The sequence below is a fragment of the Tachypleus tridentatus genome, chromosome 4 (assembly GCF_004210375.1).
Source record: "Tachypleus tridentatus isolate NWPU-2018 chromosome 4, ASM421037v1, whole genome shotgun sequence".
Lineage (NCBI taxonomy): Eukaryota > Metazoa > Arthropoda > Merostomata > Xiphosura > Limulidae > Tachypleus > Tachypleus tridentatus.
Window position 1 is genome coordinate 64,605,142 of NC_134828.1, and position 277,759 is coordinate 64,882,900.

A 277,759-nucleotide genomic window follows, 5' to 3' on the forward strand; every position below is an offset into this window, starting at 1 on the left:
TTTCCTTCCCTCTAGTCTTACACTACTAAATTAGGGACGGCTAGCGCAGATAGCCCTCTGTAGCTTTGCGCGAAATTCAAAAGAAACAAATAAACAAAAGCTATATGAACGCTCAATAATATTAATGTTCCAGAAAGAAGGAAAGCCAGCGAATAAACCAAACAACTACCGCCCGATTAGCTTAACCAGTTGTATTGGCAAAGTATTAGAGAGGATAATTAGTAATCGTCTGTCAGTTTACTTAGAAGAAAATTCAAAATTACCAGAAATTCAAAACGGATTTCGAAAAAACCGCCAAACTACAGACCACCTGATTCGACTTACAGAATCAATTACCGACAGCTTCAACAAAAAAGAATGCACTGTAGCTTGCTTTCTCGACATTGATAAAGCATTTGACACAGTGTGGCATAACGGCTTACGACATAGGTTGCTTGAAATGGCATTACCCCAGGAAACTATTCGCTGGCTGTCCAACTTCCTGGATAACAGAATGTGTAAAGTAAATGTAAATGGGGCCCACTCAGGGTCCTTTTCACCCGAAGCAGGAGTTTCGCAGGGAGGGGTTGTTAGCCCTATATTATTTATCATGTACGTGAGTAATATGCCTCTGTCGGACCTAAATTTAGGTTATGCATCACAGTTCGCTGACGATGTAGCAGTCTGGAAAAGTGCCCCCACTCCGTCAATAGCAGCAACGAACCTACAACCAGTCCTAAATAACATCGAAGAATACTGCTAGAAATACAGAATCAAAATTAATATTCCAAAAACCCAAGTCATAGTATTCAGCAGACTGAATAAGCTGAAAAAAGATCCACCAAAACTCTATATGAATGGATCACTTTTACTGACTGCTACTTCTGCTAAATTTCTAGGTCTAACCTATGACTGAAAATTAACGTGGCTACCACATATTAAAAATGTACTGATACGAATCTGGAAAAGAGCAAACTATGCAAGAAGTCTTTCAGGTAAAATCCAAGGAACATCACCAGACAACATACTTAAAATCTACAAAACGTACATTAGACCAACAATAGAATATGCATCACCTGCCTGGATTAACATAGCACCCACACATGTACAGAAACTTCAACGTATACAAAATTCTGTACTAACTTCAGCATATAAAGTACCACGTAGCACCTCAACCACATTCATGCACAAGTATGCAAACATAGATACAATAGCTGAAAGACTCTTGCATAATTCTCTAAAATATTTCAATAAGAATTGGCATAAAAATGACTTAATGTGTGATCTCGACAGATATCACGTACATGATGTAAATGGTCCTAAATACCTCTCCCCTTTTAACATATATTTAAGAAATGTAACACAAGCTGGCCACTATGCACTAGACACTTAGTCCTTGTTTATTTTTATTTTTATAATTATTATTTTCTTTTTTAATCATTATTATTATTTTTTTCTTCTCTTTTTGAATTATTATTGAATAATAATAATTATTATTACTTTCTTTTCTGTGTGAGTGTTTGTGTTACTACAAGTAGTAGTAGCATTCTCTCAATCGAGAAAAAGGAGAAAAATACAAAAAAAATAAATATATATATATATGAAAATACAAAAAAAAAAAAAAAAAACACAAAAAACTTCTTGTTCGTCCATGCATGGACTGAGCCCTGAAATGGACCTGAGTATGATGTTATACTTTTACTCTGGCCCAAAGCTTTAAATAAAAACAATCCTAAAGACAGACGCTATAATCGTTCGGGAGGGAGGAAGAGGTCAAATGTACCTGACCCTCCTGGGTATTTAACAACATCAATACCCAAATACTCACACAGTCAAACTATATGAACGCTAACGACGCTAGACGTCTCTTATTGAACAGTGAAAGACAGCTAACCATCACAATCCACTGCCAACTCTTAGGCTACTCTTTTACCAAAGAATAGTAGGAATGACCATAATATTATAACGCCTCTGCGCATGGGCGTCCGCAGAAAATTTTCCATGATGCAAAGCCAAAATCAAGGAACTATAGACTCGCCTTCACAATTTTTCCATTACAGTCAAAACAATAGGTAGGTTTCCACAGTCACATCAGTTAGCTTTAATATTTGTAAGCTTAATTTAAGCCATACTACAGACTTGCAGTTATAAATATCCTCCATAATAGCAAATTTTGGTTTCTATTCTTTTAGGTTCGTAAACCTTTAGGGTAATTTCACACATGATAAAACGTTCTCGTCTTATCACTCCCAGTCTAATGGTGTGTCAGAGCAGGTAATAGAAACTATCAGATGGTCAATTGCAAAGTTTATTATTAATTCTGGTTAAACTGATAGAAAAAACTGCTGTATGTCATGATGACATATTATGCAACAGGGCAGAGACTGACTGATTGCTTGCTGAGAATCTCTATGTTTGTCTTGGAAATATTGCTCCATATAAATGTGTTTTGAAAATGGGGAAAGTATGTTGAGACTCTTACTTTTGAAAATTCTGAGCGATTTTCTATATTGAAACGATTGTCCATCACTACAAGAACTGCTCACCTTATCAGCGTAATGGCAGCAGAACTTCTATGAAGCTATCTGTGTACTGATTGCTAGAATTCCTTTAGAGTCTTTGGGACTCTTAGTAGAGTAGTTTTGTTTCAATGGACATGCCTGTAATACGTTAGTTTGATGGTTCTACTGTTATTGTTGTTACTGCATAAAATAATAAATGTATTTTAGTATGGATTATTGTATTTTGCATAAGTTGGTCTGAGTATGTAAATATTGATATATACATTCTGCAGTGACAAGAAAAATATTAAATTTGATTGCAATACTTTTGAATGAAAAGGCTTAATATGACTACATTCCGCCAGTGATTATACTATGTAGCAAAAGTTTTACTTTTTCTTGTTTCTGAGTAGAAAATGTTGATTTCCCAATTTTTTATACCTAAAGTAAATGGAAAAGACCTATTTTTCTCTTCAGACTTTGCTTTTTGTGACCTGAGAGCATATAATGAAAACATGATGGGAGACTATGTTTAGGGGCTGATACATAAAAGTAATTTGTATTACAATGGCAAATCTCGAAAAACTACCCATTTCTAAACATTTTTGTTTATTTTTGTATAACTTCAGTATAAATACATGTAAATCTTGATTCATATGTTGTTTTATTCAGACCTTACGTGAATGGAAATGTGCAAATTTGCCCGTTTTTACATATAAAATAGGTTAATATCTAAATTTCATTATCCAGGTCACAAAAGCAAAGTTTGAAGGAAATAATGGCCATTTTCTGTACTTTTACAACATTAGCAATTAAGAAATAACACATACTATCCCAGAACAAAATTTGTTACATAGCTTATCAATCGAGCTATAACAGGTGAAACATATTAAGCCACACCAGTGATATAAGTGTCAAGGAAAACTTCTTTCTGTTTGGGGATACATCTTCTGCCGAACGAGTTGGCTGATACAGACTACCAGAGGGTTAGAGCGCTCAACTCGTAATCAGAGGGTCGCGAGTTCCATTCCCCGTCATACCAAACATGTTTACCCTTTCAGCCGTTTTGTTTTCGATTTAATCAAATGCTATGTTCCTTAAAATAGCCCCCCGCTAGTACAACGGTATGTCTCCGGATTTACAACACTAAAATAAGGGGTTCGATTCCCCTAGGTGGGCTGAGCAGATAGCCCGATGAGGCTTTTCTATAAGAAAAACACACACAAACTCCTTAAAATAACGAAATTTACTCTTAGATAAAAAAAATTGCAACAAAATGATTACGGGTAAAGAGAGTTGTCAAAAAGTAATTGATTACAACGCTATTTTAAGTTGTTCAAACTTACGTATATGTATGTCCACATATTCTCTTGAAGAATATTGTTTCAGTTAACAGTCAAAAGATTTATATTTTGTGTGGCACTCTCAGGTTCCCTAATTTCGTAGGCCCGGCATGGCCAGGTAGATAAAGCACTCTACTCGTAATCTGAGGGTCGCGGGTTCGAATCCCCGTCACACCACACATGCTTGCTCTTTCAGCTGTGGGCGGCGTTATAATGTAACGGTCAATCCCACTATTCGTTGGTAAAAGAGCAACTCAACAGTTGGCAGTTGGTGGTGATAAGTAGCTGCTTTCCCTCTAGTCTTACACTATTAAAAGGCCTGGCATGACCAGGTGGGTTAAGGCGTTCGACTCGCAATACGAGGATCGCAAGTTCAAGTCCCCGTCACACCACACGTGCTCGCTCTTTTTCATCCCTGGGGGTGTTATAATGTTACGGTTAATCTCATTATTCGTTGGTAAAATAGTAGCCCAAGAGTTGGCGGTGGATGGTGATGACTAGCTGTCTCCCTTTAGTCTTACACTGCTAAAACGGGGACGGCTCGCACAGATAGCCCTCGTGTATCTTTGCTTGAAATTCACAAAACAAACCGACGAAGTAATCCAGACCAAACTTGTAATGATAACTTTGTCGTCCAAAAGCAAACCAAATTCGTATATCATCAATAAAATTATTTTTATAAAATAACCGACTACAGTGGATATTGTAAGTAGTTGAGTTTGAACAAAAAATTTCGCAGCCAAATGAAATTATATAAATCAAATATCGTAAATAACGTTTTCATCATTTTAGCTTCTTTCTCATAGTAGCCAAAATAAACAGTAATAACACATCTAGCCACAATGTGGAGAGTAAAGATATTGCTTAATTTTAAGTTTCCTGCTCTTTTTGATTCACACTATTTAACTTCCAGTTACACTAGGGTTATAATAAGTTCTTAAGCCTGAATTGGAAAGGTATTTCATAAATAAAATATATTTAGGGTATTTCTTACTCTTTAGTGTAGAATAGTTTTCTGTAGAAACAAAATTCAAGTTTATTATTACATTTAATGCATTAAATACCAAATACAGACTATATAAATCTTGACCACATCCCTACTGCGAAATGGACTGATTTGAACAGGAAGTGACGCAACTACTCTACAATTTCTTCCAAATTTCTCGACTAAACGTTTACACGTCCTCGTTTTCAATCCACTTCCCCTGTCTTACAACATGTTTTGCTAATTTTTAGAAAATGTTTACTCTTTTTTTTTGTTACGTTTTCAAGGGAAAGAAAGATGGAAGAATCCAGTCTCCTTAAAATAATTTAAAATACTTTTAAGTTAAGACATTTAAAGCACATGACAAAGGCTTTAAAAAGAAAACCAATTATGGATTGACAGTTTACTTTTTTTGTATACTTTCACCGAATCTGTTGGGCTTTCTCCAAAACAGAGCTGAGTATGCAATTTGCTGCTCAAAAAAACGAGTCACATTGCACATTTGTATGTCTTAATCCTGGTAAAAAATGTTGAGTTTAAAAGTTCATAGATGGCAGCCCAATATGACACTGCAGCTACAGAAATAAATAATGGTGGCAACTAGTTTAGGTTATCAAGGTAATTGTACTTTGAACCAGAGGCAGTTCGTCTAGAGTTGTTAGTGTTTGTGATAATGTGTGGTTCTTTCACGATGTTAAGAACATACAGAGGCTCAAAAATTCAGTTTAAGACAATATTACGAATCCTTATAACCCGAGTATTTTCAAAGGTTGGAGCGTTTCAAAGCTCTGTGGTTACAGGTTTCATATTTTTGATAATGTGAGATCTTAAATTACAATATATGGCAATATATATGTTTTAAATAAATATAAGTGTGATGTTCCACATGGGTAACGAATTTTTATACAAAGCTCTTCATGATCTTTGTACAATGCAAAATCTAGCATATAAAATATGTAGAAAATAAAGGGTTTCATATAGACATTGAGACTGAGATATTGATGTAGAAAATTAACTGTGATTAGACCCGTGAAGCATTGTTATTGACAAGGAAACACAGTTCAGCGTGTTTCTTCGCTTGTGATAGCAAGTAATATTTCTATTGGTTTAGTTTGTTTTGAATTTCGCGCAAAGGGCTATCTGCGCTAGCCGTCCCTAATTTAGCAATGTAAGACTAGAGGGAAGGCAGATAGTCATCACCACCCACCGCCAACTCTTGGACTACACTTTTACCAACGAATATTGGGATTGACCGTCACATTATAACGCCCCCATGGCTGAAAGGGCGAGCATGTTTGGTGTGACGGGGATTTGAACCCGTGACCCTCAGATTACGAGTGAGTGCCCTAACCACAAGGTCATGCTGTGTCCGCACCTCGGATAGAAAGGAGAATTTATTGTAGAAATTTTGAGGTCGGAGTTAATAACGAGAAAAGACAGTTTTATGTGACAGAAAAATAAAATGATCTCCTGCAATTTCATAGAGATGTTGTTGTATTATGCCATATATATTTTTTAGACTCTAGCCTTTGCCCTATGTGTGTATTTGTACATTTTGTCTCTTTGAAATGAGGAATGAAAAATATTACAAAAAAGACTGAAAAGGTGAATAAATCTAAAAACAATTACTCACTTGTAATGTTTTATACATGTACAAAATAATCAGATTCTCAAGTTCGTTGTTTGACTAAAAGCTTCGGCTTCAAATCTGAATCGCAGATGGGTAGCAGGTTCGAATCCCCGTCACACCAAACATGCTCACCCTTTCAGCTATAAGGGTGTTATAATATTCTGGTCAATCCAACTATTCATTGGTAAAAGAGTAGTCCAAGAGTTAGTGCTGAGTGGTGATGACTAGCTGCCTTATCTCTAGTCATACGCTGGTAAATTAGGGACGGCTAGAGCAGGTAGCCTTCATGTTACTTTGCGTGAAATTTAAAACAAACAAATAAATATTTCAGAAAGAAGTTTAACAGAGCTAATGGCAACAGTGTCACAATACAAGATTAATGTTCTTTCTTACCTCCAGCTATACACTTATAGTCTGTACTTTTCTGCATGTGAACTATACCTTGTACTGCAAAAAAAATGTTAAAAAATATTTTAAAACGTGTAATTCATAAAATACATCAATCTACGTGAGTGAAAGATCCAACCATAAACAATTAAAGCACTAGGTATACTAAGCTTGCATTTGGTATAATATAAACTGTTGTTTGCAAATTCTATTTTCTAGCAATGGTCCGGCATGGCCAGGTGGTTAAGGCACTCTGCGGATTTATCTGCGGATTTACAACGCTAAAATCAGGAGTTTGATTCCCCTATTTGGACTCAGAAGATAGCCCGATGAGGCTTTGATATAAGACAACACACACACTCATATTTGTGAAAGACATCTTAACATTTTTAAGCCTAAGATTGGTACCGAATGTGACCCTCTGCTGTATCATTAAGTTGCATGTATACTTTAGGATATGAATTTTGTGTTTTTTGTTGTTGTTTTTACGTAAACTAAACTGTCCAGGCAAAATATCTGGGCTGCATTCTCATCTCTACCGTCAATATATATATTTTACATATATTTATACATCCACGTTATATCGTTACTATTCCTATAACGTTCCAGTACAAGGCGTCAAGGCCATGGATTTTTTGTGTGTTTGTTTTCGATACGTTTCTTTATCATAAATGATCTCTGACGTGGGTATGCAGGATGATCATTTTCAGGGTTATGTTAGGTCTCTGTTATCAGTGGCATTAAAAAAATATTTATCTCACGTACAGAACCTCTTCAGCGTGTTACTACCAATAGTGGTGATCGAAAATAGCCCGGTTATCTGCTTGATACCTTAATCACGTATACTTGTAAAGCACTTCAACATAGACATTTATAAACAACACAATTTCAAGGTCGTGTGAATATGTGTAATGATGTAAATATTTATGATGCAAACCAGTATTAGTGCAACATTTTAGGATAAATAAAAAAAAAATAAGTTTTGCATCGGAGAGCTCCTACTAGACAGTATAGTTTCTTGACCTTTTATGCATTGAAACTGAATATGCTTAACTAAAAGGGAAGTACATACAACCAGTTTTTACTCTTATGGTAAAATTAGTCTTTATCATGCAAAAAACAAAACCTGCTTCAACGTATTCATTTTATTTGCGGCTCACAATGAAACCTGGCATGGCTAGGTGGTTAAGGCACTCGATTCATAATCCGAGGGTCGTGGATTCGAATTCCCGTCACATCAAATATGCTCGCCCCTTCAGCCGTGGGGGCGTTATAATGTGACGGTCAATCGTTGGTAAAAAAAAGTAGCCCAATATTTGGCGGTGGGTGGTGATGACTAGTAGCCTTCTTTCTAATCTTACACTGCTACATTAAGGACGCTAGCGCAGATAGCCCTCGTGTAGCTTTGCACGAAATTCAAAAACCAAACCTCACAGTGATTACGTTATTTGAAAATTTGTATATATCTACATTATGTGATTATAAAATAATATACTACATTTCATACAAAGTCTCTCGGCCTCTGGTTTACCCATTTGTGACGAAAGAAAAACATTTCAAAATTCTTTTAATTATTTAGCGTCTGATATGTATCATAACACTATATAACACAAATTTTGTTCCTGGGTAGTATGTGTTTTTTCTCAATTGCTTATGTTGTTAAAATACAGAAAATGGCCATTATTCCCTTCAAAATTTGCTTTTATGACCTGGATAATGAAATTTAGACATTGACCTATTTTCTGTGTAAAAACGGGTAAATGTGCGCATTTTCATATACATAAGATCTGAATAAAACAACATATGGTTCAAGATTTACATGTGTTTATACTAAAGTTATACAAAAATGAACAAAAATGTTTAGAAGTGAGTTGTTTTTCGAGATTTGCGACTGTTATGTAAATCACTTTGACGTATCAGGCCCCAAATATAGTCTCCCATCATGTTTTCGTTATGCGCTCCCAGGTTTCGAAAGCAAAGTTTGAAAGAAATATAGGTCTTTTTCATTTACTTTAGGCATAAGCAATTTGGAAATAACACTTTCTGCCCAGTAAAAATTTGTTACATAGTGTAATCAGTGTACGTTTGATTCTGAAAGGTAGTACTTATCTTTCTTGTCGGCCCGGCATGGCCAAGCGTGTTAAGGCGTGTGACTCGTAATCTAAGGGTCGCGGGTTCGCATCCCGGTCGCGCCAAACATGCTCGCCCTCCCAGCCGTGGGGGCGTTACAATGTGACGGTCAATCCCACTATTCGTTGGTAAAAGAGTAGCCCGAGAGTTGGCGGTGGGTGGTGATGACTAGCTGCCTTCCCTCTAGTCTTACACTGCTAAATTAGGGACGGCTAGCACAGATAGCCCTCGAGTAGCTTTGTGCGAAATTCTAAAACAAACCAACAAACTTTCTTATCAATATATCTAGATTAACTTATGAAGTGTTACTAATGTCAGTCTTTCTTCTTGGTTATTGCAGTAAGAAAACCGAAGGTATGCTTATGGATTGAAGACTAGGTTTAGTCGCTTTAAAATCAATAAAGTTTTGTTTTTGTATACTAGTTTCTTGGTAAGTAAAATATTAATAAACCTTAAAGCATACACGTTGTTCTCAGGTTCAATTATTTCTTTTCTACTACCAAATAGGGTTCAGATATAACAGAAAATGTTTCATAGTGTTGAATCGAATTCTCTTGATTTTCACTGAGTTTAGAGTATTGTAAATCAAAATGAAGCAGTCAATTTCAGTACGAAACATAATAAAAACAATGAATGAGTTGACTTGGCACAGTACTTTTACTGAAGTTTTAAGAAGTTTTTAGTTCTCTGTGTATGTATCAAAATTGAAAATTTGTATAGGTTTGTCCAAGACTGAGAAAACGTAACATTATGTTCTAATTTATATAATGCTATTACTCTCTGGATGTGTACACTACCCACATCACTGCTGGTCATTGCAATTGAAAAGTAATGGAAACAATATATCTTCAAAGCATCAATTGACCCGCCAATACCAAAAAAAAATTAGTTTGCCTAGTGTGTTCTAATTTACACAGACCTTTCTTATCAGAAAGCATCCGTGATCACATAGGGGAATGGCTCAGTGATGGAGGTAAATTGTGCAAAAAGATGTTAGTCACTTTCTTTACCTATATATGCATACTACATGTCAACCAAATGTGTTGCATATTTATAAAATATGTTTTTGGTAATAAAGAACTTCATAGATGTAGATTTATACGCATTAAAATCTACAGTGAATGAATTCTTGAATACACTTGTTAAGTGGAAACTATGAAAGAGAAAATGCGCTTCAGAAATATGCCAGTACTTATCACAAATAAAGTCCCATATTTTAGAAATTTCGTTATAATGGTACACAATCATTAAATGGATAAAGCTAAGAAACTTGGTTCTGATTTCTTCTTGAAGTCTTTAATTTTGCTAATAAAATACCAGAAATAGTTCTTATAAATTACGAAAACGTTTTTTCTAAATACTTTATCCATACAAGTTACATTATGATACATTTTTACTACAACAAAGTCTCAAAAAACAAAGAAATCATTACATGAAAAAAACCATTCATAATACTGAACTAAAGTGTTTCAAATCAATTAATTTTCTTGTGTTGTTGTTTCAGGTTTTTCATCCACTTGATAAAAGAAATATGACTTCAAGCAGACAATACAAAATTTGCTTACTGATTTATTTAAATAAATTCAAATTTTGTGACATTGAATAACACTTTTCTTTATAAGGATTGTGTTGTTTTGTGAGAGTTATTATCTTGAGAAACTTAGTGTTTGATTAAATGAAAACAAGGAAAAATATTGTGTATTTATAATTTTTTTCTCTTCTCTTTTACTGTGCAAAAAATAAGATCTGACAGAAACATCTCTAAGGCTTAGAGTTACATAACTACAAATATATACCCACTCAAATTGTTTTTTGTGTGGTTTCTTTTGCAAAACTAGTCGAAATTGTTTGGTGAATAATAATTTTACAAGAGTCTCGCAAACCAGTGAAAGCTAGTCAGTAATGATGTGTCCTGAACTATGAGAGAAGTTACCGTGGCAAACTGTTTGTCATTATGTTATTATGGCTACAGTAAAAATAATTAGAGATTTCGTGTACATGTAAGCGATTTCGGATGATGTCTATTTTGGGAACAAATAAAATAAGTGATAATGTAAATCTTTTGATCTAAATAGATACACAAGAAGTTTAGTGATAGACCTCCAGTGGTACAGCGGTACCTCTGTGGACTCACGCCGCTAGAAACCGTGTGTCGATACCCGTGGTGGGCAGAGTATAGATGGCCCATAATATCGCTTTGTGCTTAATTCCAAAACAAACAAGCACGTTTTAGTGATAACTTGTAACAGTGTACAAACATTAAAAAATGAAGAATACTGGCATACTTCCTAACTCTTTTATTCAGTAAAGTAAACTCTTTAAGTTCGCTTTTTTCAAAAATTTCATGCATGTAAGTCTTTGTGTTAAAAGTAAAACACTGCTCAAAGGAATAACTAAGTTCTTTTTGTCTTAGTTACCTATTGTTTTGGGTCATTCCAATGTAGTATCACGTGTGCTTTCTTGTGGGAAAAGTTGCTGTAAAGTAGAACGCAATATGCAAGTGTAATTATACGTTGGTGGTATATCCCCACTTAGTTATCAGTTGGAATAACTAATAGTAATGCAAGTAGTTCTCACTTAGAACTGTGTATATAGAAAAGCGAAAATAAAGAAAAATGGATAATAATATGTCAGTTGCGTCTAACAATGCAAAATGCATATTTTTTCTTTATGTTCATTGGCCTTAAGATTTAGGCCAGCATTGTATGTCAACATTTTCTCTTGAAGAAAGTTGTTTCATTTAACAGTCAAAAAGATTTTTATGTTTCCTGGTATTCTCAGGTTCACTAATTTCCTAGGCTCGGCATAGTCAGGTGGATAAGGCACTCAACTCGTAATCTGAGGGTTGCGGGTTCGAATCCCCATCACATCACACATGCTAGCCGTTTCAGCCGTGGTGAACGTTATAATATGACGGTCAATCTCATTATTCGTTGGTAAACAGTTTGTGGTTGGTGGTGATGAGTAGCTGCTTTCCCTCTAGTCTTACACTGCAAAATTAGGGAAGGCTAGCGCAGATATCCCGTGTAGCTTTGCGTGAAATTTAAAAAACAAACAAACAATCACTAATTTCCCTTTGAATATTCGGGTATGATCTGTAAGACAAAATAATGTTTGGCGGAAAATGTTTTGCAAGGTTAAACTAAATGCTCTTGATTTTGTTTAAAATTAGAGGAAAGAAACAGACTAGACAAAGTATAAAGAGCAGTGGAGTAATTGTTACGCAATATTAAACATAATAAAAACAACATGTGTTGACAGAAAACAACACTTTTTCTGGAGAATGAAGTTGGCAGAAACCCTAAGATCTATATAACTTTGTCCGAGACTGAGAAAACACGCCATTATATGTATACAGTATAATGTGTGTACATAGCGCTTAAACACGCAGTATAATTTGTGCACTAGCTATTTCACTCCAGAATCAGTAAGACTAGCTTGCTGGATTGCCACTATTTCTAAATAATGGTCAAACCAAGTCAAGAAAAATAAAAATGATTATATAATGTAAGGTATTAAAAATCCTTATCCACATTATGTTTGTTTTAATATAAATAAAATTGATGTAAAATTATACTTCACGAACTTAATCCAGTTCAAACTGTAACAACTCTTATTAAATAATTTGCTAGTATATATAATGTCTCAACCACTAGTATATGTGGTATGTAAGTAGATCTGAACAGCCTTTGTGTTTGGCAAAATGCCTCGTCAGCACTGAATACCAAAAACAAGTCCTCAACAGGGTAGGAAATGCCCAACAAGAGGTCTCAGTAGTGAGTTGCACGGCTGTCATTGCGAATAACTTCAAACATTCACTCTGGCATGGTCGATATAAGCATTTGCAGAAGGCTGGCTGAAATGTTATTCCAAGTGGTGAAGATGGCTTCACGAAGATCATGCACTATTTGGAATTGATGTCCATTTCTAAAAACTTCCCTTGCCATCCACCCCAAATATTTTCAACGGGGTTCAGTTCGGGCAAACACGCTGGATGGTCCAAAAGAATCACGTTATTCGCTATGAAAAAGTCATTTGTCCTGCGGGCATTGTGGATTACAGCGTTGTCCGGCTGAAAGATCCAATCATTTCCACACAAGCGAGAGCCTTCAGCTCCATTGTTCCATGGAAGGAGAAAGCACCCCAGATTATAATGGAACCTCCTCCACCTTGTCGTGTAGAAAATGTCTCCAATGGGATATCCTTATCGTGCCAGTAAAGTTTGAAGCCATCTGGACCATCCAGGTTAAGTTTTTTCTCATCAGAGAACCTTCGTCCACTTTTCTACATCCCATGTTTGGTACTTCTCAGCAAAGTTTAACCGAGCTGTTTCATGGTATGGAAGGAGGCGTGGCCGTAGACGTTTACGTTTACGGTTTTTAAAGCCTTTCTCTCGTAGATGCCGTCTTATTGTTCTTGAGCTGCATTATGCGTCCGTAAGGGTCTTAATCTGGTTCGACGATCGGCTTGTCTCTTGCCGGACAACCCGTTGAATCCTCCTGCTCAACGCCGGCGAAATTTTCTTGGGCTGATTACTTGAAATTCTCGTTCCGTATCCCTCAGGGTCTTTTAAGAAATTTGCAACAGCAGTTTTACTACGCCCAATCTCACCAGCGATGGCACGTTGAAAAAGACCTTGCTTTTGCAGCTCGAGAATTCTGCCACGTTCAAACTCTGTCAACTTTTTAGCCTTTGTCATGCTTTTACCCAATGTAACACAGGAGATGTCAGTGGGAAATGTTGACAACGCTAATGCTTGAACACAAATAACTAAATTTCGTTATGTGTTTACCTCTTAACGCTTCGTTTCAGTACGGTCTTAAACTTTTGACCATCTAGTATTTAGGCTAATTTCATAGTGTTCACATTTTCCCTATTAAACGCTAAAAAGTTTTTTATTTTTATTTTCCCTTTTCTTATTTTCATCTTTCTAAGTTCTACTCAAATAAGTGGTTGAGTCTAACAATGCAAAATGCATATTTTTTCTTTGTGTTCATTGGCCTTAAGATTTTGGCCAGCAGTGTACATGTACGGAAGTTTGAACAACTTAAAGTGGCGTTGTAATCAATTACTATTTTGACAATTCTTTTTACCCGCAATCATTTTTGTTGCAAACATTTTTTATCTAAAAGTAAATTTAGTTATTTTGAGGAACATAGCATTTGATTAAATCGAAAACAAAACATACACACACACACACACCAAAAACTTGTGAGCATTATGTCTATAATTATTTCTTTTGTGTGTTACAGTACATTGAACGTAAGATATACCTTTAAATGGTAGCTTCTTGTTGTTGACAGATTTAATCATCTTGTGGTCACTGCTGTTTAAACACAAGAATCTAATATATTATATACAGTCGATCACCAACTAAGAACACGTGTTAACAGTTTTCAAGATCTTAGATCAATCTCCTAGCAACGAATGATAATCAAAACAAATATCTTTCAAATAAAAATTTAAGTACCTTATATACTTATATACTTAAGATAATTTCACTGCTTCATAAACATATACAGAAAACATTCAAAAATCAAGTGTGACATGAAGTCCATCTGTAAGAAAAGAAACAAATTTATTGTTCTACTAAGCTTTTCATGTTAATATCCTGTACGTTCTATTATCCTCTGAGTATCTTCTACTTTATTGTTATCTAATACAACAGTCGTGTATTCAGTATTATTATTCTCTACGTCTGCTGTCGAACTATCATATAAATATTTTCTGTCTTATTATCCCATAGTTTACTATTATGTAATCCTGAAATTTATTTAAACTATTTTAGTATCTATACTGTCATGTTACCCTGTAAATGCCATTCGTCTTATTATATTCTAATTTGACTGTCTGTTTATCCTGTAAACATAATCTGTTTTATCCCTGAACCTACTAGTTTACAACCATGACAGTAACTGTGTGGGTATGCAGATACATGTCTGTTATTTCATTCTTTCTTCAATTTGTAAAGTGAGAGATATCATGTCCATCAGGAATTTGGAAAATTTTACACGTGTAAGTTTCTAGAAATGTGTATCATTTTAACAAAAGAACGCTCATCAAGGAATATGGATGAGTTACTTTTACCCTAGTGACCTATTGTACTGGACTGTTTTCCTATTATGTCAGTTGAACCTCCTCGTAAAATAAATACTGTTAAATAAAATTTACCATTTAGCAGTGGACAATGATATTTTTCACTGTCAGATAAGGTGATACCTTAAGGGCAGAGGCGGATTATCATTAAGACAATCGAGGCTGAAGCCTCAAACCCCATATTTGAGGGGGCCTCCAATATTTCACATTAATATATTTTGAATATAATATTAAAATATAAATATAAAAATGTATTCAATATATCTATTAACTTTTACTTTTATTTTCTAATTATCAATATTTAATATTAACATTTGTTCTTTTTATGTAGTGCAACTACAGTTGCTGCTGAGTAATATCACCATCAATGTGTTGAAATGAATAAAACCCTCCAATCCGTGAAAGAAAGTTCTTTCTTCTTCAGAGGAAAATTGTGCATCAATGTGTTAAAGTTATTTTATGCTTGTTTTTCAATTAGCTGAAGAATCGTTCGCGTTGATTGTGTAAATATACTGTGTTCTGTGTATGTATTGTTAATACAAATTTATAAATGGGCCCCAAAATAAACTTAGCCTTAGACCCCAAGTACAATAAATCTACCACTACTTAAGGGTAAATCATTCTTCTTTTTTCTATTGGAATGACTGCCAGTGATGTGGTTAATGCATCTGCCCTAACAGAGATAGTATTATGGGATCCTATGTATAATAAATACCATGTGCTCTTAGTCGCTGGAGTAGAGATTTTGCCAAATTAACAAGTTCTTCACAGGTTAACAAATTCTAAACTTCAGCCAGATATTTGCAGTAACAGCACTGTCATTTAACCAATAGACTCGTTACTTTGGTTGTTTTGAACAAATAAATATTAATTTTCACTTAAGTTTTACATTATTTTTTATCTATTTCTTAAACTTAGTCAGCTTCGGAGAACATGGATTTCTTCTGTAATATATGAAACACTACAATAAACGCACATCAATATGCCTCAGATTATTATATCTGTAACACCTATATTCTCTATATTGTCATGTTATCCTTTGAATGTCGATTACTTTGCAATTATTCAAAAGGAATATACTGCACTAATATTGTTTTACTTCTAATTTGTTGCCGTTTTAGTTTATTGTCAAGTTACTTTATGTGTACTTTCTACTTTGAGCTAAGATAGAAAGTATTGAGTCTCTTATATGAAAATTATTTTGGAATCTCATAGCAACATTACAGTCCAAAATTTATAAGATTATAAATTTATAAGATTTTCATTTTTAAAACACATAACCATCCTACTCCATCCATCTGATGCACGAGCTTACGGTGCTAGTACCTACATTAACAGTCTGATTGCCCGGTTTATTCTCCAGCTGCTTGAAATATGTGTTAGTTAAAGGTATGAAGGTTTGGTTTGTTTTGAATTTCACGCAAAGCTACTCGGGGGCTATCTTCGCTAGCTGCCCCTAATTTAGCAGTGTAAGACTATAGGGAAGGCAACTAGTCATCACCACCCACCGCCAACTCTTGGGCTATTCGTTTACCAACTAATAATGGGATTGACCGTCACATTGTAACGCCTCCACGACTGAAAGGGCAAGCATGTTCGGTGTGACGGGGGGGGGGTATGAATGGAATCATTATCTTGGTGAATTCATATCTCATTGTTCTAGTTTCTGTAGAAATCCAGTATTTCTGTTTAGTGTAAAGATTCAAAACATTAGTATAATAGTAAGCATAATTTACCTTAACATTTTCATTCACTTTCCTGATCCAAAACTTGCCTCTGGAGCAGCATCCAACAAAGATCATGAGACTTCAAAAAATTACTGTAAATTTTGTATAGGACAGGAATCCTTCTATAATAGGTGTCTGTGACTTGGCGGCGATAAATTCGAACAATAAACGAACAGCACACAATCTACTTGTTTTAAAATAGCATATATCAAAACTAATCAAATTCATATACAAAATATATTGTACATTTAATCACCACAGTTGTATCCAGAGCTTTAAATAATTGTCTCATTTTCGTCAAAATCCACACAAACTGGTTCAGTTACCTTAGAACCAAACTGACATTACAACATATTCTTTTCAGCTCTGTTACTACAATACAATCTGTGATTATTACATTTTAAAATGTCGCCACTATAAACATTTTATGGTTAAACTCATGATCACCCAGATTAACTTCATTTAATTTTCACTTTCACCAAATAACTTTATCGCCTATATACATAGACGTTACCAGACTGAGGCCTAAAACGTCCAACAAACTACGATATGTTATGATGGAACTATACTCACTTAACCGCAACAATAAAAACTCCGAAGGTTCGAGTAACAAGATGTCAATTCACAACAGTTATGTAAGCCAACCTGCAATAAATTATGGTTCTAAAAATATTAATTTTAATATTTACACTTTATAACTATCTAAATCATAACAATCATATTAAATTTAAATTGTGTATATCTAACAAAGATTGAAAACATGCTATTACCACTTTTCAAAATTATTTTCATCTGTTGATCAGTAGAAAATGGCATAAGACTTGTTATAGCCATCGAGGTATACATATGCTTCTTTGAGTGTCACCATTCACTACCATTTCTTTCCAGCTAGGTAATGTTCGCATCATTTTCTACAACTGGTATTCTTTTTGCTGGATGTGTCGTGGAAGCAGCTTATACGCATGTAACTTGTGTTTTTCAAGGTGGAAATTCTTCTTGATTATGTTGCGTAGTGTTGTTTGAGACATTTTGACGTCTTTTGCTACTAACCTATTTGCTCAAGAATTATCACCTGTTATAAAACATTGCATTTTGTTACTTGGGCGTAAGACTTGTAAAATATATATTTCTGGATAGTTCTGGTGCCCCAAGTTGCGTCACCTTCCTTAGCTTCACAATCAAATTTAAGTAAAATGGATTTAACACATCTTTGTAATCTGAAAGTATGAATATCTTGTGCTAAGAAATGTTATTACACACTTTGCCCAAAAGCTGAGCCGCTGTTAGGCAAAATTGTGGCCTTTGAGAACTTTGTATTCGATACCCCTGTAAAATTGACAATTGCTAATTGCAGTGTCAACTTTTGCACCTCTTGAGGTGAGTTCTCTGTGCAGGGACACATGTTGCCCATCATCAGGGCTGGCTTTGCCCCAAACTGACCAATTTTATAAAACAAAACACTGCCTACAGAACGCTAAACAATGCTAAAATTTTAGTTATGATATATTCCGATAAGGAAATAAGACTTTCCAGAGAATGAACAAGGGCTAGATATAGATCCGAATACAACCATTCCATGTCACTTCCCAAGGGGAAGAGGTTAAGGGTGTGCATAAGGTTTACTTGACATTGGTCAGAAAGTGAAGGCGTAAAAGGTGGATACATAAACAACTACCCTTATGTTATAGGACGTTCTAAGGACGCTTTGGAGGTTTTATAATTACCAACAGAATAGCGCATAGAATGCGATAGCTGTGTTCTCTGTGCTATCAAGTTATCCTGGAAATGCTATTTCATTATCTTCAAACTTTAATATTTTACTATCCTGTAAATGTTTTATTATCTCTTAAGCCCACTGTCTACGATCCCGTAAACACCTTATCCTCTAAGTCTACTGTTCTGTAAGCACCATCTGTTTCATTATTTTCCAAGTCTACTATTTAAAAAGACTCCAGAGATTTTGCAAATGTCTTATTCTCTACACCAACTTGTTGTCCTGTGAATATCTTCTAATTTGCCACTCTTTAATAAATATATAAATGGTTTGTTAGTTTAAATCGTTTGATCTAAATTTACAATCTGTTACATAACCTTGTGAGTATTATCCACTTATGAGTTAAGATGCTATACTATAACAGTGTAACTACCTGGCGATACCTGACACGAGAGAGGAGGATAATTATATTATATCGCCAACTCCCTTTATAACCATCACCCGAATGTCCTAGAAGTTTCGAAATTTAGCAAAGAACAATGATGTAGAACGCCAAAATTCCTCTGAAAAGGGATGTTAGTATAATCAATATTATATACAGTCTGGATCCATACATCTATAGCTAACTCCATGGATAAAAATGATTTAAACATCAGAGGTGGAGGACTAAAGTCGCATTTTGTTTGGTTCGAACATACTTGGACTTGAAACTCGGAAAGTGGACAGTCGGACTCGACTTGTTTTCCTTCCTTGTAACGCGAATAAAGACCCAAATAAATATTAACTTAATTTTCCAGTATTATTCATATTTTATTTTCAAATACATAAAAAAGGAAAACTAGAATTAAAGGCATTTCGTCAAAATATTTATTTCGGAACATTTACTAACTAAATAAACCACGGGTGTGTATATTTATACAAGTATCTCGTGTTACTGGTGGCTAATCAGCTTAATCTTTGTTATTCATGTCAATGTCTACATAAATAAATGAACATGTTCAAATTCATAAATTCCTTATTATTACATTAAAAATGTTTACTTCATTTTACTTGTAACATTTCTCATTTGCTCAAACATATTGTGACTCGGTTCAGTTGAAAAATTATTCGAAACCTTGGAATTCTTGAACTTTTGAGAAATAACTTGGTATCGATCAATTATAACTCCGCCTCTGTCAAGCTCTATTGTTGTTTGATCAACTGAATTCGAAAGATACACGTTACAGCCTGGAGCCGAAATTATCAAACTGTGGAACGTGGAACTAATGTCGGTGGTGCACGACACAATTAATAAATAAATAATAAAATTTGTAATACGCCATATATGAGGCTTACCACGTACCTATATATACTACTCTTCTCACTTATAGTTTGTTTTGAATTTCACACAAAGCTATACGAGGACTATCTGCGCTAGCTGTCCATAATTTAGTAGTGTAAAACTAGAAGAAAGAAAACTAGTCATCACCACCCACTGCCAACTCGAGTTACTCTTTTACCAACGAATAGTTGGGTTTACCGTCACATTATAACACTCCCATAGCTAAAAGAACGAGCATGTTTGGTGTGACAGGGATTCGAACCCGTGACTCCCAGATTACGAGTCGAGCGCCCTAACCACCATGCCAGGCCTCCTCACTTATAGACTCACCCTCTATTTCAATAGACTGGACATCATTTTCTTCCCTTAAAATTGACAGAATGATACCATATATTATTCAATCGTGCCAGAAAAAACAATCGCATCCTTCGTATTAATGAGTAAGTGTTAAAATTATGATTTTTTTCTTATTATGTTTTTTTTGTTTGTTTTTAAACTAGGCCCGGGTTTGTTATTTTAAAATATTGTAAAGCGTTACATGAGCTTGGAAACGTTTGAGAACCACTGACCTGGAGTAGACGATTTAGATATGCGAGTCGCAACTTCTTCCTGGTGCATATTCATACATTTCTATTAAAATTTAACACAAACGGAATAAACATAAATACATTCGTATTACTTTGTGTAACAATGAATGCCAATTTTTATATGTAATATATGTATCATTATGATAAAATCATTCAAATTATATTGATTGTACAGATTGAGCAATACCTTCAACTATTCAAAATTAATAATTCGTAATATGTATATAGATATATTCACACACACACACACTGAGAGCGAACGATTTCTTTATTTGGCACCACAAATTTGTTCTTAACGATAATTGTAAGCACATTACAATATATTTACATGTCTTATTTACATATATTTGATCACATGAATATTCACTGTAATTAAATGGAGGGTTGAAAAGTTGCTTCGTACCAGTCTGGCTACTTTTCGAACAAACAGTTACGAACGTCACTAGCAATTTCAAAAGAAAACTCAGCCTTTGTCACGATTTTCCATTAGTATGTTATCTCCCCTTTATGGTTTCACATATAATAAATTAATAACAAATGTTGCACTCCTGTAATATTAATTACGGAAAATGCCAGGGTTAAGAACAAATTCTAATCAAGTGTGACTTAAATCGTTGGTACAATCAAGAAACCGTTTTAATAGATATAATAACGATACCAAACCTAATAATAAAAAGCTTTGCTTGTATAGCTCCTACAGGTTTGACAAAAGTAGTTACGTAAAGTCCACATGATCTGTTGGTAGAAACTTGCAAGCACCATTTCAGAGTAGAATTATATCCACGTAGAAGCTAAGGAAACAACTCTTTGTCATTATAAAGTCTTCATGGTAAAAAAGGTTAATGTCTGCCACAATGGGCAACAGCATGAAGAACAAGAAAGGTTGAGTCCGTCAATATTTTACTATTGCCGACTGCTGTTTATTGACCAAAGCTTATTGAGTTTCTTGGAGAATTCTGGAATCATTGAATCTTCTTTCACCGACGGGCTTGTTGATAATTTCGATGAGGAAACTGTTGGGGAGTTCAACAACTTTGTTAGGCTGTTCATCAAATGGTTCTGGTGAGCATCATAATCTTTGCTCAAACTTTTCATTACATTGATGGTAACTGAAGCCTAAGAAAAAATAAAAAGGAAACTTAGCTCAGTTGTTGATCAATGAACGTTTTCTTTGCGGTGTGACAAAACAGTTCTCGTAGATACTTTATAAGTCAAAAGTTGCATTTATAAAGATTCACTAATAAGCTAGAAGAATACTAACATTAACACTGCAGCAGTGACTTCCTATTATTTGTTAGAGAAGTGTTGCCCAACTTTCTTTGACAATAAAATAATTATTCTGATTTGAGCTCACTGTCAATGAAGATAACTCAGAAGATATATTAAAAATTCCAAACGACTTGTTTGGTTGTCTATTTATTATTAAGCACAAAGCTACACAAAGGGTTATCTGTACTTTGTCCAAAACTGGTATAGAAACCAGTGCTTCTAGCGATATAGATTCACATAATGTGCTACTGGGAGACAATTCCAAACAATTCAGTTACTTCTTTTAAAAAATCCAAGGTTGTAAATCGTTTACAATTTCGTGGTTTATGTCAATTTTTTGTAATGACTACAAATTGTACGTTGTATCTTTGGTTTAGCATGTTCCATTTAACTTATAATCTTTATTTTGTTTATATTTATGTGGAACTCCAAACAACTACAAGTTACCAATTTTGAGAAGATACACACATACTCGTTTATGGTGTAAACAAAATTACAGTCAACAGCATAATAATATTATTGGTTCGATTTTAAATTAACCAAAACTAGAAAGGATTATTAATGTTTTTTCTGTTTACAGTTTAAAGAAATGTTCATATGAATATACGACGGTTTAAATCATATCATTTAGTACCTTTCTGTTTTAATTCTTTTAGTTGGTCGTGTAAATGACGTGTGTATAGTTTAAGCTTTAAAGTCTTATTTTATATTTATTGTATAAGAATATTTAAAAAACCAAGCAAATGGGAAAAAAATGCTACCAGTCCAACCCTGAAGTAGCTTTTATTAAACATTAGGGTTTAGTCCCATCGTCAGTGACTTACAACGAAGTTTGATACCAGTGGTGGGTACACCACAGAAGACCCATGATGCAGTTTTGCACTAAACAAAATTAGAGCCCAGTATAGAGGGTATAAGTGAAACACAGATGATAATATGTATTGGGTTGAGGAATAATTCGTGAGCGTTTTTTCAAGTTAAAAAAATATATTCACAGATGAAACGCTTTCGCAAAATATTTCATGTCATTTGGTAGATAATTTTTTGCTCTAATAGATGGTGTGTTTGATTTTCATATGTCTTTAATTTTTGCTTTCATTTTCAGCTCATTAAATGGAATGTCAAGTGGACAAAATCGAGCATTTTCGACACCATCTGCTTTTCGCATTTAATTTCTTGCAATTTCGTTTAAAACAATGCATACTATATACCTAGGTATTACATGAAATAAAGTTTCATAATAAATGTTTTGGGTGTAATGTGTTCATGCATTGAAGTATTGTATAGTCTTGCATGTAATGCTTGAATGAAATTATTTAAAAACGCTCACGAATTATTCCTCAACCTAATATTTTAATTTTTGCATCGAGATTGTTAAATATCTGTACTATTTTATTTAGCAAATACATCGTTTACTCACCTGGTCACTCCATCCTATTCCATATTTCCACTCCGTAACATAATGTTCACAATTCCTTGACAAAAAATTATATGGTACTTCCTTATTGAGGTTCTCGAAAGCCCTCTTAATAACTTGGTTTGGTAGTAAACATTTTAAACCACGATCCTTTGCTGGAACTACCTTATTGTTGATTCTGACCCCATTAAAGCCTGCTACTTGCTCTAACCTAGCTATTTTCACAACTGCATGATCGTTGGGAACGAAGTCTTCGTTGTTAGGACCACAAACATGAACAACTGATCCATCACCAACATATAGGGCCCAGTGAGCATACACGATCCGATCTATTTCGATAATATCTCCAACTTCAATGTTTTTTAAAGAACCAGCTGGTAAAAATGCTGTTAATCCGAAACGCTCTGTATTGATACAGAGTTTTTTAAAATTCTTTGTCTTTTTATGTGGCATAGTAGTAATAGTTTTCTTCTGTTGTGGAAACTGTTGTTTACGTACGAAACACTATTAGTATTAACACTTAAAACTAGATGTTCTAGACTATTCGATCACACACACATTGATACTGCAAATCTTGCCGTTCTTTCTGCGCCTGAGATGGAAAATTACTATTAAAGAATCATGTGATAAGCTACACCCAATCATAAGCTGGTAAATATACTGCATGTGGGTTTTTTTTCACATTTGTTTGAACCAGTGAGCTTTATACCAACGGACATGACGTAAATTTTTACCAATCTCTAAGAATTCTGGGTATATTTTTGCCAGCTTGTGAGAAAGAAAATTCGCGGGTATTGTTGGAGTAGTAAGTAAAACTATTTGTATTATATTAATACGTTTTAATAAACTATGTTATTTAGTGTCTTACATTATATAAATGCTTTATAGGTCTTTAATTTGCTTAAGGATGGTGTTATTAAAATAAAACTGTGTGAAGTTATTTCGGCAGATTTGTAAGTTTTCTATGCATATTATATGTTTTAGGCCTAAATTAATTTTCAGCAAGCTAAAATGCTTAAGCACAATACACACTGAAATTTTAATTGTAATAGTTAACAGTGCATTTATTTACATCTTAAATAATATTGATTATTTATGATACTCGTAATACAGAAGCGTAATTTTCAGGCATGTTGATTGGTCATTGACGAGTTATGTAGTAATTATATGAAATAAGGATACAATAAATTATCACAAATATTAGGTTCTCTTGCATATGCTATAAATTGCTTAAGTTAATTTACGAACTTGTTTTAAAAAATGAAGTAAAAGTTCTGTATATGTACACAATTTTTGTAATAAAAATATATAGTAAATGCTAATAATATAATGAATTGTAATTGCGTGTATTACTAGATAATGGTCTTTAAACTTAAAGTCTCAGATGTATTTTTTTGAGAATTCACACGTGAAATACATTAGTTTTTTTTAGTAAAAAAATGTGTTATTTAATAGATACATAATTTAAATGTTTTGTTGTTGTTTCCTTGTTTTCTGGACTGTGTTGTTGGTTGTAGTTTTTGTGAAGATTTCTTTTGACAGCAATTTTTGTAGGATATTTATTCATGTTGACAAAGTCTAGTTTTAATTGATTGCAATATTTCTTAAGGTTGCCAGGTGAAAAAGTCTTGTAACTATGTTTATTAGGTTTTCTAGTATGTTTTTGTTTTGTTTCATATGCCAAGTTCTTGGGAATGTACAATCATGTGCAACTTTTCTGTGGATTTGTGTTTTAAACTGTATATTTGTTCTTGTAATACTGAGGTTTAGAAAAATTGGTTGATCTTTTGGCATTCATTAATGAACTTAATATTTGGGTGTGCAGAGTTAATGTGTTTGAAAAAGTTGTGTATGTGTTCTGTAGATGTGAATTTGACAAATGTATTGTCTACATGTCTGTACCAGTATAGTGGTGGTGTAATGCTAAACTGATAATTTGGGATTGAACATGAATTATAAAAAATGTTGGCTAAAACCATCTGTTCAACATTATACCCACCAATATGCTGGTATGGTGCTGAGACTCCTTATCATTACTGAGGATATGTGCAGCACTCGAGTTTGTTGTTGTGCCACCTTGCAGCTTAATGAAAACACTGATTATGACCTCGAGCATCACACTAATATTCATTATGAATATTTTTCATATCGAACATATCTTCCATTTCATCTTCAGTTCACCTTCATTTTCTTCATAATACTCTAAACATAAGAATAGTGACACCTAAGCCAAAAGTTTTTGTTTCAGTTGTTATGCTATAAATCTGTTGGTTTTTGTTTCAATATTTCTTTTGTTATAGCTATCCCATCACTATGTTTATTTTCAATTTCTGAAGCTTCTGTTTCACTATGAATGTTTAGTTTGAACTTATTTGTGACTTTCTTTAGAGCTTTCCCAAAAATCTAGCTACTTCTGTTTAGGTGAAACCTACCTCGAACATTTAATTCACCCTTATCCTGAAAGTGTCTCACAGGTTCATCTGTCTAGTCTGTTGCCTTCAGCATATCCCTGATAATCTTTCATCTAATCCTTGGGTTCTTCTATGTAATACATATTTAGCCAGAGTTAGTACCATATTTTCCTTTGTAGAAGTTATTTTTTTCTTCTAAAGAATTTTATGTGCAACCATATTTATAATTTTCTCTATGGTGCTGTGATTGTCTGTATATTAATTTTAGTTATAATTTTTAAAACAGAAATAAGTATAAAATGTCATTCAATATTTATTACAGCAACAATCATCTTTAAACAGGTAACAAATACAAGTCATGTCCACTATTACAGTTACTGTGTTAACAGCACTAGAAATTTAATTGCATTACTTCAATAAGACCAAAATAAAAAGTGTAACAAAGAAAATATTAAATATTACAATGTATGTATAAAAATAATAAAAATACGTGTCATAAAGCAGTAGGATGAACTTTATTAATCACAGAAGTGCAACCTATATAGAGATGTGACTTGTGTACATACAAAAACTAAAAAAACAAAAAAACCTAAAAATCAGTCCAGTGATTAATATAATGGTGTGGCTGGTAATAAGGAAAACATGGTAATCTCAAAAACTGATATACCTATTTAAACATTCAAATTTCTGAACAGGAATGTGAAAAATTGAGGTAATTGCAGAAACCAGATATTTCACTCTAAATAATATGGGTTCTGAGATTTATGTTGATTACCAAGAGTAAACAATATATTGTGCTTATTTTTACCATTAACTCTTCATAGTGCATTAACAAGATCAAAAAAATATATTGCAAAAATAGCTATGTTTCAGAGTTGGTAACAAGATTTGTGCCATAATGGTATTACAACAGTAGGCACATTGCTCACCCTTTCAGACTAACTGCTTGAAATATATTCAAGTTTCTTTAGAGGTTTTCTTTTAAATTTCAAATTCCTGCCTGAAGAAGTTCTTTATACTTTTAAAGCAGTTCTTCTCATTTACATTTTATCTTTATGTGCACTATGAAAAGGGAACCCATGTTATGACAGTATCTTAACTGTCAATAACTTCTGGCACATCCTCCATTTTTAGCACCTGGCAAGCAGCTTCTAGTCCCAGTCTTTTTATGTTTTCTTCTACAAACATATTTATCAATGGGAGGGTTTCCATTGTATATATCTCTTGATCATAAGTTAACCTGTCTTTTGAGTCAATGTTTTTGTTACAGTGCACCCCAATAAACCTAATAATTTCTTCCATGCCTTTTGACAAAGTAACTTTAACTGCTTTTTATGTTTTGTTCCAGGATTCCTGCTTCTGGTCTGTTATTCCCTATTCCAATAGTAGAGTCTTTCCGAGTGAATATCATAAATTATCCTTAAGCAAATTATATTGAAGTTATGTTAATTTTAGTCTTAATTACCTGTTAATAGCATTATCAATCTAACTACACATTATTTATAAATTTATTACTAAAAATTACAGTTAATTATTATTATAATTAATTAATTATACTACACAGAGCTAATTGCTATTTCTAGATAATAAACTAAAGACTTGGTAACATCAAGTAATAGTGGGAATAATAATTTTAAACTTGCTTTAGTTTGAATATATCTTCCTTGTTTAATTAACCTGGTAAATTTTTAATGTATGCACAAATTTCAGCATATATATACCAGTTATATTAGCATACATTTGTTATTTCATTTGAGTTGGTTATTTTTAGTATAATTTTAGGATAATAAATTATTTTCTAGAACATATATAATGGCAGACAGTGATGATGAGTATGATAGACGCAGAGGGCGTGACAAATTTAGACGAGAACGGAGTGACTATCAGGATAGAAGAGATGAAAGAAACAGAAGAGATGAATGGTCAGACAGGTTTGTGTCAGTAACATTTTGGATTATTTGGTTTTACTTTATCTGTGATGCATGCAATTGAGCTTGTAAATATAGTAACATCTAAGATTAAGAGAAGTGGTCAATTTTAAGGATTTTTTGCAGTTGTCTAGAGGATAACCTGGGAGAATTAGTTGTCTTAACCTTTCAGCTGGAACTAAGTGCACAACCTAGCATGTTCTCTGAATAGGCAATAAAGACACCAGAACCCTATTAAATTAGCTTACTCAAATTCACTCAAATCTTATATTACTCATCAACTTAAGTATGGGATGTATTGATTAATGGGAAGGGTTACCTGATAGCATCTTAGTGTGCAGTATTGATACATAGGTTTTAAAAATTTGTTCAGTTGTCAGTTTTCCATTTAATACAGTTATGTGACATAACATGTTAAATATTATTGTCTTTTGTGTCTTAACATTATGTTGCCATTCAAGTACACCATTAGCATAGTTGAACTTTGGCTCTTCTTCGGTGTCATGTTTGGTTTGGTTCCTAAATGCATGACAAAAAAAAGTTAGATTCAGCTATATGAAGTGAAGTTATCAGATACATTGACCAACTGAAAAGCAACATTTTACTCAGCTTTATAATGACAACTATTATTGTCAGTAGTATTGATATTATTATTATTGTTATGAGATGTGCAATAAAGTTATAAATTCAACTTTTATCTTAATCCATTGGAATCAAGCACACAGAACAAGTTGAAAGAAGCAACTGGGACAGTTAATACATGTTTTAAAGTAAACCATCTACATTTTTTTCATGTTTTGTATATCATGAGTGTTTGTTACTTCTTACTGTTACAAAAGTTCTCCTTCAAAGGAGAACCTAGTTCTTTATATAAAAAATTCCTGTACGTGGTGAGGGGACCTCCCAGGGAAGGTTCTGTTTTATCTGGTTACCTTTTCTGGGATCTAAACATCCACCCACGTGTTTGCCGTGCATGGCGACCCGTGAAGGAGAGGAGAGGATCCTGGTGGTTGAGGGGTCCAACCCTAACACACCACTTTGGCCTCGAATTCCTGTAGATGGGAGGCCTTTGGATGGCCCCCCTTGGGTCAATCGGCTGGTCCACTTGGGCTATAGTCAACCAAGTACCAGTGTTGGAAATTCTCAACGGGTGTTGTTGACATTATGCCTGATACTGGTGTTTGGGTATAGTGCTCACGAAACCCTGGCGTTGCTGCATTGTCCTTGCGTGACTTTGTAGTGCTTCCCCTTGTAGGGCTCCATGGTGGGTGGGGTCAGTGGGTACCGAAATTTTTTCTTTTTCCTATGGATCCTCTAAAAAATTTAAATAAAATTGTAAAAAAACAGTCAATGGGTAAGCGACCACGTTTTGAATACTCAGAACAGCAATCTTCAACATCAGTAACACACATACCTTATTTTCTTATATTACATTCTCTTTCGGAAAAACATTTAGAGCAAATGTCCCCTTTTTTTATTCAAAAGGGACTAGAGGGATTTGCTGGCTCTCCAAAGTCAGTAAAGAAACTTCGATCTGGAGACATATTGGTTGAAACATCCACATCCCAACACAGTGAACTCCTCTTGAATTCAAAGGCAAATGGGGATATACCTATTGAGGTTACACCCCATGCTACCTTGAATTCTTCACGAGGAGTTATTGTTGAAAGAGATTTGAAGAACGTTCCCGAGTCAGAGATTCTCGCTGGTTTCTCCACTCAAGGAGTTTCTGCAGTGAGGCGCATCTCCACTCTCAAAGATGGAGTTACACTGCCAACAAATACCCTTGTTTTAACATTTACTTCACCACGTGCACCTGCCACCATCAAGGCAGGTTATCTCATTTGCAGGGTTTGGCCATACATACCAAACCCTCTTCGATGTTTCCAGTGTCAGAGATTCGGCCACTCAAAGACATCTTGTCGTGTTTCCCTGACATGTGCTCGTTGTGGAGGCAAGGACCATGATGCCTATGACTGTGACATGAACCCACATTGTGTAAACTGCAATGGTTCTCACCCCTCTTACTTTCATTCTTGCCCAAACTGGTTGGAGGAAAAAGAGGTGCAGCGTTTGAAAACGACACATAACATTAGTTATCCTGAGGCTCGGAAATTGCTGTCCACAACTCCATCTCGGACATATGCTGCTGCACATCATTCCACAACTACAGTGGGATTGCAGACAGATCTCTCTGTGCCTCCAAGAGAATCATTTTCAAAACAAATGAAAAGCATTTTGACCTCCGTGGTTAAAAAGGTTGATGAATCGACTTCCACACCCATCTCTGTTCCTCCCATACCTTCCAACAAACCTCAAGATCCACGTCCTTCAGTTTCAAATACAGGCATTTCTTCTGATACATCTTTTTCTCCCACCACAAGAGACAAAATAATTATTCGTTCGCGTCCTCAGTCACTGGATTCCCCTTCCAATAACAAAAACTTGCCCACCCGACCCAGAGCAGGATCCATGGAGGTTGATAGACCTCCTCCGACTAAAGACAGTAAAGAAAAAAGATGTGGTCGTAAACCGAAGGGTTCTCCAGCCACTTCACCTACCCGTTCTTAAAAATGGCTACCTTGATACAATGGAACTGTCGAGGTTTACGTTCTAACCTGGATGATATCAAAACGCTGATTGCTTCCTACCATCCTGTTTGTCTTTCTTTACAAGAAACATTTCTCAAAACTGCTGATACTGTCTCCATTCGGCAATTTTCTCTGTACAGAAATGACAGGTTGTGTGATGGTCGAGTACATGGAGGGGTGGCATTGTTGGTTGATCAACACGTGCCCACCCTGTCTTTGTCACTCAACACACCCTTGGAGGCTGTAGCCATCTGTGTTTCCTTGGGTCATACCATCACTGTTTGTTCTCTGTACCTGTCCCCTGGAGAGACATATGATCAATCAGATCTTGATGCTCTCGTTGAACAATTTCCATCTCCATTTCTAATCCTAGGGGATTTTAATGGACATCATCCCCTCTGGGGAAGTGCTATTATTGATGGGAGGGGCCAATCTGTAGAGCGGATGCTCTCTGATCACAATCTTTCTCTTTTCAATACTGGTTCTTCCACTTACTTTCATGCACCTAGTCAGTTCTTTACTGCTATTGATCTCTCAGTTTGCTCCCCTTCATTATTCTCCCATTTTTCATGGAGGGTTGACAGTAATCCACTAGGCAGTGATCATTTTCCGATCCTTTTGAGAGAGACTGGTCGTGGTTGATGCCATCCTACCCGTGTGCCCCGGTGGAAGCTGGATCAGGCAGACTGGTCCACTTTCACTGCTCTCGCAGAACTTTATCCTGCCATTGTAAATCAGCCATCAATAGACGACTGTGTAGCAGTGGTAACTGACTGTATTACACATGCAGCTGCTCAGTGTATTCCTAAAACCTTGACACGTTTTCCATGATATCCTCGTCCGTGGTGGAATCCTGCTTGCCACTTAGCACGGAAGGCTCAAAAGCGGGCCTGGGATACTTTTCGTAGATATCCCACACTTTCAAACCGGGTTGCTTTCCAACGGGCCCGTGCACATGCTAGGTGGGTAAGACGTCAAAGCCAGAAGGAATCTTGGATTAAGTTCACAACCAGCATATCTTCTACCACCAGTTCCAAGATCATATGGGACAGGATTCAAAGGTTAATGGGCACTACAATTCTATCCCCTCTCGATCTTACTCTCTGATGGTCAGGAGGTGACTGATGTTCGGAACATCGCTAACACTCTAGGTGAAAGCTTTTGCCAGGTATCTAGCACTTCTGCTTGTTCCTCCACCTTCCTGGCCATCAAGACTCGGGCAGAGCGATCACCTCTTTCCTTTCGAACTCACTGTTTCTTTGACTATAATTGTCCCTTTACCCTGGTGGAACTAAAAATGGCCCTTCATCGGTCTGCTAGTACGTCTGTTGGACCTGATGATATTCATTATGACATGCTGCACCATCTATCTCCTGCTTCTCTTGATGTCCTTCTGATTGTTTTCAACCGGATCTGGCAGGAGAATGTTTTTCCTGATGCCTGGTGCCAGGCTATTATTTTACCTTTCTCTAAGCCAGGGAAAGATCCCAAGATTCCTTCAAACTATCGTCCAATTGCTTTGACGAGCTGTCTCTGTAAGACATTAGAAAGGATGGTTAATGCTCGTCTTGTTTGGTTCCTTGAATCAAACAACCTCCTCTCGCCAACCCAGTGTGGGTTCCGTTGACAGCACTCCACCACAGACCACCTAATTCGTCTTGAAACATCTATCAGAGAAGCCTTTCTCAACTGCCAACATCTTGTATCAATATTCTTTGACATAGAGAAGGCTTACGACACAACATGGAGGTATGGCGTTTTGCGAGACCTCCATACATGTGGGTTACGTGGCCATCTACCCATGTTTATTGAAAAAAATTTTAATGGACAGGAGATTCCAAGTTCGTGTGGGTTCGACACTTTCCCGTTTGTTTGTACAGGAACTTGGAGTCCCTCAAGGCTGTGTATTGAGTGTTACACTCTTCAGTATAAAGATAACTGCCATCACTGAACAACTCCCTCTCACTGTTGCGAATGGGCTGTATGTCGACGACTTTCACATCTCATGTCAGTCGTCAAACATGAGATATATTGAGGGGCAACTACAAACCGCCCTCAATTGTGTACGAAAGTGGACTCTGGCGAATGGCTTTAATTTCTCTCTCTCCAAAACTGTATGCATGTACTTTTGTCGTCGACGGGGTATTCACCCTGATCCTGAACTTCATATCGGTGAAGTTTTGCTGCCAGTGGTCCCGGAGACCAAGTTCTTGGGGCTTATCTTTGATCGTAAACTGACCTTTATACACACTTAAAGCAGCTTCGGGTCAAATGCACAAGAGCACTGAACATCCTCCGTGTTCTCTCTTCTACCAGTTGGGGGGCAGATTGCTGTTCAATGTTAAAGGTATATCGTGCTCTTATTAGATCGAAACTCGATTATGGATCAATGGTCTATGGCTCTGCCAGACCCTTGGCCTTAAAGATGCTGGACCCCATTCAGCACCAAGGACTTCGACTCTGCACTGGGGCTTTCCATACCTCTCCAGTTCAAAGCATATACATTGAATCTCATGAACCTTCTCTACACCTTCGCCATTTGCAACTATCTTTACAATATACTTCGAAACTTCATTCCTTACCTAAGCATCCCACCTGGAAATGTGTTTTCCTTCCTCGGTGGGCAGTACTTTTTCAGAACAGACGATCTGTCATTGCTCCGTTTGGCCTTCGCATCCATGCGCAATTGGATGAATTGGGTCTGTCCTTGGATAACATTGCAGATTCCACAGGTTGGCCCATCCCACCATGGCTTATTACAGCCCCCAAATGTGACCTTTCTTTCAGTCACCTAAGAAAGGCAGATACTCCAGATTGGAAGTACCGTCTTTTATTCAATGAATATCATTCAAACAATCATTCAGTTCCCATTTATACAGATGGTTCCAAATCAGGTAATTTAGTGTGCTCTGCTATGGTTTGCTATGGGTCAGTAGTTGCGTGCAGAATCCCTTCTACAGCTTCTGTGTTCACTGCTGAACTGTATGCCATATCTCTTGCCCTGGATCATATTGCAGCTGAGCAGTACTCCAACTGCACTATTTATACTTATTCGCTTAGTTCTATACTTGCCTTGGAATCGCTACCGTTAGCTCACATCCTATTCTCGCTGATATTCGAAACCGACTGGCCCATTTCTCATTAGCAGCTACTTCAATCCAGTTTTTCTGGATACCAGGCCATGTTGGTATTCGTGGGAACGAGGTTGCAGACATGGCAGCTAAATATGTCTGCTTCAGCACCATCACTCCTATGCCTATTCCATACATGGACTATGGTGTTGTCTTCAAGGCTCGGCTCCGTGCCAGCTGGCAGTCCACTTGGAGTCAGCAACGTGACAACAAACTTTTTCAAATCAAACCCAAAATTGGACTTTGGCCATCTAGCTTCCGTAAAGTTCGGAAGGAGGAAGTTGTTCTCACTAGGCTATGCATTGGTCACAGTTTTTAACTCATCATTTTCTTTTATCTGGAACTGATGCACCAATCTGTAGTTTGTGTAACACTCAAATCACTATCAGCCACATTTTACTTTCTTGCCATCGTTACAATTCTCAACGACGGCAATATTTTAAACATATTTTTTCCCAGGGTCAGTCTGTAACATTGGACAGAGATTTTGGTGATGGTGACTCTGTCCACCTTGATAATGTTTTAATTTTTAATGGCCATTAATCTTTTAATCTCATTTAAGTGTTGCATATTTATTCATTACACCTTTTTAATTGTGGTTCCTTTTTTACAGTTTTAATCTCCTTCAATTTGACATTGGACAATGGTCAGAACATTAAATAACTCGACACCAGGACTGGAAAGGTCAACTTCAGGTGACTAACGCTACTGTTTAAACTATCCGTTTGAACTACTCGTTAGTTGTCCTGGAGAGTTGTTATTATACTTTTGCTGCATATCATTTCACACTTTTACTACTTAACTTTTTAGTACTGGCCATATTGACTCATAACCCGGAACCAGGACTGGAAAGACCAACTTCAGGTGACTGACGGTGGTTTGTATACTTACCTGTTAGTCTTCCTGGCGGGTTATGATCATTACCATTCTGCTACAGTAAGTTCTTTACAACTTTGTTGACTGGATGTCACCATTGGTTTTTACACCATTTTCTGTTTTAATTGCTGTTTTGTTTTTACCTTCATTTACTTTTACAAATTTTACTCCATTTACTTGACTTTATCTTTTTACTGGACATTTGCTACTCATTGTTACAATTTTGCTATGTATCTTTTAAAACTTCTATTCTTTTACATTTTGATACTGGTTGTTATGACACATAACCCGGAACCAGGACTGGAAAGACCAACTTCAGGTGACTGACGGTGGTTCTTGAACTTACCTGTTAGTCTTCATGGCGGGTTATGATCATTACCTTTTTGCTAGAGTAAATACCTTACAACTTCTTATACTCTGCCTTCTAAAACACTAAATCAATCAATCAATCAATCAACTTTATAAAAAATATGACAGCTATTGATAGCTGATTCTATATGGGAGGAGGGTTTAAAACTAGTGGAATTTATGAGTTATATTAGGGTTTTTGTCTCATGGTGGGATAGTGGTAAGTCCAAAGGTTTACAATGCTAAAATCTGGGATCTCATTTCCTAAGGTGGGCACAAGTGATAGCCTAGTGTGGCTTTAAAACAATCAAATTAAGGTTTTTTAAGATGCTTACAGTGAACTAATTGTAACCGAAAATTGCGTATGTGGTAAGAGTTTCACAGAAAAATGTATAAAACTGGTTTTTTTCTCTGTTTATTTACACTATATTCAGTTTGAAGTGTGTGAAAGCTAACTTAAGGTTCCAGTGTACCTTTTTGTTTGTGTAGGTTTTGACGGTCTGGTAGTTGTTGAAGTATAGTTAACTTGGTCTCTTTAGTATGATTTTTATCTGATTACTAATATGATCTTGGGTGATGCAAGGCCAATTTGCTGTTTTGAGGTGGTTTGGAGCAAAAGAACAACAATAATACATTTACAAGCAGAGCTCGTAACTAGCACATTTGCAGCAATTAAAGTAAATACTAAAAATTTTGAGTATACATTTGCATAGTCCACAGAAGTCCACCTAGGTACCCCTTACAAAGTATTCATACAAGATAGTTGGACATTCAAGTCCTGTTTGGGAAGATTCTAATCACCAGACTTCCATCATGGAAACCTAGGATCAAATCCTGGCTACTACCACACAGAAAAAGTCGTCAGATTTTCCTGGAAGATGACAGCAACTACATAGGATAAAAACTTGTTATTAATTTTAAAAAATATATTTTAATAACTAATCAGTATTTAGATTCAAATGATCATGTAGGCTACTGTAGATCGTGACAATATTTCATACTTGTGTCAGTTAATCTGAAGTTGTCATATTGCTCATGATCAAAATAATGATTCATGTGAAGATCTATATACTACTGTCTCTCAATAAAATACAGATGCCATAAGAAATTTCTTTAAAATTAAGTAGGTATTAAAAGTTTTCTTTTAAAAAGAACAGTAACAAGAATGTTTATTTGCACTAGACTTCACATTGCCTCTATGAAAAACTAGCATGTATAAAAGATTTTAATTGTGACTAAACCTAAGACCAGTATGATATAAAATTTTAAACTTTGACTACTAGCTCTACTGGTTTTGATGTGTTTCAACTGAAATAGAAATGTTTATCACCCTGTGGTTTATAATGCTATTTCTAGATTCATTTGAAACATTTTCAAAAGTCAGCCAGCTTTGTAACAATTAATGTTATTGGAAGGTCATATTTGATAAATTATTAACAGAGGACGAAAACTCAGTTACACATACATTTACATAAAAGTTTCATTTTGTGAAATTGTGGTGGTCATTAATGTTAACACAACAACTGTTTATATATATATATATATGTTGTAACATCACCTTTTGCATAACTGTAATAGACATTTATGTTGATCTTTCATTTATACTCTTGAACATTTTCATTGGTGTAGGGCTAATCTCCTTTATGGTAATTTTCAGATCTGCAGCTTATAACCACATAGGTTGTTATGATTAAAAGTTTTTGTACATTGTGATTCATACAAGCAGTATTCTTAAAACTATTTCATTTACAGGAGAGAATCTTGGCCAGGACGGGAGCGGGCTCGCAGAGATTATAGGGATGGTTATGACCCTCGTAGACGAGAGCGGTATAGTCCTCCACCTCGACATGACATGAGTCCACCAATGAAACGAATGAGGAGAGAGTGGTGAGGATTCTAGTATTAAGTTCGAGGTTTGTTTAATGATGTAAACTTGAAAGACTTGAGTTTGGTTAGACCCTTTGAAATCCTGAAGTCAGATGCTAGTATAGGGACATATTAATCCAGTGTTTTTAAGAATTCTTCAGGGCTGGGAGGTTTTAAGAAATAAAAGATTTACCAGTAATAATCTCTGTTATGCAGACAAAAATTGTTTTTGTTAATAAGTAATTCTTCAACATAAGACAATTTAGTTGAATGAAGTTGTAATGATTTGTATTTAAAGAAAAGAGAAAAAAACCAGTGAACATAACAGTTCTTTAAAAGAAGTACTCTTTTTTGTCTTTCCTGTGCAATATGTCATAAAAAAACTAATCATATTGCTTTGCCATCAGTTTAACTTAGGACAGTGATGTTCCACTCTCATGATTTATTATTCATACTCAGTTAACAACTTTAACTGTTCAATAAACATCAAAGTTTATATTAAAAAAAAATCCAACTGTCATTAACGTTTTCACTATAAAAGAGTCAAATGCATGCCATGATGTTTTATGGTTATAAAAATTTAATTAAACAGATTTGTTATTCACATGCATCGATAAAATCAGATTCAAAGCATAATTTATAATTCATATTTTAATAATATATATGTTGTAATTTATTAATTTTGCATGTATTACATGGACACTGTATGGTAAGCACAGTACAATATAAATTGACCAATAACACAAGAGGAAATGCCATGTAATTCGTATTTTAATATTATATATGTTGTAATTTATTAATTTTGCATGCATTACATGGCATTTCCTCTTGTGTTGTTGGTCAATTTATATTGTACAGTGCTTACCATATAGTGTCCATAGTTTTGAATGAACTAGAAACTCCACTTTCAGCTCCTGACAAACAAGGATATAAAACAAAAACTTCTCCTTTTTGATTTCCTGAGATATTAATATTTTTATCAAATCTACCAGAGTAGCTCCTCTAACAACTTCATTCCTTAGAAAACAATTGTCTTCTCATGTATACTTCTCTTAAAGTGCATGTTTATAACTAATATAATGTATGTATTCCCATTCACATAAATTTGACGGTCATTTTTTAAGTGGTTTGAACTTTTTGAAACCCATGTATAGTTTAGTTAGAAAGCTAAAGAAATTTCAATAGTTTTATGTGTACCAGTATAATAATTTTATAGTTTTCTAACAGGGACATCTTTGGAGTCTACAAAAATTAATTTTTATTTCATAACATCGTAAGTGCTAGAAATCATTCACTTCTATATATATATATATATATATATATATATATATATTTGTTTTAAGAAAAATAACTAAAATGTAAGTATTTCTGGATAAATATTTATATATACATGCTCATTAGCACACGCACACTTTGTATGTCTATACTACTAAATTCTGACCACCCTGAGAGGACAACTAATATCTATCTAACTTCCAATTTTATTTAATCAGTCCAGACTTTGTACAGAGTCATATCATCAACATTTTCTTGGTTTTTTTCATTATTTTAGACAATTCTTGTTGCAACCACCATTGCTATGTTATTGAATTGCATATGCTTGTTTCAAATTGATGATGATGTGTTAGTGTTAGAAACAGTTGAACTGCAAGAGTGGTGGTTTATTGCTTTCTGTTTAGCAGGATTCTACTTCAGCTGCTAACAGTAAAATAAAAATAAAATATTACAACTAGAAACTCTCAGAAGTGCTTTTGACCTTTGTGGTCATTATTTAAAAAGGATAGAACAGTACTACTTATTTATTTCACTTTTTTTTTAATCATTGTTACAAATTCAGTCAAACTCACCAAATAGGTATAGAGGTAGGGTAGAGAAATAACATAAAATATAAAGCTTTTACAAAAAACAAAAAAGTTTATCTATTTAGGAAGTTTTAGAGTCTGCATAAATTAACTTTTATAACTTTTAGATGAATAAATGTATTTTTAATCTCAATTTGAAAATCACCTTGCACTCTGAGTAGTCAAAATTCTGACTGCATATATTCACAGACAAATTTTTAGGACAGCTTAACAAAATTGAATATTCTGTTGTTTTTTTTTCAAAAGACTTACAATGATTTCTAAAAACTTGAAAATTTTATCAAGATGCACAAAACGTTAAAAAGTTATAGAAACGTGTGGTGACTTTGAGGTCATGTGGTAGGAGTAATCCACCGAGATAAAGTAGTTTCAGTGAAAGTAAGGCTGTTCAGTCAGGTGATAGAACTTGAGCATAATCTACAGGTAATCTTCTGATGTAATGCACTGCTTCAGCATCATTACATTTCACAGGCAAAGTCTCAACTAATACAGAAATAATATGCACAATTCATATCAAGTAAAATTAATGTTTTTGATACCATTCCTATAAATAAAATACTAAACCCATAATTCAAACTTTTATTTTTTATGCATGATTATGAAATTCAGTTGTGATCTCTCACCAAATTAGTAAATACTACTGCTGTAAAAAGATACTTAAAAATTTCTTTCTACACAAAAAATATAATTGTGGAGCTTACAGTAGTCTCAAAATTATTTGATATGCAAATTTTTTTAAGCAGTTACCAATCGACTGATCTTTGGAGAAATATTTATTTACAGAATTGTTAATAATTATAGTTGTTTAGTATGATTTCTGTTGGCTATCGTCAACATCTCCAGATGTGTTGGCACATTTCATACATTGTGTTTAAAGTGTAATTTTAGTTATTTATTACAGCTGTTATTTTTTGTGTTTTTCATATTTTGTAACTGTAATTAATAAGTCATACTTGATAACAACATGCATTTTATATTTAGATGGATATTATCATAAACTGGTACATACATAGTTTTAGTTGTTCAGGCTTAATAATAATGGTTTGTTAAAGTTCTGTATAAGGAAGTTATTTCTGAAGCATTTTATATAATTGTCATGTCTGATAATGGGTAGACACAAAGTATTTTATAATTAGGGTGTATACTTTCAATTTTAGTGTGTGTGTTCCTTGTAATGAAAAACAAATACACTGTATATGTCTGTTGTGCATATTTATTGTTGTGACCTTGGAACTGTGAGAAATTTATATAAAGTAATATTTACATAAGTGAGATAGCAGTGGAGCTAAACCTGATGAGAAGAAACTTTTTTTTTCATTAGCCAAGTTAGGTCTCAAATTAACATTAACAAACTTGTAAGTTATTGGTTAGTGTTGCAGTTTTGTTGGTAAAACATAGTAGACACTGGATACAAAATTCTAGTAAATATTACAGAATGAAGACTTGTAAATTGTTATTGTTCCGTATGTCTGTGGTTCATACATTTCAGGTTTTATATTTCAAGGTTCTGTGAGTACAAAAGGCTTCTATGATTGTCATAAAGGAGACTTTAATTTGTTTGTGCCATGTGAAGTTTGTTACTCCTATTTGAACTGCATGGCATACTAAGACTAAATAATGGGAAGTGAAAGTGGTGAAACCACAGCTTCAACTAGATTTGCTGGTTACCAAGGTAGTTAGAAACACACGATTCAACTTTTGCCAACAGCTTGGTAACAAGTATTGCACCCAAGTGGTTACTCACTAGAGTTAATAATAAGATAGAAAACATCCAAACTTCTTTTTTTTCTTTCCTTTCCTATGTTAATCTTAATTTGGCCATGATTAACACACATGTAAGGCTTATAGATTTCTAAATGCTTAATAAATTTTCTGTGTTTAAACTGTAACTTACAAAAAACAAAACCTTTTTTAATAAAGGATGATCATAAGCTGTGGGATGTAATAAGCTGTGTTATTCAAGTATTATAAGTTACCATCCAAATGGAGCATCTTTCAATATTTGTGAAGAAGTTGATATAAAAGCTAACAATTAGGTAAAATGAGTTTTGGTACATGAAAATATTTGAAAACATGAAGCAGAAAACTTACTGTTATTTATTAACATTTAATGCATGAAATAATTATTTTTGACATGGGTAAGGTTAATTTTAGTGAAGAATAATGCTTTGCCAGAACTACTCCCAAATTTGCTAGCGAGAAAAATAACTAGCAACCATTTGATTTTGATTTTCAAAAGTAAATTGAAAATAAACTATGGCAATCCCTCTTTTTTCCTTTTTCTTACCTTTTTCATCTTAAGTTGTCCAAGAAAAAACTAATATGTTAGTCTTACTGATATTATCTTTTTAATTAAGTGTAGTTTTTAGGCTTTACAAATTATGAGTAAATAAATGCAAGTTTTATTCACATACCTTTTGGATATAAACTATTATTGTAGTTGATTGTAATATTAAAATCAATTCCTCAACTTGTTTTTAGGTGAAATACAATGTTAAACTTGCCATTTTGTTTTGCTAACCTTGTTGCTCTTGTAAAAGCTAAATGCTGTTATAGTTTCAGTTTCTAAAAGTAAAATCTGTTTCTGTCTTTTCAAAAACAGAACTGTTTAAATCATTATTTCTGAAGTTGATATTTATTTTTTGTAGGAAACTTGTTTGTTTTTAACTTTTTATGCAGGAACTATGATGAGGGCAGTTGAGTGATATTTTCATTAACATTCAAACTCACTCTGTAATTCATAATTGATAGAATCATCTTGCATGTTGAAAAGTTTGTGTGAATAAAGCTGATGCTTGTAGAGAAGTCGTCAGTTATAATGCCTCTGTAATGTATATCTAGTTACAAGTATCAAACCCATTAATATTTATGTTTCATAATCCTATTCTATATTTGGTTTGATTTTTATTATTGCTTCTAGTATTTAAATAGTTTTTAGGTGTTTGTAATAAAATTTTGTTGTTTGAAAGTTGTTAGTAGTCCACTCTGTTGTATATTAGTTGCTTCAAGTTCCTCAGTAATATAATGCCTTCTGTATATATACATTAAAACTGTGTAACATATTTCTTTTACTAGGGATGATCCACGAGGCTATGGTGGATATGGTATGGGTTATCCAGGAGGTGTAGGAATGATGGGTGGTCCCCCAGGTGGTGGGTGGGGTGGTGGAATGCCCCCAGAAGATATAGGAATGATGCACGGACAACACGGGTACGGTGGCCACCCTGGACCCCCGAGGTGGGTCAGCCTGCATGCTAAAAGTCAGGGTGGCCCTTTTTTTTATATGATGCCTCACCTAATATTGTTACATTCTTGTTTGTATTGAATGTGCTTATTTGCTACATTTTCAGAAATTCAACTAATTTAAAAATAGTTACATATAAATAGAAAGTTGTTACTCAAGTTTTTATAAATTGTTCAAATATAAGCTTCATAGTGTTATATTGGAAATTTGTTACATAGGTAATTACTTATGTTTTTAACTCAAACTAAAATTAAGTTTTTAATGAAATCAGTTTCTTGTACAGAAGTTTGTATTAATTAGTGCAACTTGTTTTTCTATTTCAGTAAAAGAAATGTAATTTTTCCTTGCTGTTTATCATTAGAGAGTTGTTACTTTGCACATGTAATTTCACAGTTATTATTTCCCTGGCTTGTTTAAAAATCCAAGATCTATGACACACCAAGTGAGTGTTCTAACTACTCAGCTAAAATGCTAACCCAATAGCAGTTGAAAGAACTAAGACACAGAACAGGACACAAAACTAACCCTGTTTGTGTCAGTGAGTGCCTTTGAGGTGTCAAATACATATTCACATGTAACATATTTAAAATTTAAATAAAAATAATGCTTTTTAATTTATATTTTAGTTTTTTCTGTGACAAATCCTTTCTGTAACCTGAAACTTTTGATGGCTGCTTTGTATAAAGTTTTAAATATTCTTTGGAGGATAAGTTGCTCTAAGTAAAATTTTGTAACAAGTTTTAAGCACAATTGTAATTTTTTCCAATAACAGAAACTCAAGGAATTTCTACAGTTTTTTTTAGCTAAACCTGAACATTGGTTTGTTCACTGTTTACTCTGTTTTATTTGTCATTTACATTGTGTGAGTATATTTATATATATATATATATATATACAGGCTCTTCATGAAATTAAGTTGTTTATTTACAAATGTTCAATGAGTCTAACACCATGATCATTGCCTCTCAGTGTGGATACCTCCCAGAAAAGATTCTGTTCTTTCAGTTTACCTTCTCTGGGATCTAAACATCCACCTACATGTTTGCTGTGCATGGTGACCCATGAAGGGGAGGAGAGGATCCTGGTGGTTGAGGGATCCAATCCTAACACACCACTTTGATCTTGAATTCCTGTAGATGAGTGCCCTTGGGGTGGCCCCCTAGTATCGGTTGGCTGGTTCACTTGGGCTATGGCCAACCAAGTACCAATGCTGGATGTTCTTAAAAAGGTGTTGTGGACAAGTATATCTGATGTTGATGTTTGGGTGTATTGCTCACAAAGCCTTGATGTTGCTGCAGTGTCATTGTTTGGTACTGTAGTGTGTCTCCTCCATAGTAGGTGGGGTCAATGGGCACTGAAATGTAGCTTCTTTATTATGATACCTCTCTTTCTGACAAAATAAATAAAAATGAAAAAATTGAAAAAAAAAATCGATCATTGGAAAACAACCAAGCATGGACGGCTGTTGTACAGTCAGTATTACAGCCAGATTCTGCACCTCAGTTTCTGATTATCTATTCCTTATCTGAGAAATACTTGGGGCAGATGTCTCCATATTTTATTCAAAAGGGATTAGAGGTACTTGTTGGCTCTCCAAAGTCAGTAAGGAAGTTGCACTCTGGAGACATTTTAGTGGAAACATCTTCAACACAGCATACCAAACTCCTCTCGAAATCAAAGGCCATTGGGGATATACCCATTGAGGTTACATTCCATACAACTTTAAATTCTTCCAGGGGAGTTATAATTGAGAGGGATTTAAAGAACATTTTTGAATTGGAGATCCTCACTGGTTTCTTCAGCCAAGGCATTACTGCAATGCACCAAATCTTCATTTGTAAAGATGGAATTATGGACCCTCCCACTGTTCTGATATTAATGTTAAATCACCACGACTTCCTGCCACAGGCAAAGCAGGTTATCTGAATTGTAAGATGTGGCCTTACATTTCTAACCCTCTCATATGTTTCCAGTGTTAATGATTTGGTCACTTAAAAGCATCATGCCATGGTTCTTTGATATATGCTCGTTGTGGTGGTAAAGACCATGACGCTCATGAGTGCAACCTGGAACCAACACTGTGTTTACTATAGTGGCCCACACCCCTCTTACTCTATTTCTTGCCCTAGATGGGTAGAAGAGAAAGAGGTGCAATGCTTGAAGACTGTTAATAATATCACCAAACTCCATCTCAGACATATGCTGCTCCATTGGTTCTTATACTGACTCTGTTGTCCAGGCAGCTGCTCAGTGTATCTTAAAACCTCAACAACTCTTCCATAGTATCCTCATCCTTAGTGAAAATCTACCTGCCACATGACAAGAAAAGCTCAAAAATGGGCTTGGAATACCTTTTCTAGGTATCCAACATTTTTAAACTTCATTGTATTGTAGTGGGCTCATGCACGTGCTCGGCAGGTCAGAAGTCAAAACCAAAAGGAATCTTGGATGAAATACACCTCTAGCATATCTTCTACCATCAGTTCCAAAATAATATGTGACAAAATTCGAAAGGTTAGTGGCCAGGAAATTGCTGATGCCCAGAGCATCACCAGTACTCTCGGTGAAAGCTTTTCTCATGCATTTAGCACTTCTGCTTCGTCCCCCATCTTCTTAGCTTTCAAAACACGGGCAGAACGATTACCTCCTTTCTTTTGTGCCAATCATCTCTATGACTATAATCACCCCCTTACACTGGTGGAACTTAAACTTCTCTTCATTGGTCTGTTAGTACATCAGTCAAACGTGATAATATTCATTACAAGATGTTGTACCATCTCTCTCTCCTGCCTTTCTTGCTATTCTTCTGGTTGTTTTTAACTGGATCTGACAGGAAAATGTTTTTCCTGGTGCTTGGCACTGTGCTACTGTAGTCCATGTTCCTAAACCTGGGAAGAATCCCAAGATTCCTTTGAACTACCATCCAGTTGCTTTGACGAGCTATCTCTGTAAGATCTTAGAGAGGATGGTTAGTGCTTGTCTTGTTTGGTTCTTTGAATCAAACAACCTCCTCTCACACCCACTCAGTGTAAATTCTGAAGACAGCACTCCACCATGAACCACCTGATTTTACTTGAAACATCAATCAATGAAACCTTTCTCAAGTGACGACATCTTGTTTCTGTATTTTGTGACCGTGAGAACGCTTATGATATGATGTGGAGGTATGGCATCTTATAAGACCTCCACTCATATTTGTTTCATCAAATGTTTTTTAATGAACTGGCAATTCCAGGTCTATGTGGGTTCAACACAATCCCGTTCTTTTCCACAGGAACTTGTAGTCAGTGGCAGCTACAAACTGCCCTCAATCATTTACTGAAGTGGACCACAGGAAACAGTTTTAACCTATTTCTCTCCAATACTATTTGCATGCACTTTTGCCATCAACGGGGTAGTTACCCTGATCCTGAACTTTGTATTGGTGAAGTTGTACTTTCTGTGGTCCCTGAGACAAAGTTCTTGGGACTTATCTTTGACTGTAAGCTGACTTCCTTTATTTCACACATCAAGCAACTACATGTCAAGTGTATAAGGGCATTGAATATTCTCTTTGTCCTCTATTCTTTCTCTTGGGGGTGCAGATCAATGTTCCATGCTAAAAATCTATTGTTCTCTTATTTGATTAAAACTGTGCTATGGGTCTCTGGTCTATAGCTGTGCCAGTACTTCAGCCTCGAAAATGTTGGACCCTGTTCACCATTAGAGGCTTTGGTTGTGTGCAGAGGCCTTCTGCACTTCTCCATTCCAGAGTTTGTACATGGAGTCCCATGAACCCCCTCTGTACTTTTGTCATTTGCAACTGTCTTTAATGTATTCTTCAAAACTTCAGTCTTTACCACAGCATCCCACACGGGGTTGTGTTTTCCTTCCTCAGTGGGCCACACTTTTTCATAATAATCAGCCCATCCAATCATGGATAATTGCTATCTCCAAATGTGACTTCTTTGAGTCATCTGAAGAAAACAGATACTCCTAATTGGAAGTATTGTCTTCTACTTGCCGAACATCTTTTGAACCATTCTCATTTATATAGATAGCTCAAAATCAAGTGACTCTGTGGACTCTGCCATGGTTTGGTGTGATTTCATTGTTGCGCACAGAATCCCCCATACAGTTTCTGTATTCATTGCTAAATTGCATGCCATTTCTCTTGCCCTGGATCACATAGAACCTATACAGTACACTAATTGTACTATTTATACCAATTCATTTAGCTCTCTGTTTGCACTGGAATTGCTTCACGTCAGTTCTCATCAGTATTCAAAACCAACTGGCCCATTTCTCTCTATTATCTACTTCTGTCCAGTTTTTGTGGATACTAGGCAACGTTGGAATGAGCTTGCTGACATCATAGCTAGGTCAGTCTGCTCTGGTACTATCACCACCATACGTGTACTATGCTCCTGTATTCAAGGCTTGGCTTCATGCCAGTTGGCAGTCAACTTGGAGTGAGTAACATGATAATAAGCTTTTCCAAATCAAACCTTCTATTACTTTTGGGTCATCTTGCTTCCTTATGGATCAGAAGGAGGAAGTTGTTCTGGCTAGACTATGCATCGGTCACAGTTTTTTAACTCACCACTTTCTTTTATTTGGTACTGATGAGTCTATGTGACACTCAAGTCACAATAGCACACATTTTACTGTCATGCTGTTGTTATGAATAAGAGCAGTGGCACCATTTTTAAACATTTTTACGGTGGGTTCAAACTAGACATTGGTCAGTGTCATTGGTGAGGGTGATAATGTCCACCTCAGTTGTGTTTTTAAATTTTTAAGGACCATTGCTCCTTTTAACTCTATGTAAGATTTTAATCCGAAGATTGGACTATGTTCTGTTTTAGCATGATTCCTTTTTACATGTTTTACTGATTTTACTTTTTACCAGCTGTTTGGCACAGAAAGCCCAGTTGCTTTGTGCCAATAAACACTAAACAACCAACCATGATCATTGAATGGGTGATGTGCACACTTAATATCTATATTGGAGAAGAGATACTATAACCTGCTTCACATTTGGATGTATGTAAGCTGTACTATGAACTTTGATCATACCTAAGTTTGTGTAAAATTTACAACTTGATTTAATATGGTGTGATAAAACTGGTATTTTTGGTTTTGGGCTGACTAGAGATGAACCTGGTGCAACACAGCCACCTATGATGACATTCAAACAGTTTTTAGCAGCCCAGGATGATAACATTGGTGATCAGGAAGCCATTAAGAAGTATAATGAGTACAAACTTGACTTCAAGAGACAACAGATTAATGAATTTTTTATCAGCCACAAAGAAGAGGAATGGTGAGCTTTTGTTATTTAGTAAAATTTCCAAATTATTGAAAACTATTTTATTGATCAACTTATATGTCTCTTGACCTGAACAGTTGTTTTAGCTTAAAAGTAGAAGAATTTGAACAAATTATTTCTTCTATGTTTCTAAACTAAAAAATATCTTTGTTTGCTTTTCTAATTATGTGGGTTTCAGTTTCTCTTGTGAAATAGTATGTTATTTTATAGCAACTAAATATTTTTAATTCTTCACATTGTATGCAAACTGAAACACATTTTGTTTCTTAAAACTTTTATGGGATCTTTTCATACCCTCGAATAAAAACTTGGAGTTACATGTCTTTCACACAAACATTTCAGGTAGCCTTTTTGAGGTACTGATTCATGGTTTAAATATTTTCTCATGCTATTACAGTTATATATTTAATTTTCAAGTTGAATGAACATGTGTAATACAGTTACAATGTGATTGTTAACCACAATAATGATGAACTGTAAAAGCAGATTATACAATTAAAAGAAAGTACAACATAACATTGAGTGTATTTAATGTTTTGGTTTTACATTGTTGTTTATCCTATACAACAAAGTAAAATAATTTGGTATTAATGAGAAACAAATATTTTACTGTTTTTTAAGCAAAATCGTAAGTTACCTCAGGAGTAAACTTAAAAATAAAAACACAGTACGAGTTATTAAAATGAAACTTTCCAACGATAATGACATAAGGTAGCTGCCTTATCAGTTTTTAATTTTATTTTTTTCAGTATGCTAATTATGTATCTACAGGCTAAAATACGTATACTGTTACATGAAGAATTATGTAAAGTAATACTTTTTTTCAAAATAGATCTGTACAGTGTATTTCAAAAAATCTATATATATATATATTGAAGGTTAAAACTCCCATATATTGCTTTGTAAATTACACGAAAAATATATTTTGCTTTGTACTGAAAATTTGATGATTTTAATGTTTTGACACTTGTAATTGAATATAAAATCTTGCATCAAATATTCAGTGCAGTAGGGTATATAATTTAGTGTGCATCACACATCAGAGACCATACGAGTTACATGGGTATCAGTTTGTAGGAAATACACAAGTAATGTACTTCAAACTGAAGCAACATTTTTTTTAGCAGCTTGTTATGCATTTATAGAATATATACATTTTGTACTACCATTGGCACTTGTATGCAATCCCAGGAACATATTTCTTTCAAGGAAAGTGGCAGAAATTATTTGTTGGTTGTGGTTACTTCACTTGCTTTACATTATGTTATTTGTATAATTTATAGGTGATAAAAGCAATGTTTTTTTATTATAGTGTGGTACATTATAACATTACAAGAAAATGTATATTTAAGTTTAACACTTAGGTTATGATTTTTTTTTTTATTCAAATAATCATAAAACCAAGAGTGAAATTAGCTTTATTAGTATGCATTTTACTTTCTATTTTGATGAATTTTAATAGTCTTAGAATAACTACGTTGAAGAAGTTCACTTGACTTTTATACTCATAAAAAATTTTAGAGGTCACAAAATGAAATTTTGTTCTGTTGTTATCATTGTTTTTAATATTCCTTGCCTCATGTAAGTAAATATATAACTTAGAAGTCTGTATTGTTTTATTAAATTCTGTATGAGAAGTCAGGAAAGATGTGTGAAATTATAATGCTGTTCTATCACACTTTGCAATAAATCATGACAGATGGAAGTGTTACCTTAGCATTTGATTTGGTGATTGTTTATGAAACTAAGAATGTACCAGTAATTGATAGTTTGTTCAGAAACACTAAAACGTTTTTTCAAAATTACACCTTTGTTACTGGTAGAGGATGTCTGTTGCAGAGGTCTTATGTTGGATCCCTTTAAGCTGGTCATGAGATTTTTACCTAATTTTGAGGAAAGGATTTTGATCTTTCAACTGTACCATAAAATTCTCTCAGTCTAGTATGAAGTTTTAATTTTTGTGTACTTTAAATAAGCAAGCCAAACAAATTTTTTCCTGTTTATGATAAATGAGAGGTTTAATTAGCATCTGAATGATAGGAATAATCTTTTAGAAAGTTTCACATGTTTTATTAACAACAGAATAAAACAATTTGCTGTCAAACATCTGACATTCCGTGAATCCAAAAAACCTCTATCTAAAACATATAAATATTAATTTGCAAATATTGTATTCTTTTTTCTTGTTGTCAGATAAATTCATGAAAAGTGTTTTGGTCATTAAAGTTCTGAAGAAGTAATACATAGGTTTAAAATGGTTAAAAAGATTGCAAGAATCATGTTTTTTTTATTTTGCATTTTGTATACTTTTCTAAACTATGTAAAAAATAATAATTTTAATTAATTTGATATGATATTAACTGTGTAAATAGTTATTATAGAGGTCAGCACTAGTGGGTGTGTTACATGATTATGAAGCTATAAAGAGGACATATATTTTAGTTTAATCATACCCAGTACTTTTACTGTTGAAGTTTAATCACTCGACACTAGTGCTGACTTCTTTTATTGACAACTTAAATGTCTCTCTTCCTCTGAGCAGCAGGTCTGCCCTGACTCTAGCTCACTCCTGATATTACCGTACTGAGACTACAGCGACAAGCATGTTTTTGAAAGTTTGTTCTACAACAAAACTTCTGGTTTATTGGCCCATCCATTTGATCGAAAAATGCTACTGATTGAACCAATATTAGTTAGGGATGCTGCGCACAACGCAGTAGTTAGTTTTAAAAGTAGTAGGTTAGCTGTAGGTTCAGTCCCAAACAAAGGGTTTCCGTAATGTGAATCAGTCTGGAGATGATTGATCTCCGTACGACATTCAACCCGCAAAGGTGAGAAAGTAGCACTACTTTTGGCAGAAAACCATAACAAACAATGAATGTCAGCTTTAAAGGATATTTTGGTGTATTTAATAAATAATGTATTTAATTGTAAGCTACTAAATTTTTTAGAATAAATATTTCGAATTAAAGAGTATCGAGTAATATTGACAATGCAGTTATGATTCAGATTTACATCTGTGTGTATGTATGTGAGCGTGTTTAATTCCATCCATTAATGATGAACTAATTGAGATCACTTTGCATTCTCTGTGAGCATGTTAAATAAGTATTTTATTGACACAAAATGTTCACTTTAAGCTTTTAAAACCAAAATATAATTCTTAAAAAATAATACAGGTATGTGAGGGAAAATGGAGCAGATCATTGGTAACACATTTCTCTAAGTAACTGGTGCTAAGTGTTCCTTGTAAATTATGCCCTTTTTACTTTTTTTTTCTGCATCTGTTCATCACTATTCAGGTTTAAGTCTAAATATCATCCTGAAGAATGGGGTAAAAGACGAGCAGATCAGTTATCTGCACTGAAACGGCGTTTGGATGTCTTTAAAGAGCTTTTCCAAAAAGGATGGGTTGATGCTGTTAGTATAGATGTAGAAAAGTCTGATCAGATTATACGTTTACTTGATGCAGGTAAAGACCCAGTTTTTATTTTAACTTATGTTTAAGATGTTAAAGATATTCCTCTTAGTTATTTTGCTTAAAAGAATATTTTGGACCATGGCCAAGTTTTAGTATTTTAACCTTGGTGAAATGTTTTACTAGTTGAAAGAAATAATGTTAAAAATTTTAATTTGAGGAAGAATTAACATTGAAAAAATTCTAAAAAATAATATTAACACTAATATGTAACATAATATTCATTTATATTCACAACTAATTGTCTGAAATAAAACTATATCTGAAACAGATATACCTTGTACATTAGCCTGATAATCATTGAATATTTTTATGTTTGAAGTAGCTGCTATTGGTAAATTTACAATAAGCAATATTGAAATCAGATTTTACACATGTGTATCAGCAAAATACAATCACAATACTAATTTTGTCATGCACTGGCTAGCTTTACTTGTATACCATTATAAAAAGTTTTAATTACAACAATTACCTGTGCACTCCTTTTGGAAGTTTTATTAAGTTGTTAGAATATTCTGACAGTAAGATAAAATTTATATGACATAACTGCTAGGATTTTTAAAAACCAATTTTAGCATAAAGAACATCTTGTAAATAGAGAATAAATGTTTGTTTAAAACTGAAGTGAATATTAATTTTAACTTATAATTATAGGAACAGTTAATTCAAAAACACTATAGTAGCAAAATTGTGAAACTTGGCCCCAGTAGCACAGTGGTATGTCTACAGTGTTATGCTGCTAGAAACTGGGTTCATTACCTGTGGTGGGCCTCACATATAGCCTTTTCTGTAGCTTTGTGCTTAATACCAAATAACAACAATTGTGAAACTTGTTATTTTTAGTATTCTATAAAATCTCAAACCAGATGTAATTGTGTTTTTAGTATTTCAAAGGAGTTAGTCATTTATAAATCTTTTATATAGTTTTGGATGCTAATTGAGATGTATTGATTTTCTAGGAAAACAAATGCACAATTTTCTTTATTAACTTTTTAATAATTCAGTTGTCTGTTTCTTAGTTGTGATCAAGCTTGAGGGAGGTTCTGACAATGACTTGAAGGTTTTGGATGAACCTTATGAGGAAGAAGATAAACCCAAAGAACCAGAGCCTTTCATTTTGGGTGACAGGTAAGGATAAGCTTTCATTTTATAGTTGAAAATAATATTTGAACGTTTTTCTTTTCGTATGTGAGACAGGCAACACTGTCCTTAACAAGATATCTAAAAGTAAGCACTGTAGGTTTCCTGTAATTGATAAGTCAGGAAATACCTTAGAAAACATACTTAATAAGAAAACATTGGTTTAAGTTTTGTATTGGGTAGATAAATTATGAAATGCTATTATTGTGAAGGATTAATTGTCATCAAAATGTTTTGTTTTTGGAAGCAAGCTGCTCAAGTCTTTTCATTTAAACAAGGAAATTTAATACTTTGTAATGTAAATTAATATCATTACAAGTTGATGGTATATAATTTCACATTACAGCTTTTAGTTTTGCTTAAGTATAAACATTTCTAGATACTAAGTATAATATCATATGAAAAGTAGCCACAATCTCATGGATTCATTGCCCCATGTTTTAATAAATAAATTTGGAACAATATGGAATCTGAATACTGAATGTCAATGTCACATTGAAAATGGTCAACATTCCATGCTTTATTATTTTAGTAAATTAGGTTGAAAACAAAATATCAGTATAAAAGAAATGGTAGTAAATTATAATGTAAATAGTATTGCATATGATAAAAGCACCTGTTTTTTTAATGAAGAATTCAGTTGGGACCTGGATTATAATAAATTCTGAGGGAGTGTTGTGGTAATTACATTGCAAGAGTGTATTTACTACTAATGGTGTTGTATTACAATGTCATGTAAAGAGTAAGGAAGGAGTGATGATTCATTGTGTTACTTCATCTGCTAGCAGTAAAATAAACACAAGAAATATGTGTGAAAAAGTTAAAAGTAGAAACTTTCAAATAAACTGGTTTGGAACTTCATGGTTACTACTGAAGAGGATAGAACAGCATTGCTCATGTTTTTTTCAACCTTTAACATTTTATAATGGTTACAAGCTTGGTCATATTGAACCACCATATAGAACTAGGGTAGGGAAAATCACTGATAAGATACAAAGTTTTTCTCTTATTCATTTCTAAGATTTTGAGATTATGCAAATGAACAAAAGCATTTTTAACCTTGACATGATAATCACTCTGTGCTCATGGAAAAATTTATTTGAGAAACATTTATGATAAAAAAAATCTGACAAAAAATTTGTGTGTGTTAAAAAACCCTTATTGAGTAAAATTTAGATTGTATTTTTAGTTATAAACAATATTGGTAAACTATTTCTGAGATATGTACATCTTATTTGTGAGTGTTAGTTTAACATGCTTAATCTGATACTTGTATCTTATAGAAGATCCTCTGAACTAGATAAAGATAATTCAGGTTTTTGTACTTATTACAACTGTGTATAATGATATGAGCAAGTATTTTATTGTACTATATAATACAATTAAATGTGATAGACACTTATTTGTCTGTGTAAAAGTAAAATTGTGGGGACTCTGTTGATGAAGATGGATGTACAGTATTGTGGGGTAGACATGATGAGCAATGGCGTTCTCGTTAACCAGATGTTTTAACCATTTTAAACAACAACAACAAAAAAGACTTCATTTTTGACATTAGTATGTTATCTTTATTTGTATTATTTCATCAGTGTGTTGAAGGGTAAATGTGACCCATAAGACCACATTACATGCTTTCAGTCATTCATTGTCTGCAATTTTACAGGTGTGGTTCCTGTTGCATAGTCATAAATTTCAAGTTTTTATGAAATAGTGGTTTCACATAAGAAAATGTGTACTTACTAAATTATTTCCCTTTTTTATTAGCCATTTCACTGAGGTTGGACTGAATTTTTCTGAAACTTTGTAAATCTAGTGCAGTCAATTGATGCAATGAAGATTTGGGGAAATTTGGTTATATTAGAACATGAAATTTGTATAATTTGTAACAAAGTCAACTGTAAATCTATAAAGCTAATCCTAGGTGTAATATCAGTAGAAAATTAACACAAATTAAAAGATGTTTTATGTGAGTATTAGACCTGTTTCTTACATCAAACAGATGAGAGAGAGAGAGTATAGAAATGTTTGCAACTGACTAGGTGGTCTTTTATGGTAGGTTTATAAATTTATCATTCAGAATTTTGTCTAACCATTTAGTGTTATTAATTAAATTTAACTTCTGTCATTGTGAAATCATACAGAAAAGTGTTTGAATAACAGTTACAATAACTTCAGAGCATTTGCTAATATGACAAAATTTGTTTATTAAAATTAATACTTTAAAGAAACCAAGTCATGACAATATTTTGAAGTCAATAACATTTTTATGGCAGTTAATATAAGTATATGACCTCTTCTAATATGTGTGTAAGTACTGTTTGTTTATGAAACTATTAAAGAAGCTTTTATTTATATATTGTTATAGTGACATTAAAGAAGAGAAAGAAAAAGAAGAAAGGGATATTTCTAAGGTATGAGAACTATAGTCACAGTTTTTATATTTCATCAGTGATGGCTGTGCAGGTGTTACATTAAATTACCATCCATCTTGCTTCAGACTAAGGACTAATATTTAAACAAGTTTTGACATTGGATTTTATTACTAATAGAAAATAGTATCTTAAACAGTTATTCTGTTTATGTTTCATAAGTTATTATTGGAAAGTACGTTTTTTAGTCTGGGATAGTGATTCATTGATAAAGGGGTAATTAACTTCATCCATCTTTATTTTGTGAATGGTGATTATGTTGTGAACTTATTTCACCTAATAGTCCTTTATCAGCTGTCCTTATGTAATCTCGGACATTAATGTTTGAATAATCAACAGCTCATGAAATTATTTAGAAATATTTGCTTCATATAGAATGGTGTTTTAACAAGTTGTTAGTATATGAAATAAATTAAGAAATGTATATATATATATACTATTGTTCCAAGTGAGTTTAGGAGACCCACTATATAAACAAAATCGTTTGGTGGCAGGTTTTGATTAATGTAGTGAATTTAACTTTATCAAGTTTTATTTATGTTGTTTAATATTCATTAAAGCAAATGGATACGTTAAGTATTACTATCTCATTTTGAAGGTAATAATTTCCTACAAATTTTCACATGTTTGAGTTAAATGACAATTGACCTTTGTGTTAGCTGTCCAACATAGTAAAAAAAAAACTAAGATGTTTACAGCCATTACAGATGATCATCTCATCTGAACAGAAAGAACTACAGAAAAAAGCTAAGGAATATCTGAAGAACAAGCAGAAGAAGAGAACAGATGTAAGCAGAGCTTCTTATTTTTGTTGTGAAGTATTAGCTTGTTCGTAGTGTTAAGTAACTTGTTAAACACTTGAATCAGTAAAACAAATATTTCAACAGATTGAAACAAGAAATATATGATGACCTTTTAATAAAAAAAGACAAAATAAACGATAATAATAAAGATCTTAATGACTTGTGTTACTGTAGTTGGCTCTTGGGGTGGTAAAGTGTGTTGAATATTTTGTCAGAAATTTTAAACTTGTAAATAAAAAATTAGTTTTTATTGCTGATGTAACAAACATTTTTTTCTCACAGTATTTATTTTTCTATGTGTAACTTCATTTCTGGAGAACAGTTAAATTATTAATATCTAGATGAACGTTTGTTACATATGGGAGAAGTTTTGAATACTATTAAAACTGGGTTCTATCATCATCCTCAGGAAAAGAAAAGGAAACGGTCACTTGACTCTTACAGTTTTGATGAAGATGAGGAAGATAGCAGTGAAGAAACAGGAACTGAATCAGAACCAGCCCCACCAGGTTTGTTCGGCTGTTTTATTTTTGTAGTAGAACAATTGAAATGATTGTAGTGTCTCTTTCATAATTTATTTTCATAACTACTATTTTTTATGTTAATGTGGAAACCTTAAATCAGTTATATAACTTTTATTATTAACATTACTTTTAACATGTAAGTTTTAAAAACAAACATACTAGCTTGAACAGTTAGGGTTTTTTAAAATCCTCTGTTTTATGCCAGGTCTTGAAGATGAAACTGGTGCAGAAGAGGGAGACACCAAGGCTAAACCAAAGAAGAAGAAAACAAAAAAAAAAGTAGGTCCCAAATACAGTTCTGAGAGCAGTTTAAGTAAAGATGAGTGTGAAGATGAGTTGGAAGAGAATGAAAAAAGAGTGGAAACTCCAGATGACAAACAAGGTAGTCCTGAAACAGAACAAATTGAGGATAACCAAGATAACGATAAAAACGAAGATGGAAGTTTAAATGAAGGTAAATTCTTCAGTTGGACGACAGAGATAAAGCATAAGCTTATGATTGTAGGCTGTGTTAAATTTCTTATAAGATTTCTTTCTGTTGCTTGTCATTTAGATTTTTATTGTGCAGTAAAATGCAGGCTGTCAGTATAATATTGAAGGTATTTTTTCTATAACATTAATATTTTCTTGATTCAGTTAATATTCTAAAATGTTAGAACTATTCTAAAACCTTGTGAGCCTAAAGCAAGGAGCATGCTATAATATGTCAGCCACACTATATCTATCATATCCAGTGCAAACAATGTTGCCTTTTACTCAGTACTAGGGTATAAGGTTGGCTGTGGAACAATAAACACAGTAGTGGTCTAGATTCTAGTTATGTCATCAGTTGCATGAACAACAGTTGTTATTGTGTGAACTGCATTAAGTTAGTGGAGTGTATTATCATTTTTATATGTCATTTACAGTCATCGTAATTAATTTTATTTCAAATACAAGTTACTTCCTAATGTTGGTATTATTATTATTAATATTACTGTTAAACATCCAAGTCAGCAAATTAATATTCTTGTTCTCAGGATGGGTCAGACAACCACAGTGCCAACTAGAGAAAACTTTTTTACTTCTAAGAATTTGTAAGTGAGTGAAACCAAAGAGTAATTTATATAAATATGTCAGTCACACATTGAGTTTCCCATAAAGTAACTAGCAGCATGAGAAAAGTTAATGAACTAAAGTGCTAATTAATAGTCAGGCTTATCAGGCTGACTGCACTACAACAGAAACAGTAGAGGTAAAGATGTTATCTGTTATCAATTGCATGAACATTAACTACTGTTGTGTGAACTAGGAAGGAAAAGAAGGAAATTATGTAATTGGATATCAAGCTTATAGAAGCAAAAAAAATGATTTAAGCCTTAAAAAAGGGATTCAGTCAATAGATGTGTGGAAGTTGAACTCCAAAACCATATTTTCTTTTCCAAGTTATTTCTCAGGAGAACATTTAATTAATGTCAGAACTTGCTATTTTGGCTGGACTTCCATCATCCAGAAGACTGTAGGAAAGCACTGTAAATCTGTCATTGAATTTCTATTATTTTATACAAAGAGAAGTTTAAAAAAACTTTTGGTTAGCCTAACAGATAAGTTTTGGTGCTAAATAAAACATCTCTTTTGGGCAATGACATGTGAAAGATATAAATTTGAAAGACTGTTTCTACACACACGTTTTGTTTGGAATCTATAAGAATGTGATTAAGAGAAGTATTAAGAATATCTACAGTATGTTTTAATGTTTTATCAAATTTCTTAGGTCTAAAGATAATGGTTATTTTAATGCTGATAAAATGTAAAAATAATTTTCAAGAAATGAGAAAATATAAATGGTTACATTTAAAGGTATTATGTGTTAGGCTTCAAAATTTTGGCATCTAATTGCTGTTGACCTGCCTGTATGCTATTACTTTTATAAATGTTCTTCAGCTGAATTCAAGCTCCACAACAAGTGGATGAACATCATCCACAACAATCTGAAGCTGTGTGCAGTCTTTTGACACATCTTGGTAATGTGTGCTTACTATTGGATAATATAAATTGCCTTAAAGAAACTAAAGGCTTTAAGAGGAAAAAAATGAAAGACAAATATACTCAAAATCCATAATTTTATGACTAAAAAGTTTATTGGTTTAATGTTCTTAATGCTATATCTTGCAGAATTTTATTACAGTCTAGAAAGGTAAAGGTGGTGTTTGGTTGACACAACAGTTTTTGATAATTTGTAAACAACATAATCTCAACAAAAAATAAAATAATTATTGCAGTGTGCTATAATGTTGCCCAATACAATACAAAGTTTAAAAGAAACAGTTTATTTAGGTTTTGTTAACATCTTTGTACTCCTACAAAACAATAATTATTGGGGTCATTCCATGTCAAATTATCCAGGGGGCTGCAGATGACCCTATAGAATGCCTTGAAAAAATGCACATGTGCTCATCTACCCATATAATGAAAAATCACCAAAGATCAATATCTCTAATAGTTTCTGATTTATAACCCTGTAAAATTTAGTTAATTTTTTTTTTTTTTTGGCAAATACATTTTCGGGCAACCTCGGCTGCTTAAAGCTGCAAGAGTAATGGTGGTAGAAGGCTGCAATTTGCTACACTGACTGAATTAATCTCATAGAATTGAAAAATGTTCTCAAACTAAGTTTATCTCTCTTAGGATTTGCATAGTGAGGCTGTAAAATCACCTGAAAACCCAAAGTTGTAAAAAAATATTGGTTTATATAATAAGCCATAGCTCTAAGTCTTAATATGATACAAAGCTGATTTTTGTTTTCTACTTTCCTATAATATCAGTTGATAAATCAGCAGTTGTTGTAATTAAATGTCTGTTAGATCTCCTGTAAAAAAAATTAGCTGCATGCAACTTTTTATGAGTTAGCTAAAAATAGCCCTACTTCAGGCCACAGTTTGACCATGTCACCAGTTATTCAGCCTTTTCAGATTTTTACCTTATATTCTTACATCTATGAATATGATCTACAAAAAAAATCAGGATGGTGTTCAACCTACTTTTTGAGTTATAATTTTTAAAATATCCTCTAACCATACATATGTTATTTAAAAAAAATTCAGTTCAGGTGTGTTACTGTGTGTAAATATATCCATACAATTTTGAAAAATACCTGTCAGAATGTTATGAATCCCACTGAAATATTCTAACCAGCCTTTCACAATGTTAAATAATGAAATTGTAAGAAACAAGAAAGAATTAATTCATTTCTGAACAAGTTTATTGGCATAGTTAGTTAGCTCACATGGCAATGCAATTATATTGTGTATGCATTACAGTTATGGAGATATGGCTGAGTTTAAAATTCATGATATAATAAATACAAAGGTAAATCAGACACAAAAAACACAGTGCTACAACAGGGGATAACTGAGAAAGATTATAGTCACACCAAACTGCAATAATCATGACAATGAAATATTTCAAAAACTGCTTTGGCAATAAATTAGCCTCAACAACAACAAATAAACATGGCTTTGTTCAGACAGCTTAAATAAATTTCTGAAATTCGAGTTTGATTATGTTGAGGTCACTTTGACTTAGAACATAGTGGCGAGCACTACTGCCTTGCATGGTAGGTGCATTTATCCGACAAATAATATGTTGGAAAGGAACCCAGCTTTCATCTTTACGTGACTTTGCAGGCCATGAGAACAGTTCATTTCTTCATAAATGACACCAACACATCGGAATGTTTATCTGATCTATCGTTTATGTTTCCCACATACCATTCATGATCCTATATGCATGCCACATATTTCCCTGGCTGATAATTGTCATTACTATCATTAGACCCTATTTGAGCTGCTGCAGCATCACTTTCACTGCTACTACCAACAGTTACAACTGTGTACACATCATCATCTGACAGCCTTCTCATATACAATTTGTTGGTAGAATAAAGCTATGATGTGACCTAATACCTGACACAGTTTTGCATTTTTCATAGTGCTCAAGTATATCAAACTTTACACAATTCTGCAGGACTGATTCCTGATTGACAAGAAAGAACTGAATGCCCTGAATGTGGCCCTTTGCCCAATGGTACATATCAGAGACACTTAAAATTTGATAATTTATTATTTTACACAACCTCAAATTTTTTGAAGATCATGTTCAGAGATGTAAGAATATATGGTAAAGGCTGATTAGAATATTTCAATGGGATTCATAAATATTTCAAAATTGTATGGATATATTTGCACACAGTAACACACCTGAATTCAAGTTTGTTTTTTTCAAGTAAACAACATATGGTCAGAGGATATTTTAAAAAATTATAACTCAAATAGTAAGTTGAACCATCCTGAATTTTTTTTGTAGATCATATTCAGAGATGTTAAGAATATACGGTAAAAATCTGAAAAGGCTGAATAACTGGTGAGATAGTCAAACTGTGACCTGAACTAGGGCTATTTTTAGCTAAATCATAAAAAGTTGCATGCAACTAAATTTTTTTACAGGAGATTTAACAGACTTTTAATTACAACAATTGCTGATTTATCAACTGATATGTTATAGGAAAGTAGAAAACAAAATTCAGCTTTGTATCATATTAAGTCTTAGAGCTATGGCTTATTAAATAAACCAATGTTTTTTACGATTTTGGGTTTTCAGGTGATTTTACAGCATCACTCTGAAAATCCCAAGAGAGATAAAGTTGGTTTGAGACCATTTTTGAATTCTGTGAGATTAATGTAGTCAGTGTAGCAAATTGCAGTCTTCTACCACCATTACTCTTGCAGCCAAAGTTGCCTGAAAATGTATTCACTAAAAAAAACACAAAAAAAAACTAAATTTTATAGGGCTATAAATCAGAAACTATTAGAGATATTGATCTAATCTGTGGTGATTTTTCATTATATGGGTAGACGAGCACATGTGAATTTTTTCAAGGCATTCTGACGGGGTCACCTGGAAATTTTTCCAAAATCTGGATGATTTGACATGGAATGATCCATTGGTATTATTGTTTACCATTGTGAAAAGTAACTTGTGTTTTGAATTATTGGTTTTCTTTATGTATTTATCTTGTACTCCTATTAAATTATACAAAGTTACATTATTTTACTACACATGTGAGGGAGAGTACATTATAGGAACATTATTTTAACTGAGTGATAATGTCTTACATACATTATACCTTTATTTGAAATGAAAAACTTATTAGCCAAGGTGAAGTTTGTAACTAGGTAAACAAGTTAAATAGTTTATTGAAGCATGTATTTAACATTAGTAGGGCATGCTGTATGGACTCTGAAATTTGTGGAATAGTGAAGGTAATGATGTTTTTTATTGTGGTAGATATCTCTGTGGTATCTGATTTTTCATTATATTTTGAAATTTGTACTTCATAGTTGTAAACATTAACTGAGCCATGAGCAAGATAGATAATATTAGAATGTGAAGATATGTGATATTTATACAGAAGAAGAGGAGAAGAAACCTGAAGATGAAGTGAAGTGCAAAAAAGATGAACCACCAAAGGATGATGGACTTTCAAAACCAAGACCCCTTCATAAAACTTGTTCCATTTTCCTTAGAAACTTGGCTCCTACAATAACGAAGCAAGAAGTAGAAGCTGTGAGTGATATATTGCTTAAAATCTAGTCTTTTTTCTTTTCTTTTCTAACTATTTGCAAGCATTGCATAATTATTCAAACATAGTAAGTTAAATTAGTCATTGTTATTCAAGATTTCTGCTTAATGAGAGTAATATGAAGTTGCTTGTTGTTGTAGTAATAAATACAGAACAAATGAAAAGATGATTGCTATAGATTTTTGATGAACTTGTAACTACTGTGCTTAAACTGTAGAGAATAAAAATATTTTTCACTTCAGATAACAATTATATAGAGTTAACAGTTGGATACAAAAGTTGTAATAATCTTTTTTTTTTTTAGATGAGTTAACTACTTGTATTTATGTTGATATTAAGTTTAATATTCTGTTTGGGTGTCTGCTTTAATTTTGACTGATTTGTAGTAAACAAAAGAACACAGATTAAAAAGCATATTAAGTGACAGTTAATAGTTTTCAAACTTTCAGTTTTTCAGATAAAAAATATTTTTCAGGAGACTGGAAATGATACAAGTTATACATTATGTTATCTTGGAAGTTAAGTGTGAAACTGTACATTAATTTTAAGGGCTGAAATATAAACTCAATTTTGGAAGATCTGTGAATAATCTGTGGCAGTCATTTTTTGTTACTTTACACCCATGAGGTTATTTGTTTTGAGTAGGTGGAAGTAGTACAGAGGGATATATATAAAATATGTGATATGTAAACTCCACAGTCTATATTACTGTTACCAGTGGCTCTCCACCTTGTTATTAGAATCTAGGTATCACATTCAATGCACCTGATGTGTAATGTAACTGCACAGATGACATTTCTTATAAACATTTGGAGAAGCGTGTGGATGTGACTTATTTTTTACACCTAATTCTGTATATATTATATTATATTATACTATATATTATCTAGCTGCAGTGGGCCACTGTGTTCCAAGATTGCTTCCAATGACAAATATCTTTCATTTTGCTACATCTAATGTGTAACTGGTTTTGGAGTATCCTACTTTTTACCTTTCCAGAATCCCATCTTTCACTGCTTTAGTAACAAGGCTCGGTACTAAAGCTGTTCGTCTCTTTGAAATACAACAATGTAATGCTTAGTATCTTTTGATAATTGGGAGTAGAAAAGCTTCACATTGGACAATCCCATAACTGCAACCTGTGTGGTCAGTTTCACATGTCATCTGAACTTGCAAAAATCAACACACGTCAACTGAATTCCATCATCAGGGTTCTGATTTATAACCTTTGTTATAGGGTATGCTAGTTACTGTGTGATTTGGTATACAAATAGTTATTAAATCTTTCTATTACAAAATCTGGTTGAAATGAGTGTTGAATGATGCTTAATGTGGTAGTGATGTTTTTATTTTTGCCCTCACTGTTAAGTCAGTACAATGAAATTAAATATTTTATTTCTGTATCACGTCTTTATACTTAAACTATCTACTGATATTAGATAAGTGTGTACGTAGTCTGTTGAGTTTTAAGTGGTTTTCTAAACTATTTCTGCATCACATTGCTTGTACATACGTCACATTGCTTGTACATACATAAATCTGTTGGTTACCAGAGCTTTTAATAATAAGAAAAAAACATAAAGTTACTCAGTATGTTCTGATATGTAGACAGTATATAAACATGTCAGATAAACACTGACAGAAATTTAAATACTATATTTTTATTTTGAGATTAGGTTTATCTTTCAGCATATTTGTTAACATTGCCCAGTACTTGGTGAACTTACATGTAAGGAGTGAGTGTTATCATGAAATATTTGTGGATAATTTTTGAAACTTCAACTGGTTTTGCAGTCTTCTTATAAATGAAAAGTAAGTCAGGGGTTTGGAAAAGAAGGTGGACTATGTAGTAAAGGTTAATTTGATTTTAGAAATTGTTATTTCAATTGGTTTAGTAAGCATATCACAAACTTTACTATAAAAAAATGAATGTTTTACTTAATGACACCAATTTCCTTTTGAAAATATATGGCAACATAAAAGAGAAGACACACAGTATTGATATTTAATAAATAAATTTTATAATAGAACACACTATCAGCCTTTTACAGCATGGATGCTGCTTTTTAGTTCATAAATTAACCTTGAAGAAAATGTACATCTATATTTAGTGTGGCTGTAGAGTTGCTGACAACTTTGATACACTTTTGTATTCATAGGGTAAATTTTCTATTCTTCATGTCAAGCGATTATTGGAAAATTCTTAAAAAGTAACCGTAGTCTAATCATCCTGTTTTTCTCCTTGGTAATAAATACTATTCATCATATAATTTATCAATGATACGTATTAGTGTATTGTATTATTGCTGTGCAGAAAAGTGACCATTCCATTTGAAAAGCACTGCCTCATGTGGCTATCTTCATTGGCTTTGATTATTATGGGGACTCTTGGGCTCCAGTAAATTTGACTGAACTACTAAAACTACTACTGTTGTACAGAAAGTTTATTTTTTACTTTTCTCTGATGTTACAGGCATATATAGATTTAAAGAGAGTTGTTTTGACTGATTAGATCTTAAAAGTATCAGTAGTCCAAACAGTTTATATAATGAGTATTGTCTTTTCTATTAATATTGTTACAGATGTGCAGAAGGTACCCAGGTTTCCTACGTGTGGCTATTGCAGATCCACAGCCTGATCGGCGTTTCTTTAGGAGGGGGTGGGTAACATTTGAGAGGTCAGTGAATATCAAAGAAATCTGCTGGAATCTCAACAACATTCGGGTTAGTTGAAGCAGTGACTTAGCATTTTAATACAAATTGAACTCTGTAGTTTAAAAATTTTTGCATTTGTTTTGCCTTAAGCAATGTAATGAGTTCTAAAATTAAATCATTTATGATTTTAGTTTTGAAATTGGTTTAGTTACTGATAATACAAGAATAAATGTAATAATTACTTAATATTTACCTTCTGATATTTGTTGTGGTCTTTACAAAAGAAACATTTATAAACTATTAACAGCTTCGTGACTGTGAATTGGGGGCTATTGTTAACCGAGATCTAAGTAGAAGGATTCGTTCTGTGAATGGAATAGCTTCTCATAAGCAAGTGGTTCGATCAGACATCAAGCTGGCTGCCAGGATCATCCAGAACTTGGATAGTCAGAGAAACTTATGGGATGAAGGGGAACTGAAAGAAGAGCCTGAAAAGCCAGTGTGTATTACATGTTTATTTCACTATCCATAATTGTTACCTATGTAAGTGAAATAAAATTGGTGGTTTAAAGTTTAACTGAAAAACTGTTAACTGATAACATAAAAGAAATAAATGGTCTGTAAGACTAATATACCATGTTCTAAATATTTCTGCAAAGAAGGGGTTTTGTTAATGTTCCCCATGGCTTTTTCTTATTCTTATAATGGAGATACACAACTATATTGTATGAAATTAAAAACTTTAAATGGTATCTAATTTATGTTTTAAAATATTTTTATAATTTCATTCAGTTTCCCTTATATTTGTAAAGTTTATAAATTTTCCCAAAAAACATTTTCATTTCGAATTTCAATTTTTATTTGATCAGAAAGTGTCATTTTATATATATCCAATCACTTTTTGTTTTGTTTTTTGTTGTTGTTTTTTATTTATGAATTTGTGCTAGTACTTTGCAGTTTAGTACACATTTTACTTGCAACTATAAATTATACAAAGCAGCATCGAAAAAACTGACAAGATTTATCTGTTATGTTAGATCACGTCTTTCAATTGACAACTTTGTTTGACTAGGCATCATGATTTTTGTCTTTAGTGTTCTGAAGAGTAAAATCAGTTTATATTCAATAAACATGATTTGTTAATAATGAGTGTCACATATCATACTTGTTAATTAATTAACATATTGTGACATGAACAAAATATATGTTAAATAATGCTAAAGTATTAATTCTAACTTTCTGAGTAAATATTTATGAAATAGAATCATAATTTTTATTTTACTTAATTTTCAAAATTTGATAAATTTGCACTCAATACCTGAAAGGCACTCTCTACATGTAATAGGGTTAATAAGGTTCTAATTTGTATACTACTTCTAATGCATATTGATTACCCTTTTGCTATAAACATAATGCTTTTGTCTACATGACATGAGATTTTACTGAGTTACAATCAAACTTTAATTAAACTACTTTCTTATCATTGGTATATAAATAAGGTTTGCATAACTATATAGCTAATAAGTTATATTTCAACAGTTTATAAGTTTTAAGTTCTTTTGTTTATAAGGCAATAGTTTTTTTAAAACTATAATTTGACATTTGCTGTCTTGGCATCCACTCTTCTCCAATTTATTTACCATAAGTTTGACATGAATTATTTGGGTAAAACGTAATTTGCACAGCCTTCAGTCTTATTTGGTTACAGTAATTGCTAATAATTCTTTCTGATGTTCAGTGTTGTTATTTATAAAATAAAAAGAAAAAACTGTCATCCATCATGTGGCGTATTATATTACATTGTTTTTTGTAAAGAGAACTGTTAGTTTTATTTTCAGTTCAAGCTTGATTCCCACAGAAAACACATCAATAAGCTTAGATGAAGTTTTAGTGGCTCTTGTTGCATAGTTAGAATGCCAGAAAATTGTGATAGTTATGGAATGCTTTCTGCTTTTTGTATGTTGTTATTCAATGCAGTAGTACCATTAGTATAAAAAGTAGGGGTAAATGTCATTGACAGTGGACAGAAAAAAACCCTGTGTAAATCCCTTTTTCTTGCTTTTGATATGTATTCTGTATTTATTATTATAAAATTAACTGAAGTGTGAGGGTAGAAAAGATTTTTGTTAGTTATGTTTAAGTTAGGTGAAATTAATGTGATTAAACATTTTTATGAGCCACACTCACAAGTAACTTGTGCATAACATTATGTAACAAAATTTTTACTATTTCTTGTTCCTGGACAGAAAGTGTTATTTCCCAATTGCTTATGCCTAAAGTAAATGGAAAAGACCTATTTTTCTCCTCAAACTTTGTTTTGTGATGTAGGTGAGTATAACGAAAACATGATGGGAGACTATATTTGGGGGCTGATATGTGAAAGTGATTCACATTACATTTGCAAATTTCAAAAAACTTCTTACTTCTAAACATTTTTGTTCATTTTTGTATAGATACATGTAAATCTTGATTCATATGTTGTTTTATTCAGACCTTATGTAAATGAAAGTGCAGATTTGCCCGCTTTTACATATAAAATAGGTTAATATCTAAATTTCATTATCCAAGTCACAAAAGCAAAGTTTGAAGGAAATAATGGCCATTTTCTGTACTTTTACAACATTAGCAATTAAGAAATAACACATACTATCCCAGAACAAAATTTTGTTACATAGTGTTATTTAATAGCATAACGAGAGCTACATGTTCACTAGGTGACTTGTAATGGCAGGAATAACAGGCCTCAAAGGGTAAGAAAACAACAAAATTTTAGTATAACTAGATGTTATAAGTTTAAAACTTTAGTAGTTTCATGTTACAATTTGAAGTAATTTTAGAAAGTAAAAAAAGGATGAATTAGATTTATTTTCATTTGTTCTTTTCTTGGTGGTTGCAAGGTCAGTCAAATTAATTGGCCTTGTATAAAAGTGTGGTAGAGAATATAACAGATCAAAAAAAGGAAAGAGAAACATATGTATTTAGGTTTTAGGGATTATGCAAATAAAGTACAAGATTTTTGAGACAAAGAGAAGTATTTTTAATCTTAATGTGGAAATCACTTGACACTTGGGCTAGTATATAGAAATACTATCTATATTCACCTATAAATTTTTAGTAAAAAAAATGTGGAAATCACTTGACACTTGGGCTAGTATATAGAAATACTATATATATTCACCTATAAATTTTTAGTAAAAGTATTTCATTAAAAACCTGATTTTTAGTGTGCAAAAGACTTGTATCATTTACTAACTGTCTATTGAATACTATGAAAATATACAAAGTATATTGAAAATTATAGTGTGAAAACAATAATGAGTATAATATACTTATGAAGTTCATCGATCCAACTGTCTTCATAGCAGGAGAATTAAACCTAAAGCTTACTGCTTACCATGACTTTCTTTTATTGGTATACAACTTTTATTTCTGTGCGTAAGAGCTCTGTTAGTTAAGTTAGTACCCTTGCCCTGATGTTAAATATATTAAATTTTGTGCTTTCTAGTAATGTGAATTTTTTTTTTTTTTTTTTTATATTTCATGCAATTATTTTGTTGTTCTTTGGTATTTTTACCAAGTCATTTTTTTCTGGTACATGATTGTATGTATATATACATATATATATATATATATATACCATTTCTATATCATCATTGCAGACATTTGGTCTTGCATCCAAAAACCCATTGCTAAAGAACATCACAGACTACTTGATAGAAGAAGCAAGTGCTGAAGAAGAAGAACTGTTAGGAACATGTGGACAAGATGAGAGGCGTGATCAGGATGAAGGAGGTTCTACATTGGAGAGAGATGACACATTGATCAAGGTGAAACAGCCTGTGTAATGTAACCATAAATATAGGCTAAAGTAAAACTGAAGGTGTGTAGCCTACTAACAAGCATTAGGTTTAACTAGTTAATTGACTACAGGGTAAAATTTGTACTGGTGTTAACTATGGGTTAAGTGCAAATAAGTTAAAACAAGAGTGGTCTGAATAACTTTCTATTTGTGATGGAATTTCTTTCTACCATATTGTTTATCTTATGACAGTTGTACCTTCATTGTAAGCACTAGGTTGGTTCCATGTGGACATCCTTTTCTGTTCATGTCATTAAGTTTTTCCCAGTTACATTAAAAATGTAGTTAATACTACAAATTTTAATAAGATATGTTTTAAGTTTGTAATTTTATAAGGTAATATTTTAAAATCTCCACCTCCTTCTTTTTTAGTTTATATATTACCTCTTTGAGAAGTACAGAATGTAATGTAAATTACTCGGGCAAAACATAAATTTTAGTCTTTAATATTATTTGGTTACAGAGCCGTAAAATAGAAAATCAGACCACTCTTACCATGCTCGTCCATCACATCCTTTCTTTCAAAAGTTCCAATAGTTTTTTCTTGTGTTTAGTACTAATTATTTAAAGCCAATAGAAAACCAAAGTTTTAGTCTATCAGGTGAAGTATTATATTACATTTTATATTTTGTTCCCAGTTCAAACTTCCCATGGGAAACACAGTGATGAGCTTAGCTGACATTTTACCTGCTTTTATCATATAGTTAGAAAACCAGAAAAATGATCTGTTTTTATGTTATTATTTTGTATTCCTATTTAATTTAATAAAAATTTAGTGCAGTTCTATTATTGATATAAAAAAAATGTTTTGTCAGTGGCAAAAAAAAGAACCAACTAAGCATTACGTTTCTTGTTTTTCATTTGTATTCTTTATCTAACATAAACTGAAAAGTTTGTAAGTTTGATATTGTAGTTATTCTAATAATAAGACATAAAGAAGAAAAATGTTTTTCACAAGGTAGACTTTGTTATTTGATAGGGTAATGTGAGCTACATATATATGCAAAAACAGCTTGTTTGGGTTGAGAAAATATTTTACATAGAAGAGCGAACAACATTTCGACCTTCTTCGGTCATCGTCAGGTTCACAAAGAAAGAGGTAACTGACCGGAAGCTGACCACATGTTTGGAAGGGGTTGTGTAACTGAGTGTCGGAATGTAGAGGGCGGTGTTAGATGTTTGAATATATAATTTTATTTATTTTATTATATTAATATAGGTATAAAGGTGTTCCTTTATATTGGTTTATTTTGGGATTAAGTTGTTGTATAAATAAGGCTTCTTTAATTTTGCGTTTGTTTATGTTTGTTTCTTTATTTAGTATTTGAGTGTTTTCTATGGTTGTGTTTATTTGACTTGCAGTGTTCAAAAACGTGTGAAGGTAACTTTTTATGTTCTTTGAATCTGGTTTCCATTTTTCTACTTGTTTCTCCAATATAGAAGTTGTGGCAGTTATCACATTGTATTTTATAAATAATGTTGGTGTGGTGTTTGTCAGTGTAATTTTTACATAATATAGACCTCAAAACTGCCAGAAGGAAGAAAAACTTATAATATGAAATTCACTTTGTGCTCTGAATTATTCCTTATATTAACAGAAAAATTTGTAAAGAAAATACTACATTTAAAATTCAGATTTATTTGTCTGCAAAAGACTGAAAGCTTGCAAACTTTTGTGAAGGTACACAAAACATATTAGAAGTTATAGTATTGAAAATATAATGGTCAGTTTGAGGTCATGAACTGAGCCAGTTTGACTAAGCCTGTAATGAGAGCATTAAAGAACCTCAAACTGATTCACTCTGAATCTGGCATAGTAGGTAGTTAGGCTACTCATTTTGCATTCTGAGGGTTGCAGGTTCAAATCCCTGTCCCACCAAACATGATCACCCTTTCACCTGTGATAGCATTATAATGTGACAGTAGATCTCACTATTAATTCACTATTCAAGAGTTGTCAATGGGTGGTGGTAAGTAGCTGTCTTCCCTTTAGTCTTTCACTTCTAAATTAGGGATGGTCCACTTTGGAATTGGATTGTAAAAAACTTATTTTTTTGTTAAATAATGATATATTTTTAGTTGAGAATTTCTGTTTAAGCAAGTCCTGAGAAGCTTATTTGATTCCATTTGTTTCAGGTATTGGATCGATTGCTGCTCTACTTGAGAGTGGTTCACTCAATGGATTACTATAATCACAGTGAGTATCCTAGTGAAGATGAAATGCCCAACAGATGTGGAATCATGCATGCTAGGGGCTCACCACCTTCCAGTAAAGTCACACAACAAGAAAGTATGCACATTATTTTTTAATTACTGTATGCAATTTGTATCTTGGATGATTGCTCTTACTCTCTATACAATGTGAATTTTTAACTGCATTCGTAAAAAAAAGCATGTTTGGTTATAGACGTGCAGTAGTTGCTTGAACAGGAACTATAGTTTTGCACAAAGTATCTTAAAAATCTTTTGTTAAATAAGAACAAAAACTCACTAGATATAAGTAGTTTAATGTTGACTTGAGGAGAAAAAAACTTTTGAAATGTGCCATTATTTATTGTACTCCAAGTTTCATAGATTATTGTTCAAAACTGTAAAGACATCTTTTTGATTATTCAGTTCCTGTTGTAAATATTTATTGATAATGGCATTGTTTCTGAAATTAAGAAATATTTTGTTAAGTTAGAAACATTGCATGATGAATAATTTAAACAACAAATTCTTATTTAATTTCAGTTACTGAATACATTAACAGCTTTGAACAAAGAATAACACCATATCTTCAACCTACTGTTAAAATTTCTGATGAGGAATCTGCAAAATTAGGCAAAAAAGACCCAGAAGCGTATCCTTTTCTTGTTCAACAATATTAAGAACCTTATGTGCAGTAGTAATTTATTCAATAAGTTTCAAATGATATTTTGGCTATTAAAGTATGCACTAATGCTTTTATTATTATTATGTTTACTCATTTGAGTTTTACTTCAACACAATTTTTAGTTAACTGTTAAAAAATGTCACATGCAAAGGAACATGTGACAATGGGCAGAGATTTTTTTTTCATTTGTTGCACATTCATGTTTCGTAGATTTTATTCACACAACACATGAATAGATTAAGTACTATTTTTGTTTTCTCACTTTCTACTACATTAGAAGAACATCTTATATCCATGATCTTCTATTATATTAAAGGATAGGAACAGAACTGACATCATTCAAGAGTTTGTGAAGTAAAGTTTTTTTCTTGATTAGTTTCTATCAGTGAAGTTGAGAAGTTTGTACAGTCTAACACTCAAGAACTTGCTAAGGACAAATGGCTCTGCCCATTGTCAGGGAAGAAGTTTAAAGGCCCAGAGTTTGTGCGTAAGCACATATTTAACAAACATGCTGAGAAAGTGGATGAAGTAAGGAGAGAAGTAAGTCAGACACAGAAAGTATTTGAAGTTTGCAAATTCCTATAGTTTAAAAATAGATCATAGGTTTACTAATACAGACTTTTATTTCAGTTACTCTATTTTATAGGGATAAGATGATTTTACTGTGTAAAGGCTTTTTTAATCAGCTGATAAATGGTATTTCTACCCTTTGGAACCAAGTTATCATTTTTAGTGGGGCAAATTACAATAGTAAGATTTTAAAAATCTGTCTGATCTGTTGCATCTTATTATCTTTGAAAGGAAATTGTAATTTAGTTGCTCAGGTTGCAGACTATTTTTTTTATGTGTATGTTATAAAATATCTAAGAGATATGGCTGAAACTGCTAAACTAAACCTATTTGTGATTTTTGCTCATTGATGGTCACCATTCTATATGCACAGATACTATTTGTTAGGGTACAAAACAATGCCTGGAATTTTTAGGCTTTGTACAAGTGTATTGTCTACTTTCAGCTCATGTATATATTTATTTATTAATATTTACAGGTTTCAAAGCTAATAAAATATATTTGTAATATCACTCCCTTTATTTCTTACATGAATTACACATTTTTTAAACTTTTGGTTAGTACGTCATGAAGCTGTCTCATGTGTATGCTTTGAAATATAAGTTCCTTGTAAATTATTATATGATATGGGAAAGGTAATAAATTAACTGAATTGGTTTTGGGGCATATTTATTTGTTCTGTTGTAATATTTGTTATTGCTGTTTATTCTCGGTGTACTAAAATTATCACCATTTCAATTGAAATGTTGAGACTGAAATAAAAAGAAAGGTCAGTACTCAAAGTCCACTATGAAAGCAGAGGTTTCAGCATGGGAAGTAGAAACAGCTGTAAATAGTTTCTAAAAGGACAAGAGAGAGAGAATTTTACACATAAGATACAGTGATATAATTACTATCTTATTATATTAGTTTTTATGCATAAGATAATATTTGATTACAACAGTTTCTTTCAACAATGTGATCTAGGACATGACATCATTAAACCTGTGTGATAACATTTTTTTAAATCATGGGTCACCAGTGTGTGAAAGGATTGCAAACAGATGTTAAAAATGGATAGTAAGTAGTCAGTGATGACGAGAAACCCACTTGTTGAGAAATTTATATGCAAAAACGGCTCGTTTGGGCTGAGAAAACACTTTTACATAGAAGAGCGAACAACGTTCGACCTTTGAAACCTTTCGGTCGAAACGTTGTTCGCTCTTCTATGTAAAAGTGTTTTCTCAGCCCAAACGAGCCGTTTTTGCATAAAAAAGGATAGTAAGTAGGTCATTCTGTAGTATATATGTATTTAGTAAACTAGAGATTTTGCACCAAAGGTATTTAACAAGTTGCAATTGTCCATCTGTTTATAGATGGTTCCTGGGCCAAATAAAGGTTATTAAAAATTGTTGCATAAATATTGTTGTGAGTAGATTATATAGCTTTCTGGTCAGCCTAATACAAAATGGTATATACTAGCTTGGCTGTGCTACATAGCATTTTTTTATTTCACCTCAATCTCTTAAGTTTATATTTCAGAATGTCCCATGATTTGTTATGCTGTATGTTTCAGATATGGTAATGTTTAAAGAGTTATTAAGATGACAAGTATAATGCCTCTGGACTGGAAAAGGCTAATTAAGTTTGTGATTAAATGTATTATAACAAGAATTATGGTATGTACAGAATGTTGTCATTACAATGTTGTTTAGTTTGGTTTACAATTTCCTCTTCAGGTGGAATATTTCAACAATTACCTTTTAGATATCAAGCGACCCCAGCTTCCTGAACACCCGTCCAATAGGCCCAGTGGAGGGGGTAATCGGGGAGAAGGCCATGGAGGACCATATCATGGTGGAGGATATCCTGGTCCTCCCCCTTTTGGTGGCTATGGTGGTCCCAGGGGCCCTGGCTTTCATGGTAAGATTTGAAATGTTTAGTGTGTGTATAGATACATACATACTGAATGAATAAATTCAGAGATCAGATTAAGACTCTTTATTGTGTTATCATATTAGATCTTTACCAGTTTCAAAAGTTACTGATATTGCATGTCTAGTGTCTAAACATTTTTCGTATGACTGGTCATTGTAATTCAGTGATGAACATAAATGAATACAATTCAACACTAATTCTCTTTTAAACTGAGGAATGTTTGAATTGACCTTTTCTGAAAGGTATTTAATGTAATTTGCAAAGAAGAATGTTCTAACTTTCACATCTTTGCAACTTCCAGAAGTTTCACCTGACAACAAAACATTGATTTTTTTTTGCCCATCTCAAAGTTATAAATGTATATTTGAAAGATACTGTAATTTCCTGGAAGTATAGCAATCCATATCTTGATTATCAAGTAATTTTCCTTCTTATTTTATTACTACAGCTTCTTGTTTTCACTCTTATAATGCCACACATTTCTAAGCTTCATAATCATTCAGAGCATATGGTATCTCGGAATGGGTTTCTCATCATCAAGAATTATTAAGATTAGCTTTCAAAATAGCTCTAATAAACATTTAAAACAATTATATAGGGCAGGTTGAAAAAAAAAATTTGGCATATAATAAAGTGATTTGTGGTTTCTTGAAATACTGAATGGAAATAACAGTAAACTCAAAATATTCTTGAAAAGAATATGTAATTATTAGAAATAAATTGATCTTAATCAAGAATACTGTTGGCAAAACTCATGATATCTAGCCTGGCAAAGGTAAATGTGGTGTTAATTTGAAAGATAAAATTGTAAGCCATCAATAAATCTGTCAGTGTTTACCATGGTTTGAACTGGAAACCAGTGATTATTAGTTGTATTGAAGTTGACTGCAGATATTTCATTTTCAAATATAACATTCTGATCAAGTTTTAAAAAATATTGTAAGACAGGAAATATTTTTAAAGTTTTTGGGAACTTAACAGCCTACAAAATTATAAAAGTACTGAATCAAATTGTGTGAATTTTTGTCACCTGAATTAAGATACTATTTAGTAAGCTTTATGCAATATGGTGGTATATTTTCACTGTGAGAAGGAAAAAGTCTGATGGCATTACCAGCAATGCCCCTCCAATCCAGGAAGGGTTAAAGAGAACACTTGGAATCACTGAATATATTTTATACTCTAGGTGGTTATGGTGGGCCTGGCTTTGGAGGAAGAAGTGGTTACTCTGAAATGTATAGACATTCTGGAGGCTTCAAGAGAAACTATGGACGGTAAGTTCTGATGATAGAAGTGTAAGAAGTGCAAGCAACACAACCAAGTTAAATGCTAATAAAACATACAATACATAGTATTTTATATATATATACATGTAATATTAAAATAATAAAATTGTTTTATTTGTGTGGCTAAATAAAAGTGGTAGAAAGAAATTTTTACCAAATCTGAGAATCAACAAAGTTTAGCCTTTGTCACAAGGATTTTTTGACCAAATATAATAAAATTGTCTGAAGTAAAAATTGTACACACTTACATTATTGATTCAGGTCTTTGGATTCATTTTATTAATTTTGTTTTTTATTTTTAGTGTCAAGCCTTTAGATTTATAATTTTTAATAATCAGTAAGACTAGGCAAGACCATCTTCTGCTTGATTCTCTTTCAGTGGACAGTCTGATCCCAGGGAAGTTGTTGGCTATCATGATCTGGACGCTCCTCCTGACCTGGAAATATTCTAAAAAATCTCCATTACACAAAGCTCGAGTGGTCCAAGTGTTATTTTTCTCAACATCCAACTATTTATATGACCAGCCATCAATGAGCTACTTCATGATGTATAAATTATTACACTGCATTTTTTATTGGTTGTAGTTTAATAAAACGTTCGTCCTTTTTCATGACATGTTTTTTCATGTGTGTAGTAACATGCACACTTACATGTGTGGAGTGAAGGAATTGATTCCAATACATTTCTCCATCTTTGCAGAAGAAGTCCTCGCTCAGAACCAAGAAAAATCATCACATACAGAGACCTTGATGCACCAACAGATGCTGACAACTTGTAGTGATTGATTGATATCTTAATTCATTTATTATACTCATTTCTTTGCTTTTTAATAAAAATCATCAGAACCATCACCAAATAGCACAGACATCCCACTGAACTTGTTTTATAAAGGTATTAAAATTGTTTAGATAACCACTGTGATATATTTTTATTTTGGTACTGCAACCACACAACCGAGTATTTATGAAATGACCAACTTCAGATATTTAATGAAATAATTAAAATACACATCTTTAAAAATGAAAGATTAAAGACTTCTAGTACATGGAGAAATTTAGTTAATTGGAGTAATATTACACATGATCCAGTTTTAATAATATTTACTTGTAATTAAAATTTGTGTAGTATATTTGAAATCTTTTGAACTAAAGAAATTCCTAACTTTTAAAACAAAATTACAAAAAATGAACACTATTTTTTGACACATTCTCCCAAGGGGTGGAATCAGGTTTTTAAAACTGGCAGGATGTAAACCAGTCGTGTTGTGAAGTACCTTTCACCTCCTGTGTAAAAAGATACTTTAAGTATGGAGTAAATCACTATTGTTTAAGTTGTTAGCCAAAACACAATATTACTACAAACTTACTTAAAACCTGTTCGAAGTTTAGTTGTAGTATTAAGATAGGTAACAAGTTTCCTTTTCTTTTTGCTAGATGGAGGGGGTGGTATGAAAAGAAAGACAGTGTTCATGCTAAATACTTTATTTACATGCCCTGCAGTGCACTTACCCCACCATCAGGGGGCAATGGACTACTTGTAAGATTTTCTTTGTGACTGACTAATTATACATGTACAATTATAACTCACAGTTCAAACACATTTTGTGCAAATGTAGCATAAAACTGTTGTTCATTACTTACTGACTACAGTTGAAAAAACAAAAATATTTCATGGCTGGAGTTTTATGTTCCAGTTTTAATGAATATTAAAATAAAGAACAACATATGGACAGTTCTGTTTGTGAGAGTACTCTAAAACTTGATGAAAAATTTAACTGGGTGAAGATAGCTCTGGGGTAACAAACTAAACCCTTCACAAATATTTCATGTTGAGACTATAAAACTAAATTAGAAGCTTTAAGTTAAGCACTGAAAAAAATATATTTAGATCATTGTTATACTGCACAAAGGAAAGCTACTAAATATACTTCTGTTTAAAAGCACTATCAACATACAAAAAATTGTTTTAAGGGAAAAACACATGAAAAACTGTTTTGACAAACATTGTTTTATTTACAGATAAATCAACACCAATCTGATAAAGGTGGTTGAATTATGAATTTAACATTTTTCTCTCTCAATCAAGTTTTAACAAATCCTTACAACAGCTTCAAAATCATGCAGCAAGATTTATGAACTTAATTTCAAAAATTGGACCAACATTGATTCATCATTCAAAAAAATTTAACCAATATGCATCAAGTAATATAACTTATTTAAAATCAATATATTATCTGAACTCAAGTTTGTTCTGCCACAAGACATTTTTCATTAACACAACACTATTTAAGACTTCTCACAGTAGTAGTACCTTAGTCCCTTTAGTGGATAGTCCAAAACAGCATAAAAACTAAGATTTCATATGATATTTTAAATACAGGAATTTGCTCATGGATGTGAAGACTTCTTTAGCTTCAGCCATACTGCAACTTGAAAAACCTAAATGAACTAGCTCAATTTGTTAAAATCTAGTTATATTTTAATATTTCTTGTAAATTTATACCAACTCTATTTAAACTTCAAATATGTGTGTCTGTAGAGTTACTAATTGTGCTAATTTATTGTATCTTTAACTATATATACATAGTATCTTAGTTAAAGCACAAAAACTGTTTGGTAATTTGTAGCTGCTAGAAAAGTTTCATATTTTTCTGATCAGACTTCATAGGTCCAACATTTGTACATTAAATTACTTTGTATTTGTGTGAGCAATTCTTTATATTGGCTCAAAATGGATAATGTTATAACAATAAAACAATTGGTATTAAGAAAAACAGAAAAAAAAACAATCAGGAAAAAATTGAATTATTCTAGTTGATGGAACTTTTGTAGTTGAAAACAATACAACTATGCATTTTGTAACTGTAAATTACAAATTCAGGTCATATTAAAACAAGATGCTTGAAACTCATTTTTATTTTATTTTTTTAAAGAATTAAAACTGTTACAGCACTAATTGATAGTATAATACTTCATCACATGGATTGAACAACATTTAATAACAAATGCTAAAGCAAACTAATCACAAAAACAGTTTTTAATGACTTCTAGGAAAAAACCTTCAGATTGACAATCTGAAAAATTAATATTGAAGAAATGCATTTATTTTTGTGGTGTTTTCAATCTTTCCTTCAGCATTAAAATCCTTATAGATGTTTTCAGAGTTACATGATCAGAAATATTATTCTAATTGGAAAAACAAAATCAATAAAACATTGACATATATATCACATTTCATTTGCTAAGCTATCACCATATGATCAGTATGGAATGTTTTCTCAATACAACATTTAATACTTTGGTAAAATGCAGCATCCCAAAGACCTATTTCAATAAACATGTTTAAGAAGGTTGAAAATATACATTATAATAAAATATTGAACCAAGCTCTGTTGGTTTATATTTTAACAACTAAAAAATTATGGGCAAAAAGTTTACACAAACAGCTATCACTGCACTATGTTATAGTTTTAAGATGCTTTAAAGACATCCAGTCCTTTTAAATTTATTGTAACAAATGATAATCATATTTTCCCCATGTTAACAGTGTTGTACACAACCATTAAGGAAACTCCTTTATGAGGTTAGGTAGGCTGCCCTCACTATTTTAATTGTTGAAAATATGAACAATAATGTCTGCAAGTAATAGTTAAAATAAATTCATATGTTTAGAAGCAGCTGGTAGCTCTTACTACACAAATGTGGAGTGGAATTATATCGGCATTTTCTTTTGTGAAGATCCTGACTGGGAGGTTAACAATCTCTCAGTCATTGTTCTTGCATACAGAAGTCGTGAAGCAAGTTCCTGAGAACATCCAAAGTCTTCAATAAGTTTCAACCGAAAAGTGCGGAACTCCTTTCCATTAATATACGTAACAGCTCCCATTAGAGGGCAAAGAATAATTTTGGTGTGATCTTGAAAGAAATTTATCTGAAAAGTACAGAAAAATATAATTTTGTTAACAGTACATTTACAGGCCAGAATTTTGCATAACCTCATTTTTCGTGTCATTCTAAATCATTTGTTTATTGATTAACATTTTTTATTAAAACCTGATTTGACAAAAGTGGGCAACTGCCACACCATTTGTGAAAACTGGATTCTTGGCTGGCCACAAAAGGGATATTTGACAGTGAGTGAAAAACTGTACTGATCTTGTATTGATAAAACAACTTTAATAAGGAAAAGGAAGAAAATCACTTCTAAGTTCATATGTGCACTAGTAATAAATGCTCTTGGTGCCCGTGTGGATGCAACAGTTTAAACCAAGAGGTCAAAATGGCACAAAAAGCAGGTAGGAAACAGGTACAGTGAAATTAAAGGCACAAAGAAGAATTAACTATGTTATTTCTTTGGAGAGTGATGAAGATGAAATGTCAAGCAATACTTCTGAGGATCACTTGGATTTCATAACACCAAAGAAATGACAAATCATCCAAAAACTCAAGTGTGAAAACAAAACATTGTCATAGTACCCTAACAGGGTGCAGGAACAATGTTTATTCAATTCAGCAGTTCTTTAGTATCAACTCCACAGCAACATTAAACTTACCAAATGAAGAAGTTCAATGGAAGATGTCACGTTTCAGCACTCTTGATAAGAACAATCAATTACTTGAATTCTGCATGATTGTATTGAGGATTCTAAACACCATGTTACTCCCAGGTGATCTTATGAACGTGATTGGAAATGACATTTGTAAGAAAACTAATAATACAAAACTATTCTCATCTGCCAATGATGTGTAACAAGCTCTGGCAGAGAAAAAGTTATACTTGCATTGCTATGTTAGTTGATGACATTTAGAGAGACTGAAGACTGGAGAATAAGCTTTTAAAATAGCTAGATGGTACTTTCATCTACTGAAGTGTGCCAGTTTCAGTTATAACCCACAGTATCATATCTCCAGCATTACTGTAAGCAAGCAGCAGTGAAAGTGATATAGTTCACCTTAAGCCCAATCAACCTGAAAGCTTTATCTTGAGTAACAAAAGGTTGAAATGGATGGTAAGACAATTGGTTTCACTCACGTTACTCGTCAGAAAATAACTATGTTTATCATGACTATTTGAAATGGTTCCCAAATGTAGCAGATAGGATATCAAATGGCTCTTTCATAAAAGTAGTTTCTGCAGTAACATTATTTGACTAGAAGATGCAAAAAGCTTATGACTACACAGCTGGTATATTGTTATATGATAATATTGGTGATTTGGAATGCACTGTCAATCATATTCAAGAGGATGCTGTAAAGTAAATATCCTGCAAAATGCTAACAAGACTTGAACATTTCTTAAAAGTATGATTTTGAAGTTCACATTGCAGTCACAACATCTAAGTGCACTTAGTTATGCAGCTTCTGAAACAAGTGCTGCTACTGTCAATGACTGTCAGAAATTCATTATTTGCTGAAGCATGCCCCTTCAGACATTCATGGACTACTGAAGGATTGTGCACACAGTCAAATTGGTTTTGGCTTTTCATATTCAAGTGGAGTATTAATGTCAGAGGATTCAATCAATTTATGATAACCTTGCACCTTTTGAAGAGCTTATGGTCATGAACTACATAATAAAGTACAAACCCAAGTATTTCTGGGAGAAAACTATCAAACAATATGGAATAAGAGGGCTGAGTTGGCACAGAACCATGATGTATATTTTCCCTTTTTGTAGATGGCTCAGATAGACCTTTCATGATTTCATAACATGATCATTTTTCTGGTGGTAATTCACAGTAGGACTGTATCACTGTTTAGAGGTATCTTGATGCAAATGAAAAAAGGATCATCTGAATATTAAGATGCTGTACATTCAAGCAGACAGTGCAAAGTACTATCAGAATGGATCACTAATATTTGGAATGTTTCTGTTAATTCACTAGAGTAATTGGTTTTGAATTTTAATAATTTATGGATACTGATGTACAAGACAAAAAGAATGCATTGATACACATTTTGCCATTACAATGCATCATGTGTTGAAATATGTCAATATGGGGAACAATATAATCTCTCCAAGGGAATACTGCACAGTGCTTCAGCACAATGGTAGACTAGCAAATACTGTGGTGTCTTTGTTCACACTTGATCATGAAAACGTTTGAGCTTCAGGTTGAATACAAAGAAGTTTTCAGTTCTTTAAGTTTTCTTGATGCAATGAGATGCTGTTTGATGGAGCTGAACTTTGTATTTATGAGTATTCTTTTATAGTTGATTTGAAGGACCCATTTCATCCACTGTAGATGTGGATGATCAAGATGAAAATGCAGATGATGAAAATTATGTTACTGACAAACAAAACGAACCACAGCTGATGAGTGGTAGCAATCATTGTGAGCTACAAGGATCTATGACAAAATGTACATTCACAACACATGCACTGAGGTACATACAATGCAACAGCAAAACATCACGATCTCCACTGGAAGCAATAAGTGAGATTGTTGAAAATGAGAATGAATGCAGCATATGTCAGTGCACATTCCAAACAGTGAGAAAAAAAAATTGTGTTGTGGTGGTAGAGTGAAGAATGACTTACATCATTCACTGAAATATGCAAAGAATCTCACTGAACACGGTCATGCGGATCTCACTGATACTATAAAATAAGATAAGCAAATTATTCTAAACTGGATTACAACGACATCAATTTCAACCTAGAATAAATCTCATATGGTTTTGTCTATAGAGTAAAAAACAAAGTTCATACTGACAAGATGTTTATGAGAGGAATTAATGACAAGCATAACAAAATTAAACCAGAAAGAATGCTTGAAGAGCTACAATGGAAACACCCTGGTCAACTGGAGTCGATAAGTGATACCAAGATTAGAATGAGAATTACATCTTTGGCAGCAAAGTACAAGAAGCATGTTGCACTGCAGTTGTAACCCAGAGGTATTCAGAAGCCATATTGAATGATCATTACTGAAATTCTTGGGAGATTCAATTAATTACTCAATTACACCTGTTCAAAAAGAATAGTACTATTGGTAAGATGATGAAAATTATTCCATTGATGCCAAGGTCAAGGCATTCACATCTTCACCAAAAACAAAGAACAAATACACAAATAAATAGCTATGAACACAACAAACTAAACTACACTTGATCTTACTGATGACAAGAAACCCACTTGAAGTAAAAATGTATTCTTAATCTGACTGGTATGTGTATTAGCACTTTGGTTAAAATAAAGTACAGAACAATATTTCCACCTTAATAGAGCATCTTCAGGTTAACAAAGAGAGACCTAAGAAGGTTGGAACGTTGTTCTATACTTTAATTAAAGTGCTAATACCCATACCAGATGTCTTGAGAATACACTTGATCTTAGCCAAGATACCGAGAAAGTCAGTCAACAACACAGGTACATCTTCTAAGGTGGACATTCACCAAAACGACTAAGTTTACTGCTACATACTATGGGAGTCATAAACTTGCAATAGGGTCACTACATTTGCAAGTTTTTACTTAAAACTCTGTGTGGAATTTTAGTTACAACTGAAAACACTAAAAATGGGGTTTTAGCTTATTCCAGAATGATTTTATACATTAAGGTCTGCCATAGAGCCCAAATCCTGGGTGCCAAGCCTGTCAAATATATAATATTATATTATATATATTTTATTAGTTTAAATTAGAGACCTTAATATGTGCTCATCATTTATCAAAATGTACAACTATATTTGCTGGTAACAGCACATCCTACTGCTACATGCTAATTTTTGTGATATCTATATTAGAACACAATTTTCATATTCTAAACTTCCTGCAATAACAAAATAGTAAAAAGAAAAATTTAGAACATTAAATTAATGATGAAAAAAAGAAGTTTCTTAAATTTTCCAGTAAAATATTAGTAGGTACTGTCTTAAAAATGATTGACCTGCCAGCTATTACAAGAAAACCATTTCATGCAAAATTGTGTAGTGATGTATGTTGATCTTAAAATATTGTTTCAAATAACTGTACTTACTTTCAAATTTGAATTAGAAAAATTTTATTTTACTTAAAGTATATTTTTATCCCATATTCACAGATGGGGCTCAAAGTGCACATGCCATGATCTTTAACATGGTATTACACATTCGATTTCAGGGTCACCTTGCAAGTATAGTGACAGGTTTGGTACTGGAGACTACATAACAGATAAAGTATACAGGGAGGCTAAAAAAAACTGTACTTATGCATTTTGTAGGTTCTAAAGGTTAAGCAACTCAATTTGTATGATGAACAAAAGTATTTTACACATGACTATCACCTTGTACTTTAACTTTCAGAGCATGAGTCAGACTGATGTCATCAATTCAGATATTTTGGGTACAACTACTTTTGTAAAACATCAGATCTTTATGTCCAACAGACTTATACATTTAACTAAAAGCTTACCATATCTTGTATAGTAGATTTGGAATTACAGTCAACATTCCTTCTCCAAGATGGGGTCAGTTTAATGAACTACCCTCATGGAGATTCAGTTCAAAGACATTTTACTTAAGAATGGAAAATTTACTGTTAAAATAAATTATTTTCTTACAACTCATGCCTACTAATTTTTATAATTTTTGACAAGTAAAGAAACCATTAAGCTAAGATGGGACAATAATATGAAGAAAAATTCAGGTTAATCTTTTCACTGTGTCTATATGCTTAAGTTATTTCTTTTCTTGTATATATTTATATAATAACAATGAAAAAGAAGAGTGTACCTGTAGGGTTCCATTTGTCAGATGAAGGACAATTGCACTCCTTGTGCGAAACCAAGACCGTAGGTATGGAAGCCGAATTAGTTCGTCTCCTTCTCTTGGAACAATACTCTCTCCAGCCTTCAAGAGGTGCTCATTCATGTAGTTGCAGAAATATTTCAAAAGTGTTATTTTCTTGTTTAATGTTTCAGGATATTTTTGGAGGTTGTAGTAACCTTCTTGTCCATCTCTTTCAATGTACTGAACATTACTGTTTAAAATAAATGTTGTTTTGTAGGAATATCTCAAACTCTATATCTGATGTTAAAACACTAAACTTTCAAACATAAAAATATGTAAAAACTATAACAGTCTTATTATATTTAATTACCTTAAAAGTAATAAGTCAGAAACAAAATATTTGGAAATTAGGTTTTCCCAAATAAGCACTTGCATATTGACATACCCTAATTCCAACAAAATATTTTTAATTAGTGTAATAATATTAATCCTACGTTCAGTGTTTAAAACAATGCATAAAACAAAAAACCTGATACAATATGTATGAGACCAAAGTAGTTTTTCAGCATTAATAAACAAAAACTTCATTATAAGGTTTACAAGTTCTTTGTTACTCAGTGTGTTAGGTAAACAAACTTACAGTTCGTCAGCTAGTAGAATGATTCGAGTAGAATCATTAAAAAGGACTCCTACGCTATTATCACTGAGTTGGTAACCTAGTCCATACTTGTCTGTATAGTCCACCCACTTACTGACCCAGAAGATGGGAATAGCAGCAGGGTCTAATGCTTCATCTAAACAATAAAAATAAAAAACTAACACTTCACAACAGTTAAAAAAATCCACAAAGAAGCACATTTAATGCCTTCCTAAAAACAAAGGCCACATCATGGAGTATACATGTGAACTTGAGATTACTAATTTCATGAAGACTTACACTGGCTGAACAATTTAATAGAATTGTCATATAATTATTGTACAAAAATTGTTTATGTGCTATATGATTGATTGGGATGTATCAATGCAAAGATGCACTCATTTCATGGTCCGATAAGACAATAGGAAGAACAAGGATCCCTCAAGATTTTCAACAGGACATAAAATGGAGTTGCACTATCAAAAAGGTTTCTTGAACTGGATGTTTAAAAGTACTCCTATATTCATTCTACGAGCAGTGAGCACATTCTACAACTAGAAAAAACTATTACTGGTGACAAAAAAGCTAATTGGAGAGACATAGAAAACAAAACAGACTTTAAGCCACGTCCAAATTGGCCTACTCCTTCAAATGGTCAGGAATAGACTACCTTCAGTGGAAGTAACTGAAGTTACAGGAACTGTCATATAGCAGGCAACAACCAGTTTAAAATCAGCATATCAAATGTGAAAAAGAAAATAAACCAACTGTGGGCAATCACAAAATACCAGCATGTGATGTTAACTAAAAAATGCAATTCAGCCTTTTCTGTAGTGTTGGTAGAATAAAAGTATGGAGAAAATCATTAGATGTGCTTGGCCCTGTTTCTATGATGTAACAGTACAGAAAAGGTTCTCAAGGCAGAAGGTGGCTCCTTTTGATTATTTCAGAAGAGTGAATAACATCCAGAAGGTACCTGAACATTCTTTATAATTATGTTATCCACACAATATGCTGCATAAGTAAGAGATATTTTAATAAAATAATAACAATGTGCCTGTGGTAGCTGATGAAAAAACAGAAAATGAAAATTAGGAACTTTTAAAATAATATTTCAGTATTATAACCATATAACTAATCCATTACATGTTATTTAATTTTAGTTGGCAGCACACATGCAGAAGCCAAACAATTTCAACTTTTTGAGCACTTTCTTTCAAAATTTAAAACATAAGAGCTTGGTTTGGTTTGAATTTTACATACAGTTAGGAGAGGGCTATCTGCACTCATCATCCCTAATTTAACAATACAAAACTAGTCATCATCACCCACTGCTAACTCTTGGGCTACTCTTTCACCAACAAACAGTGGGATTGACCATTACATTATAAAACAACAACAGATGAAATGGCAAGCATGATTAGTGAGATAGGGATTCTAACCTACGACCCTAAGATAGGCCATTAAAATGTAAGAGAACTCATTCTTTCATAGAAATCACACATGGCATACCAGTTTCTCTTCATGTTTTCTTGAGCAAAGCTCAGTATAATTTTATCTCTCCTTACAGATACACATTTTATATGCTTTGCACTTTCTGCATCATGTAGTAGGCATTTGATCATTAAGTTGCCACTTGCCAGATTTTTCAGAATTTACAAAACATGCATTAAAAACTATATGGCATACTGACAGAAATACACCAGCTTTTTAACTGGTCACCATTTACTCTCTTTGAAATCCAACCACAAAGTATGAAGTTTCACCTTCCTCCTTTGCACTGTGATCTATTATCTCTGTGTTATTATACCTATATAAGAAACAAAGACATTCAATCTTGCCTGGAAACTTTGCTCTGAATCACACATCATAGAATAAATGTTAACACACAAAACAAATACTACGAAAAACATGAAAAGGGGTTTCAATGGCAACTGATATATTTAAATTTTTAACAACAGTTTACTTAGGAGCACATGTGATTAAAGTATTTCACACATGGTAGTTTTCCAGCCAGCTAGAATACACAAAGCTCTTTATTAATAGCCATATAAAACTATGACAAAGCCTAGCTCAGACACCTCTTTATAAAATTTTAGAATGATCAAAATTTTATGGTAAAAATATCCCATAGCGTTCATAATCATTGTGTATTAAAAATTGTTTTCCGTTTAGTGCAAAAGTTCCCATACTCATAAATAAACATGTCCATGTATATTTGTGATCAAAACTAATACAAATTACAGATCAAAGATTGGGGTCTACTAAAGCTATTGGATATCAATGGGGAGGGCAGAGGGTCAGAAAATTTGAAAACAGGAGTCTCTAGAAATACTAAAATAAAACAAACTACCATGTTCACATTTTATGAAATTTGTTCAATGGTGACTTTAGTAGCCTTCTTTTCCCAGCATAATCACTCAACAAAAATGAGTTTTTTTTTAGATGAACCATAAACTGTTGCAAACTTCTACAAACACCACTGACCATCTTACACAATAGAATAAGCTATAAATGAACAAGCTTTTAAGCTTTCATTGCTATGCACAGCTCAGGTTATTAAAGCTTTTAAAAGCAACCCAACTCAATATTAGATGAAAACAATAACCTATCAAGTTAATGCACATTAAATCCTGGTACATTTTTAAAAAATCTTTTTGTGATGGTTTATATCCTTCATAGTTTCTGTGTCTTATCTTGTACAGTCTGTTTTTGATTTCATATGTGGCACTGTTTATTAAAACGTTTACCTTATGTGTAATTCTAGAGCAAAAACTACATGCAATTTAAAACAAATTTCTTTTAAGGCTCATTTCTTTGTAATATATGATACTATTTCAGAAGGCTAAAGTCTCGTGCTTTTAAGTTCACTAAATAGTATGTTCCCAATCTAGACATATATACTCACACTGGTAAAAACAAAATTTATTTTAAACTGATGATTGATAAACTTTCACAGTTACCATGCATATTAAACTTTGAATTTTATATACACTGGCAGCCATCTAAATGGTTAGTTTGATATTTTTTTGTATCATTTCTTTAGCAATTTTATTCCAATACCTTCTTGTATCACAGCCTTATCAGCAGGTCTTGCTTTCACCACTGAGGCTAGCATTGCAAACATATCACTCAGGTAATAATCAGCAGGGACATCAGCTAAAAGAAAAACATTTTTCTCTTATAGTTCATAAAGTTTTAGCCCATGGCTAAACCACACACAAATGGACTATTAATGTTTCTAACAAGTATTAAGTTGTGGATATTAATATTTTAAGACAATAGCCCATTTCAACTTAAGATCTCCATTCCTGTTTTGTTTTTTTAAGTGCACATTAAAATGTTAATTAAAAAAAAGATTACCTGATATTACTCTCATACACTAACTGAAATATCCAGATTTATAATTTTGTTACAATATAAATTTTATTAACATCTGTTTTGGATAAAGCAAAAGATACATCCAAAGTGCTAATCATAATTTTGATTCCCTTTCCAATTTGAACTAGGTGATTTATTATCTATGAGACTTTATCTATGGGTTCATATGGTATAATGGCACACAAGTCCATAACCTGGTAATTATTTCATTAAAACTTACAAAACTAGAAACAAAAATTAATTCACAGAAAATAGGAAATTGTTAAAATGCTTTATGTCTGAAGTTTGTGTTTCAGATTTTATGATGTTTACAGTTAATTTTTATGATGACAAATGCAGAAATGACAATATACTGCTACTGAACTGCAGAGGTTAAAAGAGAAAGTTGTAGATAAAATCACAGTACTTTCCAAACTCACATATTCATTTATTTTTTTAATAACTGTATAGCAATCTTCCTACTCACTGCCACTTAAATTCCCATTTTTACAGCTTAAATATCAAGTCATAGTACTTCTTATGGTTGAATATCAAAGGGAACAATTAAACATCACATTCTATATTACGCACCAATGCACTGTAAGGTTCAATGCTTCAATACTGACAGAAAATCCTACAAAAATGCATTTTCAAAGACTACTACAAAATATTAATTTGACTTTCATCCAGTTCTTTATCTTTCAGTTTGGAAAACAAATATGTAAATACAGCATAAAAATACAACAATGAATACTATACACCTATCCTCAAAGATAATTAAATGTTATTGGAATAATACTATTAAAACAAAGGAAGCTGAATATTAGCTATTTTGATGTGCATACAAATTGAAAGAAAAGACAAGTAACTTACTAATGAAAGGTTTAACAATCTTTTCAGGCATTTCACAATTTTCTTGAATTGTTTCATCCTTTACAACTGTAGTCAACTTCTCTGGTGTGCTAAGCTTGTTTAGTGTTTCACACTGTTCCTCTGATGAGTAAAATAATAGGCTTAAAATTAATTTTACAACTGTTAACTACAAGCCAAAACCATATAAATCTGGAGTCTCAAAAACACAAGTTCAGTTAAACAAATTTTTCAATGTGCATTAATTAACATTTTATAGGTGACAATATTTAAATATTCTTTGACACATACCATGCATCTGTTTTTGTGTGTACATGCAAAGTATAGTTAATGTGTCATTTCATAAGTAGCATTTACAAAATATTGTGATGTGAAAAAAGTTACAGAAACAAATGGGAGATTACAAAAATGAAAATTTATCACATATAGTTAGAGAATGGCACAAGTTAAATAATTTAAGTCCTGATAAAAAATATCCCAAATAAGCCAGACATTTATGTATTATATTTAACTATCAAAGTATAAATTTCTCTTCCCCTCAAAATCAGAGGTATTTTAAAAGATTTAAAATATTTAAAGTAAATAAACTTTAAGAGCAAAAATTCATTTTGATGAATGTTATTAACCCTGTAATTAATTTTATTAACAAGCTCGAACACTTTCAGCAACCAAATGTATCAGATTCGGTGAACGTGAAATGAAATGTCTGAAGTTGTTATTCATTTCTTTAATAATAGGACACTGTATACTGTGAAGGAAAAAAATTAAATATTCTAAAGAATTCTGAAAATATTTTAATATTACTAACAGATAGGTAGATTCTAATATACATACAAAGATTGAACACATTAAACTTATACAACCATTTCTTCTTTGGTGTTTCAATTTGCCTCTTAGAAAAAATCCCATATTCTACACATTATTCCCATACAACTGGGCAATCAGACAAGAACCACAAATCATTTGTCATAAACAAATCATGTCAGTATCATTCTTATTTCCTATCTTTTCATTATTAGTCAAATTTCAACATGAAGCCAAAACAATTTACTGCATCTACAGTAATAATTAAAAAAACACCACAAGCAGTTTCACTGTGTTTACAATCACTGGCTTATAACAAAAAATGATAAGCCATCTAACACTTTAAAATTATTAATGAGAAGGTTTTATTTAATATACACAAGTTAAAACCTACTTTTTTTATACAGTACTGTGAAAATGTGTTAGAACAAGAGAATATGTTACGAGTCTTTCCATGTCATGAGACTAATTCTTCCATGCCATTACAGAATGTAAACTTCAACACTATGGTAATACTTCACTGATCCATGTTGACAAATAAATGAGCCAGAGCGAGAATATTTATTCCTTAAAATTCCCATATACTTGTACCAAGGGCATGTCATAAGGATTCTGCTAAAAGAACACACTGGCCAAGTTTAGGATCTGAAATAACTGTTATGGTACCTATGCAATGTGTTCACTACATAGAAAGAAGCTAGTTTATGGTACCAACATATGCTAGAGAAAATCAATTTAATAGCACTTCACAAATAAAACTTGATAAAAGCGGTGTTTAACACTATATATTAAATTTTGTTATCATACCACAGCCCAAAACCCTTAGAGAATTGTCAGTATAGCAGAGGAGTTTGCATAAAAGCTTTACGTGATGCTGGTTGGACTCTCAGACAAACTGCTGGAGAGTTGAAATCAGCCCCAAGCAGTCAATTACACTGTTGATTGTGAGACTGAGACATTTAAGTTTGAAAATAGGATAGAAAGAGGCAGAACACCTAAAGTCAATGATACTGACATTAAGCACCTTCATTTATGCAGCCTTTGGAACAGAAGACTTCTACTGACCTCCAGCAAAAGATAAACAACCATGTACCATATAACAGAAAATCATCTAGAACAACAGAGAAGATTAAAAAATAATGGAATATTTGGTCATGTAGCAGTTAAAAAACTTTACTTCAATTTCCAACTACTGTCAAGAGACTGAAATTTGCTAAAAAGTACAAAAACTGGACTGATGAAAATTATAAAAGAGTGTTATGAATAGGTGAGTCTCAGTTTGAAATATCTGGTTTAAAAAATAGTTTTTACATACAGCAGAAGAAAAGTAAAAGATATTTATCTCAATACATAGCGCCTACCACGAAATATGGGGAAGACAGAGTGATGGTTTGAAAATGTTTTTCTGCTAAGATAACAGGAGATATTTGCAAAATAGATGGAATAATGGATCAGTAAAAGTACAATCAGGTACTGATCTGCCATGATATATCCAGTGTTTTACATATTATTCATGAAGAATTCTATTACCAAGAAGATAATGACCTCAAACACTCATACATCCTATGCAAAAATTACTTAGCTAAGAAAAAAACTCCTGGAGGCATTCAAATGATACAACAGTCCCTAGAGAACTATTCTCAACCCAACTGAGCAGATCTAACATTTGATAGATCAAAAATTTGACAAATCAAAAGTTACTTCCAAAGAAACTTTATTGAAGTGTATTATAGACACTTTGAGAAAAATCCCAAAAAATTCTTTGATTAAATATGTTACAAGAATGCCTGAAAGACTGTCTACAGGTATTTAAAGCAAAAAAGTGGGCATGGAAAATATTAACTGTTTGCTTAACTCAAGTACTTCCACTGAGTTTCTGTTGTACCAGTTATGATGATTAAAATATTTGATGTTTCACTTGTGAATTACCTTCCATTGTTCTTTAAAAGTAGCCTGAAATATAATTTTTGACTTTGTTCAAACACTTTTGCACAGTATTATATTTTATATATAAACACTTATTTTTTAGTGTGATTTTATTTACCCATTAAAAATTTTACTAAGGTTGATATGACCTTATGTGAACATGTCATTGCATGCACATACACACAGCAGCTTTGTCAAAAGTAAATATAGTCAAATGCAATGATATTTAACCAAACCTACATCACATCATTCCACAGAAACATTTTCTTTCTATCATTTCAGTACCATCATAATTAAAATGAAGCATAAAATAACAAAAGCAAATTTTTCACAATCTTTAAAAAATCAGGATTGCAATTGTAGCAGAGGTTGTTCAAAATCTTTTTTTTTAATAACATGTAATCAACCTATGTTTTACATCATTTTGTTCTCATCTTTGTGCAAGTCTCTGGTAAACTGGAAGCCAAACTGACTTACATAGTTAAAACAAAGAAACAGCTTTCATTATGTGTTTATATTATCAAACTATGGCTTCTGAAAACTGATATATAGGCAATTACAACAAACATTGACAACAACAACTGAGAAACAACTACTATATACAATAAAGTTCACAAAACTACACTTGTACAAAGTTCTAACTCATTATATTTTGTTCAAAACCATTTTGACTTTGTCATATTGTTATAAAAAATTCCACAAACTACTGTTTTCATTCAGTTTGCTAGAATCAATCCAAAATTAAAATTTGAGATGAAAAATATTTTTGTGTATAAAATTATATTCATAAAATTTTTTAAAATAATTTTTAACTCCAAAAATTTAAAAAGGTGCATGGAAAAATGAGTATGTGATTAATTTCTATAATTTCATTAATTCAAAAGGTGCAACTGTAACCCCAGGAAAGGGTAGACACAACCATATACCAAAGGGTTAATTGAAATGGACACACTGTTTAATTGAAAGAGAAATTACGAACTTTTTAACAAACTTTCTTTTCAACATTTTCACTAGCATACTGTTCTTCAACTGCAGTTACATAAATTTAAAAAAAAAAAATGTTTTTCTACAGTAGTAAAGACAAAAGATCCTGAAGACTGTTTTCAAAACGTATAAAAATGGACATACATACATACACACACATCAGTACAGAAAGTGAAGAAACAGGTTTCGGTCAAACAATTTCAAGTGCAACTTCTGCTTTTTACTTACCACTATTAATTTCCAAGAGAGGCGTTCGTGAATTTGTTGAGGATATTATGGATACGTTTTTAGCTTCAAAACGTGGGGCCATTGTGAGGCATGAGGTTGGGAGACGTGGAGGAAGATACCCTAAAAAATTAAATTAATATATTAACAATGTACTGTTATTCCTTCAATAGTATCAAATATATATGTATATAAAAAAAATACCAGCTATTAAGTTAGAAAATGAAATCAAATTTTAAGATTTGAAAACCAACAACACACTGTAAATTTTTAAACATTTAATACAAATTGTAAATCACATTTTTTTTAATGTAATATAGTTTACTTAACATCCAAACAGCTTTAACATATTTATGCATTAAGTCCCCTTCTCTGTAATTCTAAATTGGTTTGAAATTTCTACCATATAACTTTTTAAAACTGAGAAAGGAATACCTAAAACTACAAAAAACATCATTAAATACTTGAGTTATTGCCAAATAAATGGCTAAATTTACCTCCTTGTAATGTTATCTACCTAAACTTTATACTAATATCACAAACTTATCACTTCAGGCCTAAAATATCTACTGAAACTGACCTAATGTCATGAATTCATCATTTAAAACTTGATCCATATTTGGTCTTTGGCTTGGGTCTGAGTTAAGCAACTTTTGTATTAACTGACGAACAGGTAGGCTGACTCTTGAAGGAATATGATATTCATTTCTTTTTATCCTTGAATACGTGTCTTTGAGTGAGGAAGTCTCAAATGGAGGTCTTCCAACCACCATAGTGTACCTAAGAGTAAGTTTATGAAAGACTGTTTCTTACTACTCTCTTTCTACACATGAAATAAATAATGAATGGAACACTCGACAAGAAATTCTCAGAAAAAGTTTTCTAAATTATTCCCATAGTTACTGGCCACTCTGCAATCCAAATAAAAATGGTAAATTTAATCATACATCATGAACAAACAGTACAGAATTCATTATACAGACACTAACACAGTATCTACATCTAAAAATAACACAATTGAAATAATGTTATTAAATACAAAATTATCTAATGCCTAACTGAAATTTGATGAAAAATTTTTATTAAAAAAGGCTTTTTAAAATTAAGCAAATTCAAAATAAATGGTTTTCATATTTCAAACAAACATAGTAAATTTCATGAAAACTTACAATATACATCCTAAAGACCAAGAATCCACTTCAAAACTATGTCCTTTCTTTCCAAGTACTTCAGGAGCAATATAATTAGGAGTTCCACATAGTGTTCTAAACACATGGAAAATATATATAATTATACACAAATAGCCTCTGTATTTTAAATATTTTTTTCTGAATTTGATAACTATTATAGAATAACAAATTTTAAGATGAAGTTAAAATAAATCCTTAAAACACACCTTCAAAATAATTTCTGAAATACACAAGCCTGCACGTACATTTATTATTTACTTCCTTGAATAAATGAATAACCAATAATTTTTGTATTATCCTAATGTTATGAGCCATCTACAGAACTTGCAATTAAGATGAATTTTTAATAAGGAGAACATGCAAATTTTGTACAAGACCCATGAATTTTTTCTCTAACTTCCATGCTTTTCATTATTATATTTCAACATGTTACAATATCTTTAAAGTTTCCAATGTTAATTTAATTAAGTAAGTAGCTTTGTCTCAGTCTTAAAAATAATAAAGCTACTTGTGAAATTAAACGAGTTCTAATTATTATTATAACATTATCAAAAATATATCTTAGCTTCATGAAATATCACTGGATGGTAAAACTAGATGAAGCAAATGTTGTTTAACAACCACGATGATTTCATATTGTAATACTTAAAATACTCAATAAGGAAGTTTGACAGAAACATCAATAAATAACAACAACAAAACATTATGACAATATCATCTTAAAAAGATATATATTATTTATTAAAATTACAATGTAGCCAAATTTAACACTGCTGTCACACTATTTGAAATACAGGAAGACTTTTGTATAATATGTAAATTTCATCCCACCAGAATGTCATCATCACATTACTAATAATCATTGCATTTACATTAGCAGGTCAAGTGATTAGAATGTTTACCAAACATCAACTAATTAACCAACAAAAGTCATTAAGAACCTGACTTTATCCTAATGCTGTCATTAGTTGTTTTTTTTATGCATCACATTTTTAGTAAAGTATTTCCCATGTGTTAATTTATACACACAGTGTTAAAAAAAATTCAAAACAATAAATGTAGGTAACACCTGATCCTAATAGTGAGTGAGACAGAACTGTACCATGCATTAGACATGTCAAGAAAACACGTATTGTAAGTGTACATAATATATGATCTCAATGAATGCTTAGTCAATACTAAGACAACAAGTGTCAGTTACCTAGTTTAATGCAGTTTTAAACAATTCAAAGTTTTGGTTTTTTTAGTCATTTCAATTTTCTAGCTTACCAAATGAATTTTTCTTTTTCGTGTGCTTTTTTTATGCAAGCTTAGTTTTTAAAATATTTTCTAGTCTAAACAACAGCTTGTGTAACTCCATGGTAAATGATTAACTTTCTTATTATTTGGTTCAATAAGCTACCTGCATCTATACTGATCTGGTCATAATTTCATAATACACACACCATATGAGACAAGAGGGGAAAGGTATTTGTCACAGATCAAGAAATGCTAACCCACTGCAGCTTTTTCTTGTTTGTTTGCTTGTTTTTGTTATAAATTTGTAATAATTCTCACTGACTGAAATGTGGCTGTTTAGCCCTACGTTTACTAAATTGACAATTTTGTTTACAGTCAGATCAAGAAATATGTTCTAGTGAACAGTAAGGGAACTCTCCCCTGGATCATTTAGCAAACAAATGCAAGTGTCCACATTGTGGAAAATGCTTCAAATATAGCCATTGTGGTTGTTCATGTACAGTAAAAACATCTCAAACATGTAAATGGGAAACAGCCAATGAATCCTCTACTAATTCAGAAATCAATAACAGAAGTAGCTCAAATTCCAGCTACTTTATGGAGGAATTTACTCTTGGTTGGGTGATGCATATGGTAACATTTACAGCCAAAATTATAAAGATTGATTCAAGTTGTTGAAACGTTCCAGAAAGATATCAAGGATAAGTAAAATAAAATGGTTCCCAGAAGAATTCTTGAAGATCTACAATCTAAACATCCTGATTAACTGAATATAACATTCAACAAAGAGATTCATCAGTGTATCACAACCTAAACAGCAAAGTACAAAAAACATAGTACCCTTGACATTATTTCCTCCAGAGGCATAGAGCAACCTTACAAAGACATTCTGATATCCATTGCATCTGATTTGAATGTCTCCATTACACAATAAAAATGCAGTCTGCAAGCTCAAGGTGCACCACAAAGACAACATTCATAATGATAGTTTTCCAAGTGATAAAGAAATTAAGTCACTAATTTCTTTAATGCAGTCATGGTAAAATAAGGCAAGTCAAACAGCTACCATTTCATAGTAATTATATTACCATGCATCCACTTGTAGATAAAGCACCATAACTTTTATAATATTTATTCTTTTTTTTTTGTTTTTTTTTTTTTTTTAAGAATAACAGTTGTATTTTGAACCTAGAAATTCTCACATCTAAACATGATTTTTAACACTTTCCACATTGAAAAACTTTTGGTAACTAACAAACTCATGGTAAAAAGATCCCCTTGACTCATCCAACATGTTTAAAATGCTAATTCAACATGATGTAAAATCAGAATAAGTTAACTTTCAATGCCAAACTTACTTAGACTTCTCAATGAATTTTTTGTATCATGAGATCAAGAACAGATTGATTAACGTTATTCTTACCTCTTCCGCTCCCCAACATAGTCTATGCGCGTTGCCAAACCAAAGTCTCCTAGTTTGATTTCCATTTCATTACTGAGGAACAAATTGCCAAGCTTAAGATCTCTATGAATCACTTTTTGCTCATGAAGGTATTTACAAGCTGTTACAATTTGTTGCATAAAGTAGCGAGTCTCTGGTTCTGTTATCACTTTCCTCCTTTTGTGCATTTCCATGAGAGACTATAAATATATATATATATATATATTTTTTTTAAAGATTACTCTGTTTAACATATGAAAATATTACAAAAGAAATTACAAAAAGAACTTAACAAAACAATCACTTTTTTTTTTACACACTTAAAATTGACTAACTTGAATTTTTCATAATGCATTTGTTATCCACCTAATCAAAATACTTCAGTACATATATACATATACTAAAATTCCCTATGTTCTACGCCTTTGGTCAGAAAAATTTTCAAAACCATTTCTACACTCCTGAGTAACAAGTTACACATTTTGCCAACAATAATATCATTAAAAACCTTGGATTTCATATTCAAAATTATTGTGCAACACTTAAGCTGGCCCTTACAAAAAATGAACTCAGAAACTTTCTTTCATTTTTGTTTACTGTTAATCACAAAGTTAAACAACAAGCTATACATCCTATGCCAACTACAAGAATCAAAACTCTTTTTAAACAACTTTCAAATAAACTGTAAAAATAATGTCCAACTGCATGTGGATCATGACAGAGAGAGGTCTAAAATCAAAGTACAGATTCTTAATTCTTAAGAATTTGTAAGCTATCATCTAGTTTTCTTTTATATCTGAAACAGCTTTTTTTTTGTATGAATCAAATCCTGTAAGCAAAGATTTCATTCACAAAATATAACACCCTATACACATGGCAGAATTTTATGATAAATAACTTATGCTCATACTACCGAGATCCATGATGTTGAATACAGGGTTAAATAACAAAGCTTAGGTTCCGATATTCATATTTTACACATTATCATAAAAAAGTTCATTCATAATCAACACATAGCTCATGATGGTTGTCCATCTTGAAAAACTAAGTTATGATGAATACAGTAGTTTCCACTTCATTACAATTATGCAAAGTATGTGGTTCAATTATTTTACAAATACTTTTCCTAGTAAAAAGAAATTAATATTACAAAAGGCAATTTCACTATAACTAAAAATGATGCACATAAACACTGACAGGAAATATTTACAAAAAGTGAAACAAACTACATGTACATTCACATTGTATGATTTAAATCACAAATAGTATATTTACATTTCTTCGTGTGTATGTTGTATGATCTACTCTCAATCACAAGCAGTACATTTATAAAGGCAATAGTATCTGTTATCCCTTCTTCAAACATCTTTCCTATACTGGCATCTGTAATTATCCTGAACTACAATCAATAACTTGATGCACCAAATGATACATTGAGCTTTTTCCTGCACAGTATCCATCTTACCAAATAACACTACTCACTGTAGTAAAAACATAATAAAAGCTGTTTGAGTTGGTCTACAAGATGTTGAAAACTGGGTGGTGTGTGTGTTTTTGAACTTCATGCAAAGCTACACAAGAGCTATCTGCACTAGCCATCCCTAATTTAGCAATGTAAGACTAGAAGAAAGACAACTAGTCATCACCACCCACCACCAACTCTTGAGCTACTCTTTTACCAAAGTACAGTGAGATTGAGGGTTACATTATAATGCCCCCTGGGCTGAAAAAGTGAGCATGTTTGGTGTGATGGGGAAAACTGGATGGTTGTACTTCCTTAGTTTCTTAATTACAAAATTTTAAAATAGGAAAGAAAAGTTTTAACAACTTGTATATTCACAGAGTTGTTTCATTTTCTCAACCTCTTTGTCATCTGGTAGTACTACAGAAAAAATATTTATCTTTCTAAAATTTTCAGTTAGTTTTGTACTTTCACACAAGGACAGGTCTGCACACAGAAATCTCTACTTTTCAAATGATAGAATAGAGGGAAAGCAGTTAGTCATCAACACACACACCCCAGTCACAAACTTGTGTTTTTCTTGTTTAACCTAATATTGGAATTTGACAGTAACTCTTATAACACACAACCTAGCTCTACTGTAGGGAAAAGATTAGTACAGAAATGGGATACAGACTACGAGTCCTTGGATTTACAGTCCTGGAATGCTAGCCTTCTTTTTTCATTATTCTACATGTTTTTTGACAGTGTTTTAAGTTACAGAAAAACTAACAAATAAACTGTACCTGTGTAGCATTTTCTTAGTGGTATTGACTATCTATTGATTTTTAGTAACCTGACAAATGATGGGTTGATTGTTCACCCTCACAAAAAATGGTTTTAGACCAATAAAAGTTGAGAATTCTTATCTATGTAAACAGAATGATACATCATGGAATGAAGTATTTATGAGCAACAAAAGCAGCTTAACAGATGAAATTTAAACCACAGCTTCTCTACTTTTAGGTAAAAAAAGAGAAAGTTAATTACACTTGAAACATTTTTAGTTCAAATTTATGAACTTTTCAAGTCTAAATTTGACCTAATTAATAAAATCTTCAAAGGTTGCAAAAACTTCAACTAAATTTGATGCAAGTAACTAACTCTTCTTACCCTCCTTCGACAAAGTTCCAAGACAATATAAACATAATTAGTGTCTTCAAAATATCCTTGAAAGCCTACTATATTCTTGTGATTCAAACTACGATGAATTGCTATCTCCTGGGTTATCTGTGTTAAAAATAAAGTAATTTCTTAAATATTTTCAAAAGATTTAAAATAACATATAGTCCATGTACTAAATTAACAGCTTTAACTCATGTTTGAAATACTACATTGAAGAAAAAAAAAAAAAAAAATTCAAGCTATGGAAATGCTTAATACAATTAAAGGTATCAGAAAAAGTATTAAAATATGTATAAATGATTTTAAGGGTGAACAATAACTTATAAATGTTGATTTCACTTGTTTATAAACTTGAGTAAGACAACCAAAATTAATGTTAAAAATGTTTTTAAAACGCCATAATAAATTTGATCACATATATAATCACTTTTTCTTTCTGATGTTGTTTTGAAAGCATAGCCTTTGGTACAATTTTTCCTGCAAATACTTCTTTGGTTTCCATGTCCATGAGTTCATAACATTTTGCAAAACCTCCCTGAAAATACAAACAAACTTACTGAAAACCCAACTTACATTAAGTTTCATTTTACAATACACTGATACAATACCTTCAGTACTGAAATTTAAACCTAATGTTTTGCAGGCCCAGTACTACAGCCTACAGGTCACAGATTGTTTTAATCACTCATCAAAGTGATAATAATTTAAAACCTAAGTTTTTTTATTAACTTAAAAATGTTAACTCTATTATTAACTAAATTAATATGAAAAGGTATAATCCAAATATATACTTCTTTCAAAAAAATGCAATGATAGCATACATATATGAAAAATAAATACACTAGATTGCGCTTCATTACTTTTACACAAGATGTGTGTTCAATTTGAATGTTTTACAAGCATTATTTTCTAGTACAAAACATTAACAGCAGAAAAAACAATTTTACTATAACTTGAAGTTAAAAGCCTGAATTTTAACACTGACGGCTACATTACAACTACAAGTACGTCTTTAAACATTAAGTATTTAAAGTTAGTTACAACTTAAATGTAATTGTAACGTTAGTTAATAATATCACCTAATAATATTTATAGTAAATAAAGTTTCTGAGTCTCTTTCAAGTTTCATTACAATTTACATCATACAAACCATACAAGCCCATTCACATTATAATTTAGGTTCACAAAGAGCAGTAGATGAGTTTTTATTACGAGTATTAGTAATAGTTGTAGTATTAGTATAAGTATTGAAAATGAAAGAAAATTTAATAGTTACCTTTCCTAAAAATCTACCTTTTATATATCGTTTCTTGTTAACACAATCAATAACTACATCAGAAATTTCTTTTACTACTTTTACGCGGGTATTTTCCTTATATTTTGTCGCCATATTTTGCTTTCAAAGTTCCCAAACAAAATGAGTGCTCCTATTAATTATGGAAACCTTTAACTTTAAATAAAACCCATATAGTTTTGTTTTTCTTTCTCACAATAATATTCGTACGAAGTATTACGTAGTACTTTACATGCTGTACCCAGACCAACGTGTAAAAGTCACGTCTTATTTGAATTTCCCCAATCGGCCTTTCACACTAATACTCTCTCATAACTGGTTCTCCATAAAGAAAGCTGTTCAAACAATTAGCATTACTTTCGTATCTAGCATGTCAGTTTGTTTTAAAAAGTGGTTCCCGTTTTTTAAAAGTATGAACAGCAAAACTATTCGATGTAAAACTCAACATGAATTTATATATTTATTTCCTCATATTTAAAATTATTATTTTTAATTGCAAGTTATTATTCAACTTACCTTATTCCACCTACAACTGAAGCTAATTAGTATTAAAAGAAGAATCAACAGAGTTTAATTAAAGCAATGCCCCAATCCATATAAATATAACAGTACTAGTACTGCTGGGGCCGGCACGGCCAGGTGGATTAAGGCGTACGACTCGTAATCTGAGGGTCGCGGGTTCGCATCCCCTTTTCAGCCGTGGAGGCGTTATAATGTTACGGTCAATCCCACTATTAGTTGGTAAAAGAATAGCCCAAGAGTTGGCGGTGATGACTAGTTGCCTTCCCTCTAGTCTTACACTGCTAAATTAGGGACAGCTAACGCAGATAGCCCTCGAGTAGCTTTGCGCGAAATTCAAAAAACAAACAAACTAGTACTGTCTGATGTTTATCCATGTAACTATTTCGCAGAATTAAGCTAAATTCTACGATCTGTACAACTATAGGTAATTTGAAATGTTTGTATTTAAGCACAAAACTACACAAATGGATATCTGTGCTCTGCCCATCACGGGTATCGAACCCTGGTTTCTATCGTTGTAAGTCCGCAGACATACTGCTATGCTATTGAGGGACAGGTTTGAAATGAGTGGAAAATAAAGCGCAGACAAATTGGCGAAAAGGAATAGTCGTTCGTGGTTCTTTTTTTTTAATGATATCTTAATGGTAGAATAAAAGATCACCAATTTCCGAAGAATTTTGCTTTGTTTTGAATTTTGAGCAAAGCTATTTGAACACCGAACAGTGAGACTGACCACAGTTCCCTCATGACTAAAAGGGCGAGCAAGTTTGGTGGGAGGGGTTTCGAACCCGCTACTGTGAGATTGCGAGTCAAGCACTTCCTAACTACCGGGCCATTTTGGGCCTTGATTAGGATGTCTTTTCTTGTAGCAAAGCTACATCGGGTTATCTGCTGTGTCCACTGGTGGGAATCGAACTCCTGATTTTAGCAGTGCAAATCCGAAAACTTACCGTTGTCCCACCGGGAAACTATTCACTAAGAATAAAAAGTTTCGAAAAAGGTAATATTTACTATAAAGTAAAAGATGAAATATCTATGTCTTCAGAACTTGAGCAAAGATCTGTCTTGTATTTTGGTTTACCCACAGTTTGTAGACTTATAACGCTACAAAAGGGGTTTCGATACTTGTGATTGGCACAGCACAGATATCCTATTATATAGCTTTGTGCTTAATTTCATACAAACTTTTGGATTTATATTATATAGCACAATACTGGTATAATAAAGTAGTTGGCCAATTTAATATTTAAAATAAGTTTTTCTATAATAATTATAGCGAGTTACTTGTGATTAGTTCTAACAAGTATATAAAAGGCATGTCTTCATACTAATAAATAGTATTTACGGTTACAAGAATTATATAACAGGACTTTTCAGAACTCACGCCGATAAAAAATCGGGTTTCGATACTTATGGTGGGCAGAGCACAGATAGCCCATTGTATAGCTTTGTGCTTAATTCTAAAAAAAAAAAAAAAAAATATTTATCTATTAATGTTCGATAACTGCTCTTCAAAACCAACAGCTCTTTTTCAGTAGAAACATTTCGCTAATTTCCTCATCAGTCTTTTAAACTGATACTTATATTAAACTTTAGTTTTTTATAGTTTATGATAATTGTTAGCTGACAGCCCCAAATTATCAATATAATTTTAAATTTCATAAGCAAAATAAATGAAAATTAGTATAGTGAAATAATAAGCGAGCTTTAATAAAATAAGTTCATATATGTGTGATATAAATAATTGTGATTATTTAGTTTATAAAGCTCCATAATTAAATTTATTTTAGTTTTATATGCGAACTTAAAATTAACTTTTGTCTCATTATCTAAAATTCAAGATTGTAAATATTAAACATGTAAATTTATAATTCTAAAACAAATATAACTAATGAACTTGTTGTCTTCTATCTCCTTAAAATCACTGTCATCAATTTGCACGCTATAAATGATACATCATTCATTTCTAACTCAGGTTATTTGTTAAGTGGTTGTAATGCAATCCAGTATCTCTCCATGGTGAACTGAATTTCTGTGGTGAAGGTCTCCTGCAAATAGTTGAAAAGATGAAATAGTATCCATGTCATGATCTTTCATGGCAACAATAAAATGGTTTGCTGCTATATTGGATGATTTTTTTTAAGTTAGAGATGCTTTTCTACTTTTCTATGAGCCTCAGAATATAAATGATCCACAACCATTTGCAAACGATTTTCTATTCCACCCGAATTCCAGTAGTGATTGAAACTTTACCACATCTAGAATATTGTTTTGCAATGTATTCATAGCCATTGTAGACTGAACGCTTAACAAACGGCCTACTACTGTTGTTTATTTTCATCATTCTTTGCATCAAGTTTTGTAACAGACTACCATTCTGCATCTCAGAACGGCTGGTATAGGTATTAACACTTTTACTGATAAGAAGAAAACAACGTTTTGACCTTCCTAGGTCATCTTCAGGTTAAATCATCTATTAATCAAGTAATATCCCTTTATGTTCTATTTTTTATAATAAAGGAGATATCAATCTTTTGATCACTGTGTATTTTATATCCTTTGATACAAGTTGACAATTAGTAGGATTGAAACCAAGCAGTTAATAATAGCGTTACTTTGAAACAATGATGTTTATGGTTTTTTTTAATTTTGGAAGATTACAGAAAAATATTCTGCTTTATATTTGATTTTTGTTACAGGGAGAAACATCCAGATATTTATACATTTAAAATCGGCTTGTATGAGTAGAGAAAGCACTAACAGAGGAGCGAACAACGTTTCGACCTTCTTCGGTCATGTCAGGTTCACAAAGAAATAACGGATTACTCACCGGTAGTTGACCACATGTTTGAAGGCGGTTGTGTAATTGAGTGTATGAATGTAGAGGGCGTGCTTAGATTTTGGATACAATTATTAATATAGGTATAAAGGTATTCCTTTGTATTGGTTTATTTTGGGATTGAGTTGTTGTATAAGTAAGGCTTCTTTAATTTTGCGTTTGTTTCTTTATTTAATATTTAGGTGTTTTCTATGGTTGTGTTTATTTGATTTACAGTGTTCGAAAACGTGTGAAGGTGACTTTTTGTGTTCTTTGAATCTGGTTTTCATTTTTCTACTTGTTTCTCTAATATAAAAGTCATGACAGTTATCACAATGTATTTTATAAATAATGTTGGTGTTGTGTTTGTCAGTATATTTTTTACATAGTATAGACCTTAGGTTTGTGCCTGGTTTTTGAATAAATTTGGTATTAGCTGGAATGTCATATTTTGTTACTAGTTTTTGCCAAATGTTGGTTATTTTTCTGCTGATGTCGGGAATATATGGTATGCAGCAGTACATCGTTTCATGATTTTTGAAATCGTGGGGTATATTTACTTTTGTTAGTTGATTTTGCTTTTTGTCTAGGTGTGTACGTATAATGTTTTCTACGGTTTGTGGAGGAAACTTGTTGATGTTGAGAAAGTATTGTTTTATTTTGTCTAATTCATCGTTTTTTTATGTGGTTAGCATAGTTTTATGACTGTTTATTTGGTTTCTTAGTATGTTGAGTTTTTGTTTTGCTTCATGTGCTGAGTCTCAAGGAATGTATAGTCCAGTATGGGTGATTTTTCGATGGATTTCTGTTTTAAATTGTGTATCAGTTCATGTAATTTTGAGGTTAAGAAATGATATTTGATTGGTTTCTTCCTGTTCACATGTGAAGTTAATGTTGGGATGTATAGAGTTAATGTATTGAAAAAATTAAGTGTGTGTTCTGTAGATGTGAATCCCACAATCGTGTCGTCTATATATCTGTACCAATATAGTGGTGGATGTAATGCTGAGTTAATTGCTTGTGTTTCAACTTGTGTCATAAATATATTGGCTGGAACTGGTGAAACTGGATTGCCCATGCTCAGACCATTTGTTTGTATATAGTTGTGGTTGTTGAGCATGAGGTTTTTCTTTCGTGGTGAATTCTATGAGGGTAACTAATTGGTTACTGGGAGTGTCTATTGATGGATTAGGGTCTCGAATATACAGTTCTAAGGCTATCTTGCAAGCTTCAGTGGTTGAGACTTCTGTAAAGAGAGATATGACATCGAAGCTGGCCACTAAGGCTTTATGATTAAGTTGATTAAGGTTGATTAAGGGGTCTTTGATGAATGAGCTGGCTGATGTTACATATTTGGAGAATGCCCATGCTATGTACTTACAAATATTGTAATTAAGCGATTCATATGTGGGCATTATTGGTGGTGATGGACAATCTGGTTTATGAGGTTTGGGGATGCCGTATATTTGTGGTGTGCGTGAGTCGGTCTTGCGTAGGTAGGAATAAAGTGTTTTTGAAACTGAGTCGGATTTTCGTGTGTTTTTGTTGGAGTTGTGTGTATTGGTTTAAATTTGTTTGTGTCTGATAGAATGCTTGTAATTTTTTGGACGTATTCATTCGTGATCATTATGACTATAGCGTTTCCTTTATCTGCTTTTAGAATTTTTGTCTTGTTTTAGGTTTTTAATACAAATAATGTCTCTTTTTGAAAGGTTGTTTTTTAGTTTTCTGTTTTGTGAAATTATTGTGAGAAAATTCTTTGAAAAATCGTTTAAATTGTTTTTAGGCGTTTCTGAAAAATAGAAATTTTTAATTTTTCCTGAGAAGTTTGGCTGTTGGATGACTGGATGTCAATAGAATCGTCGAAGTAAGTTGTCTTCTTTCTGTGGATTGCTTTCGGTTGTTTTTGTTTTCTGTGGAAAGTATCACAAGTCTCCTGGCTAGGTCTTCTAAACATGTTTTGATTTCTAAGGTTGGAATGTACCTAGGTGTTATTGCGAAGTTGAGTCCTTTGTTAAGTAGATGAATCTCGTCCATGTTTAATTGTCGGTCGGATCTGTTAATTATGAGGTTAGTCAACAGTTTGTTGCGTTGGTGTCGTTTCTGTTTTTGCATCTTAGTTTCTCTAGTTTTTGTTGTGGCAGATCTTTTTGTCCCTGTCGTTCCTAGTGTTGATTTGGTTTATGTTTCGTTGTGCAAGTCCGTAAATCTCTAGTTTAATGCAGCATGCCAGTTGATGGTCTAGATTTATTTTTTGTTTCTGTAAGTCATGTAGTTCTTTGTATTTCGTGTTCAACATGGCTTTAAGTAGTGTTTCTGTAAATTTTGGATGATGTTTGTGCATTGATTAAAATCTTTTGATAGTTTTACCTTTACAAAGCTTGGGGTTAGTTGTTGCTTTCTACATTGTTGAATGAAATAGATGTCATTTCTTGTGTTGATATTTTTATGTACATTTTCAAAAACTGGTCATAAGCTCAAAAGTGGGCTGTTTGTTTGTTTGTTTCGAATTTCATGCAAAGCTGCATGAGGGCTACCTCCGGTAGTCGTCCCTAATTTAACAGTGTAAGACTAGAAGGAATGCAGCTAGTCGTCACCACCCACCGTCAACTCTTGGACTACTCTTTTACCAACGAATAGTGGGATGGACTGGACATTATAACGCCCCCCACAGATTACGAGTCGGGCTCCATAACCACCTGGCAATGCCGGGCCACAAACTGGCTGATCATGTCACCAATTCTAACGGTTTGTAAAATATTTTGCCTCTAAAATCGGTAAGTTTGAAATATTACTGTCACTTATAATCATTCATTTCTTATGCAGCTTCTCTTAAACTCATATTTTCCGCTTGATATTATATATTACATTGATTACATATTTTATTTTATCGTACAATAAATTAATTCATTCTAAATTGATCATTTAAATCAAACGCACCCTAAATGAAGCCACTACGAGTAATATGTGCTTTGCATAGAATTCGTTGGTCTTCACAATAACCTTGCACATTGAAATTCTATTTAAATCACTCATACTGTATTATTGAAATAGAGAGAGGGTAGTGAGCTAAAATCAAATTAGTGCAGGAAAAACGTAATGTAAGTATAGAGTAAAATACCGTTTTGAAACACCCTGCACCATACAAAAACTTTCCTGGAATTTTGTTCTCCTTTGAAAAGAAGTTTTTAAGGCAAAGCCATTTAAGATATAGGAGCTTATAATTACTTCGTGGGACGACATGGCCAGGTAGGTTAAGGCGTTCGACTCATAATCTGAAGGTCGCGGTTTCGAATCCCTGTCGCACCAAACATGCTCGCCCTTTCAGTCGTGGGGGCGTTATAATGTGACGGCCAATCGCACTATTCGTAGGTAAAAGAGTAGCCCAACAGTTGGCGGTGGGTAGTGATGACTAGTTTCCTTTCCTCTAGTCTTTCACTGCTGAATTAGGGATGGTTAGCGCAGATGGCCCTCGTGTAGCTTCACGCAAAATTTAGACCCTTACAGCAGAAAATATCTTTCAAAAAGCAAACAAATTAAAAATGTAAATAAAGTAAAATTTAAACCTGTTAAAATAACTTGTGGATATTAGCAAACTAGTTTCTTAGAAATACAATGCTGTGAAAAAGTGTTAGGATAAAGTCAAAAATTAGATTTCAGGCTACTTTCAAAGAAGGTAAATCACAGCTGAAACATTAAAATGTTAATAATCTTAAGATTTAGAACAATGGTTCTAAACCTTTTCTGACTTGCGGCACACTACAACAATCTGAAAATTTTCGCGGCACACCTGGAAAGCCTTAACGATTTTTTTAGGTACACTTTATACGGCAAGCGTTAAAAGCCTTAGAACGAAAATCACGGCCAAAGCAAGCGATATTAATTATTGCTTGCTTTGGCCGTGAGCAATAGTATTGTCAATGGGCAGATGACATTAATATCGCTTGCTTTGGCCGTGAGTGTCGTTCTAAGGCTTTTTAACGATTTTGAGGTATAGCAGAAAAATCAAAACCTTTTATTTTTACATATGTAAAATCAAATTGAAAAGCAGAGCAAATCAAATTGAAGCGAGGCTCTAACGCAGACAAACAAGCTCGCATTTCATCATCGACTTCGCAAAACCACGAAGATGCAAAAGAAAGCAGAACTTCAACTGCTTTTGAACTGATTGCAGGATATGAATTTTTAATGGAAATTCAAAACTCATCCAAGTTCTTTTCAGGAAACAATGACTGATAAAATTTGTCGTTTCGTAAATCAATAAGCTGTTCTTCCTCCTCAATTGTAAGATTTGTTGTCTCGTTGATTCCGAAAGGATAGGTCACCCAGTTATATGTGTCGACAGCAAGTGACGGGAAGTAATGTTTTAGTGCGGACTGTAAATCGCTTAATGTGTTCAAAATTTGAGGGACAATTTTCTTCTTTGACGGACATTCGTTAACAGAAGGAAAACAATCAAGGACTCCTTTCGAGGGCCCGGCATGGCCAAGCGCGTAAGGCGTGCGACTCGTAATCTGAGGGTCGCGGTTTCGCATCCCCGTCGCGCCAAACATGCTCGCCCTTTCAGCCGTGGGGGCGTTATAATGTTACGGTCAATCCCACTATTCATTGGTAAAAGAGTAGCCCAAGAGTTGGCGGTGGGTGGTGATGACTAGCTGCCTTCCCTCTAGTCTTACACTGCTAAATTAGGGACGGCTAGCACAAATAGCCCTAGAGTAACTTTGTGCGAAATTCAAAAACAAACAAACAAACAAACGAATCCTTTCGAGATCTTATTCTTCCACAGCGTCACATTTTCAACAAAGGCCTTCAGTTTTGACGTTGCACTAATAATGTTATCAGACGGTCCTTGGAGACTTAATTTCAGAGAATTTAATTTGTTAAACAAGTCGGAGAGAAACTGAACCTTCAGCCACCAGATTTCATCATGAACAGAAAATTCAAATTCTGCTTCCTCAACCTCCATGAAAGAAATTACTTCAGTTTTAGTTGGACAAGACGCCTTAACACCTTTCCTTTCGAAAGCCATCGTACTTCAGCGTGATACAGTAGCTTTTTGTAATCTGAATCCATGCCTCGCAGAAAAGAGAGAAAAGTCAAGACTGAAGTGGCCGAGACTTGATGATATTCACCATTTGAATAACTTGATTCATAACAGACTGCAAATCTTTCGGCAAAGATTTGGAGGCGAGCGCATTTCTGTGAATCATGCAGTGAACAATCCTAATGTTTGGATTTTGTTGGCGCACCAGAGTGACGAATCCCTTCTTTTTTCCTTGCACTGAAGGACAGCCATCGGTGCAAACACAGTTATTCCAATGTAATTTGAAGAGCAAAATGTTTTCATTCATCAGAACTTGAGCTTTTCCACTAACGTCAGTAGATTCATCATCTTGAAGAGACCATAGAAGAGACAATTCATCTTCAGGCGCTTCGAAGTGTTCGCAAACTTGATCCTTCAAATCCGACGACAAGTCTACAATTATGTGTGAAATTGTGTCATTGGACAGTGGAACTTGCTTAACCTTTTTGGAGGCATCCGTTCCAAGCATAGTTTCAACGATGATTGCTAACGCTGGCGCAATGACTGATTCGGCCTCCGTATGCGCTTTCTTGCGTTTTGCCAATAATTGAGCAACCTTATAACTTGCAATCAATCCTTTTTCGGGCAGCTTCATGTAGTTCACAAGCTTTCTTGATTATTCATGTTGTTGACCCGCGAGATTGTCGAAGTATTCTTTTGGTTTATCCTTCACAGCTGAATGTTTTGTTTCCAAGTGTCTCTTCAGTTTGCCAGGAACATGCGCCTCGTTCGATAAAGCTGCATTGCAGAGTAGACAGAATGGTAATTGAGAATGTTCCGATTCCAAAGCGATAAAACCGTATTCGATGTATTCGTTTTTGTACTTTCGTTTGATTCCTTGCTTTTGATTCAACACATTCTCCTTTGCAGCACCAGACTTACTTAAACATTTTTCCATGGATAAATGATAAAGCTAATTCATACACGATAAGCACGAAGTTCTGCAGTTGATATAAAATTCCTACCTACAGCGTAGTAGCTGTAGCTTACCGTAGAATGATAACGTGTTCCAGAAAGCAGTTTGATTACTTGATGCATCATATATGTCGTACGAAGCGCTTGTTGTGCCGCAATTAAACTAACAGTCGAACTGTTGCAGTAGAGAATGAAATTTAAGTATGAACTTCTCAGTGCTCGAGTTCAATGAAAACCATCGAATGTTTTGGAAGGTTTCAGAGTGTCTCTATAGCAGCTTTTATTAACTGATGTGTTCGACTTACTTGTAAAATCCCAAAAAAGTTAAATGTGTTTCAAAAACACTGCGGCACACCTGCCAATCTCTCGCGGCACAGAGGTTGAGAATCACTGATTTAGAACAATAGAAAATCAGTGGAAGTGCTTGAGTTCAGCAAACAGTTAATATTTTGTATGCCCCACTTTTACTTTAATAACTGCAGGCAGTCTTTCAAGTAATGTTGAAACATGTTTAATCAAACTGTAGTTTGATGTTTTACTCCAAATGTCTCTAATACACTCCCATAAAGTTTCTTTGGAAATAACTTTTGATTGGGTTGAGATCAGGGCTCTGTGGGGGTCATTGAATCATTTAAATGATTTCAGCTTTAGCTTCTTTCTTAGCTAAGTGATTTCTGAATAGGTTGGATGAGGAGTGTTTGGGATCCCTATCTTCTTAGTAGTAAGATTGTTAACTAATAACACACAAACCACTGGGTGTATACCATGATAGATCCGTATCTGATGGTATTTGTACTGGCCCATTATTCTGTAATGGGGCAGGCCGGTTGGTTCAGATTAGCCGTTAGAGTTTCAGTTAAATCTGCAAGTTACACCTTTATTTATATGAGTTGAGAAATGCAGTGAGCGAGTGGAGCACACATGCACTAACCCAAGGTATTTACAGTTAATGTAAAGAATCCGAGTCATAGACTAAGACTATTAAAAATAAGTACTTTTAATATGTTTTCAAAATATCATATGTTTACAATCAAAGTTGGGTACTTGGATTACACTAACAAACTCTTTCAAAATAAATAAACAAAACACTCTTTAAGAATACGTTCCATATTAGATCAATTTAGCTGTGTTTTACGATGTCATCTGATTACAAATAATGGCAGTAAGTTGCTTACAGAGAGTTAAGGATAGAAACGTTTAGAGAACTCATCACAATAATGGTCATGGGCATGACTGTCTTCAAGATTCAGCTGACTTAGATTGCAACTGACTTCAGCTCAGGAAAATTTTTCACAAGAATTGGCTTGGAGTTCGGAGAACTGAGTTTTCGGCTCTAAACACGAGTTTTATTCAAACTTTATAATATTGTTATTATCTTCCAAACAGTTATTTTTTCTCGATCATTTTACAATACTCAACAACAAAAACAAAACTGCTTATTTACTGATTGCAGATAGAGTCGGTAAATTGGTACCTTCTATCTATACACACATTCTTGTCACAGATACTTCTTCAAAGTTCTGGCTCACTTTCTTTTTTTGGCAGTTTTGTGCTTAATGAAATAAATATTTGCTGTGGCATTTCACATGCTGTGCCCGACGCCAAGTTCTCGGGAAAACTCAGTTCCGTCTTTGTAATGAGACTTTCATAGCTCTTCTTACGACCTTAATAGTATTACTTGTAGTTAACATAAACAGACAAACAGGAAGTTTCTCAACACTTTTCTCATAATAGTCAATCGTCATTATATAACCATCTTCATACTTCTGTGAATATGGGCATCATACTTCTTAATACACACCATTCTTCAATATTTGAAGCAACTGAAATGCCCAAAATACCTCAAAATGCGTCAATTACATCTATTTTGCAGAAACCTTTGGTCACCTTAACAGAAAAAAAAACAAAACAACAAACACATCACCACAAAACTATCACGCTGCCTCCTCCATGTTTCATGGTAGGTGCTAGGAATGGAGGTAAGTATCTTTCACCTTTCTTCCGCTAAAAATGCAACTTATGCTTTGAACAAAATATTTTAAACTTGGACTCATGAGCCTACAACACACATTTCCAATCATCAATAGCCCATTTTTGTACATTTCAATATATTTACAAAATTTAGAGAGCAAAGTAAAGGTTTTTAAACGGTTACACCAACAAATATTCCATTTTAATTGAGTCTTCTAGTTAGTGTAGACCATTTGGTGTATGGTCATTTACCTCATGCTTAATATCAATGAGAGTCTTCCTTCTTTTCTTAAAGATGTATTAACGAAGATACTTAACATCAGTATCATTGAATTTTGGTGTCCTGCCTCTTTACTTCTTTCCTGTTTTCAAATTTACCTGTCTCAGTCTCACGATCTAGGGTGTATTTGACAGTGTTTGAAAAGCATTTAAAGGATGCAGCAATTTGTCCAAGAGTCCAACCAGCATCACGTAAAGCTGTCATGCGAACTCTCTGCTCTACTGACAATTCTCTATGACTTTTGGGCCGTTGCATGACAACAAAACTTAATATATAGTGTTAAACACTGTTTTTGTTTACATTTATTTTGGATTATTATTAAATAGCTTCTTGTTAGCTTATACTTAAGACACTGCATGGGGTACTATGACAGTTATTTCAGAACCTAAATTTGATCAGTATGTTCTTTCAAACAGAACCCTTATGTCACACCCTTGGTACAAGTATATGGGAATTTTAGAAATGATAAGTATTCTCACCCTGATTCATTCAGTTTTCAATAGGTATCAATGAAGCATTATCATAATGTTAAAATTTACGTTCTATAATGACATGAAAGAACTAGCCCCAAGAAATGGAAAGAATGACGAAATATTCTCTTGTCCTAATACTTTTACACAGTACTGTATTCCAAATGGTATTTTTGTCAAAAAACGAATAATATATTATCACTCGTATTTTCCTTAACTTTAAAAATGTTTCTTTTGGAATGTCGCGCAAAGCTACACGAGGGCTATCTGCGCTAGCTATCCCTAATTTAGCAGTGTAAAACTAGATGGAAGGCAGCTAGTCATAACCACCCACCGCCAATTCTTGGGCTACTCTTTTACCAACGAATAGTAGAACTGACCGTCACATTATAATGCCACCACGGCTAAAAATGCGAGCATGTTTGGTGCGACAGGGATTCAAACCCGCGACCCTCAGATTACGAGTCGAACGCCTTAACCCACCTGGTCATGCCGGGCCCTTTAAAAATGAATACATAGCCTATTATTAGTATTCTCACCCTGTTCAAGATTGTTTTACTGATTCTGTGCAATTTTACTGTAACCCATTACGTAATGATGGGCATAGCAACAGTTTCTTTTATCCTGTAGTTCGTTTTTAATTTACTTGTTTTAACTCTTAATATTCTCAATGACAGTCGTTTAATAGAGAAAGAGATATTAATAATAGCTCTGTCGTAAGAAAATTTTTCAAGCCAATTTGTGTGAGCGATAAGTGAAATTGCAGAGGGCGCTAATGACTTAAATTCGCTCATTGAAATGTATGTGTTTACATATAGCTCAATGATTTTCGTATAAGATATTCAGTAAGAGCAGGAGGTTTCGCAGAAGGCAAGTCACCCCAGCAGGTAAATATTGAGGGCAATGCACTCGTTGCTGCGTGGCATCAAATAAAGCCTCAGGGTGAGTTGTTTAAGTACCAATAATAGTTAATACGTATAAAAAAGACAAAAACACCTCCTAATCTGAAACCTAACTAGTGTAAAGTATATTCATAATAATTCTTTCAATTTTGATGAAATTAAGATTATTACTATTACTACATTTGGCCAAAACTTAAGACAGAGTAACGAACAGAAATTAATTTTACCATTGTATGATTTTAAAAACGTCAAGAGACTTTATTTTTGTTTTGTTCAGTTATCTGTAAATAAAACTTTAGTGTTTGTTAAAATCCAGAGGTATTTTACCTGGTACTATTAGCAGTAAATAATGATCCAAGTACAATAATATAGAATTAAAAGGCGAAAGTGTTCATCGCCAGACTTGGCGTCAGAAGCTCTGTTTTGAACTTCTGGAGGATTTGATTATTTTTGAACAACTGATCTGATAATGTGATTGTGTTGTATTATTTTAATAAAGTCGGTTGTATTGTACACAGTAATGTTGGTTTACTTAGACTACAGAAAGTAAAGGTGGCGTTAACAGTTGGATGCTCACCTGTTTGTCCTTGAGTATAGTAAGTCAAACTTGTTTCACAGTCAAGGAAACGGCCGAGCTTTGTTGTGAAAGTAAAGTTCTGTCTGGCTTGAGTAAATTCAAGTGTTTAAATAATAATATTTTCAGAAAAAGTTAGTAAAGTTCTGTCGTCTGTCTGGCTTGTATCAGGCTTGAGAAAATCTGAGTGCTTAGATAATAATCTTTTCAGAGAAAGTTAGTAAAGCTCTCTCGTTTGTTTGGCTTGAGAAAATCTGAGTATACGAATGGCCAGGTGGTTAAGGAAATCGGCTCGTAATCCGAGGGTAGCGGGTTCGAATCCCCGTCACACCAAACATGCTCGCCCTTTCAGCCGTGTGTGCGTTATAATGTTATGGTCAATCCCACTATTCGTTAATAATAGAGTAGCTCAAGAGTTAGCGGTGGGTGGTAATGACTAGCTCTTCCCTCTCGTCTTACACTGCAAAATTAGGGACGGCTAGCGCAGATATCCCTCGTGTAACTTTGCGTGAAATTCAAACGAACCAACCCATAGGCCTAATATAATTATATCCACTGAAAACACTCAAACGTACGTTTTTTTTGTAATTGCATGACTAAAAACGTTGAGCTAGATCAGTTCTTCACTTTAATCATGGGCAATTTGCCTCAATAGTAGTTTATGTGTCGAAAATAACCATATCTGCTAAATCCTTACGGAGCATTTAGACTTCAATAATAAATTTATGAAATGAAAATCAATTAAAGCGATTCTAACGTAAAATAACTGTACGAAACTTGTCTCGCTTAACTTTAGGTACAGTACCAATAACCCTAACATTTGTTTTAAAATGTGTTGAGTGTGTATATGTGCGGACATTTGGTAAGAGAGATGCAGATTTTCACTCCTTGATTTTACAGAATTTAGTTAAGGCAGAACGTTTCAAAATATTGCCCGACTCTTAAGAACTACCATAATATACTTATGACAACGATATTTTGTTTGTAATGATAGTTCAACTTGCATCTAAGGTAGTAATGATAAAAAATGTTTAGATGAAAGTTCTCCACATTTGTATACACATGTGGAACTATATGTTATGTGTTCAGGTTAAAAGACTTGATCGAAATGTCCATAAATGTTGGATTGTGAGGTATTTATGTTCGATCTCTCTTCTCAACAGTTTATATATAGAGATAAACAGATTGAGGAATTTATTAGGTTAAAGCTGGTACATTATCATTAAAAAAATGATACGGAATTTCTGAGTTATAACAGAGTTGTCAAGCATTCTTTAATACAGAAAAACAACAAAAACTACCCACTTCAGTTTGTAAAATAAAAAGTTGATTGAACTCAAATAAGTAGGTGATACACCCAAGAACTTGGTCTGTATTTTCCACAAAATAAAAACAAACTATATTTTATTTTCACTGGTAGAGAATATACGCCTTATAAATACATTTTTAAGGACCAGTTCTTTTTATATACACTTTTACACGTTTGACAGAATAAACATTCGTTACAAATGAAGGTTTATGTTCTTTATAATACATAAGTTCAAAACAAAACAGTCTAAGTTTTAAAACAGTGAAGTTCTGTTTAACCTCCCTGAAAATTTTACGTACTACCAACAGTCCTGTTGTGGGACAGCGGTAAGTCTACACATTTTAGAGCGCTAAAACCAGGAGTTCAATTCCCTGCCGTGGACACAGCAGACGATCCAATGTGGCTTTACTGCAGGTGAACCAACCAACCCATTGCCCAACAGGAATGAAGCAGAATTATGCATTTAATGTTTGATCTCTCGCGAGAATATTTCTTTTTTTAATAATTAATACATAAATAAGATGCTTGTTATAAGTGATAATTAACGACAAACTAAAGCAATATAAAGTTAAACAATTTTCTAACAAGTCGGTATTTTTTCCAGAGAAAATTATTTTGCATACAAAACACTGTATTTTCATATGCTTTCTAATTGCTTCATCCATGTTCAGAAATCGTTACATTTTATCGCTGTGTTATAATTCTACAGAAAGGAAACTTTGTTGTTGTTAAGAGGAAAGATACACAATGGGCCTAGCTGTTCCGTTTACATCACGGTGAACTGAACTCCGGATTTTAGCGTTATAAGCCCTCAACCTTACGTCTGAGCCACCTGTGGATCATAAAGAGACCAACAAATGTCAAAATTAATTATCCTGTTTCTTCAATATTCAATTTATTCTACAAATAACAAAGTTTGTGACACATTTTAAGCTTCCTTTTCCTAGCTATCTCTCCCTCTGGTGGCTGGAATGTGTAATGTAACTACAGCTCGTTAAAATTCAGTGTATGTATGTATATGTGTGTGTGTGAGAGAGGGGCACCTGTCTCCATACGACTTGTTGCTTTCGAACAAGCGTCTGGGTACAGCTTTTCATCAAGTAATATGCAGGTGTAGATTTGAAACAAGTCCCCCACCCCGGAACCTTACGAATACGTGACGTCAACGATGAGGTTTGCTGGGAAAGTTTATTGAAGTTGTAACTTAACCACGCATTTGAGGTGGAGATCATTCAGAGTGGTTTACGGTAGTATAGAAGAAACTAGTGTTCCACGAAGTTTTTATTTCACTTCATTGACGGCGAAGAAAGCTTGTTTGTGAAAACTTGTGCGTCAGTATTTGTTAAGTAGGACTTTATTTTCAAATTCAAGGACGGGAAGGTAAGACCATTTTAATTTCATCACACTCACAAACGTCAGTCTGTATTTGCGATATTGTTACTTGGTGCGTGTTCTAACCAACTTACAGGTGGCAGATATGGACAGTTTATAAATCTTAGCGGAATTTTACGTTCTATTAATCTTACATTTATCGATTTTTGAATAAAATAACTTTCCATAAATTGTCTTTATATCATGTAATATCACCGTGTAACAGGAGAAGCATGTACAAAGCATGGTCCAGTTTTTTTAACACATCGCATATATATATATTGACATTATGATGATCAGGCACAAGAGAAAAATGTGATTTATATATACAGACAACGTTGCTCAGCAGGTATGTTTATGTAGTGATAAGATGCCGCGACTTAAATCATAGCTTGTTTTAATTGTTTTATACCAAATGTCTGAAGATGTTATTCGGAGTGGCAAGAATTCTATGCAAACAAAATATATTTCAAATACAGACAGGAAAAAACAACAACAACTAGGCAGATGACGTCATTAATGACGTTATTACACAATGGGCTATTTGGGCTCTGCTGACCACTGGTATCGAAATCCAATTCTTAACGTTACATGCCTGCAGACTGAGCCACTGAGCAGAAAATTTAAGCCAACTAGATTTATCCACTTTATTGTCAAGCCTAAGCTGACCAGATTTACAGCCCAGAAAACATCTTTTAGATAAAAAATGCTTGCACTTTCCGAAAATTTAGGTATTTCTTGTTCGTTTAATTTAATTGATCGAGTTTTATCGAGGATCTGAAGAACTCGCTTCCTTACTAGTCTACCTAATGGTCATTGCCCTTACTTGATATATTTGAAAGTTACTTCTTATTTTTCCTCGCCGTCAGTTCGTAATTGAGGTAAGTGTTCCTCGTCACCAATATATAATCACCATTTTTAGGTGACCTAAAATTAAAGTAGGAGCCTAGAGCACTGCAAGAAGGCGTGTACTAAAGATGTCAAGAATTTGCACTTGTATTTAATTATGTATTTTTTTTTTTGCAGTATGATCTATTGATTTGGTGTGTACCGATGTGGGGATTACAATGTTTAGTCTCACCAAAGCTTAGTGTTAACTTTTAACTTGCATTAGTGTACTGTACTGAGAGCATAATGTATAATGTTTCCAGTAGCAGAGAAACTTCTTTTTGTCCGGGGGGGGGACTTATAACGCTAAAATCTAGATTTCGATACTCGATAGACAGAGCACAGATAGCCCATTGGTAGCTTTGTGCTTAATTACAAACAAACAATCGCATGCATCCAAAGTTGGTGGTCTAAACAAAGTAACTTTTGTTTTAACTAAATCTATTCAGAGCTATCTGCATTCTTTACTTTAAGCAGATTGGAACACCGGATTTTATTGTTGTATATCTATCAATTTATTGCTGTTCCACATGGGTCACAAAGTTAAGAAACAGAAAAATATTCCGTGAACAATGATAAACTATTCCCAGCCTGTAAATTATACCTATTTGTTTTACGCAGCCAAACAATCTTCAATGAATGTTGTGAAGTCTAATAAGAAACAATTTTTATTAGGCTTCAGAAATATTATAAAGTCGCCTGTAAATGTCAGGTAATGAAATTGTAGATAATAGAATAAATAATTATTTGTATGAAATGCATATATCAAATATTTATAAGGGCTACAGATGTTCTCGTTACATTTGTCTCTGTTAAACCGTTTGGTACTAATATATGAAACCCCAGAACTGCAAGGTGAAAAAAGAAATCGAAGGTCTCATCTCGTACGCACGACATAAGAAGTCACACGTATGAATATGTTAAACATGTTCACATTCTTCATACTATTCGAGACAACTTTGTTAGCACAGTAAGAACAGTGTTTACTAACAACGTAACTTCAATTGCCTATACAAGATATCAAAAAACGACACCTGAACTAAAGAATTTAGCGTCTTTGTATTTCCACCTAGGATTACAAGAAAGAGAAAAACTGGGAATTCTTGGTAAATATCGTGCTATGTTTTTAAGTCTCAGAACACTACAGAACACTTTGATAAGGCCCGGCATAACCAAGTGGTTAAGGCTCTTGACTCATAATCCGAGGGTTGCGGGTTCGAATCCCAGTCCCACCAAACATGCTCACCCTTTCAGCCGTGGGGGCGTTATAATGTCACTGTCAATCCCACTATTCGTTGGGAAAAGAGAAGCCCAAGAGTTGGCGGTGGGTGGTGGTGGCCAGCTGCCTTCCCTCTAATCTTACACTGCTAAATTAGGGATGGCTAGCGCAGATAACCTTCGTGTAGCGAAATTCAAAACAAACCATTATTCAAGAAACGGAAGCTACTGTACATAGTGTTATCTCCTACGAACGAGAGGAGGCCTTCAGATTTTATTTTGTCACGTTGTGATTCAGGGTTTCCGTACTAATGAAATGAAAGTATATACTGCAAGAAAACATGGGTTATAAAATCGACTGCAGAAGGAGTCTTCATCAGATTTTACATTGGTCTAATTAAACTTTTTGTATTTTCAAATCGCGTCTTTCAGTCACTTCAAGTAATTTTAATTGCAATTGTCTTGTCAGTTGTACACTTACAAATGACTTTACTCCACGCCAGTTACATTATCAGGGAAAGCACATGAATTACGTGGACGTCACAAGTCAGCAAACGATTCAATTTGTTAAAAAACAGAACACAAGGCTTAACATTATTAAGAAAAGTTAACGACAGTGTAATTATACTCCTTCAGGAGACCTGTAGGTCAGTCAGACCATACGTCCCTGAAATACCCCTATATCTCATTTCTTATATTTATTGTGAAATCTGCTGCACAAATACAAGATAAATTAACATTCAGCCAGTTCATTAGTATTTATTACTACCTTAGGTAACCATGTGATGTCACTGGTGCAGTTGCCATAATTACGACCTTGAATATATTATAAAATATTTTCTTCTTTTACCATGATGTTTGTTTGTTTTGAATTTCGCACAAAGCTACACGAGGGCTATCTGTGCTAGCCCTCCCTAATTCAGCTGTGTAAGTTTAGAGGGAAGGCAACTAGACATCACCACCCATCGCCAACTCTTGGGCTACTCTTTTTACCAACGAATAGTGGGATAGACCGTAATATTATAATACACCCACTAATATGTAAATATATATAAAATTTATAAATATTACATACAATTAAAATGATTTATATTTTGTGTTCCATACTTTTTTTAAAATCGCTAGTAGAAAGGATTATTACAACTTTAATACGTTTCATACACAGCCAATTTTTATATTCAAACGTATCATTTTTGGCTTATGAGAGGTAAAGGTGTGTGGTGGGTCTTACGGGCCACAGATTAGTTTAGATTGCCCACCTCTGCAACACACCATAAGTTACTTTACTATTTATTTTATTTGTATAGAATCAATAAAGTAACAAAAGAAGATGAATTATTGTAGGTTGGGCCAGATTAACGAAAAAAAATTGTTGCCTACGAGCCCAGATAAACGTTTTAAGATGCAAATGTACTATTTTAAAAGGTTGCTTTGATAGTTAAAACATTAATGTAAAAAAAGAAAGATAACTGTGGAACTGAAACTGGTCGTGAGCTCATTATGAATTTAATACAGCCTTAAGTATCTGTTCTTATGTTGTGAGGAACAAAGATAATAACCATAAGAAAATGGTAAATCAATACCCCGTCCTTGTTTCGATACCCATGGTGGGCACACCACAGATAACCCATTGTGTAGGTTTGTGATTAACTACCAATAACCATGTTTTCCCCGTATCTGAATGTGATTTGTTCACATATGAAGTTCCATTCAGTTGTATATAATAAACTCCAATCTGGTTGTTAGTGTAATTTATTTCAACACTTATACTTTGGTTACTGTTTAATTCCGTTACCAAATGAGAAAAGAACAACTCAGGGAAGATTGCCCAACCTGCTTTACTTTATATCCAATATCCTACTATGACAAATTGATATGCTGCTTGTAAGATCTTAATTTATAAAAATCAGTAAACTTGTTGATAGTGGCAACAGCCTGTGATCACAGATATTTTTTACGTCAAGTTTAATAGAGAATATATGTTTACCAGTTAACGTATTATCCACAACTTCATGCTTTTCTAAATGTTATGGCTTTTTAACGATTGAAAAAAATAAATAAATACTTCTTTAGGTTAGTGCCGATATCGCCGCTCTGCGTGTGGAAATGTAGGTTGCGAGGTTTTACGATAAGTATCTATTTTTCGTGTGTGGTATTTGTCACAGTTTAAAACCAGCGTGTTAATGGTTCAGTGTCTCAATACTTTACTTATTTGTAGCTGATAAAAATCAGTAAATAAAAAGTATCGATGCTTATCCTTTATTAGCTTGTGGAATTCATTAGTAGGGAAATCCCGAGGTTAAAAATTGATTTTCACTCACATCTTGTATTTTCATTTAGCAGAAGCTTTGGACACATCCCATGTAATTACTTTATCAGTGGATATCTAAGTGCGTGTGTCCTCTTTTTTTCTTTTTATATGCGGTAAAAAATTTGAAAATGGACGTAACAATATCACAATGAAAGTTACGTTTTTGTAGCTGGAGCTTTGATATATAGCCTGCCAGTTTTACAAAAGGAATAGCATATGCTCAAAGTGAGAATGAGTCAGGAATTTTTTAATTTAATCTAAGCCTTTTTTGTAAGAAGGTATTTGTTTTACACAAACGTTAATCCTTCACATTTTGTTGTCTTACGTGAGTTATTTCTTGGTATTATTTATTTCCACACGTGGAAAGATTGTATGGGTTTCATCTAATTCGGTTTAGGTTTCTTGTGTTGTTTGTTGTTAAGCGCAAAGCTGCACATGGGTTACATGTTCTATGTCTACCGCAAGTATCGAAAACTTTTTTAGCGTTAATGTATGCCCTAAGACTTACCACCAGGGGGGTAGTTTTTTCACACCCGATGGGGGAATGAATTTTGCAACCACTTATGTGAACTTTTCAATTTGCAAATTAGTAATCTCTGATTACGTGAACCTGAAAATTGTAACCATGCAGTCACAGAGTAATCTTGTTGCCACGATACTTGTATGTATACTTAGGCCTACTGACTGATACTTATGAATTATCGCTTAGATCGAAAAGCTCAGAAGCACGGCTATATTACAGATGTACATTTTGGCTACTGAAAAAGCCTACAACTAGGTCTAATTATGTAATTCGATTGGTAAGAACACGAGAATCACAAGAACAAACACACAATTTGTAGGCCTGTGATGCAATAAAACAATTCAACAGACCAAACTGTAGGGGGGGATTATTGTATGCACCATACCCCCCACCTAAAATGAAGGGGGGTGTATATCCCGATCCCCCCAGGATCTACGCCCCTGCTTACCACCTACGCGGGGAATTGTTTTAGGTGATATACGTTTTTGTACATCCAATTCTAGACTGTTTTTAGGTGTATTTTTGTTTTGTAAACAAGCGTGATATTTGAGATAATAATCAGACCGTTTTTAAGCATGGTTTGTTTCAATAAGAAAGTAGATTTTTTTGTGTTAATATTAAAGAATACACTATTTTATCACATACTAGAAAATAATAAAAAGCTGTAATACTGATTCCCACCCAGTACTTGTATAGTTAATAAAGGAATTATAATTTCTCAACATCTTTGCAAGAATAGAAAAAAAGCATAATTTCCGGATAATATGAGTTAAGTTACGAGGCAAACATACTGTCATCACTAAACTCAAAAGTACAGCGCAGAAAACTTATGAAAAAGCCGTTGCAATTCAGTACACTCCAAACAACTGTTCGAATATTATTCATGTTCCATGAAGTGGAATCATCTAGAAACATTTGTCTAGTGCTAATTTAAAATGTACAACGCTAAAATCCGAGATTCAATTCTCCTTGTTCCAGCAGACAGAGGGCGGATAACCCAATATAAGGCTTTGCATTAAAACTAAAAACAAGAGATAATTCAAAATAAATTTGAAATTGGTAAAAATAAATTTCTGGATACATTATTAACTACGGAACAAAATGTTTCGGCCAAACTACGATCACTAGAACCTAACCTGGTTTGTTTTATCGAGACCTGGAACATTTTTTTTTTTTACTTACATTGATAATAACCATTTTTGTGATTCCATATACTGTTACACACTTTTGGTGCATGTCATTGTTAGTTGAGAGTTCGGAGTAAAAGTAAAAAAAATATATACATTTTAAACAATAATTACGAGCTTACTCCATTTCTGATCATTTCTTTGTCCCAACTACATACTTATCCTGCCTTGTAAAAAGGTGCTTTAAACATAAACTCATAGTGTGTGACTTTTTTCTTTGGAGGGGTGATATAGTTTTGTTCATTTATTTATTATTTCTTTGTTTATCCAGGCAGACAGTATATGTAATTATGAAAAATGTTGGGCCAAGTCACCAAACCGTGTAATCAATCAAAGTTTCGGTCATCTTGTGTGCAGCTGTTACTGACTCATGCTACTTAAGGAATTTGAATGTTTATTTTTTTTGTATAAAAATTGATATTGCTCGTACTAGGTTATTATGACGTGCTTGGAACATGAAGGTTCATTTTGTTGTCCTTGACAAAGTTACTGACAGAGAGACAGAGGAGCGAATGATTTCAGATTATTTTCATTCCATGGATACTAAAAGTACCTGTTGCTTCAAGCAACTGAATGTAACGAGTAGCTCTACAGGATATCTAAGGGCTTATAACGATGTAAATCGGATTTCGGTACTCCTTGGTGGCACAGTCATGAAGCCCATTTCTTAAATAACAAATAAGCCCCTCAGAACACCGAGCCATACTAGTACGAATGCAAACGTTCTTGAGATAGTTATTTTATTGTTTTGTGTTTTTGATTAATTGAGATTTTGAAAAGCGAGGTCTATAAATGAATAGAAAAAAAAATGAATTTTATATGTTGTATAACATAGGAAGATATTGTAATATTGTACTTTGCCATTATTTGTATCTAATAGATAGATACTGCCACATAAGCTTTTTCGTTACACAAAGTTTAACGTATTGTTAAAATATATGTGAGATTATGCTGAGGCATAACTTTAATGTAATATGAGTATACAATGTAATAAACACTTTAAGGCAAATTTTGTTAACAACAGTTCACAATTATTACAAATTATATACATACACACACAGTTGGTGGAAACTAGAACTTTACACTTTTAGTAATGCTAGATAACCTTGCTAAATACATGTTGGAATAAGCTTCTTTGATAATGAATAAATAACCTCTTATGCATTTATAATCGTCGAGTTATTGCCCCAAAGTAAGTGATTAAATTAACACAAACCGGGCTTCGTGATTTTTACTTGGTGATAGACTTTACTGCACGCTGTGAATAGATCTGTATTTTTAGGTCATAGTGAATGGATTAAACATCCGTATATATCTTTAGTTTAAATACATGTGACGCTGTTTTAATATTACTATGTCAATGATGACTCTGCCTGGCATGGCCAAGCGCGTAAGGTGTGCGACTCGTAATCCGAGGGTCGCGGGTTCGCGCCCGCGTCGCGCCAAACATGCTCGCCCTCCCAGCCATGGGGGCGTTATAATGTGACGGTCAATCCCATTATTCGTTGGTAAAAGAGTAGCCCAAAAGTTGGCGGTGGGTGGTGATGACTAGCTGACTTCCCTCTAGTCTTACACTACTAAATTAGGGACGGCTCGGTGAAATGGGCTAACAACCTACTCACTTAAATACCTGTTGAAGAATCCGCAAGCGATTGCGGCCCTGTGTTCCTTGATGGAATCTAATGATGATAACTAAAACTAACTACTGATGACTCTGTGTGTGCAAGTACCTAAATATATGAGTTATTTGTATTATAAGCCCTTTTTAAATTACGTTGAAACGGCCATTGGTGTTGGAGAACGAAAATTTAAGTTTATGATCGGCACGAATCTTTTTAAGTGACGTAATCATGTGATTTCTCAAATCATGTTGCATTCAACAACTATATAAACATAAATTTTTATTGACACGTATAAAGCCATATCTGCTCAGTCTTATCACATTTATAGGTAATAATGATATTGAAATCTCGTGGCATAACCCTGGTGTATTAATACATTCGTAAACCACATTTTTATCGTAAAGATATTGGGTTAACATGTGAAATAAATCACTTCTAATTCATAACTACATTTCACTGCCTACTTGTTGAATTGTTATGATGCGAAATGAACCATTCCTAATTCATGACGCCATGTTTCACTGCTAACTTATAGAATTATTATGTGCGTTGAACCAATTCTAATCTATGACGTCATGATTTACTTCCTGTCTGTTGAAAAGCCCTCCCTGATGAGTTTGTTGTAAGTTTTCGATTTTCCATGGTGGCCAGAACGCAGGTAGCCCATCATGTAACTGTGTACCATACCAAACAATTTCATAACTTCAATCAAAAGAAAAACTGAAATGTCAAATTTTAGCACCTTAGATAGTAGCGTCAGCGTTGTATAAACTACGAGTAATATCTTACCTACCTGACTTAAGTTTGTGGCTTTAATACTAGTAATATTACTGTGTGCCTACAATGGCCGCCAGTGCCCAATTTCTGATTGTAGATTCCTCACATTATTCATTACGGTTCAGGATTCACGTGCATATTTGTTGAATTCTATGCTTGTGTGTGAACAAATGGTTCTTTCTTCGTGGTTTGATTTTTGGGTGATAATGTAGACAGGAAAAGTGTCTCTCGTATTAAAGTGATTTCGCGCTTGACTACCTTTCCATTTATTAAAACAAATTCCATCACAACTTCTTTCGCTGGATATACATTTGTTTGTTTTTCTACTTTTTTGTTACCAAATTGTGTGTATATTGCTTCAACTCTTAAGTCCTACATTTTATACAAAAAATTATTTTTTCAATAAAAAACAAACAAAAAATAAACGCGATATTAACGACTAAATAAAAATCTTGAAAAATATTTGAGTTTATAAGCTTACAACGTTGAGAAACTTTCGCAATATTGAATGTTTGGATCAAGATTGATCACGGACAAGCGGTAGATTATTTCTATTAAGCCACGTTGTGATTTTAGGTGTTCGTTGTTTTTATCCATTTAAATTGAATAAAGCCAATTCTTGTTGTTGCTGGATTTTGGGATGATCAACTGAGTTATTCAAAATTAATGTGTTCTGATTTGGAGTTTAAAAAATAAAATGAAATACGGCGATCTGTTTAAGGTGTCATGTACAAGAAACAAACAAAAACAAGACACCTATTTTAATTTCAAGAATCGAATCACGATCGGGGAATTTATCCTTTATGTACAGACAGGTTTTTAAGATAAATAAGATATGAAATTAGATCATATAAGACTGTAATGAAACGTTAACACTGAAACCTAAAAGGAAACAGAACTTTAACATGTCTAGTTCAAGACATAAAAGCATAAGTGCGTCAGTTATAAATTTTCTTGAAGGTAAGCTAGTTGATTTGGTTTGTTTTGAATTTCGCGCAAAGTTACACGTACCTAATTTAGCAGTGTAAGACTAGAGGGAGGGCAGCTAGTCATCGCCACCTCTTGGACTACTCTTTTACCAACAAATGGTGGGATCGACAGTAACATTATAATGCCCCCACGGCTGAAAGGGTGGGCATGTTTGGTGTGACGGGGATTCGAACCCGCGACCCTCGGATTACGAGTCGAGTGCCTTAACCACCTGGCCATGCCGGGCCGAAACTCGGATCTCTGAAACTACAGAACGGATCATCACCAACCATAACTAGACAGTATTTTTACAGCTGAACAATGAATAAAACAGTTGAAATCTACACAAAAAATGATATGCTTCAGATTTTGTCATTAAGAATTATAAAAAGGACGTGTTTCATATAAAACAATTATAGTTAGTTAGTTAGTTATCACCATTAGATTCCATCTAGGAACATAGGGCCGCAATCGCTTGCGGATTCTTCAACAAGTATTTATGTGAGTAGGTATAAAACAATTATAAACAAACTTAATTTTTTTTCTTTCGTTATGAATGTTGCAACAAAAAACAAGACACCTTTATTGATAACTGCATCTACAAAGAAATACTTCAATAACATCTACTCTGTGACGTAATGCTGTGATTATAGTTCATTTATAAACCAAAATGTAAATAAAATCCCTTTTATCATGGATGGTGAACATTATTGTTGTAGAACTGTCAGACAGTTCCAGAAAAGGCCACAGACCCAACAGCGTGTAGGGAGAGGGTATTTCTGCTACTTAATATAAACTACATTATTATGAGTATGTTACATTCAAGAAACAATAATACCAACGTGACTTGTATGTGCTCAGTATGAACCTTCACAATGTCAATCAAGTAGTTGCTACGAATCTGGTGTGAAACGTAATTATGAAACAAACACACAAACTAATTTTTATCTATAAAATAATCCCTATGAACACACCAAGTATTTGTTATTTATAAAATAATTCTAAATGTCAAACACATTTATTGTATAATTTATGCATTTAAACATGCGATATATTACCTCGTACATAATTTTTTCCCACATTGCGGTTCAGGTTTTCCGTTTGAATCCATGTTTATTTACTGGCTGTTATACAAACTTCAAGCCCAACAATTCCATTGCAATTGTTTATGCTTGTACAAATATTTAATTCATGTTATATATAATTATTGTTTTACGTTTGCTGTAGGATTTTACTAAATAAAGAAAGTGAGTATTCCGAAATGTTCAATACATATATATATGTGTAGCTGTGTTTATCATTAATAAATACATTTCTCGTTTCAAAAATGTATTTACAATTGTACGTTATTCACCGAATCGCAACTTTTATTTGAAAATCTACGACTTTTGTTTGAGTTTTGAAGATTTATTATTAGTATCACAGAATAGATTAATTATCCATTATGGGTCAATATAAGTTTGACGTTACCGAACCATTGTACTATATTTACTCTCGCCTGACAACGAGCGGATATATTGTTCCTACTCATGTATACATGCGCGCGTGCGAGAACGACATAAGCCGGAATGTTTCCATCTGATTTTGTTCAAATGTGTTTTAGAAGGTTAACGAACTTGACTACTTGGTTAAGTCAAGGGTCAACCACTTTCGCAATAATGGTAACAAATATTAGTATTTTAAAGTGAAAACAAACAACAACAACAAAAGAGTCAAACTCGAGAACAAGTTGGCATAGAGAAACTTGACACATCGACCTGTAATTCTGAGGTTGAATAATTGTTTGGTGTATATTTTAGGTGGGTTATTATAAAAATTAAAAATGTTGCGGTACGGTTGGTGGAGGGCGGGTTGTGCTCTTTGAGTGGTTTACTGGTTGTTTTTAATTTACTGAAAGATTTGATCACAATACATGATATGATATGATGAAAAGAACTGTGTGGGCTACAAACACTTTCAAAAGCTTTATTTCTTGGAAATCTGTCTCTTGATCTACTTGCAATTTCCACGTATTGTCTGTGCTAAAAGGTGGCGCTGCTCAGTAATTTGAATAAAATAAAAGCAACCTTGTTATTTACTGCTTTGTCGCTTTGGTCGAGGATTAATGGGAAATGACTTGTTAGAGTGAGGAGAGAGATATTTCAGATGTTGTTGTTTGTTTTGTTTTTTTGTTAGTTTCATAAAACAGGTAACAGAACTTGCCAAAACCTAGTTTAAACAACGCCCTTGATCTACATTGGAATTATTACTCAACCCAGTATAGAACATGTTGAGAACAAGTGGGCGTAAGGGATAAGCAATTTTTAGGACTTAAAGGTTAAGACTTTCGATTTTTAAGTTGTGGATTGTTGAAAGGACAAAAGATTGGATATATAACAAAAAATCTGAAACGTGAGGGCAAGGAGAAAAAAACATGTTTCTGAAGTACTGACTGGCGCGATGGTGTTGTCTTTGTAAACGATGTCATATGTGATTTATAATAAAACATAGGAAAGTTAACCTTTTTTACGCCATCAAAAGTATAATTAGCATTTTTTACTAGCTTATTTTGTATGACATTTCGTTCGTTGTTCGAAGTTTTGCTCTCAATTGACATCAATGAAAGTGGTGTAGAAGTTTGTTATTGGTTTAGAAGATATATCAGACTTTAAATTTCATTTTCTGGTAAGGTTTACTATATAACTTCATGTGTGGGGGAGATATTCTGAGGACCTATCATGGTAATCTTTGATATCAATTAACAGAGAAGCATTAGTGAGTACAGTAGTGTAGATAGATTTTTTTCGTCTTTTGAATTACACACAAAATAAACGAGGGCTATCTGCGCTAGCCTTCCCTATTTTAGCAGCGTAAGACTAGAGGGAAGTCAGCCATTCATCACCATCCACCGCCAATTCGTGGGCTACTCTTTTACCAATGAATAGTGCAATTAACTGTACATTATAACGCCCCCCCCCCCAACAACTGAAAGGCTGAATATGTTTGGTGTAACGGGGATTCGAAACCGCGACCCTCAGATTATGAATCAAGCGCCCTAACCACCTGACAGACTAACTGACCATGACAGAAAAAGGATTAGACAGTTTTCAGGGTTAAAATTAGCGCTTGGTACGCCTAAACACTTATTGTTAGCCAGTTTCTTGGTCGTGATTTGTAAAACGTGTTTTTTTGAAAACAACAGTCGTGATTTCTGCAAAGAACGACTAATTATGTGAATTTGTTTTATAATTTTATGTAGCACATGAAAACAGCGTGTTTCACTAATTTACACTACTTTACGTAATAAATATGCTTTATTGACAAGCACTTTATTAGATAGACCATGAAGCCTAAATGGACACCAGTGTTCTATGTTACTTGTTTCACTTTAAAGTGATTTTCAACTAAACTGACCAAGTATAACTGTTGTGATTATAATATAGAAATTACAACGACGGTCACTGGTCGATTATTATTTATTTTACAACCTAATTTAACTCAGTCATTTGTCCTTCGTGTTTCATGAATATACCGCACTCCGCTGATTTCCTCGTTTATTGGAGTCTTAGGTTTAACTGTGGATAGTACATGATAACGTTACAACAGTAATGTCAGTTGGTGTGAAGCGGTATCGAGTGACCTAATTAGGACCGCAGTATGCATGTTCCATAATGGACTTCATGCTTTCGTCAGTGTCACATTGCCAAAACTTTTCATAACATGGATTGATTTACCATTAACGTCTCGCCACAGTGGATTTTTAGTAATACTGGCGACACTATATTAATTATATTGCTTCTGTTACTTTTATGTAAGAGAAACGATTTAAGACATTTGTAAATAGAAAATGTATTTTACTTAATTTAATAACATAAGAATGGTCATCTAAGAGGTGTATTTTTCTACCAACCTTTCCTTTGTCTCTTGTTCTTCACGTACAGGTAGTTTTTTCTACTAAAATCGTATTCTCCTACATCATGGTGAACGTTGTTTTTGGAGTGGTTATCATTTGTGTTATTGCCACCACCTGTTTCCTTCCTAAATGTTCTACACTAAATAGTGGAGATCAACCTCAGGCATGTAAAAACATTATTCCTAAACACGGCGAGTCTCCTCAGCAGTCTCCTTCACCATATATACTATCAGGCAAAATAAAACCTGGATCAAATGGAGATGTCGTACAAGGTATTTTTAGTTTGTTTTGAATTTATTAAAGTGTCAATAAATGTTCAGTTTAACACTTTTAAAGTTTAGTACTGTGATCTTTACGAAAGTGTTCTTTAATGTTACAAAATTAAAGAGTCTAACTCTAACAAATATCTCCCACCCTTTCTGGTGCTGAGCAACAAGCCTGAGAATACGTTATGCTGAAAACATGGTTTTCGATAGCTGAGTTGGGCACAGAGCATATAGCCTGTTAGAAAGTTTGTGCTTCGTAAAAAGTGCGTCAGAGGAAAGCTATTTTTTCATTTAAAATTGGTGGCAGAATTAATTTTCAAATTATTTCTAGTATGTATATATATTTACATTTCTCTGTTTGTTTGTAGTTAAGCGCAAACCTACACAAAGGGCTATCTATGTTCTGCCCACCACAGGTATTGAAACCTGGTGTGTATCTCAGAATGGGTGGTATGGCTATTAACACTTTTATTGCTAAGGGGAGAACAACGTTTCGACCTTCCTAGGTCAACTTCAGGTTAAGAAACAGAGAGTTTGCAAGTGACCGTTGCAGGACATGTCTTAGGGACGAGAGTATAAACGGGTACGGGACTGTAGGAGGCGTTGCAGGTGGATGTTAGGTTATTAATTAGTATCGATATAAAGTTGTTCCTTTATACTGGTTTAATTTTAGTTTTAGTTGCTGGATAAGTAGGACTTCATTAATTTTGAATTTGTTTATATTTGTTTCCCTACTTAATATATGGGTATTTTCTATGGTTATGTTATGTTTATTTGATTTGCAGTGTTCAAAAACTTGTGAAAGTTTTTGCTGTTTTTTTTTGTTCTTTAAATCTAGCTTCAATTTTTCTGCTTATTTCTCCAACAAAAAAGCCGTGGCAGTTGTTGCATGGTATTTTATAAATTATGTTGGTGTTGTGTTCGTCAGTGTAGTTTTTTCATAGTATGGACTTTAGTTTTATACCTGGTTTTTGAATAAATTTGGTGTTTACTGAAATGTTATGTTTTGTTATCAATGTTTTTTTTCCAAATGTTGGTTATTTCTTCGCTGATGTCGGGAACATATGGTATGCAGCAGTATACGGTTTTGTAGTTTGTTGTATCTTGGGTTTTATTGTTGTTTGTTTGTTGTTGGTCTAGGTGTGTGCGTATAATTTTTCCCACGGTTTTTTGAGGAAATTTGTTAATGTTGATGAAGTGTTGTTTTATTTTGTTGATTTCATCGTTAATTTTATCGTTTGATGTTAGTTTCGTGGCTGTGTTTATTTGGTTTCTTAATATGTTGAGTTTTTGTCTTGTTTCATGTGTTGAGTCCGAGGGAATATATAATCTAGTATGGGTGATTTTTCTGTGGATTTCCGTTTTGAATTGTGTATCAGTTCTAGTGATCTTGAGGTTAAGAAATGCTATTTGGTTAGTCTTTTCCTGTTCACAGGTGAACTTAATGTTGAGGTGTATCGAGTTAACTTAATTGAAAAATTAAGTGTGTGTCCTACAGATGTGAATCCAGCAATTGTATCTGTACCGGTACAGTGATTGGTGTAAGGCTGAACTGACCGCTTGAGACTCAATTTGAGTCATAAAAATGTTGGCTGGAACTGACGACATAGGATTCCCCATACTTTGGTTATTCATTTGCAGGTAATTTTGATTATTGAACATAGTTAGTTTTGGTTGTAGTGAATTCTATGCGTGTGTTTTTTTTATATCAAAGCCGCATCGGGCTATCGGCTGAGTCCACCGAGGAGAGTCCAACCCCTAATTTTAACATTGTAAATCCACATACATCTGTACTAGCGGGGGACACTGTGAATTCTATAAGGATTGCCAATTGGTTACTGGGGATGTGCATCAATGGGTTGGGGTCTTGGACATAAAGTTCTAAAGCTATCTTGTTGGGACTTCTGTGAAGAGGGAGATTACATCAAAACTGGCCATTAAGGCTTTATGATTTAGTTGATTAAGAATATATTTAAAGTTAAGAATCTTTGAAAAAGGAGCCGGCTGATGTTACATATTTAAAATATGCCCACGCTATATATTTAGCGAGGTTGTAGTTAACTGATTCGTAGGTCGACATTATGCATCGTAGTGGAAAATCAGGTTTGTGAGGTTTGGAGGTGCCGTATACTTGTGGTGTGCGTAAGTCGGTCTTTCGAAGGTAAAAATAAATGTTTTCTGAGATTGTGTTGGTTTTTTCATTTGTAGTAGTATTTTGTTTCAATGGTTTTCATGTGTTTTTGTTGGATTTGTGCTTAGTAGTTTAAATTTGTTTGCATCTGATAAGATGTTCATTTTTAATGTATTCATTTGTGTTCATTATAACGATAGCATTGCCCTTACCTGCTTTTAGAATTTTGATGTTGTTGTCTTGTTTTAAGTTGTCTATAGAATTAATATCTTTTTGTGTGAAGTTATTTTTAGATTTCTTTTCTGTGAAATTATGTTGATAGTTTTGTGTGAAAATTCTTTGAAAAAGTTAAGATACTGTTTTTTACTGGTTTATAGGGTTGTGAGCCTGCAGATATACAGGTGACATTGGGAGAATTATATTTACAAGCAGTTAATACGAATCAATGGCCAGTAATAACATATTGAAATTAATATTCACAAAAATTTGGATATATGTATTTATACATAATTACACTTGATGTACAATTGTTCAAAACTTCCTTTTCAGTTACACTTTCTGCATCTGAAGGAGAGAGGTTCAAAGGATTTCTTTTACAAGCTCATTTGAAAGATGATCCATCCCATATCATTGAAGGATCGTTTATTGAAAATGATATGAGTCTTGTTATTAACTGCAATACAGAAAAGGTCTGTCCCTTTTGTATTATTTGTTTAAATTTTCTTTCTGCTGGTGACTAACTATAGATAAATAATATGCAAAAAGGCCATCTATAGTTAAGCTACACTTACCTAGAGTTATCAAATGGCACCAAGCCTTTTTTGTTCAGTTTTGTACTGATCAAAACACATGTACAACAAAACACTGTATATAATGAAGCTTTTGAGCATTGTTACTCACTAATAAACAAACAGGTTAATTATCTTTACAACAAGTAACAAAGCTTAATGTCTGTAATTTTTTTTTATAATAACCAACAATGTTTTTTTTTTCTTCTGGGTGAGTTAGTAACCAAAAACCTCATTTTCAATTTATTATGTCACTGATTTTTTTATACATTGTTTATAAACTTTTGAACTGGTATTATTAAACAATTTGTAATTTTAATTTGGATATTTTAATAAAATGATAAAATTTTCAAAAACATTTAGATGCACTCTTTTGAATTAGCAATGTATGCCATACAGAAGTTGAGTACTTTATATTGAAACAATTTCTGAGTCTCATTACATCATCACAGTTTGTTATTCTCTATTTGATAGGTGTGCATTTGAAAATAGCCTTGCAAAAGAGTTTAAGTTTCGGAGAGTTCCATTGTAAAGTTGTCATGTTAAAAACATACCAATACTTCCTGTTGTTTTTACAAAGTATCTAGTGTATGAGAACAACAGTTTTATAGTGCCAATTTCAACTGTTCATTCTCACAGAAATCAACAGTTACTACATCTGGGCACTTGACAGTAATATCTTCGTGAATACTCATTTCATTCTTTAGCTACTTGAGGTGTGCAATAAATTGAGCAGACACATTGCCTGAGGCACATGAAAAGCTTTTTGCAACTAAAACTTGTATTTGTGGATTCTCACCTCTTAGAAGATGCCACTTTTGGTTTATGATATTAATTATTCCAGGCCTCATTCTAGATGGTCCTGGTGACCAAAGTTGATTCATATCCTTTTGTTTTTCAGTACCATTAAGTACACAAAATATCTTGGAAATTTTAAATTTCCTATCTTTGAATATCTTCCACCAGTAAGGACAGTTACATACTGACTCCAAAAGTGATCAATTTTCAGTGGCATCACACCACCTATGTGATACCAAACTATGTTAAAATGTAGTTCTTATACAAGCTGTTTCTACTCCAACCTTATACTGGCTGTGGATTTTATGTAATTTGTTGAGTTACACATTTAAAATTTTGATATACTGAATTATCTGTGTTTCTATTAAATCTTTAAACTTTTGAATCTTTTTAATTTTGTCTGGCATGGCCAGGTGGTCAGGGCACTCGACTCATATCTGATGGTCGTGGGTTCAAATCCATGCCACTCTAAACATGCTTGCCATTTCAGTTGTGGGGACATTATAATGTGACAATGAATTCCACTATTCATTGGTAGGAGTAGTAGCCCAAGAGTTTATGGTGGGTGGTGATGACTAGTTGCCTTCTCTTTAGTCTTACATCACTAAATTAGGAACAGCCAGCATAGATAGCCCTTGTGTAGCTTTGCACAAAATTCTAAAACAAATAAAAACAATTTTTAGTTTCATTTTGTAGTTGGTAGCTCCAATAATCTCTAGGGCAAAATGCATGTGAGCAAACCCATAAGTGCTTAAGCCAAATCAGTATATAATTCTCAAAGCTAAAGGCGATACAGTATTCTGCAGCTTACTTGATTTCAACTTTTAAAAAATTTACTCTGCTTCCTGCATTATATGGTACGATTTTACTAAGACTTAAAAAAATACTGAATAAATTGCTTCAATTGTGACATAAAGCCTAAATTTTGTATTTCTGTATTTTACAGAGTGCTGTGACTCATAAAAATACCAAAGAAAAAAGAAAATTTACAACAACGTGGATGCCTCCTGCAAACTTCAATGGAGAAGTTGTATTTAGGTAAAATGTAAAAATTATGTTAGTGTAATTCAAGGGTGAAGTTATAAAAAAAAAAGTACCAGTACTCATATATGCATACAACAAAAACTGATGCTCATATGTTTAATTTATAACATGGCTTAATCAAATAAAACCCTCAGTGGTTCAGCAGTAAGTTAATAGGTTTTTAATGCTAAAAGGTGCATTTGAATACCTGTGCTTTACAACAAACAAACACAAAAAACAACTAAAAAAGATAAGATACATAACACCCTTTGTTTTCATGGTGTTAACATTGCAAATATATATCAAACTTGTAACAAAATTAAAAGTTTCATAGCTGTAAATTTACCTCATTTTTTTTCTTGCTTCCAATTCCATTGAATGAAAAAAAAAGGCATTATAAATGTTAATATAAAGGGTAGGTGTCAAACATACAGCATTAGTTAGTAAAACATATTTAGTTTGGATACATTTATTTCTATTGACCAATCATGCAAATCAAACAGCCAGATGAAACAGTCTGACTGATTTAATAACTTGACATCAAAGCTGCTCAGTAATGTTTCCTCATGATCTTGTTGTGAACAAGAGCTATTGATTGTGAGGGTATTTACTGGTTCAACTGAAGAAAGTCTAATGATTCTTTAGATTCTGTAAGTCACATTGGCAGTGCTTTCTGACAGGATGACAGAAGGTATGCAGATTGGATGAAGAGCAGATCAAACAATTCTTGGTACTGAGTACCTGCATTAAAATAAGTAACAGTAGTAGGTATTGTTGAATACAAGCATAATTTTAACCCATGTGTAATCTCTTATTTTTTTAGCTCTGGTTCACAATATATGGTGATGGAACACTGAAGTAATTTTTTTTTAAATTTTGTTTTTAATGCTCTTAGTTATTATGGAACTTTGCTGTAAAATGTACACGTGAAATTTCTTTGGTTTTTTTCTATATGATAGAAAGTACTGTAAGTTTCAAATGGTAACATACCCTTCTGTATTATTAGAATGCATTTATGAAAACAGTCCCTAATGGGCCATTAAATAGTTGTAAAAAATGAATATCATCTTATTGCAAACGTTTACTTGTTGATCCGTTTCATCTTCGTGTATGCTTTAACAATATATTGTTATAGGAGGAAAACTTGTGCTTTGTATATAAAGCCTTTTTTTGGATGTAGTATTTTGTATCTGAACATACAAGGTTTATAAAACATAAAGGCAGTGCTGTGTTTAGAATAACTAAAACAGTTAAATGACTTGCTTAGACTACTCATGTATGAGGTTAGCTATGTAGCCCTGAATGAATCTGGTGGATGTATGAATGTCTCAATGATTGCAAAAAACACCTCCAGTACCAAACACACTTTAAGCAAGTATTAGATAGCTGATAAGCAGCATATACAATAGAGATAGAGTGACTATGCAAGGTATCTTTTCATATCTAGTTCCTGATGGTCTGTAGAGAAGATAATTCAGATGATTGTTGTATTACTTTAATATGAGTGTCCATACCATCATAACACTCTTTGTAAGAATGGCATGGACACTCATATTAAAGTAATATGAAAGTTATCTCTCCAAATACCTAATTGGTTTATCAGTTCTGATCAGACAATTCAGCTTAAGAGTGTTATGATGGCATGGACACTCATATTAAAGTAATACAAAAATCATCTGAATTCTCTTCTCTACAGGCCATTAGGAACTAGATATGAAAAGATACTTTGCATAGTCACTCTATCTCTATCGTATATGCTGCTTTTCAGCTATCTAGGGCATGCTACTGAACTTCAAAAAGGGTACCAGACAAGACAGGAACAGAAAAACACATATCATTTGATCTGGCTGATGATGACACAGCAGACTAACCTGTCTAAACTTTAAATGGAAAATAACACCCATAATTTGCTGGCTTCCTCACTCACAAAGCAAAGTGAACCATAATTTCTAATCATAAAATGTTAGTCAATTGTAAAATAGTCATAAAAATAGTATTCTAAGTTAACTAAAGAAAGATATGATGATGAAAGTTATAATCTATTGAAACATCAAGCTTTTGATAAAGTGGGAAAGACAGTAATGTAGGGATTTTATTTTGCATATAAAGTCAAGACTTTTTAGTCAGCTATGTGATCATTAGCTGGATTAGGTGATATATCCATTTCAATCCCTATCTAGTTGTTCCATTCTTTTTTCTCAAGTTCAAAAGCCAACTCTATCCAGCTGCTTTTTTATTCAGCAATAAGTGTTTTCCTAATACTTGTCAAGTAGAAGACACAAGATGTAGTAATACTTTTGAAACCTGGGTACTGGGACATGTATTTAAGTTTAACAAGGTGAGGGTACTAGTACTATTAAATGTTTGCAAACAAATGAAGAAAGTGATACACATAAACACTGATTTCTGAGAGGGGCTCTGAGTTCTTTTCCTCAGATACCTTTCTCTTTGCAATGCATACTACTATTGCCACTTACCCCTCTTTATACATACAGTGACGTCACCTGTAATTTATCATTGCTAGTTTCATTTTTGCATAGTCAAATCATGTTTTAAAAGCTTTCCATGCACACATTATTCTCTTAATTATATAAACTCACCTATAACATCATTTCACTTTCCAATAGCATTTATTTTATGTTTGCACAATTGTTCAAATTTTTCTGGTTCTATTTCAGGACAGAGTAAATTTGAATAAAGTCATTGGATAATGATACCCAGTATGTTGCTTTCTGTTTATGGAATAGTTATATTGTATCTTACATCATCTTATGTCTGTAAGATTGTTTTTGACTATCACATGGAGCAGAGATGCCTCTTGATAGCAACAGTGCTCAATCAGCTACAGAGGGATTAAGGAATATGAAAGCAGTTTTCATGTTTTTCAGAGAGATTCATTTATGATACTGAAATGCTAGAACTCACTTGCTAAGTCTTATAAATATTTTCTTTGATTATTTAGCCTGCTGATTATGCACATAGTTTTTCATTTATATAGTATAACAGACCAGAAGTTTTCAGTTTATTTCCAAGTTTATTTTCATTTTCTTTTATTACAGCCATTTTTATTGTAATTTCACATAAATACAATTTATTAATTTATTTAATTTCAGATAGTTAACTTAAACAATTCTTCCAAAACACAAAAGTCTTTGGTACCAGATAACTGACTTTTGTTGACTTTACCAAACATTTATCTTGTACATGAAATGTTTATTTTTGTTGTACTTCACACCATTACACTTGCAACAAACCACTATCCTTGTCATTCCACTTCTATACCTATGAGCTTCTTGTTGTTATAAAGACTTTATAACTATATGTTTGGTCCGTTACATTTGTAACACCTCAGGTTACCTCATTTACAATAAAAGTTTATTTCAATCAATCAGGATCTAGTTATTATGGAAGTTTTAGTGATTTTGTGTTTGATTCCTCTCTTGTACACATTATGAACTACCATTCAAGAGAGAACTATGCAGTCTGGTAAAACTTGTGGCAGGGAGGAGGAAAGCCCACCTGTTTTGAGGGTAAGATCAAAGGACCCTGCTTCACTTAGATATGTCCTCTGTCAATGCAGATTGCTCTTCAGCACCTCTACCAGTATTCTAAAACTTCATGCTCTTTCTACCTCATGGATAGGTGGTTAAGACACTCAGTTTGTAATCTGAGGGTCGCAGGTTCAAATCCCCATCCCATCAAACATGCTCACCCATTCAGCTGTGGGGGCATTATAATGTGACAGTCAATCCCACTGTTTGTTAGTAAAAGAGTAGCCCAAGAGTTGGCAGTGGGTGGTGATAACTAGTTGCCTTCCCTCTTGTCTTACACTGCTAAACTAGGGACAACTGGTGCAGATAGCCTTTGAGTAGCTTTGCTCAAAATTCAAAACAAACAAACCAATCTTTCTACCTATCAGTATGACTCAACCTTGTCCTGTTCCATCCAGAATTATTCATGCACATGCACTATTTATTACTTCTTAGGCCTTATGCTGGGTAGACCTTTCAATGACACTAAGAGATGAGCAGTTGTGGCTTGGTGATATTTGTCAGTGTGACCGTACCTGCCACAGAAAGCATGATCATTATCACACCACATGTGCTGTGAATCACCCAGAAACTCTCCTCTGAATAAGAGAAATGTTAATACCTCATAAACTCTCACAAGCTTTGCATTTAAGCATTGATGTCATTAGCATGGTAATGTGCCACTTAAACAAGATCAACAGAAAATTTTACACTCAATACAATATAGGCATTCTGGCCACCAGACAGATGGTCACAGGCTATTTTGATTTGAACTTCAAAACCATTAAGGCCATATGATATCAATAATGGATAGTTGTCCTTTATACAGCTGATAAGAAATAGTCAAGTGAATGTATTATGCACCATCTTTCACAATTATAGTGAAGGAAGACTTAGACTGCTCCTTTAATTGGTTTGATGAAATTGTGCTATATGGATTTAGGACTATATGACACAGCAATGTTTCTTAGTTGAAATGATCCAAAAATTAAGCCTTGGAATACCAGAAACCTGATAAGCTCTGCAGATTAAAGACTATTATAACAGATTGCATTGGCACTATGTCTTGATAGAAAAAAAAAAAAGAGAGAGAGAGAGAGAAATCTACCAGGTAAGATTTAAAGCTCATAAATGTTGTGCTCCCAGAAAATTAGCATTAGGTATGTGTGCCAATAAGCTATAATGCTAACACTGTAAATGTTACCTAAACATAGTACACTTCTGAGAATTACTCATGTTGATAAATTTATAGTCTTCTGTCAAGTCCATGAGACACCACTTGGTTGTTTTAGAGATATAATGAATGTGCCAGTAGCAGAAAAGTATGATGTGATATCCTTAATTAAAGGCTTTGCCAAAGATGCAGCCTTCAAGAATACCAATCCTACATTGCAGGAGACTTAAACAGATATCCTATTTCTATAGACATCATATGGTGGCATAGTTCAGCCTTCTTTTGAGCCAATGATAATTCATGGAGAGAACAAGCACAGTGATAGCCCATCATACATCTAGGGATTGTAAAGTATAGGAAATCCAATATTTTCTAAATAATTCTACTGGATTATCACCTTAGAACAATGATCCAGTATCACTACTGTCAGGACTCTGAATTTTCATCTTGTAAGATGAGGATTGTTGTTGGAAGTAGAAGAAAAACCACAAAACAGCAGTTTATCTCCATAAAACTCTGGACTGTTGAATACAATAAAGAATTTTGCCATAGGTAAAGATATAATCTGAAAAATGTCCTCATAAGACAGGCATTCTACTCGTTTTCTGAATAAGTTATTCATCAACATGTGTTAGCACTGTGTAAATTTATTATTTTACTAAACATATCTGTGTAAAATGTCCGTTCTTTTACTGTTATACACACACACTCATATGTGTGTGCATGTCAGCTGTAAGCTATTTCATTGTGTAATTTTTGTGTCAGCTTTTTGAAGCTTTTTTTAATATGAACCCAAATAATTCCTGAAGGAATTGTTTCCTATATAAGTATATATTTGACCTAATTACTTTTTCTGTTAAGGTTTACCTGGTGATTTTCATTTTAATATGTGAATCTGAGTTTTGTAAGTATGTATATGTTGATTTCCCTCTTTCTTTGATGAAAGATTATTTCTGCAATTTTTATGTTGTTGTTGTAATATTAAAAGGTGATTCCTTCTGATTATGTGCTGATGTATGTTTAATGTTATATTTTACTATTTCAAAGGGTGTTTGTGTATGTACTTTTAAGTTGATTCAGTTTGTGTCATGTGCTACATTAGTTGTTTCATTACCTACAAGATGAAGTACCTGTTTTTTTGTCCTGGTTATGAATGACTTATACAAATATGTGAGTGGATGCTATGATAAATAACACATATCTTAACCTTCACACAGTTACTCATAATATAACCTATTATTACACAACTCATTATTATTTCACCAAAAGTTCTGTATAATTTTCAAGAAGTCAATATGCATACACTTAAACTATTCCTCCATAGTATGTGCAAATGCACTCTCCAAAATATATGTGAGATGTTTGTGTGCACTCTTATACACTGGGTGAATGTTGTATTACAGAAAATTTAATAATTGATGTTGAGATGTTGTGCCATTTATAAATGTAGTTACAACAAAGATTTCACTATATTCAGAGTAGTCTCACTGTTTCACACTTTCCCCAACTTATTTCATTTTCATTATTACTTTTCCCTATGTATTATATTTAATCAAGAGATAATTTTGTGTTTTATGAATTTTCTTTACTTCTTGAATGGTTTTTACTTTTATGTTTGCTCATATGTTGAGTGTAAGTCCTGATCTTTGTGAATAAAGGTAAAAAAAAACAGCAATTAAAACATAAAATGGCATAAAACCAATGTTGTCATCCAGTCTACAAAGTTGTAAAGGACTTCCTGTAGCAGAATGGTAATGATCATAACCCACCAGGAAGACTAACAGGTAAGTACAAGAACCACTGTCAGTCACCTGCAGTTGGTCTTTCCAGTCCTGGTTCCGGGTTATGTGTCATTATGGCCAGTACTAAAAGGTAAAGTAATAAAAGTGTTAAATGGCATGCAGCAAAAGTGTAATAGCAACTCGCCAGGACGACTAACGGGTAGTTCAAACGGATAGTTCAAACAGCAGCGTTAGTCACCTGAAGTTGGCCTTTCCAGTCCTGGTGTTGAGTTATTTAATGTTCTGGTCATTTTACAATATCAAATTGAACTAGAGAGATTGAGACAGAAAAGGGAACCACAATTAAAAAGGTGTAATGAATAAATATCAAACACTTAAATGAGGTTAAAAAGATTAATGGCCATTAAAAAACTAAAAACGTTATCAAGGCGGACAGTGTCACCATCACCAATAACACTGTCCAATATTACAGACAAACCCCGGGACAGAACATGTTTAAAATAGTGCCATCATTGAGAGTTGTAACAATGGCAGGAAAGTAAAATGTGGCTTACAGTGATTTGAGTGTTACACATTGGTGCATCAGATCCAGATAAAAGAAAATGATGAGTTAAAAAACTGTGACCAATGCATGGTCTACTTAGAACAACTTCCTCCTTCCAAACCTTATGGAAGCTAGATGGCCAAAGCCCAATATAGGGTTTTATTTGAAAAAGCTTGTTGTCACATTGCTGACTCCAAGTGGACTGCCAGCTGGCACGAAACCAAGCCTTGAATACAGGACCATAGTCCATGTACGGAATAGGCACAGTGGTGATAGTGCCAGAGCAGATAGATTTAGCTGCCATGTCTGCAAGCACATTCCCGCGAATACCAACGTGGCCTGGTATCCAGAAAAATTGGATAGAAGTAGATGTTAATGAGAAATGGGCCAGTCAGTTTTGAATATCAGTGAGAACAGGGTGTGAGCTAACGTGAAGCGATTCCAAGGCCAGCAGAGAACTAAGGGAGTCAGTAGAAATAGTGCAGTCAGAGTATTTCTCAGCTTCACTATGATCCAGGGCAAGAGATATGGCGTACAGTTCAGCAGTGAACACAGAAGTTGTAGAGGGGATTCTGCACGCAACCACCAAACCACAACAAACCATGGTAGAGCCCACAAAGTCACCTGATTTTGAATCATCCGTATAAATTGGAATAGAAAGGGTGTTCAAAAGATATTCGGTAAATAAAAGACGATACTTCCAATCAGGAGTATCTGCCTTTTTCAGATGACTTAAAGAAAGGTCACATTTGGGGGCTGTAATAAGCCATGGTGGGATGGGCTGACCAGTGGATTCTGCAATGTTTTCCAAGGACAGACCCAATTCATCCAATTACGCCTGGATGCGAAGGCCAAAAGGAGCAATGCCAGATTGTCTGTTTTGAAAAAGTAAGGCCCACTGAGGAAGGAAAACACATCCCCAAGTGGAATGCTTTGGTAAGGAGCGAAGGTGCAGAGAAAGTTTGTGAGATTCCACATATAAGCTTTGAACTGGGTAGGTGCAGAAAGCCCCAGTGCAGAGTCGAAGTCCTTGATGACGAATAGGGACCAGCATCTTTAAGACCAAGGGTCTGGCAGAGCCATAGACCATTGATCCATAGTCGAGTTTTGAATGAATAAGAGCACAATATATCTTTAACATAGAACATCGATCCGCTCTCCAACTGGCAGTAGAGAGGACATGGAGAATGTTCAGTGCTCTTGTGCATTTGACCCGTAGCTGCTTTAAGTGTGATATAAAGGTCAGCTTACGGTCTAAGATAAGCCCCAAGAACTTGGTCTCACGGACCACTGGCAGCGAAACTTCACCGATACCGAGTTCAGGATCAGGGTGAATACCCCGTTGGTGGCAAAAGTGCATGCAAACAGTTTTACAGAGAGAAAAATTAAAGCCGTTCACCGTAGTCCACTTCGGTACACGACTGAGGGCAGTTTATAGTTGCCACTCAATATATCTGATGTTCGACAACTGTCACAAGATGTGAAAGTCGTCAACATAGAGCCCATTTGCAACAGTGAGAGGGAGTTTTTCAGTGATGGCATTTATCTTTATACTGAAAAGTGTGACACTCAAAACACAGCCCTGAGGAACCCCAAGTTCCTGTACAAAAGAACGGGAAAGTGTCAAACCCACACAAACTTGGAATCTCCTGTCCGTTAAAATTTTTTTTAATAAACATGGGAAAATGGCCATGTAACCCATATATATGGAGGTCTCGCAAAATGCCATACCTCCATGTTGTGTCATAAGCCTTCTCAATGTCAAAGAATATTGAAACAAGATGTTGGCATTTGAGAAAGGCTTCTCTGATTGATGTTTCAAGTCAAATTAGGTGGTCCGTGGTGGAATGCTGTCATCGGAACCCACATTGGGTGGGCAAAAGGAGGTTGTTTGATTCGAGGAACCAAACAAGACGAACATAAACCATCCTCTCTAAGGTCTTACAGAGACAGCTCGTCAAAGCAATTAGACGGTAGTGTGAAGGAATCTTGGGATCTTTCCCAGGTTTAGAGAAAGGTAAGATAATAGCCTGGCACCAGGCATTAGGAAAAACATTCTCCTGCCAGATCCACTTAAAAACAGTTGGAAGAATATCAAGATAAACAGGAGAGAGATAGTGCATCATGTCATAGTGTATATCATCAGGTCCAACAGATGTACTGTCAGACCGATGAAGGGCCATTTTCAGTTCCACCAGTGTAAAGGGACAATTATAGTCAAAAAGACAGTCAGTACAAAAGGAAAGAGGTGAACACTCTACCCGAGTCTTGTTGGCCAAGAAGGTGGAGGAACAAGCAGAAGTGCTAGATACCTGGCAAAAGCTTTCACCTAGAGTATCGGCAATGCTCTAGACATCAGCTACCTCTAGCCATCAGAGAGTAAGATGGAGAGGGGGACAGAATTGTAGTGCCCACTGACCTTTCGAATCCTGTCCCATATGACCTTGGAACTGGTGGTAGAAGATATGCTAGTTGTGAACTTAATCCAAGATTCCTTCTGGCTTTGACGTCTTACCCACTTAGCATGTGCACAGGCCCATTGGAAAGTGATGCGGTTCGAAAGTGTGGGATATCTACGGAAAGTATCCCAAGCCCGTTTTTGAGCCTTCCGTGCCAAATGGCAAGCAGGATTCCACCTCGGACGAAAATATCATGGAAAACGTGTCGAGGTTTTAGGAATACACTGAGCAGATGCTTGTATAATACAGTCAGTTACCGCTGCAACACAGTCGTCTATTGATGGCTGATTCACAATGGCAGGATCAAGTTCTGCAAGAGCAATGAAAGTGGACCAGTCTGCCTGATCCAGCTTCCACCGGGGCACGCGGGTAGGGTGGCATTGACCACGGCCAGTCTCTCTCAAAAGTATAGGAAAATGATCACTGCCTAGTGGATTATTGTCAACCCTCCATGAAAAATGGGAAAATAATGAAGGGGAGAAAACCGAGAGATCAATAGCGGTAAAGAGCTGACTAGGTGTATAAAAATAAGTGGAAGAACCAGTATTGAAAAGAAAAAGATTATGATCAGAGAGCATACGCTCTACAGAGCGACCCTACTATCAATAACAGCACTTCCCCAGAGGGGATGATGTCCATTAAAGTCCCCTAGGATTAGAAATGGAAATGGCAACTGTTCAACAAGAGCATCAAGATCTGATTGATCATATGTCTCTCCAGGGGACAGGTAGAGAGAACAAACAGTGATGTTATGACCCAAGGAAACACGGATGGCTATGGCCTCCAAGGGTGTGTTGAGTGACAAAGACGGGATGGGCACATGCTGATCAACCAATAGTGCCACCCCTCCATGTACTCGACCATCACACAACCTGTCATTTCTGTACAGAGAAAACTGCCGAATGGTGACTGTATCAGCAGGTTTTAAAACGTTTCTTGTAAGGAAAGACATACAGGATGGTAGGAAGCAATCAGTGTTTTGATATCATCCAGATTAGAACGTAAACCTCCACAGTTCCATTGTGACACGGTGGCCATGTTTAATGAGGGGTAGGCGAAGTGGCTGGAGAACCCTTCTGTTTACGACCACATCTTTTTTCCTTACTGTCCTTATTCGGAGGAAGTCTATTGACCTCCATGGATCCTGCCCTGGGTCGATTGGGCCGGTCTTTGTTGTTGGAAGGGGATTCCAGTGACTGAGGACACGAACGAATTATTGTTTTGCATCGTGGGGTTGGAGAAAAAGATGTATCAGAAGAAATGCCTGTATTTGAAACCGAAGGATGTGGATCTTGAGATTTGTTGGACTGTATGGGAGGAACAGAGATTGGTGTAGAAGTCGATTCATCAACCTTTTTAACCATGGAGGTCAAAAGGCTTTTCATCTGTTTTGAAAATGATTCTCTTGGAGGTGCAGAGAGATCTGTCTGCACTCCCACTGTAGTTGTGGAATGAAGTGCAGCAGCATATGTCCGAGATGGAGTGCCAGACAGCAATTTCCAAGCCTCAGGATAACTAATGTTATGGGCCATTTTCAAACGCTTCACCTCTTTTTCCTCCAACCATTTTGGGCAAGAACAAAAGTAGGAAGGGTGACAACCATCACAGTTGACACAATGTGGGTCCGTGTGACACTCATAGGCATCATGGTCCTTGCCACCACAATGAGCACATGTCAGGAAACCATGACAGGACATCTTTGAGTGGCTGAACCTCTGATATTGGAAACATCGAAGAGGGTTTGGAATGTACGGCCATACCCTGCAAATTAGATAAACTGCCTTGATGGTGGCAGGTGCAAGTGGTGATTTAAATGTCAAAACGAGGATATCTGTCAGCAGTGTAACTCCGTCTTTGCGAGTGGAGATGCGCCTCACTAAAGAAACTCCTTGAGTGGAGAGACCAGCGAGAATCTCTGACTCAGGGACGCTCTTCAAATCCCTCTCAACAATAACTCCTCGCGATGAACTCAAGGTAGCATGAGGGGTAACCTCAATAGGTACATCCCCAATTGCCTTTGAATTCAAGAGGAGTTCACTGTGTTGGGATGTGGATGTTTCAACCAATATGTCTCCAGATCAAAGCTTCCTTACTGAGTTTGGAGAGCCAGCAAGTCCCTCTAGTCTCTTCTGAATAAAAAAGGGGAACATTTGCCCTAAAGGTTTTTCTGAAAGAGAATGTAATATAAGAAAATGAGGTACAGGTGTTACAGATGTTGAAGATTGCTGCTCAGAATCTTCAAGACGTGGACCTATTGACTGTTTTTTTCACTATTTTATTTAAATTTTTTGTTGGAGGATCCATAGGAAAAAAGGAAAATTTCGATACCCACTGACCCCACCCACCATGGAGCCCTACGAGGGGAAGCACTACAATGTCATGCAAGGACATTGCAGCAACACCAGGGTTTCATGAGCACTATGCCCAAACACCAGCATCAGACACAATGTCCACAACACCCATTGAGAACTTCCAACACTGGTACTTGGTTGACTCTAACCCAAGTGGACCCAAGGGGGGCCACCCAAAGGCTGCCCATCTACAGGAATTCAAGGCGAAAGTGGTGTATTAGGGTTGGACCCCGCAACCACCAGGATCCTCTCCTCCCCTTCACAGGTCGCCACGCAGGGCAAACACATGGGTGGATGTTTAGATCCCAGAGGAGGTAAACTGAAAGAACAGAACCATCTCTGGGAGGTCCCCTCACCACGTACAGGAATCCACACTGAGGGGTTTTATGTTTGACCTTGTTTTATGTTTCTTTATATGCTACAGGTTTAGTTATCTGTCTTTTATGTTAGTTGTGGTTGTTTATGTCCATGAACCTCATGTACATGTTGTCTGTTTGTTGAATTCCCATGTTCTGCAACTGTGCTGTTCTCATGTATGGGGAGATTCCTGTGGATATCCCTGTAAGTTCTTGGATTTTACTAAAGTGGAAATGCAATAATATGTAGCATGAACTTGATTGTACTGTAGTTTTACAGCCAAAACAGTGGACTATACACCTGGTACTTTATTGTCAGGTTCTCTTTATATTCCTGGGGAGGATGGGGTGGATTGCCCTTCCTTCTATACTAATAATTAGCATCCTTGTTTGTTTTATGATGCAACACCAATTCCAATCAAGAAGTAAAATTTTTAATATGATTTTCTTTGATAACATTTTAAATTCATGTTGACACTTATGTTTAAATTAACCCATTCATTGCTGATTTGCCAAATAAGGTACAGTTCTCCTCTGGGAGTTGAATTCAAGCATGCCACATACAATGTATGGCTTGCAAAACTTTCAAAGACATTTAGAGAAGCTGCAGTCACTTGGTTAAAGTTGGCTTGAGGGTAAGCTTTAATTAAAAGACAAGGGGTTGTAATATGCAGATACTACACATCTCATTCTCCTATAACTTTCATAATTACAAAATTTAATTGGAGGCTCTAATTAAGGACCAATAAATTAGGTCAAACTTATATACTGATTCAACTCTAGGAGTTACTTTCTGCATCAGGATTTGATCTATAAGGCAATTCCTCATTTCATAGTACAGCTATATTGTATCCTATATCACTGTGTACAGAATAAGTACAAAGAAAGTGTCACTGTTCTGGCATCATATCTTGTAAATGGTATGACATAAGAAAGTAAAATTGAATAAGAGTGTTAAGTATATCAATTAGACACATTTTCCCTTCTATTCAGAGGCACAGTACTGAAAGACTTTAAGACATTTTGGATAAATATTGATTCTCCACCTCTTTCAATTGTTGGCCCATCTCCTCAACCAGTGGTAAGTATTGAAATTTCAAAATCATTTACTTTCTTTAAAAGTATAGGTGTGGTAGTTCAAGCTGTCAAAATATGTGTATTATTAATAGCTGCTAGCAGATTTAAACCATTTGTTCATTTGGAAGAGCCTTTATGTGGTATCTAACAGTTATTAGATTTGAATGTGACATTACAAAACCAAAATAAAACAAAAATTATTACACATGTATGCAAGTAGTATTGCTATTATAATGTTGAAATATACTATATACCGTGGATTATTTTTTGTAATTATACATTTTCAAGATTTTGGTGGATTATTCTCACTTGTGAATCCAAATCTCATGATATTTTTAACAATATGTTCAAACATAATTTACTATTAGGCTGTGCATGAAAGTCTCAATCAAAATTCAGCTTTTCAACTTTGTTATAAATCATTCTGAGATAGCCAACTGTTCTCATATATTTTTAGAAAATATGTCTAAAATTCATACAAAAGACTTAATATTTAATTTTACATGCATCATTAAATTATGCATGTAAAAGTCTATATACATATATAAAATCTTATGCCTGAAGAAATTCCAAAATTCAGTAACACAAAAGGCAGTTAGTGCCTTTTACTTTCAAATAAACCAAAAGTATTTAAATGTGTACCTATTCAAATTAGCTTTGATGGTTTCAAAACATATGATAATGTAACTCTGGGTGTGTTATTGAGGTCTACATTCATCACATTTCTTTACTGATTTCTGTGCATATTATAAACATATAATAATTTCAATGTTATGATCTTTATATTTTTATTTTTATACATACAGAGAAAGCCAGCACCTTCAGTAAACTTGTACAGTGATTGTGAGTCTCAGAAGAAAAGTTGTTTTGGAATGCCATCACTTTGTATCAGAGACAAAAGCTGTAGTGTAATTCTAGTTTATATTTACAAAGAAGGTGAGGTAGAGTTTGAGATGACTGGTGCCCTAGGATCTTCTAATAAATACATTGCTGTTGGTATGTCGGAAGATAACAAAATGGTACATCAAACTCTGTAATTTTAGGGAAATATGGAATTCAAATATTTAACTTGGTGATTTAAGAGTTTAGTATGCTATATTAAAACACTTTTTGATATGCAGATCAGCTTGACGCATGATAACCACAGTCAAAATAAAGTATTAATGGCACAGAACATACTATAAGTACATTGGCATTGCTTGGCATTATTTAGGTAGTGTGATGTCATCAAAGCATGACTGTTTTTGGGAAAGGTATAAACAAGTGCTTTCTGAAACAAAATTTTCATATGCTTAGACCATAGAGATATGCTCATATCAGGGATTTGAAATTCTGAAATCATATTTATTCCTTGCACTTAATGACACTGAAAAAAAAAGGAATATGAATCAACTTGGGCACCAGGGCCTTTAATAATAAGACCTGTAATAAATTATTCTGCACCCATTGGAAGCAAAGTGTAACAGTTGATAGTTTGTAGACACGAAGGTCAAAGGTAAAGACATGCATAAGTCCAGGACAACAGTATGCAATATAATCAAGAAAAACCTTCCTCTATAAATAAAGCCAACAATACCTGGGTTCAAGATAAGGTTATAAGTCTTACCTTTAGTTCAACAGTTGCATACCTAAAGCAGTAGGAAAATTAAATGAGCATTCATGGTATTATTTCATAAAAATACACACAGGTCAAGGTCATCAGATCAAGTGGCTTTAGATTTCTGTGCAAATGAACAGTTGAAATAGGTACTGGAACAACTGTTATCCTTGTACATTGAGTGGTCTATATAAAGCTGCAAGGAGTGTTGTGCTCTCGACATTAGAGCCTTACAATAAGTCTTTTGTAATGGAAAATGCACTGCAGGGCTATTGTCAAGATACATGGATATCAGATATAGCATGGCCAGATATAACAACGCAGATTGTAACAACATGAAGAAATTTCAGAAGTGTTTCAATATAACATATCTTAAGTGTACTTATACTTCTAAGAACTATGTAGAATATATTCAAGACATACTCAAAATTCTCAGAAATCAACAAAATATATGGATGAAATTTGTAGCTGTGGTTTACTGTGCTACTATGCATTTCAGATCTGTCTTATCCCTGATTTATGCTTGGAAATGTATTTTATAAAATAGATGTAATAACTAATACAGGTGCAGAAATATCTTATGTAAATGTTATAATATGCTTATCAGCTTTATATGCAAGTCTTTCTTACTTTGCTTTGTTAATTAATGATATTGTATTTTGACTTCTAAATAACTCAAACTTTTGGTTTATTTTTTTTAACTTTACCTTCTCAATAAAGTTCTTAAAATAAAATAGATTTAATTCCTATGTAAAAATAAGACACAATATTAATATACTATGTATTGACAAAAATTAATAGCCAACCTGAAAATCTGCAAGCTAAACAAATTGAATACCTCAATTATATTAGCAGTAAATCCAACATTTTTTGACCTACCTATTTTTCTAATCTTCTTAAATGCAGGGTGATGATAGTGTAACTGAATGTGTATTGTTAAATGAGAAAGTCATTGTTCGTCAGAGTTGGAACATCCCTTCAACCTACAACAATGAAATTTTGAAGGTAAGAATTCAAAATATACTTTACAATCAGCTATCAGAATGTAAAAAAGAATTAAAAATTTAAAGACTTATTGAAATAATAATAATAGAAAAGACAACTTTCACTCTAGTGAAATTCATTTAAGCTGTTGTTGAATTTTAAATATATCCATTGTTTTTGTTCTCATTCTTAGTTGAAGGTACAGAATGAGAAAACGTGGTTAAAATTTTTGTAATGCCTTACAGTTTAACATAATCCTTGTACTTTTAAGAATCACTTTTTGAGTAAACTGGTTGTAGAAAAATAATATATAATAAACATTATTAGAGGAATATTTAAACTGTTAATAGCATTATGATCTATAGGTATCGGAACTCCTCCACCGACTTACATATTATACAGGACTGTCTAATCAGTTGATGTTTCAAGTGATGGCTAGAACAATTTCAATACAGAACCGAGGTCAAACCATTTTTTTTACCACAGATCTCTCAAATTTTAAAAGATCATGTGATACAGTTTATTTGGTTTATTAAGAAAAGTAAAGATTTGACTACCTCGAGGCATTCTGTGCAAAAGAAATTATTTGTTTTGTTTTTTTGTTTTTTTTAATTTCGCACAAAGCTACTTGAGGGCTATCTGTGCTAGCCGTCCCTACTTTAGCAGTGTAAGACTAGAGGGAAAGCAGCTAGTCATCACCACCCACCGCCAACTCTTTGGCTACTCTTTTACCAACGAATAGTGAGATTGACCGTCACATTATAACGCCCCCACAGCTGGGAGGGCGAGCATGTTTGGCGTGACAGGGATGCGAACCTGCGACCCTCAGATTATGAGTCACACACCTTAACACGCTTGGCCATGCCGGGCCTAAGAAGTTATTAACAATATCAAGCAGCAGCTGATTACCAAATTTCAACCAATCACCTGCCATTTATATACAGCTTCAGTAGAGCTGAAGTGCATACCATGGACATTAAATGACTATAAGAATGTGACATGATCTGACAAGTTGCATTTCACCTGTCTGTAAAAAGTAGATAAGTCACGTGAGTATGGTTGCCAACTCTTAAAAATCTTGAAGTATGACTTTTTTTGTTAGGGACCTTCCATAGAGGACATTACACAATTTAGGCCACTTTTTGACTCCATGCTCATCACATGGATGTCTCCTAATTGAAATAAATTAATACTTTTACAGCAATTGTTAATAAAACACAAATACTTTAAGTAGAACTGTCCCACTAAAAGTAGGAAAGCTGGTGACTCTACATTTGACCTTGCTTAAACAATAAAAGGAACTGGAGGTGTTGAAATGTTGTTTTAGGAATCAGATCTTTTATTTTCTTTAGAAAGGAGAAGAATGCTCAACATGCATGATCATTACTGCTGATCATATCTGTCCCACAATGCTGTATTTTTATTTTGATGTACAACAGAACTTTCAAGATAATTCAACAACATTTAGAAAATAATGATTTCACTTATCTTCCTTGGCTGACATAGTTACTAGGTCTCAGCTTTATTGATTCTCTTTGTAATGAATTTGAACATAACATTTTTCACAATAATTCAGTTAATTCCCTTGCAAATCATACTCATTGATGAAGTCAAGCAAAATACTGTTTTTGTATCTATGCCATAGTGGATTTAGAATGTTATTCTGGCAAATAATGGTCCAACCTGATATTAGGCCTAAATAGTATCCAATTAGTATATAAAGCTCATTAGATAACATCTGGTATTTGAAGGTATTTTGAAATATTTATTTGAATCATATACTAATGTTATTAATCTCCCTAGGAACCTATGGAGATTTATGATCAATCAGGACATTATGTGGATGGTGTGATGACCTGCCGCTGGAAAAGTAAACCTCTTACTACTGTGAAAAACACTATTCACAACATAGTGAACCAAAATTACCACCTTCTTCTAGCCAAAGGACCTGCAAGTTCTGATGGTGGTGGGTAGATTTTGGAATTTGCTATTATTACAAAACAAATTTTGCATTAATAGACATAATAATATTTAACTAGGAAAGCATTATAAACTTTCCTCAGATATCAACAACAAACATGGATGAAAATTGTGACTTTGCATCGCTGTGCTGTCACGAATTTCATATCTGCCTTATCTCTGCTTTCTGTTTGGAATTATGCCTTATAAAATAGATGTAATAACTAATACAAGCACAAAATTATATTTTGTACATGTGTATATTATACTTATTAGCTTTATACATAATTCTTATTTTTGTTAACATTTGGAATTAACAATCTTATAAGTATGAACTAAAATATTAATTAGCAGTTTTTAGTGTATTCTCTTAGTGACACTAAAATATATTTTTAAAATTCCCTCTCTGTATCAAGTTTGAACTCAAGAAGTTAGTGTAGATTTGTTTAGCAATACTGTTTTATTTTTTAATATATTGAGAAACAACATTGGAAAACATAATGTACAACAACTGCTACTGTTTGAAAGTGCAAATACTTAATATTGTATATTTTCTTGTTTTATTTCTTCTTTTCTCCACAGTTAAAAGGAAACACAGTGAAAGAGCTGTTTCAAATAAACCAGTAAACCTGACATTGGTTTCAGTGGTGGCTGGTGCCAAGGTGCCACTTTTCATCAAACTGCATGGTATGTATAGTTTTTATTATAAAACCTGAAACGGATTTATTTTTTTACAAAAAAAAATCAAATAGAAAAGAGGACAGTTAAGATCAGTAAACATATCATTATCAGAATTAGTATTCAGCTAGTATCTCATTGAAATACATAAAAAAAGTGAATGTTTGGCAACAATTCCAGACCATTGGGATCAATAGAAAGAAAATGTCAAATATATAAATTTTATCCAGACAGGTTATGTTCAGAAAATATTATTTTGTACAAATAAAATGATTTTAAAATAGTTGATTTGTAGGAATTTCATATTGAACTCCTGGTAACTGTTTATTGATGAAAAATTAAAAACATGACACAAATGACAATTCACTTAAACTGGGCAAGCGACTTTAATATGTTGAACAGCAAAAACAGTATGGGTACTACTTCACAAAGTGCTAGTGTACTATACTATATTCATATTTTGACTTTAACATCAGGTACCAATAGACTGTAGACTACTCAGTATAACCAATAAATAGACAGCCATCAAACAAACTTTACTAAACAGCTTTTAACTATCTCAGTAATCAAGCATCTATACAATGCAGTTCATGGATGTGACCATTTTACAATATTTTATTTAACCTTACAAAACAAAACAATCAGCACTAAACAAACACCTTATACATTCAATGTAATATGATTCTTGAGTTACAGCATAGCTTTCAGAAAAGATGAATGCATAAAGTATTAGCATACAGATGAGTTATTATTAACATCCAGGTCATAAATTATCTCTCTGTAATATAGCATGTATTTAATAATGTGATAATAGATGTCACGTAATGACTGTACTAACAGATGCTTGCACATTAAAGAAACAATGTCAATTTTGTTTTTCACACATTATGTATAAAAGAATATTATGCAGATTATTATTATATTTGAAAATATGACTCTTTGCAGTATCATTTACAAATAAAAGGAATCTTCTACTTAAACTTTTAAAAAGTGCAGAAGTTTCCTCATAATGGTAAACCAATATATTTGAGTGTTCAAGGAATTTTTTTTTAAAAAATGCATCTTCATGCTGTACTTTATAACATATCAAAACATACAAATAATTCATGTTGAGGTGGGAATGAAACACAGAGGTCAAAGGTCAAAAAACCCATATGAGCATAGAGAGGTAAAACATAATATTTTGTATTAACTACTGTTTTTTATTCTTGTTACATATTTTATAGTTTATGAAATGAATTTAATTTCATCTGAGGATACTGTTTGAAGTCTGCCAGTGTCCAAGTGGTAGAAGGTTTGTCGTTATCTGTGTACATGATATTTTGATGTGTCATAAAGTATTGTAAAAATTATTTTCTGTTAAAAATACTACTATACAAGGTAACAAAACTCAAACATCAACATATTTTACAAGAAAATCTATGCATTCAGACATTCTAAAAATACTTTCTATAATATTATTTGCACATGCAATTATTTTTTTGTGTGCAACAACTAATTTTCTGGATAAAATGTAAATGACCCCAATTTTTTTTTCTGTTTGCTCCACTAACATGAGCACAGACAGCCCTCGTGTAGCTTTGTGCAAAATTCAAAACAAACAAACCACTAACATGAAACTGGTGTCAAAAAATAATTTTTTTTCAATATATTTCAATGAATTACTAACTTTAATTCTGAATTTTAGTTACTGATCCAGTTAGTCCTTCTTGCTTTTTAAATTACATGTTGATTCAAAGTACTCTTGAATTTTATGTCACTGTGCTTGAGAATGTAGTAATCTAGTTTCTTTTTAACGACCTTTAGCAGGATTTGCACTTAGGACTGCTTGCACTAAAGGAGAGTGCTCCATTAACTAAGCTAAAGTGTTCATCTGCTGACAATTGCATATAATAATGTTTTTTAACAATTCAAACTACCACAAGAAGTGGATAAGGTTTTGTTTACCTTTATCATATTTTAAGAACGCAGCTTTACATACTTTAAAGGTGGGCTTTTAGTAAGTAGTAACATGACTAATAAAAATATTTTAGCCACACTGATCTAAAACAGAACCTTTATTTTGGTTTATTTCTTTTACAAGTGTATTATTTACATATATTTTCCCTTGACATTAATTTTCTTTTACTTTATTTTGGTAACAGAAGATTACATCATACTTAACTAATTGCTTTAGATCAAATTTGTTACTTAAAGTTTATTTTTATATTACATAAATCCTACTTTTTTTCTCCTCACTCAGGAAGCTTGATGGTGGCAGCTTGGATTGGATTTGCAAGCCTTGCAATTCTCATGGCTAGGCATTATAAACAAGTGTGGCAAGCAAATACACTATGTACTGTGAAAATTTGGTTTGCTGTAAGTATTGATACATTTCAAGACAAGTGAATTCTAACTCATAATGACTATGGATCCGTTAACTTGTATAATAATATTAGTTTGAAAATTGCTACTATCCTAACATTGTTTTAAATGAAAGTGGCAATTTAAAACAAAATCTAATTTCTCTTAGAAAAGTGTTAGTTAGAAACATATTAAGATGATTCTATCTAAGTTTGTACAGACAGATACCTCACATGAACACTAACTCTAATATTGGCTTTCAGAGCCTTATCTTATCAGTCCTTTTTTTTTAAATTAGTTGACAATTCAAAGCTTTTTTAACTTTATGTCAAAATGTTTGAAAATGTTATAATCCAGTTTCTTTCTGACTCCCTTGAATAGTATTGGAACCTGGGACTCTTTACACTTGATAACATGCTCCTAATTTACTTAAAACTTATTATACTTTTCTCCTCAATAACCAATTTAAAAACAAAAGTAATGTATGCTCAAAATTTGTTTAAATCTTAATTTGTTGTCCTTTTCTGAAATTTAAGTTGTGTCCACACATACAATGAATTTTTCTATCTAATATTAGTGATAAACTTGTCATCAAAATTTGTTATAAATGTCATAAGTGAACTCATTCAAACAATATAATTGTACAGTTCATTTATAAAAATTAAACTATATCATTGTACGGTAAAACCTGTTTTATTGACTTGCAGTGTAAATTTTCAAATACTTCTAGCAGTTTAATATAATTATATTTTTCTTAGATTCATCGATTTTTGATGTTGTTGAGTTTGTCTTTAATGATTGCTGGTTTTGTACTTATTTTCCTTCACGTACAAGGTTGGAGTCAGGTAAGAGATTTGTATACCTTCTTTATAGAGTTCTTCCTTATCACCAAACAATGATGAATGTGATGTTACTAGTGTACTGACATACTGATGCATAATATAAATGTCTTGTCAGTGTCAGATTTTATGTGTCATGTATAAATAGTTGCTTTACAGAGGTACAGTAGTAGAGTTGATCAATTAACAGTTTTTTTGCCTTTTTAGAAATAAATCTATAGAATATTTAGTCATTACAGATTGTACCTGTAACAATTCAGTACTTATCTTTTCATTTATTTAATTAATTATGCTAAAGCACTAAAACTGTGTATGTTTTATTTGGATTAACAAAAGCTCATGTTGCTGGGAATTTTAAAAAAATAACTTTCCACTTTTTACTTTTTAATAATCATCAAAACATTAAACATTTTGTAAATTAACAGATTAATTTTTAAGATTATAAAGAGGGTAATAATTAATCAACATCAACTAAAAGTCTATAAATAACTAGCTTTAACTTCTGACTTGTTCAGTGTATTGGGGTGAAAAGACATAATTTAGATAGCTGAATTGATCTCAACTTATTTGAAATATACTTAAACAAGTTTTGTCACCTAAGAAGAAGGCTGGTTATGTAATTATTACAGAACTATCAAGTATCAAGATAAAGGTTTACAGTTCCAATTACCACCATTTTGTAATAATTTTAAAAAGTGTAGGTTGGGAATCATACAAATGTACAAACATGGAGTGGTTTATTTCTAACACAAGGTAATTTTTAACACCTGTATTTTATGTTGAAATATTAGGGGTGACTGCCTTCCAATTAGCTGCAGACAGTGAAAAAATGGGCAATAGAAGATCAGATGTTGTGTGCCAAAACACTCAACTCTTATAATGATTAAACAGTTTGAGATTTGCAGTTGTATCATGTTTGATACAATGCCTTTGGGTGCTATGCCCACATACATTTTCCATTGTAGGTTAAAGGATAATGATAGGAAACGGCAATTGACAGCTTCTTTCATTTCTATTAATCTCATAATTAAATGAACCAATACACCTATAAAGTAATTTTTGTTGCTTTATTACTTAAAAACTTAGTCTTTTCATTGCTACTTGATTGCTAAACTACTATACAGAAACACAACTTCACAAACTTTACTCAGTAAGCCTTTCATCTTTTATTCTTACAAATTATCATCTTTCAAGCACAGTCTTTGTAGTTTCTTTAACAACAGCCTCTGCAAACCTTTTACACATCCTCCTGGTTATTCAAACCCAATTCACCAATCTCATTATTTATCTTTAATATTTAAGTCAAATTTCCCAATCTTAACCCAAGTTGCATATGTTTAAGAGCCATAGAATCATGTGGTTGGTTGACAAGTCTCTTCTAAAACATTTCTCATGCCTGAACTCTACAGGTAAATGGTCAAAGCTGGTCGAGAATTATGCCTCAAATCCATGGGTCAGCACCCTCTAAAATCTTAGTCTATCATTAACAATGTGTAGGTGTTTTAGTATCTTTACCTTCTGATTTCATTTTTATTAATGTTAGGTGTGTTGGTAATTATGTTATCAAAAAGACCTACCTGTTGTATATGGTGTGGTACAATGAAATGGATAACTGCATACAAATAAATTTCTTAGCTTAAAAACCTTCTAGCTTTTTAAAAAATTTCAAAATTATATAAAGATTCAGACAGTTCTTTCTGTCTCCTCATTACAACTTACAAGATCAGAAGATGAAAAATATAACTGATACTGTATTCATTTATGAACATCACTAATTTAGCAAAATTTACATCATTTGCTGTTATTGCTTACCAGTTCTTCTAGCAGTCTGTACCTATAAAACAACTATCTTAACATAAAAAGTGTGTTTCTAATGTTACTGAGCCATATTTTTTACTAATTAAAGCCATCTGGAATAATTATCCACCTCTACAAAATCATCTGCATAAATGATCTAATAAAATTGCAATTTATCTGTTTCCATGATTTTGAAGGTCATAACCTAGGATTTGGTAGCGTGTCAATCATCTGATACTGTGTTCTCTTAAGAATCTGAATAGTTTTTAACTGTGAGCTCAATTCATTGGCTCGAGACTTAATCCTTACAATATGAGTGTAAGTTTTATTTAACAATTTTAAAATGTGAGTTTTATATTTTTAAACAATCACCAAAAACACTTCTCATAAATATATAAAAAAATCTCATCTTCAATTAATTCCCCCTTAATCTTGAAAAAAAAAGTCTTTGTGGACAAGGTAAGTTATCATGCTAACCTTTACAATAAAGCACAAGTAATAATACTGAATCATTTTGGTTATCTCTGTCACATTTTCAGTATTTTATTCAAATAACTAATGTTTATTAGAGAATCTTCAATGTTGACTTCTCATAAGTATCAGTGATATAACTTGAATAACTGTTTACTCCCACTGATAAAGATTTTAAAACTTTCTGTAACATCCTTAAAGACTTGATACTAATGTTTTACCTAAAAGAATTTAACACAGAGTAGTAAATCTCTTCAAGTAAGTTAGTAGATGTAAAAACTTGTCATAAAATACACACATATATATTATTACTGCAAGTGGCAAAATTCTATTCTTTCTCTATTAGTTTGATAACATTTATGCCAATATTTAATTTTACACAAAATTACCAAAAATTTTGAACTGTAATGTATTCATCAGAACATAATACTGGGTATCACTTAGTGTTTTGGGTTATTTACTTTTCACCTCAAATTCACACACATTAAATAAGAGGTTACCATACCAAATCAGATTTCTGTTATGACTGGGGGCTGTAATTAAATATATTCTTTAAATTGGACTCCAATGTTATTTGATTTAACTAACTGTAAATTGATGATTTAAAATACCTGATATTTAGTTTGTCCCCCAGTGGATAGAGGTAAATTTACAGATTTGTAACACTAAAATATAGGATAATATCCCCTTTGGTGAACACAGCATGTAGTCCAATGTGGCTTTGCCTTAAAACAAACTAACATTGAATGTATATTTTGTGTAGTAAAAATAAAAATGATCAGTAGAGCAGTTATTTCAACTAATACTGAACCAACTTGAAAACATTCTGGAACAAACATCATGATAGCACAAATCGACCTATTCTGCCTTCTTGCTATGTTTAAGATAACGAATTGTTTAACATAAGTAAAGAAAATTACTTTTACAGATATCACTGTAAGATATACAAACTATCAGATGATTATTGTAAGAATTTTAATTTCCAGGTTGCACCTAACCCCCATCCTATACTAGGTTGTGTGGCCACAGGACTGGCACTACTTCAGGTAGGTGTCTTGGAGAGAATAATTTTACTTTCTTTAATTATTGTTTTTTGTTTGCATTTATTTTAGATTTTTTTTCTTTTTTACTGTTCTCATTCATAAAGGGCCATAAAAACTCTGTCCAACTGACTAACTCAGGTTTAGATTTGGCTACAAATAGAATATAGTAAGAATAAATTCATATGTTGCTTAACCTTTCCCTTTCATGGCTAGTTTTACGTATCCTTGATTATGAGGTATCAATTTAAGACTAATTAAAGACATTAATTTCATTATCTTATTTTGATCAAAAGTGAATGCATTAGGTTTTATCTAATGAGAAAAAACACTGCATTTTCATGTTATTTACTAAAAGTGAAATAATTAAATATTATCAGTGAATTCTGTAACATTCACATTCTCCATATTCAGTAATGTATTGTAAGTCATATGAATACACATAAAAAAATTGAAGTTCACCAATTTTCATTTTCTTTCAGCCAATCATGGCTATGTTGCGTCCAAAACCTGATGCTAGAAAAAGGCCCATCTTCAATTGGCTTCACTGGTTTGTTGGAAATGCTGCAAAAATTGTAGCAGGTTAAGTAAAACCATTATATATTGAAATAAAAAAATTTACTATTTAATAAATGAAATGGTAAAAAGAATAGCTAAATTCACTCATTGAATAAAGCTTGTTACCCAAATGTTTAAAATGTTGATATTATTAACTCTGTATTTGTAGATCAGGAAAAATACCTTGAAAGCATAATCTTAAAATAATTAAACTGAATTTTAATTCTTTCTTTATTCTTGATACAGTTTTGACAATATTCTTTGCGGTGTCACTCCAAGCAGCTAATCTTCCTTACGCTTACTACTGGATCCTAGTGGGCTATGTTGCCTTTTACTTCCTGTTCCATCTAATCATGCAACTTCATGCTTGCATCATGGATAGAAAAAGTAAGGTTTTATTTCTGTATGAAATAATGTGTGTTTTCTCAGTGACTTATGATAGCTATTTATAATAGTTTAATTTAGATATTATACATGATTTGCCAATTGGAACTCTTAGTGGATATGTAGGAAAACTGTGCTACATGTACCTTGTGCAATTATTGTATAATTTACTCTTTATGTGGATATTGAAGTAAAAAATTCATTAATCTATACATGTGGTTTACTTATACTGATCTTCAGAAGGAACAGAGATTGGTATGCAAGAATTAAATGGAGAGGAGAGAGACAGCCCTAAAGATGCTCCAGTAAGTTTGGAATACTGTCATCTTGTTCTATGAATTCAATATATCACACTAAACGTTTTCATATTAAAATGCGTCATCTCAAAATAGTACATTTGTTGCAAGAGGTATTGGGAGAAATAATGAATAAAGTAACTGTAAAATGTTGTACTTGTCACAAAATACTAACAAACTTTAGATAAGTTTATAACTTTATAATATATAATTAAAAGTAGGGTTACAATTTATTCAAGAAAGTAAGAATTATTACAAAAGTTTCTGAAATAGCTCTCAGATATTAAAAATACAAAGAAAATTGTAACAAAGAGTTAATGTAATTATTCAATATGAGGAAGCAGGAGTGAAGTACAAGGATAATGGTAATGAGGAAATTATAAATATGTTATATATAGAACTTTATTGAATCATATCAAACCAAATATCATTACACTATTTTCCATTTATTATAGCTGTAGGTACATGTACAGGCTAATAAATTAATTGATATTTCTGGAAGAAAACTATAATATTTTACAGAATCTGTACTTAAATATGTGAAGAAAAAATTAGGGTTTTCCCTTTTTAATCAAAATTATTTTATAGTGTATATAGTTAACCTACAACTGCAACTAAATCTTTATTTATAAAACCAAGTATGTACTGATGGCTACAAGTAATTTCATAAACCTTTTATGGATGTTTTTTGATATTATAAATTTTGCAAGAAATATTTTGTAAAATATAAACACAGCAGAATTTCACTTTGAATATTAATTAATATTTCCAAACTATTTTTATAAATTACACAACCACAATTACTGCTTATTTATTTCTATAGGGGAGCAACTTCCGTCGTTTCATGCTAGGGATCTACATTGTCATTGTAGCTGGACTGGTGACAGCCTTGGTGTTGCTCATTTGGTTGTGAAGGCACACAAGTATTTATCTGGTCACATTGTTTAACATGTACACTCTGCTTGTAAAGAAGGGTGAATTTCCATAATGTAATCAATTAATTACTGCAATATTATCTGTAACTCTTAAATTTGAAAGGGATCACATTGGTCACTATTGTACAAATATAGCAACTATTGTGATTGAAGTATAGTAAAGATAGTACTTCATGATTAAAAACTTAGAATAACTGATGTATTTGTAACTCACCATAATCTTTAATATTTTACTTAAGACAACTCAGCCAGTAAAATGCAATAAGTATGTTAATGATTGTGGAAAGCTGAGTTTGGATTTGTTTACTTTTTGCTACTATAGTTACACTTGGGTGAGTTAAATCATTCTGTTAATAGTGAACAACTTACTTAAGACTCAAAGGGTTGCAAGAAGATTAAATACTTGTAGCAACAATTGGATGATTTGTGATTTGCTTAATTTTTTTTCTCACCTGCTTTGAAACTGAATCAGGTTGTAATTATGAAATAGTATTTTATGCCCTCAACATTTCCTTTGAATTCTTCTACATATCATTCAAAATATATTATTTATGAAAATTTTAATTTGTTGGAAATATATGAGAACAAAAACTTTAAAAGGAACTCATTTGAATGAGTTGTGAAGAATTTTCAGTGATTCAATTTAAATACAATTTTACAACAATAATTTATCCTTAAGATATGTAAAAATTTATTAATTTTTTTCTATACAGTTTAAACATAGAAAGTTAAATGATGAAGGTTACATATTCAAAGTTTTAAAACTTAAAGGCTTTTATAGTTCATTTTTGAATATGTCATTGTTGAAGATAAATGCCAACAAAATATTTTAAGTTAAATAATCACAAAATAGAATAATAATATCGACTTATAAGGATCAATAAATAAATTATTTGAAATAGTGCATTTATGTATTAAAGTATTAACATTCCCATTAACATCTTGCATTCTAAGCTCGAGATTGTACTTTCAGTGCTTCATTTATCCAAGTTACTTGAAGTGATGTCTAATAAAAATTTCTCACACACAAGTTTATTTTCTAAACTATGGTTAATGGATGTGATATTTAAAACACTTTGTATTAACTTACATATTTATAAGAAGGAACTGTCATTTGGTACCAATCTTATAAAGCAATTTACATCTGTACGTCTTTCAGTTTATCTTTGACAAAACATTTCCAACTTCAGGACCTCTGCATATGTCCTGAGGGGATTCCGAAATCCTCAATATAACTTTTTTTTTTTACGAGTTTTACAACCATATCAGCTCTCAAACACCCACCTACCCCCTTCTGTTGCTTCTTTGGTGCTGGAAGATGGCAACATTGATAGTTTCAACAAATATAATAAATGTTACCATGATAGTTCCATGTTTTCTGTGTTACATTTTGTAATAAAAATAACAGATGGAGAAATGTTTTTGTTGTGAAGCCATATCAATCACTATTCACACACCTATCATTATAACAGTAAGTTGTATAAATAACATTTTGTTTGCGACATATTACAAAACAAAATTAATATTGTTGTAACGTAACCTATAGGTAAATGAGCTTAGCGGAGTATTCTGTAAAAGTAATAATTTATTTCCTTTATAACATTTGCTAAAGGCTCTAGGCCTAAGTTCATAAACGTTTAAACAGAATTTCCTTGCTAATTAATCAACAGAATCTATAAATAAACCTTGCTGAATCATTCACTAAATATTTCAATGAATACTTCAAATACTGATTACCGACATTTTAAACGTATTTTCGTTTTTCCAAATCCCACCAAATTTCTATATTATTACATAATTTCTTTTTGAGTGTCCTCAAGCAAACGCATAAATTATAACTTATAGAATATGGTTTATAACAGGTTATAAACACTTACAGTTCTAAACTAATATTTGTAGTATAAATTACTGAGTTAAAAAATGTAATACATATTACCCTAATTCGTTTAGTTTCTAGTATTACACACTTGATTATTGATCAGTATTTGTTACAGTAATAACTTATTCAAACATATCTATTTCCGGTAATAAAATGCACAAATACTTGGAAATAGCATTCGAGTTATAAAGCATCCCCTTACTCTGATGGCACAGTAGTTAGTCTGAAGGCTTATAAAGTTATATTTCTAATGCTTAAAACCGAGTTCCGATACCTGTGGTGGGAACAACACAAATATCTTTTAGTATACCTTTGTGATTAACAATAAACGAACACGTACTTGAAATTTGTTTCTAACTGCTCAAAATATACATTCAAAAAATAATGTCCTAAACGTACCATATTCACACTCATAAATTGACTTGTAATAAGCTTTGTAAATGTAAGCTCGACTACTTAAATAATCGATGTCGAGGCTCTGAAAACAAGCCACTCACTGACCAACTAACGTAAAATAATGTTGAGCTATAATAACACAAAATAAATAATTTACCGATAAAACAATATAACACGTTACAGAGGTAGGTTTAGATGTTATTTTTCAGAATGAAAAAAACAACAAAAACAAGCCTTGGTAGGTGCTTCTGATTTCTTTATAGATGACGGTGTCGGAACACTACAAATTACTGTTGTAAACGTTTGTGTGTTCAAATTTAGATATTAGCTTCAGGCCGGATAACGTTAAGGTCACGCAAGTTTGTAAGAACAGGTCTGGAATATTCTAGACTAATGGGGCTAGTGGTTAGGGCGTTCGACTCATTATCTGAAAGTCTTGGGTTCGAACTCCTGTCACCGAACATGCCCGTCCTTTCAGCCGTGAAGGCATTATAAAGTAGATGTCAGTCCCACAATTTATTGGTAAAAGAGTTGATGGTTGTAGGTATTGAATAGCTGAATTCGTTCTAGTCCATCACTGCTGAAATAGGGACTACTAGTGCAGATAGCCACGGAGAAGTTTTGCGCGAAATAAAAAAAAAAAAAATTTAAATTGAAGTCACTAAAACCAAGAGGCTTTGCAAAATATCTAGAACAAGGTTTAGATATAAATATGGATAAGCCAACAAACAAGCTAAGTAATTTTACAGTGAAGCATAAAAAAGAAAACTGTTTTCTGACTAGTATAACGGATCAGTCAGTGTGATTTATGAATCTGTGTTAGCTATCGTGCGTAGAGTTACTTTGATACAAGTTAATTTTTACGTATGTTGCAGTTAGCTTCATTTGTAAATATGCACAAACTGTATGCAGTGAAGGCAGTTTATGTGAACGTTCGGGAAGAAATATAACTAATTTGCAATTGTTTTGTGGACTGGAGGTTAGGTTAGTTCCTTCAGATGATTTAAAATATTCATCCCACGAAATAATAATATTACAACAGTGTAAACTTTATTCGCTCGCTGTTTGCTTTGTTTGTTTAAATTTTGCGCAAAACTATTCGAGGGCAATTGGCATTAGCTGTTCATAAATTTGAAGCAATAGGCTAGAAGAAAGGTACCTAATCAATCCCTCAAACTCTTAAGCTACTCTCTACCAACGAATAGTGGGATTGACTGTAACGTTATGATGCCCTTGCGGGTGAAAGAGTGAACATTTATGGGGGTGAGATTTTAACCCGCGATCCTCAGCTTGCGATTTGAGTGCTCTAACCCCTATGCCAGGCCCTCGCTCTTTTCAACTGAACTAATGTTGTGCACCAGCCATCAAGTGCTAAGAGTGAGACAAGCGAATTCATTACTCTAATTAATGCGCATACACTACATACTGATTATTTATATTCAGGCGTGCTTGAAAAAAACAAAAAAACCAGGCCGAACTCTACCTTATACAGTTTGATGAGGGAGATTTAAAGAAACGTTATTTATAAAAAAAAAAAAAAAAGAGTAAATACGTGTAGATGTTTATTAATGATACACACCTTTAACACCAAATCAAGTATTTTCCCTTTAAAATAAGCTCAAAAACTATAATCCGCAACTTCTCAAGTAATATTAAAGCTATTGAATAAAAAAAAGGACTTGGCAACCCTGTTTGTAACCTCCACAGAGTTTCTATTGAACGATAGGTTGGAAAAATTGTATTTTAAACGGTTCATACAGTTTCAACAACAATGGCCTTTTTAATTATTAGTATTAAGTTTTTTACCCATAAAATACCTATAAAAAACAATAAAAACAGAAATATATATGCAAAAACGGCTCGTTTGGGTTGAGAAAATATTTTACATAGAAGAGCGAACAACGTTTCGACCTTCTTCGGTCATCGTCAGGTTCACAAAGAAAGAAGTAACTGACCACATGTTTGGAAGGGGTTGTGTAACTGAGTGTCGGAATGTAGAGGGCGGTGTTAGATGTTTGAATATATAATTTTATTTATTTTATTATATTAATATAGGTATAAAGGCGTTCCTTTATATTGGTTTATTTTGGGTTTAAGTTGTTGTATAAGTAAGGCTTCTTTAATTTTGCGTTTGTTTATGTTTGTTTCTTTATTTAGTATTTGAGTATTTTCTATGGTTATGTTGTGTTTATTTGACTTGCAGTGTTCGAAAACGTGTGAAGGTGACTTTTTATGTTCTTTGAATCTGGTTTCCATTTTTCCACTTGTTTCTCCAATATAGAAGTCGTGGCAGTTATCACATTGTATTTTATAAATAATGTTGGTGTGGTGTTTGTCAGTGTAGTTTTTACATAGTATAGACCTCAGTTTTGTGCCTGGTTTTTGAATAAATTTGGTATTAACTGGAATGTCATATTTTGTTACTAGTTTTTGCCAAATGTTGGGTATTTTTCTGCTGATGTCGGGAATATATGGTATGCAGCAGTATATGGTTTCGTGATTTTTTGATTCATGAGATATATTTACTTTTGTTGGTTGATTTTGCTTTCTGTCTAGATGTGTGCGTATAATGTTTTCTACGGTTTGTGGAGGAAACTTATTGATGTTGATGAAGTATTGTTTTATTTTGTCTAATTCATCGTTAATTTTATCTGGTGAGCATAGTTTTATGGCTGTGTTTATTTGGTTTCTTAGTATGTTGAGTTTTTGTTTTGTTTCATGTGCTGAGTCCTAAGGAATGTACAGTCGAGTATGGGTGATTTTTCGGTGGATTTCTGTTTTGAATTGTGTGTCGGTTCTTGTAATTTTGAGGTTAAGAAAAGATATTTGATTGCTTTCTTCCTGTTCACATGTGAAGTTAATGTTGGGATGTATAGAGTTAATGTGATTGAAAAAATTAAGTGTGTGTTCTCTAGATATGAATCCTGCAATTGTGTCATCTACATATCTGTATCAGTTTAGTGGTGGATGTAATGCTGTGTTAATTGCTTGTGTTTCAACTTGTGTTATAAAAATATTGGCTAGAACTGGTGATACTGGGTTGCCCATGCTTAGGCCATTTATTTGTATATAGTTGTGGTTGATAAACATGAAGTTTGTTTTTATCGTGGTGAATTCTATGAGGGTTGCTAATTGGTTGCTGGGAATCACAATCAATCCCACTATTCGTTAGTACAAGAGTTGGTGATGGATGATGATGACTAGCTGCATATATTTGTAAAGAAATTTTTCAAGTATTTAGAAACATCTAAAAATTATTATTCAAAGTCGTAAATAAAAATATTTCTATATGTATTCTACAATGTAATATTCAACACTCAATGACTTAATTCTACCCTGGTGTTAAAGCCATTGTAGAATGAGTTGGCTTTTTTTATCAATTCAATTGTTACAAGCGATATAATCAACTTATAATGTAGTGATCATGAGAAACATAGTTTACTCAACAACCTTGAGGAGTTATTTCAAAATAAAAGTTTCATTAATTTATTACCAAGCATAAAATTACATAACCGGTTATTTGTGTTGCTTACTACGTATATCAAGACCTAATATTTAGCATTATAAGCATTATAAGGCTTAACACTGAACCACCGAAGGGCAAAAGAAGTCAAATACAAAGCAATCTGATATTGTGGTATTCACAGATAAGAACAAGAAGCTGAACCAAGAAAAGAGGCTTGACAAAAAATGTGACTATAAAAAGAAACTAATATTTAGATAACAAGATATGAAAACAAAACATTGATAAGTAGGTGCTTCGCACGAAACAAAAGAAGGTTGCACATTCTCATCTATATTTAAAAAGGTCTTAGGGCTGTTTACAAAATGTGAACTAGACTAACATGCTTTACTGAACAGAGCCAATGATCCTAGATGCACTTGTCACCATTGTAGTGTGGTTATTCCTATTCAGAGAAAAAAAAAAGTGATTTCTTCAGGTGTCTGATGTGGCCAATAAAACCCATTAATGTGCAAACTTAAAGGAAATCTTCAGAAACATTACGACTAGCTCAAGAATAAAGTCAATAGAATGGTGATAAGTGCACTTCATTAAACAAATGAAGTTTGTGACTAACAATACCCTGTTTACGGAAAAAATAAATAAATGCAGTATATCTACACTAAAAGTGAAAAAAAAACACACACACACTATGAATACTTGATTTTTAAGGTCGTAATTGCTTTAAGCTTGAGGAAGCTGTAGAATTTAACCATGACGTTAAGATAAGCTGAGAAAAATTTAATTTATTAAAATTTGAATGGTCTTGAACTCCACTTATTTTCATCAGATAATTAAAAAAATACCAATGAAAAAACGATGATACAACAATGTATTTAATTTCTAAGTTGTAGAAAGGTAAAACGTGGCATTAGTCAACTATCTTCCTTGTCTACATAACGACAACTGTTATAAATTAACTTTAAAAGACAAATGTAAATGTTGTTTGATGTAGTCTTGATTTTCACAATCATCTCCAAGAACACAAAATGCTATAATGCTTTAATATGTAAAAAAAAACAAGGAGAAAGACTTTATTAAAAAAAAAACAGACGTCATCAGCCCAACAAACCTAAACAAAATACAGAACTGAGAAATCTAAACAAACGACGACTTGTGATAAATTTAGAACAATCACAAATACAATAAAATAAAACCGCAGGAAACTATACAAAACCTAAACATGATACAAAATAAACAATAACAAATACAAGCTGTGTTTATAAAACAGCTACACCCAGGAGTAATGTTTTTCTAAATTCAGGTCAGTAATTTTTAAAAATCCGAAATAATTTTATGTACGAGGGCTGTTCAAAAAATACGCGGAGAGACGTCATAAAACAAAATGTACTTTATTTAGAAGTTACAGGTCTGGGACCCCTTCAAAGTACTCTCCTCCCCAACGCACACACTTATCCAAACGGTGTTTCCACTTGTTGAAACAGTCCTGGTACGCTTCTTTGTAATGTCCTCCAGCTCCTTCGTCGCATTTGTCTTAATCTCGGGAATCGTCTCAAATCTTCTTCCTTTCAAGGGTCTTCTGAATTTGGGGAACAAGAAAATATCGCAAGGAGCAAGGTCAGGTGAGTAGGGGGGGTGGGGAAGAACAGTGATCGAGAGTTTGGCCAAAAACTCACGAGTTCTGAGGCACAAATTTCGCAGCAGCGCGGTGCATCTTCAATTTTTCGGTCAAAATCTCGTAACCAGATCCAACTGATATCCCACACTCTTCAGCAAGCTTCTTGACAGTCAGACGTCGATTTGCCCGCACCAGGGTGTTGATTTTGTCGACGTGTGGGTCGTCAGTTGACGTGGAAGGACGTCCATCTGCAATGGACTGTCGACCATCCTTAAAACGTTCATGCCACTTGAAACATGCCGTACGCTTCATAGCAACATCACCGTAAACCGTGTTAAACATAGCAAAAGTTTCAGTCGCAGATTTTCCAAGTTTAACACAAAATTTCACAGCAAGTCGTTGCTCCTTCAGGTCATTCATTCTGAAATCCGCCAAACGAAAACATCGCACTTCATTTAAAACCGCGTAGCTAATACACAAATGAAGATATCTGCAATCGGGAAATGGCGTCGTAATCAGCTGATCTTGCGAACCTAGCGACACCAAGCGGATTCCCCTGGAACCAACTGGATCCGCGCAATTCAAACAGTCCGCGTATTTTTTGAACAAACCTCGTATAATAAAGAAAGAAATAGATATTTAGTTTGAAATCCAGTTTTATTCAGAAAGAAAATCAAAAAGTTAAATATGAACACAGTGAAACTGATTACTCATTTAGTCTGAAAAAGTTAGGGAAAAATTACTAGTTTGGTTTTGTCAACAGTTTGTAATGTATTTAATTAAAAAAACTTTTAAGCACAAACTATTTTAGATGACTATTTTCTCAATCTCAGAAAATTGCATTTAAATCACAAAAAATATATTTGTCTTTTTTGCTAACACATTGCTTTGTCATTAAAAAAAGTCATTCTTAAACAACGACCAAGTATCTTCTAAAAGGCACTACCTCAGTTTGAAAAGAAAAAAAAAGTTAAGTGCAGCTAATTAAAAGCTTTCAACGAAAAAATTCTAATTTTGCTACCAGTTTTTGCGGTCTTTTGGTCCATTAATAAAACAAGAAGTTACAGATGTTCATTACGTATATCACCATTTGTTGTCAAATTGTATTTTCCATCACTGTAATGCAGTCTGGTGTTTGGATACAGCACAATTTACTGAAACAACACTCTACTGCTCCACTTCCAGCCGAAAGCAAACTAGAATTAATCTTGCTTTTTATAGAGTTTGGTATCTAACTACTGCATGCTTCTATATTCTCATTTCTACGAATATTGAATTGTCTGGAGTGGGTTCTGCTATGCATTGACTGTATTCTGAGTGCAGAACTTCAATTGCTACATCTTTTTATTGTTTTCAAATTCCGACTCTTACTTGCATCCGTAACTTCTTTCAGATGTTCTTTCCATTTTTCACTCAGGACTGCATAGGATTCGCTAATGGATTACTTTACATAAGGAGATTCTTCAAGTGACAGTATTCCTGAAATTATACTGCACTTTTCTGTTGGTAGAACTTCTTTGCTCTGTTCCAAGCAAATCAAGAGCTTGACCTCAACAATATAGTGTATCATATGTTGCATAGTACCATTCCTCTCCAGTTTTTTCTGTATAATTAAAACCAGGTTCAAGAAGTCTCGATAGAAATGAATAAAAACCTATAACCCAAGCACTTTCAAAAGGTGGACCTTTCTTCTTCAACGGTAAATTGATTGATAATAGTGATTTATTTAATTTTGTTTGTTTAAGACATCCTGCCTCTTCAGAAAAGCCGTCAGGTCACCCTAAATGCACATAACAATATACAGGCTCTCAAAGAAACTGAATCATCTAGTAGGAGCAACAATTGAGGGTTTCATTACATTTCATTTCCAAGTTTCCACATTCTTCGTTGTTAAGTTGTCATACCTTTTAGGTATATTTAGATATCGCAGCGCCAACAGAAACGTGAATAAAATGTGTCATAATTTTAACATGCAGGAATTTACTGACACATTTACCAACACGTATACCACCAACCACATTTTGTAAATACTGTGCAGAATCAAACACAATAGCAATAACATCAGATGGCTTTTTTCGTATTACTGCAATTTTATAAGTGCCAAACCAAAAGCTGGCACTGTTTGAGACAGCAACATTAGAAATATCTACTAATTCAGTTTCACGATCTCTTTTTACAGTGTTGTAATATAACATTAGTGTATTAACTGTGGTTTTCCCAAGTACATCTTAGGACTTATCAAAATTAGACATACTTTTCAACTTTTTATTTACTCTCTGATTTCAGTCTCAAGTTTCTGAAAGATTTCAGGTAAATAATTTTCTTGCAAACCAGCATACTTTAGCATTGTTCCGGTTTCTGGACAACATTTTTCACAAATTTCCCTAAATGTCCATCATTGAAATTCAAACTGGCTTTGGAAACTGTTTCAACAAATGAGTAAACTGTACTTTGAACTTCTGCCTCTTTATCCATCTGCCGTACCTGCATTTGCATTAAAACTAGCTGCATTATTGTAGAACGTCTTACTTTTTCAGCGTTTTGTTTTAGAGAAATATAACATGCACTAAGAAGGTATTTATTTATCTATGTCAAATTGTATAATACTTATATATATACTGTCTGTTAATTGATATATTTAGTGCACCTATTTGTATGCAACAACTGCTTCTTTAGGCCCAGTGCCACAGTCTCAACAAAAAAACCTTTATATCGGAATGTTCTTTTAGCATACAACAGGTAATTTGTGTTTTCTACCCTTTAGTGAAGATTTGTTTGTTTGTAATTTGTGTATAACGTAAAATAATGAAAACTAAAACTTATCATTTTTAGGCATATTTGCATCTAATATTTGCATTATTTATATCAGAATGTTCTTTTAGCATACAACAGTTAATTTGTGTTTTCTACCCTTTATTGAAGATTTGTTTGTTTGTAATTTGTGTATAACGTAAAATAATGAAAACTAAAACTTATCATTTTCACTCCATGCCGTTTTATCAAAAGAAAAGATTGACCGTAGCATCTATATTGCAAACAAAAAATGTAAATTTATATACTGCTCTAATAATTGGAAAATCGAAACAAGAACCCACACTTTTCAAACAGGTAACTAAATTTATTTTCGTCGATTTCAACTGTACACTGCTGGTTTGGATCACAAACAAATGTGTATGTGTTTATTAATATACAATATTATGCTTCTTCGGGGAGTTTTCAGAAGAAAATTGGATTGAATCAAGTAAAATCCGAAAACCATAACTCCTAGTTACACTGCAAGTTTAAGACTCCAATTTGATTGATTTTGACCTTGGATTTACGATTCGCAAAAGTTAATATGTTTTAGAACTTTGCACGTAGTACCCGTTCATAAATTTGACTAATATTATTCACCATGTATAACCGTATTAATATGCAATAACGTCCTCAATGTTACGAAACATTTTCTGAGTGTCAGTGGACGAACGACCTTGACCTTTAACCAATCACACTCAAAGGTTAATCAGAACTACAAATTTGTATATAGTATATGTTATATACGTTTGGTCAAAATCCCTCTGCCAAATATTAAGATATTCTGACCACAAGATTGGGACGAACAGACTCAGGGACGAACCAATAGTTCTACTTTGTTAAACAAAATAGTAGGGGCATAATTACACATTGCAGTTCAAAATAAACTCAGGATACATTCCAAACCAAACTCAGGGGAAAAGCAAATTTATTTAAAGCTGTTTTCACGTGGAACATTTCACAAACAGTAACAACTTGCTGGTTTTATATTGTGGGCCAATAGGCTTTAAGACATGTTATCATTGCTATTGTTCTGAGAAATGTTTAGCGTTACATGAAATACTTTTTCTCTGATAACCTTAAGACTGCTAGAAATTAGTCGAAACATACGATTAAGTTAATCATGAGTTTTTCACGTGCTGTAGGTTTAGAGTATCTTATCGTGTGATAAACGTTGGTAATAAAGCCTCGTGAAAATAAAACTTCAAACTAAGGAAGGCGTAAAACATAAGATGGCGGTAAGCTATATGCACTTTTCGTATTATTATATACGGCTCTGTTTGTATATTCACAGTTGTAACGAGTAGTGTAGAATATTAACGTGTCAGTACTCGTGATAAATTTGGCCAACAGAGTTTGTTTGTTTGTTTTGGAATTTCGCACAAAGCTACTCGAGGGCTATCTGTACTAGCCGCCCCTAATTTAGCAGTGTAAGACTAGAGGGAAGGCACTCTTTTACCAACGAATAGTGGGATTGACCGTCACATTATACACCCCCACGGCTGGGAGGGCGAGCATGTTTAGCGCGACGCGGGCGCGAACCCACGACCCTCGGATTACGAGTCGCACGCCTTACGCGCTCGGTCATGCCAGGCCTGGCCAACAGAGACAATGAGCAATAACAAAACTGAAGGCCTAACGTAAAAACTCAAAATGATTGCCTATGACGATAATAATATTTTATCCTCATACTAGAATTTAATTTCATGGTTAAAACTATCAGCATACAATTACTTTTCTCCAATGTAACTGTGAAAACATATTGATATATTTTAAATAATTCAAAAATTACTTCAAATTAATATTGGCAAGCGGAGAAAGGAGACAGTGAAGTGATCGACAAGCTACCGAGGGCCACGTATTTTGCCAAGCTTTTATTATTATTATTAATAAACAACGTTTGTGCTTTCATTTTATCATTAGATGATTATGCACGATGCTATTCGTTATTACACACTTGTAGCAGTAATGTGGATGTTGTTTCCTCGATGTTACCAAAGTGTCGCCGTTGAAGCATCTTACACTAAAAAGGTACTCATAAATTTTACTTGAGATCTATATCTGTTTATGTAAAACACGTTTGTTTGCTTCTTTCTTTTAGCCTTATTAGAATCGATCAATCAAAAAATACTCAAGCAAATCATAATTCTCTATATAGTTCTAAACCTAAAAGATAAAGCTCATACGAAAGAATGACAAATTAATTTTTTTTATTCATAACTTCGTGCATATTGTTTTTAAAAAATAACCCAATGTCACGATTTAAACTTCTATAATTCTTAATTAGCGAGTGATGAAAGCTGGAGTCAAGTTTGTGCGTGTTTTTCTTATAGCAAAGCCACATTTGGCTATCTGCTAAGTCCTCCGAAAGGAATTAAACCCCTGATTGTAGAGTTGTAAATCAGTAGATTTACCGCTGTGTTTTTCTTGCGTGTGTTTTATTATAGCAAAGCCACATCGGGCTATCTGCCGAGTACACGGAGGGGAATCGAACCTCTGATTTTAACGATGTGAGTCCGTAGACTTACCGCTGTACCAATAGGGAACACTAGAGACAATAGACTGCTAAAACAAATTTCAGCTTGTCATCACAATAATAAATAAGTAGTAACTATTGTTTTTAATAATATATTTATTACTTTAGTTGTTATTTAACCACCTATATTTAATTTTAAAATTTTACCTTGACATTTTTTGTGGGATCATTGTTATTTCAAAATACCACATCAAGCAAAACAGATTTTATCAAACAGCATTGTCTAAAATGGCATGGAAGACTTATTTAATAGTTTGTATCAGTTCTTATGACGATATTGTGCGTGCTACTGTGAATTATTTGTTTAAAGCAATGATATGTTTATTTAAATATTCGATGCCATGATTCATTATCATTCTTGAATATGTATAGACTAGACAATACGTGGACACTTATGACGGCTGTGGTGAAGTAACAGGATGTTTTGGTATTCCTGACGATTGTGTGGCGAAAAAGAATTGTGACATACTGTTAACGTTTGTCCGACGAAATCAAGTTATTGATTTTGTGATGACTGGTGCCTTGGGAGAGTCTAACAAATACCTCGCCATGGGACTGTCCATTTCTGGAAAGATGGTGTGTACGTTATTATTAGTACTATTTAAAATGATGGATATTGCAAGATTTAAAATTGATAACTCAAAGCTTTAACGGCAAATTTTAATCAAGAGTTTAAATTAGTCGTTATCCTTTAGAAATAACTACGTCCTTTCAGACAAATATTTATAATAAAGGAGTTTCACTTCTTTCACGTATCAACCTAAAGAAAAAGAATGGTTGTTCTGGCGTTCACACATCAACTCGCGATCCCAAGAGGACGGTTAAAAATGTCTATGAATCAAGCGTTAGGTTTACAGTTAAACGTGCTTTAAAGCAGATAGAAATCAAAACCAAAATTGCATGAGCATGTTTAAGCACTGTAGCTTTGCATGGTTCAGATGTAGATTAACGCTTTTTGCCGTATTGTTTCTTTTTCTTAGAATTAAAAGTAATGGTAAAGTGAGCTTGAATAAGACTATAATACACTTTTGTTAAGATAAACCACAAAAGATAACAGTAGCCTTGAGAATTATGAAGTTAATTGTAAAACTGTTGTTGTTAGTTTGAATTAAACACAAAGCTATATAATGGGCTATCTGTGCTCTGCCCACCATGCATATTGAAACCAGGTTTCTAGCGTTCTAAATCCGCAGACAAACCACTGTGCTACTAGATCTAAAAAATATGTCTTATACTACAATTGTTTTGGATTTTTTTTAAGGAAAATATATTACGAATGATATAGGAAGCATGAATAAGAAAATAATCGTGGGTGTGTGGTTTTCTAATAGCAAAGCCACGTCGAGCTATCTGCTGAGTCCACCGAGGGGAATCGAACTCAAGAGTTTAGCGTTGTAAATCCGTAGACTTTCCACTGCACCAGCGGAGGACGCGATATTAGTATGGATGCAACGGTTTAGACCCAGAGGTCAAAATGGCACAGAAAGCAAGTAAGAAACAGTCACAGAACAAATTAAGGGACCAGAGAGTGAAAAATCTCGATGGAAGACACCACGTTTCAGTGCTCTTGACAAGAAGAATCAACTGCTTACATTCTGCATGACTACTGAGGATTCTACGCACCATGTTACTCCTAGGAGATTCAGGTGGTCTTATGAACGTGACTGGAAACGACATTTGTAAGAAATCTGATGACACAAAACCATTGTCTGCCAACGATGAGCGACAAAGCTCTATCAGAAAAATGAATTCAGAGAGAAGTCATATTTGCACTTTGATGTTAGTCGATGACATCCAAAGGTGTGAAATAGAGACTGAAGATTGGAGAACAAGCTTTTGAAACAGCAAGATGACACTTTTATCGATTGAAGTCTGGGTGTCAGCTAGAACCTACAGTACGATCTGTCCAGCATTACTGTAAGCGAGCTGCACTGAAAACGGTATAGTAACATCGCTCAAGGTGACGAGAATTATTCACTGACACCAAGGTTAAGACCTTCGTATCTATACTGAAAACAAGGAAGAAGAACAGGAACAAATAGCCAAGAACATAACAAACTATGTTTGATCTTAGCCAAGAGGCTGGGCGGGTCAACACAACATAAAATCTTCTACGTGTGGATATTATTTCAGCCTAAAAACACTAAAAGTAGAATTTTAGCCCATTCCGAAATGGTCTTATGTATTAAGATTTGCCATATAGCTCAAATCCTGGGTGCCTGGTCAGTGGAAGCACTGTTAAAAATATATTTTACATGATTCTTCTTCTCGAGGCCGAATTTCCTGCAGGACTGAAGATCTGGTTGTTGTTGTTTTTTCAATTTCGCACAAAGCTACTCGAGGGCTATCTGTGCTAGCCGTCCCTAATTTAGCAGTGTAAGACTAGAGGGAAGGCAGCTAGTCATCACCACCCACCGCCAACTCTTGGGCTACTCTTTTACCAACGAATAGTGGGATTGACCGTGACATTATAACGCCCCCACGGCTGAAAGGGTGAGCATGCTTGGCGCGACGGGGATGCGAACCCGCGACCCTCAGATTACGAGTCGCACGCCTTAACACGCTTGGCCATGCCGGGCCAAAATGTCATAATTACCCGGTATTCCCAGGTGGTCACCCTCCCAAGTACTAACCGGGCCCGACGTAGCTTAGCTTCGGTGATTGGACGAGATCCCGCGCTTTTCCACGTGGTATGAATGATGACTGAAAATCTGGAGCCGTGGGTGTGTAATAAGAGTGATTTTCAGATCCCAAAGATTTTGGGTCAGAAGTAAGCTAAACCAATTTAGAGAGCAGCAATTGGTGTTGTTATCTGTTTGCCTTCCCTCTGCTCTATCAGTTCAAAATTAGAAATTGCTAGTGTAGGTATCTATCGTGTAGCTTTGCGCATAAACCATCAAAACAAATAACCAAACAATACAGTGTTTGCAAGTAACACGCGAGTTGCCTCCCAGTGATACAACATTATGTATATCTGCGGACATAAAACGCTAGAAACCAGGTTTCCAGCACAGACAACCCATTGTGCAGCTTTGTTCTTAATTCAAACAGCAACACACGAGTGACCCATAAAAATAATAATAGAAATTAAAATGGCATTAATACTGCAATTAAAGCTCACTAACTACTACAGTAGTTTCTTATGTTTTTACACAGAAATTAGTTATTTCACCCAATGTTTTTTATTTTCTAATTATTTACACGGGGTGTTGTAACAGGTTAAAAATATTAAGTTACTCATTACACTATGTAACAATTTTTTTACTTTTTCTTGTTCCTGGGCAGAAAGCGTTATTTCCCAGTTTCCTATGCCTAAAGTAAATGGAAAAGACATATTTTTCTCTTCAAACTTTGCTTTTGTAACCTGGGAAATGAAATTTTCAAATTTACTCATTTTCCACAACATTCCAGGTAGATTCAGTGCTGAGTTGCTGATAGAGAATTTTCAAGAACTTTCTAGAACTTATTAGAATTTTCAAGAACTTTCCATAGTAATATATACACAGGGGCTGGGCTCACTACTTCAGTTTAGTTCTAGCTGCCTACGTGAACACACAGACCTATCTGATTTTATCAGAGATGGCATCAAGAATCTGCAAGCATTCTCCAGACGCATTCAGCTATGTATGTGGCCAACTTATCAAGATAAGAGCGAAAACGTACTCTGTGACAGCATCTGCAGCTGAAGTGCAGCTGGTGAGAGAAACCCTTACTATCCCAACTAAAGAGACCTCAATAACTTGATCAGAGATCTTGGTCTAACAAAATTGAATGCCGAGCTTTTGACATCTAGGCTCAAGGAGTGGGATTTGTTAGATGAAAGTGTGCAAGTCGCAAGTCAGAGGAAGTGTCACTGACATTTTTCAAGCTTCTTCACTCATCAAGATGGGCTCAAAGCTTGTGCTGCTCCATAATGGAAATAAGTATCAGTCTCTTCCCTGGCTCATTCGGTGCACCTCAAAGAGGAATACAACAGCGTTAAAACCTTACTGACCTTACTAGAAGCTTTGAAGTATGATGAGTATGGCTGGGAGGTTATCGGAGACTTCAAAATGGTGGCATTCCTGATGGGTCTCCATGGAGGCTTTACCAAGTTTCCCTGTTACCTTTGCCTTTGGGACAGCAGGGACATTGCAGCACCCTACAACAGGAAGTACTGGCCACAACGGACCATGTTCTCTGTGGGGAAGCACAATGTCAAATGTGAGCCACTAGTGGACCTCCAGAAGGTGTTGTTCCCACCATTACACATAAAATTAGGTCTCATGAAACAATTTGTCACAGCTCTTGATAAGGAGTCTGCAGCCTTCAAGTACCTTCGAGACTTCTTCCCTAAGCTGTCTGAAGCAAAGGTCAAAGCTGGTGTCTTCGTTGGACCACAAACAAAGAAAATTCTGGAGTGCATAGAATTCCCCAAGAAGCTCAGTAGGAAGAAAAAAAAAAGCTTGGGGCAGCTTTGTCGCAGTGGTTCGGGCTTCTTGAGCAATCACAAGGCCGAAAAATTATGTGGAACTGGATGAGGCTCTGGTGAAGAACTACGGCAAAATGGACTGCAAGATGATCCTGAAAGTCCATATCTTTGACGCTCACCTTGAGAGATTCAAGGAGAACATGAGAGCATACTCAGAGGAACAAGGTGAGCACTTCCACCAAGGTATACTGGACTTTGAACACCTCTACCAAGAAGCGTGTAACGAAAACATGATGGGAGACTAATTTGGGGGCTGATACGAGAAAGTGATTTACATTACAGTCGCAAATCTCGAAAAACTACTCACTTCTAAACATTTTTGTATAACTTTAGTATAAATACACGTAAATCTTGATTCACATGTCGTTTTATTCAGACCTTATGAAAATGAAAAGGTACAAATTTGCTCGTTTTTACATAGAAAGTAGGTTAATTTCTAGATTTCATTACCCAGGTCACAAAAGCAAAGTTTGAAGGGAATAATGGCCATTTTCTGTTGTTTTACAACATAAGCAATTTTTAAATTTTTTTTAAAGCAAATTAAGTGTATTTCTTTGAGGTACGGTGTATAGGATTACCTCTATTGTCATGCCGATCTAGGGCGTTACATACTGATTTCCATAGATGACAAATAGGGGTCAGTTGTGAACGCTGATCCAGTACACCACTTCCCTGGGGACACCAGTGGTATATGTTCACATTTATGGCAATCGGTCCAGTTACGAGTAAACTCAGATGCACATTTTTTTCAAATAATGGTTTAGATTATTTAGATGTTTTAAATAAGGGTGCCTACGTACACTCGAAAACTGCAACTGTAACGAAAAGAGAATAATGGGTATTTAAAAATACGTCGCTTAGTTTGTTGTCAATACGCTTCTACATACAGCAACTTACTTTATGAACATTCTAAGCCGAAACTCAACAAGTACAGGTTTTCAAAGATCCAGTAGAACTATTAACAGTTATTAATATTGCGGTAATAATATAGTACTAATAATCCAGACAGTGTTAGCCATTCTGGGGCCCCAGGCAGAATTCAGTGAAAGGGGCCTCACAATGATACGAAAACTAAGTAGATTAAAAACATTCATCGGGGATCCTTCCATATGTGGGATCACTGAAAAATTTCTCAGTATACCCAACAAGTAAGAGCACCTATGAGGATAATAATATCGGCGCCATCACATCACATCGCCTGCTTTGTTTTGAGCATACAAGGGCATTTTTATCGTACACTGCCTTGCATATCTCATTATAATTACATAGTACATAGAATTACATTTCAGGTTGACATTAATTTCAGTTCTTCGACATTATTATTTCTTTTCCTTTTTGATATGCTACTTAAATCTGAGTAACTTTAGCCTATAACGAATTGTTTTCATGCCGTCAATATAGGGTCCTTCCAGCGTGACACAGTGCGTTCTCCTGAATAAAGCAGTAGAAATACGGCAAAGCTGGAATCCGGAAAAAGGCAGGAAGAACGAGCTCGTTAAAATAGTAAGTATGTAAACCGTACATATTTTTACTTTCTGTTAGTTAATTTATTATTAAAATATTTATCACAGGAATAATATTATACCACTATCTTATTATCACGTATGTCGATACATTATGAAATGTGTAGTGTATTTGTTGAGCAAAATGTATAATATGGCACTATAAACGCCTCAGTACCAAAACATTGTTTTAATATTCACCCTCCGAATTGTTACGTATTATAATTAATCTTGGACAAGTCTCCGATTTATTACGTTATGTATATTAAGTATTAAGATTTCAATTAGCCAGAAATTTGAATTTAGTAGTGAATTCAATGCCAATATATATCAAATTTATGATATTCGTCAACAAGATTCATACAATCTTCTTTTTAAACATATTTTAATGTACAAACAACAATACAATTTACAATAACAGTTATTACAAATAGTTATTAAAATATTTGTTTATATATAAGAGCTTTACAAAGTTACAAAGTATAATACTTAGTCTTCTGTCTGGTCTAGAGCTGAATATTTTATCAACGGTACAGGTCCACGACGAGCAAATTGATTCTTAGTTGGTATCGTTACACCTCGCTTAAGCTAGCTAACTTGGCTGGCCTCAAGCCGCTTATACGCGGACTTTTACAGACGAAAATATTTAATGTTTTCGTAGAAATACTAACGTCCGAAGTTAATTCACTGAAGTTGAATGGTTTGTCGTGTTCAAAGTCTACAAACGTTCTTGCTCAAAAATCTACAGTTTTCCGATTAATAAGCGTTTCTCACAATTATAGCTTCCAAGGCTTATAGTATACTGACTGTTGGGACCAAACAATATTTTATTACTCTCTCTGCGCGTCGGTTTATATACTTTAAGGCCAGATTATCGAATGTTCAATAATATTCGAAGAAGGCCCGGCATGCCAAGCGTGTTAAGGCGTGCGACTCGTAATCTGAGGGTCGCGGGATCGCATCCCGGTCGCGCCAAACATACTCACCCTTTCAGCCGTGGGGGCGTTATAATGTGACGGTCAATCCCACTATTCGTTGGTAAAAGAGTAGCCCAAGAGTTGGCGGTGGGTGGTGATGACTGGCTGCCTTCCCTCTAGTCTTACACTGCTAAATTAGGGACGGCTAGCACAGATAGCCCTCGAGTAGCTTTGTGCGAAATTCCAAAAAACAAACAAATATTCGAAGATACGCTAGTGTTTTCGTAAAACATATATTATTGATTCTTACACTCGAGAATCCTCTACAGATTTAGAAAAACAGGCAGGACTTGCGCAATACAACAACATAGTCATATGCGTCAAACTGAAACAAATGCAGACATTAAATCCGTTACAGAATGTAAAAATATTAATATATAATTTATATGAAGTTATTTAACCACTGTCGACATTCTTATCTAAACACTACAGCAAACGACACAAGAAATTTTACGATCAAGAGCGTGAGGCTTTCGCGGCAAATGTTACTTTCTTCAGCATTTCATATGATCCTGATTAATATATGTGAAATGTTCTGTTCACTAAAATCGCAAAATAGGAGTACAATATGATCGATAGTGGGTTAATTACCAATCACTCAGAAAATTCTACAAAGATCATTCTTCCACAGCCAGTAACCTTATTCTGGTAGTGCGTGTGTGTGTGCGCGCGGTTTCTGAAGAAGTCGAGATTTCCTAAGAAATTAAGGAAACATCGAACAATTTATACTTTTTATTGGTTTGTAATGATTTCTCTCTCAAGATTTTTGGGATGTTTTTATTTCGTGACCATTTATGAACAAGAAAAAAAGCGCATAACTCTTGCATAAAAAAGCACCTTGAATAAAGATTATTGTACCAGTACACATAATTCAATCACTTGAATGATAAAAGTATTCATATTGTAAAAGGCAACCAGAAGCACGCGCCGCTGCTACATAGGGTTTGTCTAGCTCTTTGAGCTGAATTAAAGGAATGACTGTTACGTCTATAATACGTTACGCCCACGACTGAAAATGCGGAGCGAGCATGTTTAATGGCCTCACGTCCGTATCGAACCTTGTCTCCTTCAACCATTATAAATAAATATCTATGTCGGGTGTGACCTACTAGTTAGCGTGTCAAAATATAACATTATTATAACCCTTTGTAACCACACACATTCTCGTTTTAAAACTACGTGCTTTGCATTACTAACGTATTGATCTCTTTTTATAGTTATCTATATCACACGGAATATATTTACCACATTTAGTTTCAGATTTACAGCGTAACCCTTTCTATGAAATGTGGAAGAAACCTATAGATCTCCATTCCCAGAATATTCTAAAGCTCCTTCTCTAGAATGTTCTATACATTTCTTACACATCCTTTAAAGACCTACATGTATATGAGCCTACGACAAATCTATGAAGCCAATAGACACTGCACTAAACACCAATTCTATTTCACTTCTCGCTTCAAAGTTGAATGTCAGGATACAGTCATGTTATGAAACTAATGAATATTCAGTGGAAGATACTATGTTTAACACTTAAAAATATTGCTAAGATATATTGCATTGGGTTACATATACTTGTTTTAGTTTAATGATGTGAAAATTTAAACATTTTATAATGACTTTCCTCAGAGTAACATTTAAAAAAAATAAAAATGTATGGTAATAGAAACACCCACAAATTGGAATATCTGAAATGTGTTAAAAAAGAAATTGTTTGTTTGTTTCGTTTTGAATTTCGCGCAAAGCTACACGAAGGCTATCTGCACTAGACGTCCCTAATTTAGCAGTGTAAGGCTAGAGGGAAGACAGCTAGTCATCACCACCCACCGCTAACTCTTGGGCTACTCTTTTATCAACGAATAGTGGGATTGACCGCACATTATAACGCACCCACGGCTGAAAGGGCGAGCATGTTTGGTGCGACGGGGATTCGAACTTGCGACCCTCAGATTACGAGTCGAACGCCTTAATCCATCTGGTCATGCCGGGCCATAATAAAGGAAATGAAACATGAGAAATTTTGTTCACAGAGAATACATATGTTGAAATTATTATCGGCATCTCTAGACTCTTCTTTTTAAATTCTACACTTCTTTATAAATTAAAGTACAGAGTGAGAACTGTTAATAGAAATGAATTGTAAAACTTGAGTTCATTCTGTTCAAAAATTAACTGATCATTTCCATTCTTAGACAGGCGAGTTACAGGAATCAGCTGAATATGTGAATGATGTCATCACCTGTAAATGGAAAAGAGATATTGTAACCAAAGTTTGTGATACCACTTTTAATATATTAACCAACAAGTATTACTTGGTTTTAGCTAAAGGTCCAACTGACAGCCAGGGAAGTAAGTATAACAGTCCACTATTTGTTTAAATAAAAATATACCTTATGTAGCATTTGTTCGTTTATTTTTCGAAGGATTTTCCTTGGATTACTATTATTAGGATAATAACCAAATAACCTGTAGAATCAAATTAGGTGATGAAAGACTATCTCATCTGAAACGAACATGTTACTATCAAATTTCCAAGAGCTCTCCTTATGCAAGAATATAAGTAAATCATGTTTGTTTTTACTTTTGAGTTTTTAATTTAATATATATTTAAATTAAACTGGTAAAAATTAGTGCAATCTGTTACAGGTGATTCTAACTACAGCAGTAATATATTTACAGGCCTAATAATAATATAAAATCACGTTATATTTTTCTACATTCCTCTAAGTTTGTCTGTTGCATATTTGAAATCACAGGTAAGTAAAACAGGTTTCAAGATTTATCTCTTGTCTTCCTATATCACTCACTACTTTTGAAGATTTTCGCACAATATTAGAACTCTTAGTTGACCTGCACGGTGAGAAGAGTTTGTTTGTTTTTGAATTTTGCGCAAAATTACACGAGTGTTATCTGCGCTAGCCCTCCCTAATTTAGCAGTGGGAAAGCAATTAGTCATCACCACCCACCGCCAACTCTTGTGCTACTCTTTTACCAACGAATAGTGGGATTGGCCGAAACATTATAACGCCCCTACGGCTGAAAGGGCAAGCCTGTTTGGTGCGAAAGGGATGCGAATCCGCGACCCTCAGATTACGAGTCGAACTCCTTAACCCACCTGGCCATGTCGGGCCCGGAGAGAGGAGATATGGCCTTTCAGCAGTGACATGTTGGAGATAAAATAATGATCTCATCTGGTGTATTAACACGTTTCTGATTGAAAATCCTTATTAATAAAATAATATGAAAATGAAAAATATGTGTGTCTTAACGTGATTTTTATCGTAATTATTAAATCAATCACTTTACAATTATTTTTAAGGTACAGGCCCGGCATGGCCAGGTGGTTAAGGCACTCGACTCGTAATCCGAGGGTCGCGGGTTCGCATCCCCGTCGCGCCAAACATACTCACCCTTTCAGCCGTGGGGGCGTTACAATGTGACGGTCAATCCCACTATTCGTTGGTAAAAGAGTAGCCCAAGAGTTGGCGGTGGGTGGTGATGACTAGCTGCCTTCCCTCTAGTCTTACACTGCTAAATTAGGGACGGCTAGCACAGATAGCCCTCGAGTAGCTTTGCGCGAAATTCAAAACAAACAAACAATTATTGTTAAGCTACGCTAATTTTCAGTGTACAGAACTAGGATTTGTTTTATATACTATGTTATTACTATCACGGCAGTAGCTACTTATCTCTAATTACCGTATTTTTCGGCGTACAAGACAATACCTTTTCCACAGTTTACCCAAGCCTCAACTTATAATTATATACCCATCATCTTATGTAGTGATTAGTAATCACAATTTCTAAATGTTTCATAAAATACATACGAGTTTTGTAGCGGTGAAGATCATCGTGTTGCCCGTTCGCTGAAGGATGTTTAATTATTCAACCAAGCACAAATGTACGCTACGCCCTCTTTACCATTTTCAGTATTAGGAATGAAAATTCTCAAAAATACTAATAGAAAACCACCTCATATCATCTCGTAATGTCTACATTAAGTAGCATACAGTTCGCTAGTGTACAGTATACAACGCAGCGGTATCGTAATTAATTTATCTTCGTGTTATATTCCAAATCTGGAGTATATAAATAGAATAAATTAACTCAATTTTGATTAAATAATTATATAAATATTGCTACATATTAATTCTTACTTGTGCTATTATGAAGAGACGATACAAATGCTATATTGTTTCTGAAATATTGACATTAGCCATCCCTACACAATTCCTTTTTGAAATGTTTTTTTTTTGTTTTTTAATGCATTGTTTCAATAGACATAAGAAAGTTGTGTTTATTGCCAAGTTCTAAATAGCATGAGATTCCAATTGTAATAGTTATTGTTCATCTATTATTGGCTGGCAATTTACGTTTCACCCTGTACTTAAAAGTTTTAAAGAAGCATTTAATTTCTGTAAGAAATTTAACTTTAAGGTGATAAGGATAACATAGTTTACACTAGAATTATCATTTTTTAAAATTAATAATACTTATAAAAGAGTGAGTATGTTTTGTTAAAGTAAAGCCACATCGGTTTATCTGCTGAGTCTACCACTTATAAAAGAAAGCGCATACTCCGTTTGAAACTATGCTACCACACTGAAATTGATGAACACCACTGTTTTTGAGATATGTAATAAAATAAAGTAGAAGAAAGAAGAACAACAAATGCAAACTTTTGCTATGGTATTTCCAACACTTCTAACTCAGTCATTAAATAGATCTTGTTATAAAATAATATACTGTATAGTATTGTAAAGTTCTAATGACCTATGGAGGAAATATTTAAAATATCATTTCGATTAATATATTCCGAGCCATCCGTACACAGGCAATGCCACTGTCTGTCAGAAAAGCTGAATGTTCATCATATGTTCGGAAGCAATTTTTTTGTTTTGGAATTTCGCACAAAGCTACTCGAGGGCTATCTGTGCTAGCCGTCCCTAATTTAGCAGTGTAAGACTAGAGGGAAGGTAGCCAGTCTTCACCACCCACCGCCAACTCTTGAGCTACTCTTTTACCAACGAAAAGTGGGATTGACCGTCACATTATAACGCCCCCACGGCTGGAGAACAACCGGCATCTGTCGACCCTGACGTTAAATTGGGTAATCTGATATATCGGTATTTAATCGTCTTAAGTTCATAGAGCACTGCCAAGTGCCCTCCTGAGGAGGTACCTCCACGTGGTACAGGATACAACCTGTAACTAAATCTCTGCACGTGAAGGAGAACACTAAAAACCCATGTGGTGAACTTGCCGCCCACAACATGTCCACAGGCAGGGGTAGAAAACCCCAGATTACGGATGGCAACCTTTAAACCGTGGTGAGGACTTTCCGCACTTACCAGCTATTTGGGCATCCGGAAAGAGGTTGCAGCCCTACCCTGTGTCAGCATTTTATAGGGACAATTCCGAGCGATTCCCCGGCAACGAAGGAAAAGATAGCCTTCCATCAGGAATAGAGGAATTGAGAGATACCTATTCCGACACCACTTCACACACCCAAAGTGAATCTGGTGCAACTGATATTGCTATCACTGGATGTAGTAGCCGAACCACAGAGGTGAACGGCATAAGTTATATTTCCTCGTATAACGAAGCACGTGACGACCACACCACTTTGGTGGATGGTAAAAACCCGACTAGTGACAGTCGCTGTACCACACAGGTGGACGGCTTAAGTTATAAAATCTCGCCTAATGAGATAAATGGCAATTACGAACTAAGAGAAGGAGCAGATATCTCCGCAGAACCTGCCCATAAGAAAAATGGCATTTGATTTGTGTCCACATGAGTTTACGGTTTTTTCCAAGTTTGCAGCCCACTTGGCAAACAAACATAACTCGTTAGCATAAGCACGTTGTAAATTCTGTGGAAAAGACGATAGCAACCACCACGCTATTGCTTGTCATGTTCCCAAGTGTTCCGAACTTTGATGTTCGCGGCTGATTCATATAGTTTCGGCTGCAAGATCTGTGAAATGAAACGTAAGACAAGGTCAGGCTTATCTCAACATAAGAGACATCAGCATCCTGCCATCAGAAACGCCGAGCATACACTATCCCAAGGGATCAGGGCGCCGCTGGAGCGCTCCCGCCGGTTAGTATGGTCCAAGGAAGAAATATGAACCCTCTTTGATGTGGAAATAGTATATTCGGGCCGAAAGAACAGCAATGTTCTCTGTGCAGAACACCTACCCGGAAAGGCTCCTAAGTAAGTCTCAAATGAGCGCCGCGACCTCAATAAAGTTCAACCGCCTTTCCGTACTGATTCAAATACCACCTGGAGTCGTGGAGATCCCATTCATGTCGTACAGTTTGGGGAACTCAATTGGGAAGGGATACTTCTCCCTGAACAAAGTTCTAAATTCTGTCCGTACTTAAATCAGCTGAGAGATCAGAAAGGACTCGATGAAGCAACATGGCAGGAAGTTGAGACAGTGATTAAACAATGTGTTGACGAACTTCCCATTCACAAGCGTATTGGAACAATGAAAAATCCTTGAAGCAGGCAATTAAAAAACCCTAAACGTGCTCGAAAACCATACAAGAGACGTATTCATTGAGTGGAACATATTAAAAGGTTTCAGAAAATATTTGATTTCGAACGCAAATTCCTAGCTGAGGAAATATCAGATGGCCAGGATGCTGTCCAATGTAGCCTCAGTAAAGATCAGGAGAAAGACCACTACGATCAGGTCTACGGTGTTGTAAATGATAACATCAATTTTGACGGGTGCCCATTACCACCCAGAGCAAACAACACTAATATTCTGGAACTAACAACACAAGAGGAAGTGAGGGCGGCACTTCAAGGTATGAAGAAAGGGGCTGCAGGTCCCGATAACATCGCTCTTCTGTTCCTACTAAAACGTCTCAAAGTATGGCATATATGTTTCCTTGACAAATGTGTTTAATCTATCGCAATTTACCGGTCGCATTCCCGAATGCATGAAAGTCAATAAGTCACTGCTCATTCTGAAAGGAAAGAGTAATCTGCACGACATCAAAAACTGGAGGCCAATGACAATTTCATCCATCGTGCTTCAACTATATTCCAGAATAATGACTCTCCACCTCGATCAGGCAGTGCAGATAAATCCCAGACAGAACAGATTTATTCCTCAGGCTGGTTGCAGAGATAACATTTTCCTGCTCTAGTGTATCATGAGGAGAGCCACAGACACCTCTTAGCAAGCCTTGCTTGATTCGAAGTTTATCCACATTTCATTCAGATTGTGGAGAACATGTATAATGCTGGTACAACCACCTTTTGAGTAGGTATGCAAAATACCAATCCAAAAAACCTACTCAAATGTGTCAAACAAGGGGACCCAGTGAAAACTTGAAGAGGAAAGCTGAGGAATATTGCTTGGCAAGAAACTGGAATCAGTCTCAATCTTAGCATATGCTGATAATATGGCAGTCCTGGCAAAAGACCATGCCAGTCTCCAGGCAATGTTAAACATAGTGAATGAATACTGTTTGGGTAATGGCATCAGTCTGAACATTTCTAAGAGTGCTAGAATGCTGATTAGAGGGTCCAATAAGACCTTCACTGTTAACGACGGCCATCTATGGTCAGTCAGCAGTGACACACTCCCAATAATTGGACCCGAACAATCATATCGATATCTTGGAACAAACGTTTGTCCATGGACAGGTGTTTACAGCGAGCCTGTAAAATCAACCCTTGAGAAGTGGATAAACAATATCTCCAACACACCCTTCAAACCACACCAGAGGATGGAAATGCTCTGTAGATTTGTTGTACCCAGGCTTTTATACCAACGTGAACTGGGCAAAATTAATTTTAGATTGTTAAAAGAACTGGACAATTTTATTTTTAAAAAAGCTGTGAAAAAGTGGTGTCATCTACCAGCCTGTACGGCTGACGGTTTGCTCTACTCACGTCATCGTGACGGAGGTGAAGGTGGAGTCTTTTATTCCAACATTGAAGATGAAAACGTATTTGAGACTCATTTATTCATCAAAGTAACATCATACTTGTTTGTTTTTGAATTTCGCACAAAGCTAATCGAGGAATATCTGTGCTAGTCGTTCTTAATTTAGCAGTGTAAGACTAGAGGGAAAGCAGCTAGTCATCACCACCCACCACCAACTCTTGGGCTACTCTTTTACCAATGAATAGTGAGATTGACCGTCACATTATAACTCTCCCACGGCTGAAAGGGAGAGCATGTTTGGCGCGACAGGGATCCGAACTCTCGACCCTCAGATTACGAGTCGTACGCCTTAACACGCTTGGCCATGCCGGGTCAACATCATTCTTGACAGAAGAAGATGGTTTGATGGGAGCCATCAAGAGCATTGCCACTAAAGTCGGACTTCCGAACCCTAAGTCCAACCAGAGATCCGAAGCATATCATTCTAACTGGAAAAATATGGAAAGGAAAAATAGTTCTGCAAGGGCACAGTGTAGAGCTTTTCAAAGGCTCAACATCTGCCAACCACTGGTTACCTAAACCTGTCAGTATGAAAGCCCACCAACAGATGAAGTGTCTAGCTCTAAGGACAAATGTATACCCTAGAAAAGAGGCCCTCAGTAGAGGTAACCTCAGTACACAACAAGAAATCTGTCAAAGGACGTGGCTGTACAGCCACGAGAGAGACCGTATGTCATTTTAGCGGTCAATGTCCGAAGTTCAAATCAATGAGAATATGCCGTAAGATCTCACAATAGGTGCCCGCGGTGCCTGAAAACATGGAAGTTCTAGCAGACCTGGACATTAAGTCCAAATATTTTGAAGAGTTCTTTACAATCCTCTATACCATGATATTTTATGGAAAGTGAATAATGAAGAACATCTCGTTTGGTAGGAACTGTCGACAACATTTGAAGTATCCCCGCATCAAGTCCTTCATATATTAACATCCGGTATCTGTCGGTATCGTCGACCCTGACGTAAAATGGGTAATTTGGTATGTTTGTTTTTTGGAATTTCGCACAAAGCTACTCGAGGGCTATCTGTGCTAGCCGTCCCTAATTTAGCAGTGTAAGACGAGAGGGAAGGCAGCTAGTCATCACCACCCACTGCCAACTCTTGGGCTACTCTTTTACCAACGAATAGTGAAATTGACCGTCACATTACAACGTCCCCACGGCTGAAAGGGCGAGCATGTTTGGTGCGACGGGGATGCGAACCCGCAACCCTCAGATTACGAGTCGCACGCCTTAACACGTTTGGCCATGCCGGGCCAGGGTAATTTGGAATATCGATAGCCAAATGCCTCCTCATCTAATTAGTGACGCGCATGAATGGATTAACGAGATTCCCATTGATTGTGGCCATTTGGGCAATTATTAGTCATTTATCAGTAGTCATTTAAGAAAAATAGAAAAATTATTTTAATTTATCAATATTTAAGTATATTCAAATAATAATTTCAATATTCGCACCATCACTACGTAAATCAACTTTGATATTACAATGTAAACATTCCAAAGATATTTTAGATTAGTCAAATTAAACAGTTTCTTGGCGATTAGCCCCCTTACTGGATATTTATTCCATAAACTTCAGCTTTCTTACTCGTAATTTCATTCGGGCAAACGCTGTATAGCATTTGAAAAAATTCCCGTTCCCCAATGCTCAAAATTATATCTAAATAAGTGTTTTATGAGGATGTTTTACAGTCCTCCACTGATACAGCAGTAAGTCTTCGGATTTACAACGCTAAAACCAGTGGTTCGATTCTCCTCGGTGGACACAGCCTGATGTGGCTTTGCTATAGGAAAACACACACACATTTTATAAAAATTAAATGTTTTATAAACATGTTTTGTAAAAAGTAATTATAATCTAGTAATAATATATGTATGACAAATGAGTATCTTATTTTAGTATCTCATGATATATATTTAGCCATCTTCTTTATGCACCGAGTGATTAGCATTTTGACTTGTATATATTTTAAAGTTATATTCAAATATTTTTCTTGATAAAAGTTTATGGAATGAAACGCGAAAAACTGATTCTAAAAGACATATTTCTGCTCGGTCAACTGCATGATTCTGCAAATTAATAATTATGACGGTAAAGGCATTGAGTTTTATTATATTTTTCAGAATCTTCTCTTTGGATTGTCTTCTTGGTTGTGGCTTTGTTAGCCTGCTCAACTGAAGAAGTGTTCTTTAATTTGGACATTTCAAAAATTGAAATGTTCTGCGGGTAAAACATGAGGATTATTATAGAGTTGTAGCCGAGAGTTCCGATTGGACAAAATTTGGTGATGCTGCATCAACGTATCTCCTTGCCAACCAATCAAACGTATTATGATTTTTGTGCGCTAACAATACCAAGCATGAGGTATATATATACCCAACACAATAACTCACCATGACTTTATCACATGAAACAGGCGGACCCGACTTTTTTTGTGCATCACTAGACAGTTCATACAAAGATCCGGCTACATTCTGGAAAAAGTTCAAAAGAATATGTAATGATAATTCAATCAGCCGAATTCCCACTTTAAAACACAATAATAACTTAGCAACTAATGACCTTGAAAAAGCCAATTTATTAGCAGACTATTACGAACAGGTATTCACTACTCCCAACTCACCACATTTTAATCACAACCATTTATGCACGGTTCAAAATTCTATTAAAGACAATATAATATTACTCAGTTCGCATTTCCCGTGCTATATACCCCATAATAGTAATGTCTACACTACCGATCTCCAAAAACTAACCAGATCAATAACTCCTGTTGAAATTAAACTAATAACTAAAACACTAAAAAACAGTGCCCCAGGTGAGGATAATATACGTAATACTATTCTCAAAAGAGCATCTATTTCATTCTTAAGACATCTAACAGCCCTATTCAACCTCTCTTTTTATTCAGGCTACTACCCGCCTCCGTGTAAATCAGCCATAATCAAAGTAATACCTTAAACAAACCCTGCATCCAATAATCCCAAAGACTATAGACCCATAAGCTTAATTAATAATATTGGCAAATTGCTGGAAAAAATACTAGCCTCTTGTATTACATGGTATTTGGAAAGTACTATGCTACTTTCTGAAATACAAAATGCCTCCCGGAAAAACAGACAGACGGCTGATCTGATCATTTGGTTCGATTAACCGAATCAGTTACTCAAGGATTTAGTAGAAATCACACCACAGTCGGCTTATTTTTAGACGTGAAACAAGCCTTTGATTCTGTCTGGCACCAAGGGCTTAAATTGAAACTCCTCCAATTTAAATTCCCGTCCTCTCTAACAAGATGGATAGCCAGCTTTCTTGACAATAGAACAGCTAAAGTAAGAATCAATAGCGCTACATCCCACACTGTTCGCCTCTCAGCAGGTGTTCCCCAAGGTTCAGTACTCAGCCCTCTGTTGTATATACTCTATGTTAATGATATCCCCTTTCCTAAGCTAAAATATACTTATGCGTCGCAATATGCCGACGACATCGCTGTATGGAGCATGTCACGTGAACCCCTTCTCGCTGCCGCGAAAGTCCAATCCACACTTAATAGCATTACCACCTGGTGTAATACCTGGCGGGTAGCGCTTAATGCCACTAAAGCACAGGCCATAATATTCAAACGCAGAATCACGAGAAAAAACAAATCTATTTCCAAAGTTAAACTTAAAATGATGGACACCGAACTCAAATTTTCGTCGTCTGTAAAATTCCTTGGCATTACTTTCAACAAGCAGCTTACATGGACAAATCACTTTCAAACCATTCTCTCTAAAGTCTATAAACGAATCTACTACCTCAGACGTATTGGTAATATAGTCCGAGGATGTAGATCCAAAACGATTCTTGCCATTTACAGAACCAACATTCAACCGATAATTGAATACGGTAGTATGATCACGGCAAACGCACCCCCCTCCCATCTTAAGAAATTACAACAGGCCCAAAATCTCGCCATTCGCCTTGCACTTCGTCTCCCCAGGTACACCCCGATAGAATACATCAATAAAGCAAGCTCCATCCCGTCTCTAAAGAAGAGACTCATCTATCTTGCAGCCATCTATTACAAAAAAGCAATTAACCGTACACAATTAACAAAGCAAGTTCCACGATTAGCAGCCACCCCACGATCTTGGCAGCGATACCTCTCGCCTTATAATTACATACATGCCCTGAATGTAAACTCAAGTGACTAACCATCCATGTTCTCTTTTTTATTTCCAGCATCGGGCACTGGTGAGGTTGGTTTCTTTCGGCGCCTCACCAGTGAAAGTGGGTTTTCTCGGGGTACTCCCGTTTCCCCCCACATCAAAATTCTTTGTACTTAGGATTTATAGATCCCAGCCCTGAAAAGAGTCCAGTCAGAACACATTTTAGTCATCTCAAAATTTTTAATATGTTCATAGTAAAATCATAAGTTATAACTAAGCCGACGCACTGCTTGCATCTCTCTGCTCACTCCAAGTCAACGTCGACCACATCTTCTTTCCCGACACGATTCTTCGAACACTGATGGATGTGATGCTGAACCTTCCTCGTCTTTCTTCGTTGTCTCTTCGGCCGGTAACTCTTCTCAGTTTCTCCTGATGCTCCTCAATTAGATTTAACAAACTATCAACTTCCAGGTCATTTGTGACCATCGCGTTAGTTGAATAACTTTACATGCCACTCCAGCCTAATCAACTTATTCCGTAATTAGTTAAATAATTTATTCTTGCCTTGTGTGGGGTGAAGAGAAACAGTAGTTTCTGACCGCCCCTGGTTATTTTTCGTTCGACTTTTGGAGAACGAAAGAATAATTTAACCAAAATACCTACCAAGGTCTGTCTCACCATGACCTCTTCCAACCTACCCTTAAATGTACACTAATTTTATGCCCAGAGTTGCGCATCGTTAACTTTATATGTATGTGACTGTAATAATTATACGTACAAGTTGCGTGTTGATCGCAGCCGCAACGGCTAAGATATCGGCGTGACAGATTGACGGGTTTTCATCTTTATACAATAGATGAAAGGTTGAAAAAATGACAAATTTAACTCATTCTACTTATACCCCGAAAAATTTGGTATATCATTATTATTACTTTATAGTGCTATGATGTAATCAGAATATTACCATTCAATTTGTAGATCTTAGATACCATGAAAAACAGCGTGGATTTTCCAGTGATCGCGTGAACCTGAGTTCCATCTCTTTGGTTCGTAATGACAACTCTGCAGATGTTTTGATTTCGATGCATGGTGAGATTCGTGATTGTTACCACGTATAAATTTAACTAAAATAAGGTTTATTACAGTGTCTGCATAAAATCTTTTGGTAAGGTTATAATAGTATATTTTTATACAAAATCTTAATTTTTCAAAGATTAAAGTAAAAATCAGGAGTACACCATATATAAATTAGTTAAAAATTCATGGTTATTTGCTAAGACTATATATACTTGACTATTCATCAACCTTGGCCGTGCAAAGCTTAACAACATAATTTATAATAATAAATATCAAAACAATCACAGACCGAAGGTAACAGTGTAAACGTTCATCAGTTACTCTAATGGTAGTTTTCATTTTTTACTGATTATCAAATATTTAACTATTTTGATACTGGAATTGCCTAACTGCATGATCAAACACGTAACTAACCATGCCGAAGTACTACCTCCACTCTGTGTTCTTCCGTTTCTAAAAGCCCGTCATGCCGAGGTGGTTAAGGCATTTGACTCGTTATCCGAGGGTCGCGGGTTCGAATCCCCGTCACACCACACATTCTCGTCCTTTCAGCCGTGGGGGCGTTATAATGTTACGGTCATCCCACTATTCGTTGGTAAGAGTAGTCCAAGAATTGGTGGTGAGTGGTGATGACTAGCTGTCTTCCCTTTAGTCTTAAACTGCTAAAGTAAGGATGGCTAGCCAAGATAGTACTCAAGTAGATTTGCGCGAAATTCAAAACAAACCAAACCGTTCCTAAAAAAAAACTTTTTAACATCTTGAAGTTGAAATAACATTACGTCCACAACATTAACGTATACATTGATACAGTAAGTATTTCATATATTAATTATTTAAGAGGTAGACCACCTCTCAGGTGATACAGATATCAGTGTTAATAAATAAGGTATATCAGCATAACTATGAAAATGTGAGATTTAAATAAATTATTAAATGGCAGTGTTGACGATAATTGTAGGCGTTAGTAATTGGAAAGTGAAAAATTATTGTCAACACTTAGGGTATATGTCAGTAGTCATGAGGGTTAATTCCATGTTATTTGCAACAGTTTCTATATATGCATACTGCTTCCTCTATAAGAATATTTAATATGTTGATCTGGGGGTCTTGTAAAAAAATAATTACACATCACACAGTTCATAAATGTCAGCAGACAATTTTAGAAGCAAATTTAATGTTCAAGCTATTAATTCCCCAGATGCCTAATGAAATTAAGATCTTATCATTATGCTGGCCCAGGAAGACAATCTGCTAATGCAATGTTGTTTCAGTCTAACTTTACAGCATGAGTAACACTTATTGAAAGAGTCTTTGTCAATCATGGTGAAAAATGTAGCATTATGAGGTAGATAAGCTGATTCAGGCACAAGTTGGAAATTGTGTACTCTTCTATACAAATCAAAAGAGCTAAATCTCTGTCTTAGAAATATTTCCTAGTAATCTCCATCAGTTTATGCTGTTGGAACAACATAAGCAGTGTCAAGTATCACACGTACTTATTAACACTTATACCTTTACACTATTAATATAAATGATACAAAAAAAGAGAGATAAAGAAATACTTGCTTGTCAAACCTCACTGAAGCCATGATCTCCTGTTCACATCCAAGATAAGCAGTTTTGAAACTGGTCAAGTGATGCTGTATAACAATTTACATAAGATCATTTGTATAATATGGTTGGAAATAATTTAATTTTGGTTAAATTGATCAACTGAAACACAGTGTGAAGTCTTGTTACATTTTACAACCTATTCAACAGTTTTTACCTCAGTCTGTTATCAGATATTGGTGAGCACAGATTTTCCTAGCAGTATTAATGGAACCTACAGTCATGTGAAAAAGTTAGGACACCCTATGAAAGCCTGTGTATTTTTGTAACATTTTTGGATACATAGATATTTAATCTCAACTTTAACAATACTGAGAGATTATAGGAACATAACTAAACAATTAAAACTGAAGAAAAGACTTTTCAAGATCTTCTGTAAATGTAATTCTACAAAAATGCATATTCTAACTGAGGAAAAAGTTAGGGCACTCCCACATTTATTCCCACTTAAAATGGCTCAACTCACACACAGGTGTATCACACCAGGTGCACATGATTAAAAGATTGTTACTCAACATTTTGAATGAGGCTTGCCATATTTAAGCCTCAGACATTGGTGTGCTCCTGACTGTTGAAGTGAGAGTAAGCACCATGGTGAGAGCAAAAGAGCTGTCTGAGGCCTTCAGAAAGAAAATTGTAGCAGCTTATGAGTCTGGTAAGGGATTTAAAAAGATACCAAAAGATTTTGAAATCAGCTATTCCACTGTCTGGAAAATAGTCAACAAGCAGAGGGCTTTCAAAACAACTGCCAACACGCCCAGGTCTGGTCGTCCAAGCAAGTTTACCTCGAGAGCAGACCGCAAGATGCTAAAAGAGGTCTCCAAACACCCTAATATGTCATCACAGGACCTACAGCAGGCTCTGGCTACTGTTGATGTGAAAGTGCATGCCTCTACAATCAGAAAGAGACTGCACAAGTTTAACTTACATGGGAGGTGTGCAAGGAGGAAACCTTTGCTCTTTAAGAGAAACATCAAGGCCAGACTGAAGTTTGTCAGAGAGAATGTAGACAAAGACCAGAACTTTTGGAATAATGTTCTTTGGACATATGAGTCCAAAATTGAATTATTTGGATACCAAAACAGAGGACATGTTTGGCATAAACCAAATAAAGTATTCCAGGAAAAGAACCTCATACCAACTGTGAAGCATGGAGGTGGAAGTGTCATGGTTTGGGGCTGCTTTGCTGCAGCAGGACCTGGACAGCTTACAATCATAGAATCCACCATGAACTCTATTGTGTATCAGAGGGTGTTTGAGGATCATGTGAGACCATCTGTACAAAAATTAAAGCTGAAGAGGAACTTGACCCTGCAACACGACAATTACCCAAAACATACCAGTAAATCCACCAAGGACTGGCTGAAAACTAAGAAATGGAGAGTCCTGGAATGGCCGAGTTAAAGCCCAGATCTTAATCCCATTGAGATGCTGTGGGGTGACTTGAAACAGTCTGTACATGCAAGAAACCCCTCAAACATCTCACAGCTGAGAGAATTCTGCATCAAGGAGTGGGGCAAACTTTCTTCAGACCGATATCAGAGACTGGTTGATGGCTACAAAAAGCATCTCACTGCAGTTATTTCAGCCAAAGGGGGTATCACTAGCTATTAGGGGTAGGGCATCCTACCTTTTTCCTCAGTTAGAATATGCATTTTTGTAGAATTACATTTACAGAAGATCTTGAAAAGTCTTTTCTTCAGTTTTAATTGTTTAGTTATATTCCTATAATCTCTCAGTATTGTTGAAATTGAGATTAAATATCTATATATCCAAAAATGTTACAAAAATACACCGGCTTACATAGGGTGTCCTAACTTTTTCACATGACTGTAGCTATAGATGTTTTTTTTTAGAACAGTCAGAGAAATGGTTTATGGTGATAATTCTCCTGCTACACAGGCATCAACTATCATTTCCAATAAATGTTTTGCTCTTAATCATCGTCTTACTACCTTTGAAATAACTGCATCACATTTATAAGCAATTATATGACCAAGTATATAATCACATTATTTTGTAAATGTAAGTATTTGTAGTAGTACAAATAAAGTGGCTGCACAGTGAACAGATTAAAAGGAAGAGATGTTTATAGACATTGTCACAATTAACAAGCAGGAGGATTTTATTTAAAGACAATAGCAAATTCTTTATTTTCGAGATAACTATTTAATGCATGTAATTTCTTTCAGCCACACTGATGACCTTGTCATGGCTAGGATTGATCAGCTCAGGAATTATGTTGGCCAGATACTACAAACTATCATGGAAAGACAGAACTCTTTGTAATGTCAAGATCTGGTTTGCTGTAAGTTTAAATAATGTTCATATCAACTCAGTTTGTTTGTAAAGGTGATATTATTTAAAACTTAACTAATCTTCACTTGGATAAAATAAAGTTAAGGACTAAAAACGTGGGATTTTTTTTGTACATATTTGTCTTGATAAAAAGTTAACAAGATTATTAAATTGTGTCTTTAAACAATATTGATATGTGGTAAACTTTTATTTGGACATCTTTTGAATGACTTCAAAATGATTAATGCATTTTTATTTTTGTTCAACTTTTCTAAAAATTGTTATTATTTTCATTTGAAAGAAAAGGCCAATGATAGTGCATTAAATTACTACAATTTAGCACTGGTTGAACTCTAGCTCTTTGTAAACCATTATCACATTTCAGTTATCCTGTCTTTACTCTCAGAAACTTTCTCCATGTACAGCTTAGCTTTTATGCCTTATTATTGATCATTATTCTAAATGATGATTTTTATTTTTCAGTTCAAAACTTACAGAATGTTCATGTAGATCTAACAATAAATTTTGGAATAAATATAACAGAATTATATGAAACAATGTGTAACCATGCATGATTGCCTAACTTGCAGAAACAATAATTGCAGCAATAGTCAAAGAATATTCACATTAAAAATATGCAGTTGTATAGCACAACCTCATCACTGAATTGTTTGAATTCTGAAACATACTTCATAGTTACTGCATTTTATCCTCCTTATCTTGTCAAAAAAATCAGCTTTGTTAAGGATCATAAGCAGTTTCCTAAGTCACTTTTGCTTTTGAATGGATATAATCTTCAGAAATCTGAATTCTGACGCACTAAATTTTCAATACTGAAATCTTTAATTAAGCTGAATTTTTTACTCCCATAGAGTGCACCACAGACTTCATTGAAGATCAATTCTTTTTCTGTTTCATGGTTTGTGCATTGAAAAATCACTGTCTAGCATGATAATTTCTACAGATAACCAAGTTACTGTCTTCTCACCATTATATCCCTACAGCTAGTCACTAAAAACAACCTTGACTTTACAGATCTATTTTATTAAATACTGTAAACCAGTTCTGGTTCTTCTAATAATGAACACTACTACATTCAACATTTATCTGTTACTGGAGACACATTATTCAAACTATCATGTTTAAATTCAGATTACCATGTATTTATCCCATATCATTTCTTCACTTTGTAGCTGGTTAACATCAGTTCCTAACAGACAGAGTAGTGGTTAGCATTATATTTATTCCTAAATTAACAATGTAATGTATGTAGGTTTATTTGCTTTTATTTTTATCCTCTGGGTCCATTTTCTGATAATATTTCAAAATGCTTGAACAACAGTGTACTCGTATTTCTGTGGATTGAATTTTAGATAATTCTTTCTTAACAATATTCCAGACACTTAAAAGTAATAATCCATTACAGGTGTAATTGAAACTCCATCATGGAAAGTAAATAAAGTGGATTAAGATAATGAATGTGTCACACTAATCCTGCTAAGCTACACCCTAATAAGCTTTCAATTGTTATTGAAGAATTGCACATTAAAGTGGTAGAAGTCCAAACTGCTATTACCTATTGCAAGTTTTGCTTTTTATCTAACTGTACAATTTCATATCCATTCATATAGTGTATGGTGTGAGACAACACTTTAAAAGTAAAATCACTCCTTGGTACAGGTAGTCCATATAGTAGCCAACTGATCTTTTTTTGCTAGCAGATTGGATGCTTGTTGAATGTCAATAATTGACTCTGTGTACTATAGTAATTTGAGTTGTTAAAAAGTAATCTGTTAACACTTGCTAGTATATTACTTTTTACTAACTCAAAGACATTGGCATCTAATGTGGTTATTTTCTTTTCCAATATATGTGTGTGTGTATGTATATATATCCTTGTATTTCAACTGGAGAACTGTCACAAGCCAGGTAAGTGCCCTACAACTGAGATAAAGGGTTAATGCACTAGTGCTCCCTAGCAAGTCACTTTTTAACATTTCAAACTACAACATTCTCTTTCTTTCAAAAACAAGACCCAGCAATGGACCTAATTTCAGGATCATGGAATGGCCCCACATTGGGAGACAGTTTTTCCTATAGTTATTTATTTTTACAATATATTTCCTTAATTCAGTTTTGAGTCTCAGACCTGTAAAATGGCAAGCAAATGCTTTAATAACTAAGCTGAAGAGTTAACCCATTAATACCAGCTGGGAAGTTACTTTTGAATAACAACATAAACTACTATAGTAGTATCAAGGCACATCTAACCATAAAGTTTTTATTTAGCACTACTAGGTCTCAGAAAAATACTATGTGGTGCTAGTGGTCTGTTTTCACAAAATGCCAATTCAATGGGGGATGCTGATTGCCAATTGACTAACAGTGTGAACAAATGGGTTGGGACACTGAATTTATGCCACAGAGGGTGCCATCAAACATCAGTACAGCACTGGTAGGTTTGGTATCATAGTTTTGATGTTAAGTCTCATCAACAGTTCTTCTGGACATGTTGGAAGTCAGTGATTTCAACCTACACATATTTTTACATTAAATCCCATTTATATGTATTTCTTTACACTGTTTATCATTGATTGAACAAAGAAGTTTCAGGTGAAAATTGTTGGCCTTTTCTTTTACTTTGATGGAAAGTCATCATTGCTAATTTCAGTTTTCAGTCAGCTTTTTCATTTCATCTATAAAGACAGTAATCCATCATAGATATTATCTAGCTGGATGCTTGATAGTATGTATTTCATGTCAAGCTTTATACAGTATGGCTTTATTCTGTCACATCTCTGACTCTTAAGCAGATTTTCTTAATCTGTAAATACCTTATCTGGTGTGTGCAAGATGTATTTATTTCACCTGGTCTTCACTTCTCAACTTCAGCCAATGGGTGTCTCTGACTGCTCATCACTATCATTGCTCTTCTTCCAATTTTGATTATTCTGGCAAAGTTCTAAGACAGTCTCATAATGTTACCTTTTATCTTTTTGTTTTCATTGTATATTAATGGATATAATGTTCTAATTAAGCTGGTATTTTATAATAGCTACATGCAGTCCTAAATATAGCCCATAAACTTTCCTTACAATATCTCATTTTAAGTTTGTCTGCTTAATCTTTCTTGTTTTCTTTTATGATTTTTATTAATGCAGAAAGTTAGTCAGTATTAGCTTCCTTGTAGTTATGTATTCAAGCTTTATAACAAACTGAATATATTCAATGAAAGTAGTAGTATTACTTTGTTTCATCCATAGCATATTTTTATCCTGAATGCATCTAAGGAGCTGTGATCTCCTGGCAGGTTTTGTAACACTCCTGAGCAGAGTAATGAATGAACTTCTCTCTGTTTTCAGCTAGTTTTGCTTGATAGTTACTCTTTGGTCTGTAATTTATCTTTTTTTATTGTTTGCTGCCTTTTTATCTGTCTGTAGCTGAACATGTTTTATGACATCTTGTTCTGATAGTTCATTTTGAGCACACATTAAAGAGTGGTAAACATTTCTGCTTTTGTTTCCTAAGTTGTCTAGTATTGTTATAGTTGGCTTTTTCTGATGACCAGAAGGATGGGTAAGATCACTTTTTATTTGATTTACTTTCAAACTAGATCTAATATGTATATCAGGACATATTGCACTTATCTCTTGGTTTCTTCATAGGTTGAGAACAGGTCTTATGGATCACATAATTAAACAAATTTCAGGCATTGTTAAGTATATAAACTTTTAGAAGGCATGGAGTTGTTGGACTGGAATTTCTAACGTTCATTGGCTTGCACGTTGATTCTGCTTATCAAAGTCCTTATCAAGCCCAGGGCCAAATTAACCAAATTTTTCTTCTTAAATAACCTTCATTGATAAATTTTAAATTGAAAAATATTCAATTTGATAAACATTATTTTGGTGAGTAAAATTTCCTTGAAAAAAAAGAGATAGCTGGGGTACATGGCACTGAGGTTGTCCAAGATTGTTGTGGTCTTATTCAAACCCTGATCAGGCCTGCTACAACTGTACTACTTTTGTTTTAAATTTTGCATGCTGAAATATTAGAATTTAAAGTCTCTCAAAATGCTGTGAGTCTCAAACCAAATGGCTTTAATAGCATATATTTTCATATTTCAGTGATCTCTATATACAAAATAACCTCCATACCTTTTGTGTGCATTTCAATTTTCTTTGATAATTTCTTCTGTGATTTTATAAATTCCTCTCACATTTTTAAATGTATTTTTTTAATTTTTTATACCCTATTCTTCCATCACTGACATGTTCTTTTTTTTTATCATATTAGGTGACACACAATTATATCTTAACTGTATTTCAATTGGATTCATTTAGATTTGAGAGGTGCTTGAAACACATATTGATAAAAAAAAAAAAGAAACAAGTTTCCATTGTTGGAATGTCATGTATATAATTGTAAAACTAACAATAGATAATGAAAATATCATGAATGAGTACGATCAAGTAAAAAATTATTATCCACTGGCATTTTTTAACATTTTCTAAACTATTTATGCACCAAATTGCTTTGGGGTTCATATTTTTTTCTGTTATAATATTTTTAATAATATAGAAGTTACATAAAACAGTGTAAACGAAAAATACCATCAGTATTGTAATTTATTCAATAATTACTGATTAGTTTATTCTGTGTGGAAAATCCCTGATTTTATAATTAATCATATAAATTAGTGATATGAAATAGTCCTGTCCTGTAAAAAAGGAAAGGTAAAATATAATAAAATGTTCACTACATAATGGTGACTCTTTTTTTAAACCTAAATTAACTGAGAAATCTTTTCCAGTTGTACAATATGATTCAATCTTCTGTTTGAAACCAGAGAAACATGACTAATTAAATGCATTTTACCATCAAATTGTGAATATCGAATGAACCATAAAATTTACTTTCTTTTCCTCACAGCTCCACCGTGGCTTAATGGTTCTCAGTCTGTTTATGATTATTATTGCCTTGATTCTTATATTTGTGAAGGTTGGTGGATGGAGCCAGGCAAGTACAATTTGTAGTTGTTATTTGTTTTGACTGCTAATTGAATCCAAACAAAATAGTAGTGCACCATTAAAAAAAAGGATAACATATATTTCATAATTAACAAAAACCTGAGAATGTATATAAGCATGTTGAGACAGAGCTTTCAAAAAGAAGACTTAAGGAATTAGGAAATAAACAAAATAGTTAAACTCAAAACAGCAAAACTGTCATCTTTGAGAGCTTTAAGTTGAATAAAAAAAACAGACATTGAAAGATACATTATTTCAAAAACCTAGTTCTGCATAGTTAGACAGCAGAAAAAGATTTAATAACATCTTACAAATTGTCTAAAATAATGAAACAAAGGTATTTCCCACATGTGTTGAGCCATTTTATATTTGAAGTTGTGCTCAAATCTAAGTCAAAAACAGCCTAAGTGCCTTGCTATAAAACAGATAATGTAATTTTCATATTGCAGCCACTATATCTATGGTATTTATTTATAATGCCCATTTATTCCTGTTTGGTCATAACTAATAATATTGCAACAGCACATAAACTGTAAAAGTAATATGCATTTTACTGCAATTTATGTATATTTTGTGTAGTTATAGCAATGCATGCTGTTAATACCATAAATATGTATCTATCTGTTTATGTATCTATCTCTCTACTCATATAATAGTGATGAGTACTAAAATAGAACTAGGTATACAGGTGCTTCACACTTGATATTGCTAGTGCACAAAAATCATAATCATTGGCTTAAATTTCCCACTATGTTTGCTTGGTTGTTACAGAGACACAATAATGCAACATCACCAACTTTTATCCTATCAAAACTTGACTACAACTCTATAATAACTTGCATGTTTACTCACAGGACATTCAATTTTCAAGATGTCAGAATTAAAGCATACTTCTTCAGCTTGGTAAGCTAACAAAGTCAAAAGCAGGAAGAAAGTTCAAAGAAAAGACTCCAAAATTTGTAATAAAATTCACTACTTTACCATCACAATAAATAATTTCTAGGATTTTGCAGTTGGCCAAGCAGAAATATATGTTTATGTGCAAAAATGGCAAGTATGGATTGAGAAAATTGTTTATGTAGAGGACGAACAACGTTCTTCAGGTTGAAATGTTGTTAGCTCCTCCACATAAAATATTTTCTCAACCCATACCAGCCATTTTTACATATATATTTTTCTCTACAAGTGGGTTTTCTCATCATCATGGATAATTATTTCATCACGGTGATTGTACGAGAAGTGTAAGTCCTTGTGTTTTCTTTATGTATTTGTACTTATCTATCTAACCATTATGTCTGAACTAGCATATATTACACCACTATTAACAGTACACGCTCATACGATCATAAAATAACTAAGAAACTTAAACCACAGAATTATCAATAAAAGAAATGGGATCTATTTCATTCAACAATGTAGAAAGGAACAACTAACCCCTAAGGGTAAAGGTAAAACTATCAAAAAATTTGATAAATACACAAACATTATCCAAAATTTACAGAAAAAACTATTTAAACCATGTTGAACATGAAATACAAAGAACTACATGACTTACAGAAACAAAAAATGAACCTAGACCATCAACTTGCATGCTGCATTAAACCAGAGATTTTCGGACTTATACAATGAAACATAAACCAAATCAACACTAGGAATGACAGAGACAAAAAGATCTGCCACAACAAAAAGCTAGAAAAACAAAGATGCAAACAACAGAAAAGACATCATGACAAGCCGTTGACTAACCTCATAATTAACAGATCCGACCGAGAATTAAACACAGACGAGATACATCTACTTAACAAAGGACTCAACTTCGCAATAACACCTAGGTACATTCCAACCTTAGAAATCAAAACATGTTTAGAAGATCTAGCCAGGAGACTTGTGATACTTTCTACAGAAAACAACCAACAGAAAGAAGACAACTTAGACAATTTTACTGACATCCAACAGCCAAACTTCCCAGAAAAAATTAATATATTCCAAAAACATCTAAAAACATCTTAAACGATATTTTCAAAGAATTTTCTCACAAAACCATCAACACAATTTCACAAAACAGAAAGCTAAAAAATAATCTTACAAAAAGAGACATTAATTCTATTAAAAACCTAAAACAAGACAAAAACAAAAATTCTAAAAACAGATAAAGGAAGCACTATAGTCATAATGAACACGAATGAATACATCCAAAAAATGAAGAACATCCTATCAGACACGAACAAATTTAAACCAATACACACAAATCCAACAAAGACACACAAAATGCAAAAAAACAAAATACTACTAAAAATGAAAAAGCCAACACAATTTCAAAAAAACTTTATTCCTACCTACACAAGACAGACTCATGCACACCACAAATATACGGCATACCCAAACCTCATAAACCAGATTGTCCATTACGACCAATAATGTCCACATATAAATCGTTTAATTACAATCTTGGTAAATACAAAGCATGGACATTCTCCAAATATGTAACATCAGCCAGCTCATTCATCAAAGACTCTTTTAATTTCAAGTCTAATCTTAATCAACTTAATCATAAAGACTTAATGGCCAGTTGTGATATTATATCCCTCTTTACAGAAATCCCAACCTCTGAAGCCTGCAAGATACCCTTAGAACTCTATATCCGAGACCCTAACCTATCAATAGATATTCCCAGCAACCCTCATTGAATTCACCACAATGAATACAAACTTCATGATCAACAACCACAACTATATATAAACATATGGCCTAAGCATGGGCAACCCAGTATCACCAGTTCTAGCCAATATTTGTATGACACAAGTTGAAATACAAGCAATTAATACAGCATTACATCCATCACACGATTTAAAACAGAAATCCTCCAAAAATTCACCCATACTGGACTATACATTCCATGGGACTCAGCACATGAAACAAAACAACAACTCAACATACTAAGAAACCAAATAAACACAGCCATAAAACTATGCTCACCAGATAAAATTAACAATGAATTAGACAAAATAAAACAATACTTCATCAGCATCAATAAATGTCCTCCACAAACCGTAGAAAACATTATACGCACACACCTTGACAGAAAGCAAAATCAATCAACAAAAGTAAATATATCTCACGAATCAAAAAAATCATGAAAACGTATACTGCTGCATACCATATATTCCCGACATCAGCAGAAAAATAACCAACATCTGGCAAAAACTAGTAACAAAATATAACATTCCAGTTAATACCAAATTTATTCAAAAGCCAGGCACAAAACTAAGGATTATACTATCTAAAAACTATACTGACAAACACCACACCAACATTGTTTATAAAATACAATGTGATAACTGCCAGGTATCTTATGTAAATGTGATAATATTAATATTATTACTTTTACTGATGTTATTTACTTGGTAATTTTTTGCACAGGCTTTTCTCCCCCCAATAGTTTCCTCTCAGTTTTTTTCAGGAAAAGTTCAACTTGATTGAAGTAGAAACTACCCTTTCCACACACATACTTTCATATTCACTTCACTTCCATAGTCTTTCATCCAATCTTCCAGTTGACCACAGTGATCTCTATTTCATCTTTACCTGTTCTCTCAGACTACATCCTACATCAGTTTTTATATCCTTCTCCTGCTCTGAATGATTTACATTGCTCAGGTTTGGTCACTCATCATTCAAATACTAGACATGTATCTCTGCATAAAGCTCCTGTCCATACATTCTCTTCTTTCCCAACTGAGGCAACACTTGCTATGATTACATTATGCCTCGTGTGTATGCCCATTCTATGATTTTGGTTGTGTTGATTTGTACTGAATTTTCCTCCACATCCTGCTGCCACACTTCAATGTGCTTTAAGTAATGCCATCTATATGGATACACTCAATTATCTTGATGTTATCCAGTGGGCATAAATTTCTACACCTTTCATGGTCCAACTGACCCATAGCTTGACTGATTTCAATCTCTGTATTATTATCTTGTTTTCCCTCTTTGTGTCAAGTGCTGATACAGTGGATGAAATACAGTTGTGGTTGCGTTAAGTAGTGCTTGACTGGTTAGAATCCTTTTCTTGTAGTAATGTCATTCAAATCAAACCATAAGTGCAGGGTGTCACAAGGAGATCAGTACACACACACACACACACACACAGACAGAGATAAGCAGAAGAAAGGAAGGTGTGAGTGTTAACCTTTTGAACATCATAAGAAAAAAATGTATCCTAATAATTTTTCATATACCTGTAAATAAAAAGATAGTGTATGCATATAACTTCATTAAAATTTCCAAAAATTTCACCTTACAGTATTTAATTTTTAACTTTTTGTGCACTACTCATGCATGATGAAGTTGAGAGTTTTTTGTTGCTTTTAATACTTGTATATCCAAATCATCAAAGTCCAGAAAGAAGGTTGAATCTATTTGTGTTTCTGTTAGGTTTACAATAGGAGAAGGCTTTTAGTTGAAATTTCTTACAGGTCACCAGATGAAACTAATGAATAAAAAACATAAATAGCATTAAATCCAATTTTTACATCTAGTATACAGCAGTAAGAGAAAAACTACAGTAATATAAGTTGTAAAGGACTTTCTGCTGCATAATTGTAATTACCATAACTCACCAGGATGACTAATGGGTAAGTTCAAAAATCAGCATTAGTCACCAGAAGTTGGCTTATCCAGTCCTGGTTTCAAGTTATTTAATGTTATGGCCATTTTCAGAAGGTAAAGTAATAAAAGTTTTAAAAGACTTGTAGCATAATTCTGATCATTATAACTTGCCAGGATGACTAAGTGAGTCAGTATAAATAGTGCAATTTGGGTACTGCTTAGCATCTATGTGATCCAGGGCAAGAGAAATGGCATACAGTTCAGCAGTGAACACAGAAGCTGTAGAGGGGATTCTGCACGCAACCATCGAACCACAACAAACCATAGCAGAGCCCACACAGTCACCTGATTTCTAACCTTCTGTATATATAGGAATGGAAGGATGGTTTGAAAGATGTTCAGCAAATAACAAACAGTATTTCCAATCAGGAATGTCTGCTTTTTCTCAGATGACTTAAAGACAGGTCACATTTGGGGACTGTAAGAAGCCATGGTGGGATGGGCTGACCAGTGGGTACAACAGTGTTATCCAAGGACAGACCCAATTCATGCAACTGCACCTGGATATGATGGCCAAAAGGAGCAATGGCAGACTGTCTGTTCTGAGAAAGTATGGCCCATCGAGGAAGTAAAACACAATCCCAGGTGGGATGCTTTGGTAAGGAATGAAGTTTTGAAGCAAAATGTAAAGACAGTTGCAAATGGCAAAGGTGCAAAGAAGGGACATGAGACTCTATATATAAGCTCTGAACTTGGGAAGTGCAGAAAGCCCCAGCAAAGAGCTGAAGTCCTTGATGATGAATGGGGTTCAGCAACTTTAAGGTCGAGGGTCTGACAGAGCCATAGACCAGTGATCCATAGTCGTGTTTCAATCGAATAAGAGCACAACATATCTTTATCACAGAACACTGATCTGCTCCCCAAATGGTGAAAGAGAGGACACAGAAGATATTCAGTGCTTTTGTACATTTGATTCGTAGCTGCTTGATGTATGGTATAAAGGTCAGCTTACTTTCAAAGATAAGCCCCAAGAATACTGTCTCACGGAATCACAGGCAGCACAACTTCACCAATATGGAATTCAGGATTGGGGTGCATACCCTGTTGGTGGCAAACATGCATGCAAACAGTTTTAGAAAGAGAAAGAAGTTAAAGCCATTTGCTGTGGTCCACTTCATTAAATGATTGAGGGCAGTCTGTAGGTGCTGTTCAATATACCTCATGTTCGACGACTGACATGAGATGTGAAAGTCGTTGACATTGAGCCCGTTTGCAACAGTAAGAGGGAGTTGTTCAGTCATAAAATTAATCTTTATACTGAAAAATGTGGCACTCAAAACACAGACCTGAGGGACTCCAAGGTCCTGTAGAAAAGAACGGGAAGGTGATGAACCCATACAAGATTGTAATCTCCTATCCATTAAAAAATGTTTAATAAAAATGGGCAAATGGCCACATAACCCACATATATGGAGGTCTTGCAAAATGCCATACCTCCATATTTAATCATAAGCCTTCTCAATGTAAAGAATATTGATACATGGTGGAGCGCTGTTGTTGGAACCAACACTAGGTCGGTGAGAGAAGGTTGTTAGATTGAAGGAAACAAATAAGACAAGTATTAACCATCCTCTCTAAGGTCTTACAGAGACACCTCATCAAAGCAATGAGAATATCATGGAAAACATGTCTAGGTTTCAGGAATACATTGAGCAGCTGCTTGTATAATACAGTCAGTTACTGCTGCCACACAGTCATCTATTGATGGCTTACAGATGATGGCAGGATCAAGTGCTGCAAAAGCAGTGAAAGAGGGCCAGTTTGCTTGATCCAGCTTCCACCAGGGCATGTGAGTCAGATGGCATCGACCACAGCCAGCCTCTTTCAAAATTTCAGGATAATGATCACTGCCTCGTGGATTATTGTCAACCCTCCATGAACAGTGGGAGAACAATGAAGGAGAACAAAGTAAGAGATCAACAGCAGTAAAGTACTGATTAGGTGCATGAAAATAAGTATAAGAACTGCTACTGAAAAGAGGTTGTAATCAGAAAGCATACACTCTACGGAACAACCCCTCCCATCAATATCAGCACTTCCCCAGAAGGGATGATGTCCATTAAAGTCCCCCAGGATAAAAGGGGGAAGATGGCAACTGTTCAATGAGAGCATCAAGGTCTGATTGATCATAGGTCTCTCCAGGTGACAGGTAGAGAGAACAAACAGTGGTGGTAGGACCCAAGGAAACACGGACGGCTACGGCCTCCAAGGGTGTGTCGGTGGTAAAGACAGGGTGGGCACATGCAGATCAACCAACAGTGCCACCCCTCCATGCACTCATCCATCACACAGCCTGTCATTTCTGTACAAAGAAAACTGCCAAAAGGTGACTGTATCAGTAGGTTTCAGAAATGTTTCCTGTAAGGAAAGATATACAGGATGGTAGGAAGCAATCAGTGTTTTGATGTCATCCAGATTAGAAGGTAAACCTTGACAGTTCCATTGTATCAAGTTGGCCATTTTTATTTATGTGTAAGTGAATTGGGCAGGGAGCCCTTCTGTTTACAAACGTCTTTTTTCTCTATTGTCTTTATTCGAGGGAGGTCTATCAACCTCCATGGATCCTGCCCTGGGTCGACTGGGCAGGTCTTTGCTGTTGGAAGAGGATTCCAGTGATTGAGGATGCAAACAAATGATCCTTTTGCATCTTGGGGTGGGAGTAGATGTACCAGAGGAAATGCCCATACCCAGAACCAAAGGAAGTGGATCTTGGGATTTGCTGGAATGTATGTAAGGGGCAGAGATGGGTGTTGAAATTGATTCATCATCTTTTTTAACCATGGAGGTCAAAAGACTTTTCATCTGGTTTGAGAATGATTCTTTTGGAGGCACAGAGAGATCCATCTGCACTCCCACTGTAGTAGTGGAATGAAGTGCAGCAGCATGCGTCTGAGATGAAGTGGTGGACAGCAAATTTCGAGCCTCAGAGTAAGTAATGTTTTGAATCCTTTTCAAAAGCTGCACCTCTTTTTTTCCAACCATTTAGGGCACGAACGAAAGTAGGATGGGTGAAAGCCATTGCAATTGATGCAATGAGGGTCTGTTTTACACTCATAGGCATCATGGTCCTTGCTACCGATATGAGCACACATCAAGTAACCACGAACATGAAGTCTTCAAGTGACCAAACTGCTGACACTGGAAACATCTGAGAGGGTTTGGAATGTATGGCCATACCCTGCAATTAAGTATACCTGCCTTGATGGTGGCAGGTGGACATGGTGATGTAAATGTCAGAATGAGGACACTGGTCATCATTGTAATTCCATCTTTGCGAGTGGAAATATGCCTCACTGCAGAAACTCCTTGGGTGGAGAAAACAGTGAAAATCCCTGACTTGGGGTCATTATTCAAATCCCTCTCAACAGTAACTCCCCATGATGAATTCAAAGTAGCATGAGGTGCAACCTCAATAGGTATATCCCCAATTGCCTTTGAATGTAAGAGGAGTTCACTGTGTTGAGATGTGGATGTTTCCACCAATATGTCACCAGATCGAAGCTTCTTTACTGACTTTGGAGAGCCAGCAAGTCCCTCTAGTCCCTTCTGAATGAGAAAAGGAGACATCTGCTCTAAAGGTTTGTCTGAAAGATAAAGTAGTATAAGAAAATGAGGTACAACAGGTGTTACAGGTGTTTAAGATTGCTGCTCAGAATCTTCAAGATGTGGTCATTTACTTATGGACTATTTTTTCACTATTTCATTTTTGTTTTTATTTGGAGGATCCATATTCAAAAAAGGAATATTTCAGTGCCCACTGACCCCACCCACCATAGAGCCCTAGCACTACAATGCCAAATAAGGACACTGCAGCAATGCTAGGGTTTCTTGAGCACTATACCTAAACACCAGCATCAGACACGATGTCCATAACACCTGTTGAGAACATCCAACACTAGTACTTGGTTGACCCTAGCCCAACTCGACCAGCTGATTGACCCAAGGGGAGCCACCCCAAGGCTGCCTGTCTACACGAATTCAAGGCCAAAGTGGTGTGCTTGGGTTGGACCCCTGAACCACCAGGATCCTCTCCTCCACTTCACAGGTCACCACACATGAGCAAACACATGGGTGGATGTTTAGATCCCTCAGAAGGTAAACTGAAAGAACAGAACCTTCCCTGGGAGGTCCCCTCATCATGTACAGGAATCCACACCGAGGGGTGACATATGAAGTAATGCATTCAGTTTTAAGGTGTACCTACCTTAACAAGAATATTGAATTGTTGGAAAGGGTCCAGAGGATGATATTGGAGTTTGAAAGGTTGCCGTAAGAATACATGATAATATTTCTGAAATTCTTCTCTTAAAAAACATTAGAGGGAATGTGATTGAGGTGTGCAAGTTTAAGGAAATTGACACTGTTGATGCATCATACTTTTTGTGATAAATTGTGCAAATGGTAGAATTATGATATATATAAATGTCTTCACTGAAGACAGTTTTACTTTTTTTAACAGGGTGGTTGGCCTTTGGAACTGATTTGTTTAAGATGTGATGGATGCAGTAAATTTAAAGTTTAAATGGAATATTTGATAAATACTTGAATGATAAGAGTTGGATTTGAGTGTTATATTTGTATTTTAATGCTTAGTTTAGTGGATGGGACACCTTAGATAGACCAATTTGTCCATTGTTATTTTTAAAACATATGTTCATGGTGTTAGAAAAACACGCAGCTTCATCTAAACTAATAACAACAAAATATAATATCATATAACTTGGGTGCTTTTGAAAGAAGAATCTTTTGAAAGTGTTCAGGTTATAGAGTATTTTGTTTTTGTGTTATATGTTAATATTAAATAACTGCCACACAAGATGGTGCTTTCATAAAATTGTATAAATATTTTTATTTTTTACAGGTTGATGGTAATCCTCACCCTATCTTGGGATGTGTAGCTGTTGGTCTGGCTCTTATACAGGTATAAATTTTAATACTACATAAAGTTATTTCATAAACATATTAGAATATCATGTTAAATATTCATTGTTGATGAGGAGACTTTTAATCATATACACTGACCTATAGCCAGGGTTTGTTCATTTTTTTGTAGTTTTAAGCACAAAGCTACACAATGGGCTATCTGTTCTCTCCCCACCACAGATATCAAAACTCAGTTTATAGCATTGTAAATCTTCAGACATACTGCTGTGGCACTGGGGAACCTAGAGCCATGGAATAAAAATTGAATTCTTACATTTTAACCTGTACCTGATAACTTAAATTTAATTGTAACTTTCCTCCTAATCTACAACCAGGTTGGACTTGAAATCTGTTACATGTATCCAACTGTTTGAGTTTAGTGTGAGTGTTATGATTGAGATGGTTTGAGTATAGTGCAAGAGTTAAATAGTTTACTTATTTTTAGAAGCAATAATTTATTGTACATTTGTTTATGTAACAGTTTACAAATCATATATTGTGTAGTTCAACTGTTATGAATGGACAATTGTTGTATTATTGCATCATGTTATTAGAAACTCCCAAGTTTTTCTTCTTGTTTTAATTTAGTTAATATTGCATCATAATATTATATAGTGTATGAAACATTCTAGGCTTTGGTTGGGTTATAAATGCATCCAAAATGCAGTTTGAGTTAGATAGGTAGATACAGACTGCATGATTATAAGTTTAGCTGTAAAGAGCATATAGCGATGATTTTTAAAGTGAAATTGTCACAGATTGTATTTTAGTAACACAGCAGAAAGAATAATTTGTCTCCTCAGTAATATTCTAAACTAACTGAACCTTTGTGGACTTTGACAGAAAAGAAAGTTATTTAAAGTTCTGGATACAATTGTGGTAACCAACAGTTAGTGGTTATTGGTGTTCACATTTGACTTGTTTTAATATATTATTTTAAAATGAATGGATTGATGTGTTACAGACACAGGATGGTCATGCCTGCAAGATGTGATATCTTCAACTCATCAGGCCATAAATCATCTATCAGTCTGTTTAGGTTCAGTGTTCCTTGCTTTCTAGGTTTGACTCAGATTGACTCAGTTCAACTCGTACTATTCATATAATTGGTCATTTTCATTCAATCCTATTACCTCAAGATACCATCCGAGCTGTCACTGAAGGATAGTAGTGTCTACATTCTTGTACAATATGCAGCATTACAGCCATATGTTATGTGAAACTTGCAATGTATGGAATAAATGATAAATTAAGAATATTACTAAACTTACTAAAGTACCTGTCCCCAGGTATCTTAGAACAACAAAAAAAGCAAACACATCCACAAAAATATGAAACTGCAAGTTTGTAGGTATCTCCCTACAGGTGAAATGAACCTCTATAGCAGATTAGGTGAAGATCCATTTACTGGGATAAAATAGTGGTAAAAAATGCAAAAACACCCATCAAAATTTGCAAAATGCAAAACTAAAAAAATTTTATATACCCCCACAAAGCTCAACTTTTATCACATTTTGGTGAAAATCCGTCCACACCCTGCAAAGTAATAGTACTGCAAAGTACTGGACATACGATAGACAGTACTGTAATATTTACATAGATCAATCAAGAAGGTAGAAATGTATTGTATGTTTATAAACCACAATAAGAGAAAGGAGTGAAATAACTAATTATCAATTACATAATTTCCAAGATTGTTGGAAACAAACTTTGGTAAGTAAAAATTTAAATTATATATTTCAGTTAATAAAATAACTTTTTTAAATCATCTAGCTGTAGTCAAACACCAATCTAATGACTAAAAATTACATAAATTGAGCTTTCATGGTATTTTTCAGCCATTCATGGCTTTCTTCAGACCAGAGCCAAATTCTAGCAGAAGACCAGTTTTCAACTTGTCACATCAAACTGTTGGCTATTCTTCGTATATTATAGCAGGCAAGTTATGATATTTATATTATACAACTCATGCTGAGTCATATGTGTATTAAAATGTCATAAGTAACAGATAAAATAAGTTATGTTTAAGTTAATTTTTTTCTTGTTCTAGTTGTTACAATATTCTTTGCATCACAACTTACAGCTGCAAACCTCCCAGACACATTCTTGTGGGTTCTAGTAGGCGTAGAAGCAGTCTTTGCAACTTATCACATTATTATGCTGATCAGCAACTATATTATATATAAAAGTAAGAGCTCTTTATAATATTAATCTTCAGAGTTTACACTGAAGTTTATTGTGTATCACATTAAAAATCTAAGTTATCAGTATCAAGCATATCTCTCTATAAATAATTTGATTAATATGCCATTTTTTTTATAAATTGCAAAATAACCCATTAAGTGTGATATGTTCTTCTTACAGTTTAAACCAAAGTTACTTGGATAACTTTTGAAAGGAGTAAGTTAAGTAAAAAAAGAAAAAACAAAAATGTGGTCAACAAGAAGATAAAACCACCTGTTATGTTCAATTATTTTTACACACTCTAGTAGTGAATTACATCAATAAATATTTATTGAGTAAAATATTTTTGTTCATGTTAAGTGCATAATTTCTATTATTTTTGTTGTTGTTTTGTTTTATACAGAGAAAGAAGTTGAAGATAAAGATTTTCAGGTGAATTCATTAATACAGTTTGTTTCTTAATATAGACAATGTTCTAAAACAATCATAAAAATCCACACCAGGATCTAGAGGATTACTATTTATTGTATGCTCTATTTGATATTATATTATAATTACACTGTACAAAGAACAGCTAATCTCATGTGTGTGAACAGGGCCTCATACCTATATTATATGAAAGTGTTTTGACAAATAATTAATTACAATCCTCAGTAATGCTTATCAGTTTATCATCATGATCTTTCACAGAAGCAAAATTAAGCTTGGACAAATGCCATTGAACTTTTTCTAGTTTATATCAAACAATAGTTTGTATATTGTGTATGGGAGGGGAACCTTTGAATTGGGGGCCTCGAGTAAAATTTCCTCTGGTAACCACCCTCTGGGCTGCCATGTTGAGGTTAAACTAGTTTTCTATTGTCAATATATATGTAACATGAGAGTTTAAATTTGATATAATTCTATAATTACAGGAACATGATTTCAATGAAAAGCTGCTGGTTCTCTACATCTTCTTTGTCTCAAACTTAGTAGTTACAATGATAGTTTTCATTTGGAAGGGCTAGAAACACTAACTATGTTGTACTTTGTTTATAACTAAATAGTGAATAAGTGTGACTTTAACTGAACAGTAAAGAGTTTAATCACTGTATAATATTGTACATCAAAATGTTTAATATAAATGTCTTTGCAAATGTTTTGTACTAGTAGATTGATTCTGAAGCTTTTAGTTAAACACATTTTTATATGTAACTGTTTTACTGTTTTCTTTTTAAACTTTGAAATGATGTATACTGACTTGTTTCTAAAACAATCACCTGAAATATACAACAAAATTGTGGAACACTGAGTTTACAAATTGTACAAAAAAGTAGATTTTGTTCTTTTATAACAACGTTTATGCTTTGATTATGACACTTGCTCAAACAAAGATTTTTTTTTCACTATATATTTTCTTACTTTGGATTTATATCCAAGAACTCACCAGGTAATCAGCAGTAAGGCACTTTTAACAATTTGTACTACTATAAACTTCTCTCATAAACAAGGCCCCTCTTCAGGCCTAATTGCAGTCTGGTTGACTATTAATTAGAGAAATATTTTTCTTTATAATAATTAGTTCAGTATATTTCCTCTCCTTGAATTTCAACCTGACACATTCCAGGAAGAGATTTACTACCTGAATTAAAGGATTAACCCTTTAGTGCTTGCTAGTAAGGCTCTCTTTATTTGACACTACTACAGAATTCCTTCATATTTTTAAAAACAATTTGAACAAATATTTTATAGAATGAATGTTTTTTTAATAAAAGCATTACCATGATCACTAAGACATTTTCATATGTTAAGTAATTTATGTGAATAATAGTGTACAAAAGTGATTAAGCCAAGATTTCTGATCTTGAAAGATCTTCTGAGCACACAAAATCTGTATCAGTGCAGTATAACATAAACACTGCATACAGGTCTAAAATAAATTTTATTAGCTTCCAGTTTTTTATCCGTACAATAAGAAAAAAAAATGTTATTAAAATTATTTGTATAATTCATGCAACTTAAAAGAAAACTGAACTTCACAAGTTAAATGATTTCAAGTGATTTTAATGTACTTAAATTTGTTTCATAAAGCAATTAATATTGATACAGTTAAAAACAAAGAAAATAAAACTTTTCACACTGAAATCATGTAGTTCTTAATTCAGAAACAATGTATCAAAGCTATCCAAGAAATTAACCAATAAAGGTAAGTATTTACCTATTTTATTGCCAAAAAATCAGAAGAATTTTCAGTGCCACCTTCCACAAGTATGGAGTAAGGAATCTTTGTCTGGATCTTTGGAATAATTCTTTACCACTATTAAATGCATTGTTCTTACACACCTTTTGGAAAAAAAAACAGTTATGAGTCTTTGCAATATTATGAAAAACAAATTATCTGGTTTTTAATAATTTCAGATGTAATTGGATAAAATAACTTCTATAAAACTAAGATGATACTAATGACTTTTACTAAGTGATTCACGTAGTGACTGAAGCATTCCATCAAATAACAAAATCCTAATATTTGATACTGGAGAGTCAAAACATCAATCAGAACCAATCATTCTTTCATTTAAATTATGCTTATACCTACAATGTACAAAAGTATTTAGCAAAAACTGAGTTGTCTGACTTCAAGTACCAAATGGCTTTAATGATTTACATAAATTTCTTATACAATTTCTGAGAAATTATAAATATGTAAATTACTCTCATGCAATAAACACAGTTAAGAAGTCCCACATAATCTTATAAAAAAGGCTATTGTCCTTCACAGATAAAGGGTTGAAGACTTTTTAAAAAAAATAAGCAGTGTCTATGTTATTTCACTAAATTTATTCTGAAATGTTTGATACAGTATAATTTTTAGCTAAAAAAATGTGGCAAAAACTTATGATAAAACTATTTTAATCTGTCCTACATTTCTAAGAATACCAGAATATTTTTCTGTAAAAAAACAATTCAACATTTTTGTAGGCTGCCTTATGATTGTTAGTGATGTTATCTCAAACTCATTTTCACTAATAAAGATTATTACAATTTTTATTTCATTTTTTTTAACCTATCCAAATCATAATGGTTAAAAATTAAAAACACAGTGTGGGGTTCTAGCTATGCGCGCGTGTGTGTGCGCACTTGTAAAGCTAATGTACCATATTGAAATTTATTATTTTCCTGCACTAGAAATAAGTTTTTTATAGGTGCTAACTTTCTCTCACACTTCCCACCTTTTCTCCCCACTGAAAACCAGTGCTTTTCTTGTCTACATAATATCAAAGTGACAGTTTGGGTCACATACACCAGAAGGATGATTGTTGTATTCCTGTTGGTGGAGAATTGTCACATGATGAGATGTAGTTGACTGGTTGGTTGTTTAGTGCTTATTGGTACAAAGCAACTAGGCTATCTGCACCAAACAATTGACAAAAAAGGTAAAAAAGTGAAATCATTGAAATATGTAAAAGGGAATTGTGCTAAAATGAAACACAGTCCAATTTTAAAATTAAAATCTTAAATAGAGGTAAAAAGGCAAATGGCCCTTAAGAATTTAAAAACACAACTGAGGTGGACAGTGTCATCACTGCCAATTACACTGTCCAACATCAAGGGTGAACCCATGGTAAACATTTGTTTAAAATGGTGCTGTTGCTCTCCACTGTAACACTGACATAACACTAAAATGTGGGGTATTATGATCTGAGTGTCAGACAACCACACACTGGTGCATCAGTACTAAATAAAGGAAAGTGATGAGTTAAAAAACTGTGACCAATTTGTAGTCTTCCCAGAAAAACATCTTCCTCTGATCCTTACAGAAGCAAGATGGCCTAAGAACAATTGAAGGTTTGATCTGTAAATGCTTGTTATCATGTTGCTCACTCCAAGTTGCCTGCCAACTGGCATAGAGCTGAGCCTTGAATACAGGACCGTAGCCCATGTATGGGACAGGCATGGTGGTGATAGTGCCATAGCAGACAAACTTAGCTACAATGTTAGTGAGCTTGTTCATGCAAATACTGACATGGCCTGGTATCCAGAAGGACTGGATAGAAGTAGAAGATAGAGAGAAATGGGCCAGTCGGCTTTGAATATCGACAAGAACAGAGTGAAAACTAACAAAGTGATTCCAGGGCTAACAGAGAGCTAAGTGAGTCAGTATAAATAATACAGTTCATGTACTGCATAGTTTCTGTGTGATCTATGGCAAGATAAATGGCAAACAATTCAGAAGTGAATACAGAAATTGTAGAGGGGATTGTGTGCAACAAATGAATCACAACAAACCATGACAAAGCCCACAGAGTCATCCAATTTTGAACCATCCATATAAATGAAAATGGAAGAATGGTTCAAAAGATGTTTGAGAAATAGAAGGCAATATTTCCAAATGGGAGTATTCACCTTTTTCAGAAGACTCAAAGAAAGATCACATTTGGAGATGGGAATAAGCCATGCTTGGATGGGCTGATCAGTGGATACAGCTATGTTATCAAAGGACAGACCCAATTTATCTAACTGCACCTGGATACAAAGGTTAAAAGAAAAATGGCTGACCATTTATTCTGAAAGAGCATGGCCCCTTGATGAAGGAAAATACAACTCCAGGTGGGATACTGTGGTAAGGATTGAAATTTTGAAGCATACATTAAAGACAGATGCAAATGATGAAGGGGTTCATGGGACTCCATGTACAAATTCTAGATCTCTGGATTGGAGAAGTATGGAAGTCTCCACTGCAGGACCAAAGCCCCTGGTGGTGAACAGGGTCCAACATCTTCAAGGTTGAATTCCTGGCAGAGCCATAGACCAGAGACCCATTATCCAATTTTGATCAGGTAAGGGCACATTAGATTTTTAGCATAGAACTTTGATCCACTCCCCAAGAGGTGGAACAGAGGACACAAAGGATGTTCAGTGCCATTGCACACTTGACACATAGCTGCTTGATGCATAGTATAAAGGTTAGCTTATGGTCAAAGATAAGCCCCAAGAACTTTTGAGTCAGGAACGATGGGAAGCACAACTTCTCTGAGAAGGAGCGTGGGATCTGGGTGAATATCCTGTTGGTGGCAGAAGTGAATGCAAATGGTTTTGGAGCCAAAAAAGGTAAAACTATTTGCTGTGGTCCACTTCAGCAAGTGATTGAGAGAGCACAGTCTGCAGCTGCCATTCAAAAAACATCATGTGGAAACAGTTGACAGAGACCCTTTGCAACTGTAGGGGGGAGATGTCCACTGATGACATTTATCTTTATAATGAAAAGTGTAACACTCAAGACACAGCTCTGAGGGACTCCCAAGTTCCTGTGAAAAAGAACAGGAATGTGTTGAACCCTTATAGACTTGAAACTCTGGTTCATTAAAAATATTAATAAAAATGGATAAATGGCCACACAGCCTATACAATGGAGGTGTTGCAAGATACCATATCTCCACTTTATATCACACACTTTCTCAAGGTCAGAAAATACAGAAACAAGATGTTGCTTGAGAAAGGCTTCCCTTATTAACATTTCAAGTCGAATCAGGTGGTCCGTGGTGGAGCATTGTCATCGAAACCCACACTGAGTGAGTGAGAGGAGGTTGTTTGATTTGATGAACCAAACAAGATGAGCATTAACCATCCTCTCTAAGATCTTACAGAGACAACTTGTCAAGGCAATTGGATAGTAATTCAAATGAATCTTGGGATCCTTCTCAGTCTTAGGAAAAGGGAGTACAATAGCATGGTGCCACTCATCAGGAAATACATTCCCCTGCTATATCTGGTTAAATACAATCAGAAGAATAGCAAGAGAGAGATGGTGCAGCATCTCATAATGAATATCATCAGGTTCAACTGATGTACTGCCAGATTAGTGAAGAGCAAGCTTGAGTTCCACCAGTATAAAGGGGTGAATATAGTCATAGAGACAATCAGCATAAAATGAAAGAAGTGATGGCTCTCCCCATGTCTTGATAGCTAAGAAGGTGGGGGATGAACCAGAAGTGCTTGATGCATGAGAAAAGCTTTCATTAAGTGTATTGGTGATGATCTGGGCATTAGCAACTTCCTGGCTATCAGAGAGCAAAAGTATACTGTTCACTAACCTATCGAGTCTTGTCCCATATGACTTTGGAACTGGTGATAAAAAAAGATGCTTGGGGTGTATTTAATCCAATATTCCTTCTTGCTTTGACATCTGTCTTGCTGAGCATGTGCATGGGCCCACTAAAATGCAATCAGGTTTAAAAGTGTGGAATACCTACAAAAGATATCCCAAATCCATTTTTGACCATTCCTTGCCCTGTGGCAGGCAGAATTCCACCAAGGATAAAAATACTGTGGGAAACGTGTTAAGGTTTTAGAAATACACTGAGCAGCTGCCTGGACAATACAGTCAGTCACTGTTGCCATGCAGTTGTCTATTGATGGTTTATAGATGATGGTAGGATCAAGTTCTGAGAGAGCAGTGAAAGGGGGCCAGTTGACCTGGTCCAACTTCCATCAAGGCATATGGGCCAGGTGGCATCAACCATGGTCAGTCTCTCTCAAAATGACAAGAAAATGATCACTGTCCCATGGGTTATTGTCAACCCTCCAAGAAAAGTGAAGGGGAGTAGATAGAAAGACCAATAGCAGTAAAAGATTGACTAGGTGCACGAAATTAAGTATAAGAACCAGTATTGAAGAGAGATATGTTGTGATCCAAGAGCATATACTCTATGGAAAGACCCCTCCCATCAACATCAGCACCACCCCAGAGGGGATTATGTTCATTAAAATACCTCAAGATTAAAGAGGGAGACAGTAACAGCTCATTGAGGGCATCAAGGTCTGACTGGTCATAGGTATCTTCAGGAGTCGGGCAGAAAGAACACATAATGATGATAAGACCCAATGAAGCAGGCATGGCTACAGCCTCCAAGGGTGTATCAAAGTGGCAAAAACAGTGTGGGCATATGCTAATCAACCAGCAGTGCTAACCTACCATGCACTTATCCATCACACAACCTGCTAATTCTGTACAAAGAAAACTACTGTAGGACAACTGTATCAGCAGATTTCAGAAATGTTTCCTGTAAGGAGAGACATGGGATGGTAAGAATCAATCAAATCCTTAATGTCAGCTGTATTTGATCGAAAACCCCAACAGTTCCATTGGATCAAAATGGCCATTCTTATTTACATGGAGCCCTTCTGTTTTTGACCATGTTTGTTTTCATCCTGCCTTCTGTAGAGTAGGCAAATCTCTGTCTGTGGACAAAGATTACAGTGACTGAGGGCATGAATGAATGGTCATTTTACTTCTTGGGGCTGGAGAAGAGGATGGACCCAAGAAAACACCCAAAGCCAAAGTAAGTGGATCAGGCAGTCACTGGAAGGACAGAGATAGAAGTAGATGTAGATTCATTGACTCTTTTATCATGGATGACAAAAGATTGGTCAGATGTTTTGTAAATAGATCTGCTGAAGGCATGAAGAGGTCTGTGTGCATACCCACTGTGGCAGTGAAATGGAGTGCAGCAGCATATGTCCAAGATGGAGTTGGGGACAATAATTTCCAAGCCTTTGGGTAAGAGATTATTTATAGTCTTCAAGTGTTGCACTTCTTTCCCCTCCATCTATTTAGGGGAAGAAATAGAGTAAGATGGGTGTGGACCACTACAGTTAACACAGTATGGTTCTAGTTTGCATTGGTATGCATTGTGCTCTTTGCCACCACAACTAGCACATGTTAAAGAACTTCAACATGATGTTTTTGAGTGACAAAACTGTTCACACTGAAAACATCTGAGAGAATTGGAAATCTATAGCCACACTTTACAGTTCAGATAACCTGCTTTAACAGTGGCAGGAGGATGTGGTGATGTGAACGTCAGTATCAGAACATTATTCTGTACCATAATTCCCTCTTTGTGAGTGGAGATTTGGCACATTGCAGAAATGCCTTAGCTGGAGAAACCAGCAAGGATCTGTGACTCACGAATGTTTCTTAAATCCTTCAACTATAACTCCTCTGGAAGAATTCAAAGTTGTATGGGGAATAACCTCAATGGATATATATCCCCAATGGTCTTTGATTTCAAGAGGAATTTGGTATGTAGTGGCAAAGATGTTTCCACTAAAATGTCTCCAGAGCACAACTTCTATACTGACTTAGGAAAACCAGCAAGCCCCTCTAATCCCTTTTGAATAAAAAAGGGAACATCTGTCCTGAGGATTTCTCTGATAAGGAATGAATAATTAAAAATCAAGGTACAGAATCTGACTGTGATGTTGACTGTACAGCAAAGTCTTCCAAAAAAAAATGCGTGGCCATTTTCCTATACTCTTTTTTTAAATTTTTTTCATAAATGGGGTATCCATAATAAAGATTCTACATTTCTTTGCCCACTGACCCCATCTGCCATGGAGCCCTCTGAGGAGACTCACTGCAGTGCCAAACAAGGACATTGCAGCAACACCATGGTTTCATGAGCACTATACCTGAATATCAGTATCAGACAATGTCCACAACCCACAACATCCACCACTGGTATTCAGTTGATCCTAGCCCAAGCAAACTAGTTGACTGACCCTGTGGAGGCCACCTCTCTACAGGAATTCAAGCCCAAAGTGGTATGTTGGAGTTGGACCCCTCAACCACAGGGATCCTTTCCTCCCCTTTACAGGTTGCAATGCATGGCAAACATGTGGGTGCATGTTTAAATCCCTGAGGAGGTAAACTAAAAGTGCAGAACCTTCTCTGGGAGATCCCCTCATCATGTACAGGAATCCACCTCAAAGGGAGATGTGATTGAACCACGTTGATTATTGATTGTTGGGCATGTGGGAGTTCAAGACTTGTAGCATACAAATAGGTTTTGCATATGGAGGGTAACACTGAACAAGAACACCAATACATTTAGATGCAAGTACCTATTGGAAATACATTTTCAGTACAGGAAAATAACTTGTAGTATTTTACAATCCACAATCACCTCTTACTGCAACAATTTCTTCTATTCATTTCAAAGGAAAGAATGAACCCAATCCATACTATTTTATATAAAATACTATTCCACATTTCACTTCGGTATGAATCACACACCCTAGAAAGAAACTGTTGAAATGAATTGCCAAGTAAGTATAAGATCTAGGAAATGGTAACCATGGTATGTAACATAACCTGGCCTGAAGCTAGGATTAATATAAGTTTAAGACAGTTCATCATGTAAGAATATTAGTTAGTACTATAAAAAAGTTTTGTAAAGGACGACTACCTGAATATGCATGACAAAATATGTATAGAATATGTTTCACAAAGCTGCATTTAATTTCTATCAGCATATACTTTAATATTTTAGCTGTGAAATTTTCAATCATAGGTTTTGCTCTAAAATAATTGTACCAATCATGCCATTGATAATATGAATGACTCGTATAATGTGTGTGCAAGTTTGATGAATATTAAGGTATGCATTTGCATTGAACAAATATTAAAATGTCATAACTATCATCTGATTGTCCTACATTTATATTATACATATCCATGGACTACAGCTACTTGTATTTGATATATTTAATAAACAGCATTATTTTAATAGACAACTTTCTGGGTTAAATAATGGTATAAAACATTTACATATTGTTGAGTGTAACTTCAAGTATGATTTTCTGAAGAATGTTAAATGTCATTTTATAATTGCAAAACAAAAATGTGACAACCACAACCATAGTCGATATTTGTTATCCCCCCTCCCATTTTATTCTTTTATCTATTTAAAGCAATATAAGTCATGGATCAATGATTTTTAGTCCTAATTCTCTGATCTTCTGTACCAAATTTCTAAACCAACAGTAGAAACTTTTACCTTTTATTATTATTTCAAACATTGGTTAATACTCTATTCACCCAAAGAAAGTTGCAACAAAAAAGAAATACTGCCAATCTAGACTAAAACAGAACACATTCAATTATTGTACTATCAAAACAATGAAATATGCTAAAAAACTACTACACAGAAATAAGCAAATCAACTTCAAGTCAAACAAAGAAGCATACTGTTGCAGTTGAATCAGCTGTTAATTAATTCCACCTTTCATAATTAATAAATAATGTACTTACTCAGACATAAGTAATATATTTTTGTAAAGGTTTTCTACTTACTAAGAGTAAAAAACAAAAAAAAATTGTGACACAATGAAATGTAAAATCTTTAATATTGGTTGTTGCCAAATAATTTTGGTAACACAATTACCATTATCAGATCTAGTATCTACAGCTGGTTATGACCTATAAAGATTTTACCTTTCATTGTGCTCAAAAATGTTTTCTTGATGTTGCTTTTTTTACTATTAATATAGTAGTACAATTCACCCAAAAAGAAAATGTTCTGTATTAATTTAGTTGGCATCCTTGGAAAAAACATGCAAATATGTCATATGCTTTTGCTAATTCTCTAGCATAGGCAAATTTATGAACTGTAACAGTTGTTCAGTAAGGAATACTTGTTGAATTGGTTTATACCATGTCATCATGGAGTGAGTTCCTACTTACAGTTGGAATTGGTACAGATGTTTGTGCATGTTGGTATGACTTGCATGTTTATCTGCATTGAATATTTGGTAGAAATGGTTACTGACATAGATAATTCAACATGAGTGAGATTATTTCATTATTTCCACCTAAAGTATAGATTCATCCAGATTCTAATGGTTAATTAACTGTTCAGAGTCAAAGAACGTGATTTTCGAGAACAATTTTGATAATTTCAGATATTTGTTTGTTTTCACAAAGATTTTATTGTTTATATCTGTGATATTCAATATTTGGTTAATAAGTTTAATTTTAAGAAAGAAATGCAGTTTTTCCCCAGATGCTATAAGCTATACATTTTTTGCTATTTTAATTTAAACATTAGCTAGAGGGAACATACACCATTAGACAAGTTTATAAAAGTAGTCCTAGATTACCTAGCATGTATTTATGAAATTTTTCACAAAATTGGAATAGAGATATGAATATGAGAAACATTAAGAAAGTTTTCAGTTGATACAGAGTGCCAGTTGTTCAGTGAAGTATTTGGATCAGTCGTCTTAGTTATCATATTAAGTTATTATATCGATCAGCCAAGAAATTATGTATGCAAGTCTGGTACTAATACTTCAGTACCAATTGCATCATTAGTGAGTAAATTTCAGTTGAAATTTAAAGTGTTTCATGAACTTAGGCCTATAAATAGAAATGAATACATACAGAAAAACAAACAAACTAATGTCTTTTATTTTTGATAATGTATGAAATTCTTAAAAACTTTGGTTGTGGTATTTCACTAATCCTCCTTTACAAAATAATTATGACACACATCAAAACATGAAAAACCTGTCATTCCTAGGTTATAATATGGAAAATATCTGTAGTGATTTTAAACAAAGAAGAAAAGCTGTCATGAATCTTTCTATAGTATGTGTGTGTGTGTCGATGTCCTGAAAAGGATGCTTATTTAAATCTTTTAATGACATACAATAATCAAAATTTCATGCTTAGCTTTCTACAGTGCTGCCAATAAATGATAGGACAAAGTCAAAATTTAAATTTCTGGCTACTTTCAAAAGAAAAATGAGAGGTAAATCACAGGCAATATAAAATTTTATTAATCTACATATCTGGTGGAATAAAAATTCAGTGGAAGTGCTTGAGTTCAGAAAACAGTTGAATAACTTGTGAATCCCTCTTTTCTGTTAATAACTGCAGAGAATCTTTTAGGCATTATTGGAACATATTTGACCAAAGTGTCCTTTAGGATTTTACTCCCAAAGTCTATTTACCTGTTTCACTCTCAAGATCTAGGATGTACCTGACAAAGTTTGAGAAGCATTTTAGTCTCCAGCAACTTGTTAAAGAGTCCAACCAGCATTAGATAAAGTTCTATGCACATTCTATATTTTACTGTCAATTCTCTGTGTTTTTGGGATCATGGCATGACAACATAATTTAATATATAGTATTAAAGACATTTTTATCAAGGTTTACTTGTGAAGTTCTATTAATATGATTTCCTCTATCATATACCAAATTAAGGCAATGCATCTGGTACTATGACACATTTAATCATGTTAATTTAAGCAGTATCCTTACGACATGGCCTTGGTACAAATATATGTAAATTCAAAAGAATGATAAGTATTTTCACCTGGCTCATTCATCTATCAAGAAGCATTACCATAGAGTAAGTATATGCATGGGCGTTTTGAGCTAATGATTCTTCTTCTATGGATGTTTGATAGTTGTTGGCAATAAATTTAAAACATCAACGAACAATACTAAAAACTAGAGTTCTGATTGTTTTCAAAATAGTGTATGTATATATAACTAGTTAAACATATGTATTTGGACAACAACTCTATAATATAGAATTCATAGGCATCTCATAAACACAATATAATTATCTTTTTTCTATAAAAAATTGTTATGCCCATTCAATTGTTCTGGAATTTCAGTTCACTAGCCGAACTATTTCTCCCTGTTACTACCGCCAGAATATCAGAATATATTTTACTTTGTTGTCAAATCACCACAGTTGTATCCCATACTTCTAAAAATCACCTGACTTTTTTTTTCTCTTTTTATTTTCTAGAATCGTCTATTTATTTATCTAAGACCATTGAGGCTAGTTAAAATTTCATTTGGAACTCTCTTTGACAAAATAAATTTTTATTCTTATCTCTATAAACCAGATAGTCTCACTAACATATCATCTGTTCGGCTTATCACCATTTAACAATTAATTTTTCTTTAACCTAACTCCTTCTCTGTCTCCTTTTCCAGCTCATCTCTAACGATTTATGTTTACCATCTGCTCACTATTTAATCTGCACAAATAAATTTCGCGTAATGTTCAGTAATGTCAACATCAATTGGAGTTATAACGCTTACCGTATTACGTAAGTAAACTGTTATGAAATTTACTTTAAATAAATTGGTTTCAATTCTTTTGTTATCGTTAAGAAGAACTAAACAATTATAAACATATTCACTCACAAAATAAATACGTTATTAATATTTACACTAAACAGTCTCTTTTTATCATGAAAAAAGCTTAGCAATTTCGCAAAGAATAAAACGAATTTTTACTTGGCTTTAGACCTTAAGTATAGAGAAAAAAAAAAGAACAAATAATCCAGAAAGAACCGCCTTAAAAAAAAGATCAATAAACAGATAGAAAGAAGAAGAAGAACTGGAAGAAAAATTTAGGTTAAATTAGATATACTGGACGTACTAAAACAAACAGAAGCCACAACTAACAATAACAATGATTAAACTCTGACAATATCAGAAATCCCAAATGAAGCTTTAAAACAATTAGAATACAATCTTTATCACTTACCAAAACACAGTTAATAAATACATGGCTGGCTATGACTTGATACTAAAGTCCATAAATGATCCGTCATAAATACCATTGTTCATAATTATTTCGATGAATAAAGGAAAAAGAACCCGCTCTCTCTCTGTATGAGTATTTGGATATTGATATTTGTGTACCCAAGAGGATCAGGTTTCTTTAACCTCTTCCTCCTTCCTTCAGATTTTGGTTGTTTTTGTTGTTGTTGTTGTTTTTTTCAACTGTCAAGCGTACTTATACATGGAACACGAGAGCCAGAGTAAGCCTTACTTACTCGGGTCCTTTCAGGGCAATGTCCATGCACGATCTATACATACACTTGGTGCAAATAAAACATTTCACTTATAGTTCCAGATTATTTGCACTTTCATCAGTTAGATATTAACTAGAAAACGTTTACATAAAAAACCCTTTCAGTGTTTTGTAATTAATCTCTAAACTAATATGGAGTCTAGTTAATATGTGGCCTTTTATTATTATTTTTTATTTATATATTTATTTTTATTTAGAAAATATATATTCACTGACAAAAGGTGCTTAGGTCTATCATCATCATGTAAACAATACCTGACAAGTTCGCTCACTAGTTCATTTTTCGCCCGAGTCGCTCCAAACATGCTCGCCCTCCCAGCTGTGGGGACGTTATAATGTGACGGTCAATCCCACTATTCGTTGGTAAAAGAGTAGCCCAAGAGTTGGCGGTGGGTGGTGATGACTAGCTGCCTTCCCTCCAATCTTACACTGCTAAATTAGGGACGGCTAGCACAGATAGCCCTCGAGTAGCTTTGTGCGAAATTCAAAAACAAACAAACATTTGTCCATGCAGGAGCTGCGTAGTCAATGACGGGTCTAATGTATGTTTTATATATTTTCATAATGTTGTCTGCCACAGCTCCACTGTTTTTGCCAGTTAGACTCCTAGCATAGGTTGTTCTTCGCCAAATTTTTGTTCTAATATTATTTATGTGGTTTACCCACGTTAGTTTTGAATCAAACGTAAGTCCTAAGAATTTTGCTGATGTAACAATCTGGAGTTGTTCATCATTCATATAGATCTGTGGTTGTGCTTTTCTAAGTTTTGTTAATTTTGTGAATACTACTAGTTGTGTTTTAGTTATGTTTGATTCTGTATTTTTGGCAATATTCACTTATTCTATATAATTGTGTTTGTATGTTTGTGGCTGCTATTGCTGGTGTTGGTGCGTTTTTCTAGATTGTTACATCGTCTGCGAACTGTGATGAATATCCATTATTTGGATCTTTTAGGGGCATATTACTCAGTATATGATCAATAAAGTAGGGCTAATTACCCCTCCTTGAGAGACACCAGCTTCTGGAGTGAAACTCTCAGAGAATGTCCTTTCAACATTTATTCTCATGATCTGTTTTCCAGAAAGTTTGACAGCCAGCAAATAGTTAGTTACCCGCGGTAATCCAATTTCTTGCATTCGGAACCGGAGATCGTTGTGCTAAACAGTGTCGAAAAGAGAACCCGAATAACGTTTGTTTGTTTGTTTGTTTGTTTGTTTTGAAATTCGCGCAAAGCTACATGAGGGATATCTGCGCCAGGTGGGTTAAGTCGTTCGACTCGTAATCCGAGGGTCGCGCGTTCGAATTCCTATTGCACCAAACATGCTCGCCCTTTCAGCCGTAGGGGCGTTACAATGTAATGGTCAATCCTACTCTTCGTTAGTAAAAGAGTAGCCCAAAGGTTAGCGGTGGGTGGTGATGACTAGCTGCCTTCTCTCTAGTCTTACACTGCAAAATTAGAGACGGCTAGCGCAGATATTCCTTGTGTGGTTTTGCGCAAAATTCTAAAACAGAACTATATCTTGTGGACTAAGTTGTTTAAGGCAGAATTTTTATTTAATGGTTAAGTAACGATATTATTGTACACAGAAAAACTACATGAGAGATTTCCTGAGATCAGTCTTACAAATTCAAAGTTTAATTAGGTGCTTTCAAGCCAGTTCAGGCAATGATATTAACTCAGTTAAATGATTAATCACATTTGGGTAAAAAAAAAACAATTTGTTGAAATTTTATCCCTCCATGTAGTTGTCGGTAACCGCACAAGATAAATGGTTATCTTCAACTATAAATCAATGATAAGACAGATTATCCAGATTAGCGTATTTCAAATAGGTGATAAATGATAGATTCAAGATAAAAATTAGGTTGAGCATGTTATCTCAAAATGTTTGTTCTTTTAATCCTATGAATAATGATATATTCACATTTAAAGTAAGAAAACAATCAAACTTGCGTTATCTCTATGTCACTTAGCCATAATTACAGCCTGAATAATATTTGTGTTGTTTTTCGCGCAACTTGAGAGTTGTGAGTTCGAATCCCGTTCTCAAATAGGCTTACCTTTCACATATCGAATCTAGTGTCTTAAGCAATGGGCTGACAACCTAAACGAGCTAGGTTATTTATTTAAGTATTACAAGTTTGTAATGTGTTTATCATTAAGTGCGGTAGTACTTAGTAGCAGGGAGAGTGATGAAAAGAAATGGTGGCCATAAAAATATCCCATTTAAAACTACCTTTAAAATGTTTGAATATTAAAAGTGATTATTCCACAGTATTGGTTGAAATAAACGTAAACATTGTGCTTATAAAGCTGTTTAAATTGCAATATATACTGTTTATAGAGTGAATCATTTTTCACTGCTTCAACGAATTTTCATCTTAGTAAATAAGTAAGAATTTTTTCCAGACATACGCACCGAAAAAATAGTGAACCTTATTGCTCTAATTCTTTCACAGAATTTTTCCATCTGGGGTCCCAAAATTTCCTTTATTGTACCAAAAAAAAAGATACTAGTGTGTATATACACACGGTGTATCAAAAATGTATACACACTTTGAATGATTATAAATACAATGTTTATTTAGATATATCTAAGTTTTATAACCCAAGTTTAAGAAGACAAGTGTAGAATCTTTTGAGTTGTAGCAGATGTTCGAACTTATGATCGTTGTGATCCAGGCACTGCTGATAAAGCGGACAGTTGGTATTGCAAACTTCACGATTCATTTCATTTGGTAATTGGGTGCATTTTCTTTCAATTGCTGTTCTCAGCTCATTAAATGTTGCAGGTTTTGTGCTATAAACCTTATCTTTGATGTATCCCCATGAAAAAAAAAGGCCAGAGGTTTGAGGTCTGGTGAACGGGGGGGGGGGATTCAGTGCTACCTCTTCGCCCAATCAACCTATTTGGCAAATTTTCGTAAAAATAGACCCTCATATTACGATGGAAGTGAGGAGGTGCTCCATCTTGCTGGAAATAAAACTCCTCATCTCGAAATTGCTCTAAAATGCGTGATACGATAGATTCTTGCAGAAAGTTCAGATAAACGAGATCAGTGTCTATGTTTTCGAAAAAGAATGGTCCAATTACGCCCAACACTGATAATTCACTCCATACTATAACTCCTGGTAAGTTTACATGGTGTTCAACTGTAATATACGGGTTCTAAGGTGCCCAGCAAGTGCAATTTTGGCGATTAACCGAGCCATTTAACTTAAATGTGGCCTCATTGCTCCAGACAATCTTGTCTGAAAACTGTGCATCCTCTGCAGATTTTCGCCAGGTACCACTCAGAAAATTCAACTCTCCGGTCAGAATCATCCTTCTTGAGGGCGTGGACTAATGCCGGAATAAAACTTTTCCAATGAACGCACTTCAACATGCGATGGACGCTCGATTTTGGGATTCCAGTCTCACGGGCTATTTGCCGAACAGATTTTCCTGGCGATCGGTGGAGACTTTCCAACAGCTCTGCTTCTCGTGTGGTACTGGTAAACGACCGCTGTCTTCCAAGACGCTCTTTATGGACGTCTTGAACAGTTCCATTTCATTCAAACTTATCTCTGATGCGAGTAATGGTGGGTCGCTTTGGTGGGTCTGTTTGAAACTTCTTTCTAAACCGTCTTTACACTTCAGCTACGTTCTCACACTTCCAGTAACACTTTAAGATAAATCTCCTTTTCTCAAAGCTTAGTCTTGCTTCTGCCATTGCTTCAAATCAGTTGTACCTGTAAAAAAAGAAAGTTTGAGTGAGTTATAATCATTCATAGAGTGTATACATTTTTGGGACACCCTGTATATACATATATAGGCGATACACAACTTTGAGCTTATAATCAGACTTGAAGATAGTTGGTAGAGATCGTGATAAGAATTGAGAACGAATTTAGTTATATGCGCGCTTTACGTTTGGTATTACTAGAGCACAAAAAATATAGCTAATAAAAGAAAGTAATAAGAATAATAAAAAATAAAACTACAGAAAGACAAGTAGGGATAGAAATATACGTAAAATAACTAACCGCTATAATATAGAAAGTGTTAATGCTACAAACGTACTAAAATAAGAAAGTCAAAAGTACAAAACTGATTGACAAAATTATCCTTACTTTGACTCAAACAGGTATAATTACAGTGATTTGCCAAAGTATGATAAAATATATAAATTTTACGTAACTTTATTTTGGAGTTTAACTTTGTTACTTCAGTACTTTAACAGCATTAAAACTTTCTTATTATTAAAGCTAGCTAGGTTATGTATGTTATATGTATAGACAATTATGCGTTGTTAAAAGATGTAGAAGAAAAATAATGGATGTAAAACACAGTAGAGTAAAATTATATATATATATATATATATTTGTGTATTTAATTATTAATTTGTGCCCGGCATGGCCACGTGGGTTAAAGCGTTCGATTCGAAATCTGAGAGTCGCGGGTTCGAATCCCGGTCGAACCAAACATGTTCGCCCTTTCAGCCGTGGAGGCGTTATAATGTGATGGTCAGTCCCATTATTCGTTGGTAAAAGAGTAACCCAAGAGTTAGCGGAGGGTGGTGATGACTAGCTGCCTTCCTTCTAGTCTTACGCTGCTAAAGTAGGGACGGCTAACGCATATAGCCTTCGAGTAACTTTGCGCGAAATTCAAACAAACAATTATTATTCTATCGTGTTTTACCTTCAACATTTTTCTTTTATGTAAGTCATATGTCGATCCTTTCTTATCTTTATAAAATTTATTTTTTTATATTATAATTGAAAAATCGGTATACAACAATACCTTCTAATAATTTCTGGACATTTGCCTTAAAACATTGAAATGTCTAGCCGTTGATTTAGAAACATGCTAAAGTTAAACAGTTACCAATATGAACATTAAGAAATGGTTAAATCTTGACACAAAATGGATTCCCAAACGTTATCGAAATAGATCATACAAGTATGACAAACAAGTAATGAGACTTTGACGTAATAGTGTGATGGTATAAAGGTGAGTGTGCAGAAATTTTATTATTATTTGTAAATTGTAAATAAGGGTAGTAATTCTTTATATTATTGGTAAAATATGAAAGGTGATATGACTTGCAAATTAGTAGATTAGAGTCTATCGCTATTGAAGTTTTAGCAAATGATAAAACATTTTTCTTCGTTTATAAAAAATATTACTAGTAGTACTACCGCTGTACCAATTATAAGTATTTACGTTGTTACTAGAACAACTGGAAAAGTGAAAGCACTAGCTAGAGCTTAGTTTTAATTTTAATAACCTAATAATGCATTATGTTTTAACCATATCTTGTAGATATACATCTTATTAGTATGTAATAATACTCATAGACAAAATACAGTAGTGATTCAGCTACGGCCGAATTTTGTTTGTTTACTTAAGTATTTGTGCGCGAATGGCTTCGACTACGATTAAACAAATGTCAATTTTGACAGGGCAGAAGACATCTTTAGCTAAGAGCTTTATTGTTATAACAAGGTGGTTGGACTTTGGAATAGGTTACCTTCAGATGTGGTGGATGTAGTAAATATAAGGGAAAGTTTGATAATTTTTTCAGTTACAAGGGCTGGCTTTGAGTTTTTTAAGTTTAGTTTAGCAAATAACGTGATAAACCAACAGATCCTTTGTTATTTTCACATGTGCAATGTATGCATTTCAATTATTTGAGTGGAGAGATCACTGCCAAGCTTGCATTGACCTAATATGAAGTTCACATATTTTTTAACATAAATAGTTTTGTATATAGTGTTAGTATTTAGTCTTATATTTAAATGATAAAGAAGAGAAAACTATTTTCTTCTGTAAATATTTTAAACCTTATTTATATTTATCATTGTTCAAAAGTACAGCTTTTTACTATCATTACTATCCTGGGATCTGATAGTTTGAAAAATGAGCAATTTTGTGGCTTTGCACATTTGGCTAATGAGTGGCTAATGAGTGATTCAGTGCAGATATATTTATTTTTTAGATCGGGATGCATAGTATAGGTATATGAGAATTACTAAAAAAAATTGTATGTTTTGCAAACAAACTACAGGGACAATGGAGCCTATAAAATCTGGATAATTTACATTTACCACTCAGTATAGATAGTTATTCACATTGCATAAAACACTAAAGTTATATCTGTTGTAAAAAGTATGTTACAATTGACTATCGTACAGATACCTGAGGGAACATTGCTAATAGAAAAGACATAAATTGACTTTTTGTTTTCACATTAATAAGGGGTGCTCACCACTTAGTATGGATTTGTATATAGTGAATATTTTTGAGTATGTCTTGTATGTAATTTTACTAACCTTTATAATAAATGTACTCAACAAGTTTTAGCTGTTGAAAAGTGAGACAAGATGGGGTTCATCATGAGTAAACCATTTGAAGAAAATCTCCGAAAAAACCAAGAATTCATGAAAGAGATGCAAAAAATACAGGTAATGCCTCATCTGACTGTTTTAAAGATGAAACTTAAGTGAAAATTATAAATTATTGGAAGGGCTTAAGCTGTTTTTTACTGCTCTGCTAAGAAGTTAACAAAAATGTAAATTATCTCAATTTGAAACAGTTTACTGAAAAAAAAATAGCTGAAACATACATACCATTGAGCTGGTTTGAAATAATAAAATAATTTCTGCTATGAATATTCTGTTTTAAATATACATCATTAGTTTCAGAAATATTACTCTCTTCTTTGCATAACAGTTGTTATTTTTTACACTGTTGAAGAATTTTTACACATGACACAAGTCTTGAAGAAAAGTTCCACCCCTATCCATGGTGTGTATTGTATTTTTATATGATGTCATTATTATTATACTATAGCTCTCCACCAGGTAGAGAGGGACATGCTAAGACATCCTTTTTACACTGTAATTCCATGAGTGCCAGCATTTGAACAAAGGCTTATTTTTTCCTAAACGTTGCTTGTCTTTAAACTGTTTTTCATTCTTTAATTATCTTGATTGCATGCAAAAATTATGGCATTTCAAACTTTTGAGTTAGAATTTTGGTTTATATTATCTTCAATATGATTTTATTTTAATCAGTTCAGTACTTTTGGAACATTGCCTGTTGATGTTGTTTAACTCAACATATGGGTTTCATCTGGTACTCTTCATGGTTATCATTAGGCCTGTGCATTATGCAAGTACTATGCTCCTCGTATTTCTGACACACACACAGAAACAAACAAATGGAATTTGTTTCTGACATCCAAGGTTGTTGACACTCTTTCACAGGATTATTCAATACTTTAGTGCTGACTGGAGACACTCTTATGTAATATTACTGTCATTCTGTACCAAGTGGTTGGTTCCACTTTGTCTTTGGTGCCAAGATTCTTGTCTTTCTCCATTTGTTACTTTAGTGAGGCTGCCCCATCTTGTGAGTGTTTCCATGTTGTTGATTCTATATTTGGTTATCCTTCTAGTTCCCTCTTTGCAATGCAGATCATATAGTCCATTTTCTGTATGTTATTACGTGTATTATATAGTTATGTCTGTTTTGTTTTCTTTTTCTCTTGTCCAAAATTCCTCTTTTAATAGCTGGCTATCATGCATTGAAGAGACAATTTCATCATTTTGTCATTCTTATGGATATGGGAAATTGGTAGCCAGTTTTCTGTCTGTCTCTCAAGATGTACTCTTGTGTTTTCTCACTCTGTAGTATAACTCTTTTTGTTGGTGGATAATCCATTCAAAATCTTAGTTGCTTTCTCGTCATTCTAATTTACTTGCTTTTGGCTTCGTTCAGTTTGCCTACAATGGTCAAACATTCAGCTGTTAGCTATTTCCTTCATATTGTGTCCATTGGAATTTGGTTGTTGGTTATATATTTAAACCCTGTTGTTTCATTACTTTACTTTATGGACATTTGGTCTCTACCCCTTTCCTTTACCATGTTGCTATAACATTGGGAACTAGCTAACATGATTTTAAAGAAGTATACACAATTCATCTAGTGCTCAGAAACTTCTATCACACAGCTAATTAATAATTTAGATAAAACCAGAGTGATCTGTAGCAGTTCTGGGTTTTAAACATCACATTCATTATCGATTATTTCAATTAGCAGTAATTTTAAGTCTTATTTATTATATTTTAAAGAATGTTTATATTCAATTTTATTATCAGTTATTTGATAGTCTTTTCAAAGTATTGTATTGTGATTACCTTTTATTGTATTATAACTAACTTTTCTACATCTTAAATTGTATTCATTAAAATTTTAGTAAAATTTTGATTAAACTTTTAGCATGTAATAAGTAATATACATTAAAATAATAATATTTTAAAATTAGTATAGAATTATGACTTAGCTCTCTTATTGTTTTTAAACTGATTTCTAGTAGGTATTGTTTATTAGAGAACAACAAAAGAAAGGCAACTAATAGAATGAGACTAACTGAAAATTTTGTGAAAATTTCTACATTGAAATAAAAAGGTAGAAAATACACGGGATGCCTATGTACTAGAAATAAATATACTAGCTTTGGAGGAAAGTTAATTATAAGTCAAAACAGTTTATTTTTAGTGAAAAATACAGGCAGTGAAAATTAATTTAACTTCATTGGTACATTATTCAAAGGTGCATTGTAATAGTAATAAGCATTTACACTATTATATTCCCTTATTGCAGTAACTTTCCATAATAAAACATGTTATTTTCTATAGGCATTGTTGAAGAATTAGTTTTATTTTATTTTTTTTAAGGTTGAAAGACAAATCCACATGCAAAATATTATGAGAGAAAAAATGATGGCCATGCAGATAGCACGTGCAAGAGAATTGTTTTACTGGTTTGGGTCATTTTACCTGATTGCCTGTACAGGAATGTTACTTGGGTAAAAAAAAAAAATTCAGTTATAATTCTAGTATCAATCTCAATTAATGGTTTCACTAGTAATTTGACTTACTGTTTTTAACAGCTAAATAACAGTAGATATTTTACATTTTCTAGAATCCATATCTGAAATGTTTGTTCAAGATGTCAAGGACTTGATGTCCTAAAACAAAAGTTGTAACAGAAACAAATTTTCACTGTAGGAGTTAAACCTTTGTAAATTTCCAGCTGTGTAGTTAGTTAGCTTTTTTTTTCACATTAAATATCATTTTTGTTTTCTTGTCTTTCCATCCCTTTTCTGTTGCATCCTGACAGATGGTAACTTCATACCAGGTTCATAAGTTATGTGTTTCTGTAGACTTTCTAATATTAGTTATGAATATCAAGTGTCCAGTAAGCCCAATGAAATAGACACATGATACAAGTAAAACAAAATTTGTCTTTGCCTTTTATATTATTTAAGATAAAATATATTTAAATTTTTTCATGTGTATAATATGACAAGGATTTATATCCACAAGAGTTTTTTGTATTACATACATTCAGTCACAGAAAACTTCATAGTAGAACAAAAATTCTGTAATGTAATTGAACATTTTTTTTTATAAGTATCATGATGAAACTTCTTGAATTAACAAGCCAAGGGAGGAAACATAGTATATTACAGAAACAGAATGATTCATAAAAAAGAAAACTTAATAAAATAACATTTATAAATCATCATAATGTAATTTCTTGTAGCATAGTTTGATAATAAGTAAGAAATGTGTATTGCATGGCTGAAATTTACTAAATATAATTGATAAAAACAATAAAAAATACTTTTACGTTTCTAAAAACATTTCAGTTTAAAATCAGAAGTCTGATTACTGCCATTTTAAGCTGAAAAAGCTTGTGGAGTAGATGTTGAGACTGAAATGACAAATTAAAAAAGGTTAAATGTGGATAAAGAAACTACAAAAAGTTAATTTTTTGGCCTCATCATGTATGTGCTGCTTTTTATAAGTTTTCAGACCATAGATATATACTAAAAAAGATAGTTTATTGTTACTTTCAGAATGATGGAACACCATATTGTAGCTTTTGATATAAAATTAGATGAAAGGTCATGAGTGACAACTAATATGGCTAAAGAAATGTTTAAAGATGTTTGGCACAAAGTTGGAACCATACAGTGTACTAGCATTTTATATTCAAGTCTACATGTAGTGTTACACCTTGTTTTAATCATATCAGTTTATTAGCATGCAAGTGTAGGTGTGAAACACTGTCCCAAATTGTTTCGTATTATTCCCCGCAGTTTATCCCAGTTATTTTATCACATTTTAACATTTTATCATATAAGACCATACAGCCTCAAAAATATTCGTATCAAGACCATCTAAAGGCCAAGTCATGACTATGAAGTTCTTATTGGCCATAATGAAGTGTTTCACCAATTTTACTGTAAGCTTAAATTTCAGTACAGTATGTACCTCTTTTTCACAAGATTAGCTCTTCTTATTCAGTGCTGCCTTCTATATGCAAACCTTTTCTTTATGTATACCACAAGCTTTCTGCTCTTCCCTATTGGTATTGTAAGATTCAAACATGTCTCTCATGCAAATCATCATGTGTCATCACCTCACTGTTAGGAGCATGTTATGCTCAATGACACATACGAGTCCTTCTACACTTCTCTACCAAACTTTCACTTCTTGTTTGGCAATGTTTGGGTTTGAACATGCTCTTTTGTTTGTTTACTGCTTCATGTTTAACTTTGTTTCCTGATGATATGGTTGTTTTTATATTAGTTTACTTTCATTCAGCCTGTTTCTTCTATTAGTATCTATCAGTTAATTCCAGTTAATGTGCTTTTTGCACTTAAATTTAGAGAGCCTCTCTGTGCAAGGAATTCCAAAGTTAACATTACCACTTTGGTTATCAGGTGTGGGTGACCCCTGTGGTGGATTTATCTGCTTTTATATGCCAAGATATTGAACATTACATCGAACAAGCTTTGTCCCAGCACATCACCTGGGCTCCTCCAGAACTTATTTTGTACAGGCTAACAAGGACTTCAATAATCTTTTTCCATCTTCAGATTTTGCTTTTTCTATCCATTCTCAATCCAGTGAGTCTGTTGAGCCTAATGTGTTCTTTATGGCTTTTGTGTCGCAAGTTGGTAACATTTTATCCCTTTCTCCTATTTCTTATGCACCTCATCCTTTCTTGTTGTATGAACAATCTTCCCAACCCTTTTTGGTTTTTCCTCCCTCACATGATATTTGAGCTCATACTGATCACTTTGTCTTGAAGTTAAGTAAGGGGATTAGCATCTACAGCCTTTGTAGACTTCAGATGAGTTTGCACTCTATTACTGTTGTGGTAACTATTTATTTTTAGACCAACAGTTGTTAAGTTCCTTTTTACCATTTAAGGGGGTGACTCCTGAATTATCTGTCAGTTTTACTCATGCTCACTGTTTTTCCTTGCATCTTGCCCTTCTCTCCTCCACTTCATCCCATCTATCATTTTAAACTCTGGCATTATGTGGTTTATTTCTTGTTGGGACCTCATAGATTGTGATACCTTATTGGCTTGGGTCTGTTTACCCTTGATATATCTTGTGTATTTATGTATGACTCCATTTTTGAATCATTATAATTTTGATATAGTCCTGTAAACTCTTAGAGCCTCTAGTAACATTGATTCAATATTCATACACCCTTACAAATAGTGTAGTCCATTTATCAGTCAGAGCTTCATACGCCTCCAAATACCATTTCCCTTTCTTCCTCTTCCAAGTCCTTACCCATCCCTTCTACTTGAGGTACTTCTTGTCACCTTTCTCAATGATGCAACCTCTGTCACCACCAGTACAGGTGACTGCTAGTGGTTTAAGGTTCCCATCTCTCCTTACCCTGTTTCCTTCCCTCTTCCTTAAGGTCCTGTGACCAGCTGGCATCTGTCAGAAGTGGTAAAGGAATTGCTTTTGTCATAGGTCATTAAACCTGTTCCTTATTCTTTCTAGTGTTTATAATTCCTGTCTTTTTATTATCCCCAAGAAAACCAGGAATTAGCAGCAGGTAGTTGATTTATCTTGCCTCAACCACTTCAACTAATTGCTCCAGTTCACCATGGAGTCTTTTCTCACCCTGAGATGAGTTTTTTTTGGGAGGTTCTGGATGACCAAAATGGATGTCTCCAGTGCTTTTCTACATATGCCAGTATCACCTCAGTTACATCTTTATATTTGATTTGTTTTTCTCAGGATGGTTTATCAATTTTGGGCACTCTCCTTTGGACTTGGGTCAGTCATTTACTGCTCCTAAGGTTCTATTACTTTTGGGGATGTGATCATCTATGACATCATTAGTCCCTCTTGGGCATGCCTATGTGGGATCCCTTCAGTGAGTGCTTCATGATTGATGGAACCTTGCTCAGGATTCAATTTCCACCCTCAATTACCTTCCTTTTTTTCCTGCAAGACAATCTGATTTAGAATTTGGATAATGCCCATATATCAGCAAGTATGCTGCTTCCTCCCTGTATCCTGATCTAAATTTTCTCATAAATGCATCCCTTCAGGAATGGGGAGTGGGCATAGATCCATCACCAGGAAGCTTCAGGCAAACAAAAGTGCTTTGCACATCAATGATTTTGAATTTTAGTCATGCATCAAGCATTGCATCATTCTTATTCTTCTCGCCTGACATTGTCTGATGATGGTTCATTCATACAGTTTTATAGTAGTAGCAGATATCAAATGCCAAAGGGACACCCAATCCAGAGATATCTATTTTCAGATGTTGGATGTTTTATACTGGGCCCATACACATCACATTCAGCTTATTGTGTGCAATGTTTTGGGTGCTTTAAATTTGGTTATGGAATGTCTTTTGCTACCTGATTGGATGTATCCCATGAAATGGGCATCAGATCCATTCATTTTCAGGGATCTCTGCCATTGGTGGGATCACCCTGTGTTGATGCCTTTTCTGTGGCCGTCAGCATAAGTTACCTTCATGTGGGTACCTGTACCTCATCCTCGGGCTTTGGCAGTCAATGCCTTCAGCCAAGATTGGTCACACAAGCATCTTTTATGTGTATTTACCCATCTAATTACTTCATTGTTTAATTTCTGTCACCCACTACACTCTTTGTTGGTTCCTACTGATTGTTCCTTTCTGGCCAGCTCTATCTTGGTTCTTACAGTTACAGTATGGGGATACTTTTGTCATTCCCTCACATTGGCTCCTCCTCCTTACCAATGTGGGATTGTATAATCATGTGAGTGGAAGTAAGGACCATATCAGAAATTATTTTCCTGTACTAAAATTGTATTTCTGATAAGTACTTTTCATCATTCCTCCATATTTCTCTATTGCTGACATCTTCTGTCAAACTTCAAAATGATAGTTTGGTAGAGGAATTTAAAGGGAGTCGTGTGCATCACATGAACATGTCTTACTTCTGTTGGTAAGGAGGTGACATGATTTGCTTGAGAAACATGTTGGAATCTTGCAGTTGCAATAAAAGGGGAGCACAAGGCTCATGGAATGCATAAAGAAAAAGTTTGAACATAGAGGGCAGCACTGAATGAGAATAGCTAATCTTGCGACAGAGGTGAGTACTTACTGGAAATATACTTTCAGTATAGAAAAATTATAACATTATTATTTTGCTGGAAAACTAATACTTGTCTAAGGAACTATGCTCTTGAGAAAACAATAATGGATCACGCTCTACCTGTATTTGTCAGCAGTCAGTGTGCCATAAATTTTGTGCAGATCACTAACATTACTGATTGAGCTTTATGTCCAATCATGTACTAAAACCCCTGTAGATGTAGTAATTTAATGGTGGTGTCCACAATGAACCTTTAAAATGTGTCAAAAATATATATACTGAAAAAGTCTTTAGATAGCTGAATACTTATCTCTAATCAGAAATACTGTAAAACAATAAGAAATGTACTGAGATGCATTTTTATTTCAAGTGGGTTTCTTGTCATCAAGAAGTGTATTTGACCATCATATATCTTGTAAGAACAAAGAACATCACCTAAGATACTTAACATCACTTTTTGAGAGGTTTGGTTTTCTGTCTCTAACACTATCTGTGCCAGTGACTATATTGTAGCTCATTTTCACATTGTGAAGAAGTGGCATTCTGATAGTATTTGTCTTTTATACCCATTTTCCTCACCTTTTCCATAATTTGTTTTTAATACTTTGTGTATTAGAAAAATATTTCCACATGGATTGAGTAGTAAATACTACACTATTTTAGTAAGAGTAACTCATAATTTTCCTTTTTAATCTTGGTAGGGTTTTTAGGAAAAAATTTCTTACATTACTATATATATAGTTTTATAATTATGAAAGAGTAGTTAGCTACTGAACCTTTCTTATTAGTCAGTACTGCTTAATGTTTCTCATCAGATTCAAGAAAACTAGAAAACCATCAACTTTGGTACCATTTCTGCCTCTTACCTTCATCATCGGTTATCAAGCAGATATGGCTTATGGCACGAAGTTACACAGAATTAAAGGTATTACATGATTTGATAAAGACAGTCTTGTTTCATGGTAAAATGTTTGTTAAAATGGTTGTCAGTAGCAATAAACAACAGCATTTATGATACCAGAAACTTAGGTGTATGAAGATGTTTCAAATATTTCATTTAACATAAATATAAAGTACAACCTTCATTTAATTTACCAATTGTCAATGATGTGTGCCAGTGTTAGGGAATTCCATCTGTTATCAGATATCAGTGCAACTTGGTGTGGATTCCTGTACGTGGTAAAGGAACTTCCAGGGAAGATTCTATTTCAGTTTACCTCCTCTGGGATTTAAACATCCACCCACTTGTTTGCCATGCTTGGTGACCCATGAAAGGGAAGGAGAGGATCCTGGTGGTTGAGGGGTGCAACCCTAACACACCGATTTGGCCTTGAATTCCTGTAGATGGGCAGCCTCTACAAAGAGTTATACAGTAACTGACTGTATTATACAAGCAGTTGCTCAGTGTATTCCAAAAACCTTGACACATTTTTCACAATATCCTTGTCTGTGGTGGAATCTTGCCTGCCACATGGCACGGGAGGCTTCAAAAACAGGCCTGAGGTACTTTTTGGTAGGTACTCATGGCAGTGCAATAACTCCTGTTGGGTCATTCAGCTGGTCCACTTGGGCTAGGGTCAACCAAGTACCAATGTTTGATGTTCTCAACAGGTGTTGTGGACATTGTATCTGATGCTGGTGTTTGGGAATAATGCTCATAAAACCCTGGTGTTGCTGCAGTGTCCTTGTTTGGAATTGTAATGCATCCCTTCATAGGGCTCCATAGTGGGTGGGGTCAGTGGGCATCAAAATATTCCTTTTTGTATTATAGATCCTCCAAATAAAAACTTAAAGTAGTGAAAAAACAGTCCATAGGTAAACAACCATGTCTTGAAGATTCTGAGTAGCAGTCTTGAATATCTTTTACACCTGTTGTATCTCATTTTCTTATACTACATTCTTTTTCAGACAAACCATTAGGGAAAATGTCTCGTTTTTTGTTCAGAAGGAACAAGAGGGACTTACTGGCTCTCCAAAGTCAGTAAAGAAGCTTTGCTCTGATGACATGTTGGTGGAAACATGTACATCTCAACACAATGAACTCCTCTGGCATTCAAAGGCAATTGGGGATATATTTCTTGATGTTATACCTCATGCTACTTTAAACTCATCATGAGGAGATATTGTTGAGAGGGATTTGAATAATGTCCCCGAGTTGGGGATTCTCTCTGTTTTCTCCACCCAAGGAGTTTCTGCAGTGAGGCATATCTCCACTCACAAAGATGGAATTACGATGACGACCAGTGTCCTCATTCTGACATTTACATCACCATGTCCACCTGCCACCGTCAAGGCAGGTATACTTAATTGCAGGGTATGGCCATACATTCCAAACCCTCTCAGATGTTTCCAGTGTCAGCAGTTTATAATTACAACCTTTCTCTTTTCAATAGCAGTTCTTGTACTTATTTTCATGCACCTAATCAGTCCTTTACTGCTGCTGATCTGTTGATTTGCTCCCCTATTCCATTATCCCACTTCTCATGGAGGGTTGTCAATAATCTACAAGGCAGTGATCATTATCCTATAATTTTGAGAGAAACTGGCTGTGGTCGATGCCACCTGACCCATGTGCCCTGGTGGAAGCTGGATCAAGCAAAGTGGCCCTCTTTTACTGCCCTCACAGAACTTGATCTTGCCATCATTTGTAAGCTATCAATAGACGACTGTGTGGCAACAGTAACTGACTGTATTATACAAGCAGTTGCTCAGTGTATTCCAAAAACCTTGACACATTTTTCACAATATCCTTGTCTGTGGTGGAATCCTGCCTGCCATATGGCACGGGAGGCTCAAAAAACAGGCCCAAGGTACTTTTTGGTAGGTACTCTTGCACCTCAGCATTTTCTAGTAGGCCCATGCACATGCTTTGTGGGTAAGACATCAAAGCCAGAAGGAATCTTTGATTAAGTTCACAACCAGCATATCTTCTACCACCAGTTCCAAAGTCATATGGGACAAGATTCAAAAGTCAGTGGGAAATATAATTCTGTCCCCCTCTCCATCTTGCTCTCTGATGGCCAGGAAGTAGTTCAAACCCGGAGCATCGCCAATACTCTATGTGAAAGCTTTTGTTGGGTATCTAGCACTTCTTCTTCATCCTCCACCTTCTTAGCCATCAAGACTCGGGCAGAGCAATCACCCCCTTTCTCTTTGAGTTGATCATCTCTATGACTATAATTCTCCCTTTACATTGGTGGAACTTAAACCGCCCTTCATCAGTGTGGCCGTACATTGGTTGGAACTGATAATATATACTGTGAAATGCTGTGCTGTCTATCTCCTGCTTCTCTTGCTGTTCTTCTGATTGTTTGTAACCAGATCTGACAGAAGAATGTTTTTCTTGATGCCTGACACTAGACTATCGTCCTACCTTTTTCTAAGCCTGGGAAGGATCCCAAGATTCCTTCAAACTACAGTCCAATTGCTTTGGTGGGCTGTTTCTGTAAGACCTTAGAGAGGATAGTTAATGCTTATCTTGCTTGGTTCCTCGAATCAAACAACCTCCTCTTGCCCACCCGGTATGGTTTTCGATGACAGCACTCCACCATGGATCACCTGATTCGACTTGAAACATCAATGAGAGAAGCATTTCTCAAATGACAAGGTGTGGGATACAACATGGAGGTATGGCATTTTGTGAGACCTCCATATATATGGGTTTTGTGGCCATTTGCCCATTTTTATTAAAGATTTTTTAATGGTCAGGAGATTCCAAGTTTGTGTGGGTTGGACACTTTCCCATTCTTTTCTACAGGAACTTGGAGTCCTTCAGAGCTATGTTTTGAGTGTCGAACTTTTCAGTATAAAGATTAATGCCATCACTGAACAACTCCCTTTTACCATTACAAACTGGCTCTATGTCAACAACTTCACATCTTATATCAGTTGTTGAACATGAGGTATATTAAGCAACAGCGATAGACTCCCTGTCCTCAATCATTTACTGAAGTGGACCACAGCAAATGGCTTTAACTTCTCTCTCTAATACTGTTTGCATGCACTTTTGCTGCGAACGGGGGGTATTCACTCTGATCTTGAACTTCGTATCGATGAAGTTGTGCTGCCTGTCTCCCTGAGATAAAGTTCTTGGGGCTTATCTTTGACCATAAGCTGACCTTTATACCACACATCAAGCAGCTACGGGTCAAATATACAAAAGCACTGAACATCTCCCGTGCCCTCTCTTCCACTGTTTGGGGAGCGGATCAGTGTTCTGTGCTGAAGATATGTCATGCTCTTATTCAATTGAAACTCGACTATGGATCACTGGTCTATGGCTGTGCCAGGGCCTCAGCCTTAAAGATGCTGGACTCCCTTCATCATCAAGGACTTCAGCTCTTTGCTGGGGCTTTCTGCACTTCCCCAGTTCAGAGATTATATATAGAGTCTCATGTCCCTTCTTTGCACCTTTGCCATTTGCAACTGTCTTTACATTTTGCTTCAAAACTTCATTCCTTACCAAAGCATCCCACCTGGGGTTGTGTTTTCCTTCCTTGTTGCTCCTTTTGGCCTTCGTATCCAGGCTCAGTTAGATGAAGTGGGTTTGTCCTTGGATAACATTGATGTATCCACTGTGGACTTTGCCCTGGTTTGTTGTGAACCATCCTTACATTCCTATTTATACAGTGGTTTGAAATTAGTCACTGTGTTTTGTGCTCAGAATCCCCTCTACAGCTTCTGTGTTCACTGCTGAACTATATGCCATTTCTCTTGCCCTGGATCACATAGAAGCTAAGCAGTGCTCAAACTGCACTATTTATACTGAGTACCTCAGTTCTCTACTGGCCCTGGAATCACTTCACATTAGTTTACACCCTGTTCTCACCAATATTCAAAACCGATTGGTCCATTTCTCTTTAACATATTCTTTTATCCAGTGTTTCTGGATACCAGGCCATGTTGGTATTTGCAGGAATGAGCTTGTCAACACTGCAGCTAAGTCTATCTGCTCTGGCACTATCACCACTGTGCCTGTCCTGTACATGGACTGTGGTCCTGTATTCAAGGCTTGGCTCTGTGCCAGTTGACAGTCGATTCAGAGTGAGCAACCTAAAAACAAGCTTTTCAAAATAAAACTGTATTGGACTTTGGCCGTCTTACGTCCGTAAGGATTGGAAAGAGGAAGTTGTTCTAATTGGACAATGCATTGGTCACAGTTTTTTAATTCATCATTTTCTTTTATCTGGGACTGATGCATCAATGTATTGTCTGTGTTAACACTGAGGTCAAAATAAGCCACATTTTACTGTCTTGCTGTTGTTATGACTCTCAACAATGGCACCATTTCAAACATGTTCTGTCCCAAGGTTTATCCATAATGTTGGACAGTGTTATTGGTGATGGTGACACTGTCCACCTTGGTAATGTTTTAGTTTCTTAAAGGTCATTAATCTTTTTAATGCTATTTAACTTTTTTAATTCATACATTAGACCTTTTCTAATTTGATTTCCTTTTAAGAATCAATGTCCATCTAGTTTGGTTTAAAATTAGAAAATGGCTGTAACGTCAAATAACTCGAAACCAGGACTGAAAGTCCAACTTCAGATGACTAGTGTTGCTGTTTGAACTATCTATTAGTCATCCTGGTGAGTTATAATTAAAATTTTGCTGCATGTCTTTTAAAACTTTTATTACTTTCTAAAAATGGCCATAATGTCAAATAACTTGGAACCAGGACTGGAAAGGCCAACTTCAGGTGACTGATGGCAGTTTTAACTTCTGTTAGTCTTCCTGATGAGTTATGATAATTACAATTATGCTACAGAAAGTCCTTTATAATTTGTATTACTGTAATTTTTCTCTTACCACTGTAGACAATATGTAAACATTGGTTTTAATGCTATTTATGTTCTTTTTTTTAAAATTTGTTTTGTTTTACCTTAATTTCTTTTTATGAATTTTACCAAATTTACTTTCATTATAACTTTTTATTGGATGTTTGGCACAAAGCAAATTGGCCAACTGATATCTGGCCAAGAGTAAATTGAAAGAAGTAATTTTAGGTAGTGGTTGAGTGTATGTTATGTATATAAATGGTTATAATTTTGCAAAAAATTCAACTATCAGTGATGTACTATAGGTTTAATGTATTTATTAATTATAGCAGCACAGTTTAAAAGGTTATTTTCTTTATTATTCAACCTTTGTGTTTTGCTAACCAGATTGATCAGCTGGAGGATGAAACATTTTGTAAAAACCTCCAATTTCTTATAACTTATTTCCTTTCTAAATAAATACAGTCTAACTTCCGAACCTTTCAATTTGAGTTTTGTATTCATGGTAGGTTAATCATGCTTCATAAGAAGGATATTTTAAGTCTTATGTTTCCCTTGAATATAGTTTTTCCATTGGCAATAATATTAGCTGATAGTCAGTTATGTTGCTTGACACTAAAGTTTTCATTACAATGAGATTCTGTATTGGTGTCTTTGACGACACATCTTGGCAAACTTTCTACGTTATACATGGATATCAGCTTCAAGCAGCACATTAATATGCAGTCAGGAAAGTACAGCTATGAGAAAACATGAACACCAGTTTTATTCCCAATGATACTCACTTATAAATGTTGATGTGAACTGAAAGACGTGACTTCACTAGCCAGACCTTGATGCCTAATGTGTCATAAAGCTAATCTCGCATAACTATTTCAGTTAGTTTCCTTTAAAATAACTAGAACTCACTTTGTTTTGTTGTTTAAGTTTTTATTATATGAGAAACATCACAAAGTTTAAACTTATTACAGCATGATTGATGATTCTTTCTTCTCATAATCATTTGAATACGTGCATATTTCATCCTATATCTCAGCAAGCATTTTATCTGTTATATGTAATGTATATTTCTTATAATTTTCTGCAGTTTGTTCTTCTGTCACCACAGTTATTGTGCAAGAGAAAGATATTGTTAATTATCTTGTATACAGCAAGTTGAGATATGAGCATCTTGTAACCATTAAGGCTGGGACAAATGCTGCCAGGAATGAATGTATGACTGGCAGCATTTCACTATCAGATGAATATATTAAGATACAGATCTGTTAGAAAGAAATTTAACCAAGCATGATGACCATTCGTGTTTTAAAGATGAAACTGTAAAAAAGAGAGTATATTTAGGTAAAAAAAATGTTTAACAACAAAGATTAGTAGCAAAACTTTTCATTTAGTAGGGAAGTTTAGTAATCAGAATGTAAATATTTAATATTTTTTCTCATTGTATGTATGTATGTATGTATGTATCTGTATCCTTATTATTAGATATTATTAAATTAAATTTAAATTTCTTGACTTAGGTGAAGCTGAAAATATTCTTCAATATGAGAACCACTTAGTCTCACTACCAATAGGTATCCCAACTTTAACTGCTGTTGAAGAGGCACGACTTCATCATTCGAAAGAAGAAAGTCTTCAAAAAGCCCATGAAGTATTTTTATAATGCTCAAACATATCTCCTAAAAAAAAAAAAAGTAAAAGGATCATAACTTGTCAGTAATTTATAGTTGGTCAGTAAGTTTCAGTACTAATGAGATTAACACACTGAGAAACCCTGTGGAAGTGAATAATCTCTAAATGTATGAGGACTTGTCATTTCTGTATTTACCATGCTAAAAATATATTAGGTTCCCTGAGCAACCACTCCTTTCAAAGTTAACTTTGATTTGATGCAGTTTTTATTTGTTATTAAAAATATATTGCTGATTTAAATGAATGTAACACATTAAATTTTAGGAATTGTTTTAGCTGAAACACTGTTTTCTGTTTTTCCTGACTTATCTTTTAACCCATACTTGTATCTCATGTTTTATCAAAATCAGCCCTATGGTTCTGGTGTACATCATCACTTAACAAAAACAACTGGTGATCCTAGAAGATGAAATATATGGATAAGAGATTAACAGACTTGTAAGGTTACACCTTATTACACTTGTCATTAGCCACTGCAGAATATTAATAGTTGTGTTATTAATAGCTTATACAGAGGATAGAAAACAGTGTGATGTGTAATACAGAACCAGTGATGTTTCCAAACTTATCTTCACTCTTAATATAGGTATATCAGATGCTTGGTAATCAAAAATAAAATATCAGCTTTGTTTAGGTTTTTAACCACTTGTAATACTGAGATGGTTGGTGCCTGTTCCACATCATGCCATTTTCCCAGTTTATCACCAAATAAAAATTATTTTACAATTTGTTTTATGTCTACTCTTTTTTTTTTTTCACACACGGACAGTCGTGGAAATTCTGTTTTAATTCTGTAATACGTGTTCTACAGAACTTCAAGTTCGTTGGCCAGATGATAATGACACTTGACTCGAAATCTGAAGATTGTAGGTTTGAATCCACGTCCTACATGTTCATTCTTTCAGCCATGGAGGGTATTATGATGTACAATCACCCCCATCATTCATTTGTAAAAGAATAGTCAAGAATTAGCAGTGGGTGGTGGTGACTAGCTGCCCTACCTCCAGTCTTTCACTGCTAAATTAGGTGTGGATATCCCTGGTGTAGCTTTGTGTGAAATTCAAAACAAACAAAACCAATTAAGTTTTTTGCAGTTACTACTAAATTTGAATAGAAAATCAATATATTTGGAAGCTTCACAACTACAAGGTGAGAACATGAGATATTGCCCAGTGGAGTTAAACTTGGTAATTAAAGATACAGAAAATCTTTAGTTATGGTTTCAGCATGCAAACTATGCATATTGATAAAACTAAAATCAAATGTGAAATGTCATATATAAAACTCATTTTCTTACTACAGTAATAATTCACTGTGTTTTAAGCACCTGGCATTGGTTGAATCACCTTCATAATTGACAAGCTTATACTGTTAGAAATAAACTGCTAACCTGGGAAAATATATCAAAACACATGGTAGTGTATCTTGCAGCTAAAAAACAACAAACTTCAGAACACACTATGTTATTAACAAAAGTGATACTTTATCAATTTTCCATATTTTGTACGTGGGACTGTAGTAACCCAAACTAACATACATTTTTAGTGTTTGTGGTCTATTGGCAGCTTACTTCACATACCAAATTTTAAGACCATTCATAAATACATGAGGTGTAACATCTTCAATTTTATCAATTTTTCTTCTTTGTACCAAAAGTACGGAAACTTTGATAGAAAAATATACCATTAAGGATTTTTGTTGTTGCTTTGAAATTTTGTGCATTGGTAGAGCTTTAAAACCTAAAATTAGATGACTCATTTCGTATAAATATATGCCATATGTGCAAAATTATTCAACGTATACCTATAATGAAAATATTTGCTCTCGGTTTCTTACGTGAGTCACATGAACTATCGATCTTGCGTTTTTACTACAGCTTCACTTAAGATTGAGAGTAAAAGTGTACCGTTGTTAGAAAGGTTGAAGAATTTGGTAAATTTTGCTAATTTACTTGTTGCATGGCCAATAATATTTTCAAATTTATTACCTCCTTTACGTGAAATTTGACCTTGTGAAATGCTTTATAAGGGCGAATTTGATGGCTAAATGTTTGAATGTGCTTTATAAGGGCTCATTGCGCAGGCGCAAGATAATTTCAGACGATGATCCACCAATGGCTCTTTTAGTCTTATTTTCATAGAATGTAGTTATAGCTATGATAGGTGAGTTGTGACACGTAAGTGTAAGTATTCGTTTATAGTGTAATATATTGTTTAATTTTAAATTTGTGTTTTCCTTGATTTTTATCATTTTACTTAATTTACATTTAACTTAACCCACAGACCATAATGGTTGAGAAAAAGAACGACAAGGGTAGTGATTTAGTAGAAAGTTCATGCAAGAAAGTATGCCTGAATAAGCCTTGTTACGAACAGAAACGTCAGTTGCCACAAAAATGCCGTAATGATCCTAAGTTTAGTTGTTTCAGTGAAGATTCGAAAAACTTTAAGTCATTTTGTAAAATATGCAGTTGTGACTTAACTGGGAGTGTTACCATACTTGATAAACATCTTGGCAGTGAAAAATATTTAAAAGTATTAAAGCAAGTGCCCACACTTCTAAAGTAACTGATTTCTTATGGCCTTCTACTTCTTCATATAGCATGTCTCAAGTAGTTTCCACTGAACTGAAAATGTGTGCGTTTGTTGCAGAACACAATCTCCCCATTTCAATACTAGATCATCTTCTAATCTTTCTATCTAATGCGTGCCCTGATTCTAAAATCACCAAGGGAACCAAATGTGCAAGAACAAAACGAATAGCTATTTTTCGTAATGTCATTGGTGAGGAATAGCAGGAAATACTTATTGCACAAATAAAGAATATTACATTTTCAATAATTATTGATGTAACTATAGGTGGATCTACAAACAAGTAACTTGTTCTGATATCTAGATTTTATGGTAGCCATATTGAAAAAAACAGTTGACAAGTTTTAACTCTTGGAAATCAATTGCTGTACTGCCCAGGCGTTTACAATTCTATAGCGATTTCTTTGAAAAACATGGAATCCCATTTAAAAATCTGATAGTCTAAGCAAGTGTAATGATGGGGTTAAAAAGTAGTGTTCAAAGTCTTCTAAAGCAGAAAGTGGCATATCTTTTTATATAAGGTTGTGTATGCCATTCAATGCATTTATGTGCATCCTATACATGTTCTGAACTTCCATTTTCCTTAGAGGAGCTGACTAGCAATATTTAGTTATATTTGTCAAACAACTGAAAGAGATTATCTGAATATGCAGAATTTCAGGAATTTACCCAGACTGATCCTAAAAAGATTTTACATCATAGTTGTACTCGATGGTTATCACTTTAGCAAGTGGTAGAAAGACTAATGAATCAATGGCCAGCACTTGTCTTAATTTTTAATTCAGCGTCATTAGAAGATGGGATGACTTTAGCATCTACAGTAGTAAAAGGTTTATAGAACCCAATTGTAAAAATGTACATTACATTTCTAACTTTTATTCTGCCATATGTAAATAAAATAAATTCAGAGTTTCTAGCTGAGAGCTTCGGAATTCATAGGCTACATGCCTCCATTAAAAGTAGTATGAAAGGTATCCTTGGTAATTTTATTAAAAGAGAAGTACTAAAAGATGCAGATATATTGAAGGTTAACATCAATGATCCTTCAATTTACCTTTCCTTAAGTGAAATATATCGTGAACAAGAACTGAAAGTATCTTTCTAGAATATTCTTTCCAAATCCAAACCAAAGAACTCGAAAAATTTCATTCAATTTTTATGTCAAACTAAGCAAGGAAATGTACAAACGGTTTGTATCATCTGGTATATTCACGTATTTACAGCTATTTAAAGCTTTAGATACAGAAAATGTGTCTCAACGACAATTATCCCATTGGCCATGAAATTTCCTAACATTATTGAGGAAAAAAAAGTATGAAGATATCAATAGAGAATGGTGAGAGTTAACTTTGTAAGAGAATGAAATTTCAGAACCAGAAATACTAGAATTATATTTCTCAAGAAAGATGTGGAGATAAATTTCGTTTCCCAATTATCTCCAAATCAATGATTGTTTGTTTGTTTGTTTTGAATTTCGCGCAAAGCAACTCGAGGGCTATCTGCGCTAGCCGTGCCTAATTTAGCAGTGTAAGACCAGAGGGAAGGCAGCTAGTCATCACCACTCACCACCAATTCTTGGGCTACTCTTTTACCAACGAATAGTGGGATTGACCGTAACATTATAACGCCGCCACGGCTGAAAGGGCGAACATGTTGGCGCGACGGGATGCGAACCCGCGACCCTCAGATTACGAGTCGAACGCCTTAACACAGTTGGCCATGCCAGGCCACCAAATTAATGATAAACTTACAATCCTTGCCTCATTCTTCAGCTGCAGCAAAAAGGCTGTTCTCTTTGGTAAACAATATAAAGGTAAAAAAATCGTTCCTGGCTAAGTACGGAAACACAAAATGCCTTAATATATGTCAAAATCATTTAGAAAACACATGTAAAGAGTGGTAACCGTCTGAAAAATTGTGCAAAAAATTGAAGAAAACTAAATTGTATACCAATGAACAATAAAAAAACATCAAGTTTTTAATAAAATAAGGTTAGTTATATGTTTTCTTATTTAACTTGGTAAAATCCAAGAAAATCATCTGGCAGCCCTGGTTAAGTTATTGTCAATCGGATTAAAGACGACTGATTTAGGACAGTAAAACTATGAGGTGAAAGGACGTGCAGACACCTAAGTATTGATTCGACCAAGCAAACTAGATTAGCAGTTTCTCGCTCAGGTTTTCAAAGAATCATTCCGGTGAACGGTTATTGTTGATTATATTATTCAACTTCTTAGCACATTTACTAAATTTTATGCAGTCTAGAAAACTAATGAATGAATATTTGCTGTAAAATGCTTTTAAATACTTTAAGTGTAGCTACCTGTTTGGCTGCCAATTTCGATTTGTTTAATATTTATTTGGCCCCACTTTTTTGACACTTAAGGTACTTTCGATTAGATATACGTAAACGTCACTTCAAAAATTAATAAAAAACATGGGTAAGGAAACATTAATTACGAAGATTTAAAAAATTTGTGATCGTGTGCATATTACTTGATGTATGACAAAACCAGTAAGTACTAGTTATTATGATGTTTAGCTAATTCGATGGCAGAGAATACTACTCAATAAAGCAGCGTTTGTCAAACTGGAGATTATAAAAAAATTGCTATAATGGATATTTTAAAGAGTACGTACAGTAAATTTCTATTATTTTATGTGTTTGTGTCGACACGTATAAAATACCTTCAAAGTGGACAGCAGACAAAAGTTGAAAACTATTGCAATGAAGTTTTATGCTGTCGTCAGGCGAACAACACGTATAATGTTTAAACTTAAAAACCCTATAACTAAAGTGTTAGAATTTGCCCAAAAACAGTATTGCCTCTAAATACTACAAAAGTTTGATTGTAACTATGTTTTTTGTTTTTTTTTTAGATAACGTTGTCAAATACAAAATATTACAACGTTATAAATGGTTCCAAAGCTTTGAATTTGGTTCCTGAAGGAGAAATAGCAAACATTTAATAGCGCTAAATCTCTTTTGGTTGTATTTGGATCGCTGTAAAAGGTGATGTTAAATATATACTGCCACATACGAGCAACTAATTCTAAAATGTGGTTTAAAAGTAACTCTTTTATTTTATTTAGCTGGTGTTAAAAAAGCGCTTGGGCTTCATGACGTTTATTTTGTTATTAACTGGCATACTTTTATAACGTGTGGAGAAAATAAATATTCCTCCAGGGGTAAATGACATCCGGTGTTTTCACGTCTTGACCTTTTGGAAATTCTATAAAATAGGATTTTGCTTGGGCGCAGCAGCGACATCTATAAGGAACTATTTCAAACAGCTATGTACTGGTCAAGTCTAATATGATAAGTCTTTTTACATTCTCAAAGTTAACTGCTCTTTTACGTAAAGCCGTGGTTTGATGGTTTTCAAAAAAATTAAGTCGCTGTTATACGTTACATTAATTTATCAAAAACAGAACGAACAACACTTAAATTAATAAAATATAAAGATCAATCCATAACTGATACTTGGACGATTCTTTAAGTTTAAACTGACCTGATATTTTAGAGATATTTTCATTCATTGTAAGTATCAAAAGGCAACAAACGATTCATCTAAGAATAATAACTTTCTTCCTATTCTTTCAGGCACGGCGTGGCCAGGTGAGTTTAAACGTGCGACTCGTAATCCGAGGGGCGCGGGTTCGCATCCCCGTCGCACCAAACATGCTTGCCCTTTTTTGGCCCGGCATGGCCAAGCGTGTTAAGGCGTGCGACTCGTAATCTGAGGGTTGCGGGTTCGCATCCACCTCGCGCCAAACATGCTCGCCCTTTCAGCCGTGGAGGCGTTATAATGTGACGGTCAACCCCACTATTCGTTAGTAAAAGAGTAGCCCAAGATTTGGCGGTGGGTCGTGATGACCAGCTGCTTTCCCTCTAGTCTTACAATGGAAAATTAGGGACAGCTAGCGCAGATAGCCCTTGTATAGCTTTGTGCGAATTTCAAAACAAACCAAACTTTTTTATGTACCAGCATTACTTGTTCACGGTATATTAAACCAAACATTGAAATACAGTGATAAGCACTTAATTACTTATATCTCACATAAAAGTGTTCATAAGAGTTAATACTGGGTAAGGTATACAATATATAATTTTAGTGACAAAGTTATTTAGATATTTATCGTCGCATATAATGCATAGGCCACCTATGTCCGGGCCTAAGGCCCCGTCCATACAGGTGTCCCGCTGTCTATCCAAATTTTAAAAACAACAAAAAATCATGGTTTTTAAAACTAACTGGAAAGACGCAATAATGAGGTATTATCATTACTAAATATTACCTGGGCCTAGGGTCCAACTAAATCTCAATTCGGCCCTTGTCTAAACTAGCGAAGAGTAATATGTGTGTGTTTATGTGATAATAAACCTAAATAAAACATGTTTAATGAAATCATATTTTACTAATTTAATATGGGTTTCCATTATGATCAGATATTTTAAGTATAGTTATATGTAATAACATTTGATTCTGTTAATCAAGAATTAGATGAATAGAACCTTAAAAGAAACACCTATTTATTAACTGAGTTACTTCAGTGTCACGACAAATTTATTAATTCTATAAACTGATACTTTTCAAAATTCAGTACAGAACTTGTCAAAAATAAAATTTAATAAGGGTCATAGAAATATTTTCACGTTAATCTAACTTGTCTCTTACCTTGGCTATCTTTACAATTCACACCAAAAGGTCTACAAAGCGCACAGGCTGTTATAATCCATCAATTTGAGCACAATTATCAATTTTTTTCCTTGCTCAACAGAACAAATAAAAGTGATTTAAAAATAATCTACAATAATCAAATTTAATTTAATAAAATGATTAGATACAAAAGATTTCATATATTTCATACGTATATTTTAAAGATTTCTTTACACATCTGGTTCCAGATATGCAGACAAATTATGTTGATAGTGTTCAAATTTATACCAAAAAGGTGGTTTGGTAACAAATGGATACTTATGAAATCACGTCATCTTTTTCGTATCTTAAACTCGCAGTAGTCTCTTAGGTAAGCGACTATCTTACTTCTGTAATGACTAGACAATGACAACCTCCACCTGACAAGAGAAAGACTGTTGCCCTAACCTTAGAAACAAGAAAAACTTATACAAAAGATAGGAATACAAACCGTATAGTAGATGTTTATTTCGCAAAAAAAAAGAAAGTATTTTTTTCTTTTGTCATAGAAAATACTCAGTACTGTAACGACGATTCAGTTTTGTTCGAGCTGAGTTTAACATTTCCTTGTCTTCCTTGAAGCAGAAAAAATAAACTCTTTTAAAGGAAAGACAGAAGGAAACTCAGTTGAAAATATTTTACAGCTTACAAACTTAAGTAAAATCAAAACGTTTACATTTTTTTTTATCCTAACGTTTATTTCTTCCCCATATGGAAAACATTTTCCAGAAAGAAAATCTATCTCCTGTAACCACGTTGTCCTTGGATTCCGATATGTTTTCTTTTACAGATGACACTACGTCATGTCGCGGGAATCTTTGTTGTTCTTCATTCGATGAAGGGTTACACGGACTTGCGAAATCAGACTGTGGATCATCTCTGGTGTCTCTAAGCATGTCTAGTACATTCTGTTCAGATTTTGTGACCTTTGCTCTAGTTAAAGTGAAACTGCGATTAGAAGACTTATCAGGTTGTTGTTGGCTGGTAGTAGCTGACCTGTTAGACAAAATGTCGGATTTAACAGCATTGGGATCTTCCACAAAAGCTTGGGCAAGGTTCCTACTAATTTGTTTCCTGATAGTCTTTTTCATGGACAAGTGACGTTCAAGATGACGTATGTCTTTATCGGTCAATGTCTTCGTGCCATAATTACCGCAGTTACTGTTTTTATTGGCGTTATTTTTCTTACAATCGGAGGGAATGCGATTTTCATCCATGGCTGACTTGTTTTTCTTCTTGTTTTTATTTTTGTTATTTCCCTGATTATAGTCTTGCTTGCTATTTCCGTTTTCATCATCTATCAACTTTTTAGAATTCTCCCCGTGAAATTCACCGGAAAGTCCATCAAAGTCCATTTTTTTCTTTCTGCTGCCTGGAGAATAGTTATAGACACAAACCTCTTGTAAATTGTTGGGTACTAAATCTTTTCGGGGATTGTGGAAGATGTCTCGAACGTGAGGATTGTTACGGTTCATGATTTTTACCACGACTTGTCGGATTGATGCTAAAAGAAGAGAAACAGATAAAGTTTTGTAGGTATTAACTACTCGAAAAAACCAAAACGGAAGTAGTGGAAAAGTAGAAACATATCTCCATGATAATAAATATAAAGTTTGGGTTTTTAAATTACCAAAAATAGTTATTAGTTCAAATCGTATGTGCGCATATTTTAAAATAACGAAAAGCTTTTTTTCTGCACATTCATATGAAGTAACAACACTTTAAAATAGATCAAACACACATTAACTTAAAATAGGCCAAATACAGACATCATGCCACGTATGTGATACATATTGGTCGTGTAATTAAACATGATTGTGGCCTGTATTTAAACCTTTATGATGCATAATCTAAATAAAGTGTGTAGTCTTATAAAACTATACTCTGAAACATTGCTTTAGACATTTACGCAAAACTACACAAGAGTTACATGCAAAACCATTCCCCTACTTCGAAGTGATCAACTCAAAGGAATATAGTCAACAGCATCTGTGGCCAACTCCTGGAGTGTAATTTGGCCATCACTGTTATAACACACCCATGGCTCTAAAGTGGGAGGTGTGGTTAATCGGACATTAAGTATGAAACCTCAACTCATATTTGACCGTCAATAATACATTCATGGCGTTTTTTTTTTACGGTAACGGGACTCAAACCTTGAACTTTTGTATTCTCAGCTCAGCACATTAAGCAATAGTTCACATTCTACCTTATTCTGAAAGAAGGGTATATCAGTACTGCTACTGATTTAAAAATCATGTAAATTTAACACAAGAGCAAGAAAAAGTAAAATCCCGTCCATTCAGCTTCTAGAAAATTTCTTATCCATTAGAGATAATCTTTAATATTTAACTTATAAAGCATACAAGTACTTCTTTAAACATTTCAATACAAAAATATTTATTCTTACAATTAATTAACTGATTGTTAGACATTTGAGGTAATTGTGGTCCATTACGGTAAGGTATTTGCTACAATTTACATTGAAATATATATTGAAGACATGAAAAGTGTTATTATTTAAACGTATATAATAATATTCAGCGTCACATATCTAGTTATTTTCTATAGAAAATTTCCAATATATACGAATCTCTTTGCAAAATACACATTTTGAAACCACCCATACGTTTTTTTTTTCTCTATTCAGCATGTATAAGCTTTTTTTTAAAGTTTAACTTGCTGGTTTGACAAGATTCGCCTTCTAGAACCTGTTATTTATTTTCAATCTCTCTAAAGCTTTAGATTCAAGTGCGTCAACGCGCCTTCCATGGTGGGCGATTTTCAAGACGACGCCCAACATAGACAACAAGGAAAAGGTTTGTTTATTTTGAATTTCGTGCAAAGCTACACGAGGGCTATCTGCGCTAGCCGTCCCTAATTTAGCAGCGTAAGACTAGAGGGACGGCAGCTAGTTATTACCACCCACCGCCAACTCTTGGACTACTCTTTTATCAACGAATAGTGGGATTGACCTACACATTGTAACACCCCCACGGCTGAAAGGGCGAGCACATTTAGTGTGATGGGGATTCGAACCAGCGACTTTCGGATTACGAGTCGAGTGTCTTATCCACCTGGCCGGGCAAGGAAAAGGAGTTTACACGAAAAACAAAACAGTTTCGTATGGAAAGTGTTTGTTTATAGACAATGGATTTTCTATTTTATGTATAAAAAAAACACCGATATGTTAAAGTCAGTTTTTACCATGTTATAATTTGCAGAACTAATATAAAAGAATTTCGGCCTTGTTTCCAAAAGCAAGTTTACGACCAACTTCAGAATATATTTGGAGTTTTAAACTATAACGTTTTGAATGTACTTCATACGTATTGAATAGCAAAATATAAATTTACTATAAACTACCGAACGAAAGTGTCATGTTTCTTCCCTAAGTCACCCACTGACAGTTCGTATGTTGAATTAGAGATCTATTATAGATAAGAAGGTTGAACGGTAATTAGTCCAGTTGTTATACAAATAACCATATGATTTACTTGAGATGGTTGTTGTCCTACAACCACTGTTTAGTTTAAAGTACCGTGTCAACAAAATAGAAGTCGGATAAATTTGATTCACCTAAGTCATGCGTAAAGATACAATATTTTTGAACCTTCCGAAATGGAGCTAATTATAAAAACAAGTATGGATCAATATATATATATATATATACGCCACCTAGTTAACTATGGTAATATAAAAAGGTTTAATGCTCTAAAAGTATTGAAACAAGAAAGTCAAAACTACAAAATTGAGTTATTTAAGGTTTAAGAAAATGTATCCTTACTTTGGCAAATAGCTGTAATTATGTCACTCGGGGCCAAAGTAGGGATAAAATGTTTTATATATTAAGTAACACACGTAGCTTGGTTACGTATATACTGACCCCTACTTGTCTTTATTAAATTTCATTTTATTTTTATCATGCTTGTTTCCTTTTCATTAACGACTTTTGTGCGCTAGCAATACCAAGCGTGGTGCGCGCATGCATTCGATTCGATTACTCATCGGGATCTCTAAACAACTTACCGTAAAATCTAATTATATAACCACATTAGCGCATCGTCCGTTATATACATATATACTAGTATTTTTTTCGAAAATGAATCACTAGGACTCCAAACTGTAGTGTATTGTAAAAGAATTAGAGCGATAAGGCGCGTCAATTTTTTTCTTCTGTACGCTCGTCTGGAAAACTCACCTATTTACTCAGATAAAAATTCATTGAGATAGTGAAATTATGATTCGTTCCCTAAACACGTATATAGCGATTTAGACGGCTTTATAAGTACAATAAGTTTCAGTTTTCCTCATCCAGTACTGTGGAATAATCATTATTAATATTCAGACATTTTAAAGGTAGTTTTAAATAGACGATTTTCATGGTCGTCATTTCGTTTCATCGTGATCCCAACTATTAATTACTATCGTACTTAATGATAATGCAGGCAATGATATAAATTTACTTAATTAAAAGCCCTTTAAGCAATAACGGACTGTGTTTTTTTTTTTTTTTAATTCAACAATACGTAGTATCCGTTTCCAGGATCACCGGTAAGTTTATGGATTTACAAGACTAAAATCCGAGGTTGAGTTTACCACGATTGAAAAAAAGCACTGACATACCATTGTGTAACTTTGCAACAACTAAATGTTGTAGTGAGATGAAATGTAACATGCTCAAGATGGTTCGACCATCACTGTTGATTCTGTGCTTCATGAGGTAAGAGAAAAATAAAATAAAAATTATGATTATACTGACGTTTATCTTAATCTCCTACCAATTAAAAGAGTTATATAGTTACCTGATATGACGAATCAAGAATTGTGTGCTAATTAATTACTGGTAATAATACCAAAGACTGCGTGTGGTAGTCTGAAAGTTGAAGTTTATTTCATTCTCACTGAACGTTTCTGAGAAAAATCAGAGATCAGTTTGAATTTATCTGCTCAGTGACACTACGAAAACTAGCAGCTTTAAAATATATTTTCGACTTCACGTATTTTATATTCCACACTTTCATATTTTAAAGATAACAGCAGTAAGATGATCAAATTTTAGGGTTACACATCTTTTTATGAGCAGTTTCAAACCATGATAATACAAACCAAACTGTAAGATTATTTAGCATTTCATGGGAATACTTTTACGAAATAATATCTTTAATGTATCTGGTGTGACTTGGAATTATTTTATATATTACTGCTTGATTTTTACTACATTTTAAACGCTGCTGAATGTACACAAATGATATAAAGTTGTTGTTTTTTTCAGCTTTAGAACGACAATAAAAATAAAATAAAAACACCGTAATCTTATAAGCATGGAATATCTATGCTTCAAGAACATCTGTTGTCGAAAAGAGTTTGTTTTAGCACAAAGTCATATTCATTGTGTCTACCGCGGGGGATCATACCCCAGATTTTAACGTTATAACTTCATGAATGTACCACTGACCAACCGAGAGACAGCCGAAAGACAGAACCAAGTAGTTTACGATCTTTCATCTGAGGTAATTTCTACCCTAATACAATAAAGCTTACAGCCCTTCCTCATCACAAATCGTTAGCTTTGATATCTCTAAATCTCAATATCATTTTAATTCAAAATACGTAGTACACCTTTGCTTTTAAATTACCTACACAGATACCAAATCCTAACCAATACTTAATATTCCCACAAAAGTATTTCCAATCTCATACTATTATAGTTTCATTCGGATGACAGGAATAAAATAAATTAACAAGGAATAACTTTAGCATTTTTGTTACTAGTCTTAGCATTGAAAAAACAAAGTTCAGCCGAAAGAGAGAAAAACTCTTAGTTTATTATATGATAATGAGAAAACAACAACACGCATCCTTGTCACACTTCATGCATTCTGGTATAAAATTAACTTTATTTTTTTATTTTTCTCATTGAAAGCCTTTAAAACTTAGAAAACGTTAATATTTTATAACAACAAAAAGCATCAAGTTGTTTTTTGCTGTAACACTGACATTACCTTGGAACTTCCTGATTGTGTTATACACACTATAAAACTATTATTCATGGTTTTAAGTCTTTCACAGTTCACCTGTCGTAACCATGTAGAACCGAAACAAGTTCTCGTAAAATGCATATCATTCAACCATAGATTTTACATCACTGTTCATTAATGTTGTAGTGTAATATGTTTACTTACTAAATTATTTTCTTCTTAGAGGTATCGCACTATACGTTACTGCAGTACATGTACTGTATCTAAAAAACACAAACAGTTATACAAACTGTTTTAATTAACAGTGTATAAAAATATTAACATTAATGTTTTATAATAAAATATTATTATATTATTTTATCTACTGTGCTTCGAAATCAGAATTGTTGTTCAAATAATTTTTGTTGAGAATTTATGGTGTATTTTTTAAGAATTGTTTTTTTTCCAAATCTGTGGGCTGTTGTAATTTTCTGTTCACTCCGATCAAGCTTTACACGAGAATTACCTACGCCTCCCATTCTTTTTTGTTTAGAATTGATGTGTTTTTCGTATATCAAAGCCACGTCTGCCTATCTGCTGTAGCCACCGAGGGAAATCGAACCTCTAATTTTAGCGTTGTAAATCCGAAGATTTATTGCTGTCCCGCCGGGGAAACTTTGAGTTGATAGATTAGAGAAAAAGCAGTTAGTCAATGGGACCCGCTGTCGAGTCTTATTTCACTAAATTTGTATAACTAAAGGTCGCCTTCACAAATTATTCCTGACATGATAAAACGAATCTTAATCGCAACAATGCATGTTAACCTGACTATATGTTGCATTCAACTTGCTACTTCTTATTAAGAATATATTATGAAATATGGAAACATCGTATACGTCTATATAAACGACTATTGCCAGGCATATACAAAGGCCAATCCATCAAACGGGAGGGGGGGAGGGTAGTTACTCTGGTGAATGGCTGACTGTATGAGTAGATAGGTTTTTGAATGAGGGATGAACTCATGGACACGTAATAAATGGCTAACTGAGCCACACCTGGCTTCTCAGAAGGGCGGTAAACTGTTTAGTCATTGTCTATAGATGGTTTAGGTATACATTTGATGGATTCTTCACGTCGTATACTTGTTTTAAACATCTGAATGTTTAGAGAGGTACATTAGAAATCTTATGGGAGTTGTACATAGTACTTGACTTTCGCTATTGTTTTTCGACCTAGACATTCATTTTTTCTTACCTTTCAGTTTTTCCCAGTCTCAAAATTCTTGTTGTTACAGTTAAAGTACTTATTAAATAAATCACTGACACTCCTTTATCAATGCGGGGATTAAAAAGACAAGTCCGAAATATCCGAGCCTTTTATCTTTCCCACGGACAGGCGTAAACAGAATGTCTGGAGGTCTTGCTTCTACAAAAGGCGTAAAAGGGATTTTTTGCCATTTGACAGGACAGTTTATAGATGGATTACAATCACAGTTTAAGTTTTAAAGTTGACACTGCTACTGCGTAAACCATAAAATAAGCCGTTCTGGTACAGGTTGTTAAATATTTCTATAATTATGTTATGAAATCACTTATTATGTTGTAAACTATGCAATGAGATATACAGTTGTTCTATTTTTATTTACTTATATTTGATTGTCAGAGAACACACTATTTTTACCATCACGGAACTGCCGTAAATCATATATATTATTATAAAATCTAATACTCGAGACTGAAATGTCGTTACATCATCACTTTCCTTACACGTACTGTTCTGTTTCTTTCTTAGACCCTCCCCAAATACATCCCCGTTTAAAAACCAGTTTCTACATTTATGCTTTGAGACTTTAGTAGTAGTTACAATTAATAGTCTGATTAAATATATTAGGTCAGGTGATTAGGAAGTCGACTCGTAATCTGAGAGGCGCGGATTCGAATTCACGTCACACCAAATATGCTCGCCCTTTCAGTCGTGGAGGCGTTATAATGTGACAGTCAATCCAATTATTCGTTGGTAAAAGAGCATCCTAAAGGTTGGCGGTGGATGGTGACGACTAGCTGCCTTGCCTCTAGTATTACACTATTAAATTAAGGACGGCTAGCGCAGATAGCCTTCATGTTGCTTTGCGCGAAATTCAAAAAACAAACAAATAAACCACTGCAGAGAGTCTATTCCAAGACTTTAGCGCTTACTTACCGGCAGACTGTATAATATAATATATAATCAACACATGGACCCACAAGCATTTTGGTGAATAATTTTTTAAAAAAACGACAGAAAGTATACCTACCTCATCAGTCATCCTAGGTTAAAGTCACCATTTCATTTTTTTTCACTCTCATGGAGATGAGATGTTTGATGTTCATAACTTCCCCGCCAGAGGGTCTAATGCCGTTTGGAGGGGAGTCTCATGTTTTAATTATTCGCACCACTATAAATTATTCATTGTCTTTTAGTCAATCAGTAGACACCAAAGTGTCGTCGCATAAAGGACACTTTTAACGTTGCAACTTGTATTGTCGTGACGTCAGAAAAATGTGAGCATACTATAAATCACAAGAAGAATTATGCATTCTGCAGGCTACAACATAGCGTGACATACGAACTTCAGAAGCAAGAAATGAAAATATTCGTTACAATTAATTTTGGTTTTATTTACTCTTGAAGCAGAATACTTTGGGGATCATGTGGAAATACATCTAGTTTAATTTTAACTATACACCAATAATATATTTCACTGTCATCGGGCTAGTTTTAGAGTGAAAAATAACGCGAACATTATTTCTTCATAATGCAAAGACTAGAGTAAATGTGATATTATTCCGGCTCGTAAACACATTTGAAAACATAAATAATTAAAACAAACAGCATTTAAAATGCCACTTCTAACCTCTCTCTTTGAAACCATCCCCTGGTGAAACAGCGATAAGTTTACGGACATACAACACTAAAATTCGGAGTTGTTTTCCTACGGTAAAGCGGATAGATTAACGTGGCTTTGTTCTAAAGCGAGCAAACAATTTGTTTGTTTGTTTTGGAATTTCGCACTAAGCTACTCGAGGGCTATCTGTGCTAGTCGTCCCTAATTTAGCAGTGTAAGACTAGAGGGAAGGCAGCTAGTCATCACCACCCACCGCCAACTCTTGGGCTACTCTTTTACCAAAGAAAAGTGGGATTGACCGTCACATTATAACGCCCCCACGGCTGGGAGGGCGAGCATGTTTTGGCGCGACTCGGGCGCGAACCCGCGACCCTCAGATTACGAAGCGCACGCCTTAATGCGCTAGGCCATGCCAGGCCCGCGAGCAAACAAACAAAAAATATTTGATAAATAATCGTCTTTTAAATAAATTAATCACAGTCTTTGTGAATCCCATAAGATCTGTTTAAAAAAATTGTTTATTAATTAAATTAATCGTAGTCTTTGTGAATCCCAAAAGATCTGTTTAAAAAAAATGTTTATAAATTAAATTAATCGTAATCTTTGTGAATCCAATAACATCCGTTTAATAAAATACTGTTTATTAATTAAATTAATCGTAGTTTTTGTGAATCCCACAAAATTTGTTTGATAAAATATTGTTTATTAATTATTAATAAATTAATCGTAGTCTTTGTGATATTCCACTAGATTTAGAAAAAGATTGTCCTTATACGTGGGTTACGAATAATGTTCCCGGTTTTCAGTCTGGTTTTACAGCACAAAATTGACGGTCCGTGTTATTCTGTTGCTTTAATTCCTTAGGGCTTCGAAGCAAACACAACAATCTCGCCTAAGGCTGCCTTGAGCTTAGCGTTTAATGGTTGACTTCCTTGGTGTCAGCGTCCGGTATGTGTAACCCGTGGGAAGAACCGTACGGATGATTAAATTTGACAGATCATTGATGTACTCATCCTCTGTTTACACCAAGCTATTTATCATTGAATGTTTCCAAAATAACCAAGAACTTTGTATTACTTATTTTCAGCTTCAGAAGTAGTTGACTTTAAATAGTCCGAAAATACAAGCTGTGAGAACGAATGGGATCAGTTAATATTACAACTACTCACACGTAGCCACATTAATTTTCAAAACACATACACACGTGCAAGAGAAATACATAAAGTACAAATCTTCTAACTGATTTTGCAAATGTTAAACACCTTGAAAAAGAAACACATACACTGGAGTTTTATTTAGCCAATATTATCAAATCACATGAACCGAAAAACTTGAATGGAAACAAGTCTTAGTGAAAGAGTAACTTGAAATTAAGCTAGTGTATCATTTTATATCCACTGACCACTGCCAGTCTCTGACATCTATATATAGCAGAGAAGGTCAATCGTGTACGTACAACTTTGTAAACTAGCTTATAATAAAGTGATACATTAAAAGCCTTGCTAACCCATTTGAGTAAACAGCGACAATCGAAACTGAGTGTCTCCTCTCTAATTGATTTTCACCGGAAAGTTTAATTAACACAGTGGATTTTTACAACAAAATAGATACAAGTGTGTGTGTGTGTTTTTTTTCTTATAGCAAAACCACATTGGGTTATCTGCTGAGTCCACCGAGGGGAATTGAACCCCTTGTAGACTTACCGCTGTACCAACGGGGGACAGATAAAAATAGAACAATAATTTCAACTGTGGAAAAGAAACATTTTCTGACATCTGAAATTACATTTCATTCACGACAAGTAGAAAAAGGTGGTTGTTTTCGAACAAAAAATTCACCTTAAAAACAAATACTATACCAGATTCACAACATATTGTAGGGTTTTATATGAAACTTCGTCACACACAATTTTCTAAATGCAAGTGGATATAATCACTTCTAAAACATTGTACATATCCATCTACAAAACTGTGTATTAGATATGTACCTCGCAACTTTTAATATAGAAAACTTATTGAACATCTGAAGACGTATTTTACTAACACCTGGGGCATCTCTGTCTATACCATCGCGATTTAGAAATATTCTGCAATCAATCAAATGTAAGAATGATTCCTGTAACTTTTATTACACTGACATGCAGCTACTTGTAACACAACATATTCTTTGGTAAGATCTTGTCCACCTTTACACGTACGTACTGGTCTACAGTATATCACGCCTCATTATTATTATCCTTTGTTACGTATTTTTAGGTAACTCTATAAATACTTTATGTACCACAATACAACAGTTTGTATATGGATATTGCTCTACAACTATAGAGCAACAAAACACCAACTTGTCAAACAAAAACCATTAGCAACCAAAAAACTTGCGCGTTTCGTCGGTGTTACCTGTGCAGTTTACAGACTACCACAAAAAAATAAATAAAAAACTCGTTTTTTTCTCCCTTGTTTAAGTTCTTGCCTTTTGTTTTTCCTATGCGTACTTCTTCCAAAAAAAACCTACGTAAAATGGAACTGTTACGCACACTGGATCGCTATACCATACACGATGCAAATGTGTCTGTGTATATCTTTCCCTTAAACATGTACTGCTAGAATTACCTAATATATCATTTAGGTAGTGTATACATTGTGTATTAAAAAAGGGTTATATATTTCAACACATATAAGATATGCTACAGAATGAACAAGCACTGGAGTATACAGGACTGTTTGCTATGTCCAAGACTTTGGCATACTAAACAAAACAAAATGTTTACCAGTGTAAATAATGAACGTCATACAATTAGGGTATTGTGATCGTAAAACTGAATTTAAATGAAATCAACATCCTCTTTTGTGTGGTGTCCAACTGAACACCATTATAGAAGGGAGGAAGAAGTAGAACATCATATTTGATCCTCCAAGATCCCGAAAAAATCCAAATCGCAGTATTAGTGATACTCTCAAATAACCTTGTTTATTCGTATTCCTTAAACTAAGTGTTTGTTAGTTTTTGAATTTCCCGCAAAGCTATACGAGGACTATCTGCGATAATCGTCTCAATTTAAAAGTGTAAGACTAGAGGGAAGGCAGCTAGTCATCACCACCCACCGCCAACTCTTGGGCTACTCTTTTACCAACGAATAGTGGGATTAACCGTAACATTATAACGCCCCCGCGGCTGAAAGAGCGAGTATGTTTGGTGAGACGAGGATTCGAACCTGCGACCCTCAGACTAGGAGTCGAGTGCCTTAGCCATCTGGCCATGCCGGGCCTAAACCAAGTGTTTTTATTCGAAGATGAAACACGTTTTCACGTTGACCACAATTTATGTTATTATCGCAATTTATGATAAAACACTCGATAAAAAATATCACTGCTTGTAAATTCATTTCGAGGAAACTAAACAAAAACATAATAAGATGAAATTGTTCCGAAGCTTCAACGATTGCGAAGAACAGACGCTTATTCCTCACGGGTGGACAAATATGAATCTTTTACTTTATCATTACGTTTACGGAGGAATCTTTGAATTAATAAAATACATTTTAAGTAACAACCTATTATATATATAAATATATATTATACCTTGTTGTTAATCTTCAAAACAGAGTACCCTATTGGTGGAAGAAAGCTTTGCTGACTCTACGAGGATTGGGTTTTTGCAGCAGAATAAAACGATATTCACAACATCTTTTCCTCTCAGACTTTCGGTGCCAATTCAACAGTCACCACAAGCAGCTTGCACGTGCAAGACCACGTCACGAAATGCGGAGCTCTGGCCAATAAACTAGTTTGGATTTCTGTTCCGAATCTTATCATTACAGCATGCTGATACCCCCAGCTGCTCCGGCCCACCTGTTTGTGTAAGTACCAGTCGATACGAAGCGAACCTGTTCAGCGTGGTCTGCGCATGCTTGTTTTAACACACCTGCTTGTGTTTATGTTAAGAAGATGAGCAACTGTTTTCTTTGTTTAAGTTAAACATAAAAGTAGTTTTAAAGAACACGTTTCTTTTTTCTATATCACTAATTATATTTTAATAAATAAATATGTGTATGAAAAATATATATATATTTGTGTTTGGACCTCTCGTGGTGAGAATTTAAATTAAAAAATTTATCAAACCAATATTTTACGAGGTGAGAACCAAATTGCCAAGGTTGAACTCACCCAAATGTATCGAGTTCCTCTGTCTGTTGTAACTGTCCGCTCCTACAAGATTTATATCCCATTGTTTATCGTTTGTAGTATCATCTGTATATTGTATGTTGATATTACAATACGAGTTTAATACATTTTTTTTACGATATCCCTGAATGTGGATGCTTAAAATACGCTAACACTTGTAGATAAATAAAGAAAAACGAGTCGAGTATCACTTTATAGTTGAATATACAAACATAAGTACTCATCTGAAACTTGTAAATATGAAAACGATTATATTCGTATTAATTGAACATTGTAAAAACCTATATAATTCGTTTTCAAAACAACCTAGTATGTTCTTAATAAAAACTTAATTTTCAGTCGAACTTTATCATTAATATTCTATCAGTAAGTGTCAACGAACAAGTCTTGGTAAAACGTTGCCGCCAGCCACGAAGCCTAGAATAAAGTGGTCGTCCCTTGTGGTGAAAACTGGAATAGCAGATTTTGGGTCCTAGCTGTATGAGGCTACTTAGTATACAATAATCTCTTATTGATAAAACTTGAGACGGAACAAGTAGGGTTCAGAACAAAAGCTTACTACACAACTTCCTCGTTCCTTTGATCGACATTCACCATGTGCAATAGTTTTAATCGTCTGTATAATAAATTGCATACTACCCCGCTATTTTACTCATCTATCGATGCTCCAATAATATTGTAAAGTTTTTGTTTGTTTAAAGTTACACAATATGTTATCTGTGTTGTGTTCACCACGGGTATCGAAACCCATTTTCTAACGTTGTAGTTACGCAGGCATACCGCACTGCCACTGACGGGCAATATTGTAAAGAATGACCACTTTCACGCAAGAACAAGTAAATGGATGACTACGCGTCACGTGGCAACATACCAGTAAACGTAACACCTGCTGCAGCATGGTATCAGGTTTATTGATATACGTCGATTTAGCACAGAAATTCTTTCATTAAGTTATAGCTCCCGCAGGGACAACGGTAAGTGTATGGATTTAAACGCTAAAATCAAGAGTTTGATTTCCTTTGGTGGACACAGCAGATAGTCCGGTGTGGCTTTGCTATAAAAAAACAAAAACACACACATTCAGTTACATAATAATCTTCATGGAATTGCTGATAGAGATGCAAGCTTCCTTAATTTATTAACGTATTTCGACCAAGCAATAAATAGGTGTCTTGTTTGTTTGTTTTGAATTAAGCACAAAACTACACAATGGGCTATCTGTGCTCTGCCCACCACGGATATCGAAATACGGTTTCTAGCGTAGTAAGTCCGCAAACACCACTATGCCACTAGGGGGCGGGTTAATTTGCAAGATGATAAAATAAACGCCATAAAGATAATAACACTGAACAAAATACTAAATACTGCCTTCTTCGTGCGATGAGATAGTCAGTTCAAAAGCTACCAAAGAAATACTTATATTGTCTCTTAAAGTGGTAAGAAAAAAACAAACAATGACGTTCTCTGATGTAACAATGCACAGGCAACAATCTGTTGGAAAGCTTAGGCTATTTATATCACAATGATGCATATTGTTAATTACAATTCTTCCAGCAAACTATACGTTCAAACACAAGTATTACACGAACAAAACTATTTTGTTGGATTCTATAATCGTATCGTTTAAAGCTCACAACAATAGATATGAAACAAGTTTATGTTCAACAGCTTTAAGTAATTGTAATAAAAAGAGTTATAAAAATATTCATTTTCAGTAAGGGAAGCTGTCTTCTCGTCAGGTGAGGGAAGATCAAAGGATGCTGATTGAGGGTTACAGAACTATTATGTAATATGTAAAGTAGGCAGACATACGAGGGTTACATAACTGTTACGTAATATGTATAGTGTGGCCAAAAATGTACCCGCATTTCGAATGCTCATACGACGACAGTAAATAAATCTACAAACCACCAAAACATCTTTATTAACATTTTATACATCAAAATGACTGTACGTACACTGCTGTATCTTCTGAGGTACCCAAATTGAGGGCTCCAATATTCAAACAATCGTAACATTTACGACAGAGCATGTGACATGCAGTTACACAGTTTAAAACTCTGATTGAACGGACAGCACTTGCGATCTGTTGCTTTAATTTTGCAATGGTTTTGTGTTTATTTTTATTCATCCACCAATACTATCTTAATTCAAAATAAAGCTTTTAGAATAGAAATATAGATAGTGCATAATTTAAAGTAACATTATTTTGGGCCACCCTGTACATAACTGTAATGTAATAAGCAATAGAGTTAATAACATTCATGAAATGGTACCAAAGTAAACGACAGTCTTAGTGGAGGGGACAGTATTGTAGCTCGATAAAAGAGTGTCGTTTACTATAGGCGAATATGGGTAACAGGCAACAATTTTCATGGAATTGCTGACAGAGATGCAGTGTGTTTTGCAAAGGCATATTGTGTTTCTATTGTCAGATAGTGTTGTTATACTTCCCAAGGACTGCATACACATTTAAACTTATGTTTATTGTTTTCTTTTATGTATTACATGAGTTTTACAAAGACGGATGGTGTTATTAGGTGAACTGTGTTTTTAACGTTCAATAAGCGAATGGAAACTTATGCTACAACGGTTAGCATTGCTAAGGCGGATGGTGTTTTTATAAACGGATAGTTCAATAGGACGTTGAGCTCATCATGGTGTGGCTCAACATTTGATTACTTCACCAAAGTCTAGATTTAATTATGTCCTAAACAGTTAGAAATAAATCAATTATTTTAATAAGACAGTTATTATAGCATAGTGTATTATATATAGCACTTTTAATCACGATAGTATCTTATTTATTTATTGCTTCAGCCAATATATATTGTGCAAAGCATATTAATGCTAAGGTGGTATAGAAGAAAGACCACCTGTGTGAAAAATAGGTGCTATAAAATTAAACCTGGAAGCAATTTCACGTGAAATATAGCTTAAACAACTGCATGGCTATTGGCTTGAAATCTACAAACATCCAATGAAAAGTTAACAAATCATCATTATGTTATAACACTGCATGGGGAGCTAGACTTAAATTAACATATATATGTATGTTTTATTATAGTTGAGTATTGTACTATATATACTTGAAAAGTAGTTATTAATTTTTAAATTATATTACTAATTAAAACGACTATGTACGATAATAGTAGACTAGCAATTTTAATCACTGGCTATCGTATACGTACATGTATGCACTGCCCGGCATGGCCAGGTGGGTTAAGGCGTTCGACTCGTACGTAATTCGAGGGTCGCAGATTCGAATCCCCGTCGCACCAAACATGCTCGCCCTTTCAGTCGTGGGAGCGCTACAATGTGACGGTTAATCCCACTATTCGTTGGTAAAAGAGTAGCCCAAGAGTTGGCGGTGGGTAGTGATGACTAACTTCCCTCTAGTCTTACACTGTTAAATTAGGGACGGCTAGCGCAGATAGTCCTTGAGTAGCTTTGAGCGAAAATTCAAATACAAACAAACATGTATGCACTACTGAAATAATGTTAGCATGATGCTCCATTCTTCTGGAATGCTTTTCCATAAATAATTAACATACGGTTTTAATGTTGGTAGTGGTGTCATAAAAATTATTAGGAACAACGGTAATGGTTCATAATAGGGTTTTCCCTTGAATTTCACAAAATATCTGACAGAACATAGGGCAAAAACTATCTTTAAAAGCAGACTTTTTTTTTTTTGAGTTAAGCACAAAGCTACACAATAGGCTACTGGGCTTTGCCCACCACAGGTATCGAAACCCAGATTTTAGCATTGTAAGTCCGCAGACATACCGCTGAGCCACTGGTAGACACTTGTTTTTGAAACAATACTCAAGACCTTTAATTTCAATATCTGAGACTGCTAAAATATTGATAATTGCAAAAACGTGATTTTCCTACTGTTGAAAAAAATTCAAAATGCATCCAATTTTTCTTCATATTATTTATGTTTCACAAGCCTACAGAAAAAAGCGATTATGGATATTTTATTCAGATCTGGGCAAATCTACTAAAAACATTTCTGCACATATCACAGGACTCTATCTATGTTGATTCTTGAAAGAGAATAAGAAATCTCATCAGTTTTTAATCGCTATTGGCAAGGTTTCTGCTTGAATCCATTCAAGCGTCAAAGCATACAACAAAACGGCTAGATATACTACGCCAAAGCCTGTGCACAGTTACTCAAAAACCTCTTGCGAAGGTTATAGAACAGTTATGAACTTGATTCTTGAAAGTCAAGATTTCCACCTTCTAAAATTTTCTAAGTTCGCCTTCGTTACAAACAAAAGCTTTTCGAAACTATTCAAACACTGTAGAAATCTAGAAGCTATTTAAGTACCATTACACTAACTGTTTCGTGTTATTAGGGTAACAATGTGCATATTTGTAACAATTTCCAGTTTTATCATTATTGCTTATAGTTTTACAGGCCTCTACAAATAAAATTCCAAAAACGGCTGCGAATATTTTAATGAAACTTGGACATCAGTATTGAATCCATTATTGAGTATGTCATAATGTACTTTTAAAATTAATTCAAGCATTTAATTTTTATGTCCTGAAGACTTTTGATAAGCCTTTCACTTTCCACCATTGAAAAAATCCGGTATTTTACTAATGCACATTAGTGAAAAAATAATTTGTGCAAACTATAGCGCATTAATTGGAAACTGCTACTTTATTGTTTCTTGAGTTCACTGTTTTACTTTATGGCTACGTGGTTTTTTGTGACTATTTCAGTGAGTTTCCTAACAGTATACCATTACCACAATAGATTTCTCTACTCTTGAGAGTGGTAAATTATTCTACTTTTCTTTGTACTTCACTGAAACAGCGAGCGTGTATTTTAGTAATATCTTGTTACTATTATCCATATTATTGTGTCCTCCAGATTTGATGCACGTGCAAAGTAAGTAGCATAAATTCAGAAACTTATGCCATCGAAACTCGTACAAGAGTTTTCTACCTCTGGTATCAAAGAAGCTGTGGATTTTTACAGGGAAGATTTGTCAAATCCCAATAAATTTTTTTATGAAAAACTTCAACAATGGAAGACAAGATGGCTTTCTATATTTCTACATAACAGATCCCAGATACTGGCTGACTGCTTAAAAGCGTCCTTCAGTATACCAAATATCTTCATGTTACTGACATTCTTTGCCACACTGCTACTAAGTTCATGTGAATGCGAATGTTCAGCATCTGCTCTCCCTCACTTGAATACGCGATTCATACACAAACTGAAAAGATACTGGGAGCTTTAGCTTCAGTGCATAAGATAATTAAAAAAATGTTAATTTAAAAACGCGAATGGGTGTGATAAAAAAAAAAGCTGAGAAACAAGTTAAAACAAAATGCAAATATTACATTTTCAATCCAACAGCGAGAAACTCTTACAAAAAAAAAGTGTACACACAAGGCTAGAAATAATATCTAAATTATTTTCCGAAGCTATAAATTCCTATATGGCTACAACACGTGTGTGTTTTATTATAGCAAAGCCATATCGAGCTATCTTTTGAGCCCACTGAGAGGACTCGAACCGCTGATTTTACGAAAAGGAATTTTTACCGTTTTGTAAAGAAACCCTCTATAGTACAATATTCTGTATTTGCGTGTTGAGTTTGTCGTTAACTAACTCATAGCATGCAAACATTAATATGAATCTGTTTGCAATATCACTGCTGTGTTTAAAGACACCACTCTTAGTGAAATCAGTTATTTGCAGCATTGTTCTGTTATGTAAATCCCAGAAAACAGGGTTTTGGCCGATCCCATCCCCTGTGTACATGTGCGTATTTGAAAGACGCAAATGTTATACTTTACATTATTTCAGAATTATCTGTCCTGAAAGAAATATATATGTAAAAACGGCTCGTTGTGGTTGAGAAAATATTTTACGTAGAGGAGCGAACAACGTTTCGACCTTCTTCGGTCATCGTCAGGTTTACGAAGAAAGAAAGAAAAGGTAACTAGCCGGAAGCGGACCTCATGTTTGAAAGGGGTTGTGTAACTGAGTGTCGGAATGTAGAGGGTGGTGTTAGATGTTTGAATATATAATTTTATATTATTTATTTTATTATTTTTAATATAGGTATTAAGGTGTTCCTTTGCATTAGTTTATTTTGGGTTTAAGTTGTTGTATAAGTAAGGCTTCTTTAATTTTGCATTTGTTTATGTTTGTTTCTTTATTTAGTATTTGAGTGGTTTCTATGGTTATGTTGTGTTTATTTGACTTGCAGTGTTCGAAAACGTGCGAAGGTCACTTTTTATGTTCTTTGAATCTGGTTTCTTTTTTTCTACTTGTTTCTCCAATACAGAAGTCGTGGCAGTTATCACATTGTATTTTATAAATAATGTTGGTGTGGTGTTTGTCAGTGTAGTTTTTACATTGTATAGACCTCAGTTTTGTGCCTGGCTTTTGAATAAATTTGGTATTAACTGGAATATCATATTTTGTTACTAGTTTTTGCCAAATTTTAAGGATTTATGATTAATTGATTAAGATTAGACTTGAAATTAAAAGAGTCTTTGATGAATGAGCTGGCGGATGTTACATATTTGGAGAATGCCCATGCTACGTATTTACGAAGATTGTAATTAAACGATTCGTATGTGAACATTATTAGTCGTAATGGACAATCTGGTTTATGAGGTTTGGGGATGCCGTATATTTGTGGTGTGCGTGAATCGGTTTTACGTAGGAATAAAGTGTTTGTGAAATTGTGTTGGCTTTTTTCATTTTTAATAGTATTTTGTTTAGTTGCGTTTCGTGTGTCTTTGTTAGATTTGTGTGTATTGGTTTAAATTTGTTGTCTGATAGGATGTTCATTTTTTGGATGTATTCACTCGTGTTCATTATGACTATAACGCTTCCTTTATCTGCTTTTAGAATTTTTGTTTTTGTCTTGTTTTAGGTTTTTAATGGAATTAATGTCTCTTTTTGTAAGATTATTTTTTAGCTTTCTGTTTTGTGAAATTATGTTGATGGTTTTGTGAGAAAATTCTTTAAAAAATCGTTTAAGATGTTGTTTTTAGGTGTTTCTGGAAAATATAAATTTATAATTTTTCCTGTGATGTTTGGCTGTTGGATGTCAATAAAATTGTCTAGGTTGTCTTCTTTTGTTGGTTGTTTTCTGTAGAAAGTATCACAAGTCTTCTGGCTAGATCTTCTAAACATGTTTTGATTTCTAAGGTTGGAATGTACCTAGGTGTTATTGCGAAGTTGAGTCCTTTGTTAAGTAGATGTATCTCGTCTGTGTTTAATTATCGGTCGGATCTGTTAATTATGAGGTTAGTCAACGGCTTGTCGTGATGTCTTTTCTGTTGTTTGCATCTTAGTTTTTTGTTGTGACAGATCTTTTTGTCTCTGTCATTCCTAGTGTTGATTTGGTTTATGTTTCGTTGTATAAGTCCGTAAATCTCTGGTTTAATGCAGCATACCAGTTGATGGTCTAGGTTCATTTTTTGTTTTTGTAAGTCATGTAGTTCTTTGTATTTCGTGTTCAACATGGCTTTAAGTAGTTTTTTTTTCTGTAAATTTTGGATAATGTTTGTGTATTTATTAAATTTTTTTGATAGTTTTACCTTTACCTTAGTTGTTCCTTTCGAATTGTTGAATGAAATAAATGTCATTTCTTCTATTGATAATTCTTTGGTTTAAATTTCTTAGTTTCTTAACGATCGTATGAGCGTGTACTGTTAAAAATGTGGGTTTTCCCGACATCACTGTCCTGAAAGGATTTTAACACTCTTAATGTTTCAATTATAAATACTGAAAGGGACACATCCTACATACAACTGTATTTTTCATGAGTTAGTAGAAATTGAACTTACTGAGGTATAGCTTTGCTTCTATATTTCGTTTGAATAACATTTTTTTCAGTTATCGTCCTAAAAGAGTGCTTATTTATATCTCTAGTTAATATACAATAATTTAACACACTAGCTTATTGTTTCTTGTTATAAGCATATATATATATATATATATATATATATATTTAGAGAAAATTAATACTAATAGAGTTAGGTAACGAAATGAAAGGAAGGACTGCGTTAATAACAGTAAATCCAAACCTCTGACTAATTTTATTAGTTTGTTATAACCAAAAATAAGCCGAACCAAAAAAAAAAAAAACAACAAAAACGCGGCACTAATTGAAAGGATCTTAGGATGCAAGCTATAATGTGGGATATAAAATGTACCCTACGTTTTGGAGAAGATTACGAAAGTAGTATCCACATTGTGATGGGAATACACTGTTTATCAGTCTTAACCTCCATTTGCTAGTCTTACATAAAGAAAAATAAAGGAAGTGGCAATAGAAATGAAAATAATAGATATACAAATTAGGAAAGCGAGATGTGGGTGCTCAAGCCAAAAACGCCCCAGATCTATATCATCCTTTACTGCCTGCAAACAGTCATGGGAAGGTGACTGCTCTCCAAAG

The 277,759-nt window shown here is 34.0% G+C and overlaps 7 protein-coding genes and 1 pseudogene across 26 annotated transcripts; 4 read left to right on the forward strand and 4 right to left on the reverse strand.

Moving 5' to 3' along the window:
- Positions 1–20,650: 20,650 nt before the first annotated feature.
- On the reverse strand, positions 20,651–23,693 carry LOC143249302 (phospholipase A and acyltransferase 2-like). Its single transcript, XM_076498900.1, has 2 exons — positions 23,090–23,693; positions 20,651–21,516 (listed from the first exon to the last, which is right to left on the reverse strand). Exons 1-2 carry the CDS (start codon positions 23,537–23,539, stop codon positions 21,304–21,306), a joined length of 663 nt encoding a protein of 220 aa, XP_076355015.1. The 5' UTR covers positions 23,540–23,693; the 3' UTR covers positions 20,651–21,303.
- A 45-nt stretch (positions 23,694–23,738) lies between these two features.
- On the forward strand, positions 23,739–74,722 carry Ars2 (arsenic resistance protein 2). Of its 13 annotated transcripts, none has more exons than XM_076498881.1 (21): positions 23,739–23,891; positions 27,300–27,434; positions 36,124–36,258; positions 41,175–41,336; positions 46,478–46,648; positions 49,957–50,126; positions 51,152–51,260; positions 53,638–53,683; positions 54,400–54,489; positions 54,914–55,013; positions 55,234–55,482; positions 60,478–60,632; positions 63,231–63,371; positions 63,610–63,801; positions 66,962–67,129; positions 69,298–69,451; positions 69,895–70,003; positions 70,423–70,576; positions 72,325–72,508; positions 73,710–73,797; positions 74,189–74,722. In XM_076498881.1, exons 2-21 carry the CDS (start codon positions 27,310–27,312, stop codon positions 74,259–74,261), a joined length of 2,775 nt encoding a protein of 924 aa, XP_076354996.1. In that variant the 5' UTR covers positions 23,739–23,891; positions 27,300–27,309; the 3' UTR covers positions 74,262–74,722. The 13 variants fall into 13 exon arrangements, with proteins under 13 accessions (XP_076354996.1, XP_076354993.1, XP_076354994.1 ...); XM_076498878.1 differs by having other exon boundaries at positions 74,510–74,722; XM_076498879.1 differs by having other exon boundaries at positions 60,481–60,632; positions 74,510–74,722.
- A 1,079-nt stretch (positions 74,723–75,801) lies between these two features.
- LOC143249298 (serine/threonine-protein kinase PLK1-like) lies at positions 75,802–163,194 on the reverse strand. Of its 3 annotated transcripts, XM_076498893.1 has the most exons (14): positions 163,117–163,194; positions 159,128–159,229; positions 149,434–149,537; positions 98,250–98,357; positions 97,811–97,927; positions 95,179–95,396; positions 92,496–92,591; positions 91,907–92,106; positions 91,330–91,449; positions 87,391–87,510; positions 86,221–86,316; positions 83,161–83,314; positions 82,524–82,770; positions 75,802–77,740 (listed from the first exon to the last, which is right to left on the reverse strand). In XM_076498893.1, the coding sequence occupies exons 4-14, from the start codon at positions 98,328–98,330 to the stop codon at positions 77,522–77,524; spliced, it is 1,668 nt and encodes a 555-aa protein (XP_076355008.1). In that variant the 5' UTR covers positions 98,331–98,357; positions 149,434–149,537; positions 159,128–159,229; positions 163,117–163,194; the 3' UTR covers positions 75,802–77,521. The 3 variants fall into 3 exon arrangements, with proteins under 3 accessions (XP_076355008.1, XP_076355009.1, XP_076355007.1); XM_076498894.1 differs by lacking the exons at positions 149,434–149,537; positions 159,128–159,229; positions 163,117–163,194 and adding an exon at positions 128,716–128,854; XM_076498892.1 differs by lacking the exons at positions 149,434–149,537; positions 159,128–159,229; positions 163,117–163,194 and adding an exon at positions 99,099–99,454.
- LOC143249300 (putative ferric-chelate reductase 1 homolog) lies at positions 128,783–161,868 on the forward strand. The gene is made up of 15 exons (XM_076498895.1): positions 128,783–128,990; positions 131,665–131,804; positions 133,648–133,739; positions 146,874–146,961; positions 147,764–147,976; positions 149,461–149,559; positions 151,342–151,504; positions 152,080–152,184; positions 154,418–154,533; positions 155,277–155,363; positions 158,612–158,671; positions 159,148–159,247; positions 159,470–159,610; positions 159,848–159,912; positions 160,727–161,868. The coding sequence occupies exons 1-15, from the start codon at positions 128,783–128,785 to the stop codon at positions 160,814–160,816; spliced, it is 1,767 nt and encodes a 588-aa protein (XP_076355010.1). The 3' UTR covers positions 160,817–161,868.
- An 8,892-nt stretch (positions 163,195–172,086) lies between the features above and the next one.
- LOC143249301 (putative ferric-chelate reductase 1 homolog) lies at positions 172,087–216,716 on the forward strand. 3 transcript variants are annotated; one of them, XM_076498896.1, is made up of 13 exons: positions 172,087–172,225; positions 172,911–173,018; positions 173,896–174,099; positions 179,396–179,497; positions 182,666–182,822; positions 193,578–193,688; positions 197,480–197,595; positions 202,518–202,604; positions 212,148–212,207; positions 214,048–214,147; positions 214,260–214,397; positions 214,797–214,825; positions 215,308–216,716. In XM_076498896.1, exons 1-13 carry the CDS (start codon positions 172,220–172,222, stop codon positions 215,398–215,400), a joined length of 1,311 nt encoding a protein of 436 aa, XP_076355011.1. In that variant the 5' UTR covers positions 172,087–172,219; the 3' UTR covers positions 215,401–216,716. The 3 variants fall into 3 exon arrangements, with proteins under 3 accessions (XP_076355011.1, XP_076355012.1, XP_076355013.1); XM_076498897.1 differs by having other exon boundaries at positions 214,293–214,397; XM_076498898.1 differs by lacking the exon at positions 202,518–202,604.
- LOC143250035 (5S ribosomal RNA) lies at positions 176,108–176,227 on the reverse strand (annotated as a pseudogene).
- A 16,222-nt stretch (positions 216,717–232,938) lies between the features above and the next one.
- On the forward strand, positions 232,939–249,720 carry LOC143249303 (plasminogen receptor (KT)). Of its 3 annotated transcripts, none has more exons than XM_076498901.1 (5): positions 232,939–233,051; positions 234,399–234,505; positions 236,783–236,913; positions 242,339–242,448; positions 248,819–249,720. In XM_076498901.1, exons 2-5 carry the CDS (start codon positions 234,425–234,427, stop codon positions 248,959–248,961), a joined length of 465 nt encoding a protein of 154 aa, XP_076355016.1. In that variant the 5' UTR covers positions 232,939–233,051; positions 234,399–234,424; the 3' UTR covers positions 248,962–249,720. The 3 variants fall into 3 exon arrangements, with proteins under 3 accessions (XP_076355016.1, XP_076355017.1, XP_076355018.1); XM_076498902.1 differs by lacking the exon at positions 232,939–233,051 and adding an exon at positions 233,097–233,133; XM_076498903.1 differs by lacking the exon at positions 232,939–233,051 and adding an exon at positions 233,265–233,546.
- A 6,415-nt stretch (positions 249,721–256,135) lies between these two features.
- Positions 256,136–268,991, reverse strand: LOC143249304 (uncharacterized). 2 transcript variants are annotated; one of them, XM_076498905.1, is made up of 3 exons: positions 268,707–268,991; positions 264,538–264,793; positions 256,136–257,785 (listed from the first exon to the last, which is right to left on the reverse strand). In XM_076498905.1, the coding sequence occupies exon 3, from the start codon at positions 257,754–257,756 to the stop codon at positions 256,971–256,973; it is 786 nt and encodes a 261-aa protein (XP_076355020.1). In that variant the 5' UTR covers positions 257,757–257,785; positions 264,538–264,793; positions 268,707–268,991; the 3' UTR covers positions 256,136–256,970. The 2 variants fall into 2 exon arrangements, with proteins under 2 accessions (XP_076355020.1, XP_076355019.1); XM_076498904.1 differs by lacking the exon at positions 264,538–264,793 and having other exon boundaries at positions 268,707–268,988.
- Between the last annotated feature and the right edge of the window lie 8,768 nt (positions 268,992–277,759).

Bases quoted from the DNA above. Each gene is read 5' to 3' on its own strand.
- LOC143249302 (XM_076498900.1), bottom strand. From the start codon at position 23,539: ATGCCACATAAAAAGACAAAGAATTTTAAAAAACTCTGTATCAATACA. The intron at 21,517-23,089 runs GTGAGTAAACGA...ATTTTTTCTTAG, and splicing joins GAATAGGATGGAGTGACCAG to GCTTCAGTTACCATCAATGT.
- Ars2 (XM_076498878.1), top strand. From the start codon at position 27,310: ATGGCAGACAGTGATGATGAGTATGATAGACGCAGAGGGCGTGACAAA. The intron at 46,649-49,956 runs GTGAGCTTTTGT...ATCACTATTCAG, and splicing joins AGCCACAAAGAAGAGGAATG to GTTTAAGTCTAAATATCATC. The intron at 50,127-51,151 runs GTAAAGACCCAG...TCTGTTTCTTAG, and splicing joins TATACGTTTACTTGATGCAG to TTGTGATCAAGCTTGAGGGA.
- LOC143249298 (XM_076498892.1), bottom strand. From the start codon at position 99,212: ATGGCGACAAAATATAAGGAAAATACCCGCGTAAAAGTAGTAAAAGAA. The intron at 87,511-91,329 runs GTAAGTAAAAAG...TTTACTCATCAG, and splicing joins TCTCTTGGAAATTAATAGTG to AGGAACAGTGTGAAACACTA. The intron at 82,771-83,160 runs GTAAGTTTGTTT...TATTTTAAACAG, and splicing joins ATTCTACTAGCTGACGAACT to TAATGTTCAGTACATTGAAA.
- LOC143249300 (XM_076498895.1), top strand. From the start codon at position 128,783: ATGGTGAACGTTGTTTTTGGAGTGGTTATCATTTGTGTTATTGCCACC. The intron at 154,534-155,276 runs GTAAGTATTGAT...TATTTTTCTTAG, and splicing joins CTGTGAAAATTTGGTTTGCT to ATTCATCGATTTTTGATGTT. The intron at 159,248-159,469 runs GTTAAGTAAAAC...TTCTTGATACAG, and splicing joins TGCTGCAAAAATTGTAGCAG to TTTTGACAATATTCTTTGCG.
- LOC143249301 (XM_076498896.1), top strand. The intron at 174,100-179,395 runs GTGTGTACGTTA...CCGTCAATATAG, and splicing joins TGTCCATTTCTGGAAAGATG to GGTCCTTCCAGCGTGACACA. The intron at 214,398-214,796 runs GTAAGAGCTCTT...TGTTTTATACAG, and splicing joins CAACTATATTATATATAAAA to AGAAAGAAGTTGAAGATAAA.
- LOC143249303 (XM_076498901.1), top strand. From the start codon at position 234,425: ATGGGGTTCATCATGAGTAAACCATTTGAAGAAAATCTCCGAAAAAAC. The intron at 234,506-236,782 runs GTAATGCCTCAT...ATTTTTTTTAAG, and splicing joins AAGAGATGCAAAAAATACAG to GTTGAAAGACAAATCCACAT. The intron at 242,449-248,818 runs GTATTACATGAT...TTCTTGACTTAG, and splicing joins GAAGTTACACAGAATTAAAG to GTGAAGCTGAAAATATTCTT.
- LOC143249304 (XM_076498905.1), bottom strand. From the start codon at position 257,756: ATGAACCGTAACAATCCTCACGTTCGAGACATCTTCCACAATCCCCGA.